Source organism: Fusarium redolens, assembly GCF_020744475.1.
Source record: "Fusarium redolens strain MPI-CAGE-AT-0023 chromosome Unknown BKA55scaffold_2, whole genome shotgun sequence".
Lineage (NCBI taxonomy): Eukaryota > Fungi > Ascomycota > Sordariomycetes > Hypocreales > Nectriaceae > Fusarium > Fusarium redolens.
Genome location: NW_025763665.1, coordinates 2,957,450 through 3,220,978, shown reverse-complemented (window position 1 = coordinate 3,220,978; position 263,529 = coordinate 2,957,450). Strand labels below are relative to the sequence as shown.

Sequence of the window (263,529 nt, the reverse complement as noted above, 5' to 3'; positions counted from 1 at the left end):
GCATTCTTGAGGTGATTTTTGTGTCGAGTGAGCGAGCGAATCTCACTGTTATTTAGAGGAGCTCTTGGCTTAGCATCACCACCATCAAAGAAGTCAGTCCAGGTCTTGGGTACGACGTGATACCGGTCATTGAGCTCCAGAAACAAAGTCTTGTACCATGGAAGTCGCTGGTCTCTCAGGGCATTACCCAAACGCAAGCTTCCCTCCTCGTCAATTCTTCGTTCGCCGAAAAGAAAGTAGGTGAGCCGCAAGCCTCGGGCGCAGGTCCTGAACCACCAAGTATACATAGCATGAAGCCCATCTCCAGGTTTGAAAAAGCTGACGGCAAGTGGCATAAGGAAGTTGTAGAAGAGTAGGTCCACAGGGAACTCGAGTACTGGTTCATTGGACGAGTAGTGAACAGGAAGAACTCCTGGGATTGCATACGACAGACCCCATACCACGCCGCCCAGACAGACGATGACCAGGGCGCCGTACACAAAAGCTGAGAAGAGAATCTTTCTCAACTGCGTGGTCAGGTTTCTCTCCAGGACGTCACGAACAGGGTGGAACTCAGGGTCATCTGGGTCGCGAATGAAGTCTGTAATCTGTTAGCCTCAAATAATGCAAGGAGTCCAGGAAAACTTACAGAGAACACCCTGGCGCATAATCTTCCTGCACATCGACACAAAGAGGGCAAAATGGAACATATAGCCAGTACCAACAAACCAGTGAACGAAGACTGAGGTCAGGGGATAGTTGTAAGTAAAAAGGAGGCGAGACTTGAAAGTCGTATTCTCAAATAGGGGGAGAAGAGCACCGTCCAGGAGAAGTCCGCAATAAAGCGGGAAGACAAGCATCTCAATGCTAATGATCATAATAACCTTCATAATGCCACTAGCTTGGTGCAAGGTATCAATGATGCCAGCCTCCCAGGCTTGAAGGATATGACCTCGAGAGAATGGGCTTCCACGCTTCAAGTAAAGTGCACCGAAGAAGAAGAGTGTTGCATAGCCTGCTGCGATGGCCCAGAAGCGATCCAGACCAGACCAGTGAGCCAGCTCCGGATTGACGTTAAGAGGCCCATCGGGCTCTCCAAGGTTGACCACCCAAGAATTCGGCTTCAAGAGTGCAGAGGAGAGAGCGGTGATCTTGGGCCACGCTACAGCGGCTGCCGATGTAATTGAATCCACGGACACACCACTGGTAAAGATTTTGCCACTGAAGATAAAGCCCACAACCTTGCTGATCATTGCGAAGAGAGCACCAATATTGCCTTTGACTGCGAGGAGTGCACTATGACTGATAGCAGAGAAGTTCTGCATCTCTGCTGCAGACATTGGCAAATCCATAAAAGTATAGTCCAGTACTCGCGAACCGGCATTGGTCCAGAGGGACCATGAAGCCTTCCTCGCTGCGAGGACTTGAGCACCGACAAAGCCTCCGATAAGGCCAGTGAACATGTCGATCATGTTAATAACGACCCATAGACCAAATCCGGCAGCCATGACGGCAGCATCTTGCAAGAGCTTGGAGAACTCAAATATCAGGCGAACAAGGCGCATGGGGTTAGCAACCACCCAGACACTGACACGTCCAAAATTGTAAGGAACAAAGATGCAAGCAAAGATTGTCACAGAGACGAGGACCGCACAGAAAATGGCGTTTTGAAAGAGTCCGGCAACAGGTCCACGCATACCAATCAACTCCATGACACCCTCAAAGTCTTCGAGGTCTTCCATGGCTTCTTGATCAAGTCCTGCACCTGGTGCGTCGCCCAAATCCTCAGGTTCCTCAGGTTCGTCGGCTGCAGCCGCATCAGGAGGAGGCCCGTCGTGCTGAACTTCATCAAGTTCGGTTTCCCAACCATCGGTATCGTCTTGCTGAGCAGCGACGGGGTCGGCGGCGTTTGCATCTGGCACAGCTGGTTGTTGCTCATCCAAGTCACCCCACATGAAATCAGTCACTCTATCGACTAAGCCAGCCGGACGACCGTTTTCTTGAGCTGCAGCAACTGGGGGTTGTTCCAATGTGCGTGGTTCCGGAGTTCCAAACGTTCCAGTACGTTCAACCTCACGAGCTGGCTCATTCTCGTTTTCTCTCAAGTCGGGCAAAGCACTAGCCACAACATCTTGTCTAAACTGCTCATAGTTTTCGGATCCAAACATTGCTGGTTCAGCAGCATTTGGCGGTCCACTTCGTACTCCTTCCTCCTGAGTATCAGCAGGCAGTCCTTCGAATGACCAGCTGTTATTGGCTAGAGGATTCACGTAGTCATGTAGTTGAGGCCCATCAGAAACGGCACGAGGCCGGGATGGACTTGCTGTGAAGCCTGTCTCAAAAGCTTGATCCGGTAAAGGTGGTAGAATCTCCTTTTCTTTGCCCTTGCTGGAGGAAGATTCTCCGAGAGCATCCATTGGCGTTGGAAAGTCGTCAGAACTGGGTGTGTAAGCCTTTCGTGATGAACTGGCAACTGTAGAGCCAAAACTTCCTGCTCGCTCGCGACTAGTATAAGGGTTAGGATTGATACCAAGAACAGGCGAGTCGTCTTCATCGTGTAGAGCCCGGCGCGTAACGTCAACCCAATACGAGAGCTTGCTTTCGAGTCCCTCCTCATGGATAAGCTCCAGAATCTTTCGTGCATCACCGTCTGCCTGACGGTAAATACGAAGGTAATCGTAGACGCTAGCACGCTCCTCAGAAAGACCTGCGTCTGCAGGGGTTTGAGATTCAGCTGGACCTGCCTCAGAGGGGCCGGTTTCAACAAGACCTGGAGGGACTACGAGCTCAGAGTTCCTTCGCCTGCGTAACCGTCCATCGGCTTGAACCTGAGCGGCAAAGGCGACATCGCTTGCGGAGGCGAAGGGGTCTCCGGTATCCAAAGTCTCGTCGTCTGATTCATCTGGGCCCTGCAGCTCCTCCACATCCTCCGGCCGGACGAGCATCGGTTCCTGCTGCGGCATGGGATTCTCAGGGGCTGGAAAGGCGGGGCGCACGTTCATCTCTGGCTGCTGCTGAACAACATAATCTCTCACCAGAATAACGAGAATGAAGCACACGATGACTAAGACAGTGATGATCTGGCCCTCGAGGATAGATATGATGGTGCGGTTGACAGTTGGGTTTCGAGTCAAGTTGTTTAAAAATGCTACCTCTCCAAGCAGAGTTGGCGGTATGGACATTGATCCGGATGAAGTTGTGTTGGTAGAATCAGGGCGATCAGACTTGACAGCAACGCCCCAAATAGACATCATACGCGCGAAGAAGTCAGAAATGTTCTGTTCTGATAGACCGTCAAGCAGAGTATTGGCAACCGACGCTGGAGTAGTAGTTGCCACAAACAAGGGGCTTGCAGGGCATGTCTCGAGATCAAAGGCCGAAGGAGACATCCCCAGTAATGAGCTTGCTGTCGACGATGTTGTATCATTGGAGCGAGACATCATGGAAGTATTGCCAAAGCCCTCATCGCTGATCCAGAACATGAATGACCAAACAGATCTCATAAAGTAGGGCAACCAGCAAAGCCAGACGCTGATGGCCATGGCAGCACGAAGCCATACCAAGACATTTTGGAAAAAGTATCTGGCCATATGTCCAATGAAGATATGGACTGGAAGAGACTGAGGCATGTCAGGAGCGTATAGCTTCGTGAACCGGAACGATGTCTTGCAAAGTTCGCAGTACTTCTTTTGGGAATGGGAGAGCCACTCCATCAAGCAATCCTGATGAACATATTTGATACTACCGCTGCACTTGCAAGGGTAGAACAGCGGTTCCTCTGGAGTTCCTTCGCCTCGACATATTCGGCAGATACTGGGGGTATCTTGAGGTTGTTGAAGATCATCGGATCGGGTCGAGGTTCGGTGAAGGCCCTTAGCCTTGGCAATCGAGGTTGGATCTTCCATGATGATAATTTGAGCTCGGCGAAGGCGATTCGGAAGAAATCGATCGCGCCCACGAGGGGCTTATTTTATCAGGTTGCTGACAGAGGCATGCGCCGATGTCTCGAATCGTATCGAGGGGTCTGAATGGAGTCGTAGTTGGAAACGGAAAGACGGAGAACAGACCGATGAGCGTTGTAAAGAAGGTCAAGACCTTGATGAGATATTAAACAGTCCGCGAATCAAGCAGGCTAATATGTATGTAGTGTTTGCGTCAGACGGTGCAGACCTTCCTGTAATGTTGCTGTAAACTAAGAGTTGAATCCTGAAGATTAACCTGAACTTGTTGAGAGACGTGGTTCTTAATAATTGCCCGTGTTGAAGGAAACGCTAACCGCCACCCCCCACAGTTAACCTGCCCGAACTGCGAACCCAACCGGAGGTGCCTTGCAATTGTGCTGTGCTACGGTGGATCGGAATCGGAGCAGTAATATTCCGTCAGTGACAGGATCATCAACAAGCTCACGTGTTAGCGTGGTTGATGTCATGGTAAAACAGCCAACAGGAACCTCGAGGATGTGAGAAAAATAGGACCTTGATCATAATAAATTGAAATACTTTGGTAGTCTTGGGATGAGTTTAGGAAGCCTTCTGATGAGATTTTTGGCACCCTGATCTAAGGTCTGAAGTTTTCTGGCCCCCTAAAGCCGACATTGATGGTGACAAAAAGATGGAATTTGTTTGTCTGAATGAGGTGTATCACAAGAAACTCCTTAATTTTGGCGAAGCGTCATAGACTGAGAGCCTCAGTACTTTGCTTCGAGATTGGGAGCTGTGTGAGAGGTATTGAACTTAACATGATATACCGAGACTGAAACGTCTCCCTATTATCACGGGTACCCTAAGTTTCAGAATGTTGTCTTTTTTCTGTCCAAGACTAAGGCGCTATCACATGGAAACGTTCTTCGGCTACAGCATGGCTCGGGACAGTGAGTTGATGAATTAGCTGCTAGGCTGTCAAAACTTCAAAGGAAACCCTCACATAAGTTAGTGTTACTTAGTGTATGCTCTTACTTTGTTTTGGTAAAGTCTATAATTGATAAACCATTCTTGACACCTTTTTAGATTCCCTGACGTATTATGTTTGACATTTCAGCTCGTTGTTTCCTGGGCATCCAATCAGTGCGTGTTATCCTGTCAGTGGCATCAAAAGGCGTTCGGGTAAAGCAAGCTTATATGGTTCTGAATGACGTCGCAACCATGCAACTGTTTCGCAAACTGCAGGACAGGAAGCAATCCATGTGGATGGTTGCTTATCTTTGTACTGACAGTGACAAAAACGGTTATAATCAACTTATGGCGTATGGGTGCATGACACCACTGTACAGATATGATGTGCGTGCTAGTAAACGTTAGAGACCTACCAACCTTAGCTTCGCTGGGTTGGATTCCAGACCATGGATATGGCCAAGACCAAGGCAGCTGGAACGACGTCAACCGTGACTTCAGTTATCTCCTCTTCTATTCCCTAAGGTTAATCTTATTTTTCTTCCTTCTCCTCCCAAGATAATACATCCATACAAAAGCCAAGAGCTTAACACAATTTTTATTTGCAGCTCCGGTTGCTTTCTTTCGCTGTCTCGCTCTTGTCTCGAGTCGTGTCACAGAAGAGCTCCTAGACTCTCTCGCTTGCCTCACGGCACCAGTATTTTACAGCACGCAACCCCTGCAGTTTGTCCTGAACTGTAACGCACCATAGGTAAGCCAGCTTCATTCACTCAAAGCTTCCAAAACTTTTACAGCCCTGACCTGACCTGACTCTGTTCAAGGCTCATACAGTTCAAAGAACACATTTGTTCCTCGTTGCTTCCTCTCGCGTAGCTGAAAGCTGGAGTCTTTGCTACCGTTCGCTTGCCAATATTGGCTCTCGTCTATCGACTCCCATTATTGATTGCTCTGACCCCAGCGCGTGTCTAGCTCGTCATCATGGCCGAGTCCGCCGGCTCGATCATGAACGGCAACGGCCATATCAACGGCAAGGCGAATGGAAAGCCTGTCGCAGGTCGCAGAGGATCAATTAAGAAGAGAAGAAGTATTTTTGCATGGACTTTTAGTGTCGTTGCTAGGTATGTTTCCTCCGCGCGTCGTCATGGCATCTTGTTCTCTTGCTTGATGTCTTTTCTCCATCTTTTCCATCGTTATCGCATTAAGATACCGCTGTTTTCATACACGATCAAGCTGACCATCCTTCTGCTAGACTCGCGACATGGTTCGCCATTTATACAGTCCTCTTCCGATGCCCCCCCTCGCTCGAGCAGTGCGACGAGAACTCCCCATCGATTTGTAAACCCTACTTCCAGGTTAAGAACACCGTGCAACCTCACGTTCAACCATACTACGACCACTATGCAGCGCCTTACGTTGAGATCGCCCGCCCATACTACGATACCGTTGATAGCAAGGTCTGGCAGCCCACTCGCGCATACGCTGTTCAATATGGAGCTCCATGGGTCGAGAAGGCGCAGGCGCACACCCAGGCCTTGTGGGAGAAGAACGGACAGCCTCAGCTTATCAAGTACCAGGCCCTTGCGCGTGCACATTATGACCAATCCGTTGGCCCCTATGTGAACCAAGCTGGCGAGAAGCTCAGCCCATACTACGACATCGCCCGCACCAATGGTCTGCAGATGTACTACGAATACCTCCAGCCAGGCTATGAATTTGTTCACCCATACGCCATTCGAGGTTATGATGCAGCTTCCAACTTTACCACCAAGACTGCTCTTCCCACAGCTTACTGGACATGGAACAAGACTTATGCCTTCCTTGACAGCAACGTTTGGCCTCACATTCGTGCTGTCTACGTCCAGAACGTTGAACCACAGCTTGTACGTATCGGTGAGCGCTTGGGACGTTACAAGACGAAGACCAAGCCTACCCAAGAGAACTATTCCTCAAGGTGAGATCCCCGGGCTCCGTATCATTACTACTTTGTCTAACCTCACATAGCTACACCACTGGAACAACTGCCTCATCTTTCCAAAAGCCCGCTCCCCAGAGCACTACATCTGTTGAAGTATCATCTTCTCAAGCTCCTATTGCTACTGAGAGCCCTGTACCTGAAGTCGAATCTGCTTCTGAATACATCAATCCTGTCCAGGCCCCTCCTCCCACCGAGAATGAGAGTGAGAAGCGACGAAAGGCTCGAGAGATGGTGGCTCAGGACCTCGAGACTTGGCAGACAAAGTTTGCTACTCAAGCCGATGAGGGTGCCACTGACTTGGAGGAGCGCGTTGACGAGATTGCCAAGCGCATGATTGAGGAGAATGTCAACACTTACGGCCAGAAGCTCTTTGACGACCTTGAGAGCACAATTGATCGAGAACTCAATGGTCTTCGAAACAAGATCGTAGAACTTGCTGGAACTAACGCAGATGGTGCTGATGTGAACCAACAGATCGTCACCGCTGTGCGATCTTCTGGAATGGCCATCAAGCAGAAGGCTCAAGCCATTCGACAATGGCGCCAAGGCTACGATCAGGAACTCCAAGAAACTGTTATCACTGTTGCCGATGTCCATTTCCAAGTTCTTGACGAGACTAGAAACCTCGCCTTGCAACAGATCGGAATGAGGTGGGCTTGGACCGATGGTATCACTTACAAGGATTGGGCCAAATACCACGAGCTCAAGCGTACTCTCAATGAGTGGACTGAGCAATTGAAGCAATTGATCGTTACACACCCAGCTCTGCTCGAGGCCCAGGACGCCGCTGCACGAGTTGAGGACGAGGGAATGGAGATTGCCTCTGTGGCTGCTAAGGAGCTGGCTCGCCTTAAGGACGTTGCCCGCTATAAGGTTGCTGCCAGAGATACATCGGACAACTTTGACACTGATGCTATGAAACTTGCTGCCGAGCAAGCTATTGCAGCCAAGGAAGCTGAGGCCCAGACCCCGGCTGAGGGCGACAGTGCTGCCTCCAGCCTTTCAGAAGTCGTTGAAGAAGTTACATCTGAAGCACATGAGGTCGAGCAGAACTTGGAAGATTTTGTCGCCTCCGTTGCCGAGCCCGTTAAGGAGGAAGCATCCGAAGTTGCCGAATCTGCTAGCAAGAGCGTTTCCAGTGTTTCATCTGTTGTCGACGAGCCTAACGTAATTGAGAAGGCTACCTCAGCCGTTTCGAGCAGCGCCGAATCCATCGCCAGCGACGCCTCAAGCCTCATTTTCGAAGGTGAGGAGAGCGCCAGCAGCATTGCCAAGGAAGCCTCAGAGACTGTTGAGTCTCTATCCTCCATTGCCTCCGAATCCGCCGCCCCGGTTATTGAAGAAGCGTCCAGCGAGCTCTCGGAAGTAGTCGAGTCAGCCACCAATGTCGCAAAGTCAGAAGACAGCAGTATGTCGACCCCCCTTGCCTCAGAAGCATCTGAAGTGCTTATCGGTGACACCTTTTCCGTAGTCAGCAATGGTAGTGAAGAGCCCCTTGAGGCTGGTGACAAGGAGCCACTCGTCGAGATTGAGGAGGACCCCCTGACCCATCGCGATGAGACCCCTCTCTCTGAACAACACGAGCATGTCAAGCCTGCTTTCCTCGGTGCTGCGGCTCAAGAGGTCCCTCACCGACAGATTGTCCTTGATGACTATGTTGATACAGATGCAATTGCCAGCGCCACCGATGCTGCGCAGTCTGTGTACTCAAACGCCGTTTCTCGTGCCTCTGAGCAATACTCTAGCGCTCTTTCAGTCGTCTCTGCTCAGATCTATGGTACCCCCAAGCCAGTGCACGAGCAGCTTCTATCTTCTGTCTCTTCCTCTTACGACCAGGCAGTCTCAGCCGCTGGTGATCAGTTTGACAAGGCCAAGCAGGCTGCTACCACCGCTGCTCAGCAGCTCCCTACTACCACTACTGTCCCCACCTGGCTCGACTGGGAGCGTATTGAATCCATTGCTTCCCAGAGACTCAACGAAGGCCGACTTTGGGCCGAGATCCAGTACCAAAGTGCTCTGATCGCCGCTGGACTCGCCACGCCTACTCCTTCTTCAGCCCCTGAGAAGTACTATGAGCAGGCCAAGATGAACTACTATGCTGGCCTTGGTGCAGCCCAAGACCGATACTCTAGATTCCTAGCTGGCGCATCTTCTGCTCTCTCATCCCTGACCGCCACCCCCACCCCTACTGACCTTGCTGGATCTGCATCTTCTGTCGCTTCTGTGGCTAGGGAGTCTGCTGCTTCCGCTGCCCAGGCGGCAGGTGAAGCTGCAGGATCTGCTTACTCTGCTGCTGGCGATACTGTTAAGTCTGCCGCTCAGGCTGTTGATGATTCCATCTCTTCAGTTGTCGATGCTGCCAACGAGCAGATCTCAGCCGCCGGCCTTGCCATGGGTGATTCTTGGAACAACATTGTTGAGCAGATCAGTGGCCAAGTTTATGGCGAGCCTACCCAGATCGCCTGGTACGAGCATGTCTGGGGTGACGCCAGCTCATACGCCTCCAAGGCTACCGACGCTGCTGCTGACAAGGCATCTATCGCCTCTGAAGCAGCTGCAGCATCCGCCGTGACCGCCTCGGCCGAGGCACTAAAGCAGTATGAATCCGTGAGCGAGCTTGTCTCCGAGCTCATCAGCGGCAAGGAGCCCTCTTTCACAGAGAGCGTCCTGTCCCGATTCCAAGCAGCCTACGCTACGGCTGCCGCCAACGCCGAGAGCCTCAGAAGCCAAGCCAACGAAGCTGCGGCCTCTGCCGCTGACAAGGTTGGCAGTGCAGCCAGCGAGGCTACCGAAGCTGTCAAGGAGACCTTCCAGCGCGCGAAGGACGAGTTGTAAAGCGAAATGAAAACCTGACTAGGAGGAAACATTCTTTTGGAATGATACCCTAGATGATATGACGATCGTTTAATGCCATGGATGATTGCGGTGGTGATACAAATGCAAGAATGAAATGATAGGAGAAGGTGGAAAAGGTGCAGGACACGCGAAAGACAAAGAACAGTAAATGTGTGGGTGCGTTTGATGGGATTTGGATCTCATTTGTGATTGGCGATGACCGATTGTTATGTATTTTTATGATTGCTAGCCCTAATTGATGCTTTCCATACTATCTTGATGTCGTTGTGAGTTCGTCGATGTGATTTATGTTCCTTGATGTTTGTCACCAATGAAGCCGTCACAAGAGGGACAATTAGTCAATGATGAAGAGTGTATATCAGTCAATGAATAGCAGCTAGAAAGCAAGATTCTATCTCATGCCAAGTATGCATCTCTGGATTTTCTGTCGATCAAACCCAGTGGTATAGCCCATTATCCCATAGTTCATCCTTATATGCCCATTCCAAGCAACTGTATTACTCAATCTGAAGGGTTCCAAATAAGGACCTAAAACCAAATCAAATTCTTCACGTCCATGTCTTCATCCTCGCTCTCCTCAAAATAATCAAGCGGGGCAGATGTGTCTACAGCAGCAACTTGAGCCCACTCAATGTTATCCTCCGTAGAAGCGATAGCAAGTTCTTCGTTTGCCTGTTCGATCATCTGGGTATATAAGGCGATGTCTTCATCAGTAAAGACATGAATTTCGTGAGAGATGGTGGATTCAACGTTGTTGATCCCGTCGTCCTCGTGGAGCTTGATGTCGTCCATGACAAAATGGTCGTCTGGGTCTAGGTAGAGAGGTTCGAGGTCGCGAAGGATAGCTTCATCTGGGAGGACAATTGGCCCGGCAAAGCGGACTTCCACAGGAGTGAAGTAGTCCTCCTCCTCTCCTTGGAGAGACTTGATTTCTTCCTCCGTGAGGCTTGGGACTCGGGCGTGGCCTTTACTCTGGAGGCTGAGGGTAGCGGAAGAAGGGGAGTCGTGTCTGTCTTGCATCTCTGCATGCATAACCTCGAAGGTAGCGCTGGAGTAGGCTGGCTGGTGAGACATGTAGCAAGGTTCAGTGAGGTTGTCGTTAGGCCAAGGCTTCTTCTCGATGAAGTTCTCAGGCACGTTGCGAGGGATCCAGCAATCTCTGTTGAACGATATCGCAGGGATACATCTCTCAACGATCCAAACTTTCGGGTCAGGATCAACAGGATGACCGCACTCAGGGTAGATGTATCGAACTGCTTTGCACATGATGTCTTGAAGAATCGTTAATCTCAATGGGAGGGTATTCCGAGGAGGAGGAGGAGGAGGACTTACCACTTCGTCCAAATAGCAATGATGAGCAGGAAGAAGAACTCCAAGAATACTTCCAATATTCGAATTTATAGCATTTCAGATCCGAGATTCATCGCAGTTTGTGTGCTATTTTATTGTTAATCAAAGGGAGTGAAGTCGTTTGCAAGGTAACAATGCTTCACTTTATTGACACCGGCGGGAAGAGTCAAAGAGATACAATAGCGGAGGTGGGTATGCAGACGGGTGGACACATCAATGAACATTCTTCTTCAAGATGGGAACTGGCATATATGCAAACGGGCTTTATTAGCTGGAGTTATATGACATCTTTGGTATGAACTTAAGGTATCTTACCAACGCTTTCAATGGTATAGTGCTCAACATTGAATAGGTTCGTGATGAAGAACCCAACTACCGTTTATCTGTCGTTCTATTTCTCAATATCCAATCCGTTAGCCCGCACCTGTTCTTTATGAGCATGTATCTCTTTGTTATGGCCCGTTAATGATATATGATACATAATGAAAGAAGTTGGACTCATCATTGCAATAGTATCATGCATCAAATAGCTATCAAAGAATGCCCTTGAACTACCTAAGTGACAATGACTCGCTTGCACTTATATACGTCAATGAAATGTATGTCTTGTATTGACATTCAGATCCGTGAATCAGTAAAAGCTGTTGCTTAAATTCATCCTAGGCCATATCTCTAATCACAGAGGCATGCATCCAACTTGTGAGGTCTTCATATTCGTTCGTCATAGTTATTTAAACAGAATAGCCCTCCAATCATCGGCCTTTACTTCATGGCCTTAATCATAAAAGAAACGTTGGTCCATGTGGCCATGGAAAGCGTACCTCCTCAGGTAATCTTAATACGGATGTGCCCACCCAACAAATGCATCTCTCGATTGTATCTTTCATTGCATCAGACTATGATTTGGTAAAATTATGAAAACTATATGTGATTGCACTCAGTCATATTCATTGCAAAGATATAATTAAAGCCTTAGTAAGTTTTATACCTGTGAACCAGGAACCAGGGGTTGAGAGTGATGAGGCAGCATGAGCTGTTGCAGCTCCAGCTAACTACTTCGGTGTTCAAGAGACCAATTTCACTTATATCACCTTACAAGAAAAACATTTTGATCAGTAATTTTCCACTTCATTCTAGTCTGGAGGTTAAGCTCATAACTAGCCTATATAACTCACCCCCTGCCAAACTCATTGTTGATGCCATCATCATACTCTTGTCAAAGAATTCGCCATGGAAGCGCCGTGTTATACCAGTTCCAAACCTAGAACTCCCAGGGACTTTTAAACCGTCGACTCAGTACTTAATAACCCGAGGACTTATCCATTCCCCTAAACTCTATAAATGCATCCAAAATTCCGTAAAAGCGACTGCCATCGCGTTGTAAATACTCCCGCTACCCTTTGATATGTTGAAGACCAGACTCGGTCAGAAAAAGAAGATAGAAAACGATTTGTGCCACATGTGGCTTTTCGCGTAAAACGCTGTTTGGTATCTTGGGATATCATAAATGTTTCACGAAGGAAGACCATCTACAGATGAAGTCCCCCTGTAGATGGTGTTTATGAAGGAGTGCCACGCTCTTCGACACGTTCGCCCTCAAAGCTGTACAACCGCACCTCGCCATCTTCACTGCCACTTGCCATGCGGCTGTCACTCAAACCAACACAGGTGACCGGGCCTGCATGACCAGTAAAGCTCCGCTCACACTTTCCAGAGCGAGGCTCCCAGATCTTGGTCATGGAGTCATTAGCCCCTGTAACCACACGGAGAGTGTCACCGACAAGGCCCCAAATGCCCTCAACGTGGCCAAACATGCTGCGGATGCACTTGCCAGTAGTGGTGTCCCACAAGCGGACAGTGTTATCCAATCCACCAGTGAGCATGTAGCGCGGGGGTAGTGGCCGGTCGGGGTCGGATGTGAAACCCGAGCCATAAGCCGCCCGAGCATCAACAGGCTGCTCGGTAGTCGCTGCAGGTGGGCTGTTACTTCGACCACTAGATACAGATGCAGTATCCGTGGTATCCAGTTGAGGCATCTCATCAGGCTCAAAGTCAGCAGGCATCAGGAGAACTTGCTGGACCTGGCCAACATGGCCAAGGAATGTCTTGATACACTGCTTTGAGTCGATGTCCCAAAGTTTGACCGAAAGATCATCCGATGCTGAAAAGACGACACGGGAGGGCGAGTCAATTCGCACGTGATTGACCCAGTCAGTGTGACCTCGAAGACAAAATGTCTGCTTGGTATCAAAGCTGAACACCTTGACGGTCTTATCGATGGAGCCAGATGCCAAGGTGCACCCGTCGTAGTGGACTGACAACACACCTTCGGTATGGCATTGGAGTGTGTTCAAACACTCTCCTGTCTGCCAGTTCCAAATCTTGATGGTCTTGTCGAAGCTGCCACTAATCAACTTGGAATCGTCGAATTGAAGAGTGCGAACTGCCGAAGTGTGTCCTCGGAGCGTGCGCATAACTTCTCCCGTCTCGATGTTCCAAATCTTGATGGTCGTATCATAGGAGCCAGTTGCAAGGATGTTGTCGTCAAACTGGAGACAAGTAACGCCATTCTCGTGACCTTTGAAGGTCTTGATGGAGCAACGACCAGTCTTCCAGTTGTACCCCACCTTGAAACGGTCGCGATAAACATCTTTCCATGGTCGAAACTTGCGTTCTTGCTCAAGCTGTTGTCTTGACTTTTCGCCGTTGCTCACACGAGAGCGTTTAGCAACTCGATCATTATGTTGGTGTTCGTCGTCAGCTTGTCGTTTTCGTGAATCGCTCGATTTTGTCTCAGCCTCGTCGTCGATCTCTACCACGTCGGCGGCATTCGGTTGTCGGTGAACTTGTTGATGGCGGCTCCACGCCATCAATTTTTTCTTCTCGAGAAGAGGCAGACCCCAACCGCACTTGGTGCATTTGCGATCAATGTGTTGTTCGCACATGCGGTGCCATACCACGTCGTCGTCGGCGAGGTTTCTCCATCTACGGCTGACTTGAGCGGCCTTGCAGAGAGAGACTGTGTCGAGATATGATAGGATCTTATAGGAGAGTTCGGTGGGAAGAGCGGCAAGGAAGTCGATCTTGAGTTGTTCTTGTACCTCGCGTGATACAGTAGAGAGCTGGGGGAAGCAGCATTGTGTAATGATGCCCTGTAGCATCAACTCACGATGTTTTGATGGAGCAGCAGAAAAGAGAGACCATACGTGAGTAATAGCTTCTTGGTCTGCGGATGAAAGGCTGTTGAGTTCCTTCATGAATGTTAGCATAAGCTATCAGAGTAGTTGACTAAGAACCACAACAAGTACACCGTGGTTGATGTTGGGGGGACTGGACTTACAGTTTGAATAAAACCCATTTTTGTCTCGTCGGCGGCGCGTCGACATTTTGAGTCAGGTCGGTGACGATAGCAAAACTTGCTGTTGGGATCTCTCTTTCGAATCGCGGTGGTATTGTTGGGACTGGGAGATAGAGGCATGGCTGTCTTGGCCTTGCCAAATGGTGCGTAGAGGCCAGGGATATGTTCCTTAAGGAACGGGCTGACGGTCTTACCGACCAATTCGGAAGGCATCTTGACGAGACGTGGGTTGATTTCTTGATCGGATCGGTGTCTATCGCAATTGTTTTTGGAGGGTTGTTGGAAAGTGTTGTCGTCGAGGTGTTCGGAGTCGGTGTCGGAGACTTTCAAAGAGTGGCCGTTTGTAGGAGGAAGGGGTGAGGATGAGTCAAGCTCTGTGGACGGCGCAGAAGCATGGCGATGTGTAGGATTTGTTGTTGGAGCCGAAGCAGGTTGAGAAGTAGAAGATGAAGTAGGTATAGAAGAATGAAGAAGAGTCGAGCTTCCGGGGGCTGCGACAGAGGTATCGGAGGAGGGCCGATGGCCGTTGACGAGCGAGGGGCTTTCCATGGCGCAGGCGCAGACTCAGAGGCACAGAAGTATGTATGTACTGTACTGTACCAAAGTGTAAAACACAAGCAAGGGCCTGGGGGTGGGAAATTGGAGTCGCGCGATGAGAAGGTGAGATATCGTAACTCGCTGGGCTGGTCCGGGGAAGAGTGACAAGACAGCTTCCTGGGAGGGATCTGAGGCAAAGTGACTGGCGGATGGCGTGCTATGTACCAGCACGAGCTTAGCCCCCCGGTCAAGAGGCGGTACGACAGGACTATGCCGATTGTTCTTGGCTGAAAGGACGCTAATTGGGTTGTGGAAGGAGGTGAGACAGATTGTGATTTGTTCTTTTGTCTCCGAAGGTTGTCTAGAGGATTCGAATTGGCTGATTGTGCTGTCTGGTAAAGGTAACGAGTGTCGACGCCTAGAATCTTGTGGTGTGAAAAGGTGTAAAGTATTGGATGGATCCAATCGAGTGTGACGTTTGGCCAACCTTGAGAGAAGGATGGTTCGGGTCGTCGGGGAGGGCCCCTCCTTTCCCTCTGAGCTGAGCCGACTCCTGCCAGAAACTCCCGTTTTTTACCAACACCCAACCCAACTGTCTGGCCAAATGGCGGGGGAATGACAGGGAAAGAGGGTCTTTCACTACGACCTCAACTTTGACTATCGACCAATTGAAGTTCTAGATAGCAACTATCAATCAATATCAGTGTTGTTCCCTATCACTACAAGACTCTCTATCAGTCTGTTATCTTTTCAGCTTCCTCTTCTCATCCATTTATGCGGCCACATCTTTCCATTCCAGATAACAGTGTTATGTACCCCCCTGTCAGCTTGTCCGCACTGATTTGAGCCCTGGAGGCGCATGGCCTTGTTGATTCTGTTCAATCATCTCACAGGACCTCTTTCAAATTTGTGACCGAAATGGCGTTATCAGCGGCCGATCTAACAAAAGTGGGTCTGAGACACGGCAGTCGGTCGGTGTAAGTCAAGATGGCGGCTCTGCTGAGAGATACAAAGTTGATGACATTCGCCACTGGAGCATCGCCATGAGAATTGATATTGGGTTTGAACATTTCAGCATCAATCTCATGTCAGGAACAAGGCACAACCTCTCACAACATCATTTAGGTATCTGACGCTATCGCAACTTGGCTTCTACCAAGTCATGCACCAGAACGGGGCATAGACGGGGCATGACTGAATTAGACTTGGACCCTTTGAGACCCTCTAATGGCGCAGAGAAAACTCCTTCTACAATAAGGACGGCACTGGCTAGACTGGCCACTGGTGGTCTCTTGGTTGAATACGATAATCCACTTCACGTTGACTTACATTGTAGTTTCGGTGTTGTCGGCAGATGAAAAGAAAATGGATCCTCGAGTGCCGCCAGATCCTCTTCTTTGTTACATAACAAGGCCCCCATCGTCAGAATTCTCTTCCCAAGTCTCCTCTTTTTTACGTCTTCTTTTCTCTTAGGCTGGCAGTCTGGACTTCTTTTTCACTTCGCTGCCCCTCTTTGACTTGAAGCCTGCAGCTGATCATTCTTTAACTTCCCGTTCTTTAATAGGCCGTTGCGCATCTTGCATATGCGCCACAGACAGCCACGATGTGCGATATACTCATTACCCAACTTGAGTCATCACCAATCCAGATACTATACGTCTCGACAAGTTCCACCATGAAAGCAATATCGCTTGTTGTTATGGAATTTATCGCCTGAGATGATGTGATTTTGCCGTGTCAATTGACCTCTTCTCGGTCCCATGTCATTATCTTTGTCATCACAAATCTTTCGCCATCCCGAGATCCGAGTCGACTCATTTTCACCCTGGCGGCTTATCAACCACTCAACCCTGATGAACCATCACTTAATCAACAATCACGCAAGAAAAGGGAGAATTCTTTTGATCCGAGACCTCCGTATCTTGCTACTTTTACTTCGTTTTCTTTGTGGCATTGGCTCGTAGTCAATGTTTGATCATATAGCCAAGTCGAGACCTTGTTGCTCACTTTGCTCCCTAAGCACATCATCAGAGGCATGACCATGGCGCTGAACCATAATCCCATAGTTGGCAAATGGAACTTGGCAATCCTATGATTCTTGCTACTAGGGGAACCCTTTTGAACTCGCGTTGCCCCCTCTACATGTGCGTGACCAAGCTTCTGTTTTGGTCTTGGTTCATCACCTCTCTCATTCTTCTTAGTTCTTACAATTCAGAACTCCACGATAGTCAATCATTGACGTGTCATGATTGAGGATCGCCATATCCTGGTTCACCATTGACCAGGCTCGGAACTTTTCTTCCACTTGAATGCATGTGTTTCGCACAGATCGCAGGGCGTGCCCATGTCCAAGGCCGTCTGTAGAAGCCGGATAGGCCCTGCCAGCTTCCATAGATGCCCTCAGCCACAGGCTTCCTGCTTACCTGCCTTGTCCTTCTAGGCGGGCGCTGCAATCTTGTTTCAGAGAGTATCGCGACATTGTCTGGCGGTGTGGCGAAATTGGGAAACAAAGCAAAACATCCTGTCTCGTTGGTGTTTCTGACTCGGCCCAACGGGCACAAATATGCAGCTAGAAGGTTTTGCAAGGGAGATGATATCTGATTGTCGCCCAAGTGATATATGGCTGAGGAATCAATATCAGGATCTTTTGCATCGTAGTCTGAGCTGGGCGCAATCTTGAGGTCGGCTTTGTCCCGACTCTTGCGAAATGTAGATGCTTCAGTGGTGAATAAGTGAATTGTGCATGAATTGATGATGATGATGCGCATCACCACCATTAGCGGAGGACTCGGCATACGGGCATCAGATTGGAATGTGATACAATCGACAATCCATGTCTCACTGCAACCTTTCCATCAAGTATCGACGATGACAAGTCTGACATGCATTTTGACGCGATCACGACCTTTCTAATATCAGATATTCCTGAATGAAATATGTATACTTAGTAAATGTATAGTATGGTATTACTAGCGGAAATCTCATCAACAATGGTTCTCGGAAACGAGCATCCTCGGTGAGATGGCCGAGTTGGTTATGGCGCCAGGTTAAGGTTAACCTTAACACCAATTTCCTGGTGGAGCAATCCTCCTGGGTTCGAGTCCCAGTCTCATCAAAGAGTTTCTTTTTGCATTTTCATTCTCTTGGGTCATCTTTCGTTATGATTTGTGGTTTTTTGGTGTTTATGACGCTTTCGATCACGCCCTGGAGCTTGGGCGCTAGTTCAGCCTTATTATTATCTTGCTGTTCCTGAACAGAGTCAAGAGGGTCAGGCTACCATAGTCTTCAGTTCTCCCTGACATCGTCACTACAAACATGACTTCATCTATGATCTAATCATATCCGTAATTCACTGGTAGTAACATCAACTTCCGTCTTTAATTTCCTTCTTTCGCCAATCTCCCTTTCAAACTCCACCAAGGATCATCCAACTCACCAAGCACTGACCTCGATTCAAAGGCTAGCAATAACTCAGCATCATCGATCGTTGATGCAAATCTCCCGTTGTCTCATTAACAACATCCAAGATCGAACTCCACAAGCCTTTGAACAAACCACTTAACGCGTCAAGATCATGTAATTCGCGAATCTGTCGCGGTTAGTTGCTTGCCACTTGCATCACAATCGCCCAGCCACGCGACAACTGATCTAGAGATTAACTTCTCGGATCGAGGTTTTCAATTAAGAGATCAGGGGCACTAAGATCGGGCTCGGAAGTGCTTGCAGCAGGGCTAGTAGCGAGCCGTGCTGTTGGTCCTGAGGAGATGATTCATTGAAGTGATTATCCGTCAATGTCGTCATGGATAGATGCTTTTGTTTGCGGGCCATGACGGAATAGTCGTTTTTGGTGAGGATGGTTGTTTCAGTTAAAGAGTAGAAACGAAAGGTATAAGATGAGTGTTCTCCTGAAAAGAGAAAAAAGAAACATTCTCGTCATCTCTCAGTATTAACACTCATCTGCAACTCACCACTTACACCACAACCACTTTTTGCACTACACAAACACCTTTCATCATGTCTTCCGACGGTCTTCAAGATGCTCCCTCCGCCGAGTTTCAGGAGGACTCTTACGTTTCTCGCCCTGGTGAGAAGGACCAGCCCATCCCTGTTCAGTCCGACTCCGATCGAGTTGAAGATCCCATCGATGGAGAGCAGGCCGACACTGATGCTCAGCTTGGTGTGTCTAACTCCGTTACCTTACTATGTGACTCTCTTCCTAACACAGTAATAGAGCGTGATGATAAGGATGCTATCGACAAGAGCAACATCATCAAGGAGCGTACCCGAGGTGCCGCCCAACCCAGCGGTACCTACCAGGAGCCTGGTGATGAGGAGGGCCTCCCTTCTGACACTGGTCGAAGCTCCAACTACTAAACGAATTATGGAAGCGTGAAGGCGTTTGCTTGATAGTCAATGGATCTGTATAATAAAATTTGAGATGAAATGAATATTTGAACATATGCAATGCTCAACTTCGTGTGATGGCATTCACCACTCCCAAATCTCTTTCGGTGTCGTTTTTAAGCCGCTCATGGTCAGAGTGCAATGTCCTATTAGCATTGATCGCCTACTTCACCTCCTGCTGTAGTTCATGTAGTGATCAAGTCTGATAACTAGCATGCATCGTAGTCAAGAACTTGGAAAGTCTATCAATGGAATGGAGATACGTGTGTACCTAATGCTATTATATCATTGTCAGTTAATGTCATGTTTCCAGGGTACGAAAGGCCAGACTGCTACCTATGCTGCATCCCTTCCACATCCACTCCACGATTTTGTGCCCATCGCTATCTCGAGAGAATATTACATGTAACTTCCCGTGAAGAAAGACGACTATGGGTTGAGCATCATAGCAAATTTACCGTCATCGAGACGAAAGCCTGAGTCTGGGTAAACTCAGGGCAACATTTGTATGAGTGGGATATCGTTCTGTAAAGAAATGATTTTGTTTTGATTTACAGTATTAGATGATCGTGGTCCAACGGAGGGGAAGCGTATACCCAAGATTAAAAGATCAATATCACCATTCAAACAATCCATGACCAATAGCAGAAACTTGAGAGCAACAATGGAAGAACACTGATCTTGCGGCACTTACACGACGATGTCAGATCCAGGGTAGCCCCCACACACGAGCTCCCCCGCCGGGACCGCAACGGGAAGCCCCACTCACCCGCATCGAAAATCTCGTCGTCAACCAGGCCAAAAAAAGAGTGTCCCGCGCGATAGCTACATCTTTTCTCTTCCGCCAGCTCTACCGTTCATATTTGTCGCAACCGATGCAAACATGGCGGCAGATAACGAAGCTCCTGCCGCGAGCAGCGCCAATGACTCTCGTCCCTCGGGCGACAACAAGAACGCCGCTAACAACAATGGCTCTGAGAACCGTCGCAACCCGCGCCATGACCACAGAAAGCCAGGCAAAGGTCGATCAGAGAAGGGACGCGGAGAATGGGGGTAAGTCTTCACCTCAATTGGTGAAATTAGTACAGTTGCCGACGGCGCTAACCAGAAATTAGTCGTGAGAAGGGCGACAAGCGCAAGAAGAATGATGAATTTAAGGAGTTCAAGCGTCGCAAACTGAATAAGAAGGGCGATTCTGCTGATGGCGAGTCGAGCAACAACCCCTTCTCCAAGGATGAGATTGCTGCCGAGGAGCGACGACCCAAGCGAAAGGTTGCTGTTATGATTGGATATGCGGGCACTGGTTACAAGGGAATGCAGGTCAATGGCAACGAGAAGACCATTGAGGCCGATCTATTCAAGGCATTTGTCGCTGCGAGCGCTATTTCCAAGGCCAATGCCGACGACCCCAAGAAGTCGAGTCTTGTTCGATGCGCTCGAACGGATAAGGGTGTGCATGCGGCTGGAAATGTCATCAGCCTGAAGCTTATTATTGAGGATGAGGATATTGTGGACAAGATCAACGCCGAGCTACCAGAGCAGATCCGAATTTGGGGTATTCAGCGAACGAACAACGCCTTCAGCTGTTACCAAACCTGCGATTCAAGATGGTACGAGTATCTTATGCCTAGCTACTGCCTTCTGCCTCCCCACCCCGAGTCTTTCTTGGGCCAAAAATTGGTTGAGTTAGCCAAGGAGCATGGTGTCGAGGATGAGCTGGCCTCTAGGATGGAGGATGTCAAAGATTTCTGGTCTGACGTGGAAGAAAAAGAGATCAAGCCCATCTTGGCCCGATTAGACCCCGAGACCAAGGCTGCCGTGTTGGAGCGAGTCCACGTTATGGATGATGAAGAGGTTGCTGCACGTAAGGAGGCTGCGAAAGAGACCGAGGAGAGCGCGCCAGCAGAGGAGAAGCCTGCTAGCGAGACACCAGCTGGTGAAGCTGCTGAACAAACCACAGAGCCCGAGGCTCAACAGTCTGGCCTTGTTCTGGAGAGCCACAAGCCAAAGAACCGTGAGCTTGGCCCCGTTGATTTCGCCCTTCGAGACATCAAGGCAGCTTATGTTGCCGCTAAGCGACGGTACCGTGTCAGCACTGAGCGTCTGAACCGTCTTCAGGAGGCCCTCAACAAGTACAACGGTACAAAGAACTTCCACAACTATACTGTTCAGAAGTCATTCTTCGATCCCTCAGCGAAGCGACACATCAAGTCATTCGTCGTCAACCCTAACCCTATCATCATTAACGATACAGAATGGCTGTCTCTCAAGGTTCACGGACAGAGTTTCATGATGCACCAGATCCGAAAGATGGTTGGTCTAGCCAGTTTGATCGTCCGCTGTGGCACTCCTATGGAACGTATCAACGAGAGCTACCAGAACCAGAAGATGGCCATCCCTAAGGCCCCTGGTCTCGGACTCTTGCTTGAGCGACCCGTATTCCACAACTACAACCGAAAGGCCACCGAGTCACTCGGAAAGGAAGCGATCGACTTTGACAAGTACGAAGAGAAGATCCAGGCCTTCAAGGACAAGCAGATCTACACTCGTATTTTCAGCGTGGAGGAGAAGGATAACTCGTAAGTAATGATGTATGCACAAGTCGGACAAGGCTAACAAGACACGGCAGGTTTCACATGTTCTTCAACCAGATCGACCAGTTCAAGACAAATCACTTCCTGTGGCTCACGGCTGGCGGTATGAAGGCTGCCGAGATCGCAAGGGACACGACAGGTGAAAAGGTGCAGCAGGACGTTGATAAGCAGCTCGGTGATGAGGATGAGGAGGACCCCGAGGGCGGTGAGGGTTAGCATGTGTAACAGTAAAAACAGGATAGAGGATCAGGTTGTTTGATACGAATGTTGTAAACGATGCATTGTTTTCTACCCTTGAAGTGGTTGTGAGTGTGGTTGAGCTGCAGTAGTTACACGGCTTCGTGTCCTAGATTCAAGCAGAGTTGATTTGAAATCATGCATATTCATAAGTGAATGCTTCTGAAATGCTGTGCAACTTTTGACTTGATTGCTTTCTTTTCATTGCATCAAGCCACGAAACACGAGACGCTGTGCAAGTGAAGTTGATTTCCTTTCTGGGCGATTGGTGACTAGACCCACTGACCAGAAGGTGAAGCTCGGTGTGCTAGACTCAAGCCTCAGGCATCAACGCTAACAAGCTCACCGACGCACGGACCGCCCACAGATTCTAGAGGGTTGAAAACCCCAATTTAGCGACTTTTCAGAAATTGCCTACTATCAAAAATTACAGCGGCCCGCGCAACACCATCAACTTCGTCGTCGTCAATCCACGTAGTCGAACCAGCCGTCAAAATGAGCGCCCAGGCCCTTAACAAGATCGCTCCCAACAGCCCCTCGAGGCAGAACCCCTCCGAGCTTGAGACCAGCATCGCTCAGGCTCTCTACGACCTCGAGTCCAACACCTCCGACCTCAAGGTTGCCCTGCGACCTCTGCAGATCGTCTCTGCCCGTGAGGTGAGAATACCATGAAAAAACAAATTCCGAACTTAGGTCTCGTTTCGAGAAATCCTGTTTCCACATAAGAAAACTATACTGTTCTCGCAATGGCCTCTCTGCCTCCCGACCGCGCACTTTTTCGTCGAAAATGACCTCGATATTCGAGAGATAATTGACTGCGCATACACCATGTCGTCGGGGCGGAGGAGTGTCAGCCGGAGTATCATTGACTTCTGTGGAACAGGACGGGAAGCGGTCCAAGGTTTCGTCCTGGAGCTCGCATGCTGACTTGGGATCTTGACTAGATCGAGGTTGGCCACGGCAAGAAGGCTATTGTCATCTTTGTCCCCGTCCCTTCCCTGCAGGGCTTCCACCGCGTCCAGCAGCGGTAAGATATCTCCCTTCTAACCTCAGATTCAATACTAATACTCCTTAGTCTCACTCGTGAGCTCGAGAAGAAGTTCTCTGACCGCCATGTCCTGATCCTCGCCTCTCGCCGCATCTTGCCCCGCCCCAAGCGATCCGCCCGCTCCCGCAACACCCAGAAGCAGAAGCGTCCCCGTTCGCGAACTCTCACTGCCGTCCACGACGCCATCCTCGAGGATCTCACCTACCCCGTCGAGATCGTCGGCAAGCGCGTCCGCACCAAGGAGGACGGCTCCAAGCTTCTCAAGGTCATCCTCGACGAGAAGGAGCGTGGTGGTGTTGACTACCGCCTCGACACCTACTCTGAGGTCTACCGACGATTGACAGGCCGCAACGTCAACTTCGAGTTCCCTCAGAGCGGTCCCGCCGACTACTAAGTCTGTGCGTCAACTTTCGAGATGAAATAGAAGAAATGACTATTTTTTCCTCATTCGGGCTGGGAGTGTTTTTCACAAATGGTTGGTTGGTCAAAAAAGGGGCTTGGCGTCTTAAAGAAAGTAGCTTGATGAATGGTACAAGCAAGCTGCGTATGATTTGACAAGACAACTTAAACACTTCCTCCCGTCCATGACTTCGTCCAATATTTGGGTATCTAGATCTATGTCTCATGTGCATGCCTTTTCTATGTTTAATCGTGACTTATGCGGCCAACTCCAAGCACACACCAATAAGCCAGCTCCCTCCTCTCCTGAGCATCCTTTTCCTTTCCTGATGCTGCACCGACATCTTGCTGGGAATCAGGCTCCCACTCCATCCTCACAAACATGGGTATTTCTAGAATATCCTCATCCTCCTTCAGTGGACTCTTGTCCTTTTGACTGTTAAGTCGTAGTGAAGCGGGAACCACTTCCAAGATGATGCTGACCCAGTTGCGCCCTCGCTCCCAAATCTTACCGGCTTCAGGCTGACCACTGCTCTCTTCACCTTTTCGCTTCTTGTCTCTGTCATCGTCTTTCAAAGCATCATCCCACATATCCGTGTTGGCATCGATATCGAATTGAGGACACAGAATAGTCACTTTGCTGGAGAATCTGCCTGGTGTACTGTTCGGCGTAGCAAGTGTCACTTTGATTCCGTCGAACAAAGGGTTCTTGAAGGTTATGATGTAGTGATGCGGGGTGAGGGGCTTGAGCGGTCGCTCTTCTTGAATTTGAGGACGCTGCGTAGTAGGGACTGACCCAGCTGTGGGGTTGAGAGGTTTGATGGTAATCGTAGGGATATACGACTTTGCGACCAATCTGATCTTGAACCGTGTCGACGTGACCTTGTTTTCTGGCTTGGAGATAATATGTCGACACACAGAGCAACGCTTCGAGCGCTTTGTTCTGAGGAGGTGCGGTATAGGCCGTAAACCATCTTGGAATCTCTGAACCTCTGCTTGTTCAAGGTTCTGCTCTATAGTAGCCGTTGCATCCCATCCTTCTTGGTGCAGTTTCTTGATCTGAGCAGATTCATCCAGATCCGCCAACTTCAGACCTTCCTCTGCCGTAAGAGCTTCACGCATCACATCGGAAGGACCATTACGCTTGCGAGCATGACCGTGACCAGTGTACATAGCCATGATACGAGACAACGACGCTGCAGGCGATCCATAGCCAGTAGTGTCATTCAGTGGAGATATACCGCTCGAGGCAGCATTGGTGTCTGCGAGCTGCGACTGGTAGAACGCCTTCAGATTGGCATATTGAAGGTCTGTATCGACATCGCTGTCGGCAAGAGGTGGCTCATCTGGGTTCTCCTTGCGACGCTCCTTGAGTTCTTTCGCCGTGAGCTTGAGGTCTCCTCCGTTATTGATCTTGGAGAGCTGCGAGTGTATCCCGTTAGGCTTGTCAAACTTGATGCCTATCTCGGTGGAGGTCCAATTGCAGTACTGGCAATACAGGGCATATTGAGGTCCTGGGATGTCGGCGCCAAGGTGTGACTGGTCTTTCTCCACGGGGGTTTCCATAACCTGGAGAGGGCCAATACAGACGGGACATTGGTAACAGCTTCGGGTACATCTAAGAGGCGCATGTCAGGCTTGGTCTCGACAATGTCTTTGTGTTATTTACCTGTTCCCGTCGCTGCGCAAGTTACTACTGGGAACCTCAAACAGACAGTTCGGACAGTAATATGTAACAACCTCCTCGTTCACACATCGTGGACATCGTATTTGCTGACAGTCTTCGCAGTAGAGGAGGTACTCGAGAGGGTAGAGGCTGTAGTTTGAGCGAGGATCGCGGGGGTCAAAGGTCCGCTCGTCGGAGGATTGTGATTGACGCGCTTGCGGGAGATCGGGGGAGAATTGTCGGAACACGGACATTGGATGTACGTGTAAGGTATCACGAGTGCCATGGTAGTGGAAGGCCGTGGAGTTTGGCAGACCCAAAGTTGAAGTTGGGAAGGGAGCTGTCTTGAAACTGGGGCCTTTGTTCTCGGTGTGAGGTGAGCAGAGCTATGGTCACTCGGTGAGGGGCCAATCAGGGTCTACATTAGATTCATTCAACTACCAGTAAATGCACCTCCCGAGCACAAATTCCAGGTAACTGAGTAAGAATAGCAAAGTACAGAGTAAACTGATGATATACTTTCACTTGAACTTCAAAGAACTGTCTTACTCACTAAAATCACAAAAAGCAAAAGTGAAATGCGTCGGCTGTCCTCATCACTCCTCTCACACTCAGCTCACAGCCTCACCGGGAATATTGGAGAGCTGAATCGGTTCAACATTCCTCTCCTAACGTCTCATGAATATCACTTGTTTCAAATCGAGGTGTATCATAAGATAGGATGCCAAAATAAACTCATTAAAGAGCCCCCTAAGCTTATACCAGCTTACCTAAATCTTCTTGTCGCTCCAAGCCCATAGTGCAAAACGGCTGCTCGGAGTCTTCAAGGCCCTGACTCTCGTCCGCAGAAGCATGAATAAGTCCTCTATTCAGCACATTCATGCATTCCGAGACTGTGGCGTCGTCAAGGAAAAAGACCTTTGGTAGTGGTCGAAGCTTCGCTTGGTGAAACACACAACTGAGGGTGGCTAATGCTCCAAGCTTGAACCCTGAATGCCATCCCATCCCGTCCACGGCACATACTACGTACAGTAAATTTTCCACCGTGTTTGAGACTATTTGTTAGTGGCGAGTTCAGCTATAAGGCGGGGAGCGAAAGACGGGATCTGGAACTAGATGCGTCTAGACCGTAAAAGTCTGGCATACAACAGACAAGCTCAACCTTGTTAATGAGCTTTTTGGTCTCGCCTTGTTCTTGTGAAGGCTTTCGATCAAGGCTTTCGGTCAACGATAATCCCTTCTGGAGTTTATGAGTTTAGTTCCGAACCCGAGACTCGGACTCCGGTCTCCATTGATTCTTTATTGTCTTGGTTTTGCCTTGTCTTTGATTCTTTGATATGACACCTGCACGACATGTAATGCGGGGTTCTTTGAGTTACGGGCAAAGGTGTTTAGGTCACGATCGTGAAAGGCTATTGATTCATAATGACAGAAGAAGACTTCATGCTTGGCTTACTGTGCATGTTGAGCTAGAGCCAGAACGAGTGATGGTCAGGTCCCGCCCCTGGTCTGGGCTGACTCTAGCTCTGACCTGTCTGGAGTCTTTGGACCTGCCCCTTGGTCCAAGCAGAGAACTAGGCTTGGCTGAATTCCCCAAAAGGGCTCAAGCATAGAAAGTATCCCGACGCCTCGAGTCCCATCGGTGCGGCTGAGGTTTTGGGGCTGCCATCCACAAGTTGAACAATTCGCTGTCTGGCTGGAACTGAAAGTGATGAATGGTGGTTGCAGAAGTAATTGCCGTAAAAAGCATCAAGAGCCAGGGATTGGAGCTGTAGATGATCCTTGCTGTTGAGATAATCTAGCATATCCCAGTGGAGCTGAAGAAATCTAACAAAGACAAGACCCGTGGAGTAAAAAAGGCCCTGTTTTAATTCCCGAAATTTCGGGACGTCACAGATTAACACAATTTCGTTGAACTTGAAAGAAATTACGCCACTTTCTCTTCAAGATTGCTTGTTCTCAAGTTTGCCCGGGACGACCGGTTAAGAAACGATGATCATCATCACCATTGACTCTGTTCTTCGGTGTTGTGTGACTGTTGATGCATCATGCAGAGGCACACACCAACTTCTCTTTGCTGTAACATTGTATTGCGCAAGCTGTAACTAAAGCCAAAGGTAATGCTCATACTAGCTCGGTGGATGGTGTTCGAGATGCTCCGATAGATCGGATCGGAGAGTCCAATGGGCTGATAAACGGTGAACGATACTTCTTTGTCTCATACCAGGTTCTTGGGTCCGGGACTAAATCGACAGTTTTTGCTTTTTTGTACATACGGCATGAGCACTGATCAGTTATAGGTTTAAATGCGGTGCTCCACAACGAACAAGACAAAACACGTCAAGAGCCAGGTCATAGCCTCTAGTTAATAGGCGAGCTGCGTGCAGATCTGCCACCAGCTCAAAGACGAGAAGACGCTGAACAAGTCGATGAGAAAAGACGCTAATGCGGTGGCTTGATAGTGTCTTACCTCTTGGGTTTGGCCTGGGCTTGAATTCAAATTCCGACCGTCGGGGCCCTGCCTTGCCGGGATCAAGGGTTCGCCCTGTTGGGCAAGGCTAGGCTTGGTGCTTTGTGACAGCTGTGAGCAGAGCAGAGCAGAGCAGACCAGAGATATTAATGACTATGCCCCCCCTGACGAGGTCTGAGATCTCTTGTCTTGTCTTGAATCTTCTGGAGATCTCTTACATAGGACCCGCCATGGAACCCTGCGCCTGACGTCTTTTTCCTCAACATGGCTGTATCACTTGAGATGTGATGGGCTTTTACTTTACGCGCTCGTAAAAGAAAGACAGGGCCTTTTTCTAACAGAGCAGGGGGATTTAACGAACAAAGACTCATTCACCTGCAACATCCCGACGACGCGGCTCGCTGCAGATTTATTCAGCTGCTTTTGATCGTTGATATTTTTGGCATTCTGGCCAAAAACATATATATACGACTCTCACTATGCCGTCTATACAGGTGAACTCTAGACAGAGTTCCCTACGGTTCAGTTCTTTTGTGAATGGGAGAATGGATCATCGTCCGACTGTGATGCGGTGGGATGGTGCTGCAAGAACGTGCACAGAATGGGACAACATTCGTCGAGTAAGTCGGTCGAGAAGTACTCATGAAACTTAATATCTAATTACAGAAACAGGATCCTGAACTTTGGTTTCGAAATGGAAACTGTATGGTGCATCTCCACACAAAAGGCCATTCTCAACGAGGTCCCTCCTTCAAAGTCCCCTTCTCAGCACTTCTCGACGCCCAATGCTACCCACTCATTCAAAGATTTCTCGTATGGGAAGGCGTTCAAAAACCCAATCTTCGCGAACTCATGAGATGGAGTCAGAAATACCCAGCACGCAAAATCGAATTGTATATCCCGCCACCTCCGACGACAGATAAAACGCAAGCTTTCAACTACCACCTCGCAACACGCAACTTCTTCGCTTGGGTGTTTCGAAGATCCATGGTCGGATATAGTCTCGGCGGCGCTCTTATTGGTCTTCTCCACAGTATGCATGAGTTTCGATCAGGCGTGGACGACAATGTCTCAGACATGATGGAGTATTTCGACGAGGAAGGGTATCTCGACATGGCGAATCAACCAAACCACGCGTTGGCGATACTGCAGCTCGCAGAGTGTTTTCAAATGAAGGAGCTGTACATCCGAGCCTTTGCACATTGCGTTGGCATGAGCGAATACTTGTTCGAAAATGCTGGTTTTCAGGTTTGTTTTTGTCTGAGCAAGAATGCTAAGGCCAGCCACTGACGAAGAATATAGGAGCTCAGCCCTTCGACACGCAAGCTCATACGTAAAGGGCGTCTCGAACTTGATTATCGCATGACGCGGTCATCGTCTATGCTGAGAACGTTTTTGGACGATGAGCTGTCAGAGGCTCATTTGAGTGTCGCAGCAGGCGCCCGGGCACATCTTGAGCGCTTCCGAAGCTTTTTGTTATCGTTTTATACAACGAAGCTGGGGTATTACCCGCCGACTTCGGATTCTGGCAACGACTTGTTTGATCCGGCTGTTTTGCGGATTATGCGTGAGGATTTTGAGGCGTTGTATGATCTACTCGTTGATGACCAGTATACCTCGTCACATACAATGCCGCCTACAGCGCATGGCGGCATTTGCACTATTCAACTTGTTCAATCCTTCGACTTCGAGCATGGATACGATGTCCTTGATCATCCACTGCCACTTCTCCCGGATACGAATGGCAACAACTCGCGGCGCATATCTTGGTTTCCGGGACGTGTGACTCTCAGATCAGATCGCAGAGTAACGGCACATGCAGCGCTGATCAACGCCTCAAATCTGATGAAGCCGGGAGTTGCGCAGAATGATCTCGTAAGAGCATATCGGCGCTTTGAAGAAGATTCTATCATGTCCCCAAACAAGGCAGATAAACAGGAGAAGGTATCGCTGGTGGATGCTCGCAAGGTCCGATGGATTCTCATCTACGCAACATACCAAGTCCTTCGCTACGCAACAGACACAGCAGTCGATTTGGAAGAGGACGAGATCAGCGAAGCTCACTACAGTCTTTCTGCATTAACTGAGAAGCTTCCACCGTGGGATACACCTCGCGATCTGGACCGTATCTTGAGACGCCAGACCCAGTACGTTACTAGCGGACCGACCTGGAGTGTGCAGCCAGATGGTGATGAACACGCAAGAGAAGATTCCTTTGGAAAGATTGAGATCAAACCGGACATCGATTACTTAGCACTCACTCATCGAGATCGTCCCCAAACACAACACGATAACCGCAAGATGGAACGTCGAGCATCAATGCCTTCACGTCCCTCGCGCTCAAACTCATTCACACAAGCACTCAGCCGCTCCTCAACAATTCGACGATCCATGCGCATGTTTAAATCCCCCGCTACCACACCACCTCAATCAATCACACCGCCATCACGACCAACATATCACGAAATTGTTGTCCATGGCTACGGCAACGGCACAAACGATGTAAATGTCGACACAGACGGAAGCGACACAAAAACAGACGACACAGATAACACATTCCCCGAGAGCATCGAAACCAACGACACCGAATCACCCCTCGACACTCTCCCCCTAGCAGAATACTACGTCGAGCCCATAATCCCCAAAGATGTGAAAGCACGTCGCGAACGCCGCCGCGACGTAATGTCAATGGTAGCACGCTCAATGTCCGGCCGCGTCTCAAAGCGCAGCCGACCCATCAGCGCGATATTCTCTGACTCACGCTACGCGGAAGAAGTTGATAATAGAAGACACAGCATGTTTCCGCAACCGCTGCGGATAAAGACACAGGTGGAGGAGCCGTATATTGTGAATGAGGATGCGGATTGGGCGGCGATGCAGACGTTTATGGACAGTCCGGGTGAGATGACGGAGGAGGATGATGATATGATGCCTGCTTGGGAGCAGTACGCTGACTTGGGAGGGTTGACTGATATGAGTTGAGAATGTCTTGAGAAGGAGATATGGTTGCTTTTACGCTTGACGCGTCGTTTTCTATGTTTTTTTTTTTTGGTTGTTATAAGCGAATACCCCTATTTCTTTATGAAATGACATGTCTAGACGATATAGTTAGCTTTATTATGTTTGCTCTGGGAGGTATGGTCGAGGTGGGAAGGGTAGTAGTTAATCATCAAGTATTGATGTCAATTGCTATTATATCGTGATGTGCTACTGGGGCTGAAAGTAACTGTTTAAGCAAGGCCAAAGATTAAACTGCCCTCATTTCAACTATCCTGTTCCTCGTCATATACAACGAAGCGTCAGAAGCGCCCAAACCCAGTTCGTGTTGTTTACAAATCATGTCTCTTCCCTCATTGTCATTACTCATATACGCCTTCCCCCAGTACTAAATAAGACGCTCGACCAGATCTTTCATGCTCATTCTATTCAGCTTTTACAGATTGGCCTGAGGCAAGTGTCAAGCCATCGAGAATATCCCCTCCAAACTTGGAGATCATGTAGGTGGGAAGGACGATCCACGCACCACTGGCCACAAATTAGTATCAATCCTATGGCACGTCATCAAGACATACTGACTTGGGGATTATCCAAAGAGTGAGTAGGTCCATAGGTGTGTTGTGAGCGATGTTATCAAAGTCGCTATAGTACTCATTGGCCCCTAAGTCTGTTAGATATCGTCGTATGCGTACTACAGATTCACTTACAGTATAAGATTGTCTTGCTCAGCGTCATAACAGCAGCACTAAAGCCAATAGCAACAGCCAGCGCGCCATCACGTCCACTCAAAGTCCTCTTCGCGCCATCAATCGTCTTGTCGGCTCGCGTCCAGAGAATATACAAATACACCAAGTACATGACCGTCTCAACAAGATTCAACGCCGTTTGAGCTGCTGTAAAGCCATTCTTGGCATTGAACGCCTTCCATCCGTAAACATGATCGACCTCGCCATAAAGCGCATACGGGACATAAAGTGGCCAGTGGAGGAAACCATCAGGCATGGTGTGAGGTCTGCCAAAGACGTAGCCTATATCCCATATAACGAGAGGCAATGATACGGCGAGCCAGAGGATTGTTGTTGATGAAGCTGTATGATGCCACGTTTGAGCAGCGTGTTTCTTGGACGACCCATTAGAAACTGAGGGGTTCGAGGTTGCGTTCTTCATCGTTCGTTTTCGTGTAGCAGGTGTAGCAGGTGTAGCAGGTGTAGCAGGAATATCGATCGTAGTAGAACTTTCAAGACTAACACTCTCACCACGAGAACTTGCTCTTGTAGTAACCATTTCGAATCAAAGATAACTTATTATATAAAGTAGTTGGAGGGGAAAAGTGGTGTTATCCATGTGTAAAACAATGGCACTGTGACATTCAGGTCAACTACCGATACTGAAGGTCGGATCACTTGACATCCGACGCCGAGGTGCCCGTTTAGGCAATTGCGTGTCAGAACCCCTGGGGAATTGGTGGGCGGGCGCTGATCGTTAGTGGACTGTCGGCACTTGTGGCTGTCACACTTGACAGACCCGTGGATTCCTATTGGTGCAAGAGGCGTTTTCGGTTGTCGTTCAAATTTGACGTATTCGCATCCCTTGGGTGAGCGTTGAGCGTATGGTTCTGAATTTACGCATACGCTGTCATGAGACGCTTGGCGGTTGACTGTCCCGTTGTTTTCATCAGTTAATTCAACATAGATACGCGAATATTTGATCATCAATTTATCTTCATAGCGTACCTAGGCAAACATGGCAGGCATCTTAGCGCAATGAGGTCATTGTCAATAGTGCAGATCATAATGATCCGCCATGCATGCATCAGGCATCTCAGCTACCAAATGTATCACCTCCATTCTCGAGAAACTCCACCTCCTCTGGCGTCGCCTCCCTTCCGAGCGCTTTATTCCTATGCGGATATCTCCCGAACCTCTCAATAATCACCCTGTGCTTCTCCTCAAATACTTTATTCGTCTCACCAACTGACTTTGCTGTCTCAGGATCCGCCTGCACCACTTCTCTTGCCTTCCTCTCGTACTCATCTGCACCGCCTGTTCCCTTCATTAAGCTCAGTATATCCTGGTTCATCTGATCAAAAGCAGCAACAGCCTTTTCGTGTGCCGATATGTCCTCCGAGTGCATCAATGGCATGTAGAACCAGTTGCGGTGGGAGAAAACCCAGCGAATCTCGGGTGCCTTGTCTGGGATGCCTTGCTTGATGGCTTCGAGAGAAATCTGCTGCGCGAGAGGGTCGAAGTAAGTGAAGCAGATAGATGACTTCTCGCCGCGATATGAGTTTCGTGGAATTTGATCGAGCAAGATGATGAGGCTTAACCAGTCTAGAGAGTTGCGCGGCTTCGCGATGGATAGAAGCTCTTGCGCTGATGTAACTCCCGCGTTGCGGATGGCTTCTAGCACAGGGCTGAATCGAGTGCTAGGATGTGTTAGAGGATGTGGTTGATTTAGAGTAAGTGTGCAACTTACACGCAGAAATTGTCGAATTCTTTGTCGGAGAAGAACCACCTCTTTTGCAATTCTCGAGGAGCGATAATTCGGCTGGCTCCCTCGGGTATATGCTCAAACCAGAAGTGGCGTAGCTCGTCAAGTTTAACATGAGTAAGATGCTCCTTGAGGCCATCTAGATTCTTGACCTGAGAGCCCATGCTGATAGGTTGAGACTGCTCTTGCAGCTTGAATGTGGACGAACTGAATGGCTTTCCTCCGGACAAGTAGTGCTGGTAAATCCGTGTTGGTGCCGCGATGAATGTGCTCGCTAGCGGAAGTTGAGAGAGTGTGCCTCTATGATCTGAGATCCATTCAGCACTCCAGTAACAAACAAATATGAAGAACGACCAACATGCGAGACGACGAACTGTGCTACCCCAGGTGGAAGGTGCTTTCATAGGTGCCCTCATAATGAGACTTACTCGACGGTATGAGGAATGATGCAATAATTACAAGGCGAATAACCGAAACCTCTTTTGAGGGATTCAAGGTCTGGTGTAAGTGTTATAACAAGAAGGGATCTGACAACTCAAGTGAAGTTGTAGCACAAAACTGGAATTGGTATCATGATCGGAAGCCATTCTTAGGTTGGCCAGGAGACCCACTCTCGGACCCTCGGTATTCCGAGATGGAGTCTACGTGACCAATCTTCGGGGCTCACTCTCCCCGATTCGGTATGCGAATATTCACATTCAACCAAGAGATTGTATAAGAGAAGACGTAAATTCAGGATATTAAGTACTAATCAAGTCGGACCGGGGGAGTTCTGGGCCTTGAAAGACCTGCATCTAGAGTATTAAGGTGAAGAATACAGACTCGCGCAAACAAGAGCTTAAGCAACACAGCCTTGAACCACCAAAAGATTAAACCATCAGGATAGCAATAAGAACAGCAAAAACGCTAACCCCACCAGCAACGAATTTGGTGCTTGCGGCGTTGACAACGGGGGTGACTCCAGTAGGAGTGGGAGTAGCGTTAGCACCAGTGGTAGCATCAGCGGTGGCAGTAGCAGTAGCAAGAGCTGAGACGTCAATAGCCTTGAGAGTCTTGAGAAGCTCGGGAGTGGTGTAAGTGGGCTGGCTGCCGTCGGCGTAGCTGATGACTGAGAAGGGGAGCTTAGAGACAGGTGTTGCGCCGGGGAAGGCGAGGCGGTCATCAGCTTCAGCGGCAGGCTTGAGATCGGCGCGGTCAAAGGGGTCGTCGGCGGGGTTGAGGACACTATATTGTCAGTATTATTGATGGTCAAAAAGAGGTATGGCTTACCCGTCGATAACATGAGCGACACCGTTGAAGAGAAGAACATTGGTGAAGAGAATCTTAGCACCATTGACCCAAGCACTTCCATCCTTAGCAACAGTAAAAGTCAAATCAGCGCCCTGAAGACTAGGAACGCTGACGTTGGCGAGATCAGTAGAGAAGAGCACATCGTCGACAATGTGATACTTCAACACCTCCTGCAGAGTCTTGAGATCAGCGTCCTTGAGGACTGAACCGATGGCCTCAAAGGCAGGGTCGTTGGGGATAAAGACGGTGAAGTCAGAGATGTTGACAAGAGTTGAGGAGTCGCGGTCCAGGTTGCCGAAGTTGTAGGGAAGACCAGCTGCGTTGAGAGCGGCGTTGAAGTTGAGGAGGTTGTCGCGACGGGTGAAGAGTTGAAGGGGAGGACCGAAGCTGAGAGGCTTGTCGACTTTGTGGATGATGACAGAGTCACCGACCTTGATGTCCTACGTAATGTTAGAACTAGTTCAGTGTCAGAGGAGGTAACCAGTACTCACGGCTTCAGTCACATAGGACAAAGTCTCTTCTCCAGAGATGACAACAACATCATCACCATCCTTCACAATACCATTATACTGACCCCCAGTAAAGTTCCCAAACGGCTGACGATAGTTGACAAAGCTCGAATCCAAAAGAGATTGCACAAACACAGGGACATCCGTAGCAACCTTGGCAGGATAATAGCCCTTGAAGACGTGGTTTGAGAGCAGAGCACCAATAGCGATGGTATCGTTGCGCTGAGAAATAGCTTCACCCTCAGGAATGTCTCGGGGGACCGAGGCAAATGCATCGTTGGTGGGAGCGAAAATGGTAATGTTGCTGGCGGATGCAAGAGTCTCTGCGATGTCGGGGACGAGAGCGAGGAGCTCAGCGAGGGTGGAGAGGTCGGATTGGGAGGAGAGAATGCTGGCGAGGTCGGATTGAGCGACCACGGCGGTTGCGAGGGCTGCGAGGTTGAGGAATTTCATCATGAAGTTTTTGATGCTGAAGAGAATAATGAGGCTGGTGATAGCTGTTGAGCTGGTAGTGATTGTGATGCTTGAAGATGTCAAGATGTGAATGATGAGACTTCTCTTCTTGCTGCGCTTCTCTCTTCACTTTATACACAACATCTCTCCATGAAGCCAACCATGAACCCCCAAACAATCCTTTCCTCAATCCCAACTCATCTCCATACCAAGCATCTCCCTCAAAGTCAAAGCATCATCGACTCTCGCTCATCCCATGCATAACGCTCCGTGATCATGATGATGATCTCCAACTACCAGGGTCTCACATCTCAAAGCACATATAAAATCCACGGTCAAAATTCACCGTCTCCATAAAAGACCCTGGGAGAAATCCATATCCGACAAGCTTAATTGCCAGCACAGCCTTGATCGCTTATTGCACAGCCTTAAAGCCATCCGAGAGTCCTGTACGTCATTTTGTGAATCCCGTGTAAGTGACAGGACAAGGATTCCCGTGCGAGAAAAACATCCCTGTAAGGTTAATGGCTTCTAGACCCTTTCTGCAGGAGAAAAATCAAGCTACAGGGAATAAGGTACATTAAAGACTAAAGATTAATTACTGGATTAGTGTAAAGTACAGAGTCAATAGGAATGGATTAGAAATGTCCATTGGGGCTGAGTCCTTCGATTTCCTGTTCTGCAACCTCCCTCTGCAGATTCTCCTCATACCGCTCAATAATACTCTCGTAATCATCCAACCAAACGCCCAACCATTCGACAGATCCTATGATCCTCGTGTTCCAGTTGCCCATGTGCGGATCGAGATTTAGCAGCGCTTCTTTAACGGAGATGAGTTTTTGCATGGCTTCTCGCACGTGCAGGGTTTCGCGGGTCAGGATTTGACTGTACGTGTTTCCGGGTGCAGACACTGCCACGAAGACTTTGATGAGGATGGAGAGTGTATAGCTTACCGCTGGACCGAAGCATAGGGAGGGGAGGGACAGGATTGTGGAGGCGTTCATTTCGAGGACTATTGAGATGGCGAGATGGCAGGCTTCCACGATGGAGTGGAGAGCTGTTGCTGTTGTTGAGGTTATGGGACCGCAGGCGAAATCGTGGACGCCGATTCTTTCGGAGATGTAGGGGGATGTGAAGAGTGTTTTGTTGGTTGCTGTATGAAGGACTGGTTCGTTGACATGTATCGCGACGAGCATACGCCAGAAACGAAGTTGAACATCGCCCGCAAGAGGTCTGTTGCTCAACTCGTTCAAATCATTGTAGATATGGTTCCTCGTAGCCGCTACAACATCAGAGTTGATGTCGTGAAGCGTGCGAGTATTGCAAAGTTCGAGAGAACTAGCAACCCGGGCATGAAGCCGAATCGTATAAAGCATCTCCAAAAACAACGGATCCGAGCCATCAGCCTCCAACGCTCGTAGAGCCTCATAATGCGCCGTTCCCCAGCCAAAATCATGCGCTCGCCTAAGCCCAACAGCCGCCATCGTAGAAGTCATCCAACACGCCAACCAAATCTTCTGCATCTCCAGCGTCAGCGGTCCCTGGATCCGGAAGAACCACGCCGGTGCAGAAGTCTGCATTTCCGCACCTCCAAGACCAAGCTCCACGCTGAGATCGTGAGCCAACGATACAAGCTGGTTAGGGTTCCCGTGGTTGCAGTCGAGGGATGGGCGGATCCAGAGACCGGTTATTAGTGCGGCTTGGATGAGGTCTAGGGAGGGTCGTTTCAGACCAACGGCTGCTTGGCCGAGGATTTCGAAGGTCTTGATTCGTAGGTCTTCTTGCGTTTGGGGATCGATCTCAACGGAGGAGGGGGACATGGTGAATGCGAGCATGGATATGAGTTTGACGGGTGCTCCTGTCCTGAGGGAGTCTAGCCATGATCGTGCTGAGGTGGTGTCGACTGGAGGTATAAGATACCAGAACTGTCCGGCGGCTGTTGAACAAACTTCAAAGCATCGAAGTTGAGTATCATAGTCAAGAAGAGCATCCAGAAAGCCAAGTTCTGATGGCCCAGCACTTGTCTGCGGCCAAACTCCATCAGAGAACACCGAAGTAGCTCTCGTGGAAGCAGCATAAGTCGACAACCCCAAAGTCGAATTCGTAGTCCCATCAAGTTTATCCTGCATATTCTTAACCTGCTCCTCCAACTCAGCAATCCTATCTCTCTGCCACTTTCTCGCAGCAGGAACACAAGTAAGATTATAACGATAGCATCGTTCACAGATAGAAGACTCTTCGGGGGATGGTTCGCATTTGACCTTCAAGGCCTGACAGGCTTCGCAGGCGCGGGATCTTTTCTTCATGGTGGCATATTTTTAAGCATTTCTGGAGTCGTGTAAGTGAGGACTTGAAGCGGAATTTATGAAGGAGTCATGGTGGCTTAGCACTCGGTAGGTTGTATTATAGATGGTTGATTGCTGAGGATTGCGGGGTGGTTGCCACTGTTGGATCGTCATAAGGGATCAGAGCGTTGGAGCTATCTATTCAAGACCAGAAGGAAACCACTCGCAATTATTATTTTCGTGCAACTTATGTTGTTGGTGTACTCGGTAGACAATATTTTATGGTTACGGGGGATGCTTCACTAAATATTCGCCCTAGAGCCTCAAGTCTCCTTGCTTTGTACAATGTTTGTCTTCGCTATCAGCTAAAAGTGAGCTATGTAGAAATTCCAGTGGAAGCAGTGTTACGCATTCATATAGCTGTTATTTACATTGTTTGATAGCCCGGTGGTGCTTGGTGTTTGGTGCTGAAGAATGAATCCACGACCAGCCTCACTTACAAGCTTGAGGAAACAGGCAAGGCCACAAAGAATAGTACATGTTCAACACAACTACCAATTACATAAAGGATAGAAGACTTCGACTTCTTGCACAGCCCGTAAAGTAACTCTACAAAAGTGCTTGATAAAGGCATTGGCTGTTTGTGACCATGCAGAGACGCACGATGACAAACTTGAATGTTTCCGTGTACGACCTTCATTGATGATGAATTCCCAGCGAAATGGAGCCTGAACTTCATAAAAGAACACCAATGTAAGCAATGTACTCAATTTTACTTTCAGATAGGTGGATTTGCTTTATTGAACGGTTGTGATAGTGCCTGATGGCTTGTGGGATTTTGGCTCACGACGCACAGTCAAGAGTCGATGACATCATACTCATTCGAGCTTACCACCATTGTTAGATACAATATCATCTCCGCAGTGAATTGTTGGTAATCTCAATGGATGATATGCCCCTCCAATCATATACAAGAATGACTCTTCACTGCATTGACCATCCGTACGATTCTTGAAATCCATTTCTGTAACAGCTTCACCTCTGGGAGCCGTAGCGGAGCCGAAGACAGGGCCCAGGCTTGCAGGGCTTCCCTACGAGATCCGTCCAATGTTAATGTGAGTGTTAGGTAGCAATCGGATGATCTACTCCCTTTTTGCAGGGCATATCTCTACCCTTTTTCTTCATCTTATGTCTCCATGATTCCACCCAAGTGGTAACTTCTCAACATCATGAAACTGCTTTGCAACTTCTGAAAAAACATCCAACATCCTCACCAAGCCCTACAGCGGCCGCTATCAATAGCGTCCGAAACACGCCAACAACGCACGTGGCATGTTTCATGGTGCACTGTACTTGCAAAGACCATTGGTTCTAGGCTTGAAGCTAGAAAACATCCGTTCCACCGGTGCATAACTATAGTGTTAGACCCTGATCGTCCACTATCGAGGCGACGAGGATGTTGAGCCGCAATTTGGACCTGGGAACAAAGATGAGACGACGAGACTTGGTCAGTTGTGAGAGCTCATTTGTGTGAGATTGGATCTGTTGTTTTGCTTTTGTAGGATTTTCTTCAGTGGGATAGACCCGCTGTGGATGTTGGCCTGTTCGTCTTTGTTGAAGAATTATCTACATTCAAGGAACCGCCTTGTTTGACCAACATCAAAAGTCTACAATCTCCATTTGCCATTCTGTCAAAATCTTATTATGAATCGTATGAATGCCATGATTGGATTTCTTCGCTCCTCAGGTCTGCCACGGATCTTCACCGAGCAACTCCCCTCCGAGAATTTTCGCAAAAGCATCAACCTCAGCTCGCTTCTTCCTTGCCACTCACCACGTTTTTATCATTCAAGGTTCGATAGTGTCGAACTCGTCTAGTCTGCACATCTCTTTTCTTACAGAAATCAAGGACCTGGCGGTAATATGCGGCCGTCGACATGGGTCCACCTGACTCGCGTGGAAGAGTGTCACTCAATGATCCGTGTTGCGTACTACCGCTGAAGCATTTGTTAAGACGTTTTCTGGAACATTTGAGTGTTTCGCGTGCAGGGTTGTCAAGACATTTCACGAATATAAAGCTGATATCACTGTAGACTTGCCACGACGCTCGAAATGTCACCACGATATTGTGCCCCTCAAGCACTCGCAAAAAACTCCAAAAGCATACTCGTCTATCTCCTACCAACAACCATGCACCAACCCCATATGACACACCAGCTGATATGCAGCCCTGAGGATCTCTGGATAAAACCCTCCCACCCCCGGTCCAACCAAATGTTAGACGGAGATCGAGTCTCACCTCATGCTCTGGGATCCCTTGCCGAAGATCGATCGCTGCGGATCCTGAGAATGGATGCTTCGTCTGTGCTTTTTACCCTTCAATAGGATCAACATTATTAGCTGGGCGCAGGCATCAGGATCCGCAAGATCTGAAGGCTTAGCGGCGATGTTGTGTTGGATATGTATGTGGGCTTCCCATCGTTTGCTTACTATCTCGCCCGTTTCCTTGTTTCTATTCCTTCTGTCCTTTCTCTCCTTTGGATTTCTTCGCAGAGCGCTTCTAATTACCCTGATTTAGTCACAGACTTATCGCCATGGGGGACTTATGGAAGGGTCCCAACTTTATCGAAGTCGACGCTGGCGAGAATGACATGAATATTGCAAGCATCGCCTGGGGAATCTCGCTCGGTGTTGGTCTCTTCACATTCGTCAAAGGAATGCGACAAACTATCAAGTCATGGCGGAGAGGACGCAGGATGAACCACTACATCATCTTATTATGGCTGGAGTGGACGAGCAGCTGTATCATGAGCGCTGTTACTTGGTGTTATCTACGAAATTACATCCCCGGCGGGTTTCCGGTCTTCTTTACTCTAAGTATGCTATCCTGTTACGCTGAGGATGTTCCTGAAGCTGGGACTAATGGTGTTCAGTTTTCCTTTGGTGTATCCAACTTCAAGCACTCATTCAAATCATCATTAACCGAATCGCAATCCTCATGGTCAACCGACAGAACGCAAAACGACTCAAAATATACTCTTTCCTTATCATATTATGCATCAATGTCAGCGTCTTCACAATTTGGATCCCAGCGCGGCTGCAAGTTAACAAGACCTGGGTCGACATCAACAAAGTCTGGGATAGAATCGAGAAAGTCATTTTTTTAGTGGTTGATGCGGGACTCAATCTGTACTTTATCCATCTCGTGTGATCGAGGCTCATTGCGAACGGCCTGACAAAGTACACTCGACTGTTTCGCTTCAACTTGGGCATGATTGCTGTGTCGATGACTATGGATGTATGCTTCCACCACCCCCTGAGCTGTTGTTGTACATACTGACTCTGATCAGATCCTTCTTATCGCAATGATGTCCCTGCCAAACGACATCGTGTAAGCCATTTAAACTCAACCGCTCTTACAGTTGCTAACTCATTACTGCAGATATGTCCAGTTCCACCCTCTAGCCTACCTCGTCAAGCTCCATATCGAGATGAACATGGCCGACCTCATCATCAAGGTCGTCAAGGCCAGCAACAACAGCGATTACCCCGACTACTCCGGTTCCAGATCCCACAGCACTCAAAAGAAGAGCTCAAAGCAGACCGGCAAGAGCAAAGTACCATCAGCAATGTTTGCTGGCGGCAACACTACGTTCATCGAAGCGAATACGGACGATATCGAGCTGGTGGACCGATTGGCGGGAGGTATTCAGAAGACGACGAGAACGGAGGTTGTTGTTAAGCAGACGAGGAGGTCTGAGTATGATGATGTGGCTAGCGATACGGGGTCAACGAGGCAGCTGCAAAGGGAGCATTTTACCGTGTGAGGAGCGACTGCGTGAGAGATGCGCGTCTGAGATACGGGATCTACAAAGCGAACGTAGAAGAGCTTACAAGCTTTGATGCCTACTACATCCTGGTCATGCCAGACTATATACGATACCCCTTGTTCTTGTTCGTTAAAGTTATTATAATAATACAATAGAATCACGATAGAGAAATTGAACTGAATAATGCTGTATCTAGTTCATGAACTTTGCAAACCACTCCAAGAACTGATCAGGCTCCCTCTGAAAATACGTATATCCATCCCACCTCTTCTCTGTCCCCTCAATCCACTTCAACTTCTTATCCTCGATAGGAATATTATCATAAACAGATTGAACATCCTTCGGCATCGTACAAGGATCATCCCGAACCTGATACAAAAACGTCGGCACATTGACATGCTTCGCATCAGTCGGCGGCGACAATTGACTTATATGAAAACTCGTCTTCATGAAGAACTGTCGATCAGCTTCTTCCATGTATGATGCTGGAGCGCCCATTTTCTCAAGCATCACTGCGATGGAGGAGCCGGCTGATATAGGCTGGGGTGCAACCATGCATCGTACGCCCCTGAAGGCTTCAGGACGATGTCTCATCGCTGAAAGTGTTGCGTTTGCACCAGCGCAACGACTAAACAATCCAATAGTCATATCCTTCGTATCCTCCCGTCCACGAACATACTTCAACGATCCAAGAACATCGCGCCACTCAAAGAAGCCAAAGAGTCCCTGATTCCCACCTCCACTGAGCCCATGATTCCTCAAATCATACGCAAGGACATTATACCCCGCATCGTGAAGAATCTTGTAATCAGGAATGAAATTGACTTCAAAGTCATTCCCGGGCATGAGTTGATTCCAAGGTTCCAGATGCGAAGGGATCCCGGCGCGGTTGAACCAGTGGGGATGGTTGGCGATGATGATCTTGTTGGAGCTTTTGCAGGGGATGAACCAGCCTTCTAGAGGAACACCGTCGTCAGAGGGGAAGTAGATGTCTTCGAATTCGAGGCCTTCTTCACTGGGATAGTGCATTATTGGTGCGAGGTCCCATCCTCTGAAGTCGTCTACAACTGCCTTGATTGTGGCCTTGATCTCTGCGTCTGTTGGGGCCATGATTGTGAATGTTTGTCAATTGATGAAGGTGAATTGAGGCTGTGTATCTTGAGTCTACAGCAAAGATCTATATGCGAGCGTAATTGAGTGAGCTAGTCAATTTTGTCTTAAATGCTGATGTACTTGAATCCTTCGCGCATTCTCGCTTTTCAGATCGGAATTATCACAGGCCGTGGCACTCATTCCACTTCTTTATCACCGCTTATCTCCATTTTGGTCCAGGATTCTGCATATTGTAGGCATCATAGACTACCCTCACGATGTTTCGAGCGGATAAATCGAAAATACAAATTTAAAATTGTCTAGGATTTTATGAGGAATTCAGGCTAGAAAGTCACGGACGGGATCCCGCAGATGGGACCAGCATTGTATCCGGACTGCACAGGATAAAGGGCGTAATTCAATTACTCAATTCATGCCCAATACCCTCATGCTTGGTAAACGGCTGCAGAAGGAGGATATCCAGCCAACTTTGATCCAGGGCCAGGCCTAAACTTTGGCTCCTTATACCACTCCTGCGCAGTCTCAGCAAGTTCCTTGACCTGGGAGAACTCAAACTGAGGCTGGTCTAGAAGATCATAGATGCCCTGCGCATAATCCTCCGAGATGTTATACACCTGCGCCAAATATTTGCTCTGTGCTTCTGTCAGCTTGAAGTCTGGGTTGAAACAGCTGGGATTGCTTACCTGGATTTCGGGAAACTTGACGCGACGAAGACCCTTTGCTGTGTTGTAGCAAGTATTCTTCTTCTCCTGCTCACTCATGACTTTTGTCCACAGATCCTTCGCTTGGTCATAGTCATTCTTCTTACCCTCGTGCCAATAGTGACTAACTCTGCTGGCGATGTTATCGCCGACCTGGTATGGCGCTTCAGCGACATCAGGCCTGAACTTGTGAGCGAAGCTGTTGGGTGCATATTGTTTGTTGCCCGCGTGGTTGGCATCAACACGCATCTGTCCGTCAAAGTTGAGTGACGCGTAAGACTTCGCCATGAAGGGACAATTGACGGGGATTTGGTGCAGATTGACACCAATGCGATGATACTGAGCGTCGCGGTAGAAGAACATGCGGAATTGAAGAAGAGGATCAGGCGAGTCTTCAATACCAGGTACCATACTACCAGGCGAAAAGGCAGCCTGTTCCACATCTCGGTGGAAGTTCTCGGGGTTCTTGTTGAGCACCAATCTTCCAAACTCCTTCATTGGGAACTGCGATCGCGGCCAAACCTTTGTAACATCAAAAGGATCAAAGCCAAGCTTATCAGGGTCCGCTTGTCTAGGATCCATGACCTGAACATGAGCAGTCCACTCAATCTCCTCACCCTTCTCAATAGCCTCCCAAAGATCTCTCTTGGAGTAATCAGGATCTTCACCGCACATTTGCATAGCTTCACTATCAGTGAATTGCTTCTGACCGTGCTTTGCGATAAAGTGGTATTTGATGTAGACGAACTCTCCGTTGGAGTTTACCCATTTGAAGGTGTGGCAGCCGTAGCCGTGGTTGAAGCGCCATCCCTGGGGGGTTCCATGATCGCTGAAAAACATGAGGCCTGCGTGGTTGGCTTCGGGGGTGTTGGCAAGGAGATCGAAGAGGGCGTCGTGATCAAGGAGGAAGTTTGTTGGATTGCGGTATTGAGAGCGGATGACGTCTGGTCCTTGAATGGGATCACGGCAGAAGAAGACAGGCTGGACCTTGGTCAGTTTGGTATGAGGAAAGAAAGGGTGACTTTACTGACGAAGTTTAGGCCGACAATGTCGTAATTTCCTTCCATGGTGTAGAACTTGATGGCGAAACCTCGAGGGTTACGAGCCTCGTCTGGGAATTCTCGACCAAGAGTCACAGTAGAGAATCTGACAAAGACGGGAGTCTTTTCTCCGACAGACGACAAGAAGTTGGCTTTCTGAGCTACAAGTCAGTAACCATTGATGCAATCGCGGCCTGAGGATTGGACTTACAGTGAGTTCAGTCACATCTTGGGTGCACTCAAAATATCCAAAGGCACCAGATCCACAAGGGTGAACCATGCCTAGCATGTGTCAGTGGCATGCAGATTTAAGTGATTCGTGATATGCTTACGCTCAAGATTCTTAGATCTGTTGAAGGTCTGCTGCTTCCTATCTCCAAGTCAGGTTCAGCACGTATGTAACAACAAGGAAGACTTACTGAAAGAGGAACGTGTCGCTGGCCAAAGGAAGTCCTCCAACCGTCTTGCTATGCGCACTATAAAAGAATAAGTATATGATCATAAACTGAATCCACTTATACCTACGGATCAGGGAAGGGAATGCCCTCATTGTTAGTAAAGTACGCCCCATCATCTTCCCTCTTTCCACCAGCCTGCGCACCAGAGACTTTGGCGATAACATCAGCTGGTCCCTCGTTGGCACCCTGCATGTGACTCATACGAGGGGGTCGACGTTCTCCTTGAGTCTCAGCGCCAATGGCATTGCCAATAGCCTGAAGAGGGTGCTGGCGGGGGTCAAGTTGGTTGGAGTTGAGAGACATGGTGTATCACTCAAGTATGTATGTACTTAATTTCACATCAGAGTAAGCGGATAAGAGAAAAAGAAGGCGAGAAATTGAGAGAGAGTAGTGCCATAACTTATATCTGATAGACCTGGCACGGAATGGCAGCATAGACATAGACTGCACTCCAAGACCGGAGGTATCTCCGGATCATTGACACATCGACAAGCCCAATGGAAATAAACATGCATAGATGTGCGACATAATGACAGCTTATTGATAAATTTGAATGTTTCGAGCTTAGTCGGAGCTTTTGTTCCAATACGATTACCTTCATTGGTAAGAGCTGCTGAAGCTGACATCGTGAGCGTAGATATGCTAGCATATTGTCGTCATGGGATGGTAATAGACAGAACACACCGCCCGACAAGCTGCACTGGCAGATATCGATGATGCTCTGAGCCAGACAGTGTCAACACATAAATAGAACCATTAAGCATATTGATTAGCTTCTCCGAATATTGGGCAGTTGATTGGTCTTGAGCGAACGCTTTAGTTGACTCCGATGTCATCAAGCTCCGGGGCATCTGATTGGTGTATCGTTCTGCCACTGCGATGAGTTCCTGGACTTCGGGACTGTCGCATCAAGAGAAAAATATATAAGTAGAGTCGACTTCAGACAAGGCTGGCCAAATGAAACTTTTAGCTTTGTGTGTTTCCCATCCTTGGCCGGCTATGATTTTGAGCAAGTCCGGCGCCTCAAGACTCTCTCCTTTCACGTAAAAACAACAACAGGCAAGGGAGAAGTCAAAGCCAAGGCAGTAAACCAGCTGCTTATAACTTCCACGATTGGAGTCTACATGCACCTTTAGATCTTAAATATTCACCAACACCTAGGATAAGTCTTGATTATTATCTCAGATTCATAATCAGGCTGATGATAAGATTCTGATAAGAAAAATGGGCCTTTGAGCTTTTGACACCATGGCACACCACTCGATGTTCCCGAGACAATCTCACTTCGTGACGACGAAAACAGCTACTGCGATCTGGTGGTGACATTCCAGCCGGAGTCTTTACCCTATATCTACAAGTTTACACTGATTCAGATACCTAGAACAATGAAAAGGATTCCGTGCAAATTACACTCGATGTCATGTAATACAAGATCATGCAGAGCTTAATATTCCCAATTGCTATACTCCAAGCTCAGCTTCAAGTGGCGGAAAGCGCCCAGGGGTTGAACAACAACGGCATGTCTCGTTCCTGTCCCGACTCAAATAACTTTCTTAGCGTGCGGATCGATCAGATCTAGATTTCCGGCCCTGAAACTCTATTCGATTACAAGTATCGATCTCAGACATTGACTGGAACTTAACCAAGCATTGGCGGCCAACACAATTACCCAATGCGTTTAAGCAAGGGCTTAGGACGGAGTAGCTCGGCTTTAAAGGCCTTAGGTGCGTGCTGTGCCTATATTTGGCAGTGGTCCAATCACTATGCTGACACCATTCGGATACGCCCCGTTTTGATATGCAGATGATATGCATGTCAGACTTATTAGAGACGGGGTGACCAATGGGTATTGGGGGAGAATACGAAAAATAAGCGATTGCTGACAATTGACGGAAAATTCGCAGAATGACATGTCCGAGTAAGTGCGGTGATTAGAAATATGCCAGAGATGAAGATGGATTTGAGATATATAAAGATGCGGGTTGAGCTACGAAGGGGTAAGCTTAGAAGGCATCATTTATCAAACATCACAAATCACCCTCTTCAGAATATCATCAGACATCATGGTTACTGTTGCAGTTGCAGGCGGTACAGGCAAAGTCGGCCGAACCATTGTCGAGGCCATTGTTGCCGCAGGAGAGCATAAAGTCGTTATCCTCAGTCGAGAGGTAAGTTTTTATACGGAAGGTCTATGGACTCAACTAAGAGAAGCCAAAGGAAAACAAGTCACTAGAAGAAGAGATTGGAGCTTCTGTCCTGGCGGTAGACATTCATAACATCAACGCCCTGACACAGCTTTTTGAAAAGCACAATGTGCACACCGTTATCTCGACACTTGGCATGAATGGACCAGAACCTATCGAGATTGATATTATCCGTGCTTCAGAAGCTGCTCACCCAACAAAACGCTTCATCTCGAGTGACTGGGGTCTTCCCCATACAGAAGAGTAAGCAAACACTTGACAATCATCTCACTGTCAGCATTGAAAATAAACAACTGACAAAGAGCCATAGACAAGCAGCTCAGGCCAATTCAGCCAACAACAAACTTCGTGCTCAAGACGAGCTGAGAAAGACAAACCTCGAATGGACATCGATCCATATCGGTTTCTTTCTTGATTTCTGGGGCTCGCCTAAATCTGCTGCGAAATCAAACTTACACACTCCTTCGACCTTTGTCGATATCAAACATCGAGCCGCTGCCATCCCAGGGTCCGGAGACGTTCCCGTCACGTTTACGTATAGCCGAGATGTAGCGCAGTTCGTTGCTGCGCTTCTTAACCTCGACAAGTGGGAGAAAGCAACGTATATTATTGGTGATAAAGTCACATTCAATGAGTTGGTGAAGATTGCCGAAGAGGCTACAGGTACGTGATGAGCTTCTAGACTGGAGCTATGGATGCTAACTTTCAGTAGGTGATGAGTTCACTGTTACTTATGATAGTGTTGAGAAGTTGAAGACTGGAGAGTTGAGTGAGCTGCCAGGCCATGAGGCGATGTTTGCCAGAGTACCTGCACCCAAGGCGGTTATGAAAAAGGTGATGGCTGCCTATGGTTTGTGGGCAGAGAGTGGTGGTTTCAACTTGGATGAAAGCAAGGCTCTGAATAATGTCTTCCCGTATATCAAGCCTATTACTGTCCGGGAATTTCTGGAAGATGCTTGGGGGAGTGAGAAGAAGTAGGGTTGGGAACACTTCGTGCCTCGTGTCTTGATTTCCTATTCGTTTCAAAGACAGCAATGACACATCCTCTTGATAGCATGATTCTAAGCAGAGGCACATACTTCCAACTCTTATGCCTAAAGTGTTTGCTTCCATGGATGTGTTTATATCAGAAGCCCTTACAAGTTACAAACTACATGGCAATCATCTGCACGTCTGTAACGAGCTGAGATAGCCTAAACCCTCAGTGGATGGAACTCCCTTTTGGGCCCGTGGCCTAGCCACCTCAGCTTGCACCGCAAATATTTTGTCTCAGATCTACCTTCTTTAGTCCTTTGCCAAGTCCAGATCAAACCCGCGTTTGTTCCTGGCCGATCTCCAATGACATCAACTACTTTCTTCACTAGCCTTGGCACAATAGACTCTTCCGAAACATCTCATCTTCAGATCTCGTATTCCGTCAATTCAGATCCCCTAAACGCCAAGCTCAAACACCAGGAACCAAGATTCGTTACCCCAGCGCCGCCGCAAGCAGCCACCCAAACGCCGACCGTCGCAAATCACAGATTCTGGTAATCTGCCCTGAATATCAAGCCATGCGCCGCAAAAACCGGAGGCGGCTATCAGAAAAGTTGCAAAACGCCGGGCGCATCGAAAAACGTGGGGAAGAGGCACTTCATCTCTCCAGCAACATCAGATCCAGATGTTCAAAAATAGAAGAGACTGCGCGATATAGGGCTTGACACTTTGTTGGAATTGGAAATGATCTTGGGGGAGTAGATGGTTGCGGGTGGTGGAGTAGACGCATCGTGGCTGGAATGCCTGGCGTTTTTGAGCAAAGCCGCCGCACGCGGCATGAGAGAGGAACACAATGAAGAGAGAAGATCGGATGGCAAAGTTTTCTTTGGGAAGAATGGTATGCATATAAACCCCCGAGGGCTTGGTATGTCTCGCATTTCTCTTCACCTCTCACCACACTCTCAAACAGATACAGTTTCAACATATCGTCACTCGTTCCAACATCACCACCACTCGCTCCAACACATACAACTTCAAGTTCAACATGAAGAAGTTCTTGCTCATCGCCCTCTCAGCCACCGGCGTTCTCGCCGTTCAATACTCCCCCAGCTTTCCCCTCCTCGCAGTCCGTCAAGTCGTAGAGGTTCCCTGCGCCGACCAGAAACTCAAAGACTGCGGCACCGGCTGCATTCAACTCGACTGGACATGCTGCCCCAGCCGCGCAGGCGGATGTCCTCCTACAGCTTACTGCGAAGTCGGAACGAACCAGCAGTACGGATGCTGTCCTAATGGCAGTATCTGCAATGGCGAGGGTGGTGGTACTACCCGTGCCGATACGACTACTATTGTTCAGGGTGGAGGCGGCGCGGAGACTCAGTCTCCTGTCTTGGAGGGATCTTCGACTGCTGTTATTGTTCCTCCTCCCGTTGATACGGCCTCCGTTCCTCCTGTTGTTCCAAGCCCCGTTGCGCCGGTTCCTGTGCCCGGAACACCTTATCCTACGCCCAGCACGGTTATTGTCAATGAAGGATCGTTGAAGAAGTTCAGTTTGGTTGGTGTTTTGGCTGGTGTCGCTGCGCTCATCTTTTGATACAGCGACGTTTTCTTTGTCGCGAGAATGAGATAGGCTGCTTGCTAGATTAGAGTGATGGCCTGAGATGGAGGAATATGGTTGGAGGACTGCGCGAATAGTCTCGGTAGATGAGCTGTGACACGTTTGAGTGTCCGAGGGAATGTAATTACTTTCAATTAATTGAGAAGCATTGATGTACTCGCTCAGCTTCACTGTTTACCTGCCCTGAGCCATGCCTTGTCAGTGCTTAGTAAAAAAATCTTGCTTAGATGGACGAAGCTGAGACGTGCGAAAAACGTGGTATCTATTAATTCTATATATTATACGTTAAAGCCAACGACACATGTCGTCCGGTAGTATTTTCTCATAATTCATCGCTTATTCAATCTTGACGCAGACCTTGCCCTGGTGCTTGCCAGACCACTGGTACTCATAAGCCTCGCGGAGCTGCTCAAGAGTGAACACCTTGGGGTCAACGACAGGTCGAAGCTTATCAGGGTTGGCCTCAACAGCACGGCACATATCCTCCATCTGAGCACGGCTTCCAACAAGTAGACCTCGGGTAGTGCAGAGGTTAGAAAGGCAGTCGAGGAAACCAGGGTCGCTCTTATCAGTGCCGCCAACAAAGCCGATAATGGAGATGACACCGTCGATCTTGATGGCGTTGAGGGACTGCTTCATGGATGTAGGACCAGCAACCTCGATGATGTGGTCAACACCAGCACCGCCGGTGAGCTCCTTGGCCTTAGCACCCCACTCAGGAGTCTCGCGGTAGTTGATGATGTGGTCAGCACCAAGCTTCTCAAGAAGCTTAGCCTTCTCAGCAGAGCTGGTAGTAGCAATGACCTTTGCACCAGCAGCCTTGGCGAACTGAACAGCAAAGATACTAACACCACCAGTACCCTGAGTGAGAACCCACTGACCGGGGAGGAGCTTCTTGCCCTCGAGACCGTAGAGACCGTTCCAGGCAGTGAGACCAGCGCAGGTGAGAGTAGCAGCCTCGTGGAAGTCGAGGTTAGAAGGCATGCGGACAAGACCCTGCTCATCGAAAGCACCGACAGTGCGGAAAGTTCCATCGGTCACACCACCCAGACCGGTCTGGATGCTGAGTTGGTCGAGAGATCCGCCGATGTGGCCTTGGTTGAAGAGAGTGACGACCTTGTCGCCGGGACGGAAGCGGGTGACGTTCTTGCCGACGGCGAGGACGGTGCCGGCGCCATCGGAGCCGGGGACGACGCCGTCCTTAGCGGGGAAAGGGTACTTTCCGAGAGGGAGGATGAGATCGCGGTAGTTGAGGGAAGCACCTTGAACTATGAAGTGTTAGAAGATGCTAGGAGTGTGAATTGAAGTTGGGACTTACTCTTGACGAGGACTTGGCCGTCGCCGAGCTCAGGAACAGACTCCTCGCTGAACTTCAGACCGCTGAAGTCCTTTCCATCACGGGAGGGGATGGTCCATTGCTTGACAGTCTTGGGAATGGATTGAGCCATTGTGAATATGAAGCTATGTTGTTGTGTGAAAGTCAAGTGTACTGTTGTATGAGATTGATGTTGATACCGACTGTCAATGGCGCCTCTATCTAGGCTTTATATACTCTTCAATCGATCAGATAAAAAATCTTTAAATAAAACCTTTAAATTCTCGAAACATGCAGATTTGTAAGGAACCAACGTCTGTGCATGAGATTTGTAACCCATCTCCAGCCTTGTGTCCCATACTCACTGACGTAACTCTTGACGTTACCGTGATAGCTTTCTCCAGTTGTGGCAAAGGTTCAACTGCCGGGCGATGGGAACCAATGGCGGGCTTTGGACTAAGAATTCCGAGTTCCACATGTTTCTTTCGATATGAAGCCATCATGTTTTTTTTGCGGTCCACCGACCGCTGTACCCACACGGATCCGAAGTATCAAAGCTTCTTCCCGGTTCAAGTGTGAGAGCCGCCGGTTGCTCGGGGTGTTACCGCTTTTGGTGGGTGAGATGGTGTTGATGTTGACGTTGGATGTTGGAAAAAAAGTCATTGGAGCATGTGCCACGTTGTTCCATGACTCGTGGGTTCATGCATTGATTGAGTATGTGCATGAGCTTGGAACATGGCATCTTGGCAGCAACAGCCTCGTATTCAGATCAGAATAACTACAGCCACTGTAAAATTGAAGTAATTGTTTCATCAATTGGAATGAATTCTCAACCGTGAACCGTTGCAATTGGAAATAATTGGGTCATCAAGCAATAACGTTACCGGGGCTTACAATCGAAATGCCCCGCTACTGTCATCTGTCATCAACACCATCTCCAGATTCTCTTTCCCATCCCCCCCCAAAGAACAAAAATCACATAATTCCCCCGACCATCAATGGCACAGATCAACCTTAACGGCCTTGGTCTACAGCTCCCAAGCTCCAGTGGATCCTCAGCACCAACAACCCCTCGCCGGCCCCTCACACCAGCGGCACCACCGACGGGCATAGTGGTCTTCTCGGGTGGTAGCGCCGCTAACAACCTCGTCGATGTCTTCGAGAGCGTTCGAGAAGCGAATCAATGCACGCTGAGCTATGTGATACCCATTTCTGATAATGGCGGTAGCAGTAGTGAGATCATTCGTGTCTTTGGTGGACCTGGTATGTCCCATTCCACGTGGCTCTTTAACAAGCTACTGGTTAGTTGACTAACAGGGTTCTAGGTATCGGAGATGTGAGGTCCCGACTCGTTCGTCTTATTCCGAATGATGGAAGTCCTGAGACGAAAGCTATCAAGCATTTCTTCAATCATCGCTTGCCAAAGGTCTACACTGAGGCGCGATCAGAATGGTTTGAGATTCTAGAAGCGACGCATCCTCTGTGGGATGACATCTCGTCGCCCAAGAGGGAGCTCATTCGATCTTATCTGAATAGCTTCAATCTTGAAGTTGTGAAGCGCATGAAGCCCAGTAGTCGCTTTGACTATTCTGGAGCCAGTATTGGAAACCTCTTCCTCACTGGCGCCCGCCTTTTCACCGGTAGCTTCGAGGCTGCCATCTACCTATTGAGTTCAATCTGTTCGGTGCCAGATAGAATAGCGGTCCTTCCAGCCCTAAACACGAACTTTGCTAGCCATATTGCTGCTGGCCTCGAAGATGGCACGATAATCACAGGTCAGAACGACATCTCGCATCCCAGCGCTCCAACCGCTGCTGTACCAGGAGCATCAGCTGGTGTACACAGCCCAACCGTGTCGCGACAGGACCAGCCATGGGACCAAGATCACCACCATGTAGAAGATGCGAACCTACCAGGCACCCTGCCCGCGTTGCGCCGACCGGCCATTGCATTCTCAAAAGAACAAGAAGAAGACCTACCCGCAAGGATCGCGCGAGTATGGTACATCAACCCATATGGCGAGGAGATCAAGATGCCCGCCAACCCAAGAGTCCTCGACGCGCTTCGATCGGTGCACAGTGTGGTGTACAGCATCGGCTCCCTCTTCACATCGCTAATTCCAAGTCTTGTTCTCCGTGGTGTCGGCGATGCGATCGTCAGCCCACAAGTGCGCAACAAGATCCTTATTCTCAACGGTACCACCGATCGCGAGACAGGTCCATCGACAGCGCCGTTCACAGGATTGGACTTTGTCGGAGCTATCTCAAATGCTCTTGCTGATTCAAGAGGTCTGCCCAAACCCACAGAGGAGGAGTACAGTCAATATGTGTCGCATGTCATTTACATCGAAGGTCCGACGTCGCCCAAGGTAGATAAACAACTGTTTACACAGTTGGGTATCGATGCGACACGATTGTATGGACCGAAAGATGAGAAGGGAAGAGGCGGGCGATATGATGCCAAGGCTTTGACGCAGGCGCTTGAGACGATCATCGGAAGAAAGGATGCGCGATCTGATAGAAGCCGTCGAAATACTCTGGTGGGTTAGATGTTAATGGGTAACTGCGGTTGCTGTAATGAGACTTGCATGGGGGTCATGAGGGACTCGGTTCACGCGGATAGGAGGGATCATCAACCACAGAGCAAGATGAGTCGATCAAATATGATAAACATAGAAAAAAAATTGTATTAGATGGTATATCGCCGTGGTATGCATTCAAACTCCAGGTCTGACCGTAATGCCATTTCCACCACAATTCTCAAGACGCCAATTGCCCAGCCCAGTCCATCTCATCCCAAGTACTTATTCCCAAGGCCGTAACCGAATGGTTCATCCGCTTAATCGACATCAGCCGGCGAAAAGATCAAGTATGCCATGACAACAGGCCAGGCCGTCGATAATAACAAGGCTCCCATAACTGAACCAAGAGACGTTCTAACGCGATCGTAGGGACCCTTCCATCGGTCGATCAGAGCGCAGGTGCTGAAGATCATGGCGCAGGCGTAGAGTGACGATGCCCAGAATATACCGAGGAACATGTCTGCGTGTCGGTCTGGGGGACTGAGGACGACGCCCGAAGTGTCGGGGATGAAGGTTGAGGAGAGATTGTTACCCATTGCGGGGGTGTAAGTGTGAATGTCTAGGTGTATGTGGTGTAGATTGGTGGAGGTTCAGGTGTGGATGTGGTAGAGTTGCAATAGAGGGTTGCAGCAAATCCTTCGAATTAGAAATGTTAAGGTTATTAAATCACTCGCCAGCGAGGAAAAGAAAAGAATGAAGAGAGATTTTAGCAAGAGGCTCGTTCTTTGAAGAAGAGCGAATGGCTCCAACAAAAGAGAAGGACATCTCGCAGCTGGTGCATGAGACCCTACAGGGGTTACACCACCCATCACAGCTTCAGCCAATTAGAGTGTCAGGCCTGCGATTCACTGAGGTCGGGGCCAAGACGACCCGGTCGCGGATGCGTCTCGTTGGTTGAAACATCTGCGACTCTGGAACTTGGGGACCAATTGAGGTATTCCTTAAGCGCGCGGTATTGATGAGCAGCTTGACTTGTGAGCTGACGATGAGGCCATTCACATAATCACAGACATTTATAAACTCTATTTCCCTTCTTTCACTCGATTCTTTCCTTTCTTCAAGACTGCTTCTTCGGCCACATCTTCATCAAATGTTTGGTACGGTGAACTCCAGCTGTTTTCAGATCTGTCTCAGATCTGGGACGATACCGGGATGTGACGTTGGTAAAACCTGCAAGCAAAACAGCCATAGCTGCCATACTACTACACTAGCCTTGTAAAAATTTGATAGTACCCCGTATCTCAACGACTTATGATTGTTTTATATGTATAGCATTGATTAATATTGCTTGGCTTGATCGTTCTTGGCGGAGCTGAAACGGGCTTGTTCGCCCAACTTCTCGGATCGGGGGGAAGCCGGACTGCTCCACTTTGGAGTCCCAGGCTTTCGGGAGCTGCATGTGAATTGTCGGTCTTAGGATGGATCGTGCTTTGGGGGATGGTTCGATCTGAGATTGATTGAACTCTATTCTGCATTGGCATAGTAAGACATTCGTCTGAAGTCATACCTGACGATGGTGGCGGTTGAGAGAGGAAAGTGCCCTGAAACCTCCCTGTCCCCGCTTCTCCATGGCCTAAAGTCTAGGGTATGTCAAAAAGAAGTCAACATCTGATCGCCGTTGACGATTCTTGCTGTACTTGGAGCACAAGACTTGTATCGAGAAATAAATTGAGGTTTGCTAGTGAGTTGTTGAATTGCTATTGTTGTCCTAAGATCTCGGTCAAGGACGTCGTGCGGATGGTATCGAGGTAAGCTCATTGATATGGTGATTAGGAGATAAAAGAAGGGCCGTTAAAAGCTCATGATAATTCCTCGCCAGGTAACAGAATGATAAAAGAGTCTCAGTAACTAAAGTACTTCCAGAGCATTTCAAGCAAAAAGCTTGTCATTTCAATATTTTTCATCTGCCAAACACATTTCAAGGAAAAATTAGGCGCCATCGCCCAAGTTAAGATTCTCCTGTCCAGGGAAGGTACCGCAACCACGTTATGTCTCAACAAGGCCAAGGCCATCTTACCTATGCCTTGCCATTTTATATAGAACTTCCTAGTCAGAAACAAACTCCACGAAGCTCTCACAGAACCCCGGGAAGACTGGCCCAAAAAGCAGCCATGCCAGTTTCATGAACCCAAATTTTCACCAAATTGCCTCGGTGACGATGGTCTGCCGATGGAACATAATCTGTGGTTTTGCTGTAGAGGTAAGACGCGGGGGAGTTAGTTCTTGTTCCTGATTCGGCAGTATAATCGAAAGGGTAATGTGATAAAACTATTTTGCTGGAGTCGCCGTGTGCAGCTATGGTAGACGATTGTAGTTTATTCACTCGGCCCTGTGTTTGCCTAGCTACTCTACAAGATTGGTTTCTTTGAGTCAACTCTGCTTACAAAATAAGAGTACTGATCTCAGATGCCTAAAAGGTATCACAAAAGTTGAGCTTTCATTAGGAAGAAGAGGTGATAAACCAAAAGTTTGGGGCGTTTATCCTTTTTCAGTTCTTTGCCGTGTATACAAAGGGCAAGTTTGACGTAAGTGAAAACCCTTAGGGCAAACTGAGAAGTAAAAGCTTTCGACACCTGTTGTGCTGGTATTGGGTATCTTCTATAAAGGTTGAAGTTTCTTTGTGAAATATATTGCGAGGTGGCCTATCAAAATCGTAGCCTGCCATAGAAAGCAACCCATTTTCTGCAGTTGCCCAATAGCATTAATACAAGTTAAATTGCAAACAAAATGCGTCGAGTTGTTTAGATACATTTATTGATGCTGTGACATCACAGTCTATTGTAAACTTTCGTGAGGATTCTATCGTTATACTTTGCTCTTACATCACAACTCACAACGAAGTCAAACTACCAAACTTTCATACAAACGACTTGAAAATCTATGTAAGGGTATAAATACGCTCATCTCCCAAGCACAAGAATCAAAAACTTTCTATCTTCATCATCTGACCTTCAAATTCACTACCACTAAACCATCACAAAATCACAAAACCGCAGACAAGATGGCCATCAACAAAGGACTCCAAGCCCAAAGGCTCCGTCTCTCAGGTGTTAGACTTAACGGCCCTTACCCTGGGTACTCAAATCTGATCTACGACTGCAACGGCCGGATCATCAACAGGCCCATCTGCGGGCCCAAGATCCAGCCACGTATCTTCAAGAAGCCCGACACGATCTCCCACAAGCAGGCTAAGCCCCCGCGCGCGATCGCTAAGAAGACACCCAAGGAGATTACCGAAGAGACGGATATTACCTGGCGTATCAGGGAGCATCGTGATCGAAACGACTCTTGAAAGCACCTCGATGAAATGAATGAGAAATCGAGGGATGACGATGTAATACCCAGACGTCAGCGGAAATGTAGCTGACTCAGCTTCTCCTCCCGAAACACAAGCACGTCATGCCCGACCGATGCAAACATGGAGAATAAGGGCATCTATGAAGGAAAGAAAGCCATTTCCAAGAAAGACATTCTGAAGATACTTGGATTAGAAGCGAGGCCATATTCAAGACTCAACAAGCGTCTCCACTACCTACTCTTCTCACGGCTCTTTCACCTACCTATTCAGGAGTCACCCCAAACTGTCCCGTGTTACACTCGGCAGGCTTCATCACATTTCAGCAGGGATCAATAGCTTATCAAGACATAAATAACTAAGCTTAAATCCAAGAACATCTGACATCTACTGGGGTCTTCTCGAGTATATGCTGTACTACACGGCTTCCCTGCCGCCCTCCCCACATCGAGCCTTGTGAACCAGATGGTCAGGTCTCGAACCCATTAGGTCCAGCTGTATCTATCTATCTAACTATGCTTGAACAACCTATAACCTGCCCTCAAGAAACAGTATATCATGTAACCGCAATGCTATGTGCTGTTCATGACTTGTGGCGTATCCACCCTAACTCCTTGTCATATTCCAGTCACCAAAATCTTCTTCCCCGAATCCCCGTCTTGTGTGAGACCCTAAGGACGCCTTTCAGTGAATTTAGCCTGGTTAAGGGTACGGTTCATAGTCCGCCCAATTTACTCTTGGCCTTGCCATGTACTCTCTGTCCATGCCAACATATCGACGATAAGCCTCTGCAGACTGGACCGGATCCCGATATGTTGGGTAATGGTATTCCTGGTCAACATATCTCCTCGGCATTCGCCGATGGTCGACATAGCTATCGGCCCTGCTACCCGAGCGAGATGTTGCTCGAGAAGGAGCAGCGGTGTACACATAGTGTATCTCTTGTTCCGCTTGTCTCTCATCCCCATGGAGTCTACAGAAGGAGGCGAAGAATGGAGTGCCTGTTTCTCGGGGCGCACGACAGCCTTGTATGGTGCATGCATGGGTCACGCAATACCCGCCAGGTATTGTTGACTCACTGGGACATGCAGGATCGGCACAGGCATGAGTCTGGCAGAAATGAGAGTTGGGATTGCTGTCTTTGACAATTTCTGAACAGTCTCCTCTCTGACAAGTATGTCGGAAGCATTTCGGGGAGTGGGCGTGGCCGTGACCTTCAGCACAGTGGGGGCATCCTGGGGCAGAGCATCGATCTACATCGGACTGTTAGCATTGTAAAGACATGGGAATCTGATACTTACGCATATAACACCATCTCATAGTCACGTTGTTATGAACATCCCGCGGCTGCAGGCAGTTCAGTTGATCACACTGATGCTCAGTACAGAATCTCGAGTCTCGGACAATTGCGTCGCAGCCATGTAAAAATTGGCATTTGCCATGGTTCGCACAGAGCTTCGTTGGGGTTCCCTCGGTATCCAAAAGAGAGTAACTTTTGCAATCTCCGGGGGCAATACAACGTTGATGTCGAATGCACCGCCGTCCATCTCGACCCACCATATCTCGAGGTAAGATGAATGTTCGATGGTGGCAGTCAGCCACTTCACAATGGTGTTGCTCACAGTAACGTGAAAAATCATCCCGGTCGGAATCGCATTTCGGGAAATTGCACTGAAACTCTTTGGAGTGTTCTGTGCAATATTGCGAGTTCTTGTCGCGCTGCTCATAGCATTGTTTGTCTTTATCTTTCGCCTTACAGGAGTCTAGGAATATCAGCATCTGGGCTTGGGACTCGGCCTGGGGAAAGTGACTTACGATCGCGACAGAGCCAAATGGCGTGGCCAATATCAGAGTATTTAAAGTCGCCTCCTTCGACGTCCAAGACTTTTGTATTGCATCTATGCCAATCACACTCAGAGTCTAAAAGGAGTCAGCCGTCTTACAAAGAGGAATCGGCAGGCTAGGTACTTACGGTTGGTACAGAACTTATCTTTTGAACGCTTGCTAACCCTGCACCTAGGTCCGAATTTACAAGCATCTAATAATAATGAGTCTCTGATTCCGTAGGAACTTTGGGGTTGTGCTCACGCTTATCGCAGTAGATTGAATATTCCTTACTAGGCTTAAATTTCGCTACCTGCTCATGACACTTGTGTTCTTTGCATTCCGGACGAGATGTGCTGCTACTCTTACTACTCCGAGTGCCGCTGCTTTTGCCGCTGCCCATAATGAAAGATTGGTAAGAGTGTATTATGGAAATGATAGTCTCCCAGATATTCGTGGGAAGACTAGATGCGTGACAAGAATATGTGTACTTGCCAAAGTGAATGTATACTAAGATACGTCGATGATTCAAAAGAATTTTGAGTCGATTAATATCGGAACTTACTCAAGAGAGTTCCTCAAACTGCGTTTTGACAGCTGTATATCGGGGGAGATTGCCAATCCTATATACCTTTGGGCTCAGCGCCCCTCCCCCCCCCAATCCTCGATACTGAGGTCAAGGCATGAATTAGCCGAGATCAGGTAGAATCGCTAGAGACTTAATCCAGTTGTTTTCGTGTAGCTCTGTTCACTTAAGTTACACGCAGGCTGGACTTCCATAGTATGCTTGATATTGTAATACTTCGGGAGCCAAGGACACCAACGTTGCCTGGTTGTACACGTTGGCTCCCTCTACCAGCGTGGTAGACGATGGGGCGCAGCCAAAACCTCGCTGCTATCTCAACTTTGCCAAAGAGGAATCAGCCACGAGTCGACGCCATGGAAGAGTATGGTTGGGATCCGTAACTAAAGCTCCTTTGGTGGAATTGACGGCAAGCTCCCTCAGCAATCAATGGCAGTCAGGTTCTTAACAGCTACAAACTTGAGAGCTTTCGGAGTAGACTCACAGCATTGGCTCATCCAACATCTTGCTAGTTGTCTGACTGAACTCAAGTAATGGTATTGGCACCACCCTCCCTCTTGGTTAGTCAACCCTTTCCTCATCTCAGACAGCACTGAAAGATATGAGGCAGCCACCAAACAGAAAGCATTGGGGTTCAGGTTTCAAGCCTTGAGCCTCATTTTCTCTGCATGCTGTGACTGTGATTGTACTCGTGTAGCGATGAATGTCGTAGCTTGATCACTTGAGTTGCATGCTTTGACTATTTCATCTTCTGTACTCGCTGAGCAATAGCTTGTATGAGTCGTTCTTTGATCTTGAGAGATCTAACCGGGCGTTCTTGACGAAGCTGAAGGTTGTTTGCGGCGCTCAAATTCAGTGCCGGCAAGGCAACCATGTAATTGGTCAAGGTGTCTTCTGGACCCAGGACAAGTGCAGTGTTTGTCAAAAGACCTCCTAGATTATAAGCACAATGTCTTATGGCGATTTGCGTTAATGGAGATCTATTTCTGTCAGCATCTATTGTTAGCGCGTAGCAGTAACAATGGGCCAGTTGCTCTTGTGCTTCAGATTACGAACATGTCACAATATCGGAGAATTCGCGAGGCAATTGATATTCATGTTGGTTGCTTGAGGCTCTCAAGGCTTCAACTTGTTCTCATGACATAGAAGCCTGGTGGATGGAGAGAGCGAGGATGATAGAAACTGAAGCCCGATGGTTGATCATTGGCAGGTAGCGCCTGTAGACACCGCGGAAGGGAGAATCGGCCTATGCTGGAGTGTTTGTTATTGCAACCCTCGACATGCTTGCGACGCACCCTTAGCAATCTAGGGACAGCCTCACTTGAAACATGATGTTATTGTTGTTGTTGTTGTGCAAGTTTAGGCAGTGAAAGTGGTCACGAGCAGTTGTTGGGAGAGGAGATGAAAGATAGCATGTTTTTGATATTTGCTAAGGCAAGAGGAACCAACCGTGTCCGGGGGCCTCTCAGGCAGTCGAAATGCACTATCCACTTTCCTCAACAAGCTCCCGCCCTCTTCCCTGGCTCCTTCTGAGCTTTAGTCCCACTTCGTCGCTCATGCACCTTGCCGTCTTCCCCCTACAACGCAACGGCCTTTTGTGATTTTCCATCTCGCCACTAACAACACATGTTGAATCCAAAAAAAAAACAACTGCCGATATCATATGACCGTACCCAGTGCTGTACGAAGTCGTTGCACTACCGTGCATGAACTTGAGATACCCAGTACGACCGCGTCTTGGCGATGTTCGTAAAAAAACATCAAAGCAGATAACGATTCCGCCCGGATCATCAAATGACGACCATCTTACACTTTGTCACGTCAGTAGTGCTTCGTCTCGTTTATTCTTGGATTTGATTAGCTGACACGCATGACGACTGATAGTACAAACTAATCTGGGGGCAGGCCAGCATAGATCCCTGTACTGATGGACTCGGCGGGAGCCACGACAGCATCAGTCTGATTACAGCAGACTCGCGCACTCTCTCAGCCATTATTCGAGTTAATGTTGGCGACAAAATGCGGTGATGGCGTCGATTCCTGAGGCACGGCCAATCCAGCGATTGTGATGTGATCAGCGCGAGTAAGACGATACTCCAACATTGGAGGCGGCTTGGGGTGAACCAAGGCCATCAGACCAAATGGGCAGCCCTAGTTCGCCCAGATCTAACAGAGGTACAAGCTTGGTGCCTAACCGTCTATGAAAGGACAAGTACTCATCAATCGCAGGCAATCCGATTTCTTGAGCCACCAAACGATCGTCGATGCCCTCACTCGCAAGCACTGTTTTCAACCCGTCAGTTATACACAAACGCAACATAGAACATGATAACGAGGCTTCTTACCTGAACCAACACCATCCCGAAATTGACTCATTGATGATTGACAACAATCGGGCCCGCCGCCATCTGTCTCTGAGCTGCGTCTATCTCAGCGACATCCCTTGGGAGCGGGTGTCGAAGCATTTAAATATGACCTTGACCCTTGCACATTGTCCTTCCTACACATATTCGCAAGAGCTACCAGTTTGAGATCTCACTTTGCGCTGCCCGGGGTTATGGAATGCTCAGCTACGCGTACTCATCGATTCCCAGGAACTGCTAGCCAAGCAATCTTCTGCATAACCGATTGTGTGACCATATCACCTTGACAATAGGCAAGCCAAACCACATACTCTGGTACCCTTTCAGGGTGCCTTCATCGGACCGATTCCATGAAATTTTCGTTCTCAATTAACCGGCAGTTGATTTGATTGCTGTTAGATTGGATGAAGTGGATGTATACAAGCAGTAACGTGGCACAAAGACGTTGGAGTGCTTTCTTCGGTAGGAACTGCTTCGCTATCAGAGACTGTATGACTGACGGTCGTTCTTTTTCTCTTCCTTTCGGCAGTTATTTTGTTGCACAAAGACACGTTTTGCCACAGGTCATTGAATATGACTTCTTTGGAGCATTTTGAATTATCGAAGAATGGCTCAACCCAAGCGTCAGGGGGCAGGAATAGAGTGTGGTATTATCTCTAGTCATGGAAAATCAAAATGCTGCCAATGCGAACCACCTTCAAGATCCAAGGGTAACGTCTTCCGATCAATAGGGTTGCAAGTTTCCAACCATTGGGAAAACGAATCATGCCGTTAGATCTGAATACCAACGGTTACTTGTGTATGCGTACAAGTTTCTCATCTGACTTCTCCACCAGCAGGTTACCCATGGCTCGTCCGATATGAACTCAATCCCCCTCAACTCCCGGATCACATCGCACGTCCCCTTTCCAGAACTCTGACGTTTCCCCGGAGGACTTTTACGAGCCCCTGATCGGAACAGAGACTGCCAAAACCGCTTCCGCAATTATTGTATACGCCATACATCGAGACACTCCAGGTTCGTCATCACCCTTGTCCAGACGTGCATCTCTAGACATGTCTCAGAAGCATGGAGCACGAGCTGAACGTCAGCATTGACTTATCATTACTGATCAAGTCTTGAGCACAATTCAAAGCCCACGATGTACGCCTCATTCTATATACCACAAGAGAAGTATTCAACTCAGATGCGAGTTGCCGAAAAGATGATATTCATGGGGCTTCCTCATTTCAAGGACATTCAGTCGAGATGCAAGGAATGCAACAGAAAGGTCGATGGCCCAGGTCAGATATTTGTTGGCTATCAAGTTCGGAAAAACAATGTTCTTTTCATGACCGTCAGGCCTGTGCCTCCCAAGTCAAAATGCAAGGTTCGTTCTCATGCCCCTTCTCGGTCAAAGTTGCGAGTCATCTTCTGACGTATGATTTTCTAGTAATCGTTGGCTCAAGCTACCATCTAAGGCATCCATGGTATCTGCCGACGCTACACTTGCTTGAATCCAAGCTACCTCTTGGATATGTACTCGATCGATCATGCTGCCCTCAGGGTATTCAGGAGACAATTTGCTGAAAAGAAATACAAAACTCCCTGGTCAAATCTGATTTCCACACGTGAAGACAGGTGTGAAGTTTACGTTCTTTGCATTTTACTGGCGTTTGGCCAGTCGCCTGTGTGACCTTCTGAGGCAAGTTACGGCTCTGATAGTCGGATTCTCATCCCAGTTCCTAACGATCCAGTCTAGCTTTCGACTTGTTATTCATATTGGGATCGACTCTTGTGTGGACTTGACCCCATTTGCTTAGATACCTTTTTGCGCCCCCGATTTGCTTCAGGATCCTTAACGTATTCTCACAATCCCACACCCACAATGCATCATCGCTCTTGTGATTTTGGTTAGAGCTCTTCCACAGTTATCTAGCTAGCTCACATAACAGAAAGAGCTAACATGACTGAACTCACACTTGATCCCTTTTTGGGTATCATTTTCGAAATGCAACATCCCATTCGCTGCTTCCAGCCCCATACGTGTCATCGGATCTACCATATCCTCCCAAACTCCCCTTTTAAAGTCACCTGCGTTACTTCTCCTTACCCAACTCATCCATAAACACCTCTTTCAAGTCAAAGCTAACATTGTCCTCTCGGATGAGCTTTTAGACTCCAAGTTACGAAGTATCCACGACCCGCTCTTCCGATTACCCCCTCCCTCGAACGACGAAGACACAGCCAAGAAGTATAATAGAACGACGTTATTTATTTATAAAGCATATTTGGATGCACTGAAGGAGCCCGTCTGTTTCAATCAAACCATCGTCTCGGCCTTTGCTCCCCGAAGCAAGAAGGCTTTGAGTGAAGTGCCCATCCATAATCTCAACGAGCCACGTCACTCCATCCTGGCTACTCTTGACATTTAGGATCATATCTGGTATTTGGGCAGAAAACGATCATTGAAGCTCATCACGGCTAGTTCGGGAGAATGGAATTCACCGGATAAATCCATGCGAGACGACTGGTATGTGGCTCGAGAATCTTCCATATTTCCCAATGGCAATATTCGTTTCGTAGCAGCGACGGAAGAAGGCTCCGAAGTACTACAAGCTCCATTGAAGTGGATATCTGTAACGTCAAGAATAAGAAAGGGCGTCTCGCCGAGACACGCCGTGTCTTCCGTTAATACTTTGGCCAGCTCATTGAATTGCCTCACATGTTACCGTTCTTCCTTGCAATGTGAATACTTGCGATATAAATAATGTTTTCTGTCACTACTTGATAACTTTGACTTTTAAAATATCACAAATGCTTTCTTTCTCTTCTAAATGGATAACAATGGTGGGCATATTATGCTACTTAGGGTATGGAGATCATCGCGAGTAATACTGTAATGTTACATGTCGCCTAGCTTGGGTATATTATTGACGGTCTTGAGTTAAATGGAAAGCCTCTATGGCTTATTTATCTTCAATGCGCATAACTTGGTGAAGTCTCCCTCGCTAGGAAACGCGATGGATGTTCAATGGCAATTGGTCAGGTACGAAATCCTTCGCGTCGTTGGAGAGACCACCAAGTACTAAGCTCGAGGCTGTAGACAACCCAACGAATAAAGACATCACGAACAACAGCAGAGTCAGGTCAAAATTTGCGTGATTCTATTCATCATGCTAAACGAAAATAACTTCACCGGCCATTGACGTAACTGGCAAGCGGCTACTATATCCTCCCAAAATTTGCAGTCCAAAAGAATTACCCTTGTCTGCCTTTCCCTTACTCCAACTTAGCGCTGAGAGGCAGCTTGCGAGAGCTGCTTCCAACCCAGACCGTCTTAGGGTGGTCAGTGATGACCCAGTTCTGGGCATTCACGTCCCAGTTGCTCAGGTCGCGGCGGGTAAGTTGGGCGTTGAAGATGGCGCTCTGGCCGGGAGCAATGTTCTCGATACGGTCGAAACCGCGGAGGACACGAACGGGCTCGTTCTCGCCACCGAGGCTGACGTACAGCTGGGGAACCTCGTCGGAGGTGGCGTTGCCTGTGTTGGTGATTGTGGCTGTGACGGTATACAGGATGTCCCACAATTGAGGGTTACCGCCTGGTGCACCAGAAGAGGGAAGACGAGGCTGAGCCGAGCCGTTGAGAGCGTTGGGAGGTAGGAACTCTTCGGCAGTCTTGCCAAATTCGCCGCCGTCGTTTGATGCCTCACTGGCAGACGAGGAAGTGTTCAGGAAGGGGTAGATGAACTTGTAGATGTATCGGACGCCCTTGGGGAACACGTAGTCGTTGAGGTTCCTGCTGAAGTTGCCAAAGGTTGGAGCGGGGATGGTCTGGCCAGCAGGAGGCGAGTAGGTGCTGTTGACGTTCTTCTGGATGTTGAGGTCAGAGTACTCAAAAGTAGTCCAAGACAGACCATGACCGAACTCGTAGAGAGGAGCAGCGGTATCGTTGGGTGCGCTCTTTCCATTGGTGCTGGGAGATCGTCGATCGAAGTGACGGTAATCAATGAAGACACCCTCAGTGAAGTCATCCTGAGGAGCGCCGCGGCCGTTGTTCGCCTCATAAAGAACCTCGGTACCATAGCTCTCACGGGTGCGGCCCCAAGTGAAGGGAGATCGTCCAGGGCTTGTCTTGCCGTAGAGGATATCAGCGATGGCATTGCCAGACTCTTGGCCGGGAAGACCAGCCCAGACGATGGCGGTGATGTTGGGGTTCTTCTCGTAATCGGCCAGCAGAACGGGACCGACGGTATGGAGAACGACGATAGTGTTAGGGCAGATTGATGAGACGTTCTTGATGAGCGCATCTCCCTGTTGCCAGAGGGTGAGGTTCTTGCGGTCGCCGAAGTTTCCGTCGACTTCAATGTAGCCCTCACCAGAGTCGGCATTGGCGAAAACGATAGCGGTCACGTTAGGTTGGCTGATAAGAGCCTGTGTCTGCGCCCATTGGTTGTTGTTCAAGATGCTCTCGTATCGAGTTCCGTCCTGGGCAGCTTGGTTCTGGAGACCTTGATCGGGTGTGATCAAGTAGGGGAACTGAGAAGTTCCTGAGCCCCAAGCCATAGCCAGGGTACCATTGTCGCATCCACGGTCGCCGCAACCGTTAGGTCCAGCAGGGTTGGGACCGGCGTCCTCGCCAATGACAGCGAGGAACTTGGGCTTGTTGAGGGGAAGAGAGCCGGTGTTCTTGAGAATGACGCTTCCCTTGGCAGCGGACTCACGGATGTGGTTCTTGTGGTCGTGCTGGACGTTGACTCCGAAGTTGACTTGTTCGCGGTTCTCTTGAGCAAATGTTTGGACGAAGCCGAAGGTGTCGCGGGTCCAGGAGGAGAAGTTGATGTCGGGGAGGTCCTCAACTGTCTTTCCGACCTTGAAGAAGGCAGACATGATTCGCAGGGCCATATCATCAATTCGCCAGGCAGGGACGGTTCCGTTAACGACGGCGAGAGTCAAATTTCCACCCCAGAAGCTGAATCCAGTGTTGAACTCAGTGTCACCAGGCATGGTCATATCGAGACCAGCGACAGCAGAAGCGGCACCGGTGTGCTGAGCCTGCCAATCGCTCATGACGAAACCTTGGAAGCCCATCTCGTCCTTGAGGATACCGTTGAGGAGCTTGGAGTTCTGGCAACCGTACGAGTTGTTGATTTGATTGTAAGAGCACATGATGGAACCGACCCCAGCGCGGACGGCGTCAGCAAAGGGCCAAGCGTAAAGCTCGTGCAGAGTCTTGTCGTCCATGTTGGAGGAGAGAGACTCGGAGATGTTGTACTTGCGGGACTGAACCTCGCCTCTCTGTCGGAAGTGCTCTACAAAGGTGTCAGTTCTCTGTCAATACCCCAGCTCATCCAACTGGCTTACCTTGTTCGTTTGCGATGTAATGCTTAGCGCAAGCAACGGTACCTCCATCTTGGATACCCTTGACGGTCTCGGCCATGGCGTGGCCAGCCATATAAGGGTCAACGGTAAAGCCCTCCCAGTTTCGTCCACCAGCAGCAGTGCGACCAAGAGGACCAGTAGCAGGACCAAGAGCGATATCGATACCCTTCTCCTTGAACTCAGTACCCATCAAAAGACCTCTCTCGTACCAGAGAGACTTGCTCCAAGAAGCACCAGCTGTGGTGCCAGCAGGGAAAGCGCTGTTGTAGTCGGAAAGACGGATTCCAAGAGGTCCATCCTGAAGACAGAGACCTCGCATACCAAGACGAGGAATTGATCCCACATTTCCTACACAACGTTCGCCTTGCCATCTGAGAAGTTGTTAGTTGACAAGGCCAGGATGCGCTGTTCTTGAGAAGTTACTTGCCCAACACCGGTGGTCAAGTTGACCTTTTCGAGGAGAGTGAGCTGGGACACAAAGTTCTTAGCTTTGACGTAAGCTTCCTCCCAGCCAACGGCATTAGGATCCCTCCATGGTGAAGGATAGTGAGGAGGTGAGTGTGCGAGTGTATCTCTCGTGACAACCTTTTGAGTGTCAGTATTCTGGTCAACAACCGTCACAGCAGCCACCGTCGCGCATAACGTCGGTATTAGTGAAAGGCGCATTTTTGCGATTGAGCCTCTCGAATACAAAGTTTATTCGAACAAGGTTTGAGATTGAGCAAGCGGTCAATTGCGCCCAGGATGGTGGTCTAGAGGCAGAAGTAGACAGCCACGCAGATGCACACTTGAGACGCAACTTGATGTCGACAGACTCAATGAGGGACTGTCTCGGGGGTTTTTGTGTAGGCTAAGGGCGTTGACGATTGCGGAGGGAAGATCGTGAAAAAGGAACAAGGCTGCAAGGGAGGAAATGATATGATCGTGATTTAATGCGTAGCGTCCGAGCTAACAAGGGCGATATGGTGACAAGGCTGAGATTAGATGAGGAAATGGTAAAAACTGACCTTGACGCCAGCCAAAGTGTCTGGAACTTCAGAAGCAAGTGCAACTGCACCATCAGTGCCAGCAGCACCCAAAAAGAGGGCTGCGGCGACCCAATTCAGCTTCATTATGATTGTGTCTTCCTATAATATATTTTCTATAAATTTGGTGAGCCTTTGTACCTGATAAGAGGAATCAATGTCGTCGATTCAACATTGAGGGAGAGTAAACTGACAGGCTAGTCCAATATATTGAATGAAGGGACCAAAGTTAAAGGGAGCAGGCCACAACGAAGAACTTATCGACGAGTGTGAAGAAACAGGAGAAGCCTCAGAAAAGAGGTGGTATTTAACATTTATATATTCACAAATTAAACATTATCACCACGTGCAGCTACAGCGAAGAACACGCACGACAGCTGCAGTGTAGTAGTCTAAGTTCAGTACATATCCAAACCCTGTCTAAATGCTACTCCACTAACAAGCACCGGACACTGCACATCCCTTCCCTCACGGACGGGGGCCGCCTCTCCCGAAGCTTAGCAGAGATTAAAATTCACTGCGAAGGAGGTTCATCGTCATCAAATTCAGTGTCAATGTACCCCACAGCGTGCGTTGACTTGAACTGCAGGCCGTTGCTGGGGAGGGTCGATCACGGCGGGTATTGGACAATTGTCGTGAACGCGGCATTGAACAGGCTCTTTTTCTTGGGTCGTGGGGTAAAAGGGCCGATGTTGAAGGCAGTTTAGACCCAAAGGATCATTGAAGACTCGTCTGACCATCGACTTACATGCGTGTATGTGAAGGGAAGAAAGAGGATGTAGTATTTGGACTGGAGTATCTTGACGTCACATCGTCTCTCCTCGGACCAGACCCGAACAGAATTATCCCTTTGTTTACCCATAACAAGAACTGGACTGGACTGATGGTGCTGTAAGTCTGTGGGCTCTTAGATCATGAGAGTGTTGATCTCATCTGATAAATTCCCAACACGAACTGGACCTAACGTTACACTACAGAGTGCACCTCGTCAGCTCAGAACCGTGATCGACATAGCTAAATTTACCCAAGTCAAGGTCATGCCCTCTCCAGATCCTGCAATTAATCAAAGTCAGAAAACCCAAAATAAAAGAAAAAAGTCTAAACCGCCCCAATTGCCCACACGCATGAGTCCTTGCACGAAATTACGGAGTATCTTTTCGGTGAATTTGCTGAGCTGCCTTCAATTGCCGAAACAACACCAGATTTTATTTCCCCGTCATCACCATCATCCATCACTAATTCCCCACGATGCCCTTGCTCCCCCGCCCCTTGGAACCTTTTTTCTTCCCCGCATCCAAAGAACCCGACCCCAGCGATCGTCTGCCTCCGAAGAACCACCGCGGAATGTCGGGCCTAGAGCCCGTCTCCATTTGATTCCAAGTCGTGATGATCTTGTATTCTTGGCGAAATGGTCAGATTATCAAGAGTTCTATTATTCTATAGCTGTATTCAGTGTGAAGGGTGCCCTGTTGGGCTCTTGAGTTGGCGCTGTTCCTTGGATGTCTGGGATCAGGAAGTTATGCTATGCTACGTTGTAAATCAAAGGCACAGCAGCGAAAGATTGGGTGGTATGCAGATGCAGGTTGGTTTAAACGGTCAAATCATTATTAAGTAGCTTTCTGTGGTAGCTTACTGCCCTTCTAGGCAAGTCTGTGAGCTCTCCCTATGCGATTTCATCCTTTCTAGGATCATCATGATACCCCCCAGCCCATGGCATGAATCAACGCCATCATCGACTCCATAGAATACACTTTTCCCTCCTCGGGCCGCCAATACCGCCAACGTCTCTAAGCGTCGTGGTACTCGGTCTAATTATCTTAACTCAACTCTTGAACCCCATTCATAAATCAGTAGATACCAGGGATGATTCGGTATCGAACAATCTTGCGGTACTCCTCCCAGTCCTTGCCGTACTTGCGGTGACACTTGTCGTCGTCACGGCGCTCACGATGGACGAGAAGGATAGCGAAGTACAGGATGTAAAAGTAAGTGATGAGCATGCCCCATCCCTTAGCTTCTCCCTGGATAACCTCTCGACCATCTCGCATAACGTACGCGCCCTCGGCATGAGTTCCGGCGCTGAGAATCTGATACCCGGCGATACCGGTGGGAAGACAATAGGGCCACGACTGGATCCAATCGCCCAGGTAGTTGATGTGACGAGCGATACCCCACCAGCCTGTTGTGAGAAGCTTGCTGCCCTTCTGGGTCTGGATGTACTTGAGGTGAGAGATTCTGGGATCGTCGGGGTTGGTTCGGAAGCGGTTCTTCTCGTTGTTGGCTGAGCGGAAGATGTAGAAGCCAAGGCCGATGAGACCCAGCATAGCGGCTAGTCCGAGAGGGCCGAGAGAGACAGGGTGGACGGAGAGATATCGGGTCTGCAGCGAGTAGACATATGGAACCCAGACAATATCGCCGAAAGCCAACATCATACCAAAGCCATCGGTGGTGATGTCCATGGTAGTCAAAATCGCGGGCTCGTTCCACCAAGAGTCGAAGACATACAGAGCCTGAACAGCCGTGATGAGGATGGAGCTATCGGTCACGAAACCATAGTTGCGGTACTGCTGAGCGCACCAAGAGCAGTTCATGATAATCCAGCCCATCATTCCAGGTCGAAGCTCAAGGAACTCCTTAATGTCAACCTCACCGATGAGAGGGATCGAAATACGGGGGTTCAGTTCACGACCGATGAACCAATCGTACAACATGTTTCCTGAGTGGCCTCCAGCAGCAAGCTCGCGGTTCTCCTTATTTCCGGGCTTGACGCTAAAGCTTCGAACGTAGACGAAGGTGGACACGAGGTAGGAGTAGATGATGTTCGCGGAAAGGATCTGAATGAAGTTCTCTGACATGAAGGTCCAGACCGGGAACTCGGCACCCTGAGCAGCGGTTCCCGCGGCAAGGACAGCCAGGGTGAAAGTGCTAGAGTACAAAGCTGCGAAAAGTGTTAGAAACTTCGTCCTCTCATCATTCTCAGGTTTGACGAACTGTTAAATCGGTACTTGAGTTTTCCTCCAGAGCGCAACTCTGTACCCTCAACTTCAACCGCGGGCAGAACACGGTACAGGATCAGGGAGAGGACATTGTATCCCACAACAGCGGCGGTTCCCTTCCAGCTAACCAGGCCAGCGACGCCATTGCTTGGCCATCCGACTTCGTGTTTCAAGGCATCGAGCGATAGGGTCTTTGGGTGAAGGAGAGATGGCGCGGGGCATCCTGAGATGTCGTTGCAGACGAAGTTGAAGACGTATACGAGGATGGGGAGGAAGAACGAGATGACAAAGGCGCCGGGACTGAGAATTGTTAGTTATGATCTGAAGAGTAAGGTAAGGAGAGGGAACTTGAACTTACGGGCCAAAGAACTCGTAGCCGTGTTGCTCCTCTGAAGCCGGCTGTTTATCTTTGACAGCCATGTTTAAGATTTGACGAACTCAGATAAGGGGCTTCAAGTCTTTTAAAGTTCCGTTGCCCAAAGAATCTTACTCACAACGAAGCCTCTTGTTCTTACGAAACAAGATCAACTCTTTGCAAGAATACGCAAAAAGTCAAGTCTATGGGAGTCGTGACGAAATTACACAGAATTAGCTTAATCTAATCAACGCGTAGTGTAGGTATTCTTTTTCGGGCCCCGCTGCTCCCCTGTCGTATTCGCGTATTCGGGAATGGCAGTTGTCTCAGGTCAATTGGCAAATCAGAGCTTGGACAGGTAAGGTACGGCACTCTGTAGTTTCACTAACACGACGGAAGTCGGCAATAGATTTGTTCGGCAATAAATATCTGACTGCATTTAAATAAACTTCTTATAGCTTACTTGGAGATTGTTTTTCGCAACTCGTCATCTTACACGTTTTGACCAAAATTTAGACCAAATCATGGTTCAGAAGAGATCGATACATCTTCAATCTTCAAGACACATAAGTCTATGATGCTGCCGGACAAACACTTGTCCCGATATATTGAAGCATGTCCTCTCACAAAGGGGTCAAGCACCAGCCACATGCGTCGCCACAGATTCAAGCCCCATGTGTCTCGTAATTCTCCGGTCAAGGGGTGTAGAGCAAAGGCAAGGGCGGGTTTTACTCTTTGTGGAAAAGACAGTTTGAGGTTTTGGGGATTGCAACTGGAGCCAGGGACCACAACGCGTAATCAGGGAGAATACATCTCCATCTCCAGCTCCATATCGCCAAAACCCTCGCGACTCGACTTGAAACTATATGTTTGTGTCTTCTCTGTGATCCGCTTACTTACTTTACTGTCCCTTCATTATCAGCCCCTTTTTGGTGACCATTCTTTTTGATGATAGGCTTTATCGCAATCATACAGCTCTAGTCAACTAGACAGTAGATCTGTCCCAACTTCCATTCCGATCCAATCCATTCGTCTTCGCTTCAATACTCCAACGATTCAATATCCTCCTACGATCCGAATCCATCATCTATCGAGTCCATCATCATGCGCTTCCAAGCATTACCATTCGTTTTGTCGTTACTCGGTTCCGCGAGCGCTCAAGTCGCAGAGCAGCCAACAACCACGATCCAAGTCCCACAATGTACAGCGACTTCACATACCGGCATGGGCGGTTTCTTCGATCTACGACCAGACATGGCCGTCGTTCCCGATGAGAACACCAAGAAGTACGCCGTGACGAAGGACTACTTCTCAAAGGGCTACGACTACGGCAAGAACTTCACATTAAACATCTGCGGTCCTGTCGTAGAGCCAGTCACAAACGTCGTCGGTGTCGAGCCGCCTTTGTGGCAGAACGTGAGCGCTTATTACATGGTGGGAGGCGAGGTCTTCTCGATAGGGTTGGTTTGAACATACACAAATTGGTGTCTTGCGCCGGAAGGAATGCGCCAGCTAATGTAGAGGCAGTTTCGAGTCAATGGACTTACAGAGCCGTGGTCGCAAGTTGGTTCTTCAATACACGGGGGGATCTCCTTGCGGCGCCGACGTTAACAAGACGGAACCTATCTACGAACGATCCGCCCAGCGCGACTCGTACCTCGAGGATGAGAATGACTTGACGGCTTACACACCTGTTCCGGAACCCGAGGAGCCCGTTGAGGAGGAGCCGAAGCCAAAGGACAAGCGAAGACGCAAGTCGACGACCATTTCGTTCCACTGCGATCGAGACCCAACCACGACCTCTGCCAGCGTCTCCTTTGTTGGCACAGACCCAGACGAATGCGCCTATTTCTTTGAAGTCCGATCCTCGCACGCATGCGCCCACGCAGAGCCGCATAAGCCCGGCAGCGTCGGTCCAGGCAGCATCTTCGGACTCATCGTCGTGATCGCAGTCCTCGTGTACTTCCTCGGCGGCATCTTCTACAACCGAACGGTAACCCATGCGCGCGGCTGGCGACAACTCCCCAACTACAGCTTATGGGCGGGAATCTGGAGCTTCATCTGCGTGCGTCGTCCCCTCCCCGGCTCCAAGCCCGAGCGATACTCTCCCTGAGTTATCTCTTTTCTCTCTCTTTTTTTTTTTGCTCCCCGTTATTTTTTTGTTTTATAGAAAAGAATTGGGGGCTGACAGGTGAGGTTTCTCTTTTGGTTTTATAGGAACTTTGTTTTTGCTGCTTCACGGCTTGTCTGAGACGAATTACTGTTCGACGTGGCTACCAACAAGTACACTCGAGTCCGAGTCGGAGAGAGCAGGATAGAGATGCCGAGAATCGGTTGATTGACCAACTAGATGAGGAGTGGGAAGATTGAGATTAGAGCAGGAAGATCATAGATGCGTGGTGTTTCTTATCGTCATTGGGTGTTGTCTTGGGGCCTGGATTGGGTTCTCGTATTTAGAATGGACATGATCGGAGTTTTATGGGCACGATAATGGTCACGCGTTGTACTGAGCTTGAGATTGGTCGGTACTTCAAAAACATGTTAAAGTTGATCAAATCCGTTCCATGGCTGTGTGTCTTCTTATGTGATGTGGCTTTGAGTGCCATCGGTCTTCATTGTGCAAGTGTCTTGTCGTGGCTGTTTAACTACCCTGCACCATTACACAACACTCTCGGCCGAGTCTTATCAGTGCCTCAAGCCATCCACAGTGTCAGGTACCTTGGAAAAGACATGCTTACAATTGGGGGCATGTACTCCGTGCTCCTTCAAAGTATGGGCTGTCAATGCAAAGTCTTGCAGTAGGCTAATGGTGTTCGCACGTTTGCTTCTCGAACTGCGAACTAAGCAGCCACATGCTGTAAAGCACCTAGCATATTCTACTAAAGGCACCTCAACGTAAAGTTCAAGCTAAAGACACTTTTTAGAGACGGTGTGAGCGGTACGGCCCATGCCTAGACGTTCTAACCAAGGACACTCTATTCTTTTCACTCTTCCAGAGTCAAAGTTACAAGAAAACGCCACGCAGAAATAGGAGGCAGATCAAAGCCACACCCATGTAGCTGATGCCATTTTAGGGCATCGTGTGGGTTTGAACAAACATGCAGTCGCCCAATTGCCGTTGACGGGATACATAAAAGAGATTTGAGTGTGGAACAAAATGGTTCGTGAGTTTGTTAGTTCAGGGGTCCACGTGTTGAGAGAACGTTTGTAGCATCTGCAGAGGAGAGACAGAATGAAGCCATCGTCAACGCCAATTCGTGGTTCATCAACACCAATACATTGTGGTTTGAAGGAGCAAGATGCCTACAGCTGCAACAATGGTCCCGCTGAAAACGAGGCTGGCTACTGCAATGAAACATCGATCGGATCTAAGATCAACACGAGAAGATCTTCAAAAGCCCACCAAACGGGGAAACGAACCGGAAGCGCCGTCCGTTCATGGGCATGACGCTTCATGCACACTACACATCGAATATGACCTGTTCACGGAGAAAAGAAAAGGAAATCTCAAATCTCAATTGATCTCATCTGTCCATCGACCCGGCCCCCGGGTGTCGGTTCGATCTTGATATGCACGCAAGATAAAACCGGGCTGAGAATGCAAGACAATCCAAGTCCAGCTAGCCACAGTCCAAAGAGAGGACAACCCCTGCAAGCCTTGTTTCCTCCCAACGGCTCTGGCACTTTTCTCACAGCGGTCGTTGTCTCGGCCCCTGGAACCGAAACCTTGGTGCAAATGTGTACAAAGTTCTTTGATGGATACGCAACAGGTATATATGCGATGCATAGCGGTATAATATACGCGCTCTTGATTAAGTGATTCTGTGTACCTTCCAGTAAATCTGAGAGACAGAGTCCATGTAATTGTCGAATTGTCACTGTCTGCGGAAAGGATTCCACCTTCGCAAAAAGAAACGAAAGTGACAGCATTGCCGAGAATACTCCTTGCATAAGCCCTTCGCATTGTTTCCCCGAGAGAAGAAGAGGAAGAAGAATAAGCCAGAACTAGTAAGAACATACCTTTACTCCTTTCAGTCGAACCAGCGTCAATGTGCAATTGGCTTCCCGTGACGTTCTAACCAATGCATGTCTATCGTGCCGTGTGTGGAGACGTAGAGGTCCTCGAGTGCGTCATGTAAGGTATGTATATATGTATGTAGCTGGTTCGTGCAGCATGGCGACCTCGAGATAGCCGATGATGCGAACTAAGGGGATCTCCGAACTTGGAAACGCGGGTGTTCGATACGATGGCTTCGGTCGGGAGCATATTGTATTGTATGGTGAGAAAGCTCGTCATTGCCGTGGTGTTTATCTCCTGAAAAGGAACTCGATCTTCTCTGCAAACAACACTCTGTAACCAGTTAGCCGTCAGCTCCTCCAATCTCATCTCCGTCGAGTCTTCCCGAAGCCGACATTACCAGTTGATCCTTTGCACCCGTTTTCCCTCTGATCGTCGTATTTCCCAAAATCGATATCTGCGTCTGGTCTGTTCGCTATAGTTCCCGAAGATCAAACTCAAGCAAGTATGAGGTTGCATCTCGTCACATGGCTTGAGCCACACACATACCATGACTAGCAGCACACCCTCTCCCCCCCACGACCGGTTTCTGTCTCACATCTTTTTGGCACCCTTCCCACACCGCCCATCCTTGACGCCTCCCACGCGGGTTTCCACGCGGCTACAAGACAAATGCCGTGAAACCACACAAATCTGGATAGCTGGTATGCAGTTACGTCCTGAGGAGGAAAAGCGTACAGTCGAAAGAAGAAACGTTTTTCTATCTCAAACGATGGATTTTCCAAGGCGAAGAAGAAATGAGAGGGAGGAGGAGAAAGCTGACGGGAGCGGAAACGGGTTTCGAAGTGGCGGTTCGTTTGTTTGCTCGAAGGAAGCTCGACGGGAAAACAGGGAGTGTCTTCAACAAAGAAGTTAGCAGGTGCATATTATGATGAAAGGAGATACTGGTATAGACGTCAAGATGTGAGTACTTGCATAGCGGAATATGTTTCCCGGTGGTCTGGATGCTGAAGTGTATGCTGGGTACCGATGTCGCAGAGTGACTGACTTGTTTGATTTTCTTTGGCGAAATCGACTGGACAGGATGCCTGCAGGTACGCGTACGGATAGTATAAAGCAAGATAAAGAGCTAATAAGGCCGTGGAAGGTGTAATGATGCTTCTCCTGCGAAGTGTCTGCATATTTGCATTGGTGTTCCCATAGAAGATGTAGCTACCATGTCTGCTTTGAGAGCATCCAAATTCGGATTGAGTGGAGCAACTTGGTGTTTTCTGGTTCCTGGATTGCGGCGTGATCACTAACCTAGTCCATAAACCGCAAAAACATTACATTGGGCCATGTCACTACGAATCCAGATACAGCCGTATCTTTGTCTCGGTGATCATTGCCTATGGTGTTTTGGGCTCTCTACTACTTTGCTACTGTACTACCACAAAATTGAGCTGGGGGTATTTTGATATCGTGACCTACCCAAGGCTCTTTGCCTCGACGTCTTTCACATGATCACCGCCATTCCGGATAGCTTGCAAGTGCCACCACCTCCGTCTTATGCAGTGCCCGTGATTCAACTGATGTGCTGGTGATAAGTCAATTATGCAGTGATAGATTACATCCATGGCGTCAAGAGGCATCTCGCCGTACCATACTGTGATCTGGCCCTATTCACAGCCTGGTAGTTGTACCTTAAACGACGAAGACCCCAGCATCTTCACCTAAGCTACGGCCTTTCGAGACGCCGGTGGTGCATAGCCTTTACCAATATTTTGACGAACTTAGTATGCACCATGCAGAATGGTAAACACTGAATCACATTTCACATTGCAGTAATATACACAAGCCGCCACATCTCCTCTCTCCTCACTCTCACACTCTCTCCCCTTGACATCACGACAACTACAAACACTGCAAAGTCCCGCTCCCACAGCGGGTCGACCTACCCGGGCTACCCCTGTCCCCGCCTGTAGACGCCACTAGCTCCAAGATCCCACTAGGGCCCAGATCTCAGCTGCAGCTCAACACACCCCTGCTAGAGATGCACAGGGCAGTTGAGTCTACAACGTATTGGGGGGGGTGAAGCTCCCCGTGTGGAGGTAAGTTCGCAGATTCAAGTGCATGTACTCTTCCCTTTTGGGTCTTCTACATCCTCAATGTCATCAGGTTAGGGAGGCTTTTGTGATGCTGTTCCTCCCATGTTGCTGTTGAGGTTGTGCACTGCTCTGATTGTCTATATCAGAAGCTCATTTCCCTCTTTTGGCCTTTGAGAATGCAAGTCTACTCCTACAGCCTATAACCCATTGTGCACTGCTCCCCATTACTACTCCTACTATTGTCCCTTGACCTCGTGCACTGCTGCCTTTGCCTCTTCTGCTATTGCCCCTCCATTGTCGTCCATCTTTTCAGTCCTTCATTGGCCCTGTCGTCATAGTTCGCGCCTGTTTGGGGCCACTAACAAAGCAGAGTGGTTCGTGACTCCACCGTGAGCTATTGCCTGTGACAAATAGCAACAATACATTACGTCGGAATTCCTATTGAGCACTGCCAGTGCTATCAGAACAATGGAAATGCTCAAATTCGAGGATGAGGGCTCTCTGGCTCCTCTATATAATCTCCCAACCTGGCCTGGCTTCTACTCTTCTTTCTTTCCTCCTCATCACTTCACATCTCAGAGTCTGCACCCGTACCAGCAGCCTTTTTCTTCTTCAGAGCCAAGTCTTTGGCCTTCAAGCTTCACCTCGAGTCACACCAGTAGCCTTGGCTACTCAGGTATGCTTCCTCCCCTTACACCATCTTGCCTTGGCATCGCATGTGCTGACTTGGACAAGATAACTTCACACACAACTTCCTCCCGAGTCCATCACCATCAAGTCTTTCGAGCGATTACAGCTGCCCAGGTATTATTTCTCCTTTCCATGCTGCAGGTCTTCACAGTCATGATCTAACTTGAACAAGACTGCTTTATACACCACCCACCCCCGAATCTGCCTCCGCCCATCCTTCCCTCCGCCAACACCTATCGCAGTCTTTACCAAGGTATGTTTGGTCCTTCATCCCATATCACCCCAACTTCGCCTTTTTTCTGACTTGGTAAAGACCAGCCCACCCACATCAAGGCCGAGCCGTTACCCCTTTTTACACACAACTACCTCTCGCGTCTCCCGCCTCCAAGCCTCCCTTCAAACAACAGCTGCTGCTGTTGCTCCTCCTGTATGTTTATTCCCTTCCACCTTGACCTACATCTCCGTCATTCAAGACTAACCTTGTGCAGACTCCTTCACCAACACACAGTTACCATCTCCCCCCCTCTCCTCCGACCACCGCCAAGACGCAATGTCTTCCTCCCCCGCCCTCGTCGGTAGCAAGTCCCCTGCTGCTGTAGGTGCGGGCTCTGTCGCCGGCCCCGGCATAGTCTCCCAGGCTTGGACCCGGTACCAGAAGACCTGCGCGGTCCTCCATGAGTACGAGGACATCTCCCCCTCTCTCATCCTCCGGGTTATGCAGGTGCCAGTGACCCTCGAGGAGCAGCGAACCTTTGTTCGCCACCTCCGCCAACAGGGCGTCTCGTACGCCGACATCAAAGACCTCGGAGAGCTGACCACCTCTCTGAGCACCCTCCGCGGCTGGGACCGCATGAAGAAGCCCCCCTCTGCTCGTCCTCGCGCCCCGCGCTGGACCACCAAAGACGTAAGTTGACCACTTCTTCCTCACATCAACACGTTGTACTAACATGGCGAAACAGATCAAAATCATGCACCGCGCCGTGAACGCAGTGCTCGAGACGATGGACATCGGGTCCCCCGGGTTCTGGCGTCGTGTGGAGGAGGAGATGCCCAAGCTCCAGGCGACGCATCGCTTCTCTGCCCAGGCCATCGCGGCCAAGTACGACAACCGAAGTCGGGGTGACATCGCCCGCCGGAGGGCCAACACCACAGCGCAGTAAATAGGTTTTTAGTTTCCTGGCGGTGGTTTAATGAAGAACAATGGTCCTATAATGATAGGAGACCAGTTACTGACAACAACTGTCTTTAGTGATTTGATAAGCCTTATCTGATATCTCGATGTGACATATTGATACATGATGCCTTGAACTGTGATTCAACACCCTGGAGGGGTGAGCTAGATGTCATCGATGACTTTTGTTAACGAGTCTTATCCGAGCTATAGTCAACTGATAAGTAGATCCCTGTTAGGTTCTTGTCCCACCGGGATGCAGGCTACATAGAAAAAGAGCGGTTACGAGAAGCACGGGATAATAAAAACAGGTGATGAATCAAGGCATGGATGGTAGACGCTATCGTGAGATTGAAGTAAGTTTGACTTGAGTATATGAGGGATTGCTAGTCACCACGATGGGTGTGGAAAGTGAAGTGAAGTGTTTAGATAGATAGTTTCTGTTTGTTGCTCTTTTCACCAAGTCCAAGTCATATCTTCATCCATAGTGTCACTATCCTCGTTCTGGTCAGCTTCCTCCTCTTGTTCTTCATAATCGTCCTCATCCCTCACAACTTGTCGAACCCTCGACCTTCTCACCACTTTCTGGGTCCGTTTAACTGAAAAAGCTCCGCCATTCACTTTTTGTTGAATGGCTTGACAGAGACCCTTCCATAGTGTCGCTATCTTCGTCCTGGGCGGACCCATCTGTCCTGCTTGAGTTCCACGAGCTCACAGCCATCAACCTTGGTGTAGACCTCTCCTGTGACTCCTTGCTGACCCCCTTCATCTTGCAAGCTTTCCCTCCCTCCTCCTGATCATCGCTGTCCCACTCTGAGCTTCCTTCGATGATGCTCTTACGAATCGAGCACACGGCGAGACTCAACGTTGGTACCAGGGTATAAAACTGAGTCCACGTTGATTCTGTACTTCTCATCATTAGATGATGACGGCGCGGTCCTGAGCACTATCGAAACAACCAGGTGCTGTGAGGTGATCGCGGCTGAGAGCTTATGATCACCACACGGAACTTGGTTGTTTCGATGATACTCAGGACCGCGCCGTCATCATCATCTGATGACGCCTCGTCATCCCCCTAAGTTCAGACGTCAATCACCTGAATCAACGAGGGACAGGAAATACTTACATCACTTCCGGATGAGGAGTCACTTCTCTCACAACTTGTCGAACTCTTGATCTCCGACGGGGAGTTTGTGGGGACCGCCCAATTGGAGGGACTCCGTCTCTGACTTTTTGTTGAACGATGTTGACGGAGCCCCCTCCATAGTGTCACTATCTTTCGTTTTGAGCGGTCCCCTTGGCTTTGTACCCCCTCCCCATCCTTGCCAACATATCCAAGACTGACCGGCTACGGGAGCTTGAGGGTCCGCCGCCATGGAAGGGCTCCATCTTTGGCTTTTTGTCGGATGAGTTGACGGAGCCGCTTCCATAGTGTCGCTATCTTCGTTTGGGCGGCTTCCCCTCCTTGCTCCCCGTAGTCACCTCCATTCCCACCAACCTATCGACCCACTCACTTCTAAGAGAGCTTTGGGGGAGCCACTCAGATGGAAGGGCTCCGTCTTTGACTTTTTGTCGGACGATTGGACGGAGTCCCTTCCATAGTATCACTATCGTTTTCCTGTGCGGCTCCCCCCTCTTGCTCTTCGCAGTCACCCCCATCCTTGACCAGTACCTGATCTTGCAGACTTCCACCGCGTGTTGTCCTGACCATTCTCTTGGGAGTGCTCCTGGGATGGATTGTCCCCAGGAGCAATTTGCTGGAGAGCTAGAAGGGTAGGCCGGTTTGTCTTGGTCGAATTCGGTGTTGGCTCCCGTGCGGTGGTGCACCAAGTTTTGTGTGGTGATTATAAGCTCTCAGCCACAGGTCTCAACTGCAAATAACACATCTGGCCCACAATCCAGACATGGCTGGGGAGAGATCCCAGATAGCTGGGTCATAAAGGCATTGCCCTCAGGTGTGGCAAGGAACTCGTGGAGTTCTGCAATGCGCATACCAAGCTCCTCGGCAGACTTCCACTGCGTATCCCTCTGTACAGCTTTGCAGGTTCCAGACCTGGTCGGTCCTCGGCCTTCTGCCGGCAGGAATAGGCTTCGGCTTAGCGTCTTAGCAGGCGATTCTTCCACGGCGCTCGAAGCACTACCAGAGCTTGTGGGGCCGCCCAAATGGAATGGCTTGTCTTCCTCTGAGGATTCGACGAGCCGCTTCCATAGTGTTGCTGTCGTCATTCTGGGCGGGCCCCTCCTGTGGCTCCTCGTAATCATCATTGCCCCCCACAAATGTCTGTTCTTGCAGACTTCCACTGCGTGTCCCTCTGTACAGCTTTGCAGGCCCCGGGGGTTGTCGGAAAACTACAAGCGAAGCGCTCCGCCAGTATCAAATGCGGTTGGCACTCCGATGTCTCGTAGGACGTTGCGTAGCGTCTCGGGATCTTTCTTGAGGGCTTCCCACTCCAACTCGTTCTTGACCAGTGCTGTACCGGCAAGAAGGGTGCCGTTGAGGGCAACGGTACCAAGCACATCACCGTCCTGGCTTTGGAGCTTCACGCCCTCTGCCAGGCGGGGGCAAACAACAAGGGTGTCTTTGGTCATAGCCATGTTATAACTGATTCTTGTGGGACCCTCGGCGGGTGCTTCTTCAGCATGAAGTGGGTCTTTGGTGTAAACAGCAACAGCCCGGCAGGCTTTGCGGTAGAGTCGGAGATAAGTGGAGTGCAAGTCTGCGCCAGACATGCCAAGCTTGATGTCTTCGGTAAAGGTAGCGAAGGGAGCGATCTTGGTTTTGAGCTGATCGGCGAGAACAGTCCAAGGTGTGTCAGCCTCGAAGCCATCCTTCATTCTGGCGATGGGGAGGAGTTGGATGTGACGATGAGGTTGGCTGGCACCAGAGTGATCACCGCAGTTGAAAAAAGCAAAGAGGCCATCACCGCCGCCGAGTGTGCCATCGCGGTGGCCTTGCTCTGCTTCGGTTCTTCTAGCAGCTTCATATGCCTCAATGCAGGCTAGTGTGGCCTCAAGGTCAGACTCTTCAAGGACATGAGTTTGGGGCTTGAACTCTGTTGTGGCAAGAATGAAGTGCTCGGGAACAACAGCAAACTTGTTCAGCACGAGATAGTGGGAGGGGCCAAGATCTGTGACCTTGAGAGATGGAAGTGGGTTCTCAAAAGGGTCAAAGGGCTTTTGGGGTTTGGTGAGGTCCTTTGGCGGCGGCTTGGGTTTGTTTGCCAAGGAAGGCGAGAAGCGGAGTTGGAACTGAGTTAAGTGTTAGCAGTGAGTCCCTAGGCCTATATGGCGCTCATTCATCCAGTGAGCGAAGATAGGATGACACGTACGGGGATGGAATCAACATTGAGGATGGCAACTTGAGTGGGGAAATAATGCAAATCACCCTCTGAGCGAGCTTTTGTGAAAGTCGATTTGACAAGCTCTGGGAGGTTTGAGGGGGCTTTGATGCGAGGCATGGTTGTATATGTTGTGAAGTTGGGTAAGATATGTGAGGCGAGGAGGTAAAAATGATGAGTGAGAGTGGGAGCTCTCAAAACTTGGAACGGGGAGCTATCCATGCCTTGGTGAGATCCGTGTGGTGAGCTCGGCAGATTAGGGCTCGATCTGGTTGGTCCAACAGTGTGTGCCTGGCCCCCCTCCCCTGTTGTGGTCCCATAATTCTGGGCGAGCTCCCTGTAGCGTCCCGTCATCCTCCTTTGACACCACCCCCAACCCAGAAAGTCACTTTCAACATAGCTTCGTTTATCATGCACATTCAGAAATAGATGCAATTTTTCGTTTGATTTTCATTCCTCGTGTCAGAATCTGTATATCTTCAAAACTGCACCAAATAAGACGGAGTTCCCCCCTCTCTCTGACGGGATGAGACACTCCTCATTCCCCATAGCAACGCGTTGCTGACGAGCAAGTTACTTGCCTAGCCCTCTTCTATCCTCTTTTCACATCCTCCTTCCGATTTATAGCTCCCACACAAACGAGTTGCGAAAATGGAGGTGCAATATTCTCAGCGCCCCTCCCCCATCTCTTCCTCTCCTTTCTTCTCCCCTCCCCTCCTTCTTCCCTTCCACGCGTTAGGCAACCGCTTCACCAGAAGCAACGGACTGTCATAACAGAACGCGTCTTCATCTCTTCTTCCTACCCAGATCATCTCGTGTTTCGAAACACCTTGTCCTTTCACATCTACCCCTTCACTGCGTCTCCTACGTATATCAAGCAGTCCAAGCAGAAAGCTGCTACGCACGCAACATCATCTTCTCTCACCAGAGACGCGTCACATCTCATCACCACCATCCCTTCACATATAGCGGCCAAGTGAGCCATACACGTAAGTACAAACCTCCATGTTCATCTTTGCTCCCAAGCCTGCGGCCAGTTGCCGGCGCCAAACTCGACATCTTTACGCGTCTTTTCCTTGCAAGCTAACAAAGATCACAGAAACAAAAGAACCCCTGCGAGGAACTTCCTTTTGCATTAGAGGCACCAGTATCTCTACTCATGTCAAGAGCAAAAGGCTCGTTTTGACCAGGGAAACCCCTACACATTTCATCATCTTTCTCGCCCCCGCCACAGGCTCTCTTCACATATTTCACCACAAAAGCTGGTAGCACATCGCCCATTTAGGTGACTCTTATTTCCCCATGTTCTACATACGACAGACACGATGAGAAGCCTGTGGCTCCATCGACAAAGAAGACACGCCAGAGTGTCAGAGGTCACCTCCTTCTTATGAGAGCTGAGCTTGCAGCCTTCATTTTTCCCCAAACAAGCCAACTGTCTTTGCCTAAGTCGTTTCGCCCATCTCAGTCGGCGAACTCGTCACAGGCACAGTAGATTGCATCATGTCATAACACGCCCCTACCCAAAGTTCGCGGCCAAGTTTGATGGACTCGGACGGCTTTGAATACAAACACTTGCCATTTACCACACGAAACAAGAGGTAAATACATCCCACCATACTGTAATTATTACACAAGAGCTGACCAACATGTGTACTAGGCGCTGAACCCCCCCGCATACAATATCACAGCGGCGACCTTTCCCCCATATCAGACTCGACTGTGGATGACCCCCAGACCCGGACCCGGGACTGTACCCTCCTTGCGCTGTCATCCTCCTATGCACGCAAGAGGTGAACTTCAAGCACCCTCGTCATACCAAGCTGGCATTATTCAGGACCAACACTCAACAGTTGGTCTTGGCCACCCCCCGCGCTCCAGTTGCGGGGTGATAGCTACCACTCGCCGATTACATGCACATAATCGTCTAAAGATACTACTCCGACAGAGAGGAGGGCCAGCACCTCGAGCAGCAGCGCGAGTATGCTGCCATCGAGGATGCTGGCCTCTCCAAACCTTTCAAACATGCTGCAATTGCACTTCGGTACAACATGGACGTCCGCGAGAAGTGGTTCGCATTCAAGATGTCCCAACGTGGCCGCCAGCTCGAGAACGGTCTAGAGAAGCATGTTGGGGGGTGGTGCGACTTGGGGGACATTGAACCCGAGCTTACCAGCTCCGTATCCAACACCATTGATTATGTCTCGCTCAAGCATCTGGAAGATGCTTGGAACGTGCAGCCCTACAACACCTTCACCTTTAGGCTAACTCTATGTGGCTGAGAGCTTATAATCACCACATAGAACTTAGCTTAGGGGTGAAGGTGTTGTATGATTGGACGTTCCAAGCCTCTTCTGGATGCTCAAGGGAGACATAAGCTATATTGTCAATACAAACAGCGTATGAGATGCTGAAGGTTGTCGACTAAGGGGGAGTAACGAGATATGAAAAGCGATACCCAGATTGAGCAAGCGCAAAATTGTTGTATAAGCATCTGGAAGAGGCTTAGAGCATCCAGCCATTCAACAGCTTCACCCCTGCGCAGAACTTCGCGTACGGTGCACCTATCCCTCGACGAGCGGTTACCAGCCGCACTTCTTCGTTGACCGTTGAGCTCCGGACAAACCGATTTCAGGGTGAGAGATTGTGGCATTCATTGGCCGCAACAGCCGCATGTTGCCTGGCGTGGACGAGCCCATCCACATCATCATGGATCGGGCAACGTCCAAGACCATGGACATGTTCGAGGAGTTTGTGGCTATGGGGGACGCCATGTGCTGTGCTGAGAAGCTGGATTATGTGCAGTATCTTATTTATCTCGGGTAACCAAGTACCGCACATAACCCAGCTTTTCAGCACAGCGCATGGCGTCCCACATAGTCATAAACTCAACGAGCACGTTCATGTTCTGAGACGTCACCAGATCCCACCTTCCACGCTCTCCTCTTCGATCTGCTACCTATCGGCCTAAATCTATTCTTTCTGTCCCCAGGTGGCCATGAATGGCGCGCTTTCCGTCAAGCTCACCAGGACATCGAATCCGAGTGTCTATCTTTTCCGCCTCCTCAGTTCATTAGCAGGCATGCACCATAAACTCTCAAGGGCTCTCCAATCAGAGTGTGTTACTAGTCGTATGGGAAGGGAAAACCTCAACAGTCTCGCACAGGTAGCTGAATTAAACCAATAATACACACCCATGACCATCATGTTTGTCAGTAATCCAATGGTAGCGATCAAAGCCCCAGTCGCGAGTCTCATCTGCAAAACAAAGATGGCTCACAGCATAGACATATTCAATTTCTCTACTTTCAGAATTTCAGCCCTCTCTTCACTTCCAATCGTCACGACCAAGAATGCCTTGCTAGTTTGCCTATATTCAAGGCTCGAAGCTCGTTACCTGCAAGGTGTCAATTCAACCCTCAGTTTGAACGTCACGAGCCCAGTCGCCCAACGAGTAAAACAATACCTCAGATCAATCAAGAACGAAACGCCACGCCGTCTACCATACATCTCGAGCACAAGTCCTTGTCCGAAACCGCTGATCCCAAGTTTGCATCAAACCATGCCCTCAACCTTGGAAATCGACAAAGCTGCTTTCTAAACCGTTTTCTTGGTCTCCTCCACAGGTCTGAGCATTGCAGGCATGGACCAATTCCCTTGATAGAAACTCACAGTCCCCACCTCTCGAAAGCCCATCTTTTCGTAGAGCAGTCGTCCTGACACGCTCGACTCGAGCGTCGCTGGGACTCCCTCCTCCTCGCAACGATCAAGGCCCCACTGGACAAGACGCCTTCCAATACCGGTTCTTTGACATTTGGGGGAGGTGGCTAGGAGACTGAGACGCCAGCGCTCAGCAGGGTAGAACTTGTAGGCTTGTTCGGCGGCTTCTCCTGCTGCGATGCAGGCGTCTAGTGCGATCCCAGGACCTGCTTGTCGGAGGAAGAAACGATAGAACATAGTCCATGCGGTCTCAATCCTGGCGATTCCTATCGATAATGGTTAGTTATAATGCCATCCTCACGAAATTCAATGCTGACTTACGCTTGTTCAAGTTGTCTCCCTGCCAGCTCCGAGCGAGATCACTCTTTCCGTAACGACACCAAACTGCACAAGCAACAAATTCGCCCTCTTCTCCATTCTCCCCTTGTCGACGAGCAGCGAGAATTACAGAGCCTTTCCTACCGTACTCTTCGATGAGGGTCATGCGCCACATGCCTCGAGCCGCTTCGGGATGTTCATGACGCCCAGGGACCATGGCACAGAACAGGTCGTCTTCCATGAAGGCATCGCAAATAAACTCGATAAGCTCTTCGAGTTTCTCACGAGAGCTGATTCGAACGATTTTGAGCATCGGTTTGCTGGATTCCATTGTTGAAGATGATTGGGTTTGAAGTTGGATGTGGTGTTGGGTGAAGGTCTTTGGCAGTGAAGACAGCAACGTCTATCTATTGATATAGTTTTAGCGAATATAAAAATAGTTTCATGCTGTCGAATCTCATTGCTTGCAGCGTAAAGCGGAATTTGGATGAATCGTTGTTGTATTATTAAAAGTGTTAATGCGTGGTTGATGCCTTATTGCCTTCGTATTCCAAGTCTCGGCTCTTTCCGCGGCTTCCACGGATGAGACACCCCTGTCGTAGTGGCCCCGTTGGTTATTCTGCGGGTCTGACTGAATCTTAAATCCTAAGTGTGTCGGTAAATATTGAGGCACCCGACTTGGGGATAGTGTAGAGGATGTTAGAAATTTATTCATAATACTTCCATCCTAAGCAGTATTTCAAACTTCAGCCAGTGGTGGAATTTTGATGAGTTAATCGACGGTTAGAGCAAGCTTAACCAAGCATTGCTTGAAGACAAGATTACGTGCCCGTTCATACCAGATGCCATTATCCAATCGTCTCCAACTGCAGAAGAAGGGCAGATTAATCCAGTGACAGTTATGTCGGTTGTTCGAGATGTTGCCATTAACCAAACCGGATGTGCGATTATCGCCGATGCCGGAAATAGTCTTTGCTGGACAGCCCATCACCTGAAATTCCCCAAACCCGGGCTTTACCGATCAAATTTGGATTCCTCTCCCATGGCCCATGCTGTCTGCGGTGTTGTTGGCATGGGTCTCGCGGATAAACCCGCAATCCCCATTGTTGGCGATGGGGCAATGTTGATGCAGTCAGAGGTGAGCAACGCTGTTCAGTACCGATCGAAAGCGATCTGGCTAGTTATGAATGATAGCAGGTATGGGATATGTGGCCAAGTGCCACGGATGTGGGGAAATATTCCGCCCCCATGTTGTATCCCTTATACAGACTTTGCGTTGCTGGCGCGAGCAGTTGGATGCGATGGATATACAGCCACAACAGGGGAGGAACTGCGAGAAGCACTTGAGGAAGCTATGGTGAGAAATGGACCTACTGTCATAAATGTTACCATCGATCCTTCGGCTGTGGCGCCACGAAATAGAACTACAGAAAGAGATACTTGAACGGATAGAGACCTGGATGGAGAGGTATCTGATCGAGTCCAACCTACTTCGGTATACAGCTAGTAAGAACTGGTTAGAAGAGTTGTTGGGGACCAGTGGCAAGGGAACGATGGAATGGTCACCTGTTGACAATAATGAAGCGATCAATCAATCAACAACCGAGATTGATATTACGACCGGTATGGATATAGATTTACCGGAGCCAGAAACCTATCATACCTCATTCGTTAAGACGTCCAGCCAGGCAAGAAGTGAACCTCGGGGTCTGATGCAGACGGCCAAGAAACATCGTTGGGACGATGACTACGATACTGATGAAGACTTTCTACAAGGGACAAAGCGAGTGAGAGTCTCACATTACTGAGGGCGCAATAGTAGAACCTCAGTGATAAGTAAGTATCAAGTGGATATGAGACTATTTTACTTATGGGCAAGATTTTCTGCTTATCGAGTCTTTGAAGAGGATACTGAGTGAACAGAAAAGGTAAGGCTTTTTATTCCTATATTACTTGATCAAATATATGTGTGAATATTACTAGGTTTTTATGCGTTTCCTAAGTGTAATGTTAATATTGGTATTATCAAAACTTAAATACTTTATAGATGGAAGTGAAAGACATCTTACATCTTCTAATGGCTCAATTTTTTCCGGGACGTACCATTGCTTGTAGCTCGCCCATTGCCTCGACATAATCGGGGTCAAGACAAGTAGAATGCCTTATCATTTTTCTACACACAGTGACAATATTCGCGCAATTGCAGCTTCAACCGCTTCAGTATGATGGTTTACAGGGTCAGGTTCGATCAAGGATCATTTTTTCAACATTGAGAGGTGGGTGATGGTCGACTTGGCAAGCTTACTTCACTCTGTTTGTTTGCGTAGTGAGTCAGTCTTATTCATTACCCATACGGAAGAACAGGGTACCAGCATCAATGATCCCTGACGATGATCAAATCAAAAAGATGACACTTTTTAGGATTGATTCCGCCCCTAAACCATTCCTGGATGCCCTGCAACATGGCTTCTTCTCCCTTGCATTTCCCGGGAAGTCCGGAAAGCCTCGAATATCATGATATACGATGCTTCCAAATCTTAGGATATGCAAGAGTACGGCGATGCAGGCCTAGACGACAGACAACCAAGAGATTGAGGCCTGCGCCCCGTCATTTGACGACGTGATATATAACTATGAGTTACAATCCGAGCTGAAACAACTTCCCACTCCCTTTTTGATAGGACAACATGGGCGGGGTCATGAAATGATCAGATATCGATGGCTTGGCCAGTTTTAAATGACGCTTCTTCATTGGGCCATGATTGGCATCCTTCTTTGGGCACCTGCAGATCGCCAATCAGCTGTTGGGCTCCAAGCTGGTTTCTATGAGGCGTATACGTATTCTAAGCCAAATTACCTACAGGAAGGGTGAGTATTTTGTCGCTTTATTGAGGCAGACATTCACATGCTGCTGCACAGTGGGACATTCTTGTTCTTTGGTATTTACTGGCTCAAAACCTATCTGGACTGGTTTGATAAAGCGAATATTCCCCAGATTTTGGACTTCTAAGCCTACCAGATCTCTTTCCCTGCTGTCTTGATCCAACAACATGGGCAGTCCTTGGTTTACACGCTCAGACGAGCACAATCAGTACAATCAAGATCACACAAACGGCTCGAGCAACCCAGTAGAGGTTGGTATGGCTGCCGAGAGTAAAGACATCTACCGGAAGAGCAGCTGGGACCCCTGGCAGGAGTGGACGGAGGAAGAAATCGGAGTCGATGGAAGATCATCCCAGGCTTCAGCCAAATATGCACTCATTGTCCGCCGCGAGAAGGAACATGGCGAAACTGATGAATCAGTCCTCTCGCTACATTCTATCACAGTGCAGAGTCCACTACTCAAAAAGATTCTTGGTCCGGTCTTCGAAGGCTATAAGGGCGTCAATACTAACCTCAAGAAGCTCGAGTTTCATGCGCCTTTTCGAGAGTTCTTTTATAGATGGGATGAGTTTAATCAAGCCGACCCGAAAAACGATTCAGCTGATTTCTCCGAGAAGTGTTCCCATTACAGACTTCTGGCAGATATCATAAATGCCGAGATCAAGCCGCGTATTGAGCAAGCCTCGGATCTTTTGAATAACGGCGTCATATCGTTTGATTATGTATGGACGCTCTTTGAGCCTGACATCGAAGTCTACACCAAGGTTCAAGGTCGCGAGAGGCTGTTCAAGCTGAGCAGCGGTAATTATTCCAAGATCTCAGATGGAACAGTGGCATACGTACTTAGTGTCCGGTTCATCGACACCGATGGGGACACCTTCGGATACACAGAAACAAGCTTGACCATATTGCCTTTTGAGAACGTCACACCTATCTTGGAGCTAGACGTTATCCCGGCGCGGCTCTGTCCCGATTTGGATGAAGTCAAGGAGCGACTCGTTCAACGTGGTCGAGTATTTATGAGCTTGAAAGGCATCCACCACAGGACGTATTCTGGTATGTACAGTCTGTCCAATACAGCTTCGGGGATTCCAAAGCAGCGGCATGTAAGTCAGAGACTCCTTGAAATCCATTTCCGGCCCCCTAATGGTTGTGTAGGTGACAGACGAACGGATCATCATTGACTGCAGAACATTCTCATGGTTCAATCACGGTACATCCGGTCCACTCCAGCCACTTCTAGCTGCGAAAGGCTTTGAGTTCCGTGGTAACGATCGATGCCATGATAAATGGGATGATTCGTTGGCGTATGGGTCTTTACCAACCAAAACATACACCACAAGAGTTTCAAGCAATGGTTCACAAAACCCACGTACGTATACGAATTTCGGGACAGCTTAAAAGTCTTTTGCTTCAGTTTGGGCCAGGCCGTTCAATGGAAGCTAATCATCTCAGAAGATATACCCAATAAGAAACTCTCCGAAAGCCAGTATGCCCTATGTACGAACCTCGTTAGAGGGTTTTGCCTGAAAACTAAACAATGGGGTAAGTTCGCTCAAGCTATTCACCAAAGGTCATTTTTTCACACTCAAAACTAGGGTTATTCGATATTGAGCTCGTCAAAGACGTGATATGGAGCTCAACTGCCTTTGATCAGCTTGTACTGCCGCACGATTACAAACGAATCATCCAGGCATTTGTTGGTGCTCAAATGTCTGGCTTAGACAATTTTGACGATGTAATCAAAGGCAAAGGTAAGGCTGAGGGTCTGTAATGAAGATTGAACTCGACTGATCGAAAGCAGGAAGGGGTATTATCATGCTTCTGAGTGGAGAGCCGGGAACTGGGAAAACACTTACAGCTGAGTCTGGTAATTACTCCGCTGCCTTGGAAGCTGGCCAAACATTGCTAATATCGTCTCTTGCTCTCAGTTTCCGAGATCATGCAAAAGCCCCTTTACAATATGAGTGCTGCCGAGCTAGGTGATGTTGCGCAAGAAGTTGAGCAGAAGCTAGATTGTGCTCTCGAGCTCTCAACAAGATGGGGAGCAGTGCTTCTTCTCGATGAGTGCGACGTCTTTCTCGAACGTCGAACTACCTCGGATATCAAAAGAAACAAACTCGTGTCGATTTTCCTTAGACTCCTGGAATACTTTGAGGGCGTCATGTTCCTCACTACCAATCGAGTCTCAGCTTTTGATCCAGCCTTTGAGTCTCGAATTCATCTCACTATTCACTACCCCAATCTGGACTACACGAGCAGGTTGCATATCTGGAAGACATTTGTTAACACTGGTACCGATGGCAATAGTCTTTCCGAAGATGACCTGAACGAATTGGCCAGTGTCGAGCTCAATGGGAGGCAGATTAAAAATGTGGCCAAGACGGCAAGACTTCTTGCAACACACGAGAGGACTAAACTGGCTATGGGTCATATCAGTACGGTTCTAAGAATCAAGAAAGGGCTGGCAGGAGGTTTATGATAACTAAGCTCAAGACAAGGACTACCGGACCTTACTAACTCCAGAGATCGGCACGTCTCGGTTCACAGTGTAGAGCCTTGCGATTTCGATTCGCTATAAATAGATCCTTTCGTCTAGTGATTAAATTACATCAAGAAAGTGCTCAGGAGATCACATCCAGCGCTTTGTGAAACGGCCACTTTAAGCGCCCGCTGTTCAAACCGCTTCGGATGCTATCGGACGACCAACACTTAGACGGCCAGTTTCATCAGGTTGAGTGAGGACGAGCTGCGCCGCCTCTGAACACCAATGAAAGAAGATCATTGTATAGGAAGCGTATCGCCATACGGATAAACCGGGACTTGTAGTCTGCTGGCAAATAGGAGGTGTATGAAAGGCGACCTGTCGAACTCCATATCACCAACACCACCGAGGACCAACTGTTGAGCGAAGATCGGCTACGCTCCCCAAAGTGTATATAACTTCGAGATGGTACCCCTTCCTATGTGGTTTTGTTCTACAGAAACATTCATCCTTACCCCTTGCCTTATATTCTCTCCAGCTTTTTAATTTTAAAAACCATGCCTAGGAAGTCCCGCCGCCAAGAGATCTGGACCGCTACCACGCGGAGTACCTTCACCTCCAAAAGGGACAAGTCTTCCAGCTAGAGGCTACTTCATTGCTAATGATGCCAAGGATGGCCAGTTGGAAGATGAGGTAGCTAGGGAGCCTTCTATATTCCTGGATGTCGATGATTTTCTCTATTTGAGAACTTGCAGCTTCGAGGGCGTTAAAACTAGCTTCGTAACAGAGAGTCGTTCTGTGTCTTCTGACATCTTCTAGGTTGAGGGGCAGTTGGTTGATATACTGGTCCTGGAACCGGTTGGGGTAGTTTGCACAGACGAGCTTTCTTTTTAGTATGCATGCCGCCATCTTGCTTCCTTGTTTTCTGGCAAGATCCTTGGTTTTTGTGCTGAGTTGGATCGTCTTAGCGGACACACTGGAGCTTCTTATACCCCCTGAAGTCAGGCAAAAGAGTCATAATCTAGGTTTTCCTCTTACCAGTATTTATGCTGTAGCAATTGGTTAGGCATTATGGTATAATGTCTAAATAGTGAGCTAGATGTGTTATTTGCAGTTGAGACCTGTGGCTGAGAGCTTATAATCACCACACAGAACTTAGTCATTGCTAATGAGGTGGTTTATTTTTTCAATGGCTAGCAAAAGTAGCCCGCAATGCTAAGGCTCTTCTCATGCTCTCTAGACGACACTCAGCAATGAGAGTCAGGCACTGTTGTTGATGTTGAAGGTACCTGCCTTTAGTTCAGAAGACTAAATCTACATAGAAATAGTACCTACCTCAGATAGGTACCTGGGTAATTAGTCGCTCAGAATCTTGACATCATCAGATCGACACTCGCTAAGTCGTTCTGCCGTTATAGTCTCCACTCCTCGATCTCAATAGTAGCAGCTCCAATCAGGACTAGACAAACCTTCATCAATGCAACCGAAACGACCAATGAGATTCTCAAACCACACCACGATGTTGATTACACCAACATCAAGATAAAAATTTCCGAACCTCCACGTGGATTGCAACCAACGTTAGCATTCGATGCTTACAATCCTTATCTTTCCTACTGGTCACTCAACAACGTCACATCGCTACCTCTTTGGTGACCGTGACACCAGGACCCAGTTACACCAAACCAGGGCACAAGAGCGGTGATGCAATAGACAGGACGAAAACGTGTACAGGCCTGGCGAGTTTGTTGGCTACCGGCATCTCGGCGGCAACATGGACAATAACGGAGGCGGGGTTGGGATGAAGGTCGTTACAAGCTTAAAGAGAGACATATACGCAGGATAAGCTTGTTTTCGTCTCTATCAAGGACTTTTGTCATAGTTAAAATGAAGTTTGTTGCGTTTCTCTATGCTTGTGGCCTTCTGGCTAAAGCAGTGACAGCTGAGTTCGATGGAAACTTGAACTACGCCAGTCCGTCTCGTCGTCATGCTCGTCTTGGAATCGACGTTCCGTTGGTCAAGCGTCGATCTTTGAAGCGTGGTACCGCACCTTATGATCCTTCCCAGCTCAACTTCACCCATGGAGTTGCTTCCGGAGATCCTTGGCCTCAGAGTGTTATCCTCTGGACCCGTGTTGCCCCCTCCACTCAGTCTGATGAGAGTGAAAAGGTGGTCAACGGCACCGCGGGACATTACAGCCATGAGACTGAGAAGTACATCAAGGCTGATCCTCATCCTATCTGTGTGGAGTGGAAGGTTTATGAGTCCAAGTCTGCTTCTGGATATGGGAAGACGGCTGCTAGTGGACGGGCTTATACTACCTCTGATATTGACTACACTGTCAAGGTGTGCATGGACTTTGAAACAGGGAGATCTTGACTGACAGCTCCTTAGGTCGAAGCTGATGGCTTGAAGCCTCTTACTACTTACTACTACCAGTTCGAAATCTGTGACTCCGATGTCAAGAGTCCTGTTGGCCGCACCAAGACTTCTCCTACCGCCAACGATGACGTTTCTGATTTGAGCTTCGCTGTGTTCTCTTGCAGCAACTACCGTAAGCCTAGTTCTCCCTTTGATAAAATTGGGAGCTAATGCTAATCGTTTCAGCAAACGGTTACTTCAACGCTTATGGCAACGCTGCCAGAAAGGATGAGCACGACTATGTCATCCATCTGGGAGATTATATCTACGAGTATGGAGCCAATGGCAGCCGGGCCAGTCAGCCTTCTACTGAGATCTTTACTCTACACGACTACCGAACTCGCCATGGACAGGTTTGTTTTTCACCTACTTGAGCCTCAAGTCTTTTGATGAGCGGCTTACTGAAATCTCGTTCAGTATCGCACCGACCCCGATCTTCAGCTGCTATCTCAGAACTTTGCTTGGATCCCCACTTGGGACGATCACGGTAAGTTCAGCGGGAATATTCCCAGGTCTGTCTGACGATTCGTAGAGTTCGCCAACAACGGCTACAGAGATGGATTCTCTGGTCTTAACAATACCGAAGAGTCTTTCTTGAAAGAGGGCCGCAAGGTCACCGTTGACACTCGAAAGGTCAACGCTGTTCGAGCTTACTTCGAGTGGATGCCCATCCGGTAACAATCAAATCCAACTCTACCGTCAGCTTCAACTAACCTCTATATCAGCCAAACTGACCTGGATGACGGCCTTCGAGTCTGGAGATCTTTCCAAATGGGCAAGCTCCTCGATCTCATCATCCTCGACACCCGAAACTATGACCGCAGCATCACCAGCCTCGACTGGAACGACAACTACATCGACATGATCCGAGATGATCCCAGCCGCACTCTCATGGGAGGTCGTCAGGAGAACTGGTTCTATCGATCTCTTAGTAAGTCTAAGGATCGAGGTGCCGCCTGGCGAATCGTTGGCAACCAGATTATCTTCTCGCGCATCACTGAGGATTGGGGCAATGGCGAGGTTCTTCCTGGTGATAACTGGAGTGTAAGTGGAAGACCGGCCTTTTGATTTCGTTCCTAGGTACTGACCTTCGAAGGGCTATGTCGCCAACCGAAACCGAACTCTTGAGCACTTGTACGACAACGATATTGGTAACAACATCTTCCTTGCTGGAGACAGCCACCAGAACTGGGTATATATGATTACCATCCTCATCTCAACTCAGCTGATGTATGACAGGTCTCGGATCTCGTTTGGCTTGGAACCAAGGAATATGATAACAAGACTGGCGCTGGAAGTATTGGTGTCGAGTTCGCTGGAACAGCTGTCAGCTCTAACGGTGTCGGTGGCCCTATCGAGCCTGCAGCTGGTAAGGCTGCTCGTGCCAGAGTCCAGAAGAACCCTGAGCTTCAGTGGCAAGAGGGCTATTACCGAGGATACTTCATTCTGGATGTCAATGCTAAGCAAGTCTCCTCTCGATTCTATGGTAAGTTTCAAACGCCTGATCTCTCCGATGAGTTTCACTAACACATTCAGGCTCTCCTTCTGTTGCCTCTCGCAACTCCTGGGACATTCCCCTGGCTAACTTCACTGTCGTCTCTGGTGAGAACCACCTGAAGCGTCCTGTTGCTGGTGGTCGTGCTGAGTCTGGCGCTCTTCGATACGGAGAGGTCAAGCACACAAACCTCACTCTCAACACTGAGACTGGCGAGTGGAAGAACGTTGGCTTTGACACCATGTACGTCAAGCACGATTAAGGGATTTCAAAAGTTAAAAGGACCATATAATTATGAATCGGCTATAAACAAAGCCTAATAAACCAATTTCAGTTTTGAATGCTATATATGAACTAGAAGGGGATGAAGCATTTTGGGGTAATAAAGAAGTAATAAGCCAAACAGTTTATCATCTTAACCAGCTCTCTAATCCCTCTAGCCCTCATACTCCTCAGGCTCACCCTCACCCTCGTACTCCTCAACCTCGTCGTCGATCTCAGCATCCTGGTACTGCTGATACTCGCTGACCAAGTCGTGCAAGTTGGACTGGGCCTCGGTGAATTCCATCTCGTCCATACCCTCGCTGGTGTACCAATGCAAGAAAGCCTTGCGTCGGAACATGGCGGAGAATTGGTCGTCGACGCGCTTGAAAATCTCCTGGATGGCAGTGGAGTTTCCGACGAATGTGGCGGCCATGGGGAGACCTCTGGGGGGAACAGAGCAGACGGAGGTTTGCACGTTGTTGGGGATCCAGTCGACGAAATACTCTGAGTTCTTGGTTTGCACCTTGAGCATCTGGTCTTCGATCTCCTTTGTTGATAGCTTACCGCGGCTAAACTCACGTTAGTTCATCTCATCTCATGTATCTTTTCATATCAAAACTTACAAAATCGCGGAACAAGTGAGGTATCGACCGTTGCGGAAATCAGCAGCAGCCATGACGTTCTTGTTATCGAAAATCTGCTGTGCAAGACTGGGCACAGTAAGATGTTGGAAGCCCTGCATCTTGCGACCAGTCAAAGGCGCAAATCCAACCATGAAGAAGTGAAGTCGAGGGAACGGAATCATGTTGACGGCCAACTTGCGCAGATCAGAGTTGAGCTGACCGGGGAATCGGAAACATGTTGTCACGCCGGCCATAACCGTCGAGATCAGATAGTTGAGATCGGCATACGAAGGATCAGCGATCTTCAAAGTCTTCTCGTAAATGTCGTACAAGGCCTCGTTATCGATACAGAAGGTCTCATCGGAGTTCTCGACAAGCTGGTTCAATGACAAAGTGGCGTTGTATGGTTCGACAACGGTATCAGAAACCTTGGGCGAAGGCATAACGGAAAAAGTAGCCATCATACGATCGGGAAACTCCTCACGAATCTTCGACAGAAGAAGCGTTCCCATACCGGAACCGGTACCACCGCCAAGAGAGTGCGTGAGCTGGAAACCCTGAAGATGCTCACAGTTCTCAACCTCGTGTCGCACAACATCGATGGCCTCTTCAACGAGCTCAGCACCTTCGGTGTAATGACCCTTGGCCCAGTTGTTACCAGCGCTGGCATTTCCGGCGACGAAGTTGTCGGGACGGAAAAGCTGGCCTAGAGGACCCGCGCGGATGGCATCCTGAGGACCGGGCTCAAGATCCACAAGGACCGCGCGGGGGACGTACTTATCCTTTGTGGCCTAAGGGATATTGTTAGTGAAAAAAGACGGTGAGTGAGAGATTGGGAAGACGTGCTTCGGCGAAGTAAACGTCGATGCGCTCTCGCTGTTGGTCGTCGGTTCCGTTGTATCTTTGAGAAATTGTTAGGTTGAGGTAAATAAGGGTCACCGACTCTTCATTCACTCACGCGCCGCTGCCGTCAACGCCATGCTCTCCAGAGACGGTTTGCCTGATAATCTGTCAGTCTCTTCACTCAAATAATCGCTGCAGTAATATTTACCAGAAACTGGAGCCGACTTGGTTGCCCTGCAATCATCAACTCAACACATATCCCTCAAAGCAAAAAATTGGTTGGGTGGCCCTTACACACTGGCCGACTTGAACGTGCACCTGTCAAACGGGGGGTCAGCCTCAGTCAAACTCAAATCCGACGAAAATAAATTCAGTCTCACAATCTCACGCATTTTTGCTGACGTTGCCTCTTACGCGTACTGGTACGGTACGTTACGTGGTGAAGTATTGAGGAGCTGACTTAAGGCTTTGCCAAAGGACGACGACTTTATTGACCAAGTGGTAAAAATGGTGCCTAAAAAGTAAAATGAGTGAGAATTCCGGTGCCTGGCGGTGAAAAGGCAGTAGCCTTGGTGTGGTCTGATTATGTACATAAATTGGCTGCCAAAAATTTTGCTGATATGAAATAATCTAATTTAAAAGTGCCGGATAACTAAATAATTGTGCGCTGTCGTTTTTCTGAAAAGTGGTCTTTTGGTTGCCGTGGTTGCTGAGTCTTACAGCAGGGTTGGCGCTGAAGGCAGCCGTATTTTCTGCGCTGTGGAGATTGATTGATAGGTGCTTAGGGGTTCCTTTGGTTCTAGGCTTCCGTATTACGGGGTACAGCGCATTTGATGAGAGTGAACATGGGGAGGTTATTCTGCTTTCAACGATAATTCGATATCAAGGCTGGTGGAATTTGTTACGGTTATCTCGCTTCTCCTTTTGTGGCAAATTGGATTGTTGACCCCATGCAATTTGAGGTGCAAATTACGCCAACGCTCCAATGAGCTAGCTGCAATCAAGCCCCAGATATGTTGTCTCGAACTAATTCCCAACTAGCAATGGCTTCAGCAGTATGCATAATCTATCCGTCTTTCAATTGTGCAAATAGGACAGATCACTTCAGAGTCCGCTGAACAGAAAGTCTAGGGTAGTTCATCCAACATGATTAATTCTGTGCTTCCCCATGGCGAAAACAGCATCGTGGTCCTTCCAATTTCATATCTGTCCTTAAAACTCAGTTCTTGGCCGTGCTGTCACGAAATTGTTATCGCGAAATGTATGCACTGCCTCACTGCTAAGTGTCCCTCTTGAATAGCGCTTTTGGACGACATTTTGATGCTTTGACGATGCTATCGGATACTAATACTCCGTCTTATACGAAGATGCAGTAAAGACTTGGCAAGGGAATCGTGCCGACTGGTTCAGAGTGAATGACAGCTGATAGCTTGAACTAACAAGTGCGGCTGAAAGCCCAACGAAGCTTGGCTTAACCGCCACATTACACATCTCCCAGCATTGCAAACCCCTCATCATCAACACATCAAAATGACAGAATCTCAAGCGTGGGTATTTGCTCAACGAGGTCTGCCATGGGACGTCCTCAATCTCACAAGTCAACCCATTCCAACTTTACCACCTCCTCTTCCCCTACCAAAAGACGTACCAAATCCAGAAGAATGGATTCTTATCAAAGTGGCCTTCGTAGGCTTGAATCCAGGCGCAATCTTCCAAATGACTCTCGTTCCACCGTTTCTTCGAAAGTCGGCTTGTGTTCCTGAGATGGACTTCTCAGGCACAGTGATCGATGTCTGGCATCCTGATGATGTATCCGGATTAGCACAGTCGAGGAGATTCAATAAGGGTGACAAGGTTCTTGCTATGCTGCCAGCTAGCCACACATTACCCACTGGAACAGGTGCCTTGGCCGAGTATGTTCGGCTTCCAGCTAGATATGCTGTGAAGAAGCCAGAGGGCGTGAGCTTTGCTGATGGAGCTGGATGCTTACTGCCAGGTTTAACGGCACGACAGCTCGTGAATGAGTCGGGTGCAAAGACAGGCGATCGTGTTTTGGTCAACGCAGCAAGCGGTGGAATAGGATCCCTTGTTATTCAGATGTTACGGAATGTTGTTGGGCCCGATGGATACATCGTTGGTATCTGCAGCGGAAAGAACCTCGAGTTGGTTAAAAGTATTGGTGCGAATGAAGTGAGTTGAATTATGTCTAAAATGGAATAAATTTAACTCACCTCGCAGGTTATCGACTATACTCAGCATGACCCCCTTTCCAAGCACCTCACCGAAAGATTCTCATCAGAACCATTCAACACCATCATCGACACCCTAGGCCACCAAGCACTGTATCTCGCCTCGCCCTCCTACCTCGTACCCGATGGCAACTATTCTTCCGTTGGCATCAAACCACCCACCTTCTTCGTCCCAGACTTCCTCCGCGCCGTGCTGCAGATGAAACTCAACGAATGGTGGCCAGTATCACCATGGCTCGGTGGTGCTGGACGAAGATGGCTGGGTACATCTATGATGAGCCCTACACTTGAGGATCGTCAGGCTGTCGCTGACATGTTGGGGCGTGGCGATATACAACTGGTCAGAGATAGTATCTGGCCGTTTTCGGAGACTAAGGAAGCTTACAGGAAGCTTGGTGGACTTCACGCCAGGGGGAAGATTCTTGTCAGGGTAGATGATAAAGTTGGCGATGATGACTGTTAGCTTTGATTCGTCCATAGGTTCTGATAGTACACTCCGCTCTTTGTTCCCTCATTCGACTCAAAATGACAAGAAAGTACGTTGAAGTTATCTTTCGTGTCTTTTTCTTCCTTGGTTAGTCACCTAGTAGCTACTCCTTGGCTGCGAAAGACCACAGGTTTTCAATCGATCAAAGAGAAATTGTATGTACAAGGTTAGTAAAAAACAAACCTTGAGACTGAATGATATATTGTCTGAGGAAGAAGTTGCTTACAATACTCTTAAGTATAAATCTTTGCCTTAGCTTCTCACCTTGATAGTTTTGACTCCTGCTCATCAGCATAGTATCTTTTCTACTTCACCTTTCTGAAGCTTATATCCAATATTTCTCATACTTTGGCCTCTGAACCCTTTGCAAAAGGTTCTCGGCCTCTAATATGACCTTAGCACTAATCAAGCGTATATTCATCCGCGGCAATAACGAGTACCGCCGTAGACTTCTCGCTGTCAAGCTGACCGGTTCTTTTTCTAACACAGAGTATATCTCTTCTATGACGAAGCCGGCTACAGTATTCACCATTGTGCCATACAAGGGAAGTGGCATCGACTGTTCTCCATTACAGTGCCCTGTCCCCAAAGAGCTCCGGGGTTTTCTCTTGATCTGTGAAACCCTAGATCAACGTCAGGAATATCACTACAACAGTCCTCGGCGCGTAGTCATGCCCATCACAGTGTTCTTGGATAATGGTACTCTGGGCGAGGCAGATACCTACGTCTTGCCCGTTGAGAGTATGAGGAAGAATATTGGGATGATTGGGAGTTGCGTGCGTGTGTCTCCTCCGAAAGACCCTATTCAATCTCATGCCCAGCAGTAGAAGAGCCGGCCTCAGAAATATCAGGTATCGAAGACGAAGATCCCACCGACGAATCGGCGAGCGAAGATCTGCCCACCGTGGGCTAGAAAGTCTGCACGCCTCTGTAAACCGTAAGCTCTATCATCACATACGTGACCGAAAGCTCCGAATCGAATCTCTAAACTGCAATGGGCATTGAATTCCCATCTTCGAGGCAACTATCACGACTACTGGATGATTTGGCGGTTAACATCGCCCTTTTGATCTAGTCCGGCATATGGAAAATATTTAGAGAGATGAGTCATTGAATAGGTAGCTACTTCGTGATATGAGAATAAATATTTACTATCTCTGCCTTCTCACTTCAAAGTTTACCTTCCGAGAAAATATACTAATACCTCTTTTGACTTGATCGTGATAAGTAATCCTGCTTCAATGAGTATAGGCATACCTGTCTGATATAAACACTCCTTTGTCGACAAACGGCGGTCAACCTTGCCGCGGATGACAACCGGCTTCAGATCACGGCAATGGAAACACCACGGAGAACACCATATCAATCGCTCAAATCCTCGGAAACTTGAGATCAACATGCCGGTAATCTAATCCTTGATCGGTGCCGCATCGGCTATCGATATCAAGCTATGGTTACATAGACGAACTCTTCGCAGGGAATAAGAGACCCACGAAGCGGGGTGACGATACGACCCAGGTTCAACTAACTGATAACTCTAAAGATTTGCTTAATTGATACCCCAGTTAGGAAGGTAACTATAGAACTTCTTGGGCGGGGGATTTGCGAGGTGGAGTCTCGGGCAACAATTCTAGGTCCTAGACTGAGGAGCAATTGAGATACTGCCAAAAGAAGTGATAACAAGAATACAGTCAATCATGGTTCGCCTAACTGAGTTATATGGAGATCAGGGTGGCTGTAGCATATAAGATCCGGGGATCGCCATGGATAGGATGCGACGGACCGTTTGTCACACATTAGCAGTCAGAGGTGATACCCAAGATCATTGGAATACGGCAACAAAACTCCAATTGGCGGTTCTAATTGACTTTATTACATAAAGAAGAAAAGGGCATCACGATGGTCTGTCTAGATCATGCCAGAAGCCTCGCGGCCTTCGCGTTCGGCCTCACACTCCTCGCAGGCCCAGCATCATCACTCCAAACCACCCTGGAACCACGCCAAAAGAAGAATGCCACAAGTCCATACACAGACGCAGTCTCAGACTACGTCGACTCACTCGACAAAGAGCTCTGGTCAATCAACAAGAACATCCACGACAATCCTGAGCTTGGGTACAAAGAGTTCAAGGCTCACAAGCTTCTGACATCGTTCATGAAGAAGCAGAAGGGATGGAATGTGACCGACACAGTTGGTGGAATTGACACTGCCTTCATGGCTGTCTTTGATGGCTCAGGTGATGGTCCTGTTGTGAGCTTCAATGCCGAGTACGATGCGCTGGAAGGATTGGGACATGCGTGCGGTCATAACTTGATCGCTACAGCATCGCTTGGCGGTGCTCTCGCGACAGCTGAGATCATGCGCAAGGAGAAGCTTGGGGGCAAGGTCATTCTCTTTGGCACACCAGCTGAAGAGTCTCTCGGTGGAAAGGTCAAGATGCTCGAAGCAGGCGTCTTCAAAGATGCCAAGATTGACATCTCTCTCATATCACATCCCAGCAACGGCCCCGACACGCCGTACATGCTAGCGCAGTCGACAGACCGTTTTGATGTTGAGTACACAGGTCGTGAAGCTCATGCCGCTGCTGGTCCATGGGAAGGCATCAACGCGCAAGACGCACTCCTCCTTGCCAACAGTGCTCTGTCCTACATGCGCCAGCAGATGCGCACGACGGACCGCGTCCATGGGATCATCCACTCAGCGGGAACCCGTATCAACGTCATTCCTGCTGATGCATCAGGAAGCTACCAGCTCCGCGCCGCCAACGAAGAGCAACTCGAAGAGCTTTCAGACCGTGTGTACAACTGCTTCAAAGCTGGTGCTCTCGGCACAGGCGCAAAGATGAACTTCACAACACGCCCATACGGCTACGCCAACATGAACAACAACGACGGCCTCGCTGGATCATACACACGATGGTTCGAGGAACTCGGTGGCGACCTCCCCGATGCTGATGTCGACAAGATGCGAGAGCCAGGCGGTTCAACTGACCAGGGAAACATTAGCCAAGATTTCCCTGCTATCAGCCCCATGTTCCAGATCACCTTTGCGAATGGTACTGTTCCCAAGAGTGGTCCTCACACAGCGCCGTTTGAGGTTGCAGCAGGGAGTAAGCCTGCCTTTGAGAAGGCACTTATGGTTGCTAAGGGTCTTGCTGGTGTTGCTGTGGATGTTTTGACGGTTGATGGATTCTTGGATGAGATTAAGGATGAGTTTAAGAAGACCAAGTCAACTGCTCGACGAAGGAGATAAAAACCTTGACATGGAGATGGAGTATGTGGATGGGCATCGACCAACAACGAACGTTGGTTGGCAGTACTGGAGTTGTATATCTACCGTTGATCAAGTAAAGCAAGAGATTTAGCCTGACGGAATAACATGAAACAAACCGGTAGAGAATCAGTTGAATCTACTACAGTGGGATTATGCAATTCGTTCTACCTATCTTACATCTATGTACTCCATCCGCATCACTCATAACTCATCACACCATGCTTCTTTCTATATGCCAGGAAGACCAATGACCTGTCTAACAGCAGGCACAAAGCGAGGCACAATGTACACAACATAAAAGGCCGTCACCGCAGTTAAGAGTCCAGTAAACTAGGCATCGTTAGCAATTACAACGTGAAAGACTACACAGGCTTTGCTCACCTTCTCGAACCATGTGTGGAAGTAAATGGCCGTCATGAGTAGCATCCAAGCACTCAATCCCATGACACCTACAGCAAACTTGCCGCCGAGGCCCAGGGCAGGTCGCTCCGAGCCTTCACCCAGAGATGTATCAGACTCGACGTTAGCGCTCTTGAGAGCTCCGTCGGTCATAACGACGCATCGCTCCTCATTTTGCTTGCCGGACCATCTCAACACAGCCCAACCAACCTCTTGCATAAGAAACGCAGTACCTAGTGTCAGGAGGAAGACGTGACCCGATATGTCATGTCCTCCCTTCCACTTTCCACCGGCAGCTTTGCAGGCTACTGCTGTGACCTTGTCACCAACAGTTTCAGAGCCAAATTCGACCTCCCTTCTAGCAAGTTCGCAGCGGCCACCTGTCCATCGGAAGCCACGGTCGATCAGAGCTGGCCCAAAGCACCACTGCGTAACGAGGAACCACATTGTTGTTACAGCAACCCATCGTAGACTCGCGCGAACACGTCGTCCAGTATCAGTGGTGCTAGGGTGGCTGAAGATAAAGACAAAGAATGCAACGGTGATCCACGCCCAGCCTCGCTTGACAAAGAGAACGTTGAATATATTGGATTTGCGCGCGAAGTAGCTCGGAGAAACGCTAGGATCTTGGAAGTGCGACTGCGCGATAGGATCGTACGGCGCTGCGCGCGTCTGCGGCGAGAGTATAGAGAAGATAGTTCCGAAGATCAAAAGAGCTGGAAACAACAAAAGCCCAGCTCTCTCTAAAGGAGTCGGCAGAAAGGGAGACGAGCGAGGTGTCGAAGTTGATCTCGAAGGAGAATCCATTACTGTATCGTTCGCTTCAGCAGCCGCCCTCGCAGCACGTCGAGTAGTAACCATTATAGAGAAGCGCAAACTGAGTTCTTAAGAGAGCCACAGCATTAGTAGAGGTCAATGACCGGCGTTGAGGGAGAGAGAAGGTTTGAAAGATGTGGCGCCAGATTGGCAGGCGATGACGTCTACGTACTGGCGCTAGTAGTGGGCTGCCGCCAAGGAAGCTCCAGGAAGCTCAGAGACCGATGACGGGGGGCGGAAAAAAGAAAGCTCCGACTTCTGACGTCTTGTAAATTATTGTGAGGTGGGGTCAATCACGATAACTTCAACTTTCAAATCTCGAAGACGAAATGCTGCGATGACGAACACGACGATTATTTTCGACGAATACGTCTGTGATCAAGTGATCATGGGATTCTCGAGAAATCGAATACGCTTTTGACGACTCATCCCGGCTAGTCACACGGACTACAGACACGCTGTCGCGACCTCTCTCATTCGCCCGCCCCGAACGCACAGAAACCTTCTTCGTTCACGATTCGCCTCCGAACCTCGCTCTCTGCACCCCGCGCCTTCGACAACACGACCATGCCTACCCTTATATACCAAAAGTCGCTCAATACCCATACCGAAGAGTGGTGTAGTGGTATCCGTCCTAGATCTCCTATGATCACCTAAAATCTCTAAAGTCCGCTCCTATGATCATTCTCCCACTACACCACTCTTCGTTTTTGCCAGTTGGCTCAAATTTTTATCGCCTGCCCCCGATCTCTCACCTCTTTTCTCTTCAGGTTTATTTCGTCAAATTCCGCGACGTTCGAACGCAGCCATCCCCCCGCTACCTCTGAGGGGTCTACCTTTATATGTCAAAATCACTGTCAATACCCATACCGAAGAGTGGTGTAGTGGTATACGCTCCTAAACTCCTACGATCACCTAAAAATTCTTCTATCCGCTCCTAAGACCTTTCTCCCACTACACCACTCTTCGTTTTTGCCAGTCGACTCCATTTTTTGTCCATCTGGTCTTAAATTGACCTCTTTTTTTTTCTTGGATTTCTTTCGCCAACTTTGACGACGTTCGAACGCAGCGATACCTTGCCACGACGATACGTAATCTGGAGGGGGTCTGCCTTTATATACCAAAATCTCTATCTATATCCTCACCGAAGAGTGGTGTAGCGGTATACGTCCTAAACTCCTAAGGTCACCTAAGTCTCTATAAATTCACTCTTAAGACCATTCTCCCGCTACACCACTCTTCGTTTTTGCTGATTAAATCAACTTCATTTTTGCTGAGACTGGTTCTCATGCCTCCCTTTTTCGCGGATTTATTTCGACAACTTTCAGCACGTTCGAACTCAGCGACACGTCCCAAGCCCGAAACGTACCCTGTGTGTCCGTGGGTGTCCTGGGGCTCTACCTTTATATACCAAAATCACTTTCTATACCCCCGTCGAAGAATGGTGTAGCGGTATTCGTCCTAAACTCCTAAGGTCACCTAAAATCTCTAAAATCCGCTCCTAAGACCATTCTCACCCACTACACCATTCTTCGTTTTTGCCATTTGCTTCGACTTTCTTTTTGGCATCTCGATCTTTTTAGTCGACTCCTTTTTTCCCTATTTCCCTGCCGGCTTCAGGGCGTTCGAACGCGGCGATGAAGACAAACGACCGAAAACGACACCTCACGACATCAGCGACTTTTATTCCAACAGACATGCTTTTCTGTGCCGGTGCGACCTGTTGGTCGACTTTCTGAGCGATCTGGCGTGTGATGGGACTTGGGTGTCTACCCCTTATATACCAAAATCACTTTGTTACCTTCACCGAAGAGTGGTACAGTGGTATCCGTCCTAGATCCTAAGACCTTGAACCTAAAATCTTTAAAATCCGCTCCTACAATTCCCTCTTCTCCCACTGTACCACTCTTCGTTTTTGCCGGATGGCACAATTTCAGCATGGCCACGCGGTGACCTTTCTTTTTGCTCTCCCTGCCAGCAAAACGCCCAAGCGATGGCCACAGCGACAAGCGACAGCGATATGGATTTAGGGTCTATTCATTTCTGGTCGATGCCAGCTTCCCTCACCAAGCCGAGAAGGACTCGCGATCGACATGAGACAGAACAATGAGATTGTCATGCTTGCCCACACGACGAAGAGCATGCATGGTCTTGGGGAGTGCGGGCCATGATCCAAATCAGTCGCCAAAAGGCAGGTCCTGTTCAGGGGTGGGCCCAGGAGGCTGATACGCTCTGCACCTTGAGGGTGGCTTATACCTTAGGCACCGATACCAACTCGACACCACTCACCTTATATGTCAAAATCACATCTATGTCCTTCACCGAAGAGTGGTGCAGTGGTATCCGTCCTAGATCCTAAGATCATAAACCTAAAATCTCCAAAATCCGCTCCTACAATTCCTTCTCCCACTGCACCACTCTTCGTTTTTGCTGGATCTTCCAAAAAATCAGAACAACTGCAACACGACCATTCTTTTTTTTTGCTTGTCAATGCTAGAGAAGTAATCTTTGGATGACACGATATCGGTCCAGGGGTATATGACAGTCAGTCCGTGCCAACTGTCGCGGAGCAGTACGAAGACTCAAACCATTATTGACGATGAAAGAGTTAGCACCGGGGTTATTACTCCACTCCCAACATTGTGCAAGAGAAAGCCCAGGGAATGTGTCGATTCTTGTCCAGTGCTTGGTTACTTCATAGGTGCCTGGGGAGTCGGATCAGATGAGCCCTAACCGCCGCTGGCGCACCGACAGCACGGCCCCTCGTCCCTACCCCTTATATGTCAAAACCACACACTACCCTTCACCGAAGAGTGGTCTAGCGGTATCCTCCCTAGAACCTATGAACCTTCTCTAAAATCCGCACCTAAAAACCCTCCTCCCGCTGGGCCACTCTTCGTTTTTGCCGTTCACGAGTTCGAACGAGGCTCGATGTCATTCTTTTTGCGATCCAACGATACGTGAACGTTCCCTGGCTTGCAGCGACATCGACCTGGACTTTCTTTTTATGTGCCATCGCTCTGTTTGACGAAGGAGCCCCGAGGTTCTGATGGGGACAGTCGACAACTACCCCTTATATACCAAAATCACAGTGTTACCCATACCGAAGAGTGGTCTAGTGGTATCTCTCCTAGAACCTATAAACTCTCTCAATCCGCACCTAAAGTCCTTCTCCCGCTGGGCCACTCTTCGTTTTTGCAGTTCGTGCGTTCGAGGCAATATACCACGCCTTCATTTTTTGCTTCTCATGATTTCACCATGTTCGTCAAATGACAACAATACCGACCTGGACTTTGTCCCCTGAGCTTGACCACTTTGTCTGGTGCTGGTCCCGCGACTTGGCAATACGTCCAGCAAGGCATCCTACCTTTACGTACCAAAATCACACACTACCATTCACCGAAGAGTGGTCTAGTGGTATCCGTCCTAGAACCTATAAACCTTCTCTCATTCCGCACCTAAAATCCTTCACCCACTAGGCTGCTCTTCGTTTTTTGCAGTTCACAAGTTCGAACACTTCTTCAACAAGCAACAACTTCAATATCTTTTTGCTCCATGATGTACCAAACGACGACACAGAACAGCACGAACACAAACTGTGGATATTTACAGCAAAACAGACCTGAATTTGTCCACCTCTCATTTTTGCCGAAAAGGGGCTCAATCCTACGTCGCCATACCCGCACCGAGTGGCCGAAGAATGTTGAGTCGACGATTATTGAGATCAGATCAGAGTGTCACCAGGCGACGTAAACACAGCAGTTCAGTACTACGCCTGTCGTGAGTGCTCTGCCTGTTGTGACACCCGTGCTTATTGTGGCCTTGTGTGGAACTCATGAGGGAGGCACGCGGCACAGTCTCTGCTGCCTACCCCTTAAATACCAAAATTGCTCAGTTTATCATCGGCGAGGAGTGGTGCAGTGGGAATACGCAACCTATTAACCTAAAATCTTTCTTCCGCACCTATAATCTCTCTCACCCCACTGCCTGCTCCTTGCTTTTTGCCGAAGTTCACGACTTCGAGTTCCCCCTTCGACACTGAGTTCTCTGACATCGACATCACCTTTTTGCCATTCGACGTCGTACTCGAACCTCGAACGCGCTCTTCGATGACATCTCGGACGCTCATCACACGCCTTGCTGATCCTTCACGGTAACAAAAAAATACATCGCGAGCCGCAAAGCCGTCAACGTGGATACATTCCTCAACAATGGGCACTCTTGTTGACATGGTGTGGAGTGATGGACACATGACAAGACAGACACTGGACACCTACCCCTTAAATACCAAAATCACTCTGTTTACCATCACCGAGGAGTGGTGCAGTGGGAATACGTTACCTACTAAACCTAAAGTCTCAAATCCGCACCTAAAGAAACCTCTCACCCCACTGCCCACTCCTCGATTTTTGCCAGGGCTTCCGACTTCGAATCCTCCCCCGACAAAGCGCCCCTTTTTGGTCCTCGATCTCGCACCCCTGGTAGTCCAGTGCTTGACGATGATCCTATCTGCATGCCCTCGACACCCTTGGAGATGGGAACCCCTTTTTCCCATCACGATTCAGAACATGATCAAATACCACCTCCGAGGACAGTCTTGCCAGCAATATGGGCTCTGCGCTGATGATCACCGTCTGACATGACACAACTACCTACCCCTTATATACTAAAACCACACATATGGTCTTTAACAAAGAGCGTGGTCTAGTGGGAATCCGCATCCTATTAACCTAAAATCTTCAAACTCGCTCCTATAAGCTCTCTCAACCCACATGACCCGCTCTTTGTTTTTTGCTAGAGTCACGACTTCGAGTCTCTTCCGCGACATTCCTTTTTGTCCCTCTGGACAGCACAGTCCCCGACTCTACCCCTTATATGTCAAAAGTACATCCATATCCTTCACCGAGGAGTGGTGTAGTGGTATCCGTCCTACAACCTATGAACCTAAAAACTCTTGAATCCGCTCCTACAATTCCCTCTTCTCCCACGACCACCACTCCTCGAATTTTTGCCTGAGTTGAACAACACTCACTGTCTACTTTTTTTGCCAGTTACTCAACCCGGAGGTCAGTGGAGTCGGGGTTCTCTAAAGAAGATCGTCTCAAGCGCGTTGCAAGAAAAGGTCTTTACCTACTATGACCTTATTTAGGCAAAGTCGCGACTCAGGAGTGACTTGAGAAAGCAGTGAAAAGGACAACTTCTGGCTTTGCCTCTTTACATTGAAGCCTTTAAGACAGCTTCAGCAAGAGGCCAAGCAAGAAAAAGGGGCAAAGGGAGGAGGGCCCAGCTAGGAAGAGGCATGCTTTGCCCCGCCTAGGATGACATCCTGTCAACATCAGGGCCTTGTGACCCGCGATCTACGACCTTCATGCAACCGCCGACCCCTTATTCCTATCGAAGAGTGGTGCAGTGGTATCCTCCGAGAACCCACGAACCTCCGAAGCCCGCTCCTACGATCCCCCCCTCCCTCCCACTGTACCACTCTTCGTTTTTGCCAGTTTCACCAAGTTCGAGTTGAACTTAACCATCCTTTATTCTTTTCTCCTTTCTCCTTTCTCATTTTTTACTCTTTTACCCCCTTTTCTTTCTACCATCGTTTCTCACATGGTATTCCTTTTTGCTATGGCTTGTTTCCAAGTCCAATCTCGTGCTCTAGGCTAACAACCAGGTTCGATTCGATGATCAAGTGAATTCAGGGGTTTTGTTTAGTGGTCTTGGTGACAAGACTCGGTAGGTCGCACGATGTGGTATTGGTGGTGAGCTCGCTCACTTGAACGCAACTACCTCGCAGGTCGGGGCAGAGTGTTAAATATTAGAATTAGTATACCCCTTTCACCAAGGAGTGGTGTAGCGGTATACGTCCTAGAACCTATAAATCCTAAAATCCGCTCCTAAAAACTCTTTCTCCCGCTACCCACTCCTTGTTTTTTGCCTGTGTTCGAAACCCGACTCCTTTTTTGCGTTGATGGTGTATTAATGCCAAGGTCTTTGATAGCCTGAGATTCGTAGCAAACTCATCAAGACTAGAGATGTCGGTGTAAACCAGGGGTTCAGCTCTCCGTCTCGTTTGGGCAGACACTTGTCTAAGATAGCACAGGAAGTCCATGAAGGGCTGTTTTGATATACAATTTCATCCTTTCATGCTCAATTCCCTGTATCTATGCAGTGTGAAGTTATTCTCGCTTCTCAAATGGTGGTGGTGTCGTCCCGCCTCGGATGACCGACCCCTGAGCCATGGCCAGAGCCCAGATCAGGGTCGCCCTGATCATTAACAATGAAAAGAAGACACGTAAATAAAGTTCTGGAAACAAATTATAATGAGGGTTCGCGAGTCAATCACCCAATGATGTTTGTCGCCACTGATGCTGCGCCTCGGCTGCTGCCTGCACGTCCCAGGCAGCAACTGCCCCTTTCCATCAGACAACCACCAGCCTGAAAGCTTCGTTATATACCAAATTGAAACAATCACATTCAACGAAGTAGCTAAAGATACAAACTGAACCATTTGGTGTAGCGGGAGTCCGGAATCCCGGAGCCACTCTTCGTTTCCTACAGTGTTCATGACTCTATGTTCGAGTCCTGTGATGGCCATCACATCCTAGTTTTTTGTCCTTCTTTTTGCGCTTTCTCTTCTCACTATTCCTATTAGACTCTACTATTTTTCTTAAATTCTGCAACGATAGACAACGCTCTCAATCGGAAGCGTCACACAAACTGTGTTCGAGTCCAGTGTCAACTTGAGGACAATCACTCTAGCAGCACGACTCTATGATCTTCATCAAGTATTTAACCTACTTCGGGAACTTCAATCCCCCTGAAGTCCTCTCTATCAACCCAAATATTATCCCAAGAACCTATGGGTGTCCATCCGCGCTGTTCATATGTTCCTTGTAGCGTCTTGCTTGATGCTCTCAGCCATAGTCATATCCTCACCTTCGACCTTTCCATCGACCACATCGCCCAACATATGATACCGAACCCATATCGCATCTCCGAACCTTCCGTCATGAATAGCATCAATATATAAACGCCCCAGGGCTCCTCAACTTGTATTCCGTCTTGCTCGAGAACCTGCTTCATGAACTGATACAAAGTTTAGGCACCAGCCATGAGGTACCTTCTTATACTACAATTACACACTCCCCAACCAGCGAAGTAGCTGCGCACTCAAACTATTGGAACAACCGATTACCAACGTGGTCGAGCGGGGAGTCCGGAATCCCAGAACGTTCCCTTCGCTCTTTTTTGTCGTTAGTATCACAGGTTCGAGTCCGAGCTGCAAGACAATGCCGCCTCTTTTCTTTCTTACTATTTGACCTCCTACTATAGTTGAAGAACACTTCTCATCTCCTTGCGAGCCGCCTCATCACGCTCTTCAATCTCAAATACCTCGTAAAATTCTTGACGCCACTCCTTTGACAGGTGCTCACTCCACTCTCTAATATCCCTTCCATATTTTCTGAGCAGGAATATTAGATCCAAATAGTCTGATCGCTTCTTTCTTGACATCCATGTTCGTAATTTTACTTCGACCTGCCAAGTTAAGGCGATGACTGGGACCTGGGATCCTTGAGGTGTCTCAAAATGAGGCGTGATAAGTTCAAGAGAGTCTTCTTCTCCTAACAAGGGGGTACCTAGTTGGCCTAAGGTGGGGATGAAGTTGGCTATCGCTGCACATATGCTTCCTTTAGGTGGACTTGCTTACCTGAGAGAACAATATCCACTCCAACAACCTGCCCATCTTCCCCAATGTCCACGAACATTCTCTCCTGGATGCTACCCATAATCTCATAGTATGAAAGAATTGCCCTACGGCCTTGTGTTAGTCCGCCCCAGGGAGTAAGAAAACTTCTAACCTTAGGCAAGTTTAGTATAACTTAGGTGGTTTTTTATTAAACTATACTAAATTTGCCCAAGTGTCTTCGTCATTTAGGATAAAGGTCCTCAGTTTTCTTGCCTCCCTACTGCTCCGGGCTACAGCGAAAAGGTGGATAAGCATGATGAGACTTACCAGTTGTATGGAGATAAGATTGCCCTGACTTGGTGAACGTCGGTCGCCAATACCAGAAGATCGAGGTCTTTGGTCTCACGAGTAGACCCTCGAAGCTTAAGAGCCCATCCACCGAACCAAGCGTAGTATGCCTTGCCATCGAACGCTGCCTGAAGCATAGAAGCAGCCTTTGCCATCTGATCATTGGTGGCTCTTAGAGCATTACGCTCAAGGTCTCTAAGCTCTGTTGGAGAGGCCTGACCAAAATATCTAGCCATGTTGAGTGTGTAATAAGATCGAATATACTGACTCTGAATAGAGACACTAGCTAAGAGAGGCAATAAATCTTAGGATGATAATCCTAAGCGGGAAAAGATTTAGGTAAATTGATATATACTTAGGGGGCTCTTTGCTAAGTTTATTCATCCTATCTCAAGGTCCGAAGTTTTCTTGCTCCCTGAGGCTTGCCATTTTCTCACCTGTTGGCCTGCTATCAGGCCGTCAGCGCCTGGGGCCGCATGAGCCCAGCCTCAATCTACTACATTTATCGTGGCCAAGTCTTGCCGAAATCTGACCGGCAATTCTTTAATTGGAGATTGCTTGCCGCGCGCCTGTGACACCCTGTGATCTTGGCCAAGTAGCCGGAACAGACCCTGCCACCAGTCCATAAAAATGATGTGGTAAAGGAGGCGGTTCCATACGTAGAAATATTATGCCTTTCATGAGTAGACGTGGCGTGGCTATGACTTCTCTTGTAAAGACGGGTTTGGGCATGTATCGTAGCTTTCAATTACCGGCTGGGGTATACTATCTATTTGTCTTTCTTGTTTCTAGTAATCATCCGAGAGAACAGTCCACGAATCTGGAGTGTCAATAATATGATATTGCGTAGTAAACACATGGCTTGGCTTCGTCCAATCTAACCTATCCTTCTTTGATCGTACGTAGGACTGCCACATAGCTCGTCTGCTTCTTGGATGACCGAATGCAAAAGGCGACCAGTGTAAATACTTCCCGCCTTCATATTCACGGCCTCGTCTGTTCACATCGTCAGCCCATTCAACGTCGTTTGTACCGTCAAGTTCAAGATTCTCTTCTCCCCACTCCTCTGGCAAATCTGTACCGTCAATCACATCGCATAGTTGGAGTTCGTCGCCTGAATCTAGACAGCTTTGTATAAAGACGTCTAGCTTGGGATATGGTAACCCTCGAAGGCTGCGAGTGAAGTTGGAGGGTTCGCAGACTATGTGGACATCTCTGTCGGGGACAAGGACAAAGTAGAAATCGGTTTCATTATGTTTGAATCGATGCCAAGTATGCAAGAGAGATGAGCTTGGGTGATCCCATGGCTCCGCGAGGTGATAAGTGGCTGAATGAGGCTCTCCCTGTAATAATGCTGCAGCTTTGTCAACGAGATGTGTCGGGACACAGATTTCCCAATGCTACCAATTGTTAATAAAGTTACCCATACTCCAGAGATCCGAATCATACGTGACGCAGTCTGCCAGCTCCATAAAATATGAGAGCACATGTTCCCACCATACAGCATGGGATATCAGCTGCTTCAAGGATTCGGGTAACAGCGAGAGCATCATCCGTGCCCCGGCCATTATTAGAAGCCCGCTTTTTCGTATATGACTCTGGAAACCTCGGGGTGAAAGAGGGTGGAGGCGGCACAGGCCCTATTGTCTTTTTCCTTGTCCATGACATTTTGCTGAAGCAATACAACGTAGAGCATGTAGGTAGTTTAGCTGTCAAGCGGCGGCACCCACCGCGGGAGGTCTAACCGAATGAATACAGTACATCAGGCGGTCAAATTAGGCAGAACCTTATGTCACATACAGTATACTGCGTTAGGCCAACTACTCCCTATCAATGCAATCTTTTACAAGATAATTAAATAAGGCTTTGTATTTTTATCTCCTTGTTATTAATACTTCATGTTCACTCTCAAGCACTTGTTTGGCTAGGGATATCTGCATGGAAATAATCTTGCACCAGGGGCCCTCGCAGATCCATCTCGGCGAGGTGACTCAACACCGGCTTCAGAACCCCACACCCACTAACAACCCCTGCAGCACATCACCACCTCCACTGACAACCACAACGACAAAGAACAGTCCGTTATATACCAAAGCAAACAAACAGCTATCAGCGAAGTAGCGAGAAATACGTGCTCAATAGCTCAACCGAACCTTGCTTGACCATCTCCGGATGTAAAGCCTTCGCTTTTTGTCAGGCCAGAGTCCTGCAGTTCGAGGCGCAATGTGAACACTGGTGGCCATACTTACCATTTCTTTTTGGACTTTTCTAGCCCCAAGAGACAATCCTTTTAGATAGAATGCCATATATATGTAGACACCTTTTTGATGTTCTTGTAGAAGCATTCAATCGGGTAAAGAAGCTTCCGTCAACTTGCAATGGCTCCAGCTTAATGAAGTGCTGCAAATACATCCGGGGTCAGCCAACACCCTAGCCTTATAAACCAAACCAACATACATTGCTATCAGCGAAGTAGCTACATCTTTAACTCAACCGAATTCCGGTTGGATCTCCAAAGAAACATCTCCCTTGGGAGACTTCGCTTTTTGGTCATAAGTTCGACTGTCATTTACCCTTGAGCCTCTATTTTTTGCAACCGCGCAGCATCTTCCCCCTCTCCTTTTTATAACCTTCTCATTTTAAAACAAGAAATAGATAGCAAAAATGAACATTTGCTTATTCTCTTTTATCTCACTCAGTCTTTTCCTCTATGCCTGGGTCTGCTGGGCTGAGTGTAACAACCTTGTCCTTCAGCCATGGATCTTCACAACCCTTGCACTAACACCAGGCAACATCCACGCTAGTCATCTCCAAGACATGGAATAAACCTTGATAGTTCGTTCTATTGCTCTCTCTTTCAGCGAAGTAGCTAAAAACAACTGAACCATTGGCGGAGTGGTGAACTCTTCCTTTCATCGCTCCGCCGCTCTTCTCCTTCGGGACCTGGCTTCGCTTTTGCTGGTCAGTGGTTCGATTCCTATGTCTATCCTTTTGCCTTTTCGTAGTTCTTCTCATACAGAGGCATAACATACAGAAGATTGACATGGCGTTTATTCATGCTCTTTTTTGTCGAGTCTTGTTTCATGTGGTTCTTTGTTCTTTATTCTCCCTCTCTCCACCAACTGCCTTGTGACCACAACGTCTCGCGGGTCAGGCAACATCCTGGCTACGTCATAACATCACAACACAGCATATCACACTCATCACAATGTCACGTTTGGAGATCACATTTCTTGTCTCAACCTGTTTCATTCAGCTACCCTGTCTAATCAAAGGTGCAGTTATCAAAAGCGTTTTTCATCGCTTACTATCCGAAACTCCAGTTCCATCCTGGAACAAAAAAAGGCCCTATGTAAAAAAGAAGAAAGAAAATCAGAGGCACGTTTAAAGCACATAATCAGCAATGAGCACGTGTCGCTCGGGATTCGCGTTGGCTATGCGTGAGGAGGCATACCATAAGGCGGCGCGTCGACTTCATCTTCCTAGGATGAGAAGAGCGCGATGGCGGCGCAGAAGTTGTTGCGATTGTCCTTGTCAAGGACTGCCGACTTGCCATCAACATTGACCATGTTGACAGAGGCCTTGGTGCTGATACCGTAAAGGTGCACCTTGGAGCTCTCAATGCTGATCATGTTGTCCTGGCAGTTGTTCTCACCGACACAGACCTGATCGTAGTTGTCGAAGAAGCTGTAGAGGCCTCCCCCATAGATGAAGACATCCTTGGAGTTGACAGCGCGGAGACCCCAGGTACGGGCACATCGCGAAGAGTTGCCAGTGCAGCTGGCCTTGAAGTCAGGGTCGAAGTACTTCTTGTTCACGGTGAAGGGGACCGTCGCGTCAGGATTGCCCTGCATGTAGGCAGTCTCGGTCTGGATGAGTGACATGTAGACATTGGAGGCATTCTCAAGGTGGTAGTTGTAGAGAACGCTGTGCTCGGAAGCAGTACCCCACAGCCAAGCGCCCTTGGTGCTCTCAATCAGAACTCCGCGGCCGTTGTAGAGGTTGATCTGAGAGTGGTCGCTGAGGTCGAGCTCGTGGTCGGCAACCCAGAACCAGGTGTTCTCGAGGTAGCAGCTAGACTGCTTGGTCATGTGGAAGAGCATGAAGGCGCCGAGGCACTCAGGGTTAGGTTCGGTCTTGACCTTGGGGGTCTTCTTGCAGGTGTCGGACTGGAGCTGAGTACCGGCAGAGCCACCAACGCGGAAGTGGACATCAAAGAGACCAGCAGATCCGGGAGTGGAACCAGCGACGTTGAACTCCATCAAGATAGCACCGGGCTGGGGTCCGAGAGTCTCGAACATGAGGTCCTGGATTTCGACGTTTCCAACATCACCAGCTTGTCCGACTTGCCAGACGGGCTTGGGGTTGGCTTGGTCCTTGAAGTTTTTGTTACCGCCAGCCATGATGAGAGGCCAGACCTCGCCGACAATCTTGATGTTCTTGGGAACCTTGACAGTATCGGTAATGACATAAGCGCCGTGGTCGAAGTAAACGATCTGACCATCTTGGACACTGTTGAAGACAGCCTGAATGGCAGCAGTGTCATCAGTCTTGCCATCACCCTTGGCACCCTTGGACTTGACGGAAATGAAGTTGGCAGCAGGGACGCTGTTGTACTGAGGCTTGCTCTTGGTGACGACGTTACCCTTGGTGTCGAGAATAGCCTTGGGCTTGGCGATAGGAGTCTGAGCGGCCTGAATAGCTTTACCACTGCCGCCGGTGTAGGCACGACCTTGGACCCAGGATGCAATCTTGGCGTTGCCGGGGAGGATAGTAGCACTAGATCCACCACCCTTGACAGCGACAGGGACAGCGGAGGACATGTCGACGTTGTCGATGATCAAGGTGCCGTTGGTATCGGGCTGGGCGGGGTTGTAGTTGGTCAGGACACCGACTGCAGTGTTGGCAATCTTGCTGTCAGTAAGGAGGATAGAGCCGACGTTCTGGATGTTGCCGCCAGCAGTCATGTCAATGCCGACCTTGGCGCCAGAGATGTCGAGGCCGTTGAGGGTCCACAGCCAGTTCCAGTTCATATAGACGGCAGTGTTGCAGTTGCGGAAAGTCATGTTTCGGCTGGTGAACTGTTGGCTACCAAAGAAGCCACCGTATCGGCCACCGATGAAAGTAAGGTCGGTCATGAAGCCACCGGAGCCGTTATCGATGAAGATACCTTGCTGCTTGTTGTCGTCGCTGGGGTCCTCAATCATCTGGAAGACGATGTTCTGAAGAGAGGTAGCTTGGGCGACCTGCCAGTGGATACCAGTACCGGAGCTCTTGGGCATACCGGTGAGATCAATCTTGAAGTTGCGGACCTGTCGGAAGAAGTTGTTTTGGTTGGTGTGCCAGTTAGAGCCGTCCGAGTTGTAGGGATCGACGTCAATGACAGCCATGCCCTCAAAGTTGGCAGTTGGCTTGAGAACGGGAAGGTTGTTGGCATCACCAATCATGTGGGTGTAGTAGTAGGGGAGGATAGGCTTGGAGACAACATAGGTACCAGCGGGGAAGTAGACAAGAGCGGGAGTGACAGTCGAAGAGTCACAGCCCTTACCACAACGGTTGCCATCAGAGAAGGCGGCGTTGATGGCCTCAGTGTCGTCAGAGCTACCATCACCCTTGGCGCCATAGTCCTTCACGTTGCGGAAGATCTTGTAGTCGGCGGAGCCATAGGCAACGACACCCTGACGCTTGATGTCGGACAACCACCAAGAACCGGCAGCAGCGGCAGCCGAGTAGGCAGGAGGCTCAGGTGCGGCAGGCTCAGGTGCAGGAGGTGCAGGATAGGCCGGAGCGGCAGCAGACACAGAGGCCGCGGGAGCAGCGACCTCAACCTTAACCTCAATAGCCTGAGGAGCAGCCGCAGCTGGGAGGGTGAAGAGGCGCATGGCCAAGAGGGAGGCCGTGACGATAGTCGAAAGCCCCATGATGACGATTAATGGCCAGCTAAATCGTTGTCTTTGGGGTGTAGAGATGTAGGATCGCTCTAGAGAGTGTGTTGATGTTGCAGAAGATGGCTACAAAGGATGCAGTCAGTATGCCTGTGTTTTGGTGTTTTGTTCGGAGGAGATTGGAGGAAATCGTACGCAAAGAAAACTTTGGGGAAATACAGTGCAAATGTATGAGAGAGAAAAGGAGAGATCTCAGTATCAAGCTTGAGGAAGCTATCAACTGGGATGGGGGTTGCGTTGTGTGTAGATCGAGGTGAACAAAGGAAGTGAACAATGATCTGCACAATGGTGAAGAAAGGATGAAAAGAGCGGATGGGTGAAGGAACAAAGGGAGAATAAATAAGGCGAAAAATAACAATGGCATTGGCACTGGCAGAACTTGAATGAATGTGAGGTATAGTGAGTATTGCACTGGCAGCCTGACACTGTCGACGGCCGTCAAAGTCCAAGTGAGGCAGGTGATGATATATCTCGGCAGCTTTCTACAGTGGCACCGAAAGGGTGTGAGCTGGATCTATAAACGCTGAGACCACTAGGAATCGATTGTTTACATCATCCGGCTGGCAATGCTCGAAAGCGGCACTTGAGATGAGGGTTCGCGGGTGTTGTTGGTCCCTTGTTCCGCTTGCATATTGAGGCTTGTTCAGATGAAACTTACCAAGTAAAGAGGTCAAAGAAAAGAAGACCAAAATCTTAAGCCAAGAAACAAAGCTATTCAAGGGAGAGACGGCGCTGGCTTGTTCTTAAAAGCAGGCAAATAAAAGAGAGGGTGGTGATCAAAGTGACGCTGTTCCAGACAAGCAGGAATAAAAAAGAGAGGCAAGGAGAGACACACGCGATCGCGTGTTCACACGATAAAGACTGACTGTCGTGGTGGTGGGTGGGTGTGGTAACTTTCGACTGACTTGAAATGGAATGGAAGAAATGGAAGAGTGGACAGGGTAGATATACGTGGTTTGGGATGATTATATGTGACATGAACTATTGACTCGACTTACCTTATTGCCTTGGTCAGGGCCAGGGACAGGGATCTCATCGTGGTAACTCTCAACGGACGCCATCCGTCTCTGCCTCCGCGAACCAGCCATTGGAGTGGAGTTATCCATTGATGTCTGTTCTCTTTTTCAAGGGGCTAAAGCTAGACAAGGGCGGGAAAAAACAGAAGATTAGAGTGATCGTCATTGGCTATGGTAGCATCACGGACTGTTTCAAACAAGGCCAACCAGGCCAGATCAAAACATGAAACGATAAAAAGATACGATACAGAAGTCAAAGATGGATTGATGGGTATAGGATGATGAGGAAAGGCGATGATGCAGAGACGAGAAAAGACGGGAAAGGGGAACAAGCTCATCCAGTTACCGAAGAGAACACCCTTGATCTCTCGACAAAAAGGGAAAGTACCTTTATCCCGACGAAATCGGCCTAGCGCCCTGTTTCACTGGACGACCCCGGACAAGCCAGCGGGTGGCTCACGCTACATCTCCCGGGGCGTGATCTAAACAGCGGCAATTCTGTCTCTAAAGACTCTAACGAAGCCATCACAAGTCTAAACCACCAGATCATACATCTCAGAACCATGATTCACAATAACACCGAAGAGGTGGTGCCTCTCGCAGCAAAGACAACCCGTGGCTACCAGTAACGTGGTATCGATAAGTTTAGCTTTACGCTCTAATTTCCTCTCACCCATGCATCCACCATTCCTCTAAAACTCTATACAAGACGAAACTACATTCCTCTCTCACTGAAGCATTACGCCATGGTCCGTTTAATTACAAGACATTCCCACTCTCTGCGCCACGGCATAGAATCCCCCTCTTTGTCTCAGCTATACCAGGACCCTTCAAAACACGCGCGCGACTATCATGTACTAAGCGCTTAAACATGTTGTGGCCGAGGTGGCTCCGGTACAAGAGGTGATGCTAATTAAAGAGATTCACAGTAGGGGTCTCACCTATTCCTTGGCTGGATCTCTGTAGTGGCGGTTATGAAGCCATACAGAGTGAATACCAAGGATCAAAGTCTCGAAAAGCAAGTTTTGGAGCTATTGGTATTGAATTCATGCCATTGATCTACGCAAATATTGAGTCTCGGTGACTTTGAAGCCAACACAGCCAACAAATCAATCCCCTTGTGGTCCCCTGTTTCGAAACACAGCTCCCCACATCCCGCCACACCATAAAGCGCATTCGAGCCCCAATCCACCACCTCACAATGCATATCAATCTGAGCATAGAGTCGTATTTAAGGTCAACGGTTACCTGCATGTGGTACAACAATTACTCTAAATCTATACCACCTACCCGATATAGCACAGGATAGACCATCAAAGTCAGGTGAACATGAATGTATATTAGTTCAGGGTGCGTGTTTATGCAATCTGTTTCTGAACCATTCCCTTCACATGATCTACGTTTATTTATCACACGCTATGTGTTTCACTCCGCATCATTTTTTTCATCCCGCATTTCGATATCGATGCGCGTTCCCGTGGATCTCGGACTCACTTGTTTCACGCATCGACCATGAACCCTGTAACCACTTAAACAAATTAATTCACCGTCCATCATGAAACGAAGCACAAGATCAGAGACTCGAAGACCGAAGACTCGAAAGCAATAAATAAATTCATTTATATAAACTCCAGACGCAGTCTATGTGATCCAGATCGCTCATCAACGCTATTGGCGAGTAATCCTCATGAGCGATAGATCATCGCCGAATCTCAAATGTGCTCCGTGAGGTTGCACGCATGCACCATGTCCATTTCCATGTCCATCCAACATGCGCTAATGCTGCCTTACATCTTAAATCAGTCTAGCAAACCCTTCCATGTCATAAAGTCGTAAAGCCAGTTCAATCGTGTTCGTCTGGCATATTAGTATCCGCCCAATCGTATTGTTCCGTCGCATGCTTGGGGCTTAGATAAACCCTCCCTCGATCTGAAGAGGCCTTGCACTCTCAATGTTCTCAATACCATCAACATCAGCACCAAAGTCCATTATCAAAATCTTGGGGTCCTGTCCTGTGCTGACAATGCGTCGGTAGTCACTCTTCGCACTCAAAACCCAGCTTGCGTGCCACTTGGGAAAGTCGAGCAGCTGATGTCCAGTCTCCATATCCCACACCTTGATGTCGGTGTCGTAACTTCCACTGACCAGTCGGCCGCTCACACTATCTATGTGTAGGCTGCGAACCAGGTTCTCATGGGCGCGCATCTCACGGAGACACTCGCCAGTATTGGCATCCCAGATGCGGATAACTTTGTCGTTACCAGCAGATGCAATGTATCGGCCATCTTCGGAGAATTGGGAGCAAGCAAGCCCCTTGGTGTGCCCCGTGAACTCACGAATATTCTTGCCTGTTTCAATGTTCCACAACTTGACGCGGAAATCTCCTGAACAAGACACGATGGTGTTTCCCCGCATCTGTACTGCGTTAACAGGTCCGCTGTGTCCCCGAAGCTGCTTGATCAAGTCGCCGGTGTGGCGATCCCAGACACAGATGCTGAAATCCTTGCTGCATGTGACGATATGCTTGTCGTCAAAGGCAAGATCGAGAACAGCTGCGGTGTGATGTCGAAGTCGGCGAATAGGACGGTATCCTGCGCGTACATCGTAGACGATGCAGGTAGAGTCGGAGGATCCAGTGACTAGGATTTCGTCGTCATACTGCAGGCACAGAATAGAGGCCATGTGATGTGTAGGGAATGATGTACTGCGAGGCATGGAGAAGTTTGACCTCTCGTTGTCGGACGATCCTGAAGCGAAATGAGTAGGATTGCCCTCCTCGTCAATAAGCATGTCGGGTTCGGCGATGACTTCGGGCGGCCCAATAATGAGGGTGCATTCAAGGGTATGCATATCCCAAACCCGAATCGTCTTGTCGCGGGAACCAGTAATGATTTTGTGCCTTTTCAGGTTAGTAAATGAATTGGAAAGGGCCGAATGAACTTACTCGTCGAACTGAAGGCAATAGATGCTATCCTTGTGTCCATTCAGATAGACAGGTCTGGCCTTGCCAGTCTTCCATCGCTGGCTCAACTCCTGCTTAACACGGTAAATGTCCTTCCAGTCATTCGCTGGTGAAATAGCGGGGACTCCGAGACCACTTCCAGGCGCAACAGGTTCACTGGTAGCATAAGTGGCAGTGGTCTCGCGGAGACAAGACTCGCGCCAGATGTGCTGATTGCTAACAATTTTGTTCCAGTTCTTGCAAACCATACCGGCCTTGGTGAGTGCTGAAGCGTCGAGGTTTGCGAGGACATGAATAGCGAGCTCTGCAGGAAGTCTGGAGATAAAGTCGATCGTGCTAATAGCAGCATTTTGCTCTATCTCAGTCTCACTCTCGGCCCCAGGAAGAGTTACTGTAATTCCGATTCCACTCTCACGATCGTTACTCTCGTCATTGGTACTGGGATTCAACCACATGTTATAGAGACCTTGACGGGCCAGATACTCATTCTGCATAGCAGCTGAGGCCTTAGCAGCAGCTCCAGAGTTGCTGGGAATGATAGGTGGCTCGCCGCGAAAACCAGGAATCGGGAGATTTGAGGAGTTCTCATAGTTGTAAGCGTTCTGGTCATGTTTCAAGTCGAACCCATAGATCGATCGTGAGCGCCGAACGGTTGCTTGTCGAAGACGACTCCAAGTGGAGTGCGCGGCGTTATATGAAGTGGTAGGTCTGCCAGTCTCGGCTTGTTCGACATCTTCAGCAATCGAAGGTCGTCGATGAACCATCCGGTTGATCGAGAGCGAGGCGCGGCGAAACATGCCTTTGATCTGCTTAGCGCCTGGAGCGTGGAAGTGGTGATGGTTCTGGGTCTCGTGATGGGCGTTGTTCAGATCGTGGAACTCGTCTTCGGTATCGTCAACAGCGAGATCGTTAAAATGCCGAGAAAGATGCTGCGAGTGAGAATGATCATGACCAAAAGCAAATGATTTAGGTCGTCGCCAGGGCATAGAAAGGCTAATGCTGCGATTTCGAGGGGGGGGAGCTGTGTGCATAGCGGCTGCTTCAGGGCGGAGAATGTTGTTCGCAGTCTGGGCAGGCGTCGAGACGCCCAAGGACGAAGATTCGGAGGGAGATTCCATCACAGCCTCTTGAGCAGGAGCCCAGTCGTTGATGGGAAAGATGCGCTTGGTCATAATCGAGGTTGTAGCAAAATTGTGGAACTTGGAAATGATCGTGTATCGAAGCGGGCTGTGCTGGAACTGTCGGAGTTGGAAATGCAAATAATCGAACGACGATGAATATGAAGGAATGTCAAGTCGACCAGAATAGTCGGGCAGTGAGAAATAGCAAGCTAAATGAATGCGCTCGTCGCAGGCTTTGACCTCTGTCGTTGTTGTTTACGATCGGGCGGTCGGTATGGTCTGGTCGCAGAGGCGGTCTCTGGCCTTCTCTTTAAGTTTCGCGGAACCTTGATTTGGGCCCGTTTCTGTCGTTGGGTGGCAACGGTACACGAAGCAAACAACTCAAAAAAAGGACAGAGGTTCCAGAGGGTATTTTAGTACTCGTTATACGCTCTGTGCTGATCCCAACAGCAAAGGAGAAAAAGAACAACAGAAAAGGAGTAAAAAGGAATGGAAATGGATGTGAGGGAGGAAGAACAGGCTTCTTGAGAAAAAAACCGTTGCGATCAGCAATCCCGGTAAAGTCAACGGAAGACAGGGGGGCTTGGATTTAAAGGGCGAACTGAACTGCCACTGAAGGGATCTGGAAAACAGGGGGTCCCTGATTGGGTTTTACGGTAGGTACTGTACAGCACAGCACAACAAGACGAGTCAGAAGAACGGGATAATCAGGGGAATAAAAGAAGGAGAGGGTGTCGTCTAGAAAAGGGAAGAGATCAAAAGTATCTCTTAACAAAAGCTAGTGCTCCATAGGTCGAGTCACGATACTAAACTACCCTTGGCGGTGATGTAAGGCGACTGGTCCCAAGTCATGCTTAACGCCATCTTCAGTACACGATGACATGCACTTGGGAGCTAGCGCTGCCCCAGAAGGAGTCTTGGAATGCGGGAAGGACAACGATTCTTGATTTATTGAGCGGAGGTGGGTCGTCTGGTTCCAATTTTCTCGGAGCCCGCGATTCTCTTCCTCGGTCCGGTCTGAACAAGTTCATACCACGTAGTTGAAGAAAGCAGCTGCTTGATGAGGCTAAAAATTATGACGGTACATAGGTAAAACTCTTTGCTTTTTTAATCTGTAGCGGTGAGGTCCCCTGGATACGGTAGCAGTAGCACCAGTCGCTAGCCGCCCCTCCATCAAGCCATCTTCAGCCAAACCTACCAAGCAGGGCGAAAGAAACTCAATAGTGGCAATGCAAACTTTCCGTATTCTTATTCCCGGGGCTGATTCTTTTCAGTAAGGATATTTACAGGTACTGACTAATGCAACAACGCCGCAATACTGTGATTATAATGTAGCAACAATGTTGGGCCTTCATATCAACGGCGTTGATCCCTATTGATGAGACCTCCAACGGCCAATGGCTGTGTGACATTGATTCACCACAACAACAGCGTTACTTCGAGAACCCACGCAGTGCAACACTCAATGCGCCCAGGCCAGGCCTTCCAGGGGTCTGGGTCAACACCCCAAACAAGCTAATCCCCCAAAGCAACCCCGGATTTAGCTGGACTCACTGCTGGATCTCATCCACAGGGGGCTGAAGACCCTTATTCTGCCATCCTGTTATCAGTATTACCCCTTTGTGAGTCGACAGTTCCCAGCATGAAACTGTTTTGCGAAAATATTTGTGTAGATCAGTCCTTGAAACACCAGGGGAAAAAAGTCTTCCAGGTTGGAGCAAGGGATCGACAAGTCGTTGAGAAGAACTTGTGTATGGCTTACAATTGGTGAACCGGAGAGTCCGATACCGGTTCCTTGGAAACAGTCAGCCATGGCTGGGGAATTCTCCATATGGGTTGATCTGGATTCCTGTAAGCTCGAATTAACTTCAACTTGAAGCTTCAAGTCTTGAAGAGTCTAGACCTCGACAGCTTGGTCGAAGTTTTCCTTAGTTCGGACGTCATGGCTACCCTACGGAACACCCTACTTACTACGTAAACGGCCATCGTTGTCTTCAAAGACAAGTGCTATAACTCGCAAATTGCTAGAAACCGGTAGGTCTCAATATCCAATATTGCATCTCAGTTCCAGCAATCTTCAAGTTGTCTCAGAATGCCACCCTTCTAAAGCTTAATGCTACAGGGCTGTCGTGGGGAAGACAGTGGATCAAGTTTTTCCCGTGTCAAGGATCCATACTGAAGTTTTTGAGAGCTTGTTCAATATCACCACGTAGCAACATATCAAAGACTCAGTTCACCTTTCCCAACTCACCTCTCACCAATTGATCACCATGGCCACTCCAAGACCTGCCCAAGTGGCTTTCCGCATCCATCCCATCTACCGCATCTTCTTCCTTATTCTCGAACCCATCTCCGCCCTCACCGGCGCTTTCTACACTCACTTCCGCCAAGAAACTTACCTATCTCTTCTCCACGCATCTTCAGCACCAGCGGAAACACCAAAGGCTACATCAGTAGCTATGTCGCAGCTCGCCAACATGTTCTTCTTCTTTGCGCTCAACGAAGCGCTCGTTCTGCGATCTACAGCGGATTTGCGTGTTTGGAGGACGGTCCTGCTTGTACTACTTATTGCGGATCTGGGACACTTGTTTTCGATGAGTGAACTTGGTTCGAGGATTTATTGGGATGTCATGGCGTGGAACGCTAGTGATTGGGGGAATGTGCCGTTTGTGTATCTTGGCATGACTATGAGAGTGAGCTTTCTGATGGGGATTGGATTGGGTGAGTCGAGGGCTTTGAAGAAGAAGGATTGGAAGAAGCAGTGAGCTTTTCGGACGGTTATAGCGAGATTCGGATTTGGGGATGCGAGATTTCGGTTTTGAGTACCCGAATTTGATGGTCATGAGGAGGAATGAGTTGGATATAACTTGACTACGCCTTGACAAGACATGATATAGCAAGGTCTAGAACATATGATGCCGTATGAAAGGATACCCCCATCAGGACAAATGGAACTATAAAACACATCTCACGCCAACTCTTCCCAGATCGTCAATGCAGCTCCTCTCATGCTACCTCATCCCCCACGATTCTTGGTGGAGGAATTCAGACTCCGCCGGCCCACGATAATCCGAGCTTCATGTCAAGAGTCATGATGGCCCCTCAACCAATGACATGGTCACATCGGCTATCGGCTATCGCATGTCGCCTCTCTGCAATTCGGGCATAGCGTCCCGAAACCCCCAATCTCTAAATGCGACACTCAAATCCTCCCCCCAAACCGCGTCGCTTACTCGAATCAGATGATCTTTCATGATGGAGGGGTCGTAGTAAAAAATGCCCCTCACACGTAACGGATACGGTAGTCAACGCGATGAGGGGTGAGCTTTGGTTTCGACGAGTGGGGGTTTTGGTCGGCTCGTCGTCATGAGATGAGCTTTATAAAGGAAGAGAAACCCCAATTGACTTGTTCTCAATCGCTTTACTCTCTTTCTCGTCATCTGAATAAAGAAGTTTTGTATCAATCATCATGTCTGTTCCCGACAAGTTCCAGGGCTTTCAGTCCCCCAGCGCCGAGCACTGGACCGACTTCCAGAAGAACTCGTTTGAGCCCCGTCCCTTTGGCGAGTACGATGTCGACATCAAGATCGAGTGCTGTGGTGTTTGCGCCAGTGATCGTCACACCATCAGCGGCGATTGGGGCGGTTGCCCTTATCCTCTCGCTGTAGGCCACGAGGTTGTTGGCAAGGTTCTCCGTGTTGGTGATAAGGTCACTCTCGCAAAGGTCGGCGACCGTGTCGGTGCTGGTGCTCAGGTTTGGTCGTGTCTTGAGTGTCGTCAGTGCAAGAACGACAACGAGACCTACTGTAAGCATCAGATCGACGCTTATGGCGCTGATTACCTCGATACCGGTTTCAAGACCCAGGGTGGTTATTCTTCTCACAGCAGAGTGCATGAGTACTGGTGAGTGCACTTGTACGCCCAATTGATCTCACTGACTTACAATTCGTAGGGTGTACCCCATCCCCGAAGCCCTGTCCAGCACCCAAGCTGCTCCCATGCTCTGCGCCGGTATCACCGTATACAGCCCACTGAAGCGTCTCGGCGCCGGCCCTGGCAAGAAGGTCGGTATTGTTGGTATCGGTGGTCTCGGCCACTACGGTGTTCTCTTCGCCAAGGCCCTCGGTGCTGAAGTCTGGGCCATCTCCCGTTCACGAGCCAAGGAGGCCGACGCTCGCAAGATGGGTGCCGATGGCTTCCTGGCCACTGGTGAGAAGGACTGGACCGAGGGCCACAAGATGTCCTTCGACATCATCATCAACACTGCCACTTCTTTCGAGGGCTTCGCTCTCAGCGAGTACCTCAGCCTTCTCGATGTGCACGGCCACTGGAACTCAGTTGGTCTTCCCGGTGGTGACGGTATCTCCATCCGCAACCAGGACTTCATCACCAACGGTTGCTACATCGGTACATCGCACTTGGGCAGCCGACGTGAGATGCTTGAGATGTTGCAGCTTGCTGCTGACAAGGGTATCAAGTCGTGGATTGAGGAGATTCCTATCTCCAAGGAGGGTCTTCAGCAGGCTATGGAGGCTCTGAGGACGAGCTCTGTTCGCTACCGATCTTGCATGACCAACTACGAGGAGGCATTCGGTGCTTAAGCAAGTGAAATTGTGGAAAATAAAAAGAAGGAGTTTGTTGGGAGTAGTATTGGGAGTTATGAATGAGTTAATGGTGGAGCTGAATACTCTTGTTGGCGCGGATCAAAGACACCTTGATGGGTCGAAATGACGAATAAGTCTGGTATGATCTATGTGATCATGTCTGAATGAAATGATGAATTGAACATGATGAAATCTATCCGTTGCCTTTCTCCGTGATCGGATGCAATTAAGAAGCAGTAGTGAATATTTACAAAGCAATGATCTCATAATCAATGATTCCATTTCTGCTTTCTAATGGACCATCACGTAGTGTAGCTTTGGAGTTTTTTGGTTCAGAAGGCTAGACCATTTTCACTTATACTCCCCGCATCGTAACTCATGGGGTTGTGGGGATCTCCACCTCACCTTTTCACATCAAAAGAAAGATCAAGAGCTGTGAAGAAGAGCTGTAAGCGGGCAATTGGAGTACTAAACTGTCAATAAGAGTAATTGGTCTTCAGAGTCCTTGCACAATGCCAAGAGACGGGCTATCATGAGCCCGCTGAGTTTCATTCTTACAACCTCCAATTCATCTTGATGTCCAAATATAAAACTGACAGCACCCATGTCATCCACACTATCCCTAATTCTGCCACGCCGAAATCTCCTCCGTGTATCTCCAACGGAGACCGACGGGTGTTACTAGTGACTCACCCTACCGCTGCATGTCTTCAGCCTTTTGCACTACATGCTGAGTATAACGTGAAGTTTTCTAACGGTTTTTGTTAGCAGTCATCTTGAGCCTCGCCGAATTAAGGGATGTGATTAGCAATCTGTAAAATTCGGTGTGTTTAGATGCAGGGAGGAGTCATCCTGGCGGGCTTCACGATTGTTTTAAGATCAAGGTGATCGCCGGTTTTCTTTTGGGAGTTGGCGATACCTTCAAACTACACTCTACAAAACAATACTACAAACAATACAAGCATATCAACTTCTTACACAAACATTGCACACTTTCTCCACATTCCTATTTTCTATCTGTTGACCATCTACCAACACCGTCATGTAAGTCTAACTCTTTTCAACCCCGAACTCACGACTAACAACAACCTAGGGGACAATCATCTGCATCTCCCTCATCTTCACCATCAAGATCTCAAACTTCAGGCCCCAGAGACCCATCATCACTCATGGACGTCACACGCCGCTTCAGCCGCTCCTGTAGCAAGGCAGAGATCGCCTCAGTAGGCATCTCCCCTTCAACCTCGGCCGTTTTCGCAATCTACACAGCTGCGCAAACCGCCCAATCCTGGATCGACGTCTTTGACATCAAGACCCAGAGCGGCTACTCCAAGACGAGTGGCTCGCGCGCTGTTTTCTCACCTAATGGCTCGAAGTTGGCTACTGTTAGGGACTGGACTGTTCAGCTTACAGGAGGTGTCGACTTTCACCACTCTAGCACTGTCTTTCTGAGGGACTATGTTAGTGGGAAGACAGCTTGCGAACTTAAGGAGGCTAAGGGTGAGCCGATTGCTTGGAGCCGTGATGGGAGACTCATTGCAGTCGGTGAAGCGAGGAATCGCATTGGAGTTTGGGATGTGAAGAACGGAGTCCGAGTCGGAAAGGTTCTGAGCCACATCGACGCAGTTACTCACGCTGCTTTCCTCCCTGATCAAAGCCTTGCCACTATCTCACGCGACGGAACGCTGCGCATCACAAACACCAAGACTTGCAAGACAATTCGCCGTCTTGAGATCGACGGCTCAAACAATCCCCGTGCTCTAGCAGTCAGCCCTGATGGTCAACGCATCGTCTCAGTCTGGGGAACAAACGTCCACATCTGGATCCCCTCCGCCAACGACTTGACGTCTTACAACCTCAACGCCGTGCGCTCCTGCGAGGGATGGCCCCTTGCGATCTCGCCCGATTGCCGATACATGCTCTGCAGAACTGAAGATGGCTTCGACATCATGGACGTGGCAACGGGAATGATTATGTACGATGAGGCTATGGAGGAGATGGTAATGTCTGGGGCTTTTGATGAGGATGCCAAGGTTCTGGTTCTTGGAAGGATGGATGGTGTCGTTGAGGTTCGAGATGTTTTTGACAGGAGGTGAAAAGTTTGATACCCTAGGATGATTAAATTGTAAATGGGCTGGACAGATGTGCTTTTGGGCAGGATGGGCGTTTGTTTTATATGGGCATATAGGAATTGTTACTGTTTCTCAGATATTCAACATCGTTGATTGTAAGAGCATATGCCAGGCTCTCAACAGCAATTATTTACATACTCAAAATTAATTCCTTCAATTACCTATAAATGTACTGTGGACCTAGGGGCGAGAGATACCCTCAATTTTGACTTCAGACATCCTCCAAGCTGAACGGGTCCAGTGGTAACAAGGTTCTCACAAGCCACATAAATGGCCCCGAAACACGTATTTTGCAAAGTTAAACTGTAACGGATAAGTCAGGGAATCACATCAAATGATACAGTTAAGAGCTGAGGAGTACAATTTGCCACCTAGGTAGTCTCTCACCAAATCACAAATAGACTGGATTTAACAACACTTAATCTCGTATCAAAGCCTGTTCTTCCCATCTTTTAAGTCTTGTCATGAGCCTTTGCCAGCTCTCTTCTTCTTCACATTTATCCAGACTGATCTTAACCATTCATCAACCTACCCAAGAACCAGTACCTATTGCTGACCTATAGCCTCATTAGGGGAAGTCAGAAAACACAAGCCCTCGATCACAAGCAACAAAAAGACGTGGGTAAGTCTAGCAGAGACGTATTCGAGTTTAACAGAGGCTTCGGAGGCTCTTTGACTAGTTGTTAGACCACTGGCCAAAGTTTTGGCATCTCTTCTGGATCTCCGAGGCGTCAAGCAGCGATATCTACATCAATCCTTGATCTATCTTGTTGGGATATCAGACAAGGTTAACAAAGAAACTACCCAAATATATCGTATATAGCACGATATCATGGAAAACCCACCACTCCCATCAGAGATCCTATATCAGATTTTCGAGTATTTCTGTCATCATTGTCAGGAGAAGCATCCCGCTTCCCACGAGCACCTACCGATCTTCGATAATGAGACGAACGAGAACCGTCGGGCTCTCCTCAGTCTCAGTAGGACATGCAAGAGCTGGGGTTGTATTGCGCAAAATGTCCTTCATCACTACTTCATCTTCTCAGATGTTCGACGCCAGATTTTGCTCTGCAGGACGATTTGCGAGAATCCAGAACTTGGCGAGAGGCTACAATTTGCCAGCCTCGAACGATTAGCACTCATGGTCGACCCAGCGATGGCCCAGCCTTGGTTTAGCAGATCCATAGCTAGGTTTTTGCACTTGTTTAAGAAAGATTCGCTAGATTGGCAAGGATGTACTGTCGCATGGGGTGATTGTATCGCACCGCTTATTCTACTTCAAGCACCCAACCTGAAACATCTCGTCGTTCACGGCCGTTACAATCTATACCTTTTCGATGAATTCGATATGGAGGCCACCATGCGCTATCGAGCCCTGCCTCAGAATCTCGAGTCTCTTTCGGTAGGGCATCAGGAAATATCCTGTCTCTGGGATGGGTACCCACCTGTTCGAACAGGTCTGGATGCTTTAGGGGGACTTCTCATTAGATTGGAAAACCTTGAGACGCTTTCCCTATCGCGGCCTGACTTGAAGTCACTCCCGGAGAAACTGCCACTTCAAAGGCTGCGCAGGCTTCGAATTGGTAATGCGTGCCTGTCCAAGAACAGGCTACAATCCCTCATCAACAGCACAGGACACCTGGAGGAGTTTGTTTACAGAGAGATCGACCACGCAGTCCATACAACAAGAGCCATCCTTGTCAAATCTCAGGAGGTCTTTGAGATGCTGGTTCCCATGAAGGCTACACTCAAGAGAGTTGTTCTGAGGATGTACAGGTCAGAACGGCTTCCTACTGCCGGCGCTCAGCTAGTCAACCTACAACAGTTGCGAATCAACCCAGGAGTATTGTGCGATATTCCCACCCTGAAACTTAATCGCCAGGACCTTGCTAAGCATGACCTGCTCAATGTGTTCCCGCCGAACTTACAGACGTTGTGTCTGGATCATAGTCACGCGGATGCCGCTCGATATGGAGAGGCTTTGGGGTGTTACATATCGTCTACCTACAAAGAAGATCCCCAGGAGCAAAAGTTAAGAGAGGTGACTCTTCATATTGTAGACACAGCCTTTCCACATCCCATGGGGGCGATAATACATGTTTCGCCGCACATGTTGAGTCATGTGAATGCAAGGGAAGTGGAGTTTCTCCGCAACAAATGTAGTTCATCGTGGTTAGAGAACGGGTGTGTGACCGTCACAACAGAACCGATCTTATGGTATAGCTGCAATAAAGTCGGAAACAACAAAATGTTGCCGGCTTACCCTATCTAGAGAGCTTCTTTCTAGTCTAATAGAACTTGGAAATGCTGTCTCCAACATGATAACGTTACTGTGATCTTGTCTACTTTTGTGATGAAATCTATCCCATATTGTTGAAGTTCTGGCATGAATACGACCCGTTTGGTATCTAACTTCCTTCAGAAACCTGCATACTTGAACAAAAGAAAAGTGATAGTAGGGACTGTGTGGTAAGCTATCAAGGGTATTCATGGGCGGAAACATAGGTGCCTAATCCACCCGAATATCCCAGATGGCTTGTTGAGCATTCATGGCACTGCTCTGATATGTTAAAGCATTCACTCTGCAATAGCACACAAAAACGCATACAAACAAAATTACATGCACACAGGGGTCAGCCATGTGTTCAAAGTCAACAGTGCCAAGATTCGGAGTTGCGGCTTGTCACGAGCTACTTCCAGTACTACATGGCAAGAGATTCACTTTTCAACAACAAGCAATCAGTAGCATCAGATCATGAGGCATTGGTAGACGAGGTTACAGAAGTTTCAGGTAACGTTTGTAACAGATGCTGTTCGCTTGCTAATATCAACAGAACCTGTCTCTGATTAAGAAAGAGAATGAGGGGACACTCTAGCATTGTATCATTTTCCTGGGAGCCACTAGGAGACAGCCAAAGTCTAAGTTCACATTCACTAACCCCTGAGTTCGCTGAATGGCAAATCAGACATCGGGTGACTAACTTCTGGACATAGAAGAGGACCATGGTAACTGGTCATACTGACATAGACTGACAGATGCTCTAGGCCTGCGTACTATTACGGTAGCCTAGGATAGAGCCTTGAATCAGAACATAATAGACGTTTGTGAGAAACTGCTCGCACCCTTCAGTCATTCAGCTCATCTTTGGGCTATAAAAGGCCCCGATTTCCTCCTGGTTACAACCTCACCCAACTCAAGTGCTTCAAACTCACAAAAGGAGATCGTCCATTCAACAAATATAACATCATCGTATATCGCAAAGAAACCATTCAAACAACATGGAGATACAGAACCTCCATCCGGAGATTATATTTCTCATCTGCGAAAGCATATGTCCTCACTGCCAAAAGCTCGACGACGATTGGCCCAAGGGTAGCCCTACGGGCGAGAAAGCACCGCGTCCCGCAGCGAAAGAACGTCGTCAGACAATATTCAATCTCTCCTTTGTCTGCAAGAACTGGGGCTCTATCGCACAAAAGGTGCTGCATCATCATTTTGGCGCCTTTGAAACCCATCCGAAAGCCGAATTCTTGCTTTGCAGGACTCTCTCTGAGAACCCAGAGCTTGGAAACCATGTGAAAGACGCTAGAATAACACACATTTCGTCATACGACTGGAGTCTTAATGGAGAATGGCTTGCGAACTCCCTAAATAAGTTCTCGGAAGTCCTTGACTTTCCGGGAACCACGGTGCCTGATACCTCGGAATGGGGAGAATTCATCGCACCCCTTATTTTGCTCCAAGTTCCGAACCTAGATCGCCTTCTGGTGCAGGATAAACACTTCACAGAGATCGTGAAAAAGTTTCGCAGGCCCTTCCTGAGGGAACAAAGTGTCCTCCCTCGACGTATTAAAACAATCTTTGTCAAGCCTCCGCCAATTATCAGCGAAAGCAGCACTGATGGGTCCTTGGATCTATCTGAGGCCTCTGTGGGAGGATTTCTATCAGCAATCCAAAGTCTTGGGGATCTTACCTTATATAGGCCCAATCCACAGTCACTCCGAGATCGTCTGAATCTCATCAGCTTGCGATCTTTGGCCTTATCTGACACATTTTTGAGCCGAGGAGAACTCCAGCTATTACTTTCTGCTACGGGGCCTTTGGAGGAATTTCGATACAATGGCGTGTATCGTCCCGACCTTGATGCTGTCACCCCTCAGGATATATGTGAACTTCTGATACCTAAGAAGCATACCTTGGCACAGTTGCATTTGGAGACTCCATACACAGCCCAATATTTCACAGCAGGAAAGCACCTTGCTAATGTGAGCTATATGCGTTTCTTACTCACAGGCATCTGGCTTCCAACGGACGCAGAGCCAATTCTAGATGAACGCGCCTTACTGGATATATTTCCACCAAAACTCTCTCAGATATGGCTCGACGTCTCGGAGATTGCATTCCCAGGAAGCGTAGATGCTCTTGTCACTTATATCTTATCGACTTGTCGAGATCACCCTGAAGACCAAGTGCTACGACGGGTGTACCTACGGGTTCTCACAGCGGCTGAAAGGGGGGATCCAGAATTTCCCATGGAAATACACAGGTCGGCCTGGGAGGCAATCAAGCAGAGGTGCGAGCCTTTCCTAAGGAACGGAAAAATAATCATGTTACTCACAAGTTGCAAAACCGGACGCGGTAAGCTTATATCTTGGTAGACTGAGGGCCAAGGTGGGTGCTGATTCCTGCATTTGTTGCAGCGGATATGGGATGCTGTATTAGCATGTTACGATCGACTAACGTAGTAACAATGAAGAATTGCTCATATTTTGCAGTTGAGCATTGATAGGGTTATCAGTCGTGCTCTTGGTCAAATTGCTCGAGAGTCAAGAGCTAGTAATAAAACTCATTCATAGATGTTACCGCCGCTTGAGAAATTGCGGTTCTGATTCCAACGAATAGCCAGAGCTTTAACCAGTTTATCATGGCACGATGCTTCCCTATTTTCCCCTTGGAGACACTGCGTTTGTGAACACTTCAAACAGTACTGAAGATGTTCACTTTATTGACCATATAAACACATTGTAAATAGATAATGATGTACTAGTGAAATGTGGATTCTCATGGCTTGTCGCTGTTTGTATTGTATCCCGACGGTCGAGTTTATATTCACTACCCAGTATTTCCTGAATTCAAAATCGAATATCGGGCAGCTAAATCTCCAGTGATAGAAGGACACCGATATGCAACAATATCGTTAGACAGATAACCATGACCAATTCGATTCGTTAACAAGTGACCAAATACCATGTGAATAACTGCTGAAAAGAAGGAAAGATCATGCCAACTGTTGGGCCGACAACGAATAACACTCCGTTCCAACACAGCATATCTGCTCAAACACCAAGATCCAGGAACCGAATCACAAACTCATAAACCGAGCGTGATAGACTGTCCTGAGTCAGAAAATAGTTTCTAATCACGCATTCTGAGATGTCTTATTATAAAGTGTCCGAGAAACTCCTCCGAATTTACATGCTATCTATCTCAAACCTTGCGATTCTCCAGCTATACAACATGGATCTTCAAAACCTCGATGCAGCCCTTACATACATAATATGCGAGACCTTCTGTCTCCATTGCCACGACGAGTTTGAGTATCACCGGGAATTTCCCAATGTATGCTCCGCAGAAGACACCGATGCGAAAACCCTTCGATACGCCCTCGTTAGTCTCTCCACGGTCTGTAAAAGCTGGGGTTATATAGCACTGAAAACACTCCACCACCATTTTGGCTTTTCTGAAGCAAATCCAGAAGCTGAGATTTTGTTCTGTAGGACTCTCTGCGAGAACCCAGAATTAGCCAAGCAAGTCAAACAGGCTAGGTTGAGGCATATCTCTTCAACTGACACTCGCGTTGAGGGAGACTGGCTGCTCAAGTCTTTGGACAAATTTTCCAACATTCTTGATATCCAGGGAACAGACTTCAATATCGTAAAATGGGGACAGTTTATCGGAGCACTTATCCTCCTTCAAATACTGAACCTCGAGTTTCTCGAGACAATAGCTAAAGATTTATATCAGATAATCGATAAGTTCAAAAAACCCCTCCCTCTCCACAGAGTCCACTTCCCTCAGCGACTGAAGAGCTTGGATATTAAGAATAAGCTGGCCAACCAAACTGGATTTCACAATCCCCTCGATCTATCTGAAGGTTCTATTGGAGGATTGATGTCAGCACTTCCAAACCTCCAGCATGTGGAACTTATGAATCCCTCTCGTCGAACCCTACGAGATCCACGACAGCTTCATAATATCCGCCATATTGCCCCTCGAAGCGTGGTATTAGGCCGAGAAGAACTTCGAGTCTTGGTTTCTGCTACAGGACCGCTAGAATCCTTTCTTTACCAGGGTGCTTCTTGCCATGGAGCCGAGTATTCTTCTATCCAAGATATTTGCGAAGTCCTGGCTCTCAGGAAGAATACCTTAAAAGAGCTAACTACGGCGACGTCTTTCCCAGCAGATAACTTTACTGCAGGAGCACGACTTATCAACGTTCATTATATGCGCATGGCTCTTGAAGACATCTGCTTTCCTGCGCCTGGTATCGCTGTCCAGGACGATCAGATATTAGTGAGAAGCTTACCACCTTGCCTCGAAACTATCCATTTAGATGCTTTGGATAGTACATTGGTAAATTTCTGGTCTACATGTACTCTGACCGGGAAACGATGGAGCATTCGCCCAACTCCATACATAATTCAGCCTGGGAATTGATCCAGAAGAAATGCGGAGACGTTTTAAAGCATGGACATGTAGTCCTTCGGCCATTCTGGCGTGATGACGAGGATGAGGATGGATGAGTTATTGGTGGTTGTCTATAGGTTACAATGGATGATCACCACGGACACTAGCCTAGTATATACAGTTGACGCTGAAATGGTATAATAAGCACTACCAGTTACAGGATTATTCGAGCGTGTCTTAGTGCCAACCAACCCAGTGTTGACCTCAGGTAGCAGATCAATGCCAGTAGAACCTATCATACAGGTATGATCGCATGGCACACATCACCGCAACGCTTTATCGTTCCACCAGGATCTGTGACTCCTCTGTGGGCGGCAACCTTTTTGTATGCGCATGCATTACGAGCCGATGACAAGGGCTTATTGACGTAGTGTAATGAATCGATGGGGTCTTCAAATGGAGCAGCAAGCATAATCAGCGCTAAATGGCTGCAAGTTGGGACATTGGTACCTAACCAAGGGTCATTGAGCTACATATAGCCTTTTTGATGATGACTTATTGCGATACTCTTGATGGTTGAGCAGTTGTGATGAGGTTGAAGTGTATATGTGTGGTTGTACTCAGAGGATATACAGAGTATGACACCAGGCTCGATACCGCAGCCGGGAAGGCGGTGTTGTTGGCCATCTAAAGCGAAGCTAGCGATACTCGGTGCTTCGACGCTACCCATTTGTATGTTTTATCGGTGCCGCACCTCGCCTTTCTTTATGTAGAGATGTTATGAGAGATCAGATGCCCTCCTAGAACCAAAATTGCAGCCTGCTGCCAACAGACTGGGCCATCTAGCTCTCAGTTGTGACGAGCATCCTTATATCATCAATCAAGTATCGCGTTCGATGGTGCACATCAATAGTAAGGAATCCCCGGGTTCGTACGATCTTGCTTGTGCGTCATCTCTGTCGCCGGAGGTCGATCCCGGTTTCAACAGAACCAATAGTTAACGGGTCCATATTGCCTAAGACATACACTCGATTTGATGTCCATGGCATTTCTCAGCTCAAAGACATAGATATACTAGATCTATCAACCCAGTTAACACTCAAGCCTTCCAAGGAAGTCCGAGAGAACCTCCCGAAACTTCTCTGGCTCATCAGTAGCAGGATTATGAGCCGACTTCTCAAAAACAATGAGCTCACTACCCTCAATAAGGCTCCAGATCCTCTCAGACTCTTCAACAGGACATATAATATCAAGTCTTCCAACAACCACTAAAGTAGGAACGTTGATCTCAATTAACCTGGACCTCACATCGAACCGAGGCTGTGACCACGAAAACGCAGCGTTGTGAACCTCCCAGCGAAGTTCAGTACTCGCACCTTCAAATGATGCTGGCTTCGGATTATTCTCGGGGGTGTATATGCTGACGATCTCGGCCATGCTGTGTTCTGCGTCTTCTTGGCTTCGTAGATTGCCGGTCCAGAGCCTTATTTGGCGCACGGGGTCTGGGCTGATGCGTTGGGATAGGAGGATGTTTGCTAGTGCGCGGTGTGTCCCCTCAGGTCCGCATGCCCAGGTATTTCGCAAGATTAACGCCAGGAGACGGTTGGGGTAGTTGAGAGCGTAGTTGAGGGCAAGAAAGCCACCGTATGATCCTCCAGCAAGGATGAACTTTTCGTCTCCCGCCCAAGCTCTACAAAGACTGTTAACCACGGCTCTAAGATAAAAGCACAATGGTAACTTACCTGAGTTCTTCAAGATCCGAGACCCACTGCTCGTCGGTGAAAGGACCCTTGAACTCGCTGCCTCCACTGCCTCGAAGATCATACACGAGAACGCGGAACCTGTTTACAAGAAACTTGAAGTCCTCTTTTATGCCAGTGTGTGATGAGAGCCCCGGGCCGCCATGAAGAGAGATTATCAAGGGTTTCGACTTGTTCTCAGCTCCGAGAAGGCAGACATTGAGCTTGACTCCGTCGCTGAGTTGAACTTGGGTATAAAATTCCGACATTGTGGTGTTTGACATACGAAAGGCTATGTGATGTTTTGTTGTCTTTGTTGAACTTGAGGTTTAATAGATGCCCACTGGGAAAGGTTTTATATCGTTTATCTTGACGATTCAGCTCTTTCGGTGTTATTTAGGTCACTTATACCATTGTGGGTTCAGCATCGCTGAGCGACGCCGAGTGTTACATAATCTCCGAACGTCAACGTTAAATCGTGATATTCCCGACATTGAAGTCAAGAATGACATATGAACTTATTTCATCGTGGCCAATGCCCATCTTGGCATTTTAATCAAGCTTATTAATCTCCGATGAGCCGCACGAACTCAGCCGGTCCTCGCTGAGCGAGGTGGCATGATTTCCTAATCGGGCAATTTTCGTAAAGCGAGCTACGATATACTTCGCGGCGTTACGATTTGTCTAGGATTTGGTAGAAAATATGACGGTTCTGCTTAGTGCATAGATAGTAACGGTTCAAAGTATGAAGAAACTCAACATTGCTGTCTTTTGTCTGGCTTCTCTGTTGTACAAAAGATGTCGACCAAATCAGACGCTGAAAAGCAACAACTAAGCATCCCAGTCCCTTGGGAACGAGATCCTGAAAATCCTCAGAATTGGAACATATGGAGAAAAGCATTAAATTTGGGAATTGTATCTATCTTGGGTTTTATCACGTAAGTCCCTTTCCAACACCAAATATCCTCAATATCTCATAGTTTCATATCAGTCCTTTGGAATCATCCGTCATCGTCCCAGGTGTTCCTCTCCTGAAAGAAGACTTCCACGAAACTCGACCACCTGTGACATCCCTCGTCGTATCGATATTTGTTCTTGGTTTCGCGTTCGGTCCTGTGCTTCTGTCACCGCTGTCAGAGCTTTACGGTCGTCGTTTGCTTCTCAATATTTCTAATGTTGTTACGCTTGGTTTTTCGATCGGTAGTGCTCTTGCACCAAATATTGCGACGTTTATTGTCTTTCGCTTTATTGCTGGGAGCTTTGGGGCTGGGCCGATGAATATTGGTGGTGGGAGTATTGCTGATCAGGTCGAGCTTTCGAAAAGAGGTTTTGTGATGTCGATCTTCTTCACGGGCTACTTCTTGGGTCCTGTTATTGGGTAAGCCTTTTCGATTTACCAAGTACTTGGGTGCTAACTCAGGGACTAGGCCTGTGATAGGAGGCTTCGTCGCCAAGGACCTTGGATGGAGATGGGTGTTCTGGATCATGGCTATCTTTGTAAGTATTATTCTCTTCTCGATGTCCACGGCTAATCATAATGCGTTCAGAAAGGAGTCATGACGATAGCAGCCTTTTTCTTCGTTGCTGAAACCCACCACCCCACGATCCAACGAAGACAAGCCCAATCCCCTGACGAAACGGCCGAGAACAAAGAGCCTCCGAAGGTCGGCCAAGTGCTGTTACGGGCGCTAATGAGACCGATGAGAATGCTAATCCGCAGCCCTATCGTCACCGGTCTCTCTCTATATCTGGCATTGATATATGGTTACCTATATCTTCTCTTTACTACTTTCTCAACAGTATTCCCAGAACAGTACGGTTTTGGTATTGATACTCTTGGCCTTGCTTTTCTGGGAGTGGGGATAGGCTGTGTCGTTGCTCTGGTGGTTCTCTCATGGCTGAGTGACTGGCTTCAAAAACGCCTGACCAAGAAATACGGAGAGTCTAAACCAGAGTGAGTCTGTCTTCCAAGACAATTAACACCACTAACTGTTTCAGATATCGATTGCTTCCTATCATCCTTGGAATTCCGCTTCTTCCCATTGGACTGTTCGTATACGGCTGGACAGCAGAGTATAAGGTCCACTGGATAGTTCCTATCATCTTCACGGGGTTCTCGGGAGCTGGGCTAATCTTCTCATTTGTAAGGGTCAACTTCCCCTTAGATTCCACTTACTAACATACAGTAGCTTCCCACTCAGATATACATGATTGATGCTTTCACGGACTATGCGGCTAGCGCTTTGGCTGCTACAAGTGTCGTACGCAGTATAGTTGGTGGATGTCTCCCTCTTGCTGGACTTCCACTGTACTCTGCTCTTGGTTATGGATGGGTAAGTTCTTTATAAATGGACCCAGCTTTGGTTTATACTAACAACTCTTAGGGGAACTCACTTCTTGGGTTCATCGCCATTGTAGTATCGATTGCACCCCTTCTTTTCTGGCGCTACGGCGAGACTTTGCGGAAGAAGTACGATGTACAGTTTGACTAACAACTCTTGGGTTTCGTGAATTCTTCTATTGCTGTGGTGTCAAGGAGACATATTTTGATCAGTGTACTTATAGAATTGGTAGAACAAGGGGTTGTTGCCCGAAGGTTTTCCCCTGTCTGAATTTATCAGATTCAGTCCAACTATTGCCAAAGAATAATGCGAATGCCCATCAAGTCCTTCCTCATCTTCGTTCAGGTGTTAAGAATCTGGCAGCTTGGTCGCCCAATCATCTTTCTCCAACAGAACCCTCACATATTCAAGCGTCCTCCTAAGATTCTCTGAAACCTCCACCAACCACTTCACATTAAGCTTGCCCGTATCACTCAAATCTAATGTTCCTGCGATATACCTCTCTTGAAACCCTGTGGCGCTTTCATAATCAGCATCCACCGAGATTCTCACATCTCTCGTCGCCTGTCTAACCATCAACTGCTTTATCGCGATATCATCTTGCTTCGATACCTGAAACTCTCCAAGCATAGTTTGTGTCATGTGATTCCTGAGATATTCTTTTGGGTCCTCTGCAAGTTCGCTCAAAAGATTGACCTGCCGTTGATGAAGCATGACGAGATTGATGTGGCGAAGACAGCCTGTGTCGCAATTCTGGCAAGCGAGATACTGTGCAGATTGGTGGAAGACGCGCTGGAATAATGATAGAATCTCATCTAGGGGCGTCTGCCCGGGGCTCTTTGTTATAGCATCCACGCTGCCGCTCATATCGTGTATATCTGCATAGCATGCTTTGGGACACTTTGTTTTTGGCTTGAGACAAAAAGATGGGGGCGGGGGCGGAGAGTCCAGAGCGTTCACGATATCTGTCAGCGATGGAGAGTTTGTGCTGCCTGAAGTTCCTGAGATGGCTCCTGTATCTTGGCCTGGAAGGGTTTTCCCAAACCCTAGCACGTCATTAAACAACTATCTCTATCAGTAAGGCTACTTCAAGTCTTGATGGGGAATACCTACGTTGGGGTCTATATTATGAGGTTCGATCGTTGGTGCAATCTCCAAATTGAATGCTCCCATGTCAACATCTGATGGAGTGATCTCCATGGAAGGGAACTCGTTCGATGCTGAAGACACATTGTTTGTGCATGCCCTTTTCTTCCCTCGCCGCTGAGAAAGGCTGTAAACGCATGGTGAAGTGGAGGAAGAAGCACATCGTCGACAAGGAACACCTCCCGAGCATTTAACGCGAGACTTTCGGCATCCGTCACAAGATGTATTGTATTTCTGTGTTTGTGTTAAAGAGCTGGAACTCCTGCTCACCGAGCTATTGTTAGGGGTGGGGTGAGTACTCCATCGAGTGGTGTAAGTATTTGGTATTCCGTAGGAAGGGGTCATAGTAGAAGCAGAGGAATGAATGCCTTCTTCGGATGTGTAACGTTATGTTATCGAGAAGCGAGATTATTGAGTGGATGAAGTGTTGTTGGACAGATTTGTCATCATATAAGGCGATGGATCCTGGTCGAAACAATCAATGGGTATCACATGACGTTACATAGACCTGAAGCAAACGCAACATGTCAACCTTCAAAGATCAAACTTCAACAGAATGACTAAGTGGCAATTACAATAAGTTTATGGAGTTGGGTGTGATAAATGTACTAAATGTGCGGGTTGAAACTTGGTTTGAGTAACTCGATAACGTTATTAGCGTAGTACGTGAGCAAACGAGTCTGGGCACTCTAGCTGTAAGCTTATTTTCGGGTAAAAGACAGCCTTCTCGGATTGGCTGAGCGAGAGTTGGCGGTTAAATCAAAGGTAGACCGTCTGTCAACTTCAAATTGGTTCTCATAATTCTTGTGCACCTCAAGCGAAAATCAAAGACAGTCACAAGAGTAACCAAGCCATGGCAACATCCCCCCAAAAGAAACAAATCTCTGCTCACCACCTCGAAGCCGACAAAAGATGGACAGAGGGTCTGATCCTTGCTCAAAGCCCATTCTGGGTCACCGCCGTGGCATTCGTCATGTTGAGCGGCATCATTAGCAACTGGAATGATTATGATTATATGCTCTTCTCTATTACCGCCGCCTTACCCTTGGTACTTCTTCCAGCACTCTTATCCAAACCCGATGGCCGTCCATGGTACCGCAGATACTGGGTGAAGCTCAACTTGTGGATATCAATCATAGTCTTCCTGGGAACATACTTCATCTCGCACTACTTCTTCGATCTTATGGGCATGCGATACATGTTCAAAGTCAAATTGAATTTCAGTTCTGCTGTTGTTGGTAGAACGGGTGGCGAAGTTCCTTTGTTCTTATATCCGCTTACGCATGCATACTTCATGAGTTACTTCACCTTCTTGTTGGTTGCAGAGCGCAAGATTATTCATCGATTACAACCTGGACGTTTTGGACGAGTCTTTGTGGTACTGACTCTCTCATACATCGTTGCGTTCGGCGAAACATTCTTTATGGCGAGTCCTCTTCTTTCTGATGTCTTTCTATATGAAAAGAGAGATCGTATGATGAAAGTCGGAACGTTTGGGTACATGATATTCTTCATCACTGGCTTGCCTATGCTCGGACGCGTCGATAGCCGCGGCGAAGATTGGCCTCTCAGCAGAGTAGTCATCGAAGCTCTTGCTGCATTCACGTCTATATTGCTGTTGTTTGAGCTTTGGGCAAAGATAATTGGGCCTCTTTGATGGTGGTTTCATTAGCTGAAATATTGACAAACTGAAATCCGGGGCAATATGGGGATGAATATGGAGTGCGGGGTGAAATCGGGGATGTGGAGGAGTCGGCTCAACCAACAAACATGGATTTATTACCAACGGACTTCGGTTCGTTTTATACCCAAATCTGCAATTGAGGTTATTACTCCGGAAACAAATCTCACAGATCTTATTCAATTTAGCAACAGATTGCTAACAAAAACTATATCCATTCTGTTCAAGTTAGTGATGGTATACTCGGTTCACAACTTCAACGACTCTTTGTTCAAGATAATTATGAAATGAGTTACAGCATCAAATATTGAGCCGAGTAAGTCAAGTTTGTGCTACAAAGGCCGTAGATTTTGAGGAATGTATTGGAGTCTATCCGGTAGCCAAGCACTTGATGCTGTATTTAAACCCCACGCTAACACGGCTCAGGAACCGAAAAATATGTTTCCGAACCGATTCCCCGGAACGGGAGTGTGGGGGAACCACTCATCCAGACTCCCCCGATCAACGGACTTATTTAGTAGGAAACACTAGCCAAGCCCTTTAACCTCTCACTTCATAAAGAGCCTCAATGAGCCTCAATCTCGGCCTCTGAGTCAGTTCAACATCGACGTCAACTTCACAATGGCCGAGAAATCAGATTTCCCAGATCTCGCAACCATCGCATCAGCAGACCACATCGAAGACGAGAAGAAGACACACACAGCCCACGATGGCGGTCACATTGAGGGAAACGCTCTTCTTGTTAACAGACAGGGCGAGATCCGAAAGATCCCTGTGCCGTCGTCGGATCCTAATGATCCTTTGAATTTTAAACCTTGGGAGAAATATGGCCTGGTCTTTTGTTGCTGTTGGTTCTCGGTTATGGGACTTTCAGTTGCCTCGGGACTAGGAGCTATCTTGAATGTTTTCTTTGAGATGTATATTCCCAAGGGGTTTAGTTCGGATCAGGTTGTGTTGCTTATTACACTGCCGACCTTGTTTATTGGACTTGGTAGGTTTATGCTACAGTTATTCTTATGGATTCACTAACAAGGTCAGGAAACTATATCATTCTGCCTTTGTCGCTTGCTTATGGTCGTCGACCTATCTTCCTCATCTCTGTGGTCGTTCTTCTCGCTGCCAGCATCGCAGCAGCTCTCCAAAATAGCTACTACGGCCATCTCGTCTCTCGTATCCTTCAGGGTATCGCAACAGGCGCTTCTGAGTCCCTCCTCCCACTTATGCTCACAGAAGTAACATTCCTTCATGAACGAGCCTTCATCTTTGGTCTCTACTGGATGGTTCAAAACGCTATTTCATCCTCTCTCAACCTGGCATCGTCATACATCAACGCTGATCTTGGCTGGAGGTGGTACTACTGGGTATTCACCATCACTGTTGGAGTCGGTTTGATCATTGCTTTCTTGCTTGGCTTTGAGACACAGTTTACTCGCCCTGCTGCCTCGCTTGATGGGCAACTTGTCATCACTGATGAGTTTGGCGTTACAAAGGTCATTCCTGATTCTGAGGCTCAGGCTTATCTGGAGGAGATGTCGAGATCGGGATTGACACCGCCTAATGCCGGAAATCCTGCTCAGGATATCGAGCGCAAGGCATACACTGAGCGTCTTCGCCCGTGGTCTAAGCCATCTTCTCAGCCACTGCGTGTCATTTTGCTGAGCTGGAAGTACATGCTCGCTTCGTTTTCGTCACCTGGTATCTTATACGCCGTCCTCACATCTTCAATTGCTCTTGGCTGTGGTGTTGGCATGTCCTTGACATACAACCAGGTTCTCATGCAGTACTATCACTGGGAAGCTAAGGATATCGGCCTGATCAACGTTGGTGGAGTCGTTGGAGCTGTTCTGGGCATGCTCTACTGCACATTCCTCGCCAACCCTTTCGTTCTCTGGATGGCTCGTCGCAATCGCGGTATTCATCAGCCTGAGCACCACCTTATCACCATGGCTCCTCCAGCTGTTGTCGGCGTGGGTATGCTTCTCCTCTATGGCTTCACAGCTGGCGGTGGTGCAACTTGGTGGGGACCTTATCTCGGCTGGACCATCTTCCAGTACTCATTCACAGCAGTCATCATCATCTCGACAACATTTGCTTCTGAGGCTGCACCCAAGCATCCTGGTCCTGCGCTCGTCACCGTCGTCGGTACCAAGAACATCATCTCTTTCGGAGTTACCTATGGATTGACTCCTATGATTGAGGAGCACGGGTATAAATGGGCTTTTGGTGTCTTGGCTGGATTGTTTGGTGGTATCTTCTTGCTGGGCATTCCTGTCTGTATCTGGAACCCCAAGTGGCGTGCTTACGTTGCTGATAGGGAGGCTCGAAAGGGTACTACTACCACTGATTAAGAACCGAATACGTGTGAGGCCGTGGGCTTGTGCAATCGAATATGGATCATAGCTCTGCGGAAAGCCAATGGGCCTAAATTGACATGCTATGAACAACCCTTTTGTGCTCTTCCGTGACCAAGAACTGTCTGTCCAACCACAGAACTTCTATATGACCTGGCACAAAAGATATGCACTACTGCGACTACTTTTATGCATACGTATAGAATTTTCATTTCCAATTTAATTACAATTTATCTGTGGGCATCTTTCCGACCCATCGTCAATAGTCCGACCGTACACATATTTCGCGTACAAGGCTTTAGACTCTGGTATTCACATTTGGTCGGGTGATACCCGTATCAATCGCTGTACGTCAAAGAACTACTGTTCTTACAACCGGAGTGTCAAATTGGGTGATGTGCAAGCCTTTGTCTTTTACAGAAACTATCTTCACCAAAGGTCCAATGTCAACTTCTTCCCCAGACATCTCGAAACGCACGGCATCATACTCTTTCCCTCCGCTTTCTCAGAATGCGTAAGAACAACATCTCTATGATCAATAAGCCCATCAAGAACTCTCACTTCACAAGTTCCACACACTCCAGTACTACACGTTGACAGCACTCCAGCGCCTGCTTCGTTGATCACCTCCAGAACGGATTTGTCCTCGGGCACTCTTAGCGTTCTGTTGCTTCGAGTTAACACGATATCGAATGAAGTATTTGGCTTCGTGTTTCCAGTGTCATGTGCGGCAAAGCGTTCGAGTCTCAGGACTCCGGACGGTGCGTCTGCCAGGGCTTCTTCGACCCCTGTGAGGAGGGCTTCTGGTCCGCAACAGTATACCCGAAGGTCGCTGAGATCTTCTTGTTTCAGGAATGATTTCAAGTCAAACCTTCTACCGCCTTGATCTTGGCTGACCCAAAGCTTGAAGCGATCTCCATGCTTTTTCGTCAACTCATCCACAAATGCGAGGTTGCTCTTCGATCGTCCGAGGTACAAAATGGAGTAGTCAACACCAGCCTTTTTAGCAGCTTCAGCCATCGGTATTATCGGAGTGATTCCGATACCACCAGCGATGAAGATGGTCTTGCGGGACCCAAACTCGAGATTGAAATGGTTGCGTGGTCCTCGAACTGAGATTTGGCTTCCCTTAGCCGCGTTGTCATGGATCCAATTTGAGGCACCAGTATCGTTCTCTCGAAGTACCGCTATCTGTATGTGCTGATCGTCAGAAGGCTTTGAACAGATGGAGTATTGACGATAGCCAATACTGCCAGCTTGAACGTCGATATGTGATCCAGGAGACCACTTCGGTACCCTCCCACCATCTTTGGGACAGAGCGTCAGGCGAACTATCCTTTTTGTAACATTTTCGACATTTCTAACGACCATCTCCAGTTCCTCCGTCTTTGCAGAAGCCCGAAGCGTGGAGTTGGCATTGGCTTGGCCAACGTTAACGCGCATCTCTTCCAAAGATGGTACATCCCATTCAATCTCAACTTTTTCTGGCCCACGACCAGAATGAACCCTGCAGTATTGAATCTCTTTGTATGGTGTTTTCAGCCTCAAATTCGGTAGGCGCTGTCTAAGCACTGCAAGTTCAGTTCGAAGAAGAAGCCTTGCAAAAGGCGCACCGAGACAAGCATGAATGCCGCGTCCAAAGCCAAGATGCTGGTGCTTATGCTGTCTTTTGAAGTCCAGCCTGTCTGGAGTGTCAAATTTTGTGCTGTCTCGACTTCCAGAGTTATATGCAACAAAGAGTTTCTCGCCAGGCTGGACAATATGATCTCCGATCTTTGACTCTACTTTAACAAGGCGTTCCATTCCTGTGATGGCAGACTCGTATCGAAGAAGTTCTTCAATCGCAGTCTTTCTTGATTCTTCATTTTCTGTGGCGGCGTCCCATAGATCGTGGTGCAGTAAATGTGATATGCCCATTGAGAGGAGGTTGGTGGTTGTTTCATGTCCTGCTAAGAGCAGTCCTGGAATCATGCTGAGATGCTCATAGTCTGTCATCTCCACGACTCCAGCATCTCTTTCATTCCAGATATGACTGATAAGATCATCTCTTCGATCTGTCCTGCGCTCTTCGATGACTTTGGCGACGTATTCGTGGAGATCCAAGACATCTTGAACTCGTTGCTGAATACTCAACTCCTCGTTCGTCTGGGTAATTCCTCCAAATAGCGCGAGACATCTTCCGATCCATTGCCATCGCGATGGGTCAAGACCAGCAACTATAACGATAGTCCGCAAAGGTAGCGGGAGTGCAAAGTTGCTCTTGATATCGACACAACCTTTTTCCACAAACCCATCTATCAGATCATGGGCTGTGGCTCGTAATAACGGTTCAAAGCGTTCTAGTCTCCTAGGCACGAAGAACGATGCTACGCTCTTTCTCAACCTATCATGGTCAGGATTGTCATACGCGAGCAAAGTTCCCCTTTCTGGGACCTTATTTGCGAAGATTCGCTTGACTTGTGGTGGGAAATCAGGTACAGTGGGCCTTGAGCTGAATGCGCTCGGGTTATCGAGAACTGAGACTATGTCATCGTACCGAGAGATCACATAACCTCCTAATTTCTCGCTGTATTCTATACTTGGTGTTTCCCGGGCTGTAGCGAGGTCGTCGAAGAGGTTTCTCGGGTTGCTGAAAGGACAGGTCATTGTGAGAATTGGGCCTGTAAGTTCGACATCTCGCTAACTGGCCAGTTCTCTATCTATATTTTTTATCAAATTCTCTTATGTGATTGACAGCGTCGATATTACCCTGTCTTCTCATCCGGAATAGTTCGGCCGGAGGTGTTGGACGGAGGAGATGTGGGGCCGATCCGAGATCGTCGACCGAACCGAAGCCGACCGAACAGTAGATATTGAGACCGGACATCTCTATAATTCCATTATCTATCTTGTGTTTGGATATAATGAAAGCCCTTCTGCAGGTTTTGCAGCTCGATCTGCTTCTGACGACCTCCACTGAAGAACTACCAATTATCTCCCTACAACCAGGCTCTGTGAAGGTCTCGGCCAAGTTGTTTGGGCAGGCAGGACTCATAGTATATTATTAAGAATCTCATTTCTACGAAATACCCACGTGATAATTGAACATTCTGGCGAAGCTAATAGCCGCAATGTGGTGAGTAGAGAGCTTCCAGACCAATCACGTTTGCCTTGTCTCATTTGAGAGCGAGCGTCAGTGAGTAAACTCACCATGCTCATTAGTGTCTCTAGAGACCTTCAAAGTTCATCCTTTACTGGCAATACCTCCTCTTCTATAAGTCTAGATCTTACTATCGATCTGTGTTGATGCTGTGATTGGTTAACGTACCAATGTCGAGGTGTCTCTGAGGCATAGAGATCTTCTGAATTCCCATAGGGAGCAAGAAAACTTCAGACTCTAGAAGAGGATGCCAAAGTAAACTCATCAAAGATGCCTCTAAACTTAAGCTAACTTACCTAAATCTTCTTATTATTTAGGATTAAGGTGTCAAGTTCTATTGCCTCCCCTAGAATGCCAATGCTGCATATAAATATCGTTATCTCCATTATTACCGATAGTTTACTCCAGGCTTAGTCTTAATGCATGAGTACCTGCATCTGTCAAAAGTATGTGGTCTTGGCGGTGTCTACGGATTTTGGGCAACTTATATCCGATGTCGTACATTCATCCATCTTGCGCTAACCTCGTCTCGTATTCACTCATGTTAACCCAACTACACCATCGTCATGGACACATTCACCAACATTTCGAGTCTTCGCGGTCTAGTAACGGACATGAAATATAAAAGAATAGAACATCCGTAGTGTATAGCCGTTGATTTGTATCATCAAACAATTACATCTCAAACTCATCATGACTTCAAACAACGCTGCTTTCCTCATCGTTGAAAAGGCACCTCTCGAGGTGAAGCTTGCACCATACCCAGAGCCCAAAGAAGACGAGATCATCATCGAGAACCATGCAGTAGCTCTCAACCCCGTCGATTCAGCTCAGCAGAGACTTGGGCCCTCCATCTTCCCGTGGCTCAAGTTTCCAGCTATTCTAGGCTGTGATGTCGCGGGACGTGTCATAGCTCTTGGCTCTGGTGTTACCAAGTTGAAGATCGGCGACCGTGTGGCTGGATATAACATGGGTACCTTTCAGGAATATGTTCCTGTGAAGGAGTATCTCTGTGCCAAACTCCCAGATAACATTGGCTTTACAGAAGCAGCTGTGCTTCCGCTTTGCTTAAGTGTCGCTGTCAAGACTTTGTTCCATCCAGATTACCTTGCGCTTGACCTTCCTACTCCGGAGACTAAGGCCAATGGAAAGGTCATTCTCGTCTGGGGTGGATCTACCAGTGTTGGCTGTAACGTCATCCAACTTGCAAAAGCAGCTGGTTTCGAGGTCATAACCACCGCCTCGCCCAAAAACTTTGACTACCTTAAGAAACTTGGGGCCAGCGAGACCTTCAACTACAACTCTCCAACCATCAAAAAAGATCTCCTCGCCGCCGTCGAAGGAAAGATCGTGGCCGGAGCTATAGCCAACGGCGGCTTAGACGTCTCAGTCTATCCTTCAATCGTGGAAACTTGCGCTGCAGTGGCCCTGAGCTCACCGGACAACTGCAAGTTTGTCCCTCTTACAATGGTACCACGATTCACAGTCCCTGATGGTGTCGAGACCAAATTTGTTGTCCCCCTTGCCACTGATAAAGATCTTGCTTCGTGGATCTTCAACGATTACATCTCGGAGGCGTTGGTGAGTGGAAGTTTTGTACCGGCGCCCGAGGCAAGGGTTGTTGGTCATGGGCTTGAGAGTCTTCAGTCTGCTTTGGACACCCTTAACGCTGGTATATCGGCGAAGAAGATTGTTGTTACGATAAAGTGAGAGGTTGAGAGAAATAGCAGCCTTTGAGAGAAGACCGGGCAGAGGCACTGTTGAAGTCCTTCTGCCTGGTATGACCGTGCCATCTGAGAGTCTTGATAGCAGTTGGTAGCAAAGTAAACCATAGTGTGATGCTTCATTCTCAATTGCCTCAGTTGAGCTTGCTTTTCTCACGTGACATTCAACATCTTGTCCAAATCCACCGTTGATCTCAAACCCATCATTTCTCACTAGCCAAAGCCTTAACAACAGCCTCCAGCGCCCCCCGATCCGCGCCCCTAATCCTATCAACCCTCCCATCCTTCGTCAACGCAACAGCCCTACTCTTCACCCCCTCAACCTGCACACCCTTCGCAACACCATTCTCAAAGAACACAAAAGTCGGCATAGCACTGATTCCATACTTTGCCGCAACATCCTTCACATGATCAGTGTTGACCTTGGCAAAAGCAAGTTGTCCGTCTGAAGCGTGGGTGTCTGCTAGGTTTGAGAATACAGGCGCGATGGCGCGGCAGGGTGGACACCAGTCGGCGTAGAAATCTACGACTACGTGTGTGTTTGACGTGAGGACTGAGTCGAGTTCCGAGGGGGCGGAGATCTTGTAGACTTTGCCGGATGTTTCGGGGATGGGTGAACGATCCGCGAATACGGCCTGAAGGTGAGTGAGTTTTGTGGTTGAAATGAGTTCAGGTTTACTTACCTGGGCAATCATGAAGAGAGCCAAGAGGCCGAAGACGATATAAATTGTCTCCATTTTGTTTCAAGACTTTGGACTTCTGAGTTGTTGAATGATCTTAGCGAGACTTACCGTGATGTTATGTTGTTCATTGTGAACAGGCATGACAAATGGCAAAGGTTGCATCACATGACTTGGCACGCCATCGACCAACGTCCGCCAAGGAGCATCTCAATCATGTCTGCTATTGCGCATGATACAGCTCTATTTAATAAACTTTAACATATTACAAGCAGTAATAACATCAAAAATTGTAATATGGGCAATTTTGATTACGTCGAAGAATACAGGCAATTGTGTTTTATTTGGGGCGTTCGGCGACCCGGTTTAATTACATTCCAGAAGTGAAACGGAGTATTAACCTGTTTCCTTTCAAAGCCAAGGCTGAATACAATGCCAATCTGGGAAATATACTCTTGAATTACTGTAGTCTTATCCGTATAACAATATCTTTTGGGTAGCATTTCTATCGGCTTTGTTTACCATTGAGTTCCGAGTCATGTCAAGATAGATTACCCTATAGACACAACATTTGGTACTTGCTCACATCAACAACTTGAGAATTGAGAAATTAAAGTCTTTATATTATGGTCATGTCTTTCATCGTGAAGTCTATCCTTGATCTAATTTTTCAAAGATGCCAAAGGGGTATGATGAACAGAATCAGAATGCTCGCAACAAACATAAACACCTGGGCTGACCTCAAGCAGACGCAGAGTTGGCCAGCCCAGTCAGTCAAACCCAGATCCGCATTGCCCCGTACTCCTGTCTTGCTATGCAATTCACTGACATTCCAACAACCATGTCGCCACAAATGCTGCACTCGATCGTTTTCACCCAGGTAACCGCTGGTTCTCCAGGCTCCCCATAAATCCTTGCGCTGTCCACCACTTTCTACACCTCTATTCATCTTCCTTCTGTATTGGTACCGTCTAGCCCAAGAATTATGTATCGAAGCGAGTATGTATTCCGCAAAGGTCTTATTAGGCCCAGCCCAGCATCTCAAGGGTTTCTCGAGCATCCGAAGCTGCCATGCCGCTGACAGCAAGCTGTTGGGCAAGAGGGCTCTTTCGAAGACGCTGGAGTCCGGTAGATACCTTCCAACTCTCCGACTCATCGATGACGAATAGGTATCGTTTTCCTTCTCGGTTCGTGGCCCGTAGTAGGTGAAGGCCTTTAGATTTCCACTCTCCAGTCTGGCCAGTCGAAGACGGAATGTTAGTATCTCGAAATGTACGATTGCATAAACCAAGACGACAACAAGTTTTGCATGCGCGCAGCATCTCGGTCAGGTAAACGTCGGCTTCTTCACCTACGAGAGGTTGAGTCGCTCCACGATCGCGTGCTCGAGACGAGGCCATTTTGTAAAGCAAGGGGTTCGGTTTGGTACCGGGGGCGGGGGAAGAAGCAGGCGATTTCAAGCAATGCGGGGGGCACCATACCTCTACTTGTTTCAGCGTCCAAGTTTTGACGTCCCATTCCCGCTGCGGTACATTTCGGACGTCATCATCAATAAAAAGGCCTTCGGTTGTCACACGGAGGATGAGTCCGTCGGTTACAGTTCCAACACCCGAGATAAGTTGACTGGCGGGCGTCTTGGAGAACTGGTTCATGAAAAGGTAAACACCTGAGATGACAATCTTGTCGGGATCCTTGGTTGAATAGGGCCCAGCACGTGTCGAAAGAGGCGGCGTTGTTCGACCCGTAGTCTGCGATGCAGCCCACGACGATTCAGAGCCAAGCGAAGAGACAGAGCCCCTACGCTTCGGTTGCTTGGGCTTATCGTAGGGTCGATATGAGTTCTCCGTGCTGACGCCAGAGACGTTGGACTTGGCGGCAGAAGGAGCGGGACCAGGCTTTCGTTGAGAAGAAGCAGCGCTTGGAGGAGGCTTGGAAGCAGAAGAGGTCGTAGACTTGGGTGCAGCTGGTGGGCGACCGTTTGGCCACATGCTGATCTTCTCACCAACACCTGAGTAGGCATAACTCATGCGCTGTCGATCTGCAGTTTCCCTTGCAGCTCTTTCTCTTTCAGCCTGTTCCTTTTCAGCCTTTTCTTTCTCGGCCTTCTCCCTCTCCATCCTCTCCTTCTCAGCCTTCTCCTTCTCTAATCTCTCTTGCTCTCGCTGTTTCTCAAGCTCCTTTTGCTTCTTCTCTTCTTCTCGTCGCTTGGCCTCCTCAGCTTCCTTCTTCCTCAAAGCCTCTCGTTCAGCAGCAAACTTCTTTCGTCTTGCTTCGCGCTCTTCGGCTTCCTTTTTCTTCTTCTCTTCGAGCTCGCGAGCCTCCTTTTCTCGCTGTGCTTCTCGCTCACGGGCTTCCTTGGCCTCCTTCTCCAGGCGTTCCCGTTCTTTTCGCTCTTCTTCTAGCTTGATGGCAAGTTCCTTGGCTCGCTGCTCAGCTTCGAGGCGCTCCTTCTTATCTCGCGCCTCTTGCTCTTTGCGCTGCCTCTCCTTCTCTCTTTCTTGTCGTTCCTTGGCATCCTTCGCCCTCAGCTCAGCGAGTCTCTTTGCGGCTTCCTCACGTCGTTTTTGCTCGGCTTCCCTGATTTTACGCTCCTCTTCCTTCTTCCTCATTTCCTCACGCGCCTTTTCCCATGAACCCTTTTGCTTTTCACGCTCAGACTTTTCAGCTTTGGATGCAGGGGCCGGTTCAGGCTCGGGTTCCGGCTCTGGCTTGGGTTCCGGTTTGGCCTTGGGCTTTGGTGGAGGAGGGGGAGTTTCAGCCCGAGGTTTTGGTGGAGGTGACGGCTCTCTTGGAGGATCTCTTGGAGGATCTCTTGGAGGGTCTTTTGGTTTGGACTTGGACTTCTTCGATTTCGGTTTTGGGGGTGGCGTTTCAGGAGGCGTCTGTGGTGGTGGAGGTCGAGCCTGGGGAGGTGGTCGAGGAGGTGGCTCGGGTTCATCTCGCGGAGTTGGTTGAGGTTCCGGCTGGGGAGGAGGAGGAGGAGGACGTTCTGACTGCGGCGAGCCATGCCAAGATGTCTTGGGACCATCATGAGGCGGTGGCCTTGGGGGTGTATCATGATGAGGTGGTGGTGGAGGAGGAGTGCCATGAGGAGGAGGGGGAGGGGGCGCTCCGGCGTTTGCTGAACGGAAACCCGAACTCCATCCACCCTGATTATCACGGCCAGAATTTCCTGGACCGCTGAAACCACCTCCGCTACCTGGGAAACCCTTGTCCTGATTTTGGAAACGACCAAGTGCCCATGCACCGAAGCCAACACCCACAACCAGCATCGCTATTGCCATGTTTCCTAACCCATGGAAGCCTTCCCACCACGTACGGAAAGCAGGAGCCAAAGTCTGGCCAAGGACGACGAGGATCAGAGCTGAAGCGAAGCCAGCCGCGAAACTATTTACGTTCGGTTGCATGGACGGTAGGTACAAGAATCCACCTCCAGAGGAGTGCTCGGGAATGACAAAAATGTCATATTTTCCTGGAGGCAAGCCAGAACCCTTTGGCACTCCGCCATGAGGCGGAGGCGGCGGAGGGGGACCGCTCATTCTCGTCTGTCAGCTCGAGTAGGTTGTCGTTTAATATCGGCTCCTCGGACAATGGAGTTTTGGAGTCGCAAACGCAGACGAAATCGATTGTTTAGGGGAGTCTCGAGGAAGCCATCAAGGCTACTTAGTGTGATTGGAACTACGAACAGGTCAGTTAATGCCATCCACATGTTTCAGCACAATGAAGAGCAATGCCCCTCAAAGCCACTGAAGTTGAGAAGTCAGGATTGAGAGTCGAGAAAACCTTCCGTTCCCGAGTGGCTGGGGCTAGGTTACGGCAAAGGGAAACGAGGTTGGACAAGACAGGACTCACGCAAGACAAAATCGGGAGTACAGGGGATTGGATCTACTTGAGGATCCTGAGCACAAAAAGGACGTTGCAAAAAGTATCGGACAAAGAGCAACGAAACAGAAGCGACCGCTTGTGATACAAAATGACAATGCCCTACTTGCTCCAACTTTGTGCAGGTGCTGAAGGTTAGTATGGCGAGTCGGTCAGGTCAGGGACGGACAAGCGAGAAGAATAATAAAAAAACCAGGATGTCGAGAGTTACGAGAAAAGGAGGAAGATACAGGAGAAAAATGGCGCGGTGATCGTTGGTGGAGATGAGGATGGAGAGCGGAGGCGGAGGCAGAGAAGACAAGGTCGAGGCAGCGAGCAAGAAAGAGAGCAAGGAAGCACCATCAGGAGCCACCTCCCCAATTGTTTACTTCCACTTTGGGGAAAGTTCGCTGTGGCCCCGGGCGGGACGGGTGATGGGCCTGGAGGTACGAGAGTACATCGCAGGTACTTTCAGCGCCTTCTGCAGTTAGTCCAGGGCCACGGCACGCTTGAATGCTAGCCCAGCCGCGCTAAATTTCACCCCGCCAGCGGTGCACGCCTTCATCAGCTCCACTCGTTATGGATATCGTCACTCACTCGTGGTTTTTGACTGGTGGATAGTATCAGAAACGAGGATGATGTCTCAACCTATCAGTTGAGAGAGACTAGGAACCAGGATCCAATGCTGCGGTTTTCAACGACTCGAAAGGTGGCTTTTGTGTCCACGCAATTTGGCGAGGCCACTCATCCGTGGTACGATGTTTGAACTGTGCTGAGTGGACAGTTCAATGAGATGAGTTTGATGTGTCAGTTCAACTCTATCTTGATGTGCAAAACGGTCAGGTGCCATTGACTCCGTATCCTGTCCTTGTTTGATCTTTAGGAACCTCATGATATCTCGCTTCTTCCCCAGGGTGAAAGGATCTTAATATCTGATTTATATCGAAGCTCGATAGCCGAGAGATATTCCTTACATGAATTGAGAAGGATGTCTGTTGTCCATTATTAGCTTTGTAGGATATGCTTTTTCAATGGCCATTTCCGTTACTCCCGCTGGTCCAACGGTTGAGCGGCCTTTTAGCCCCCAGCGTTCCTCGTCTTCATTTCCCCTCAGAACATGATACCATTCATAGCTGGGTCTCCCCTGCTTGTCAACTTCGCAACATCTTCTCTCAAGGTTATTCCTTCTCACCTGTTCCTTGTGCAACTCGTGTGGCTTGCTTCCATGAGAGCACTGACTGGACCCTGTGGATCAAAGGAACGAACAGGACAGAGCTCGAACACGGAATAACCGAGAGCTCGGGAACAAGAAAGAGGGGAAGCTGAAGATATCTGGCTCCTTCGTAAGTCCGTGGCCAATTCACGCTGCAGCAAATGGGACTGTCCCCGCCCGTCGATCTCATCAGCAACAGTATCGTGATAGGCATCCAAGCTCCATGATTTGAAACGATTGGGCTACAATTGATATCGCCCTCTTGTCCCGCAGAAGCGCAGCGTTCTTCCTACAGCATGTACGTGTATTTTGCCTCAATGTTTTGACCAAACAACCACTGCAGGATCTCGTATGCATCCCCGCCTCCAAGCAGATATCTGTCGTCCAGCAACATCCGTGATATCTCCCGCATCGGCAACAAGACACTTGATCCGAGTTCCACAACTCGTGGGTAAAAAGTCCAAGCTTCGATACCGCCTGTCAACCCACATGCGCAAAGTTTGCACATCGTCACCGACAAAACGCAGTAAAGAGACTTCAAGCTAGCCATGTCGGCATTTTCACCGCTCTGAATGTTGAGGTAACTGATATCCGCATCCGTGGTCTAGGCCTCATGATACCCTTGTTGCGGCTTAGATGCAATGTCGTGGCCTCCTCTTTTTTGCCGACTGCCCACGGTTACATAGAGATTGTACAACTGGGTACTACGGCACCAATGCCACGGATGTGGTTTTTGTTCTCTTGGAAGTGGTAAAGTCAACGAATACACTTCTAGTTCCCCGTTTCCCGCGGTAGTAAAAAAGTCTAGAGTTTTCGTCCCTGAAGCCGGCAAACTCTCTTCGTGATGACTAATTGCCGACGTCATGCGTTTGGATGTAACCTAGAGGGTTTGCTTTTTGAAAGCCTAAATTAGTTGTTACGAAAGGTCTCAGTGTTTACCAGTGCATTATTTTTCCAACATCACTTATGAAAGACGCACAATGCATTGTGAAGTGTCCGCAGCTTCCGCAGTGCCAAGCAAAAGAGGAGTGGCTGTCCGTTCATCGCCTCACCGCTGAGGCCCTCTATCCACCACCACCCACCTCTTTTTTTTCTTCTGTATCTTCAACACAATTTCCCAGCCACTTCTGAATGCAAGTAATCAATTTTACGAGACCATGCATTATTCACTGCGTGGCTCCAATCATGACTTGTAATTCGTTCAATTCGAGTCCTTTTGTGCAACCAATTGGTGACTGACTCGAAAGCGTTCAGTTGACCACGTTTATTTCACCGTTGCCTAGCAACCAGAGATCAGCAAAATACAACACTGTTGAACCCAGGAAAAAGGAAAGAAAGACGCGCTAAGCTCGTGACGACGTCGGCTAGTGACGTAGCTGCGCCACTAAAAAATTGAGCCTAAAGGACGGGCGGGACGGTCTGAGTCTCAGTTCTTCCACTGTATGTCTGAGCCTGAAGCCAGGTCTCAGATTGAATCATTTCATGCTGAAGGAACAAAGAAGTGGGAAGATGATAACAAGACCTTATTTGTTTACTTCTTCATCTCATGTGATGCTAGTCTCATAGCGCTGCACACATCACTCAGTCACTCACAGGTTGTTACCCTGTTCGTTCTGGTGGGCTGAAGTGACAGACTCAAGTTACCTCAATGTACCTCTGTTGTACTGTCTGTAACCCAACCCAGGGCCATCCTCATGCAACGTGGAACGGTCCGGCGCGCCAGGGAGAGCTTGGCTTGTCCATTCTGATAACCCGTCGAGTCGGATCACCTGTTTACGAAGCAGGTTTTTGTTTTTTGTTTCCATTGTGACGGTGATACTGTGCTGTGATGTAGTTGACTACTACCAGAAACCACGAGGAGTGATGAGAAACAATGGCTTTGAGATTAAGACAAACTCGCGCTTCAAGGATGAGACACAGCTGTCTGTGGAGAAAGGGTCCTGGTGACATTAACGCAACATAATCTGCTTTAGACAAGGAACAAGGTTTCATATGCTGCGCAAACTTTCATGTGCTCTCAACGGTGATGCATTCAGCCTTCATTGCCTGTCAATCTATTATTACTTTACTTTACCAACACCAGCTCATTCTATACAACAGCTAACAAATCAGAACCCCAATTCAATTCAATTCAATCCAAAGCAACACAAGACGCCTTGCATGCCCTATCAAACGCTTCCTCATCGATTCTGTACCAGGAATGTCGCAATGTCTGCAACCCATGATAGCCCATTAGATAATACCCTTAGAATCCAAAGCCACCAAACGGCGACTTGTACCGCAAATAGAACCAGCTTTACCAGTAGCAAGAGAGGTAGCTGTCACATCTTCCTGATCCGGTTGTTCGCGACCTTCAGTTTAGCCCCTGTGCGATCAGTGTCCTGGTCCAGTTCATCTAGTAGACGAATCTGATCTTCGACCTCTTCATGGATTCGCTCGCCCATCTCTCTTTGTCGTCGAATGACTGCAGTAAGCTGTTCAACGGCAAGATCTTGGCTTTGCATCTCCTCCTTTTGTAGCTGTAGTACTCCTTCGTTACCCAATTCTCGAGTCTTATCAGTCTCTGGTAAAGGAGCTCCTAGGACACGACCAGCAGGACGGCCTCCCTTTAGTAGTCCAGCTTTGTCGGTCGCTGAGGCCTGGCCTTGACTTAAGCCGCCTCTTCCTGAAGCTGATGTGGAATTGGGCATGCTGTTGGAAAGCTTATCCAAGCCCTCGCGTTCCATGCGGGCTTGGGAAACTAGATCCCGGCGGCGCCGTAGCTCACCCTCACCCAGTCGTTTTGACTCTTGTATCTTTCGTAGTCCATCCGCAAGTGTTGCGATCAGCGTTCCACTTCGGACAAGAACCCTTTTGGCCGCTGCGCCCGCTTCCGCGGCGGCCGTTGAATTGCCATTATCAACAGCAGCATCTCGCCGCGACAGACATTGTCTAGCTTCGTGAAGATTCTGCTTCAAGTCTCTATGAATATCCAACCATGTTCCCGGATCCGCAGCACCAGCGACGGCACTCTTAATCATGCCGCCTGCTGATATGGCTGAGTTGGTTGTGCTCGAGCTTGGCAGGTTCAAGAAAGCTCTCCAAGCTGATGTGTCACGCCATCGTCGATCAGGTGATTCCGCAATCGCTCGTAGATATTTCTCGAGCCCTATCTGGCGGTCTCGGGTCAACTCGACTGAGTTGACAGTCGACTTCAGCCAGTGTTTCGCTGGTAGAGGTTCTGGTGGCGGAGCGCCAACTTGTTGCGTCAGAGCTTGGTGGAGGGCATCGAAGTCTGAGTATCGCTTTTGGACGACAAAGGATCGCAGAGGTAGTCGAAGTGTGATATTGTAGAGCGTGTAAGGCTTCTTGGAGCCTTCGTCGGAAACGCTCGTTGAAGGGATGGCGATTTCTGGCGGCGGTGCCATATTGAAGCTTAGTTGTAGTGATGTTACTCGGTGCTGTAGAGTGGTGCTCGATTGAAATGAAAAGTATGAAAGAAAATGATACTGTTGCTCGCCTGTTACGTGATTGAACGGCGAATGTTGATTGTGTAAATTAAGACATGAAAGATGATAAATGCGTCATGGTCATGGCGTCCATCACAAGAAGCTGCCTGACGTATTCGTACAGCTTATTATGCATGCCCAGGCTGTGTTTTAGTGCTGGTGGCTGACCGTCGGTGAAGGTCACGGTGCTCGGCAATTGACGGCACTAAACTATAATTGGTTGCGCATGCGACCAGTTGCCAGAGTGATCCACAATTGAAGTAAAGACCTTTGAGCCTCACAATGCAATGTGAACAAGGTCATGTGAGAACTCATGATGATGGCATTGATAAAGAGGATGTCACTCGGGCTTCGTCCTACGTGGTCTTTGGTCCAAAGAGTTGTGTATGCTCCGAACTTTACAGAGTGCATTACACTTGGACGAATTGGTGTTCATAGTTCGTTATTGGAACTAAGTTTGAATAACCACTGTCTCGCCAATGCCTTCTGAATCAGGTACTCTTCAGTCCCTTGTTTTCGTAGTGATGATGACTTTTGCAGCACTTATTGCTTGAAAACTCCCATGGCTGAGACATGTGAGTCATGTCTGCAGCTCGAGCAACGAGTGTAGATATTCCTGATAATCACGACTTTGCCGGCCAATATGCAGTATAAGAAGTCAAAGGGATTTAAAATTGAGTTTTCATGGCTCAAGGTCATGAAATGTCGCTACTGTTCTCTATTCTGACTCAGGTCATCGGTATGATATACATTTCCTTTTACAAATACTGACGGGACTGAAGCATCACTGGACTAACAGACGATGAAAACTAACGCTATTATTAAAGCTCCTAAGGATCGTACACGAGACCGAAAGCCTGACCTCGAATCATACGCTTGTCTTCAAAATGCAATCACTCACTATAAGTGATATGAAAGGATTTCTGGTTCTGAATCATTGGACTTGAATAAGTATTTAATATCATGTCCCAATTTTTTCCAGTTCTCAAGCACCATTGTGCCTCTTGTGTAGATACAGATGAGGCAGATAAGATTTCGTTTCCTTCCACATTCTCTCGATTTCCGAAGTTATCTTAGCCCTTCTTGAAGGAGAAGTTCCTAGGCCACCATTTGCCGAAATGACAGGCCAGACATTCGCTCGGATCTTCAATAGTTGTTGAGTTTCACCTGCACCACTGAAAGGATAGATGGTATAACACTAGATCGAAAGGTATATGGGTTAGTAGTATTCGAGCATCTGGCACTCGCGATGACAAGACTCGACAAGTGCAAAGACAACTTGAAGTTGCACAAATATGATTACGGATGAAGGGACTGTACTTTATGCCATGGTCTTACAAGAGTACTCATCACGTATTGTAAAATTCCAATGTTTGATTGACATTGTCGTTTAAAGTACATATGTTAAGTGTGAGTTTGATGGTAGGCTGCAGTCTCCTTTGTCTGTGCAATCTTCTGCTTTCGTAGGTCAATCTTATAGATACTACAATTCAGAACCTTGCAAAAATTCTTGGGGATGAGTGCTTGCCATGGATTTCCAAGTCTATTAGTAACACATTATCCTCTCCTTGAATGTCATTCGCATCACATCCCAGCCCAAATAGGTTATACTTTGGGTATCTCAACGGCTTATGTACAAAGTCATCACATTACTCTGACAACTCAACCAAGCCATGCTTGTTTCTATACCACCAAGTTTGACTTTGGCTTCCATGGTCTCGGCCCGTCCCGCTCCCGTTTGCTGACCACAACGTTACTCGAAACACGGCGACACAAGCTCGAGTGTCCAACAAGATCAATTTTTACCCTCATTCTCGAGCACTCTATGCGAGTCCCAGAACAAGTACAGAGAAAAGCTTCGCTTCTAGAGCCAAATCTTGTCGTCCATTAGCTCAACGAACTCCCTCCCCAAAACTCTGGGGTCACAACTCCATATCCATGCCTTGTTTAACTCGTGCCAGAGAAACCAGTGTGTCCCCCTAGCCCAATCGTGGTCACATTAATTACATCTCCCAAGCCTTTAATGTCATCAACAAGTTTAAAAGGTCTCTTGGTCATCCAGACCCTCACCCTCAGCAGGAATCTCGAATCCCTCCTCTGTTGAGTAAAGAATGGTTTGGATCTGCTTCACAAGACCATCCTCTTGCTTCTCAAGCTCAGGATCCTCGTCGACAGCCTGTTGAACAAGAAGCTCAATATCGCGCAACTTGCTGAAGTAGAAGTCACGTTCCCTCTCTAGACCTGTAACGGTTTCCTTCAATGTGGCATTTTCTTGCTGAAGAGCAGCGGTAGCAGGTCCAGCGGCCTTTGCAACTCGGGGTCCACCACTGGGGGTACCGCTACCTACGCGACGAGCGGCGCCAGTGCTAGCGGCAGGTCGTGGTGCGGCGGCGGCGGGAGGCATTGAGCCACCCTTTCGGCGGGCAACGGCATCGTACTCGTGGTCGGGGAAGTTAAGATCCCAGAATCGCTTTGTCCACTGGAGGAATTCGAGGTTGTCCTGCATCTTGCACTTGATAAGTGCGGAGACAGGAATAGGCTTGTCAATTTGGTGCTTGGTAAAAGTGTCTGGAGACACGTCAGCATGTTGTTCGTTGGCAAAGGTGGGAGGGAAATAACTGACTTTGCAAGACCTTGAAATTTTGGATATACAGGTATTCAGAGTTCACATTGAACTTGACCTTGGACATGGGGACATCCATGTAGATACTGTCAAAAACCTGGCAGAGAGCAGCACTAGAAAGGCGGTGTTAGAATGTGTCATGCTGAAGAAGATGACGATTGCTCGTGTGGTGGTCGTATGGATTGGGAATGGCATGTGAGGCTCCCTCGAAGTGGTCGTGATAGCGATCGCGGGGTTGTTTGGTGTTGTTTATGATCCCTTGCTTCGATCATGGCATGGTGCAACACGACGCAGCGATCCGTGACGAGGGGGCGGGGCAAACAAAAGATGGATGGACTCACCCAGTACCGCATTGCTCAACCTTGGTGATGTTAAGCTGAAGCAGGCTGTTAAGCCATGCAACAAGCTCTTGTCTGTAGCATTATGCATTAGTATGTAACCAATACTTGGGGGTAGTTGTCTTGTAAACAGCTCCAGAAGGCATCACTAACCTCGACTCGCCCATTTTGAACTGATTGTTGTAGGGTGTGATTTATTATTCGGAATCGTGAAAGCGCAAACAAGCGACGTAGGAGAAGGGCGGAAGGCGTTCGTTTCTAGAGGATATCGTCTCGGGAAAAGAAAACAAACGGAACGAAGGCGCAAAAGGGAAGCTAAGGAGATTGCGTTCGTCGGGTTAAGTTGGGGAGAAATTAAAAGCAACTGTCTTCGCGCTGATTCCACGAAGTTGTTCATGGGTAGCCTGTCGCCCAATCAACCAACCGGCCGTTGGTGGGGGGTACCCAGAGGGACCAGCGCTTCTGCTGTGTTATTGCTGATTGTGTTTGGCCCAGAAGGTACCGCCACGTACCGTAACGCTAGAACCCCTCCTACCCCCCGCTACATCCCCTAAAGCTTGCTCTTGCCCAGTGTAAAGTCACGTGGTGGGCCGCTCATTGATCTTCAGGAAAGTTGCAAGCTCTCACCGCCAAAATTTCCAGAAGCGGCAGAAAAAAAAGTTTCGAGATTTACTGTGAAAGGTGCCCCACTGCTTCTGTCGCGTCTGCAAATCTTGATTAAAGAGCTGTACGAGTGTCTTTAATTCGACAAGATGGCGCCCTCACAAAAGCGAAAACCCGCGGAAGACGACTTCATCTTTACAATTGACGACAATGACGATATTCCCGTCGAGGAGGAGGAAGTGACCGCGCAGCCTCCCAAGAAGAAGGCCAAGACCAGCAAAAAGTCAAAGAAGTCAAAGCGTGCCGCCAGTCCTGAAGATGACGGGGAGGAGAATGGCGTAGAGGGTATTTGGGGATTCAATGATGACGACGATGGTGCTATGGACTCCGAATTTGAGTTTGGTGCTGAGGAGGCTGCCGAGCTTGGTACGGTAGAATTCGAGGGATGGGGGTTTGATGGCGCAAAGAAGGGCATGGCTGTCGACAAGAAGGGTGTGGATCTGGATGAGATAATCCGAAGACGTCGAGAAAAGAAGCTTGGAAAATCTGATCCCGAAGAGACTGCCGATGCTGAAGAGAACGAGGCCATGGACGTTGATCTGGACGACGATGATGACGAGGTTCTCGCAGACGACGCATTTGGTATGAACGTTGCTTCCGACGTTGAGGAATCTGGTGATGAGAAGGACGAAGATGATGAGGACGAGTCTGGAGCTGAAGACAAAGACGAGAATGAGGAAGATGATGATGATGCCGCTTCAGATAACGACTCTGTCGCTACTCCCACAGGACACCCTGACGACGATGCTTCCGACGATAGCGACGATGAGGACGCTGAGGAAGAAGCGAAACGAAAGGCTTTCTTCGCCCCTGAGGAAGAGGAGGCATCTGGCAAGAAGAGTGCCACGTCTTTCCAAGCCATGTCTCTGTCACGGCCAATCCTCCGTGGTCTTGCTTCAGTAGGATTCTCCAAACCTACACCCATTCAGGCCAAGTCAATTCCTATTGCGCTTATGGGTAAGGATCTTGTCGGTGGTGCTGTCACTGGTTCCGGAAAGACTGGTGCTTTCATTGTTCCTATCCTGGAGCGTTTGCTATACCGACCCAAGAAGATCCCCACCACTCGCGTCGTTGTTCTTACTCCTACTCGTGAATTGGCTATCCAATGTCACGCTGTCGCCACAAAGCTTGCTGCCTTTACTGATATCAAGTTCACTCTTGCTGTCGGTGGTCTGAGTCTCAAGGCTCAGGAGGTCGAGTTGAAGTTGCGACCAGATGTCATTATCGCTACTCCTGGTCGTTTCATTGATCACATGCGAAATTCTGCCAGCTTCAACGTTGATACAGTTGAGATTATGGTCCTCGATGAAGCTGATCGTATGCTTGAGGACGGTTTCGCCGACGAACTGAACGAAATTCTCACAACACTCCCTAAATCACGACAGACCATGCTCTTCTCCGCTACCATGACTTCGACTGTCGACCGTCTTATCAAGGTCGGTCTTAACAAACCTGCTAGGGTTATGGTGGATTCTCAGAAGAAGACTGTTACTACACTGGTGCAAGAATTCGTTCGTCTGCGCCCTGGCCGAGAGGAGAAGCGAATGGGTTACCTGGCACATGTTTGCAAGAACCTCTACAAGGAGCGAGTCATTATCTTCTTCCGACAAAAGAAGGAAGCTCATCGAGCTCGAATTATCTTTGGTTTACTTGGCCTCTCATGTGCTGAGCTTCACGGTAGCATGAACCAAACACAGGTTAGTCTTATTCCGATTCACAGCTATGGCCATCACTAACACTGTTTAGCGTATCTCAAGTGTTGAGGACTTCCGAGACGGTAAGGTGGCGTACCTATTAGCCACCGATCTTGCTTCCCGTGGTCTTGATATCAAGGGCGTCGATACCGTCATCAACTACGAAGCGCCTCAGTCACTAGAAATCTACGTCCACAGAGTCGGTCGAACAGCTCGTGCTGGTCGCAAGGGTACTGCTTTGACATTAGCTTCTGAGACAGACCGCAAGGTCGTCAAGGCTGCTGTGAAGGCTGGCAAGGCCCAAGGTGCCAAGATTGTCAGCCGACAGATTGAGGCCGCAGAGGTTGATGCTCTTCAAGCACAGATCGACGAGATGGATGATGAAATCGAGGAGATCATGCAAGAAGAGAAGGAAGAGAAGCAGCTCGCCCATGTCGAGATGCAAGTCAAGAAGGGCGAGAACCTGATCCAGCACGAGGCTGAGATCAAGGGACGACCTAGGCGGACATGGTTCGAGTCTGAACACGACAAGAAGCAGTCCAAACAAGCCGGCAAAGATGAACTCAACGGCATGAGAGAGGCGATGAAGAAAAAGACGGGCAAGCTAAGCAACAAGGATAAGAAACGCCTTGACGCAAAGCAACTACGTGCCGAGGGTGGCGGAGAGTGGAGGAAGGGCAAGTCGTCAGAGGCTGATATGAAGGCCCGACATAAGGAACAGGCCAAAACAAGAGCCAAGGGGAGGGCGAGTCAGGGCGGAGACAAAGACGCGGCTCGTAGCAAACCCAAGGGAAAGGGAAAAGCCGGTGGTAAGAGGAGATGAGCTAAAAGTTTAGAGGAGTTTATTGGCAGCGATGTATAGGCAGATTTAGGTTAATAATATCCATGACCATACAAAACCCGTCTTCATTTTTCTCTTTGGAGGAGTATCTAGCCTGATTCGGCGCTTTGTGAGGAATGTTACAATAAGGTTTGAAGAGATTGGTCGTGCCTGTTGATCTATGCAACCCTGATCGCCAATCTGACGTTGATGCAACGCCAACTGATTGACGAATCCGTCCAACTCTTGCACCATTCAGAGCCGTATATTACATATTATCACCAATCATTGGCCAAGGAGGTTCACAAAGTAAATTACTGTATTAAGTATCAAGGAGTGTGTAATCGCTCGCTATACCGCTAGCACCATTGCTTTTGTCGTAAGAAGCACGCTATATATCGCTTCATCATTTGTAAAAGAAAGTCCTCATAACTTCATTCGTAAAACCGGGTCCAAACTTAAAGGTTGATGGGAGCAATGCCGATGGATGCCACAAGTTCGCTCTGGACTCTGATGAGGTTGACGATGGCATTGTCGAGACCAGTGATAGTGGCACTGCCGCCGGCATTCGCAGCTCGTACAGCAGCTGCGAAGAGGAGAACAGGACTGATGAATGGGTTCAAGGCAGCCTTGACAGCATTGATCTCGGCCTGGAATGTAGCTCGCAGAGCAGGAGTCAGGTCTGTGACTGTAACGGAGACGGTGGCACCGATGTTCTCAACGATGTCGATAACAACGAGAATAGAGGCAGTGAGTGTAACGATCTGTTGGTTGGTGAGACCGATGGCTTGGCCTGCAACACCGCCAGCTGCTCCTGTTGTGACGCTGACAATCCTGGTTGTGGAAGTGGCAAGGCCTTGGGCGATGGCTTCGTAATTGGTCTTGAGAAGGGCTTGGGCTTCTACGATGACTTGGGCATCTACGTTGTTCTTGATAAGAAGGACATTATCGTCTGTAATGGTTTGTTAGTATAGTAAAGTTCGAGGCGTTCGAAGAGAGTGACTTACTGATCTCGTTGAGAGTTACCACAAAGGAGCCAGATAGAGTGTCAACCGAGGACTTGATGGTTCCTGTGACGGTTTGTTGCCGACGGAAAGGAGAAGCCGTGGCGAAGGAAGCAAGAGTGAGGAGGCTGAGGAACTTCATTGTGATTATGATAAGTCAAGTGATCAAGTTAAGTCTTGAATGTATGATGAGCTGATGAGTTGTGAGTGAAGTGATGGTGATATTTCCTTCCGCCGGACCAAGCAGGTTATATAGACTTCACTTCAACACCAAGTCCAGAAGTCATCGTATAAATCGCCACCTCGGTCTCAACAACTAACACCCACGGCTTATCGAGTGCAAGCTAACAGGTTTTGGGCAACCCTCCCGAGCAACATTCCAAAGCCCAGACACACATCACAGCTCTAGACTGGACCCCATTCCAGCGCCTCAGAGTTAACTTTGACAGTTTCCTCCGAAGACTAGACCTAACGCAGTCTCGGACCACGCCGTTGCCGCCGGGCCGTTACGAGGGGGCGCTTGTTCAGGGGAGGGGGATGTGCATGCAGCATTTGCCCTTTGAAAGAAACACGCATGTTGGTGAGAGACAATTTGTCGTCTGGAACGGTCGATCGTGTCTTGGTTCTTCAGAGGTTGTTGGGGGGCGGCTATTGAGAGGGGAGGGATTTCTCCATGCTCGAGACAACAGTGATGATCGGGGGTTTGTGGTCGAGCGGCAGACAAGTTGACTTAGACTTGAATGTCTGAGTTCGGGAAAGCCTATTGCAAAGGTGCTCCGGCACTATCTTAGTTCCTGGGGTTAGTTCAAGGGGTGCCGTGTTTGTCTCCCGTGCTTAGTGTCTGTATGTAGAGAATTGGCTTGGACTACTCGTGGTTTCTCAAATCAACTATTCGATGCTAAACATAAGATCAGCAACCACGATCGAAAACCTCGACTCTTCACTTAGTGTCTCAGAGAAAAGATGTTAGGTCATACTCTTTCAGCCACTGAGCTAATAGCAATAACGATCCTCAATGATCTCGAAACACGAAGCATCTATGAAATCTTGGCGCTGCACAAGATCGCAAATCGGATATCTAGATTGTGATTAACTCTGCAGCTCGAGATATGTGATGAACGCCTTGATCTCACCTGTAAAAGCAGGGTTAAAGACCAGTCGGCTTCCGAGTCGTTGTGTGGGTTGCCTGTGTGTCTTAGACAGTTGTCACTTTGCCGTTATTTGACAACGGACAATATTTCGGAACTATCCATTGTCTCACATATAAGCCATGTTCGCGGTGTATTCACTACTTGTGGAATATCTTGCATCACAGATCTGGACCAGAACAACTGCAACCTCACGGCACAGTGAGTTCTAGGCCATCGATGCAAACTCTGATTTACAACATCTTGATCATTTCTGAGACAATTCTCTGATTCAGCTGATTTAGGAAAAGTTAGATCTGAGCAGCAAGATTGCGGAGCCTCACTTGAAGGTGTTTAGATTTCGTCCTGTGATTGATAGATGGGTGAGATCGAGATGAAAGAGGGCGTGCAAGTTTCATACAGACCTATTGGTTGCATATGCACCATTTGAAGATCCGTAAAGAAGATACGGATAGACGACATCCTTTTTGGAGGTTGCACAACTTGTGAACTTTGGGTCGATGCAGCGCAGGCACAGTCTCTAATTTGGAAATGACCCGAAGCTTGAGGTTTGACACTCGTAACTCGTCCAATCTACATAGCTTGGGCTATAACATTATGGATATAATCATGATCAATAGTCTATCTTACTGCCATTACGTACATAGAATCGGGCGGAGTTCGTGTCTTGGTAGTACATATCGACTTGGCCTAGACCAAGAGCTGTTCTATGGAGGAACGGACTTGGTCATCCCAAGTATTCTTATTTCTCGATCCTAACAACTCTTTAGTAATACTTCTCACTCAATAGCCATATTGTTTGGCGAGTATAATTTATCCGAATTAAACTAAAACTCCGAAGGGAGCTACAGCTGGCCATCGAGCCGATAACAATAACTTGTCTGGTTAATCGACGAGGAGCTAAGCATGAACCAATAGAATACATTTTAGTGACGCCTGAAAGTCTCTGTGATATCTGCCAAGAGGAATTGTGTTGATTATATTCCCCCTCGCGCCACAATGAGCATGTGCAAAGATTAGGGGGTGAGCATTTTGTTCAGCTGTCCTTGAGTATACACACCATAAGCTCGATCGACTAGGTGGAAGGTATCGATGTCAAGTTATCTCGATACTTAGCAAATAAACTCTCACGAGGCCGTTATCATTCAGTTTCTGAATCACTGATTAGCATTCCAATGGCATGAATAAGCTCGTGTCTCGTAGATCCAGGCCTCAACCCTAAACCATATCACGATGAGATCGACATTTCTACCACATTCTCAGCGGTCAACCAAGCCTCTCTTGTCTTGATAGGCTTGCTTGGAATCTTGTTGTTCAGCTGATTAGTGTTTAAGACAACTTCTGGATCAGAAGCTAATAACGGCAGAGTGAAGCGCTGATCGCTTTTGGTCGTTTGGATATGGTGGCGGATGAGAATCTTGATTTACTGAACATACCTACTTTTGGACGTAGAGAGCTTTAGACATACTGCACCGGTTCACTGCTCTCGAAATTGACTATCTATGGCCACAGTTGCGTTCAGGAAGTGGAGGGCGTCATCACTTGTTTCAGTCTCCTTAGCACGACAGGCAATGAGTCTCGATGGTCGTGTGAGACACCCTGGGCTTCTATCGTAACGTGACATTGGCTGCCGTCATTGTAGCTTACCGACGTTGAGAAGTCTTTGGAGATCATCAAGCACGATTGAATTGACGAAATATGAGGATTCAATATGCTGCAGGAGTCACAAGAAGCCACAGAAGAGGAAACCAGGAAAAGAAGCATGATGCAACTCCCGCTGTCACGATGATATCGAACCTTTGATCAAGTCAATTATCTTCAATTTTTTACTAACTCCTCAAGATGGCAAAGCTTTTTAGCACCCGTGCCCCCTCATTCATATGAACACAATGAATTAACTGTACAAACATGCCAAGCGGTTCGCGGTAAATCGAGAGATAGGCCCCCTTTTCAGTTTTCTTTTCTTTTTCTTTTTTCGTTTTCATTCCCATTACATACCATTCGCCTTCTCTTCCAGAATGGACACCACACTAGGAGTCTCCTGAGGAGCAGGAGCAGCAGTGGGCTTCTGAACAGGGCTGGCGGGTCTGCTGGTAACGAACTGCACATCATATTAGTGTTGACTCTACTGATAGAGGTTGGTGAAGACTTACGTTGCTGGCTGCGCTCAGGAGAGCAATCAGAGAACTCTGTACCACATCCTCGTGGATGCCAACACCCCATACCGACTGCTTGCTACCGACGGGCTTGCACTCGATGTATGAGGCAGCCTTGACACCGCGTCCCTCGCCAATGGCGTGCTCCTTGTAGTCATTGACATCAAACTCGATGTTAAGCTCCTTGAGGGCAGAAACCATGCTGGAAATAGGCCCGTTGCCACGACCACGCAGCTTCAGCTCCTTGCCATTTACCAGAAGGACACCCTCAAAGATACGAATGAAGTCCTTGGTGTCTTGGGTTCTGCCGTGGGCTGCGGGGGCGGGAGATCGCGATCGGTCAGGGGTGATGCTGTAGTCTACTAGGCTGAAATGGGGGTTGTCGTTGAGAAAATATGTCTTCTCGAACAGAGAGGTGATTTCATTGGCCAGCAGCTCGCGTCCGACCTCCTCACTCTGCTTCTGGACGACCTTAGAGAAGGCGACTTGGAGACCACGGGGGAGATCAAGCTGGAGCTTGGTGTGCACGATGAAAGCGCTTCCTCCCTTTCCAGACTGAGAGTTGACACGGATGATGGCCTCGTAGTTGCGGCCGATATCTCGGGGGTCCAGGGGCAGGTAGGGCATGCCGTTCCAGGGATCCTCGTGGCCAAGACCCTTGGCCTTGCGGTCCTGGAATCCCTTCTTGATGGCATCTTGATGGCTGCCAGAGAAAGCAGCGCATACCAGGCTGCCACCGTAAGGAGCACGTTGGTGGACGGGGATCTTGGTGCAAGACTCAACCATGTCGATAACTGAGTTCAGGTCGGAGAAGTCGATGTTAGGGCTGACACCTTGGGTATACAGGTTGAGGGCCAGGGTGACGAGATCGACGTTTCCAGTTCGCTCGCCGTTACCAAAGAGACAGCCCTCTACTCGGTCAGCGCCGGCCATTTGAGCAAGCTCAGCTGCAGCAATACTGCACCCACGGTCGTTGTGGGGATGCAGGGAGATACAAACATCCTGTCTGTCGCCAATGTTGTTGCAGAAGTATTCGATCAGGTCAGCGTAGATGTTGGGTGTCGCCAGTTCTACTGTGGCGGGAAGGTTTAGGATAATCTGGTCGCCCTTCGCTGCATCAGGTCCCCAAGCAGCCTTGACAGCCTGGCAGACTCTCACAGCATAGTCAGGGTCTGTGTCTGAGAAGCACTCAGGAGAGAACTCGAATTGCCAATTGGTGCCAGAGGCCTCGGGGTTATCCTTTGTCAGAGATCTGACCAGCTTGGTACACTCTACAGCAAGCTCCAGGGTCTGCTCCTCAGTGTAGCCGAAGACTACTTGACGGAAGCATGCGCTTGTAGCGAGGTAGATGTGAATAATAGCGTTCTTGGCACCGCGGACAGACTCGACGGTTCTGCGGATGAGGTCGGGTCGGCAGGGGGACAGGACTTGTAGGAAGACATCGTCGGGCACAGCTCCTGGGGTCTGGATCAGGCGTTGGGTGAAGTCGAAGTCGGTTTGGGAGGCAGAAGGGAAAGAGACCTCAATCTCCTTGTAGCCTAGATCGCAGAGCATCTTGAAGTATCGCCACTTCTCCTCGCCGTTCTATCATGTTAAGTCAGTTTCGTGTCGCAATTGGGCGCGTGAAGGGGGAGAACGTACCATGGGATCGGGCAGACTCTGGTTGCCATCGCGCAGACAGCTCCTGCAGAGGAATTAGAATTGTTCAGGATTTCCATGAGTGTCAATTGGTGACGTACGAAAGCCATCGAGGGGCCTTTTCGATGGTCTTGTCGGGCCATGTTCGATTTGGCAGTTTAGGAGCCTAAGCATGTTAGTCACAAGACCACTTAGAGTTGATTGAAAACAAAACTCACCTTAAACGGCTTGTATTTCTTCCAGGGTTCCTTGAGCCTGGGAAAGGAAAAGTTACTATCATGGCATGTTTGAAAGGCCGATATCGCAACTTACATAGTCATCTTGGCAATGAGACGTTGGAAAGCGACTTGATCTCAATTCCAAGCAGAGTGTGTCTGTCAAAATATAGGGAAGAAGAGGGAAGAAGCACGAATACAAATAGTTCTCAGAATGAGACGTCAAAAAAAAAAGATTGAGTCAGTCAAAGTCAAAAAGTTTGAGTCACGGTAGCGGAGGCGGGGTAGTACGGAGTTACAGTAGATTTGATTTGGAGGCGCGCCCTGAGGTGGGAGGTTACAGCGAGTCCAAGACAAGGTAATTGACATTTTTGGAGGGGCACTCCCTTGCGAGATGATACAATTGCTCTGTAGCTGTGCTTGTTTTTTTGCTTGTACCTTAATTGCCCGCTGTTATCCGAATCCGGAGTCGGAGGAGGGCCCCATTAAAAGTTTACTAGTGAGGACTGGAGAAGAGTTATCCTTGTCCAGATATTGAAGATATACCTGATTGTTGGTATATAGGTAATGATAGGAAATCTACAGGTTGAGAAGTGAATTCATTGCAACTGGTTAGTTTGAGTGTTCTGTGAGGAAAACAGTTTGGTCAACCAGTTATAAAGACTGAGCTTCTTTGAAAGCATATTCCTTTTACTGACACTCAAAGGTCACCATTCAGGTATAATTCATGGCTACGAATAAGCCGACAACATCAAATTCAAGGTAACACCGATCAACGGCATCGGCCTCAAAACACGGCCGGTACCTAGTAAGTTCTCGGGGGTCAAAACTGGATCTCGGCATATTATGGATACCCCTCCGATTTTATCACGGGAGCCCGCCCTGCCCTGCTACTGCCACTAGGTACATACATCTACAGCAGGTTCCATTAAATGGTCATGGCTGATGACGTAAGGTTGATCAGCACAAGAACTGCCACTGAGCTTTCTAGACCTGGCAAGATCTAGACTAGACTAGGGTCACGAGCTACACTGTCTCTCTCTCTGTCTCGGCATCTGAGAGCAGCAAACCATCTTCAAATACACTGAAACTCGTCCAAATCATGTGCTACAGTCATCATCTCCGTCGTTAACTGACAGCCCTGCCAGTGTCAGTGTCAGGCTGAGCAACCCCCCATCAGAAGACTCAGCCGCCTGAGATCTGTCCCTACCTCCAATAAATACCCCAAATTGTCAGCCGCCATCGCAATCCCGAGAGAGCCTCGTCTGACTTCAGTATAGTCCAATTCGTATAAAAAGTCGACAAGCTGGCGCCGTTCAGATTCTTCGGTCCTTATCGTCCTCACCCGCGTCACAAGCAGAGCCTCGCACGCTTCCTGTTCCCTCGCGCCGTCAGAGACCGATACCGTGAACGACTACTCAATTTCCACCTCAACACTCTTCCGCTTCTCAAGCACAGGTTCCAATCCCGAATTTATCGATACATTCTTGAGCGCCAACGGAGGCGCGCGGATCAATCGCGCATTTTGGATATCGTGAAGCGGCAAGGTAGACAGCTCTGGCTAGGATCGCAAGCGAATCGCCCTGTCAAGCATGCGAGGACCCGATCGAAGGGTTCAGTGGCGCATAAAACGCCCCAGACAGCAGGAATCATGATGGGATATGGCACTAACCGGGCTACGAGCCCTGGTGATGGTGAGAGGGGGTATAGGAGGAAGCGCTTGGCAGCGATGGCGGGAAATCTGTACAGAAGCGGCCAAGCCGCGGTGTCCGAGATCAAGGAATCATATGCCCAGACCAGGGCAGGACCTGCGGCTTCAGGACATGAGAACCACGGACGGATACACATCCCCGGTGCATTTCCAGATGTTGCAATCACCGTAAAGGGTGACTGCCAAATGGTTCTGTTTCCTTCATACGCGAAACAGCATACCAAACGGGATTGGGGCGAGATGGCGATGCACGACTCGGATGCGCCACATGGAAGTATCAAAGACGAAGGCTTTTGGCGACAAGAGTGGGAACGGAATGAAGATGAAAGGGCAATAGTTGATGTTGACGTCCGAGGCTGGATCTATACACCTCACAGTGGTCCGATGACGAGGAGAAACAGAATTCTCATCGGTTTGGCGCGGCAGCTCAGTGGCATCCCTGCGCCAAGGGCAGATCAAACGTATAACCCAGAGACTGGGCTTCCACGAACACATCACCAAATCCACGAAGAGCAAAAGGAGCAGGAGAAGATCAACTCCGAAGCTCGGCGCATTGAAAGAGTAGGACAGCGAGAGAAGCAGGTTGCGTACCAGGGAGGCTTTAGTGAGAAGACGCCTGATAACGATGATCCTCTCACGGACAGCTTTTACTATCCTTCTCGCCAGGGTAACCAATCTCCAGATTCGGCCCCTTCCAGTCCGACGATGCCAGCCAAAACCATGACATCAAATACCACTACCAGTGAGATGAGCGAGAGTGATCTCATTCTGGCTAACGCTAACCTCATGGCTCGAATTGCCCCTTTCATGACCAACCCTTCTGTTGCTCTACCGGTCACTTTCTTCTTCTACAACAGCGAGAAATCTCAATCAAAGACCGTCATGACTAACGATGCGGGTCATTTTGTCATTCGTGCTGCTCTCGATTTTATTCCAACTCATGTCAGAGTTTTGGCGGATGAGGACCTATCAGCTATCCAAGAGATCAAGGTCATTGAACCATATGGAGTCAGTCTCATTAGCGACATTGACGATACAGTCAAGAAGTCCAACATTTCCGCGGGTGCCAAAGAGATCTTCCGCAACACCTTCATCCGTGATCTGGGTGAGCTCTCTGTCGAGGGTGTTAAGGAGTGGTATAATCGTATGGCCGACATGGGCGTGAGCATCCATTACTGCTCAAACAGTCCGTGGCAACTTTTCCCAGTCCTAGCCAGCTTCTTCAAGATGCACGGCTTGCCACCAGGATCGCTTCATCTGAAGCAATACAGCGGCATGCTGCAGGGTATCTTTGAGCCAGTGGCAGAAAGAAAGCGATCTACACTTACTCGCCTACTAAGAGATTTCCCTGAGAGAATGTTTATTCTTGTGGGAGACAGTGGAGAGGCTGATTTGGAGGTTTACACGGAGCTTGCCCTTGCGAACCCAGGACGGATTCTTGCTGTCTTCATCCGAGATGTCACAACACCAGAGGAGACAGCCTTTTTCAACTCCAACTCGGGATATGACTTTAATCGGCCAAAGACCCCAGCTACTTCTAGCAACGCTTCAAGAAATGTTTCAAGAAATCCTTCATACCAGAACCTGGGGCCCGGTGGATATCGGGGAGAAAGCAAACCATCAACAGGCCCAGCCATGGGAACCTTGATCGACTTCTCAGACGAGCCCGGGGAGACCAAGATCGATCGTAATGTGGCTCTCTCTCAAGTTCGAAATGCGAGTGCCAATACCACCTCCAAGAGTGCCAGTACGGCTGATCTACTTGGCGGACGTAAGCCACCTCCGCCCAGACCAGCAAAACCGGTTGCGTTGAGAAGTGCCAAGTCAATCACCGAGTTGAACAAGGGTCTCACCAGGCAAAATTCCGATGAGCTACCTCCACCACCTCCGCCTAGAAGACCAGCGCTGCAGGTTCGAGAACCATCAGTGCCTCATCCTCTGAAGCAGATTCACAACTCCTCACAACAAAGCTCGGGTGGTAGTAATGGCGGTTTCAAAATCCCAGCACGCTCTAATTCGGGAGATCGTCCTCCTCCACCTCCGCCACGACGACGCGGTACACCCTCAAGTATCACCGAGTCGAACCAAAATCCACGTCTTCCACCACGACCAACTCAGAACATGGCCAACCTAGACGTGGACTACGACCCTCTTCCTCCACCATCATCAAATGCCCCTCCGTCATTTGGTTCAGCAGGATCAGGTTATCGATCAGACGGCAACACATCAACAGCAGGCTCACCAACACTGGGTCCACAAGCAGTAAACAAGAAATTAGAATTATGGAGGAGGAGATTAGCACGCGCACACGAACAGTTAGACGGGCTAGGCGTAGCCCTGTATACATGGCGACGAGGAAACGATGTCATTGCAGAAGCAGAGGGAATAGTAAAACGAGCCCTCGCGGATATGGAGAGAAAGAAAAGGATGAGACAATAGCGATTCGACTCTATATACCAAGCATTTTGTTATTCTCAATTCAACTATACTCGTATACTATACTAGCGTTAGCATAGATGGGGAACGGGGTTAGGATATCCACAACAGTAGGCAAGCATCCACAACGAGAATTAGACACGACGATCATTGTCCAATCAGCTAAGGCGCAGTGGCAGAGTGGTCTAATGCGATAGACTAGAAATCTATTCTCTTCGGAGGCGTCTGTTCGAATCAGGCCTGCGTCGATTGGTTTATCTTTTGTTCCTTTGATATACAGGAGTTCATTTTTGTTCAAGTGCCTATGTTTCCCAAATGTTTTTGCCACTCAACAGGTGAATCCAAATGCATGGGCTCATTCATAAGCGCAGCCGTTTGTGCATAATTGATCCTTCTCGCTACTTGCAAGGTTTCGAATCTATTAGTACACACTCTCTAGATATCCAAACTAGACGCTTTTCATATGAATGCAAATAGATGACGGTCATATGCCAATGAGTCCAATTGTCTGCTATATTCGTTTCTAGATGAATCCCAACTCCAACTCCGCTTCATCACTTTGCATGTCGTAATTATCATCGAGGGTTCATATCACCTGCCAGATTCATATGCATGATGGCTTCAGCTGTCCAGTCCTCTTCGCTCTTTTCTCCCTTGTCCTGCTGCTGCCAAAAGCTCACCTCTTCACGTCCATCCACGCCTGGTAGCCGAATCTGGGGCGGCGCTTGACCGTTCCCTGGGACGGGCTCAGGGGGTCGTGCGTGGCCAGGAACAGGGCGTCTATGAACGGGACCCTGCTCGTGCTCTGCACCACTATACCGTGAGAAGTCGGGGATATCGAATCCTTGATCAGGTTGATGAGCAAGGTTCAAGTGTATCGGTGGTCCAGAGCCTGCGGATTGAGGCGGGTGCTCAAATTGTGCCTGTTGGAATCCTGTTGGTGTCTCTTGGCCATCGGGAAGCTCAGAGAGCATCGTCTGTGTTGGCTCATACTCATGACGCGGAGTTGCCTGGTCGAATTCCTCCTGCTCCAAGATTTGAGGAGCTGGCTCAACATTTCTCAAGCTGGAAGATCCAGGTGCTGCACCGCCTCCGCTTCGTACGCTGACCATGGATGCTCTAGCCTGGTCCATAACGTCACCAGCGGTGGATTCAGCATCCATATCGCGGATGGAGAACTGTGCGAGGGTTCTGAGCTTTCGGCTGACCCAGCCACCAAGAATCTTGCCGCGCTGCTTCTCTCCGAGACGAGATCGAGGGAAGTCACCCTTGTTCACAAATGCGACGATATCAACAATGATCTGATGCTCGTTCAGGATGGCGTTGACGATGACAGGGACAATCGATGCCAGGTACGGCTTGCGGTTGACTTCAACGAGAACAACCACCAGACCACCAGCTTGGAATACGGCACTTTGTTCTTGTTAGCAGGTTTATCCATTATTGAGAGCTTTTCAACTTACCAGCCATTCTGCACAATATTTCTATGGCATCGCTCCACGGAGTTCTCGATATCCATTGGGAAGTGGCTCAAACCGTTGATCTCGAAAGTTTCACCAATATTCCCAAGAACAAACAGGACTTGCATATCCACCAGAGCGCCGTTGGGACCAATTGGTCGGCTAACATTGTGAAGGAATCCCAAGTCACCTGTACGGATGTACTGAATGTTCGGGTCTCCATCAACAGCTCGGCCGTCAAAGCGCTCAGCGTCAAAAGCATCCTTGGAACCGTAGAAGGACTTGACGCAGGCTTCAGAGTCAACCCAGATCTCACCATACTCGCCATCGAGACAGTGTACTCTGCTCTCAGGGTTGATGATGGCGATTTGTGTCGAAACAGGAACCATACCACTGTCCTGTACCAGCAAGGCAAGAGGATCTGATTCAGGGTCCACAGGGATAACCAAGCCACGACGAAGGGCTTGAGTATCAAGCCAAAGTTCGATAGGCTCAATGCACATGTAGGATCGCGATGCCACCATGGGGTTGAGAACGTGCGAATACACTGTGTTGATGGCGGTTCTGTCCAGACCAGCTCCGGCGAAGTGAAGCCTGACCTTCTGGAAAACATCAACTCTTGGCCGACTCTCCGCAGTGATCATCATATTCTTGAGTTCGTGCAGTGTGAAACCCTTGGCTTGCATAGCAGCCATGGCATGGTCAAGCATCTGCGGTGTCGCATAAGTATCCTTAATCTTATATCTGGACAATGTGACAAAGAGAGACATGGGGTTAGCTGCAAACTCCACAGGTGATAGGAGGTAGGTGGGTGTTCCGATGTAAATGCCCATCAAGGCTGTATGGATGAAGCCAAGACCAGTTGAACTTCGTACACATCCGAGCACAGGTCTTGAACTAGTCATTTGGCAGGTTTCCTTCTGGACCTTGCACATGCCCATGATTGTATCATGGCCAAGCTGAACTGAAATACGCCGTTGGTCAGGGGTCCAGTATGTCCAAACAATAACAGGATATCCCGGTCGAATCCAGGCAGGATCAATGGTGAATCTCAAATCCCGTAGTCCACTGCTCTGCTTCGGTGGCTTGGTTGTGTTGTAGATCGCAGGACTAGTGATCTTCAGGACCTGCGCCGATTGCTTGATATGGCTGGCCACAGGCTTGACCTTGATAAGATGGTCCACCTCAGAGTTGACCAACACAGCCTTGACGTTGTAATCTGCCACGATGTGGAGGAAAGCAGGAACATCCTCATTCAGTCGGTTCTGGTCAAGGGGCGCAATAGGGATAATAATTGCGCCCAAGCAGATACAAGCATGGATGGCAAAAACAAACTCCTCTGAATGCGTATACATAAGGATGATATGGTCTCCAGGTCTCACCTTGACCTTGTTCTTCAGATACATAGCAACGGAGGCGACTTTGGTATCAAACTTCTTCCATGTAACACCCTTACCTTCTCGGCCTCTGCCATCAATTGTGCAGTAGGCCAATTCTTCTGGCTGGCGGGCTACACGCCATTGAACAAGGTCAGAGATGCAGGAGAAGTTGTTCAAAGGAGTGGATGTTCGGTCGTCAATGACCACTTCTCTTCTATCAACACCCGAGTATTGCTTGTCTGCTGGCAACAAAAACTCGGCTCGCGAATCTGAGGCCAATGGTGACCAGATACCACCCATAGGGTCCACGCCAATAGGAAGGTTAAGAACTGCATGTTCCACGCCAAACTTGACGTGCACGCAGGGAAGGTTGCCGAGATCAAATTCTCGGCGACAGAGCATGTTTCCAATTTCGCGTCGTCCATTCTTGACAACACGTGGCAACGTATTCGGTGCTGTGATCATAACGCAGTACAGTCTAAGATGATGCTCTGTCATGAGAACCTCCATACATCGCTCAGCCAATGACTCCAGGAGGGCAGTATCCGGTTGTCGCGGAGGCCCTCCAGAGGTCAACGGCGCCGTTGAGGCGGCTGCTGATTCCAATACCACAACCGGTAGGTGTTCATCGTTGACAAAGACGTCAAATGCTGAACAATCATAGATCTTTGGAACATTCTTGACGATGCTCACAACGATATGTTGAACAAAGAAATAGCGGTATTCGGCCAGTTCGTGTCCATGCTCAACCCACTCAACCTTTTGTCGAATGCGGTCTTCGTAAAGGCCTAGGACAAAGATTTTACCTTCAATAACGGTACCCAGCAGGCCCGTTCGTAGGAATTCGGGCTCCACAGGCTGGGGCGTTGGGTCGCCTGGGTCAAACTTATAAGGGCGAGCGTGGAAAATGAGCTCAGTGTTCTTTGGTTGTGCCCAGAAACCACCAGATAGGGAGGGAGAGTCTACCCAGATCTCACCCACGGAATGGGGTGAAGCCAGTAAACCGGTTTCAGGATCGACCACAGAGAGTGTGGCATCTGGTATGGGATATCCAAAGGCACCAACTCGAACCAATCTTGGGTCTTCCGTCACCCTCTTACGGGCCTCGTTTCCAATGGCCACAACCACAACTTCATTCGTTTTTAGAGCCTCGCGGTCCAAAAGAACCTCTCCAAGCTCGTTCTTTGCTCTTTCTTCTGTTGTGGTAGTGCCTCCACCACTCAAAAGGCTGCCAAAGCCATTGGAAACTGTGGGCTTCTCGGTTTCTTCCTTCTCTTCGCCATCTGAGTCCGTTTCGTCTTCTAAATCGAGCTTTAAGGGACAGCCCATGCGTTCTTCTCCTCCCAACCAGTCACGCACACTAATAACCATGCCTCCGTGCTCAGGGAGACAGAGCATAGGAGCAACAACCTCGCGAGCGCGGGGGTTTCTTAATGGTCTTAGCCATCGATCAGCGAGAACTTCGTGAAACTGGCTATCTACTGTCAGAGTGTCAATCAAACAGAGTTTGATCATCTGGAAGTTTGGTTCCATCCCCTTCTTGTAATTTCGGGTTATTAATGGCTCTTGCTGGTAATTATAAGCAGCTCGTTTCAGACCAGGGTAATCTGCGATCATGATGGTCGATTTGTATTTTGTAAGGAGATGGGCGTAGAGTCCAGGAACATCGACGGCTTTGTTGTCGAACCAAACAGTAGTATGACCACCATACACTGTCAGCAACACGCTCAGAATCATACCAATACCCTGACGAGGGTCAAGGTATGAAACCAAGATTTCGCTACTTGCGCCACCACCAATCAGTCGGCCGTTCTTATCCCGCAGAGACGGATTGAAGGTATCTCCTGGACCATTGCCTGGAATTGTAGAGATAATGGCGCTAAGGCAAGCCATTTGATGCATGATAGTTCGGTGGCTGAGAACAACACCTCTCAAATCTCCGGTTGGTGCCCTCGAAAACTCGATGTAGGCCAGATCGGGAACGACCAAGGGCGGGACGTCATCCTTCTTCTTAGGGTGATAACTGCCGAACTCGTTCGTCTTCCACCATTCGACACCCTTTGGCCATGTCAGTTTTTGAGTTGTGATATCTCGTTGGAAGGCTTTGAGATTGTTGTCGGTGGTTAGGGCCAGATGGGCTTGTGTTGTGGTAAGAATGTGGTTCAAGCGTTGGTAATCCTGCAAGTCATTGATGGGCACAGCAACAACTCCAGCAATGAAGCACCCCAACAAGGCAATTGCAAAGTCAATCACTTCAGAGTCGCGATAGATAAGGGCAACTCGATCACCACGGTATAAAGAGCTCTTGTCTCTGATGACTTGTGCCACCTTCTCGGCTCTGGACGCCAGCTTGTCCCACGTAATTGAAGCAATCTCCTTGCCCTTACTGTCCAACACCCAATATGCAGGTTTCTTGGCGATCGTTCGGCCTCTATGTCGAAGCACAGCTGCGATGTTATCGAACTTTGACATTGGTGTTGAATCGTCATGAGGGTCTTGAATAGCGAAGGGTACCTCGCGGGGGTCTAGTGGTAGTTGGTATTCGAGGGCCTCGGGAGGCGGGAGATCGTTGGTTGTGAGCATCGGCGGCGCCATGGCGGCGGTAGGAGAAAAGGCATCGCTGGAAGAGTATCGCTGCTGAGGTCCTCCATACTCGACAGTTTGGCCCTGATCATAATGCTGCTGTCCCGCGAAGTCCGAGAAATATCCTTGCGAATCGAGTAGCGTTGTGGTTCGTCCATCAGGTTGCTGTTGCGGTGGTTGTTGATACTGCTGCTGCTGTTGATACTGCTGATCAGGGTATGCGCCTTGCTGCTCTGGTCTGAAAGCATAATCTCCCGATCTCATGGTACCTGTTCGGGTTTCAGGTTCGACGACATGCGAGGGGGAGAAAAAGAGGGAGTCTCGGTGGGCAGCTGTTGATCCCGCAGCCATGGGACCTCCCGGTCGCAAAAGCGAGGCCGGGGCCTGCTCTGGAGGTCTCGGTGATTCTGAGGACGGGGCATAGCCAGAATGTGGTCGATATATAGGTGAGTCTGGTGTATCGGGGATCGGGCCGCTGCTGGCGCCGAGAGAGGCATATGCAGCGGCGCGGTGACCATCGCCTGAGGGATGGGCCGAGTCATCGGGAGAGTGTATGCGTAGGCCAGACTGAGGTTCGGCGAGAGCAGCAACTTGGGGTGGAGGTGAACCGAGGAATTGAGAGAAGAGCTGAGTTCGTCGCTTCTGGTAGCTTTAGGCGCGTTAGTTTGAACGGTACAGGTTAATGTTTAAGTCGCAGTAACTTGCCCCTTCTGTGTAATATCTCCTTCCTACAGAGAACTCAAAGTTAGCCATGATATATCAATAGGATGGCTTTTGATCGCATGCGACATCAACAAATAACCTCCAATGGCGTGTCGAGGCGCCGAAGTCAATCATTGGGACAAAGGTAGGAATTTGGTGAATAATAAGTGGCAATTTACATACCTCAAGCTCGCGATCCAACTCTTCGAGTCGTTCTTGAAGCTCTGGATTGACTTCAGCCATGATGGCGGTGTCGGGCGATGTGGCCGCTGTAAGGATGAGGTTTGGTGGGTTTATTTGAGGTTAGCCACGGACCTGAGTCTCACAGGTCCAGTCCAGTTAGTCCAGTTGAAGGGACCCGACGGGATAGCAGAGTCTCGTGACGTAGTCTCAACTCAAGCCTTGGAGGGCAGGCAAGAGATTGCTCTTATTGGTTCTCTAGACAGGGCCCGTTGGATCAAAGGGCGGGGTGCCCCTGGACTGTTTTGGCTGTATCACCATTCTAACCAGTTTTTTTTAGCTGAGAATACGGTCCCTTGCGGGTTCGTCCTCCCGCTGCCCCTCTTCTCTTGCAGCTTCAAGCATATGTTGGCCACTAAATTTAGTGGCTGGTCACTGTTTTAGCGTCGTATTGGCTTGCAGGAAACAAGATAAATATCCTTGAATCGAAGCTCCTCTTCTGAATAGGGTCGGCAGTCATGGTATTTGGCAGGCTCGATGCTTTAGTCAGTGTCGTATAAGTGAATCTAATATCTTTTGGGAAATGCGCGCCGTTAGATATGTCATTTTCTTGGCCACATCTAGTAACTGTCGTTGTTGGAATTTTCTATTTTAAGAAACCTGAGTTGGCTCATGGTAGGTAGTCAGTATAGCATCAACCACAAAAAAGCAACGTCCAGAATGGGCGACATTGGATCTTACCTCCCTGGAAGATTATCACGACCTCAAGAGCCATGCAAATACCATATGTTCTTTCTCATTACTACGAAACTCAACCCTCACCCCGCCCATCCCGAGCTCAGATGTAGGGTAACCTATTCGAAGATCGGATGTCGCTGGTCCGAATCTCCGGATCCACATTACACCTCTTCCCTATCGCAATCTCAAAAATTCCTTCCACTTTACTACTCCAACAACATCCATGAATACATGCATCACGATTAAGCAACAACTCGATCGCAGCGAACTCCAGGCCTCTTGGACCATTCTGAGATATTCTCTAGACACCATGAAGTCATGTGCCGTCTAGGTCAGCCTGACTGACATGAACCTCAACACTTACTAAATTGCACTTGAATGACCCATTTTGCTGACCACAATAGTCTTTCCTTTCGCATCGAATTTTGTCCATGACCTAATCATCTGGTATGTCTACTCTCTATTTCTTTCATCGAATTTCTATTTCTATATGATGAGACACACATAACACAGACCTGTTCTGAACACTTGTGTAGAAAAACATGTTTTTAATCTGATCAAACCCCTTCTATTTCTCTTTGGCACTTGTTCTCTTTCAGAGTCTCAGTACTAACAATGCGCCAGTATCTCAAAGTGATAGAACACAGAACCTAAAATGGAGTCTGGCTTCGAAGCTTCGACTCTCCCGTGTTGTTCTTTTTTTGTTCGGGGCTCCAAGTCGGGTCTCTTTCAGACAAAGACGGTTGAACAGTTGAACACACCCTCTCTTCTACTGAGGAGACGTCCTTGTTCAACTAACAGCCTCACATATTTTAAGATTTACTTATGTTCGGGGTCTCGTTCTTTCGTATTGAACAAAGCCCTGAACGAAGACAATGTGCTGTTCCAGCTCTTACTGTATCTATACTATCTCGTAGTAATATAAAGGATGCCACAGGCTCCTTTTCTTAGTTCACTTTTCGTCCTCACCCAAGCAATCATTTGCTCCTGAACGCTCTTTCGCACATCTTGAACAACTCCTCAGTTCTGGCAATCACTCATCTCGATACCACCTCGCCAGTTCGAATAAGATCTGAATAAACACCATATAACCCCAGCAAAACCCGGCAAGTCTTAGGATATTGTTTCCAGATGGACAACTTGTACAGTTCCGCCCCAGAGTATATGGGCAACACCATATCAGACATCAACCAACAGCTTTTGAATGGTATTGGCGCCGATTATGATTTTGAAGACCTTTCATCCGAAGCATTGTCATCCGAAGAATTGATCAAACAGTTCGACTTAGAAGCAACTCAAGACATGGCTCCGAGTACAGTCACGGAAAACCCTCAGCTTCCAGTTGATCCTAACCTTCTGTCGACCGTTGACACTCCGGCTTCATGCAACCTAAACTCCCCGTCGGATATGTCCAACAACTTGGGAGCTCCAATGGCTCATGTTAGCCATCAGCTACAGGACCCAATTCTCGTGCCAAGGACATCTTTGGTGCAGCAGCCCCGACCAGTTCATCAAGCTATGGCACAACCCAACATGCCTGCAGTGAGAAATGCGGCCTCCGCTAGAGGTTCCCAAAGCTTTGATCTCGCAGCAAATGTTCAGTTGCCACTCTATAGCACTCGTGGGCAAGCAAACCCGTACGTACGATCCCCTTGTAAGAAGCCCCAGCTAAACCGAAACAGCCTCGTTCAGCCCAATTACCCCGTCTACAACTCCTATCAACCCAGTTATCATTACCCGGAAAATGGTATCGAAGGGAACTACGGTACTCAAGGTATTGCCCAGTATCCGCTTCAGCCTCCAGCCGCAATCTCAACACAGTCTATGCACAACATAATCCAAGTAAGCAAATGCGCCAGTTGCCGTCGCGACCCTCACCCTGGCCCATGCTTTCCGCATGCAGTTCCCCAGAATCGTCGACCACCTCAACAAAAAATCCAGCAAGTGCCATACCAAGAACCAGATGGCCGGCCGGCTTGGTTGCAGACACCTCCTAAGCGCAAGCGGCAAGCTGCATTTGACGACGACTCCGACCTGGAAGTTCCCTCAAAGCAGCCTCATAAGAAGGGACGAAATCCCAGGACTAAACGTGGAAAGGAAAAGGATCCTGAGATTGGAATCAAGATGTATGGGCTGTTCCGCTTCCCGACTCTAGACTGGATCTCGCGTAGAGGATTCGAATTCTCGTACTTGCCCACAGGACAATGGGAGAAAAAGATTCTACTCTCGGCCGAGGACTTGAAGGACTATATCTACAACTGTCCTCGAAGTTCAAGGCTGTGGATTCAACAAAATCCAGCGCAGTGCACAGAACGAACTATCGATGCCGACACTATCTGTCGGTACTCGAAATGCCCAGATGCAAACCACACGATACGACCTGGCTGGTGCCGCATAGCGTTTGACGAGTTTTATCCCTATACCTCCTGTGGCCAGAAAGATCCTTTCAAGATGGCCGGTGTTATGCATCTCTGGTGCTTCGAGCAGTGCATAGACCCCGTAGAGGTGATGGCAAATGGGAGGATGGTGCCAGATGATCGCGATGATGGGGACCTTGTCAAGGAGAAACTAAACAAAATGGCCATCACTCGAGATTCTGATACAAGGATCGTCGAGGATACTATCAGGCCTTGGTTTAGAAAGCGTGCAGGTCAAGCACGACAAGCCCCGTATGCGAATCACGAGGACTCTCTCTCCTTCGCGCTGGTTAAGCACCATCTGGATCACCAAGTCGGGGCTCGTCATAGGAGCCGCGGCGGCCGCAATAAGGATAGGCCAGAAAGCGAGTTGAAGACCATTGACGTTCACATGGGCCGCCTTGACTTCTGGGCTGAGCGTGACACTGCTTCCAGGAAGAAAAGGGCGTCGAAGCAGTCCCGTGCTGTTGCGCCTGAGCCGGATAAGTTACCTACTCCGATGACCTCCAATGGACTTCTTCCTACACGAAAGTCTGCTGAATTGACACCCAATGGCTCGACAAAGAACTTCAGCGATATGCTGTCCAGTGTTTCCGTTGACAATAACTATCAGTTTGAATACGGCGGATTCAGTCCCAGGTTGAAGGAGGAGCCAGTCGAGAAGCTCGAGGACAACTCAAACTGGTCCAAGCCTCCCACAGGCGAACCAAGATTATCAATCAGCGCTCTTCTGTCCCCTAGCGACTTCTTTTTGGGACAGGAGACCTTTGTGCAACCATGTCCTAAGGTAGAGACTCATCGCCAAGATCAGCTTGTCTTGCCACCACGACGAAGCCCCCGCTTCTCGGCTGGAAACACTCGTCAGTCTTTCCAGACCGAGACCAAGGCTACCACTTCCCCAGCAAAATTTCAAGCCTCTGGCTCGTTGTTGCCTACGGAGGGTTCTAGGAAAGAATCCCTGGCTGTGCCCTCTACACCAAAGGGCCAGAGAGCTCCTTCGTTGAGTGACGACAGTCTTTTCGGCTCGCCAGTCAAGGACAAATCCCCTCGCCAGGCGTCTATTCGCGCTGGCGAGGAAGTTCAGGGCTCACCTTTGAGGAGAAGCAGCAGAATGAGCGCTAAGAAGACGCCTTGAAAGGCAGCAAGTGGCGATGATCAAGGACTATCGAAAGTTTCTAGAGTCATGAAGTGGATGTAATAGTACGATGTCCCTGCTGGTCAGAGGACTACCGAGAATATGTAGTTTTGATTGGGTTTAAAGGATTTGGATCAAGATCTATGGAGCCATGGGATGATGTTTTTTCAATACCCCATTTCACATGGTTCAGGATGGCAACATAGCATAGCAATCAGCGCATTAGACTTGGCTTAGTATTCAGTCCGGAGTTCGGAGTTAATTATTAACTTCCTGTTTTAGTATTATAGAATCAAATCGTATACATGAATGAGTACGAGCTATGAGTTGCACCGAGTCAAGTCAAGTGATCGTGAAGATATCGAGAGAGTTCGTCTTGGTCGAAGGATTAGCTGGTTAGAGAGAGAGAACTTTGACAACAATATGCTCTTTAATTAGAACATTACCCTTTGTATTAGAGTGTCATGTCTTTGTGGATGTTCGAGTCCCAAGGCTAAGTCTCTTTGTTTCTTCAACAATAACGAAACCAGGATCGTGGGATCTCTCTTTCAAGCCACAACCTATACGCGACAAGATGCACGGCTCAGCTCAAGGTCTAGCCTCGATCCTCAAAGAAGTCAAGTCATGCCAAGGATAATCAATCGTCTATCTGATCAGGCAAAAAGGGTCCAAGCTTCAACAAAGAACCTCAAACTCCCCCAAGCTCAGCTCGCCCGTTTTAGCAGTGACGTTGTCCCATCTGGTGGGGGGACGTCCCGTTGAGAGGGGTCGGGGCACGGAAACGCCGATGCAGGCTTACAAGCTAAACAAGGTTGATGGGGGGTTATTAGGTTGCTAGGACAGATCTGCGGCCTTGAAGCTGAGCCGGCATCTGAGCTATGAGTTGTTCGATATTCCTCTTTTGGGGGAGGCAGCGGGACTTGAGAGGGTGACATGCCAAGAGAGGAGAGTTGCGTTCGGCGAGTGCGAGAACAATAGTCGTGTGCTATATTTGAAGCTCATATCTCTTGTCTTTGGAACATGTTCTTCACCTTCTTTGTTCAGTTCTACAGTGGCAGAATCATAAATATCGCCCTGCATCGCCATACCCTGCCAAGCGGGATCAGAGCAAGGATCAACGTGGTCAAGTTCAGTCTATCGACAAGCGATATTCGGCGAGAGCGAACTATATCAGCACATCCGCTCCAGTACAAGTACAGTTCGATACTGTATCAGCCTTGGTAGCACGCGGCATTTGAGAAAATAACGTTCTACAGCGATAAATCCAATCACGTGTGCCATACATTTTTCCTGAATTATTTTTCGGGTTTCTCCAAAGTTCGCCTGAGCTGTCGGTATTTGCATCACACATTCCATTCCATCCCAGAGCAGGCAAAAAAAAGGGTTGCATCCCTTATCTATCGGAGAATATCAAAGAGCTATCAGTGGTTAATTCTCGAATCAACTACTGCAAGTTAACAGCTTCAGGTTCGTGGATCAACTAGATCCATCTCTTATTCCGGAAGTTGTATTCCTAACTTATTTCCTAGGTAGTAACTTACCTTAGAACTCCTAAGCCAGTGACGGAGACGGCGCGCAACAGGAACAGGTCCACCGTTTTTACTTTGCAGCTTGAACCTTTCAGGCGGTACCTTACAGGGCTTTTAGTGGGGCAGCCACCTAAACCACACCATCTCCATCCCGTCTCTCTCTCCCTCTCCACTGCTACCTCTCAGGGCCTCCACCTCCACATCCCAGATCCCAGGGCAGGCATCAAATCGGTCGAATTGATTCAACCGTCATTGCTCAATCCTCTCTCCCTCTCGCTTTTCTTTTCTTCTTTCTTCCTCATTCTCTCCTAAAGTCAAATCATGGGAGCCGAAGTCAAGCCTGCTTTGCAGGTGATTGTATTGGTACGTATCATCAACGGTCAACAGCCTATCCCCATTCCTCGTTTGTTTACATGCGCACCGTTACATCTCCACAAACCAACACCCACTGATGTTCGCCCGTGATATAAGAACGGTTTTGATGCATGACGGCTAGCAACAAAACACGTCGGACCATGTCGTTATTCGTGATGGCGTTTGTCTTGCCGCATCCTCATACTCTATTTTACAATTCGGCTTCTCACTGCCGTGTTCCACATACTCACCCATATGAACATGAACAATTCAGTTGAACTCTAACTAACTTCTATCACAGGGCTCAGGAGGTGGTCCTCAAGAATCAAACACCACTGCTTTTCTAGTCCGATCTGTTGCCCAAAAATGGCATCGTGGTTCTATCATCGCCGTCGATGCTGGCGTGCATCTCTCTGCTATCACACGTATCATGGAAGAATCGATACCTTCTCCACCACCGCCCCTTCCCTTTACACTCACCACAGGCCCCTTTGCAGGTCTTGAGCTACCTTACTCATCACCTTCTGCTAATGCATCTCACATCACTCGCTCTCTCGTCGACACATATCTCATCACTCATCCTCATCTTGATCACATCTCTGGCTTTGTAGTCAATACTGCTGGCTTCCCAGGGACAAGGCCAAAGAAACTGGCTGCTTTACCAAGCACTATCCAAGCTTTCAAGAATCACATTTTCAACAATGTGATATGGCCGAACCTAAGTGATGAGAACAACGGAGCTGGTCTGGTGACTTATATGAGATTGGTTGAAGGTGGCAGTCCGACACTCGGCGACGGTGAAAGTAGGGGTTACATCGAAGTTGCAGACGGACTCCTAATCAAGGTTTGGAGCGTAAGCCATGGACATTGTCTCGAGAAGCATAGCCACAGGGGCTCAACATCAAGTGCGTCTACTCGCTTCAGCAGTCATGATGCATCCATGCCACAAGGTCCCATTGCGCGCTCCGCATCTTACTACCCAGGATCTATATCCTTACATCGCGGGTCAATGATGGTCCCCCAAAACAGCTTCAGCCCTGTGACTACTACATCCGAACAGGAGCAAATATGCGTCTACAACTCAAGCGCCTACTTCATCCAGGACCCCACCACCTACCGCGAAGTCCTCATTTTCGGAGATGTTGAGCCTGATAGCATATCTCTGAGCCCACGGAATCTGCAGATCTGGCAACAAGCTGCGCCAAAGATAGCCTCTGGTAACCTCAAGGCCATCTTCATCGAATGCAGCTACGACGAGTCGCAGGCCGAGGATCGTCTGTACGGCCACCTAAAACCCCATTTTGTCATTGAGGAGCTGCGTGCACTGGCTCATGAGGTCGAAGTCGAACGCAAGTCGCATTATTCCGAACCTAAGAAGCGCAAGCGCATGGGCAGCACGACTGACGAGACTCCACGACGAAATCCTTCTATCGCGAATCTCACCTCCGAAGACCCCGTGTCTCCCAGGACCATCAAGGCTTCAACACCGGATTACATTCACCCTGGTATTGAAACACCTCCTACGCCGCACCTCACTTCGCCGACGGCTGAGTTGACGCTCAACCCATCTGATTCTTTCACATCTGTGCCCAAGATAAAACGGCCCCTCGAAGGTCTCAAGGTTGTCATCATCCATGTTAAGGATCGACTAGATGATGGACCTAATGTTGGAAACACTATTCTGAAACAACTACACAATTTTGAGAGCGAAACTGAGTCACCCTTGGGATGTGAATTTGTCATCTCTCATCCTGGCCAGAGCCTCTATCTCTGAGCACTTCATTTACCGGCGTTGGAAATTTTGTTTTCTCTGCCATGTGGCCGTATATGATTTCTTTTGTTCTATAGCACCTGGCTATAAGCTCTGTGGGCTTGTGCTACCGTTTGGGTTTATGTTTGTTATACATTTTGCTTATATGAGGCGACGATTTGGTATATGAGTATAACTCAGGAAATGAATGGTGGACATGTATCACTCCTGGGGAACTGTATTGCATGATGGCCATTTTGTTATTAAGCCTTGTTTGCGGGCTTGTCTAGTCTATATATTTGGTGTTTGGTCATGAATGAATATATACCACGTCTGATCTAGTTCTTTTGTTTTTGTATCTTTTCAACCCCCTCTTGGCCACCAACGTCCTTATCAAAATCTGTTCTTGGGATCTCAAACGCCTCAGTAACCCTGGCATATGTGATTCCTCCCAACCTGCTGACTGGCCTCAACACACCAGGGTCAACCATATTCTTATCCTCATTCAATGCATCCTCCCGAACCCAGAAGCGAGTTCCCTCGAAAACGGCCATACAGCCAGACTTGTTTCCAGGTCGTGCCTTGCTGTCGAATTCCTTGAGCATGTCGAGCTTGCACTCAATGCTAACGATAGCTTCGCCCACACGAGCACACTTGACGGTCTCACAGTCGTACTTGGGTGTCAGGCCCGAGATATCCCACTCAGACACATCAGCAGGAGCGTTGACACTAGCTGAGTTGGCGGCTTCGATGAAGTGCTCTGAGATGATGTTGATAACACACTCGCTGGATTCAGAGACGTTGCGAAGTGTATCCTTTGCATTGGCGAGTCCAGATGCGAAACCAACGACAAACATGGGCGGATCGTGGCTCATCATGTTGAAGTAGCTGAACGGGGCGAGGTTTTTCTTTGTGCCATCGGGAGCCTGACTGCTCACAAAAGCGATAGGACGCGGTACAATAGCAGAGATGAGAAGCTTGTAGTTGAAGACTGCAGGACGACCCTCCTCATGAGGATCTATGGTGACATGTTTCTTATCGCCATCATCCTTGCCCAACTTATTCGCACCCTCACCAAAAGTCCAATCCACATCAACAGTCTTGGTGTAGCGAAACTGAGACTTGGTATCAAGCTCAGGTCTCGAAGCCTCAACCTTCTTAAAATCCGGGTGAGGATTGCGCTTGAGGATTGCGTCTCCCATGATGAATCGAGAGGTTGAGAATAGTCGTGATGAGTGAGTTGTGAGCGGTTTAAAGATGCGACGCATGGGGGACTTGACTTGAGTTAAAATAAAAGTATGGGGATATTCGGAGGGGCTCGGGATTAGATGTTGATTCCGGGGTATCTTTTTCACCTTGTGGTAGTTGATACCGGTAATTGGTAATGTTGCTAAGATCGTTTGTAATGCGTGATAAAGCAAGTGGATTGTCTTTTTCTCCACTGGTATTGGCTTTGAGTGACCTCATTGAGTACATTTTGAGTCAGGTATTGAGCCTTCATTCTTGCCTCTGATTCGAAGGTAGACTACTAGTTTCGGAAATACGGAATAAGAGATGTGTGACCTTGTTAGTGAAGGTTACTCTGGTATAAGAGAAGATTCCTTCTTTGATATATGATATTTAAGGGAATCATTGTTGCTCTCGGATCTCTTAGATCAACCACCAAAAAGCCAATACTGCGACATCCGTCGGAATTGTTCGCAAGTTCACCAATCACTCACCTTAGAACTATCATCATCATCCATTTGTGATCAACTATCATTGGCCTTCAATGCCAGCAGCCCTCCCACTTCGTGTCCGATGGATGGTAACCTGAGCTGACATCAGAACTCAATATCAATGACCAAATTTGAGCTGCATGTTTGGGGACCAGATAAGAATGAAGACATATAACTTCAATAACAATATATAGAACGCTACTGTGTCAACCATATGTATCTTCGGGACCATAGTCTGTTTTATAGTGATAGATTCGCAAGGTCATGTTGCTTCTTCATATGTAGGGTAGCTAGATTACATAATGCAACCACTATAACCACTTCATGTGACAGCGCGAGCTAGTGCAACGCGGAAAGAGGAGTCATTCGCCGCGTCTAAATCTAGAAAAAAAAAGTTCATCGAGTCAAGCAGAGCCCCAATAAGAAATATCATATCGATTATGACATAGGCAGATGATGCATTTTTGTATCACGCCGATTTTCCTCTAACTCTCTACAACCTTCTCATGCAAACATGGGGCACTCGGCGCCTCTCACATTTATTCAATTCTTGTAGTCGTCCATTACTACCAACATTTTCATCTCAAGGCCCCTCACTATCAACCTCACCTGGACTCTATTTTTGTAGACGAGCCTGGAAGAGTTCACACCCAAAAGTAAAGTCTCGAGCTTTCAGGAAACCCCGCCAGTTCTCAGAATCTATCGTAAAACCAAGAGTGAGCGATTATTCTGCTGCTATTCCAATGGCGACTTCTGTTGAGATCGCTTCTGCGCCCACCGTGGACACTCCCGGGACTTGTCTCTTTGTCCACAGTGAGAGACGGTCTTATCTGTTTGGCCGACCCGAAGAAGGAACTCAGCGCGCTTTCCAGAGCAGGAGACTAGGAATGGGAGCAACGGAACAGGTCTTTCTCAGTGGCAGTGTTTCATGGGAGTTGGTTGGAGGCCTGTTCGGCTATGTTCTCACAGTTGGTGGCGCACTAGAGGCGAGTAGAGAACAAACGGCATTGATGAATGAGGAAAGGAAGAGCAAGGGCCAAAAATTGACGAAGCAAGCTGCTTTCGAAACCATTCACATCCACGGTGGCGAGAATTTGAACCACACTCTAGCCGCATGCCGTCCCGTCATTCTACGACAACCTATTTCCGTTCGCACACATGAGCACAGGGAAAACCCTCGGCTTGAGACAATCGAGAGCATAGAACCTGACTGGAAAGACGATGCGCTTCGTGTGTGGAAGATTCCGATTCAACGAGATCGCTCCAGCAGCCCAAAGAAGCGTCGCCGGTCAAGCGCCATCGTTGGAGACCAAGAGGAACCACAGTTCAAAGACTGGTCGCCTCTATCAAATCCTGAATATGCATCAACTCTCGTTGAGAAAGTCATGTTCAATGGCTCACTTAAAGGAAATGGAATGCTTATTCCCGTTAAGCTGAGCGAAGTCAAACCCAAGGATACTGTCTTTATGCGCCAAGAAGGCGAAACAAAACTTTACAAGGGCCCGAGGCCTTGTGATGGGTCGGAATTGACAGAACCGGATCAAACTGTTTGGGTATTCCCCGAGAAGGAAGCTCAAATTGACCGCAGCGCGGATACCATCAACGTCACACATCGACCACTCCCTCCAACGATTTATAGTCAAAGCTCCATGTGCTATATCGTGAAATGCCTCGATCGCCGCGGAAAATTCAACCCTCAGAAGGCCAAGGAGCTTGGAGTACATGTTACTGACTTCAGGCACTTGACTGCGGGCAGTACTATAGTGACAAAAGATGGCGCCACTGTAACTCCTGAGATGGTCCTTGGCGAAACTCAGCCTGGTCAAGGCTTTATCCTCGCTGATATAGAGTCTCGCGATCTCATCGACTCTTTCATGGAGCGACCAGAATGGTCAAATTCTGAATTGATGTCGCATGTCGCTATTGTGTACTGGATTCTCGGCCCTGGAATGGCAGATGATGCTAGAATTCAGAAATTCGTGGACGAACACCCCACGATGAAGCATTTCTTCTGTGCCAAAGACACATGCCCCAACATGATCTCTCTAGCTGGACCCGGACAGCTACAGACCAAGCTACGGAGAATCGACCCTGAGAGATTCACTCTTCTCAAGTACGACAACGCTATAAAGGGAGCCATTCCCAATGGATCACAAGTTGAGCCTGGCCGGACAGGAAACAAAGTTGCGCTGATGCCCCGTCTTAAATTCGGCGAAGGCGCTATTGCCCCTTTCCCTGCTCTTGGAGAGGCAGCTCAGTCTATCAGTGATGAGATTCTCGAACTAGCACGAAAGGCTCGTGAAGAGATATCTGATCCTGAGTTTCTGCGAAAATTGGAAGAGGATGAACAGGATATTCCAAGCCGCGATGCTGAAATCATTCCCCTTGGAACTGGCTCTTCAATCCCTGGCAAATATCGCAATGTTTCTTCAACACTGATTCGGGTACCTGGCATTGGTAACTATCTTCTCGACGTTGGTGAGGGCACTTTGGGTCAGATCCGACGTCTCTTTGGAGAGGAGGAAACTGGAAATATCCTCCGAGATCTCAAGTGCATTGTCATCAGTCATCTTCATGCTGATCATCACCTTGGTACTCCCAATTTGATCAAAGCCTGGTACGAACACACCATCGAAGACACCAATGCTAAGCTAGCTGTATCTTGTGTATCAAGATACAAGTCTCTCTTGGAAGAGGTCTCTCAGGTCGAAGATATTGGTTTCCACAGATTACACTTCCCCCATTGCAACACCACCAAGCCTGATAGGCTCAACAACGGTCGTTTCGTGATTGAGAACGGCGATTTCGGACTCCGTGCTATCAAGCGCATCCCAGTTCCTCACTGCTGGCTCTCCTACGGAACAGAACTCGAGCTCACATCCGGTCTACGCATCGCATACTCAGGTGACTGCCGTCCCTCAGACGAGTTCGCCCAGGAGTGCGAAGGTGCCCACCTACTTGTTCACGAGTGCACGTTCGACGATGACATGCTGTCTCACGCTAAGAAGAAGGGCCACTCTACGATGGGCGAGGCACTAGAAATTGCACGCAAGATGAAGGCTCGAAGAACGCTGCTCACACATTTCTCGCAACGCTATGTCAAGGCTGATTCGTTGAAGAGAGACGAGAGAGGTCAGGCCGGAGAGGCGCTCATGGCTCTTGATCACATGAGCGTTAAGCTGGGAGATTTCAAGAAGGCGGCTGCTTTCCAGCCTGTGATTGCTATGCTTATGGCGGATGCGGGTGACAAATAATGTCCATGATATGAATAGACTTGTATGATAGTAAAAGTATAGAGTTGTAACGCTATATACGACTGCTTGATGGCTGTTGCTATTCGGAGTGACTCAACCTGTTATAATCCACAGAGACTTGGGGGTAGCCTAATAAAAGCTTTTGGAATCAGGAGAGCTTACCTGAGATAGATTGAGAACGAGTTATACATTCTATGTCAAGATGTCTTCTCTAGGGTGACCGCCTCTACACCACAACGCAAGAGATTCAGGGTCACCGTAACTCCACTCTCGGAACAAACTTTCGGCCAACAATCAACTCAAAACTCTCACATATTAACAACATATCCAAGACATTACAGTCATCCCAGCCTCAAAGGCAATGATCTAGCAGACAAGACACCAATCTTGGAAGAGAATAGCGGACACGCTTCTCATCGGAAATCAAAGGTTCCGGCCGCGTGGCCTAATGGCTAAGGCGCTAGATTTCGGTCTCCAGCTTCCGAACTCTCTAGAGATTCCAGGTTCGAATCCTGGCGTGGTCGATTACTTGCTGGAATATATTTTTTGCCGATTGGCACTCGGTATTGTATTTTTTGCAGATCCGGTACTCAGAGTTTGGACTCGGGATATCAACCCGCCAATCGCAGCTTGTTGATTTACTGCTTAGGTTTTTGATGTCTTTTCTGGCGACTGATATCATTGCTCCGATAAGGGACCGGCCCGATATAGATGGTCCCTGAATACTTCTTTGTGATGTTCAAGTTGTGTCTGTCCTATACTGATTTCCATACTCTTAGAGATTCTGAATAGATTCTAGAGATATTCATGTCTACTCGGGACTCCTCCCGATTCTGCTTATGCGTAACCCCACGATTTATAGTCCGGGCCGGGGCTGTATGTACGTAAATTAAGCCATGTGCTGGCTCCGAAAGCGGGACTCCACCTGCGGCTACATTAGCTTATCGTCGCGTTTATTCAGTGCAATCCCCCTCCACCGGATTTTTTTGTCCCACGAAGTGGTCATTCGGGCATTTCTAGTCCACAAGAACCCCTCTAGCGGTCAATTAATTAACTACCTTTGCCTCGCCTTACTTTAATCAAGCTCAGGTCAAGCCTTGTTTGTTTTCCCCTCCCGCCGCCCTCTTGCTCGCGAGCAACTACCTTCGTTATCTCGAATCCGACAAAGAATCCGTCCCGTATCTACACACAGAACATGTCGGCGTCGCTTCCTGGCGCGCGGGAGCTTCCCGCTTCGCAGCATGACCTTGAGACGTATATGGGGCGAGTGCGCCATACAATGGGCATCACAGACCCTACGTAAGTCCAATTGCTGAAACTCTGAACCTCCGACTTCAAGTATCATGAGCTGACCGTGCTGGCGCAATCTCTAGGACCCTGTTCGCGGGCAAGACCGGACTCGAGGCGGCCAAGAAGCTGGTGACGGATTACAAGACGGGCAAGATCAAGCACATGTCACCATCTTTGTGGCATGCGAAGAAGGTTGTTGACTCTACGCTGCACCCTGGTATATATGGCCCTGGCAGAGTGCAATAGTGACACCAGCTGACGAGATACTGTACAACAGACACCGGCGAGCCCGTCTTCTTTCCCTTCCGAATGTCTTGTTATGTTTTGACCAACCTCGTCGTGACCGCCGGTATGCTTCAACCTGGTATGGGTACAGTCGGCATTGTTGGATGGCAAGTCTTCAACCAGTCTCTGAATGTCGCATTCAACACTGCCAATGGCAACAAGTCCTCCCCCATGTCGACCGAGGTCATGATCAAGTCGTACCTCTCTGCAGTGGGAGCTTCTTGCTCTGTCGCTCTTGGTCTTAACGCCATTGTGCCTCGACTCAGGGTCACACCCTCCACCCGCCAAATCCTCGGTCGACTGATTCCCTTCGCTGCCGTCGCTACAGCCGCTGGCCTCAACACCTACCTCATGCGCCGGGACGAGATCGTCAAGGGTATCGATGTCCGACCTGTGCTTTCGGATGATGACAAGCAGAAGCTCATCGCCGAAGGCAAGTCGGAACGAGACGTCCCCTCGCTGGGCAAGTCTCAATCTGCTGCCAAGCTCGCTGTGTATCAAACCGCAGCCAGCCGAGTCTTCACAGCGTCTCCTATCATGGTTCTACCCCCTATGGTCCTGTACCATATCGAGAGCAGGCAAGCTTGGTATAAGAACCTCATGCAGAAGGAGTGGGTGCGCTCACGACCAGCACTCGTCAAGGTTATTCCTCTGGGCATCAACTTGAGTTTGATCGCCCTCACCTCCTTTGCCGTACTTCCTTTCGCTCTGGCTGTCTTCCCACAGCAGCAAGAAGTGAGTGCTGAGTCACTCGAGCCTGAGTTCCATGGCAAGGGAGGTAAGAACGGCAAGGGAGGTAAGAACGGCAAGGGAGGTAAGAACGGCAAGGTTGTTTTCAACCGTGGCCTGTAAAAAGCCCATGTTGGATCAAACAGAACCACCTTTAGCATGATAATCGTGAGAACGATTAAACATCTTGCTTCAGTCACTGTGACATCATGCTGTCTGAACAACACTCGAGGGGTTTCCTTCAAACCCTGTTGAGAAAGCAAGTTGTCCCTGGTCAACAAACCAACCCAGAATTGCCTCAACCAGGCACGGAAGAACAAAAGGGTTAAAAAGTATACCTCTTGGTCGGTTTTGAAGATATTGAGAGACAAAGAGAACCATAAAGACAGCGTTTATATGATAGATAGAGATTCTTTCCTACTTCGAGAGCGTGCCAGGTCTGAAATGATATACCGGAACGCAAGAGAAAGAGCTTTTCAGAGCCGAGAGTTGCTCAATTTGACCAATAGAGCTAGATTTGACTGTACCATTGGTTATTATACGAATGAACTCGTACAGCACCCCTTAAAGTAAATGCTGTGGCCTATACAGCTCTTGTCCCGGTTCTCACGGCCTTTATTGGCCCTTTGTTGAACATGGAAATTGGATGTCTGTTGAAGTCTCGGGTTTGGTTGTGAGGGTATAGTTGGCAGCTCAAGATGGCCTTTACCTTTCACAGTCGAGTAAGATAACCATCCTAAAACAAATTCCATTAGAACACAGCCAATGAGACATCGTCGTAAAATTTCATCAAGCTAATAAATATCACAAAGCGGGAGAAGAGCCTTGGAAGTCTACCTAGTGATTGCACATTTCGGCCAGGCCTGGCGCAACAGTCAAACCATCGCCACCAGGATCGACAAGGCTAGCCCAGGCTAGATGCTGAGCCGACGCGTCGCGCCTGTTGAAGGAATGCAACCAAGCAAATGGCAGGACTGCATATCTTGTGATAACCAAAAGAGAGAGGGGTAAATTCTCTGTACTGTCGTATTTCACAAGAACAAAGACTCATACGTGAGATGGTCTCCACAGGAATATTCGTGAAGTGTCTAGATAAGGACTATTCAAGTGACATGGCCGTGAAGTTGGTGACGATTCTTGGTGGGGCGTATTGGTTGGCAGTGGCCTTGGATGGGGCAGAAGTGACCACTACTGAGACTGTTAACACAAGGCGAAGCAGGAAACGCCGAGTTGAAAGCTCGTCCCGTTCGTTGTCTTCTGGGTTTGATGAAACGGGGGTGCCTAATACTAATTTGATGAGGAGGATTTGGTCAAGTACCGTAGCGTCTCGGTTCGGCAAGGACCACCTATGAATAGCAACGGAATATTGGCCGTGATGAGAGGATGCGAAGTTTGATGTCCTCATAATAGACGTATCACCGTCAGTAAGGAAATGAGACCCAGCCAACAGGAAACCGTAAATTGATAACCCCCATCACTTGGTCGTGGCGCACAGTGGGGTGTCCTTGGGCTGGCTGAGCAGCAAGGAACGCCCTCCGCTGGAGTTGTCCACGGTTGATTAGAGACATAGATGCACACTGTCCGCTCATGGAGATAACGCAGTGATGAGAAGACACCCGAGAATAACGTTCATTCTCACAGCACAAAGAACCGTTGGCAGGCCGCCAGCCCACCAAAGTCAACAAAGTCCTCAGAAAGAATGCATTTGGGGTTGTTGGCCTCCGTGTTCAATTCTGTAATTGGAGGGTCCCATGTCAAACATTCTGGAGCCGGGGAATAATGACTGGCGGATAGGAGGGATCCATCGCCGAGGCGGGAGACGGGCATGTGCCGCAAGTGTGGACGAGTGTGTGCACTTGCGTGAAATGGTACAAATAAGTTCTCGAACACATTATTCAATAACCAAGTCCAGCCAAGTTGTGAGTATGCTCGTGGCTCCTCAGCATAAGACTTGGGAAGCGACATCCTCATTTTGAATCCTGTCGTTTATTGCATCAGCTACTCTCAATATGCGGCTGGCTGCGACGAATGATGTCGGAGGCCGTGAGCTGACTGAACCTCTCATCAGCCCAAGACATTGGGTCAGCAAAAGTCTGGACGGTGTCCACTGACCACTGGTGGTCATGCTGGAGTGTGGTGCAGAGAGGCTCTGGAACTGTAACGGCTGCATGCCCGGAACGATTCGAGACAGAATTGGTGGCATCCCCTCTCTGCAAGTGTGGGGTGCCTTGTCCGGGGTCTTCAAAGACTGAGACGACGGACAATTGGACTTTCAGAGCCAAAGCAGGCATACAGCCAAGCTGAAGGTGAGATAGGGGGCTATAGTGACACATAGAGCACTGTTTGTCATGTAATGGCTCTACCACTCCCACAGCTTTCGCTTCAGACATTCTTTCCGACGTCAACAAGTGTCAGCGAAGAGCGAGCACTTCAAGATGCATCAGAAAGGGCACGGGGTTCCTAGAGGGTCTTGGGTTGGCTAAAAGGCCCACCGCCAGCGTCACCCTGCCCTGGGGCGAAATACATACCAGATCTGATGCTCTTTAGGTGCGTAGAGGGTGAACGTACCTAGGTAGGCACCTAGCTAGACTCTTCCAGACGATTAAAGTTGAACTCTCTTTCAAGCGGTAAAGAGGTACCAACGTGTAAACCGAACCGTATTTGCAATTGTCCCTGACTTGCCTGTAAAAGGTTTCTTCTTTGCGGCGTCAAGTAGTTAAATTCCAAATACCTGTGCGGAGTGTATGAACAGATACAAATGCCATTAATGGTTCACACCTTTAGGTTAAGTGGTAGGTACTGTATGGATACTGTTTGGTGTAGTGTGTGGGTTCTGTGTGTGTTTCTGTGCAGTAGGGTCACGTTTATGGCTGCCCTGTGAATGGATCTCTCATGACGTATATCCGATACGGTGTTGACTGCTCATCCCATCAATCGTCAAGATAAGAACAAGTAAATGTTAATTTTGAAGGCTATGGATGGACGAACAGAATCAAGTTTGTTACTCAATACAAACTCTGTACAAGCTCAAATGAAGGATGATGATAAAAAGTCCCACTGTTGGTCCAGGCACAACCAATTTTTCTTCTTCGGAACACAGTCTGAGTGTCAGGAGGGAGCGTTGTGTACTTCCATCATGAAACCTTGGAGGTACCATGGCGTTTAGGCCAAGGCCAGAATCATCGTGTGATGCGATGGCTGTACTTTGTGGGTCTCGTCTTGGTTGTACCTACGGCACCCGTCACAGAACGGGCCCTCTTTCCAGCCTTTCAGGTCATCCTCACACCTTCCATCATGACACGAAAGGCCAATTACAAGGCACATCAAACAATGATGAGGATCTACCTGAAAGACGGAAGCGATCAAGGGATCAACTGGTTTGTTCTATTTATTAAAGTACCGAGATCTGAACGTCTCATATCGTCATCTGGACTGATTATTAACATCCAATGTTTCGTTCACACGATAGTAGTCCCTGCCCTTTCTCACATCTGTTTGAAAGATTTCTTCCAGATTGCCTAATAAGCAAGACAGCCGAGGACAATCTAGCGACATTGCAATGCATTTCATCTCAGGTGATATAAGCTGAGAGTACTCTATATTTGTTTTTGTTTTTAATGACGGGATATCTTTCGAGGTCAAGATTGGATATTCATCTATAGATTTTACTCGTTGTGTTTTCTTACGGAGTGAAGTTATTATTCCGCAGTCTAAATGTACTGGCCTCTGGGAGCAACAAAACTTCAGGCCTCAACATAGGCAAAATAAATTATTAAAATGATATTCTAAGATTTTAATACTTTATCTAAGTCATTTTATCACTTAGGACCAAGGTCCTAAGTTGTGGCCTTTCGGTTACGTCCAGAATTTGAGCTCAAGTTCTGAATCAAGCATCCTAGCTTTATTGTAACTCACTGACAGGCACAAGCGTTTAGCACTTTGCCTCACTTGGCCGGGCATCTTCCCTAAAACAACCCTTTCCACTCAAGCCCTGTAAGTGATGGACCCTGGTTTCCAACCGAAGTGCCCTGGAGAGCCGAATCGCGACGCCACAGTACGATAAAAGTACCTCTGTATTTCCTGTCCAGTTCCACTGGAATTCCGCCTCTTCTTCTTGACCCCAAAATCGTAAACCGAGAGGAGGAGAAGAGGAGAGGAGACACAACACAACATCCGTGAGTGACAAATCCACCCACTCCTTGATGGGGACTGTTGAGGATGACGCCAAAAATACATGCTACCACTAGACGTCACCGCCTGTAGGAAATGTACTCAAAGACAAATCTCTATCTGACCAACGTCACCCAGAATGGATCCCCTCAAATCTGCCCCGGCCACTCGTAACTTTGGCCAACGCTTTTTCCAAGACAAATGGGATGCCCGTGACGCCTTCAACCGGGCTTGGATGGACTCTTGAAGTCACTCCACTTGAACTGACTTCGCTTTTCTTTTGGCTATGACCCTCGCCTCGTCCATTCATCCCCACACATTAGTCTCAGTTCTTGAGAGAAAAGCAAGAATATTCCAACCCAGAGAGACGTGACCTGCGATAAGCTGAACATAAGTGGACTGGGCTACCGCTACAGTGCCCCTTCGTAGCCTTAACCCCTAACTCACACGCTGAGGCCACTGTACCTAGGTCACTGGCCTTCACTGGGCGAGCGCTTTTTTCCCTCCTTCGCTCTTGCTCCCTCTATCCCGTCTGGGCACACCTATCCACCACCCTCACCACCAAAACCATTCACCAAACTAGGAGGTGCGCCCCCGGGTCCTTCCCCAGTCCCGTTCCATCTCGCCTCTCTTCGCTCATCGGTTGTTTCCTTCTCCTCTTCACTCACGATTCCTCCTTCGTACATACATGAACCTCAAGAAGGCCTACACATACGAATCGACGCGACGATTTGATCGGTCGCCTGTACCGTCCGATACAGCGAAACTGCCCATCCCTCGTTTTTGTTTTTCGTGATCGCTACAGCCGCTTCTAAAGCCCTTGGGTGGCTTTGGCTTCCCCCATCATGTCAACACCAACTACAGCGACGGCTACGCTTCCACCCTACCATCCTCACCATTACCAGCCCTCATATGCCCATTCGCACACGCATCATCAGACCTATCAGCCGAACCCCAGCGCCAATTTTCGTTCTACTGTATCGAATCAGAATATCCTACCGCCTCCGGTCTCTTCGGCCGTGTCGCCTTCCCACAGTGCCATTCTGCCGCCGCCATACCAGCTCTCGCCTTTGGGATACTCTTCATCGGGTTCGAATGGAATAAGTTTGACCAACTCCAATTCTCGCTCTGCACACCACGCTCAAGAACCCAGCCCGCGACACGACGCGGCATACTCTGCAGGAAGCATGACGGAGCGTGCCCCTGCCACTCGCGCTGAGCAACCCTCGAGAAAGCGTAGACGCTCCAGAGAGCCAGACTGGGGCACCTTCTACAAGAATGGCCTACCAAAGGAAATCATCGTCATTGACGATACGCCCGAACCTGAAGCAAACACTAGCCGGAAAATTACGAATGGCACTGCTGCTGCGCCCAACGATAACACGAGCAGTCAGGTGGCCAAGAAGAGAAGACGAGAAGACGAGTCTGGCACTGTCCAGGCTTCGGGTTATCACATCAAATACCTTGAATCACAACACAACACCCCTTTGCAGGTGTCAACACCAGCGGGCTCGTCCAATTCCAGCAGTGACCGCACCAATTCGGCACTTAACACTACCGCCCCGACGTCACTTTCGTCCAACGGCCAGTATGAGGAGGGACTGGCTCCCCTTAAGCGAAAGCGCACCCGTCAACAGGTGGCTAACGAAGCCAAACGTCGCGATGTAGATGGCCTCGGTGACTTCTTCACATACAAGCCTCCACCCTTCCCCCCCAAGAAGGCGTCTGACGTTAATGTACAAGTTATCCATGACGTGAGTTTTGACTCCACATTACTTAACAGGTTGAGATGAGATTATTAACAAATCGGTAGCGACATTACAACAAAAACGTCAAGGTCGACGATGACGATGGTCATTACATTGTCGTTCCTGATGCTGAACTCACAGAGAAGTGTAAGTCCATCATGCTCTCTCTTCGGACGTATCTAACAAAATCCACAGACCAGATTGTCCGCCTACTGGGCCAGGGAACCTTCGGTAAGGTCGTTGAAGCCCACGATCGAAAACGCAACAAGGCCGTGGCGGTCAAAATCATCCGATCAGTTCAGAAATACAGAGATGCCTCACGGATAGAACTTCGCGTTCTCGAAACCCTCAAACGAAACGATGCAGAGAACCGTAACCGATGCATCCATCTGCGAGACTGTTTCGATTATCGCGGTCACATCTGTATCGTTATGGACTTGCTTGACCAGAGTGTTTTTGATTTCCTCAAGGGTAATGGATTCGTTCCTTTCCCTAACAGTCAAATCCAGAGTTTTGCCCGACAACTCTTCACCAGTGTTGCTTGTAAGTGGAACGAACGAACAATCTTGTTTGGCAGTGCATTAATTTGGCCTAGTTCTGCACGACCTCAACTTGATTCATACCGACCTCAAGCCCGAGAACATCTTGCTCTGTAATCATGCCTATCAGACCTTTACGTATAACCGCAAGATTCCTTCTTCATCTACAACCATCAGCCGTCAAGCTACACAGCGCCGTGTTCTACTGGATACCGAGATTCGGCTGATTGACTTTGGCTCTGCCACATTCCAAGACGAGTACCACTCCTCCGTGGTTTCAACACGCCATTACCGAGCCCCAGAAATCATCCTTGGACTTGGATGGTCGTTCCCTTGCGACATCTGGAGCATAGGATGCATCCTTGTCGAGTTCTTTACGGGTGATGCTCTCTTCCAGACTCACGATAACTTGGAACATCTGGCCATGATGGAAGCTGTCGTCGGATCACGAATCGATAGCCATCTTGTCCAGGCTGTCAACAAGATGTCTACAAGAAGTAATGGCAATGCCGCTTCCAAGTCAGTCTTCTCCTGAGTTTTTTCCTGGTTTATATACTAACACTTCTCAGATATTTCAAGCGACTTAAGCTTGATTATCCCACGCCAGATACAACTCGCGGTTCTCGCCGCTTCGTGAAGGCGATGAAGCACCTCGATGTAAGAAGCTATTTGCGTGGCTTAATGACCCGTGCTAACAGATGGCAGCAAATCATTCCTGGAAATAATACTTTCCTCAAGAACTTTGTCGATCTGCTAAAGAAGATATTCGTCTATGATCCTGCCCATCGCATTACTGCAAAGCAAGCCTTGCAGCATCCTTGGCTCAAGGAGATGGCCCAACCTGACGACGGCACCGAGGCGGCTAAGATCCGCATGGAGCGGATACGCATGGAACAACAGGCTCAGAGACATGGATATGTCCGAAGTTGATGACCAAAGTCTGATACCCCACTAACGACATATGAGCATGATCACGGAGTTCTGGTTTTCCAAGGCGTTGCATTGAAGGATAGGTATCGACGCAAGGAGAGGATTTGATGCCGACTCAATTTTGCTCTTGTATTCTAGTGCCACAGCCATCGTATTTCGTCGCCCTTTCTGTTTACTAGGAGTTATCTCTGGCAGTTGGTCTCTTACGCAACGCTACGACTGGAAGGACTTGTGCATTTTCGATGGACAGCGTTGAAGAGCCCAACATGGCTCCATCAGTATGTGAACAACTTAACTGTTCATCTCGTTCCCTTTGTCAGAAGAAATAAAAATCGGACAAATGTTCCACGAGAACCTTGCTTCACCAGGATCGAACGACTAGCGGATTCACCTATTCATCCATAGCACTATGTTTGCCCATAGCCTGTGGCTTCTTTGAGTTGTCCTTCACACCTTGGCTCTTCTCCACGATTGATCTTGGGATGCCATAGGTAGGTGTGCAGAACAACATGGCAAAGATTTCAGTCCCCGCTAACACTTTGTTTGGAGGATCTAGTCCATGTCGGTAACTTTGTTCGCACAAAGCCATTCACTCCGAGAACAGCACGTCCATTCCACCGATATCCTGCTTCGTTGAAGAATTGGTTACTGCATTGTTCACACTGAGGATGTACGCCGACTCTGGAACACATTGATGTTACCCTCGAGTCACTGTCTGTGTTCATCATGGTTAGATACAAGAACTTTTATATAAGGCATATGGTGCCAGTGAAGGAAGCAAACAACCAAGATCTATGATTTTCTATCGGAGCAACTTTATGGAGATTTTGCTTCTATTTGAACAATCTATCAAGCAAATTGATGCGGCAGCCTTGTCTTGATGTTCTTGTCTTCCACCAAGAATTAATCTCATAGTGTTCATAATGGCACCCCATCGTACAAACTACGACTCAGATGAGGAGATCGGGTATATGCCTCTACCTGACATATCAACCCGCCAGCTTGACCAGCTCACGGACCTGTTATGGATGGATCCAGGAGTCAACATAGCTGTGCCGGATAAAGACTGGTTGCTAGACCAGCAAGCTCGTATAGCTACACTCGACAAGTCAAACCGGCGTTCCACCAAACTTTTGGCCCGTCTTTCTGCCAAACTTGAAAGTCTGTCTTATAGACTTGGAGCTGACGGTTCGCCAACAGCATGTCTTTGCTGTGCTCATTATGGTCTCGATCCTAAGTTGATCCGGCGTCTTATGCTCTTGATCATCGCCGAATGCACTGAACGTATCCAAACTGTGCGTACTTGGCGACAGCGTATCGCTTATCCCAGTGCTGTTATCGCATGGCTGGATCGCATCGATGCCGTGACTGGACTTTGGATCGGTCGTACAGCTTTCAATGCCACTTTTGGCTACAAGCGTGTTTCGCCTACAAACCTAGTAGTCAAAAGCAAGTGCGAAGCTTGCATTATGTCGGTCATTGGTGGTAGACCTCAGGTGCTTGGCGATCTACGAGCGACATTGACCACGCGACGGGATCGCCACATCGACCGAGGTGGTAAAGATCCAAGACTTCTCCGACTTGTTGAGTCTTGGATCTCACACCAGCATGCTGATTGTCGTAGGGCCATTTACACCGGAAGTGCTGAGATCAGCGAAGAACTTAGCAATCTGATTGACACCATCAACTGCCTGAGAGAGGAACGTCCGGGATCTCAAATATCTCGATCTTCATATCGATCAGGTAATGGCCATCCATCTAGAGCATATGAAGAAGACGGTAGGTGCGGCCGTACTCGTGCTCGGCCATCATTTCATGAACAGTCGCCTCGACCAAGCTACAGCAACGACAGCCAAGAGGATAGAAGCTCATTCCTTCGTCCAGAATCAAGATCAAGTCAATCGAGTGCTCAGCTTCAAGAGGGCGAGCAAAATTGGATGGATGAAGACGTGGAGTACCAGGCGTCACTATGGATGGATTGTCAGATGCAGCAACAAGGACTTACGGCCGATGAACGACGACAGCTCTTTGAGGACGATATGCATCCTGCCTTCAGCGACTATGCAGAGAGTGTCAGGAACATGTCTCTCAATGATCGACTGCAGAGGGACTATGCGCCTGAACAGCACAAGAGAGCCTCGACTGCTACTGCCAAGAGACAAAGCATTATGTCAAATGAACAGAGAGCCTCTACTCATACTGCAAGGAGAACAAGCGTCGTGTCAAATGAATACATGGAAACATCATCTGTCTACAGCAACCCAAGCGCCGTGCCACCTCCTCTTAGCTTCAGCAGAGGGCCTAGTCCACCTGATACCACTGCCGGTAATAGCCCTGCGGAAACTGAGTGGGTGCCAGTCTCGGTATTTTCGCCTCAAGCAAGTGTTGCAGGGGGTTCATCTCCTCGTCAAGACACTATCGAGCCAACCAAGGGAAGCGGTCGAGAGTCTACCACATACGCCGAATATCAAGCACATTTAGACTTCTGTCGGAAATACGGGTTCAAGACGGGTCTCCCATCTGAAGATGGGGAGCCATCAACTCCTCGGCCGCTATGGGCTAGGAGCCAACGAACTTCAGCTGCTCCAAAAATTGTAGCGTCGAGCGTTTACTCTTCGCATCCTGGGTTTAGACGCTCACAAGAGAACGTGGGTTCATTGGCTCCATCTATAGCCATTAATGGTGGTCAAAAGGGTCATCGAACATCACGTATGTCGACTCGGAGCCAGCCCAAGAAGAGTCTGTGGGATCAGTTGCGAGAGGATGGACGAAGACTGATGGAGGATAGTGATGAGGAGTAGGTGGAGTTGATACTTTATATATGGAGTATGGGGTTGATGTTTTGATGTTGGTTTGGATATACCCTGGGAAACAAACATGTAGGATACACATGGCAGAGCTCTGCAAATATAATTCCTTTTGTTTATTAGATTCCCTCGTTGATATATTATTCATGTTTCTTAATTGTTCATTTGTTACACTTGAACCCCTGCAGTAATGGGACCTATTCGACTTCGGGTAGAGATGTTGTCGACTTCCGATGAAGATATGCACTTATCCGTGTTTTGCTCTGTTGTCTCGTCTCTCGGCCTGCAGTAGCCCTTGATAATATATTGGGTTCACCTTGTACCGTATTATCATTCGCAGAGAGGTCGTGCTAGAAATCTGCCACTGTTCGCAAGTGGCAGTGGCCTCCCGTCATTTTCCTCCAGTCTCGTTGCTAGGCAGGATCTGAGCCCGGGCTTCTCTTCTTCACACAGTACCACATACTTAATAAACAAGCTGGAGTTTCTCTTCTTCTTCTTCACCACTACCAAAAGTCAACATTCACTCGCCCGGACAGGGAGAGCGTTGGCCATCTTTCACTCTTCTCTTTAATTGTTTTCTTCCATGATAATTTCCGAATTCTGTTGTCCCATCATCATTCTTTGCGCTGCTGTTTCTATACATCGCTGTGTTGCCAGGAATACACTCGCTTGTGTCGCCTTTATACAGGTTCGTCTTCATTTGCTAGATTTCTTCCTGCCATCCGCATGAACTAACAAAGGAAAGCCAACTTTGTAAACCATGTCGTGGACCCCCAGCAGTCGGGGTGGTGGAGGAAATGGCAGCACGCCTTCGCCAAACGTCCACAATTCGCTGCAGCGCATTCAAGGCATGGGACAACTCGTTGGCATTCATCAAACTCCCAATCAGCAGCTTCTGCCTGCGGGCGCGGTTAAGCAGCGATTCCTCGGGTCGCAAGGGACATCGAATAATGTAGACCGTCCTACTATTCAGCAGAGCTATTGGAATAGGCAGAAGGGACTTCGTTGCCCGCTTCCTCTCCAAACAAGCGCGAACGAGGCAGTTCATACTCCTCCGCATCGAAGGCTTTCGAAAGAAGCCGTTGATTCTTCTCCCGCTCATTATCAAACGCCTGTACAGGAAGTTGTTCGCGCTCCCTCTCGCCAAACACCAGAAATCGTTGATTCGGAAGGGACAGATGACTTCGAACACAGCTCCATGGGCACTTGGAACTCACCTAAAGAGAAGTCGATCGGTAACATCTCGTCGGAAATTGGAGGCGCTCCCTTACCAGCTCCCTTGCACATCATCCAAGCTGCTGCAGCTTCAACCGCCGTCGTTCTCCGACAACGATCCTTCAGCACCGCCTCCATGGCGCTGAGTGCTGGTCCTGTGTCTTCAGATGAAATGGCGGCATGGAACGCTCCTCGACCATATGATCATGAAGATGATGACGATATGGCCCTTGTCCAAGTCAATCTGAATTCAATGACAGCCGTTGAGGAGTGGGAGAGACAGCAAGAGGACTATCCCATCTTTAACCTTACCGAAAACCGTCACCCTCGGGTGGACGATTGTGATATAGATCCTGCAACTGGCGAGCTCATTCCTCCGCCGCGATATATCAAGATTCAGAAAGACACACAAGCCAAACACAATTGGCGCCGCGCGGTCACACATTCTGAAGGCTATATCGCCCGCGAACTGGATTTACGCCAAAGCAAGAAAGAAGAGATTGAACGAAAAAAGGAAGAACAGAAATATGCGAACATGACGCACGAGGAAGACAAGTGGCCCGATGCAGATTGCACTCTTCGACCTGTCCAGGCTAAGGACTTCCAGGGCATCGCAAACATCATCAGTGAAGAGATGCAACGAGAAGATTCGCAGGTCTACCTATCCGAGGTTGACCGTGCACAAATCGCAGAACTGTACAACACTTGCATGTCGAACCATCGCCCTTTCATTGTGGCGATCGAATCTCCCTGTGAGATTACCAACCGTTCTGGATGGTCTAAGGCCGATGAAAAGCGTTATCAGAAACTCCTTGGATATATGAAATCCCAGGAAGCCTTAGAGACTCCGAACATCCTTGGCTTCGCCTTTGTCGATGATTCTCGACAGGACTTCCTGGGCCACGCATGCCAGGGAGCCAGGTTCTCTGGGCAAATCAAGCTCATCGTTGACCCAAAGCATCGCCAAATGCTAGTCGGGTCGGCATTACTGGACAGAATTTTGTTGTCCACGTCTATCTACCATCGCAGTCTTGTGGACTACACCTGGAATTGCTCGGAGCCCCGAAAGACGTACGAAGAAATTCCTGCACACAATGAACGAAAGTACAGCAAGCTGTACTTGGAGACATTCTTTGATGGCGAGGACGATTCTCGAATTCAGTGGATGGCAAGGCTTCTGGAGAAGTACGATTTCGCGAAAGTTGTGAATTTCAAGGAAGCTGTTAAGCATGGAAACCATCCAGGCGTCTGGAAAGACCTAATTGTATGGGAACATGAGGCACGCCCGGCTTCTGAAATTGTGGAGGATAAATGAGATATACATGTACAGGCGCCGGGACTGTTGAGTTTTGGTTGTTTGCCGCCGAACTATATGCGCGATAGGAAATGTTGAGGCCAAGTTCGAGTGTATTGATATAAAAAGTAACGCATGCAAACACAGGATGTAGATAATAGTTAAAATGTTCATGAGAGTCATATTATGTAGATTACCCATTGACAGTGGCTGCTGAGGCATAGCATCCAATACGAGTGGTGAAGTCGGAGGGGTGAAGAAGATCAAGCGAGCACCAATCACGTGGAGCCATGAGAGCTGCAGGCAACTGAATTCAACGACCTTCATAGTTCGGTGATCAAGAAAGAAAGCCTATAAAGACCAAATAACCGACAAAACTGCCTAAGAACTAAGCTGGAGTGCTTGGCTTGTCTCACTATCAAGTCTGTTCAACACACATCTCGTGAATCAAAATGTTGTCAATCCTGCGAAAAGCCCGACTCAAGGACAAGGAGATGCGAATCCTGATGCTGTGAGTATGGCCATGTCCTATTCCATTAAGAATGTCTGACTAACTCTTCATAGCGGATTGGATAATGCTGGAAAGACCACAATCGTTAAAAGGGTTATGGGAGAAGATGTCAATACCGTAAGCCCAACATTAGGTTTCATCATCAAGACGATTGACTACGAGGGGTAAGAAGGACTTCATTCATCATAGAACACCGCTGACAGCCCTTACAGCTACAAATTAAACATCTGTGTGTTACCTGAATATGCCGACTCCATGAGATGAGCTGACTCCCCAGGGGACGTGGGTGGACAGAAAACGTTGCGGTCATACTGGAGAAACTATTTCGAAAAGACAGATGCTTTGATCTGGGTTGTCGACGCAACGGATCGTTTACGCATTCAAGACTGCAGAGACGAGCTTCAAGGTTTACTCTTAGAAGAGGTGCGTGATATGACACGGCAACGGCCGCATAGCTACTGACAAGTGGTACAGCGTCTTGCAGGGGCAAGTCTGCTTGTTTTTGCCAACAAAACAGATGTTGAGGGATGTATGACAGAAGAGGAGATTCTCTCGGTACGTTCAAGCCTTGGAATATGTGAACATGACCAAGCTCACCATGATATTTAGGAGTTACAACTGGAATCGATACGAACACATCGATGGCACATCCTGCCATGCAGCGCCATGACTGGAGCCAACCTTAAAGAAGGACTATCGTGGGTGGTAGAGGATGCAAAGAAGCGACTATTCCTCTACTAAGCGAGAACTGGCTCAACTCAATGGTTCCTGTTGGCCTCACAACAGGATGTCCTTTTGCAAAAGCAACAAACAAACCACAAAGTGTGGATAGCCGCGAGACTTCGAAGCAACCAGCCACAAAGCGTGGATATGCATAAGAAAGTCAGCAAGCTAAAACGTTGAAATCCAATATAATAGACTCGTTACGCCGGGCAACGTAAAACGTCCCGCAAAACTTTACAGCACGCAATCTTTACAGGCCTCGTCTAGCGAAGAGCAGGGAAGCGGGAGAGCATCACCAAGTGCCGCGTGCAGTTTGTGCTAACCTTACAAGGTCGTATTTTCGATCGAGAAATCTGAGATAACCTGCTTGCGTGGTCTGAGGCATAAGAGCAATAAGATACGTACTCCTCACTTGGTACACGAACCAAGACATGACAAGGTTTAACGGATTCAAGCCATGGTTTGGGTTTGTTATTGTAGTGGATCGCCCGTGGGGGAAGTTGAAAGTAAACAAAGGATGACGTTTTATATTGGTCTTTGTTTATAGCGCATGGAACACAACATGTGAGTGAAGCTGAGGTGCCTATGGAATCAATTGAATCTTCATAGTTTCGATTCTGCATCATGCAAGTGATGAGACGAGGATCATGCACATTTTTGCATGAGATCGAGCTCTGATATGCACCAAAATTAAAGACATTCCCGTCCGTTGATGGCCGCATTTGGGTCGGAATCTGTCAAGCAGTCCCTCCCTAGCGAGCGGGAGCGATTGCCCCTGAGACTTCGGTTGCATAGGCGCTACAGCGGCCCCCTCTTGTAGCTGGTTTTAGAGACAGACACACCTGGAGACGGTCATAAACCAATCAGATCGCAGAAGCGCCATGTGAAATTTCCACTGTAGCTAACAGACATGATCCCATCCCAGTCGAGCGACCCATTATCAACTTCCCACCAGCACCACATCTCAAGGCTACGTTAGGCTCTTGGGAGATAGCAGAAACAGTCTATAACACCTACTGCAACCTTGTGCGTAGGACTGCATTGTGTATTTTCCTGCTCGCGCTTACTATCCAAAAAAGCCAAGGGCCCACGCCGCGCCGTCTTTCTTCTAAAACATCCACCCCCTTCCGTGTCATGTCCCAAAGGCCCCAGAGCCATGTCCGACGAAGTCTCCCAATTTCTCGAGCAGGTCGAGCGCCTGCGTGGTCAACAGATCGAAGAAGACGAAACGAGGGCTCGTGAGCTTGAAGAATACTTGGCCGCCAAGCGAGAAAGACAAGCTCGTCGTGAAGGTGAGAAGAGAACAAAAAAACAAAGAAGAAAAAGAGCTTGGGCGCCTATTGTTGCTTGCAGCTTGACTCCCGTCCGAGGGGCTTTGTTGCTTGCATTGATGGCGTTCCCTCTCCCAATTTCCAGGGCAACATCCTCCGTCGTACACCCGCTGTTTACTTTCCGTTGTTGTATTCTTATTTTACTGGCTTACCCATGGTTTTGTCTTGGCTTTGGGATGCATTGATGCTCAAATCACATAATCACCGTTGATGTCCTCTTGCTAACCACAATCACCACTGACAGAACGTGCACGATCAATCTCACCACAAAAGTCCTCCCCTGCGAATACTCCCTCACCACGTTCGAGTCGTCGTAGCGTTCATTTATCCGAGGCATTGAGGCTCGACTCCCCCGGTTTGTCCAAGGACGACGCCGCCTCACCATCATCTGAGCCTGAAGCAAAGCCCAAAGCTCCAATGGATGTCAGCTCCTCTCCGACCAAGGAGAACGAGTCTCCTGTTGATGTCGATGCCAAGCCCGCGACTACACCTACCCGTTACTCTACATTGTCATGGCAGCGGCGACCTAACTCCCGCAGCGGCTCTGCCCGACCGTTGAGCATGCTCGCAACCCAAAATGCGACCCAGCGGTCGTTTATTGGGTCGCAGGAATCTTCCCCAGCTCCAGCTCCAGCTTCAGCCACTGAGCAGACTTTCTCAAAGGACCAGATTGCCCATGCCCTTGGATCCAAGGATCCTTCATGGTTCCGCCAGACAGCCGACCGTGGAGCCAATTCAGCTGCTTACCGAAAGAACCAGGTCGAGGATACTGATCGATTGGATATGGCTTCTGTCAAGGCGCAATTACCAGGCATGACAGCCGAACAACCAAAACCAAGCCCACCGGCTGAGGAACCCGTCAAGGAATCTGCTAAGGAACCTGCTACTCCTACTAAGATGAGGTTGGCAAGTCCCCCAACGCTGAATCCCCCAGCCTTCGACGCCGGCGAAGACACATCCGTGGGAGATCGCTTCGGAAGCATGTCAGGGCGTATATCTCCTACTCGATCCAACTCGCGATCGAACTCGCCCACCAAGGGCATGGGCGGATTTGTGCAGAGTGCCATGATGAAGAGATCAGATAGTGTTAAGCGATGGAGCGTTACAAGCCCTCCTGGTCTGAATCGCGCCAATTCGATCCAGTCGAACCAAGGCGGCGGTCTATCTGTAAACGCGCGACCCCAGAGCAAGGGGCGACCTGAATCAACAACGCCAAACTCGAGCCGGCCAACATCTCGACATGGAGAGTCTGATAACGAGGTCACACCAAAAGCTCCTACAATTGACACTGCCATGGAGGGAGCACCAATTCCTACCAGCCCTTCCAAGACTATGGATCCTCGAAGGTGGAGTCCTACCAAGTCAAGTTGGCTTGAGAGTGCTTTGAATAAGCCACCTGAGTCACCCAAGACTCACCACAAATCGAGCTCATCGCAGCCGGCTTGGATGGCAGAGCTAAACAAGAACAAGGGAGGTGTTCCCGGCGCTGAAGGAACGACACGGCCTCGTCCAGGGTCTATTTCTCATAAGCACCAAGTTAGTATCGGAGGACTTATGAGGTCTACGCCTATGGGAACTGCTACGAAGACTAACACCACTGGCCTTGGCGGCATCTACTCTCCTCCCCCTGGTGGCAACCGACCCTACAACCACGGTGCGAGTTTGAGCATTTCCAAGAGTGCCCCCAAGCTCGAGCATGGAACCCCAACTGAGAACAAGGCTGCCAAGGTTGAAGCCGAACCTGTTCCTGATCCTGAGCCAGTCCCGGACCCCGAACTCACCGAAGAGGAGAAGAAGGCATCGGGGCCTGCCAAGGATGAGCCGGTTATTAGCCCCAAAGAAGTAAAACCCTTTGCGCCTGTGCCCAAACCTAAGCCTGAGACACCACCAAAGAAGGACTTCCGCAGTTCATTGAGGCATCGGCCAACAGGGTCAGAAGCGCCAAAAACCCAGGAACCTGAGTTCAAGAACGTTTTTGGCACTCTTCGTAGGACCAAGACACAGAACTATGTGGCTCCTGATGAGTTGAAAGATAACATCCTCAAGGGCAAGGCTTCCCTCAGCCAGACAGGTGGTCCACAAAAGACAGAGAGGGTGGATGAGTTCAAGGAGGCTATTCTGAAAAAGAAGGATGACTTTAAGAAAGCTCAGGTCGAGGGCAAGGGCATCTCAAGGAGCAACACTCCCACGAACGATTCGCCACTACCAGAGGGCCTTGCTAGAAGGGCTGAGATGGCGAAGAGAAAGTCCATGGCTGAACTAAAGTCACCACCTACACCGAGTAAGCCAAGTTCGCCCAAGCCGACACCAGGCCCCAAGAGGATACCCAACCAGACCCCTTCTTCGCCCAAGCCCGCTCCTGAATCCGCCCCAGAACCCGCTGACGAGGGTCTAAAGCGAGTAGTTACCGAATCTAGCGCGAAACCGGAGGAACCGCGGGCCTTGCCAGGCCTGCACAAAGAAACGAGCTCACCTGCTAGACTACAGGGGCGTGTAGGAGGTAAGCTCGCTGGACGGTTCAACCCAGCCCTGGCCGGCATGCTTGCACGAGGACCGCCACCCATGGCTGTCAACGGGGAAAAGCTCTCAGACGAATCTGATCCGAAGGGAGCTTCCACCAAAACAGTTACAGAACCTTCTGCTCCGGGCCCGCAGCTGACACATATGACTAAGGGTCGAGCACGAGGTCCCAGAAGAAAGGCTCCGACTTCAGCTGCCCCTAAAGCCGTCTCTGCAGCTCCAGCAGCTGAACAAAAACCTGTCCAAGAAAAGCCCAAGCCTGCTACACCGAAACCCGTTGAACCTGTCAAGGAGAAGCCAGCGGAACAGACACCTCTTACCCAGAAGGTGGAGGAGTCAACTGCTGCTCCTCTTTCTATTCAACAGCAAGTTGCTGCCAAGGCTGCCATACGAGGAAAGCCTACACCCACAAAACCCACACCTATCAAGTCTCAAGAGGATGAACCTCGACGATTCCAGACCCGCGATGATCAAACATCTTCGTTCTCTTCCAAACAGACTCCCAAGAGTGAATTCCTCCCCAGTGATTATCCCTCACCACTAAGGATTCAAAAGACTGGTGATGCCGCTTCACAACCTGGCTCACCTAAGAAACTTGACAACAACCGCATGTCTCGATTCATGGACCGCCCGTCATCAAACGGCACATCGGAACCTGCCAAGGAGCCCATTCGTCTGACGCATCAGCGAACAGGCTCTCGGTCTCCCGTGAAGATGTTCCAACGGCCACTGCCTGAGCCTGAGCCCTCATCCCCGACAAAGGTTGATAGTGACCCCGTTGTCTCTGTGAAGAATGCCAGAGCCATGTTTGGCGGTGCTGCTCAACCTCCACCTCTAGCATCGAAGCCCTCATGGGACAGGTCAGAGCCTTCAGCCGTACAAACACCACCAAGAGCATCTCCTCGCCCCCTTCCTGACCCTGGACGATCTTCTCCTCTACAAATTAATAAGACTCCATCTCGAGCGGCCACCCGCCCCTTGCCAACACCCCCTACCAAGGAACCCCAGACTCCCCAAGCCCCGCAGACCCCCAAGCCTCAACAAACATCATCAACCGCACCACCAAAGACCCCTAGCCAGGGAAGTGATGTTGCAAGTCTACTGACAGACTTCTTTGGGCCAAAGCCGTCAAGGTCTGAGTACAAGGTAGATGCTGCTGAGCTTCTTACAAACCGACCACCAACAGGTCCTCTGAAGATCCAGAGTCTCAGCTTCCAAGTGTTCCAGATCTCAGCGGAGGGCAAGAAGACACCTGTTTCGGCTCATAACGAGCGCACATTGTTTGAGCGAGAGATGTACATTGCTCCCCACAGCTTCACAAACGAGGCTGGCTGGAAGCGCCTGGAGATCTATTTCTGGGTCGGCGACCAAGTTCCTGAATCGGCTGCTGACGATGCCCTTCTTTTCGTTCAGAAGGAAGCCAAGGCATTGGGAGGTAAGCTTGTCAGGATGCAGCAGGGCAAGGAGACAACAGAGTTCTTGCAAGCTCTTGGTGGAATTGTTTTGATCAGACGCGGCTCAAGCAATAAGTACGACTCACTGGCACCTAACATGCTCTGCGGCCGGCGCTATCAGGGCCAGGTCGCTTTCGATGAGTGTGATTTTAGCCCATCTAGCCTCTGCGCAGGATTCGTCTATGTACTCACCAGTCAGGGTAAGGCCTATATCTGGAAGGGACGAGGATGCGATGTAACCGAGCTGAGTGCGGCGAAGCTCATTGCTATTGAGCTTGCACTCACTGGAGAATTGATCGAGGCCGACGATGGCGATGAGTCTGAGTCATTTTGGAAACTTTTTGAAAGCGGATCAAAGCCTCACTCGGCTGATCATTGGAGACTCAAGCCCAACTATGCCAAGTACTGCAGCAGACTCTTCTGCTCAGATGCAGACACACGGCAACAGGTATGTTGATCATACGTTGACTCGAACTACCCCCATACTAACAAGTAACAGGTCTTTGAGATCGCTCCATTCAACCAGCATGACCTTTCCCCTGAACACATTTATGTTCTTGACGCATTTTTTGAGATGTATATCATTGTTGGCGCCCGTGCTCAGTCGCAATACTCGTCTTTCCGCAACGCTCTCGACTTTGCTCAAGAGTATGCCATCCTTGCCGCGGGCATGGAGGACCGTCCTTTTGTGCCCATTTCAACGGTCGTACTGGAAGGTATTCCTCGGGATCTGAAGCGTGTCTTCCGTTTCTGGCGAGATGATTTGAGTCCTACGGCAACACATACCAGCTCAGCTGCTATGGGCACACCGAGACGGGGCCGAAGTCTGAGGGTCGTATCATTGACGCAAGCACTGCAGGCGCTTAGAGAGTAAGCTTGTCGGTGCATTTGCTATATTCAAAAGCTGGGCTTCATCGATTTCTTGTGTGGTTTTTATACTGTAGCGATATTTCCTTGTAATTGGTTGGTCTCGGAGCATGGCGAGATATACGGCAGGTCGGGTATGGCGATCTTGGAGTTGAATCTCGTTTCTGATCCTCCGGTTTTGGCGTGTAGATGATGATAGACGTTATCGAATGAAACACGAAAAGTGTACGAGATATACACAAACCTGTACACGTGTGAATTCCCATGACATTGGGAGGAAGTGATCGACAGCCGGATACGTATATACGTCTATTTATTCCGTCATGCGACTAAATTCTGAAAACACCTTGTGAGCCCGCCTCATGAACCTAGGTAAAGCAAACAAGCGCAAATGCGCCAGCAAGCAAGCTCCAGTAACGAAAAGCAGAAACAGTAAACAAAAACAGTTGGGCTCAGCTCAAGCCCGTAAACCTAACGAGCACAAGCCGCCTCATGCATGCGTCTATGGGGGTATCAAAAGGCTGCCTCAAGTCTTTGCATCCGACGTGACTCCCCGTATGGCAAACTCCACATCCCTATCCTACCCAGTCTTCCTCCTCCTCCTCCTCCTCCTCCTCCTCCTCAATAATATTCTTTTTATTTATTTACTGAAGTTACGATTTAATGCGCCGAGCCATTTGTGTCGATGGCTGAGCTCTTGCCAGTTGTTGAGTCAAGTGAAGCGGGCACAGCCATAGGTTGGCCACGGGCCTTTGCTGTGAGAGAGACGAGCTCGTTGAGCATAAGTTCGCGCGTTGTACGAGTAAGCTCGTCAACGTCTGCGGCGGTCAAGTTCTTGGTGGGAATAGGCTTGAGAACTGCATACAGTTAGATATCTGGACAGCTGAAGAGAGTAGTTATACGTACCCTTAACGGGGATCTTTCCAGACTTGAAAGTGAGAGTCTTGGGGTGCATGATATGGCTGTAGTTTGCGACAACACAGGGAACAATGGGCACGCCGGCCTGGACAGCAAGGTGAAAAGCACCCTTCTTGAAAGGCAACAGCATAGGCTCCTTGGCGTAGCTTCGAGTACCCTCGGGAAACATGTAGACGCTCTGTCGCTTGGACTGAATCTCACTGGCAGCGCCCTTCATAGCCTCGCGGGCATCCTTGCTGTTCTTGCGATCGATGAAAATGGAACCGCTCAGCGACATGAACCAGCCGAGAAAAGGAACCTTTTTCAGCGAAGCCTTAGCAGTAACACTGCAGTACTTGGGGAACACGATTCCGAGCATAAGAACATCGAGTTCGGTCTGGTGATTTCCGATAAAGATAGCCGGGCGCGTAGTACTGAGGACATTATCGGGGTCCTCAACGACGAATTCAACGCCAGTGGTGTAGCGCATAACATGATGAAAACAGCGGCCGACAGCCCATTGCGCAATCTGCTGCTTTCCGACGATGGTGAGGAAGATGGAGGCGAGGACTCCGTAGGCTGCGACAGCGAGGAGAGAGATATAGGAAGCGAGACCGCGGGCGGCGAAGGCGGCTTTTGGAACGACGAGGGACATGGCGTAGAAGAAGATTGTGAGGGCGGCGTAGCCGAGGAGGAAGTAGAGGAGGAAGTTGGAGATGGACATGATGGGCGGCGGATTCTGTCTTTGGTTGAGGAGGGGGAGGGAGGGAGGAGGGAAAGACAGGCGATAGACAAGTGAGACACAAGTAGAGGCAGAGTCTATAGGTTAAAGACTAGTAGAAAGAGGTTGTGGTAGGTCAGCTGGGTTATGGATGGATCTGGTGGATGTACTGTACTGTATGGGTTTGGCGGGGGTTGGTTTGTTGAGTGGGTTCAATAAAAGTGTCAATTCTAGCGATGGCGGGGTCTTTTTCTTTTTACTTCCATGTCTTGGACCAGAAACACCAAAGATGACAGTTATTATGAAGAAGTATGCTGCCGATACAATAAAGAATGAGGGATTAATATCACTAGTGTCAGATCACATTCACTTCTACAGAGTAACAAAAAATGGTGGAAAAATGGCAACTGAGTTGTTAATTAGGTAGTTGCTCTACAACAGCCGTTGACACGGGACGGGAACGTCTTTGATTGGGAGATTATCATTGGTTGGGTGATGTCACAGGCAGGTACAGGGAGTTCGTTTTTATGGCTTGTGAAAGTCGGCACCGAGGATGAGGAACAGATGACATGGATCCTGCCTGACTCAGCGGATTGTATATACTAAATTATATCCGGTTGGGACAATAAAAGTTGGGGATATATCCATAACTCACACCACGAATCAAAGAATTACATGATGTAATGTAAGTACCTTACAGAACTCTTCTCTTCTTTATGTCTTGTACAGTTGTATCGAACACTGCCATAAACAACGCCTAGAATGTCTACTGTCGAGGTTCAAAGATGCCGTAGAGAACCCAAGACTCTTAATCCTAAGTGACAAAAGTATTAGATAGGTATAGAGGATATCGTATGATATTTTATGATGAACTTGGTGGGCTCTTAGAGTATCGGGTCCTCTGCCACTCCGATCCTGGAGTGATACAGCTGAGTATAAGAACAAGTTGATTGTTGCTTTCGGCCAATCTAGCATACTTTCAGTGCTGCACCACTGTCCTCAAGATCCCTCTGCTTTAAGCAGAGTCACTTTTTTGACTATTGTTTTCTTTTTGAGGGCTCTGAAGTGTTCGAAACCTCTGCCAGGCGTTCATGTAATAGAACTCCATAGAGCAAGGTGTCAGCTGCATTTGTAGTATGTGGCAGCCTAGAACAACCAGACTTGTTCATTCGTATACTTGTTCCACGGTTAATCCTCGCTCTGATATTGCGCAAAATAGATCCATCATACAGAGAGACAAGTTACCTGCCTCTTGGCTTTGATCACGGGATTGTCCGACCACATTTATCTTGGCTTCCTTCCGTGTAGTACAGTACCAGCTGAGTCTGAGACATGGAACTGACAGAAAATGATTTCTTTCTGTAGTAATACCTATAGTCATATATCCTATCAAGGTTCTTTTACTAAAAGATGCAAATCAACTTGAAAAATCTAGTATTGTCATGTCTGTATCACGTGGGCCCTATCGGATACTCTACCGGGCTGCGATAGCTACCTGGAGCTAGTAAGGTAGGTAGGCACCTAATGTAACCGCTGTAAGCCAGACCCAAACTCAACTCCACCACGATCTATCATCACCATTCATTCTTTCATTCTCCTTGGAATCTTTCATTCCATTGCAACAATCGCTGGCTTCTAATTTCTGCCCCGCTGCTCTACTACAGTCTCGTCCAAGCTGTAACAATCTCCGGTTCGACTTTCGAAACTCCCTTCAATTCGCTTGTCACTTGTTGACTCGCCTATCTCCTCTCTTGGCTCTGTTCTCCCCTCTTAAACTCAATTTAAGCGCGGTCTGCCTGCGCCTTCGCAAGTATTCAGCCGACATATGATGCGCGCATCTAGATAATCAATCGCCATGGCTTCCTCCCGCCGAGGACAACCGTCTCTTTCCGTCCGCATGCCTTCAAACCAACCTCTCGATCGTCCTCCTATCGATGCTCTCTTTCTCATCCACTTCGACGTCAAGGCCGGATATACAATTCTCTGGAAACAAAATGCCCCAGGGATTGACCTAGAGGGTCTTGTGGAATACAAGTCTCTTCCTTCCGGCTTGCACACAGTCTCTGAAGATCTCATCTACTTCGTTCACGACAGCGCCCATGCCGGACTCAGCGCCTTTGTGAACATGCCCTGCGATGAGGAGGAGGCACGAAACGCGAGAATGTTTGCCGTGGGAGTTTTGGTTCCCCTGAGCTATGGTCGCCTGGGTCGCGCTTGGAGGCATGCCGAAGGACTGAAGGAAATGGCTGCGTACGCAATCTACCCTATGCGCAATGGACTTGGCTGACGTGTTGAACAGGAAACTGGCCGAGGATCGCAAAAACACAAGTATACTCGAGGAATATTGGGTTGCTAATCGCGAAAAGTCTGGAAATGGCAATCGTCGACTCTCAGGAGAAACCCCCGTGAGCTCTCCGTCTCTCAACTCATCACCTTTCCCCCGCAAAACCCACAGCCGCAACCGATCAGCTTCCGATGGTGCCTCTCTAATACCGCCCGGCAACAAGCTCTCACCATACCACCCTGCCTGGAGTTTGACTAGCCTTCTGGACAAGTTTGGCCCGCTCATCTTTCCTATACATCGCGCTGCCTTGCTGCGGAAGCGTATTCTAATATCATGCCATGCACCAGTCCATGAAGTTTGTGATTTTGGTAAGTCATATCCTTTCAAGGCGTAGCTCTTTTGTTAATAATTCCCAGTATATAACCTCTCTGTTCTCTCCAATATTCCTTTATCTGTCACCGATATACTGCCAGGCTCAGCTTCAACTCAGCGTCTAAGACCGCTTTTCTCTATTGGTGTTCATGATATCCCTTTCCTCATGGACGACTTTGAGGCGTCTAAGAGGCCCCGCAATGATGAAGATGCGATAGATGACGAATCAGGCTCTGGTTGGATCGCGTGCACCACTGACAGCATTCTTGCTATGAAGGACACGCTATGGGATATGCTCATCACTTTGCCTCCCGACTACTCTTGTAATGCTACAGAGCGAGTTTGGCCCGTGGTCGAATGCCCTCGTGGACAGCCTATCAAGGCGACCCAGCGAGATCTTCGTCGTTTTACCACTCTGAAGAACGGCCTTGCCCGTCTTGCAGCTGCTAGTCAAGCCCCTAGTGCATTCCCAGAATCTCCTGAAGAGGAGCGCTCTGCGCGTCGATTTTCCACCCAGTCAAGTCATATCGTCCGTGACCCACGAGACGACGCAGTGGAAAAGGTCGTCGAACCCTTGACATGGGCGGCTTTTGCCTACAATGGTTACATGTGGTGGGCCAGCGCCGGTGAGCAATTGCGTCAGGAACAGCAAGAGGAGGCAGCTCATGATGCTTCTCTGCTCGCCGATTTTGGACCCTCTATGACTATGCCCCGACCAGGTTCTCGCTCTGGACAGCTATCGGACTCACTTGGTTCTCTCAATGCCAGCCATCGTGCCCCTGACGGTTCAGGCGAAGCCCGATTTGAGCTTGCTATCATCGCCTACTTCCACCGTCTCACCACCCAAATACTATCAGTGCTGGCTGATCTAGCTGACAGCCAAGATGAGCCATATACTGACCATGATGATGATGATGAGGGCTTATCACAAGCTTCAGGCGAAAGAGCACCCCTTCGTCCATCAGACTCTGTCCTCGGACCCGATGATGCCGATGCTATCCGCGTAGATAGCCACGCTGTGGAAAACATGGGTCTCGACGTCTGGAGCGATACCGATGCTTTGTTCATTCGTGAATTGTCAATCTTGTACTTCGGTCGTCCCGCTCGTATTGAGGGCAAGGGCGTCGAAGTCTGTGGTGTAAGAGTATGTTAAGAAGTCACCCCACTGTTCGAAAGATATGTACAAGCAAGACGAAAGCTGGTCTTGCGTCTTTGGAACCCTATATACTACGCATAATCTATATCCCGAAAGGTCCCGAGAGAATCTCAAGAAGCAATACAATAGGTGTACATAATTTATGGAAACGAGAACCTCGCCTCACGAGCACTGTTTCAAGGGGAAAGAGAATGATAATTCGGGCGCTTGTTATATTATATGATGGTTGCTCCAATACGGTTTTGTGCTCAATGGAGGCTGAGATGGAAACTGGAAAAGGTGGCTTATTGCTTGAACGAAACAAGCCGGCTTTGGAGATAATTTGAAGTTGAATGAGAATAAACACAGCAAGAAAGAGTTATATACTGAGTGTGTACCCTAAAGAAACCCCTAAACTCCCAACTTGTTTCTAGATAAAGAAACAAATGCCCAAGCTTTAAAGTGTTTGTCGTCTTCCTCCAGACTCCCTCCCTTCCTAATACATACATACACAGAGTATTATTTCGCTTTCGTATACACACATCATGCTCCTGAAAAGGGGGGGGGTTCGCTCATGACTTAGTGATTACAGTACTTTTTTTATCCACGAACAGAGACTGGTGGACCGTTATGACTCGTCCTCAGTATCGGTATTTGTTGCGCTGGTGTCATCCTCCTCCTCATCCGTTCCACTCTCATCCTCAGAGTCGTCAGAATCCCTTCTACGGGTCTTGGGAGTTTGACCAGTCTTGAGAACGTGCATCTGTCCAGCGAGGGAATCTGAAAAATTGTTAGCATGCATATTAATGATCTGTTTTGCGATTGAGACTTACCCTCTTCCGGCTCACTGATCTCGTCCTCTGCTTGCATCTCTGCTGCCTTGCTTGCTTCCTCGACAACCAATGTAACTTCCATCTTCGTATCGAAGCCGACATAGGAGTCGCAGATAACGTGCAGAACAAAGGTGTAGTGACCAGCCTGAGGGGGAGCAGCGAATTGAGCTTTGAGAGTCTGCATGTTGAAAGTAGGCTTGTCCTCATCGTCGATAATAGGTTGGTCGAACTTGGCGAAGTGGAAAGGAGGAACAGCCATCTTGCCTTGCTTGGAGTCGCTGAGGAAAGCGTGCCATTGAGGAGAGTGATCACGGGCGTAGTAAGGGGCGTGTGTCAGAGGGGGCAGGATTGACTCCTCCTCGATAGGAATAAGCTTGCCGTCAGGGCCCTTGATAGTCTTCTTCTTGCGTCCGTTGATAGCCTCGATATCATCCTCGGCTGGATCAATGTCCTCGAGATCCAGCTCGTTGACAGGAGGAATGTTCTCGGTACCAGGAGGGATGAAGCGACCCTTGATGACAAGAGAGACCAGTGACGAAGGAATAATGAAGCGCTCTCCAGTAACCTTGAAGAAAGCCCTCGATACACGGAAGAAGGGAATCTGCTTAGCGACACCAATTGCGGTCTGGTATTGCTCCTCAGTCAGGAGGCCCTTTCCAACAGCAAGCTGTCTGCGCTGTGCGTCTGGCCGATCCATAAATCGATGGACAGGCATGTGTGTCTTGGAGTCACCTTCAATAGCACGAGCAATCTCAGGAGTGATGTGGGGAAGCTGGAGAAGAGGAGAGGCGTGGGGTGCAACAGCCTGGATCAGGTTCTGGCTTGTGTAGAACGAGTTGGCAATGGGACCAATGTTTCCATAGGCAAGAGTAATAGCGTTGAATGACTGGTTGAGAGCGCGGGCGAGAGGGCCAACCTGGAACTTGGCCTTGGTCAGAGCAGGGTCGTCAAGCTCAACACGGCCAAGGTAAGCCCAGAGAAGGGCAAGGGCTTTCCGTCGAACACCGTTGTCAAGATCCTCGAGAGCCTCCTTGTCCTTGAGTGACATGCCAGAAGCAGTGGGACCGGCCTCGCTCTCGGCTGTAATTCGTGACTCGATTTTAGAAAGACCAGATTCGCCCTTGTCACCCTTCAGAATCTCCTCGAACTCCTTGCCGGCGCTGAGAGCAGTGATGATGCCGCCCTCCTCAATCTCGTCGTCGTATTGTCGGAATAGGTTGTTGGCGCTCTCCATCAGGACACCCTCCTTGGACATTCTCTTCGTGCCATACCACCACGATCCGACGAGCCAGGGCAGAAGGACTCCGAGAAGCAGAGTGTACAGAAGAACGACATACTTGCCGTTACCATCGGAGACCATAAACTGGGGAAGGGCGATGCCCATGCTGAAGCTCTGCTTTCCATCGGGGTGACCATACTGGATGTAGTTGTTCCGCACGTCTTCGTCGGTGAGGGCTTGATAGGCCTTGGTGAGTTCAACGTAGAAGTCGTTAAGGGATTCCACAGTCTCGTTCTTGGCTGGGTCAGGCCGAACCTTGTCGGGATGAAACTTGAGGGAGAGTCGCTTGTAGTGCGACTTGATTTGCTTCTCGTTGAGAGACTAGTAGCGATTGTGTCAGCAACGTCAATTCAGACAGATATAGCCGTCGCAGGAACTTACCTCTGAGATACCTAGAATATCATAAGGGTTCCAAAGCTTGGGGACAGTTCGCTGGGTGACCATGATCAGGTAGGCCATGCCAGCCATGACGGCCCAGCCGATTATCACGAAGATGACCCGCTTAACCCTCCATTGGCTACGCTTCTGCGCTGACTTGAGCGACTCGACAGTAGCCGCATGCTCTGACTTGTAGTCGGTCTTGATCCGTGGCGCAAGCGCATCTTGGTCGCGGTTCGGGCGAAGGAGTGTGTAGGTAAGGGGAACAGTGACGAGGCCGGTGAGGGTCAGGATAAAGAAGGGGAAGAATTGGCCCTGATAATTCGAGTTAGCCAGTGCCAAAGCATAGCGGCAATGGTCTCCTTACCTGCTCGTCATAAGAGTAGTCGGAACTCATCTTGACGGGTTGAAGAGAGCCCCAGGGCTACTCTCAAAGCAAGCTCGAGGGGAAACGTAGCCCACAACTCAAGGCGATCAATGTATAGAAGATAGAAACAAAGACACACAAAAGCGCTCTAATAAAATAAAGAGAATCTCTTTACAAAACCAAGTACAAGTTCTCTGCCCCAAAAGAGTGTATTTTACTGGCAGATAATATTGTGCTTGTTGGGTGAGAAAGTAAGGTAAGAAAAGTGCTGGTGTCGTGTCGAGTCGAACTGTCCTGTCGTTTAGTTACGGCCACGCAGCGCATTTCCCATGGTCGACCTTCGTTTGAAGGAAGCGGGTTGACGGCTGCCGGTAATCGGATTATCTGTCACTCCCCACTTGCCACCTGCACTGAATGGCTCCTTCCGTACGCGCCACCGTGTTCTCAGTTTCAGCACAGAGGAACAATTTTAGAAAGGACAACCACTGTTTGTTAGTGCACTCAGCCCTGCAAGCTATGACCTTCTAGTGCCAACCATCAACTCTATTTCGAGACCAAGACAGAACCGAGCAGTTGAATTCTATTACTTAAATAGGAACAAGACCAACTGGCCATAATTGACAAATGAAACGCTTGATGTTGATTAAAGACGCTTATAACGATTTACTTGTTCCTCCCAAACCTAATCCAATTTTCAAACCCAAACCTTTAAAGCAACTATGCTACTAATCTAGAGACATGCTCGTATTATATCCACTTCCCTCCATCTTACACGGCAGTTCACTCAACCGCTGACCTCCGAGTCACTCTTCTCTTCGGGCTCCTCATAAAGAGTGTTATCGTCGAGGGTGGTCATACCAAGGCCAAGCCCACTGAGATCATCCACATCGGTCTCGTCCTCTGTAGTTGCACCGTTGCCCATCTCCTCCGCCAGAATGTTTCTGATATCCTCTTCGCTGAGAATAGTTTGAATGCTGCCCCTACGCACCCATGGTCGTGAATCAGAGCGTCCTCGTTCAACCAGTCGCTCAATCTTGAGCCTGTTCTCAATGAACTTGAGCTTGGGGAAAGCACTTTGCTTTCCTTCGTGAATCATACGGGACAGTCGATGGGGATCAGGATCAGACAGAATGTGCCAGAAGTCTGAAATTCTCGACTTTGGCCAAATCGTAATAGTGCCGCTGAATTGTTGCAGCCAAAGCTGACTCCAATCTTGACCAAGAGGCCGTGGCAACAACTCGGCATGGCGGATAAACTTGAGCCACTTGTTCATGTCCAGTTTGAGATAGTGCTCGAACGCAGACATCAGGTAGCCACCTCGCCATCCACGCCCCTTGCGATGTGTGACTGGGTGACCAACTGATCCTCGAGATGAGAAAAAGAAAAGATTGATATGTGGGTTGACTTGGCTGACAATTGTAAAGTTGACGTTAAAATGTGTGTTCAAAGCCTTGATAGGGATGTCCGTTCGCAAACTGCCATCCTTCCACTTGTGGCCAAAAGAGTACGGCTCTAGAGAACCGTCTCGAGTCTTCATCATGAGAACGACAGGGTTAATAATTCCGGGTACAGCGGCCGATGCCAACACGGCCGACCAGATAACACAATCAGGGCTTGTGAGGTAGTTGCAAAGAATTGTTGGCGAATGGGGGTCAGCTGGGACACAGGTAACATTGAGAATGCGACCTGTTCGTTCGTAAGCTTCTCGGAATGTCAAGGAGCCATGCGTCCACCAGCCGCATCGTCGCGCCCAGTCAACCGAGTCAAATCGAGCTCCAGTCTTCCACCACCGAGGAATCCAGACTGTAAAGGGTTCGCGACAAGCGTTGATGCGCTCAGAAAGAGCTGGTACAAGAAGTTGCTTAAGCTCGTCGTTCGTTCGAGTAGCCACCAAAGCGGCAACTAGAGCACCGCCACTAGTGCCTGTGATGACATCTGGTAGCAGATCCGCATCGAGCAATGCTCGAACAACACCAATATGATAGTAGGCAAAGGCTGCACCTCCGGAAAGGCAGAGAGCCGTTCTTCCGTAGTTGGCGTAGACGTGCTTGAAGAGAACTCGCTTCTGCTCCATCTCGAGTTGCTTGGTGTTTGCCAGAAATTTGATACACTTCTCCTCTGCTTCATGTTAGAATCTTGGCCATTTGGAGCTGGGGTCTCCAGCACTCACCTTCATCGAGGAAATTCTGTACCAGATTCTTGGTTCCATAGTACGTTTGGCTGTATAACCTCGCGTTCTCAACGCCAACAAAGTTATTCTTGACGCAGGCTTCGATCAAAGTCTTCAGCTCATCCACTGCCTTTCCTCCATTACTCTTCTCGCCCTTGTTTTCCTGCTCTTCAGCACGCAGTCTCGTCTTCTTCATCTGCTCCCAAACTCTTCGGACAGTCTTGGAATCGTAGTATGCGAAATCATTCTCTTCCCTCCATGTTTGTCGACCAAGGTAGTTGTCAAGCTCCTTTGCGGCACTCACCCAGTCCTCATACTTCGAAGCATTTCGCAAATTCCGTCGGAGTCTTTCTCGCTGGCCGCGCCATGTGAAGAAATGCTCGTAGACCCAGATATATAGCCTTGTCGAGAGGTATGCAACGGCAAGTCCACCCAGCCATGCAAACACGAAGAAAAGCAAAGGCCACTTTGAAAGTTGGTATAGATATCCTTCTCGAGTCTCATCCTTGGTGCGGGTCCCTAGAAGACCCTCAACAGCCCCCTTTCCACCCCTGCGCTTTCTCTTGCTTCGCTTCGAACCGCGCCGACGACTATAGATCTTCTCGTTAACAGGCGCCCAATCGTTCTGCGCTGTTATAAATGTTCCTTGACTCGGTGTCGGAGGAACAGGGAGATCTCCAGAGGCAGCGTCCGCGGCGGCGGCGACAGCAGCGACATCATCCGCAAGACCAGATTCGACCTGCGAAGGCCTCTTTGTCACACTAAACGAACTCGGGCTGCGAGGCGATCGAGCGCCGTTTTCATCGGTCGGACTCTGAAGCGGATCAGGAGCCTGGAGCGCCTTCTCAAAGGCTTCCAAGTCTTGCGCATCGACGAACTCAGTGTCGACATCAGGAAGAAGGGAGGGGTCGAAAGATTCCGGTGGAAATCCATAGACTGGATCGCAAGGCAGTAGTGAGGAATATGACGAGGACGACATTGCGATCGATTTTATGCTGTAATCTCTAACCCATTGCTGACAGAAGAGGGAAATAAGTCAGATTTCTTGGAATCGCGAGATGTTGCAGCGGGTTAAGGGAGAAATTGATTACTATGATGCGAAGCTCTGTTGGGTTGCCTTGTGACGATTCTAGTAACATGACGTAGATTCCGTTGGGGAAATGGTACAGAGGTACATTTCCCGGGGATCCATACCAGTCCGTCTTGGCGAACCGAGGCCTCTATCGAACACCTGGTATCACCACCGACGGCGATAGAATGAGCCCACGGACGCTAATCATGAGATGTAATACGCATAATCTCTCTCTAATTCTTGCCACCTTCTCTTTTAGCTACGGTTAGACTAGCTACATCACGTATCATGATATGTGTCCCGACGATGCCTAGGCACGATAATGTCGTTCATGAGCATCCAAGCCTCCCCTTGTAAGCACCCTAGCACATAACACCAGGGGTCTAATTTTTCCATCTTCAGGAGCATTTTTCAAAATGAGGCTCGGCTAGATTTTGTAGCAAGTAAATGTAGTAGAATTGCACGACCAATGTTCGCCTAAAGGAGAATTCTGAGTCTCCTAAACACTGGAAAAGTCACTTGTCCTCTCTGTCTCTCCCCAAAAGGACTCGTCGTAAGGTATACCTCTCTAGCTCACTGCCTCACTTCTTCCAATCTCATCTCATTTTCCCTACTCCTTTACACGTACTGCGACAACCAGCGTATACCTTCGCCGTAGCCTTGTCGCATAACCACTGAGCACATGAAGAGCTCGATGGGTCGGATACCCTCGAGAGGGACCTTGCCCTTGCCGGTTGTCTGGTAAAGGCCGAGCTGGTGTCGCATCTCGTCCTCAGAGATAGCATCGGGGTGGTCGATCTTGTTGCCGAGAATAACGAAGGGAACCTTGGAGAGCTCCTCCATGGAGAGGAGGGCGTCGAGCTCGGCCTTGGCCTCGCCGAATCGCTCGTGGTCCTTGGCGTCGACAAGGAAGACAACGCCGTTGACCTCGGGGAAGTAATCGCGCCAGATACGTCGGGCTAATCACGTTGTTAGATATGTATGCGGGGTTGAAGGGGTGGTGTATTTGCGTACCCTGCTGATGACCGCCGAGATCGAAGGTGGTAAATCGAACGTTGCCGATGGCAAGCTCCTCGGATGCTGCGATGTCTCAGTATAAACGAATTGTTGATGCTTTCAAGGAGGATCTTACTGGGGTGAAGAGTGGGCTGGAGAATAGCGACACGGTCGTTCTGTAAATCCATCGTTAGTCGTCATATATCTCCAAAAACCGCCACCGCTGGTAACAAGTATCCCAGCTGACAACCGTTTATCCAACAATCCAACAGCATTGTGTCGACGCACCTTCAGCATGTGAAGCAGAGTAGTCTTTCCGGCGTTGTCCAGACCCAAGAAGAGCAGCTTGGCGTGTTTGTTGAGCAGTCCCAAGGAGGACAGCACATCATAGACTATACGCAGCACGTGTCAGCCCATTCAAGTTGCCAGTTGTTTAATCGTAGCCGAATACATACACCAGTTGACAATCCACATGTTGTGTGAGTATTAAAGTTGAGTATTAATTTGAAATAAAAGCTGTGGTGTTATTATCTTGCACTGGAGAAAAAGAGTCGTCGTTATCGTTGGCGTCGTGGAATGTAGCTGGTGGTGGATTGTTAGGAGGCGTTGAATTGAATCAAAAGCTGGCAAGAAAGGGACGCTGAAGTGATGCCTAATATATAAGGCATGCATAATCGTGCATGTCACGCCGTACAGTTCCGTCCATCGAATTCCGAGCTGCAGGTCAGCTGGTACAAGGCAAAAGGACAGAGAAATGTGTCTAAATTTTGTATTTCTACATAAAGTAGCACCTGATATGTATTCTCTTATGTTTAGTTGTGCTTTGGTACAGTGGCATTCACAGCTTCCTTGCCAGACTGGTGTGAATCGAAGTCCAACTCTGGGATTGACTTACACCAAGAGTGACCACCAGCTGATAACAACCCCAATGGCCAACGAGGCTTAGAACCAAAACTTACCAGTCAAATTGAATAACCGCGTGTACTTTCATTCATCCAATTACTTCATATCATCATAGAAAGCGAACAATATATGGCAGGGAATCATTGTCGTGATTGATATTCCGCTAAATGCATTTATGTCATGATAGCCTCTCATCCAACGCCGAGCATGTAACCCAGTAATACCAAATGCTGAATCGGGTATCCAAGCAGTTCAAAATAAGCTCCTTTCCGCCAGTAGCGAGCGTTGTCCGGCCGCTTTATGCAGTATGACAAAGAAAAAATAGAAAAATATGTACAGGAAATCTCGAACATTGCGAGCATCCAGAGTCCATTATCAGTATATACAGGAAAACAATCTCGGAGACCTAGCCGAGAAGGTGTAAGAAGAAAGGACGTTTGAGTCATCAAGTTAAGTCGTATAAGATGTATCATCTTCGTCGTAACGTGCCTCGCAGTCTAAATTGAGGAAGCATTGATGTTCTTTTGCAAGGACAATCAAGCATGCTTAGATGGAAAGGACGTAGTTGGTCTGGTCCTTCTTGCCCGCCATAAGAAGGCCGAGTTCCCTCATGCGTTCCGTGCCGCGTCCGGGAACAGGCTTGCGCTCGGGGATCTGGCCACGTCGAGCGCGGTGGCAGTATTTTTGGTGAAACTTCTCCTTGCGTCGCTGACGCTTGCTCTCCAGACCCTTAACGATATCGATAGCTCCACGGATATGGGTATCATTGTCATATTTGACCTTGTGTCGGGCCTGCTTTCGCTGGTGGCACATAGCGCCACCGCGGGGAAGAGACTTGGTGTGGGTGAGACCAGGACGACCAGCCAGGTTGAAGTTGACTTGGCCACAGCGAGGAGATCCAAGAGGGGTAGTGATGGGCTTGCGCATAGGAGCTGGGGACTTGGCCTTTCGAGGGGATTGACGATCAAACAGAGGCTTGGGCGATCGGCCTCGGACCTTGGGAGGGGGTGAGTGATGGCGCTTGGGGGGAGGAGAGCGGAATCGCTTAGGAGAGGCATGCTCGCTCTTGCGACGGCGACGAGGGCGGTCACGTTCATGATGAAGGTCCTCCATCTTGCCCTGGAAGAACTCATCATCCTCGTCACTTGAGTGGTGAACAGGGTTGAAGATCTCACCCTCGTTTTCCTCCTCAGGCTCAGAGGCAGGGAAACTAGGGTCGATGTCCTGAGGAATGACGCGAAGCTTCTCGTTTCGTCGAGCTGCGAGGCATGAAAGGTAAGCTTCCTCAAGAGGACGGTCCTCATCCAATGTGCCGCAGACAAAGTCAGTGCTGTCGGGAAGATCAGGAGCCTCCTCGGCATATCTGACGCGTTTTGAGCGACGGTTGGCACGCTGGTTGTCCACGGTAGTGATAGAAGAATCAGACTGCAACTCATGAAGAGACGGACGGCGCATGAGAGTAGCACCCGATCCGATATGAACCACAGATTTGGCTCCAGGAGTCCAGAGACGCATGTCATCATCCTCATCATCCTCATCAGAATCGGCGAATCCAGTCTCTTCATCGGTGTGATAGCCATCAGAGTCGTCAGCGTCGTCGTCGTCATCATCTTCTTCTTCATCGAGTTCAACATCTAGTTCGTCGTCCTCATCCTCGTCGCCAACATCGGCATCTTCCTCGTCCTCGAGCTCGTCTTCTTCCTCTTGCGCCTCTTCCTCTGCCTCGGTAGCCAGACGTCGAATGTTGTTCTCCTTTGTCAGAGTGTCATTGATTGTCAGTTTAGTTGCAATGGCATTGCTATCACGTCGGATCCAATCATCTTCTCGGGTGATACCACTAGCAAACTCGTGGAACTGGGAACTGTCCGTGGCAAGGTCAGAGGAGTCGGCACGGAGAAATCTAGGACGCGACATGGAGTGTCGGCGTGGTGTGACATGACGAGGTGCGGCAAATGACAGGGCTGAAGTTCGCTTGGGGGTTGAGGGAGATTCGCCCTTTGGTGTGGCGTCCTTTTTGGCGCAGTTCTCGGTGTACCGGGGAGGAGTGTTCTGGGTAGAGGCGGGTCGAGCTGGGCATGCAAATTTGATGCATGACTTGCGAGGAGCTTCCTGAGCAGAAGGAGCCTTGACCATAGGTTGGGATCGAGGGGGTTGTTCTTGGGCCACAGGCTTGCCACCGCATGCAAACTGGATGCTTCGCTTGCGAGGCTCCTCAGTCTTGCCCTGCTGTAGCCTGACAGCAGCGCCTAGCAAAGAAACATGCGTAGGCTCGGCAGCGCGCCCATCGTGCAAGCGTAGCATGGTCATTTCGGGGAGAGGAGGGCTTGGTGTGCTCGGTCTCGAAGGGCTAGTGAAACCAGTGTCGCTCGTGAGGTCGGCGGTCGAGGCGAGGCTGATGTTGCTGACAAGAGAGCGACGTCGCTGGGTATTGGCCATGGATCGTGAGATAGTCTGGGGAGTGTAGAGGTCGTCGTCTGAGTTTCCATTGATAGCCTTGGTCAACAGAGAGGACTTTTCGATGGAGGGTCGAATGGTAGTTCGTTGGAAATCGTTGGCAGTAAACTGTTGCTTCTTGAGGGTTATCTCGGGCGGTTCGTCGGCCTCTTCGAGCTCTTCTGAACCGTGAGCCACCCAGAGGGTGTCTGGGTTGTTGGTAGTCATGTTGTTCGTCATATTGGCAGGTAGAGTGTTTCGACTTTGGGGTGCAAGTGTGGGGGTTGAGGTGAAGATTCGAAACAGGAAGTTCGATTCGTGATCAGGAGATTAGGATAATAGTTGTTGAAGTAGTCGATGAGAAGGCGTATAGTTGTATGTGTCGTATAGTGGCTGAGGTGCAAGACGTTACGGTTGTATTATTGCCTGAGCAATAGCAACGTCGAAGGAGGCGTTAAAAGTGTCCCTGAGGACAGTGGTGCTATAACAGCAAGACAAACATCGTCAACTGCTATAGACTAGAGTAGGTTGTTGGTTGGGGTGGTTGCTTTGAGCGTGAGGGTGCTTTGATATGGGTCGATGGCAGAAGTGAGATGCAATGCAGGGCCGGGCCGGGCTGGGCTTTTGAGTAGAAGCTAGAAGAGGAGTAGAAAAGGCGGCTGATTCCCAAGTTGCAGGATTTCCCCAATCTCAATTCAGGGTGGCGTCTGTGCTGTGCTGTGCAGTGGGTGTGTGGTTTGTTATGGGTGTGTGAGAGCCGCTGTTCTGTTTATTGCGCGTGGAGACTGGTGCAGATGACGTTCTCCGAGGGCGGGCACGAGTGCGGCACCGTTTTGTAGTGTAACTCTATGTACAGTGCAGTACAGATCAAGGTCTGAGACAAAGTTGCTCGACAGGGACAAGGGGGGAGGGATAATGGATGGATGGATGGATGCTTTGTAGATTGTTTTAGAAGAAACAACTAAAAACTGAACAAAACAAAACAAAGAAAGGGCGGGAGAAGGGCGAGGCAATTATTTGAGGCAGTAAAGAAAAAGAGAAAGGGTGGCCTCGGGTCCTGTCTTTCATTTAATAAGGTAAGCCTTGTTAATTGGCGCGAAGCAACGAGAATGGAAAAATGCAGGTGGAAATGAACGAAAATTGACGGGAATACCTGACGCTACAAAGAAGATGTGAGCGAAAAAAGGTCACTTTCAGGTTGGGGCCCTGTGAAATGTAACAAGCCAGTCAGTTAGTTGCTGGTTAGTCCAGTCAATTCCTCTGAATCTGACCCGTGCTAGTAAAATTTCTTTGACACTGCGGGCACAAAGGTCAACAGGACTCCATTTTTTACCCGCTCCTGGCACGGCATATCGCCCATCGTCCTCTAATTTAAGGTATCGTAGGGAACGGCCCCCCCTAAATTTCATCCCGTTCCTTGTCGTCGTTGGCGCCATGTGCTAAGGGCTCAGGGCAGGGCTTCAGGTAATACGCTATCACCAATTAATGCTGTGGTGTGAGTGGACATGACTGACTTCAAATGACTGACTGATGGAAGCCAAGTTTCGAGTAAGCCCCAGCCTTTAACCTTCTGAGGAAGACGAATTCCTGGTTCACGGCATATTTTTGCGCCCTTTTTTTTCTTGTTCTCCTGGGCTAGGCCTTTCGATGCCTAGATCGATCCATGGCTTTTTTTCTGCTACTGTCTTGTCATTGCCCACGAAAAAACCATGCCCTGTATGTGTCTTGCTCCGCTGCTGACGCTCCGAATTGAGTCCGCTTTTCCACGGCGCCGAGAAAAAGAGCAGCCGTATAGGATCCATTCCGGTTCAAAATTACAGATCCAATCTTGAGGCGAGCATTTACGCATTCCGAGGTTCCAATTTCGGTACGCAGACCGCTCTCAACCCGCTCAGCCCAGTGCATTTCTCCTTTCCTCTACCATAGACATCCGTCAGGGTCTTCTCAATTGACCAGTGGCGCCTGTCAGCGACAGCCAAACTGAGATAGAGGGTAGATCCACGTTGTTAATAACCGAAAACAGGTCGCCCTGATCTACTGTGTGTCACACCGTCCTGACTCTGTCCTGACTCTGAGAGGCCTGAGGGTTGTCGGGCAGTTTCAGGGCCACGATTCGCTGCTTCGTATACCGTGTGAAGATGACAAAGGGCGCTACTTGCACTGCCCTCCTCCAAGCCCTCATGCTCGCATAATCATCCGCAAAAATACGGTACAGTACAGCACATTAAAGTTCTGCATCTTTTTTTCCAGAAGCAAACCGCCACAGAATTCTTTGACCGTTGATTCATCATCCACCCTCGGCAGGCCCACAATGGAATCGTCGCTTGTAAACCTTCCCACCAGCTACGAAGCGTGGTTTTGGTCGTACTAAGCAAACACCAGCCGCTTTCATATTCGAGGCGGTGTATCTGTAAATCGCAGCCAGCATAGCACAGCATGAGCTGTTGATGTCGCTGTCGTGTTGTATTGGTCATTTGGATGGCTTGTGACTGACAATCAGTCACTTTGCCAACCAAATCCTCGGATGATAGACAATGACTTGACACACAGCTTGCTTGTTTCAGTACACAGTCACCCCGCGCCAGGGACTACCTAGCCTATGCAAGAAGGGTTGATGATGCGCCACAGGCCGCTTTGTTGATCTTTGGTTGGAGGTTTGGTCTGGCTTGTTTGAGTGTTACAGGCGTCAAGAAAGCCTCGTCTGATCTATCTCACGCCCTTTGCCAGTGCAACAATGCACAAGAACAGCAACACGAGTTTGCCCTTCATCGCGCTCTTTCTTTGCCTTCTCAATCAGGCTTTGTTGCACTGAATAATGCACGTTTTACTCTTGGCTAACCCCAAGCCGTGGGGGTACAGAGCACAGCAGAGCAATAACTGATCCAGATGCTCGCCTCGTCGTTCTTCAACTTCCCCACAATCACCTGTTCCGTTCATGATAAACTGTCTTTCTACTGGTGCCATTTCCGCACTCACAAGCTAAGCTGCCGTCTGCGTCTTCGTCAACGCACGCAGTAACCGTCTTAGGTGTCATGTTGTCTCTCCAATCTGCATCAACAGCACCCCTTCGTCCATCCACCAATTGAACCCTTCTCTTACGACCAGGCTCGTGAGCTCTCCCACGTCTGGCCCACTTGCATACAGAAATGCATGCAATGCAAGCCAGAAATCCCCCGATGACGACAGTTTGGCATGGACACGGACTTGTCTTACTGTTAGCTAGCCTTTCCATGTGCCCGCAGAATCAATGGACGCATGAAATCCGAGTCAAGAATCCTTTCATATCCTCAAAGATCATCTCTCATGTTTATTACAAAGGACCCTGAAACTGACTACGTAGCAAACAGAAACAATCGTCCCTTTCTCCTATTCACAAGTTGATAGATGAAACGACTGAAGGGTCCTTTGTACGACCTAAGCTGCGCGATATCCGAGCTTCTCGTGACTCGCAGTACTTCATTTAATACTGCGACGATCATGGAAGGTGTTTGAAACTGTCCAATCCTATCTGGCGCTGTTTACTGATCGCCAATTGCCTCGGTCTTTTCCCGTGAGTTGGAGCTGCATGCAGGCAGTGCTACCCCCCCTTGAACTTGCTTGAGCTACCAAGGAATGACATTCGGGGTCTCGGTCTTTGCGATAACGGACCTATCTGATTTGATATCAGTTCTCTACTCGCGGCTATGTCAATGGTACGCATAGTATCGTACCTACAGTACACTGGCCAAGACTTGGCTCACTGGCTTCCTCGAACATTGACGCTCCTCGTCACGTTGACCCGTCCTGCTGGGCACTAAACCCCGCGTTGTGAAGTCAAACCCCGCATCTTAAAACAATATGACAGACAACGCGGTATCAGCGCGTAGCTGTTAAATTCGCATGTTACTCTGCTGTGCTTATGGTGCTGAAAGGGTGTCTTCTGTGCTCTTGCTCATGCAGCCCAGATAGCCTTTCTGAGTTGACTGTCCAGTGTCCTTCACCCACAGCCCACCCACTCTTTAAACAGGGCTCTGACATCGCGAGACTCCGGCGGTGAACATGCTATTTCTTTACGTTGTTGAAATTGCAGCTGGGATCACGAACAAGAAAACATCGAGTAGAATCGAAGCTACAAAGAGGATAATGATCACGAGATGACCGCCATCATGGCAACAATGGAGTCAGCTCTGTGCATTCAAGTTGCTCAGCATACCGCTAAGCAGTATATGGGATAGCCATTAACAGGATATCCTGAGAAGTTGTTTCGATACATTTCTCGAAATTAACTGCAACCAACATAGACTTTGATCTAGCTGGTTTGGAGACCGAGCACACATATCTCAAAAGTATCATATTGCCGTGCTGTTGAAGAGGATGCAGGTACATTTATCTAACCAGATACCTTCAACTCATACTCATCAAAACAATGTCACCACCGTATAAGTCCTTACCCGCACCTCGCATATCGACCCGCATGCCGCAATGCTCCATCTCTCTGCATCGTCAAACAGACCCAGGTCTCGGCCGGTTATACCACTGGACTGGCCCGACTCAGAGGACCCATCATCTCGTTGTTTTTACGCCGAAAAAAAGAGAAGACAGTTGCGCGGTTTTTTGGCAAAGGAGGTGTGGACTGCTGCATGATGGGTTGTACAGCATTCGATGGAGTCTGAGGAAGTGAACTCTCATCTCATTTTCCCTTGCCGTTCTCCCTAGCCGGTTCCTTTCATCCTGGAATAAGCCGACCGCCCGTGAGATGGCTTGATGTTGATACAACTGCAGGAGATGGGAGCCCATGATTCAGCCCTTGGAAGAAGCCACATCTACAGATTGAGAAACAAGCATTCTTCATCATGCACCCTCTATGACGATGACGGTACCGGTCTCGTTGCCGGTTTGAATCTTTGCTTCTATGGTCTTGCTGCCGATCAGGGACGGGACTTGTCTTGACATGCCCTCCTAGATCTTTGCCAAGAGATTATTTTCTCCGAAGAGGGCCTGAGCTTTTTCAACCTCAGCTACAATTCTCGATACAACGACTGACAAGGCTGAATACTGACAGAAATTACTTTTGAAAAGTCTAACGGTCATTCATTACTTGTGCGCCGGAAACTTCCTTGCTCTCCCTGCTCGAGGATGAAGCCATTGTGGGTTCTTGACAATTTGCTTCCAGTCCAGACTTTTCTAGACCAACAGCTTCAAGCTTGAAACTTTTTTCCCTCTCCTGCTCGTTCTCGGTCCGCTAGTGTCACGATGAAGAATTGGCTTGAGTACTTTACGATACCTTCCTCCATTTACCGACGGTCCGTCGAGGCAGAGCTCGTAAATGCTAATGAAAGTCAATCGTAATTTCTCACCAAGAATGAGAATCAGCCACAGTCTGACCGCGAATTACGCTCTCGTCAGTGGAGACCTCATCACTTTTTTTCAGCTTTCAGCCTTCTTCTTTGAGCTCTGTAACTGTTGTTGAGTTCCACACCAGCTCGAAGGTTCAAATTTTGGCTTTGCCCACTTTATCTTCCTACGACTCCGAGACCGCCTTGTCAGCATGGCTGAGACTGTGATGCAATTCACTGCTCAGAGTGTCTTGGCAGGGGCTGGGTTTGAGAAACGTTAATTCCACTGCATGTACTGTACAGTAACATACTGTAACAATACAGCACACACGGACTGAAGTGTATTGCCAAGAAGGAATTACGCGGAAAGGTGAGATAAGCACAGCTGAACTTGTTTATGCTGCGCCATGTTGATGATGAAAAGTGAAGATCCGTGACGCCATGAGCCACTCCTGTTGTCAAGACGATGCCCAAAAGCTACGTGTATTCCGTGGCAAAGGGAACTCTCAGAGTTTCACCTTTCACTTCGCAGAGATGCACATGGAATATCTCGGGCCTCACGGGTCCCGGGATCTTCAACTGCCAGCGGACTCTCGAAGGCCCGAAAGTCCATAGGTACGAATGGCGTGTTCCAGCACATTTGATGGGTTGGATGAAAGCAGGCACAAGAAAGCAGCAAAGTTACCTGGCCGACTTGTTTCTGTGACGTGTGAGGTCATGACAGCTCAGGTGATCGGCAATTGTACGCATTGAGTGCCGAGTCCAGATTTTTTTCCTGTTTATTTCATTAAACTGGCTTTTGCTTTGGTGATGATGTTTTGGAGGGAGAACCCGGTTGCTCCGAATCATATCCGGCTCGGTTATACTTTCCAGACGGGAATATCTGGATTTATGGTCGTTTCGACACCTTGTCGTCATGGATGGAGGAGAATTTGAGGGGGTTGTCTAGTGGATGAAACCGACAGAATTTGAGGGATGATTCTGATACAGGGTAACCAATTTTCCGCAAATGCTTCACATGACACGAAAAGGCCATCCGCGAAGCTGGTATGATTTGTACACCATCGACTAATTCCAGAATCAATTGGATCATCTCATGAGACCCTTATGATAAGATCTCTGCTGTCTTACGTGAGACTCATGAACAGTTGGGTTGTTCAAGGTTCATATTCGTATTATGTACATGCATGAAAGCTGTGCTTATCTTTCAGGGTCTCAGCACATGGGGAAACACCTTCAAAGTAGAGTCAGACAGAGCTGACTCTGTTACTCTGTTACTCTGTTACCCTGAGAAGGTATAATCGTGAGAGGTTAATGAAAACGAACATCAGAAATATCATTCAACTCAGCAAATAATTATAGCTACGATATTATGCTTAAGCTAATATGGGATGAAAAGAAGCTTAATGTTCCCCGGACTTTTCACCACACAGAAACCAAAGACTATATGCTCAGAGAAAGTCATGTACTGAGAAGTTAGTCGATAATGTCATTAAAAATAGATGTTGACTTCTCGCACATGAACCTGGGATCGCAATATAATGAGCCTTTGCCCTCGTCGAGTTGCTACTTCATACTCACAGAGCCAGCCACAGTGAAAAGGAATGGAATTGAAAGATCTCAGGTACAATTCCAGCCTCACCATAGGAACTGGTTGATTCACATAACTCACTGGTCATGAGATTGAGTGTCCTTCAAAGCATAACACCACCAATGTTAAGAGTCAAGGCCTCAGGCAACTTCCGTCAAAATGCGGCCTCGGGCATCGTCGTTATCGCTTACTTGCCTACAGTGAAATAGAGTTCCACCAAGAGAAGACGGCTTGGAGTGAAGCGCCGACGCGAATGAATATGCCAAGTATTGGTTGTACGTCTGGCGGTCTTAATGTTAGACAATTTCATATTAGCACCTTCACCATGAGATACAGCATGCCTGGGAGAACGAACTGACCACTGATGCACGACAATGAAAGATATTTATATCATAACGTTTGAGAGATTGTTTACTTAACGATTAGTTACTTCTTCTTGTTGATTCTCCAGTAGTAGTTGCCAACCTGCTGTATTGATCATATACGATGGACTTTACAGCATGTAAAGAATTGTGATATAGGATTCGAGTCCTACGAACAAGAAAGCACAGGAATTGCACTTGACATAGCCAGAGATTGCATCAAAAACACTCTGGTTAACTATACTAGAGTTGGTATTTATGGATTACTTACCTATTGTGCTAGATCTACTGGACGTCACACCAATATATTTACTTCTCCTAGGCTTAAGCCACAAGCAACTAAAGCTTGCACCCACGATCAGCTTCCCCTCATCAACTGGATTCCCTTAAGCATCAAGTCGCGACTCTGAGAAAGGTCACCGGCGCCTGAGCAGTTGCTTATTGATATCATTGACTTCTTTGATCCTGAGCTCAGTCACACAGAACGAATCGCGCCATGGCCTCGATGGAAACCCTTCCGATCGAGGCAATCTACAACATCGCAGACCTCGTCATAGAAGAGGCATTTAACGAGAAAATATTCGCAAAAACTTAATTGGCTCTGGCACAAACCAACCATCACTTCTACGATATTGTTAATCCTCGCCTTCGTGCAGCAAGCTATTGCTAGGCAGCTCGAGAGGGAAAACTAGATATCCTCAAGAAAGCACATGAGAACGGCGCGAATCTAAGCGCGACTAGGACGATGAGACCTAGAGAAAGAGCAACGCCTTTGCACTACGCCATCAAGCATGGACATCGTGATATCGTCGAGTACCTCGCTGAGCTTGGCGTGGACCCCCATGTGCCATCCAAAGGAATCTGCGATTGCTGGAGTGATAACGAGCCTGTAAAGCCTTATGTCCTTCACATGGCCATCCGACATGGCGGGTTTGAAGGAGCCGAGAAAATCCCTGTCCAGAAGCTAGGAGCACACTGGACATTTCGGGGAACATCTGCTTTGGAACATGTTGATCCTCGCGATGTCGATGATAGGGAAATCATTGACTTGCTCGTCCAACTGCCCGGATCAAGACCCGCTGCTGATGCACTACGGTACGCACTCAAGTGGAACGAACCTGGGCTTGTGAACCGTCTGCTCGAGAGGCCTGGCCTGGATGCTTCTAAACCTGATTATGAAGGTCAAACTCCTATTTTCTGGGCGATTCAGTACGACCTAGTGGATACCGTTAAGTTACTGCTTCAGCGTCCAGAAGTTAACCCTGGTAAACCTGACAAGAACGGCTTCACTCCCTTGCAGGTGGCGGTTGGCGTGAGGAATTTACCACTTGTCGAATTGCTCCTCCAATACGAAGAAGTCAATGCTCGCAGAACTGGCGGAGGAAAGTCCAGTGCCCTCCACGTTGCTGCCGAGCGTGGAGAACTACAGATTGTGAATCTTCTCTTAGAGCAAAACGGCCTTGATGTAGCATCTCCCGATTCAACTGGCAATACTCCACTGCATTGGGCTGTCAGGAGTCGTGATAATGGGTACCATCCAAGTCTGCATATGATATACGATGATGACGATGATGACGACGATGGCGACGATGGCGATGATGGCGATGATGGCGATGATGGCGATGATGGTGATGTTAGTGATGTTAGTGATGTTAGTGATGTTAGTGATGTTAGTGATGTTAGTGATGTTAGTGATGTTAGTGATGTTAGTGATGTTAGTGATGTTAGTGATGTTAGTGATGTTAGTGATGTTAGTGATGTTAGTGATGTTAGTGATGTTAGTGACGACGATGACTACGAAGACGACGACGATGATACTTCTGATGAACCGCCTGGGTACAGAGAAGAAAGCCTTGACATCATCAAAAGATTGCTAGCCAGACAAGAGGTCAACTCGGGAGGGCACGATCAGGATGGGCTCACCCCTTTACACCACGCTTGCTTGATAGCAGATTACGAAGTTGTGGCGGTCTTACTTCAACGACAAGATGTTAACCTCAAAGCTCGAGCTTTGAAAGGACAGACACCTCTCCATCTGGCAGCATCGAATCCTCAGCGAAGTGCAAAGAAGATAATGGATTTGCTTCTCGAGCAATCGGGTGTTGAGATAACCGAGGTTGATCATGAAGGCCGGACTGTCCTTCACTACCTCTGTGGCAACTTTAAAAAAGATTTCCCAGTCCTCGATCTGATCGAGACTGTGCTTCAAGCAGGTGTCCCGATTGACCAAGAATCTGCGACTGGGTTGACAGCGTTTCATCAAGCAGTCTGTAGCGGATATTGGAGTGTCGCTCTGTTTCTGCTCGACCTTGGTGCAGATCCCATGGTTTCGAAGCGTTTCAAGTATAACAACAACCTACTGCATGCCATCTTGAAACACTCAGACCCCGACGTCACAAAGAGCGAACTGATCGAGAGGCTCATCGAGCGAGGCATTGAAATCGACACTTACACTGATTCGCCAGTTTTCGATCCCCGGTTCAATGAGGACGACAAAATCGAACAAGCCATAGGTATACGATCTCCAGATATTCTTGTCGGCACAGATTGTACTCCTCTCTTGTTGACAGCAATGCGCGAGTTTAGCCTCAAGAACATGAAAATACTCCATGATGCAGGAGCAGATCCGAATGCGCACGTCTTCATCAAAGATGTAGAATTGGAGGGCAAGACGAATGGTAATCGCCAGGCGTTCTTATCAGGAGTGTTCCGCCATATCTGGGAGCCAGGGAGCCCAAGTGACAGCGAAATCCTAGAAAATGAAGAGCCCATGGAGTTGTTGCTAAAATTTGGGTCACGGTTAGACTTTGATGGTCCAGCGGATAGTCCACTTCAGGAGGCCTGTAAAGCAGCAGATGCTGGACATTTTGCTTTGTTGAAGATTTTGCTGGACAACTCAAAGGCAAGGAACGTCAGCGAGAGCCATGTTGATGAGGTGATATCTGCGTATAAGGATAAGCCGGAGTACACTCAAATTTGCCGCAAGCTGGAATCTTTTAAGAAAAAGGTGTTCATTGAATAGTGTTTGAGTTCGTGTTGTTGAAGCCATTGATGTTAGGTAGGGGCCGTTGAAAGGTACTTTGTGGATGTCATGCAATATATATTAGTATAGCAAGCAATAAGAACAGCATATTATAAGAAAAAAATTCATAGGGAACTTCGTTTCACGTAAAATACGTAGAGCATATGAAACTGTTGACTGTCGAAGGACTTCCATAGGTAGGTCGGTTGGAAGGACAATGGAGGTCATGTGATCTGGCACGTGCTCAAGATAGGTGTCGGATTTTCCCGCTAGCCGAATCGCGAATTGCTGCTCCGGCAAAGATTCGTGCCAGCGGCCTCAATTGAGCTCACCCAAGCAACAACCTCATCCACCAGCTCAGCCCATCATGAACTCCTTCCGCGTTGCCCGTGCGGCTCTCCGAGCTCGCCCTTCCGCTATCCGAGTCCCCCTCCAGCGAAGAACCTACGCCGAGGCCGTCCCCGACAAGGCAAGATTCAGCGAACCCCGTCCCCGGCTACGACTGGTTTTGCCTACCGAACCCGACTGACCGTTATCGCAGATCAAGCTGAGCCTTGCCCTTCCTCACCAGGTATGACACCGCCCGCGCGATACCCGGATCGACGAATACGATTACAATTCGACCCTCACGATGATGGCACCGTCGCCAATTGATTGATGCATGGGAGCTAATTGCCGCACCGCAGTCTATCTACAAGTCCCAGGATGTCGTCCAGGTCAACATCCCCGCCGAGTCTGGAGAGATGGGTGTCCTCGCCAACCACGTTCCTTCCATTGAGCAGCTGAAGCCTGGTCTGGTTGAGGTTGTCGAGGAGTCCGCTGGCTCCAAGCAGTTCTTCCGTACGTCATGAGTTACAGATCCAGATGCAATTGCCCAAGGTCGACAAATCGCTGATGGAATTTTTGTCATAGTCTCTGGTGGATTCGCTACCGTCCAGCCCAACTCCGTCCTCAGCATCAACGCTGTTGAGGGATACCCCCTTGAGGACTTCAGCGCCGAGGCCATCCGAGCCCAGATTGCTGAGGCCCAGAAGGTTGCCAACGGCAGCGGAAGCGAGCAGGATATTGCTGAGGCCAAGATCGAGCTGGAGGTGGGTTTCAGGCGACATAAACTTGCGATTGAGTTTACTAACGAGGGAACAGGTTCTCGAGACCCTGTCTGCGCACGTGAAATAAGTGTACAGCGAGTTTGTTGTGACGGAGGCCCTTGTACATCAATATTCTACCCATATTTAGCACGAAAAGCTGTGACAATTGATACCAGTCCTGGTTGTGCTCCTCCTAAAATGCACTTTTGTTCCTTTGCTCAGTGACACCTTCCTCATTAATTCTCTATCTTTCAGTGACGTTGCTATTCAATGCAATGCTTGACCTAGCGCTGTTTTCCACAACTTCCACACCTGCAATTTTGAGGTAGGATGGACTTTTCTCTCTCCCTGCCATTCACCTCACGCTCCTGATTTGTAATTCCTACCTACAACATGCCACCCCTTTCTGCACCTCGCATATTGATACTCTATATCGACTATTCGAGCTTCTGGGCTATCGCCGGTTGCCGTCTTCCCGCTTCGTAGCAGTGTCGCATGGCTTCTGGTACGATTAGCCAAATCTCTTGAATAGCATATCATCCCTAAACCCAACAACACGATATGATCCCTCCGGGAGTCGTCGGTGATCGTGTTCGCCAGCTCCAAACACTTACCGAACCGCAAGCCGCGAGTGGGCGACCTTCTGATATTTCTAAGCGACCGAGTAGAAGCACCACGATAGGTTAGGGACCAGGAGTGGCCAGTGGCAACAAGAGTCGCACATCAAGAGATACACTTCCGAGACAGATATCCTCAACTCTATCGCAAAAAGATAATCCAAGGTTCAGTGCTGTCAGGGGGTCCAGGGGAAGAAATGCATCAACAAAACCAAGTGTTGCTGGCTTCCCGCCTAGGACGAGCTACGGACGAACTGCCTCGAATCGACCGAGCCAAGCTCTTCGATACTCAGCTAGTACAGACATGCTTCCTTCAGAATCTTTCATGTCCTCATACCTTGAGTCGACAAACCGCTCTCGTACTGCTAGCTCCACAGAGAAATGCCAAGATGCGATGGACATCCTTGAGCAGTATGGAATCTCTAGACCCGCTGGATGGTTCTCGGATGGCGATGCAGGGACGCCAGATCAAATCAAACAAACGAAAGCGATCTTCTCGCAGATCTGTCACTCGTGCGGCAATCCTCTCGCTTTCGAACGATATTGCTCGCACTGCGGCCACGATTCTTGTATGAAGTGTACGGGAGAGACCCCTGGACAACCCCTTGAACACAGGGTTCTCAACAGTTCAATACAGTATCAAAAACACTCTTTCATAGACAAGATACCCGAGCTACCAACACAAGATGAATACCCTGAAGGTGAGCGCAGTCACACTACGCGAACTACAGTCGATACTGCTCGTCGTCGTAAGCTCTCAAGGTTCGCATCGGAGCCAGATACGCCAGGGACATCCTTTAGAACCAAGACGCAATCTCGCCAAAGACCGAGAACTGATCAAAACACCTTGAAGCCCACTCGGAAGAAGACGATTGCGGCACCAACAGAGATCTCTAGCTCAGTGAAGAACAACCCCTTTTTTGTGGCAGACAGAGGAATGAAGAAAGAAGCACCAGAACCTGAAATCACAACGAGATCAGTGCAAGTGGAACGTAAACCCAGGCCCTCAGACTGTGTACCTAATCGTCTCAAATCCAGCTCGCCCCGCGTTTCTCACATAGAGGAAGAATGCTCCGACCCTGGTTGTAGAGCTACACACGATGGCCATCATCCAACGCGGCATAGCATTGGTTGTGCGACCTGGCGTAGTTTAGGAGCGCAAGTGGTCGAAGGCAATGATTTGGATATGATTGATACAGATGAATGCAAACCTAAAGAGAAGAAGCACACACAGTCACCGAGGGATTCACCATCCCGAAGCAAGTTACAGATGAAAATTGACCAACTCTATCATCATGGACAAGATCTCCATCACTCACAGCATATAATGGAGCATTTAGCAGCTGGTGTACAGACTCTCGAGCCTTCTACGGACGAGAAACCAACAAACGGGCAAGACGGGCGCATGCGGGCGGACGGCTACATGTTGAGGGTACAGAGTCTACCTGGTATTGATCACTCCTTGAGTCGAGACGAGACTGTCACAGTGGCAAAAGACACTATCGAACACAATCTGAGCAAAGAGCCGGCAGTGCCTGACGAGATTGAGCCACAGCCACCTAATCTTACCGATTATCACAAGGGGGATCGGCATCCGAGCCCAAAGTCTCATGAACCCCATGACGATACCCAACCCAAGGATGCCCATTGGATAAAGCACCCTATAAACAATAACAAGACCCATGACGCGCCGAGAGACCACACGAGAACATTGACTTCACGTCCAACTAGTGAAAAGCCCGTCTCTGAGTCCAAAGGACCGAAGAAAGGCCTCGACACTTCACTAGAGGCAAATGAAAGGATTGCGCCACAAGCTCAAAACAAGTCCTTGTCAGACAAAGGTCATGATGCTGATCCCAACTCCAAGAAAAGGATTGGCAAACTCGATGAACCTGTCCCTGAGGGGAAAATGATGCCTAAACCAACTCCACGTATCAACAATGACTCTGAAAGACCGAATGCCGAGGCTACCGGTATCTTGTCATAGAGGACGCAGTTAAGGAAGGTCGATAGGTCTTCAGAACAGCCACGAAGTCAGCAACTAACCCCTTCCCATGTCGAGAACTGGAGGCGTGAACTCAGCAGTGTAAATCGTCGTACGCCACTACCTGAAAAAGATAGGAAGGATAGTTGCTTCAACTGCAATCCTACTCAGTCATCATCACCTAAGCAAACAGAGGGTGGTTTTCAGATCTTCGTGGAAGATGAGTCACATAACAAGACTGAGAATGAATTGAGTGCTGTGTTTGAGTCACCCATGCCTCGGCTCAAAGTAACAGACATTGAGCATTCACTCGCTCGCAAGAGCGTCGAGGAATTGTTGGCCAAAAGTCCACAGCCACAAGAGATAACAGCAGAAGGGCCAAAGAGCACGAGACTCCCGAGCATAACAGAGGATCGATCTCGCAACGACTCTGAAATGTCAACATTGATTTATGACCCTAGACCTGTGATGCCATACAACCACATGTGTGCTTGGCGAGCACGCTACATGGACCTCAAGAGCCAAGTTGACGAACTTGGGCTGGAATCAGGGCGCCCGTCGCCAGCGAAACAGACTCAGGGCGTGTGCTCACACCCCAATGGTGATGTTGACATTGAGGGCCTCACAGTAGTGATGCATCTTAGAGGCAAGGATGACTTGGTGATCAATACAGACTTGAAAGATGGTCTACAGGAACACATGAAGCAGCGATAGAGCAGAGGCTCGTAGGAGTAAGAAGATTAGAATGGTTAGGATAGACCGGACAGGACGGAGAAAGTATTGCTTTTTTGATAGTTTATTTGTTATTAACTTCAGTATTGATACACATTGACCTACAAAGTTCAAATTATCAGTAACTATTGGCCTTGAGGCTTCTTCACAATCACATCGTGACTCGAGTACATGAGAGCAGTTCGTTCGCATGTCAAAAGCCATGACAGCGCACTGACATCGAGTCAAGGACGCTATCGGCGGATAACAACATCCTTCTGCTCCATCCTTCAACCTCAACGGCGTTACAGTCCAACGTCAGCAACCGCAGCGAAACTCTAGCTGTCAATAGCAGTCAGCCAACAGGGACGATTCCACGGCTTCCCGGTCTAAGCCCCGGGCCCTACTGCAGCCTCCACTCTTCCCCGGTTTGCCAGGTGCTGATGCTGAGAGGATGTGCCAGGGGGTGGCCCGGAGCAAAAATCCTCAAGGTTTTGAGAAGCGGTGACAGGGGGTGTTGGTGTTCTTGTCTCTAGCCTTTTGACTTTTTGTATGCATAGGTAGGGCTGGGGTGTTAAACCTAGGGTAAATCGACTTTTTGATTTTTGACGTGATAGACCCCTACATATGTAACGGAGACAGGATTTGGAATGTGACTGTTGTGTTGTGAGTGAGGCGAACAGGGTGTAACCTAGAACAGGATCGACCTGTGCTGCGTCTTGACGAGGATGTTTCGAGATAAGATGTTGCTTGTTTGACCAACTAGGGGGATACACGAAATGTCAAGAAAAGCATTATGATTTCACTTTGAAGCAGGGATGAAGCGGATTTCTTCATGTGTGAGCGAAACGAACGAACCATTATATTTAGACGGAGGGCGTCTGCCAGGGGACCAAGTGTGTTTGTTCGCATTGGGTTCTTACATCAATTCCAGCCGTGATCAATGAATGCTTCATTGGAAGCGGTGAGAGAGAGACAAGAGCTGAGTTGTCGGTGAAACCCTTTCATTGTCTGGCCTTGCGTCTTGTTAGCGAAAAACCCAACCTCATGCAATGCGTGCTCGCTATGTGCAGGAGAATATGTAGTATGCAGCCGTCAAAGGCACAGATGCCAGCATCGAATTCCAAACTGCATCTGCATCCTTTGCTAGGGGGTCCCATGTTTGCTATGACCCTAGCCATCACATATACTTCTCTTATGCACGTAACAACGCAACAAACATCGAAAAAAGTTCCGACCACGCAGAGCTTCACAATGTGAGTGAAAGCGGTCAAGGCGTCGAGGGTGACAGCGGTGTAAGGGAGAACTACACGCGAGTCATGCGCTGGACGTGTTCTTCGGTAAACAATACACTTGTGGGAGTTAGTGGACCTTGAATCCGGTAGTTGAGAGAGCTAAACAGCTCCGTGTCTCACGATGCTCCATCCATTGTGAGGCATTCAATAGTCAGAAAGAGACAGAGAAAGCAACATTGGGTTCGCAAAAATCACAAGACCACCCGGATGTGCTCCATGGATCATATGTAGGCAAACATTGGCGAGAGCCACGGTCCTTAAGCACTGTGTAGCATCCCAACGAGCAAGCAAACAAGGTTGTCCAGGAATACGGATATCATGGAACGACCCAAGCGCCAGGATCATGGTCCGTCCGGGTCCGGGTTCAAAGTTCCGAGTAGGTCCAGAACTTGAACCATAAAGAAAGAAAACAGAAGCGAGGATAGAACATGTCCATGAGAGGAAGATCCGGGTGCTAGCAGATGATCAACTTGATTGGGATACCTACGATTGTGAAAGCCTCAGGGACTTTTAGTGCGTGCCAAACCAAACTTCCTCAGGCATTGCCAAGGTCTGTGCTTTCGTTGCTCTGCCTCTGCGTCTATAGTCGGGAATGAGCTGTAACAAACGATTCGATGCCTGTCAGCACTTGTCGCTGTCAAGATCGAGTTCTATAGCTTGAAATCGTTGAGCCTCAATCCCCGGATTCCAACGTCCACCTTGAACACATGACCACCGTTCTCGCGGCTTGATCCCTCGCCCTCGCCGTCCTCGGCAGTTGTTATGACAAGCTCAGTACCAACAAAGTGCACACAAGTGGTGTTGTTGGTCGGCACTTTGACCTCTCCAACAATCTTGGCTGTGCTGGGGTCGATTCGAATGACACGACCCTCACCATATACAGCTTGCCAAAGGAACCCGTCTACATCTACACGGAAGCCGTCTGGCTCGCCTGAACCATCATGGGTGTAGAAAACGCGCTTGTTAGAAATCTCCCCAGACTCGGTATCAAAGTCAAAGGCATAAATCTCTCTGGCATTCGAGTGTGTAACATATAGAGTCTTTCCATCAGGAGACCAACCTGGTGTGTTGGGGATTGTCATATTAGGCAGCTTGACCTCTCGTGACTTGGCGTCCATTAGATAGACCGCTCCTAGATCCAACATGTCAGATTTGATGAACAAGAGATACGACGTAGAGGGAATGAACTGGGTCTTGATGCGGGTGCACCGCTTTGCTTTGGGCAGGGTAGAGTACCTTCAGGCTTAAAGGGACCGAGTCCGAAGTCTGTCATTGTACCTAGCCAGAATCGACCAAGAGGATCCACGCCGCCATCGTTACTTCGCATACGCTCATTAGCGGGTTCTTCGAATGGCTGGATAAGTTCGTATGTCTCCTTCTTGACGTCGAGAACAGCCAGTCCATACTTGACACCAATGGCGATGCGTTCCTGGGGATCAACCCCAGCAATGTTGGCTGTGACAGTAGGGCATACGTCCAGTTGGATGGTTTTAAGAGACGAAGGGCCTTCAGCCACCTTCACATAATGTAACCTTTTGTTGCGGATATCAACAAAGCGCAGATTGCCCGTTGATTCCTCATAGAAAGGTCCTTCGCCCAATAGACAGTGTGTCTCAAGCCAAGGTTTCTCAACCGTCCATTGCTGAATGTTGGCACTCATTGTCAATAAGTTCGGTATGACCCTGATGTCCTGTTAGTTTTAGGGTAAGGTGACTTGAAAATAAAGCTATATACCACTTAGTAATGGCCAATGGCGGCGGGGTTGAGGTCAGGATGATGTTCTATGATGTATGAGGGGAAATCGAACGGGCCAGGGCAAACCGAAGTTGAGAGTGGGGAGCTCTTGTAATGAGTTCTGATATAAAGGGCTACAAAGGATGTGCGAGCACTACCGAAATCAAGGGGGGAGGGAAAACAAGTTGAAAGTGAAGCAACTCTAAAAGAGAGAATCGATTATTTCGACGCTTCGATTATGGATAAATTCAATGAAAGGCCACTCATCCGGTTCGGCACGGATGTGGTTGAGTGCGCTCCGAAGCCAACTCCGGGCCCGCCGGGCCTCAGACCCGGCCTTTATTTCCTTCAAATTGCCATATTCAGATGGTGCCTACATCGACTTTGATTGGCAAAGTCTTGATCTTGGTTCTGACTGCATTCGAATTCCACTTTTCAGTCTCTGCCAGGGCTGTAGTGCATCTGGGTGTCACTGAAATTGGCAACATGGAAGCCCCCCTAGGGCCAATATGGACTCGGCCACACAAGTGGTCCGCCCATAATGTTGGCTTGCTGTGGCGTTGTCTAACCAACACGCTGTAACAGTCGATCTTGCTTGGTGAAAGCCGCGACCCAGACTGTCGGGACGTATGGTGTCGTGCAAGAGACGTAATTGGGCAGCGAGAACTCGATTAAATTGTGCACAGTCGTTGTGCGCGCTTGCGGCTGTATGTGTCGGGTCTCAAATACGGCCGCAGAATGCATAGTTAACATGTGTAGGCATTAGACGCCGATTCATGGGTGCGGCAGACTTGGTTAAATTGTCGGGCTCATCGCTGCACAGAAGAATGATAACCACTCAGTGCGCGGTGAAGCTAACCACCGCGTCCACTTTTCACCCTTTAAGACTCGAGCCTTCATTCAACAAGTCTCATCTCACTGCGAGCTTTGAATCTATGATGTTCGTCTATCGAGTCGTTGCACGTGGGGCAAGATCGTTGTGGCCAACCCCCACGCTCTTCAATGGCGCAACACAGTCATGCTCGAACCTTTCCCAGGACGAATACCGAAACTCATCTACATCCTAATGCGATGGAGGACTTTTCTCATCAGCATAGCCTGGTAAGCATCGTGAGCGAACATGACCAATGAAAGCCTTCTGCTCCAGTTGAAATCTCCCTCGCATCCTCAGATATGCACGCCCACAACATACTGACGTGGTCAACAGTACATTCACCCGAGTCGAGCAGAAAATAGACAACAACGAAGCATCGTGAGTTGAAACCCAGGAGCGCTTTCAAGGGCCCGTCAGATCTTCTCTCCGGTCGCGGAACCATCAGGTCGTCATCGGGCAGCAACACCACCCTCATGGCGAGCAACTGGAACGTCAAAAGGACAACGCATCAAGGACAGCTCAACCCACAGTTCCCACGCATCTGTCGGCCGGTAAAATGTATGCAAGAAAGACACACACTCACACCGCCCTGCTTCGAAGTAGCAAAGATGCTGCAGCAGTAAAAAGGAGTGAAGCGGACGCGGCCCCGTTGGCTGACAGATGCCTACCAACATCGTTACCTGCATTCACTAGCTATGCAGTGTGTGTGCCCGTCGTTGGCCAGTTTTGCATCGATGCTGTGCTGCTGCATGCCGTAGATGCAAGAGTGGGCTTCTGCATGAACCAGGCCCAAGCTACAACTCACTGTGAACTGTTTGGCCTCGGTTATATAACACCTTGACTCGCTTGGTCTTCAGTTGTTAGGGTCGTGTGGGTAGACTCCAAGAAATACCACGCTGCCAGCACATCCTGGGCCACGACAAGACGCAACGCATGACAGGGCAGGGCAAATTAGCTGCAGATGCAATGCATGCCATAGCTACAGATGTTCATTGATTAGCTAGAAACGTTTTGCCTGGCTCCTTGGCCCCTGGCCGCTTTCCCTGACCGCTCGTGGTCACGGGAGGCGTCGTGGGCCCACGATCGCCGCTGCTAGACCGGGGATAGGTGTCGAGGCTGAAGGGCCAGAACATTGATCTCCTCTGCACCCTCCGCCCTCTTTCTCAGTACAAGCGCGAAGCGGTATAGAGTTTCGGGGAATAAGGCCACGTCTGCAGCGTCTCAGCATGGGTTATGATGTTGTCGGACTTTAACGAGGTGATAGCTCAAAAGGACAAAAAGGTTGGCCATCACCCCAAGGCAGGGGTGAGGAGGGAAACGTAAATGGCGGCAACTTCATAAAATAAACCTGGGATATCATTCATTAGCTTTTGGAGATGGGCGGAGGCCATATCATACGCGCAGAGAACCAAACCAAAGATAACTAAAGTAATTACTAGGGACGGGCCGGTGTAAGAATGGGGAGGGCTATAACATGGGACGTCTGACATACTGAGCAATGTAAAAACCCATAAGCATCAAGGGAGGGGGCTAATCCTGATCCTGGCGACACATGATTGACTCGTTTCATGCTTTCTCCTCAGCCTCGCAGCTTCACTCGTCCTTGTGGGCTCTGCTGACCAAGGCACTGTTTGTGTAAGTGCTGCAGGTTGACGTTGAGAGTGACAACCATGCAGATGTCTGTAATCTGAATGTCGAAACTTCACTTGCATCTGTATCTGTATGTAATTACACAATCAGCAGAGGTGATAGGATTTCACCAATAATCCTGCCCCCGCACTGATGAGACCGCCACCTCATAAACCTTTTGCGTCTTGTTGATAATCAAGGCTTTCGGCTATCCTTTCAACGATATCTCACCCCCACCATTATCGACACTATAATCAAATTTGAAGTTGTTATAGTGTCGTCGGGTTGTTGTGGTGCGTGGATATGGTCATGAAAACGAAGGGAAATAAGAATCACGCCCAGAATGGTAAGTATAAGCTCTTTGCAATAGCCAGGCTGAAGGATCAAACTGATGTAGCAAGAATTGAACCAGCGTTTTTGGCTTTGGTCGGGTCGCCTTGGCCCACGGCATTCAAACGATGCCAAACACTAAACACGCCCCGTGCCGCTGAATAGAACTTGCTGAGTGATGTGAAAGCGTTTCAAGTCACCCGTCATCCAACAATATTGACGTTTAGTCCACCTCATTTCGCTTTTGCGGCGGATTCATTTCCTGGGGAGTCTGAAATAAATCACCATTGCACAATCACAGCGACGTCACACCACCCCTGGGCCGTACGCATCTGTGCGAGGTATGCCAATCTAAGATCAGCTAGGAAAAGCCAGAGGCAGCCATGTCAATAACTCTGATTGTTTGCTTTTTATCCATTTTCATAACCGCTCAATGGATGATAGAGTGAGTGGTGCACGCTAGCGCTTCATTTGGTGGTCTTGAACTTGTGGGCGAGGGGATAGGCACTCTGAATTGTCTGATGGTTCACAAGTTTGTTTTGCCGCGGCAGCGCTGAAAGAGTGGCTTAAGCTCGTGGGTGACTGGTAGTGATAACCTAGCATTCGTTACTGCGGCACGATCTAATCCGCCCATCCTGCGCGTGACATTATCGATAGGTACGTAATGTCGCGTCTGATCGTGAAAGCTTGCTAGACTCCAACCATTGCCCCGGTACGCGCGCCTGTGCTCGTAAGAGCTCCGACATCCACTCAATGCACATTGGTCCTCTCCATTAGAGACAACTGTCATGGATGGTTGCATCTGCACGCTGGCGGGCCTTGCAGCTCTGGCTGGACCAGGACCCCTTCCCCGGTAGAGTCCCCTGGTTATGCAATTCACCGTGACCCGTCAAGAATGCTGTCGTCGTGCGGATTGCCATTCGTTGCACCCACACCCACACCCACACCCACACTCACCCCTCGGTCAATGTACCGTATATCAACGCTCCAGGGGTTTCGGGGGAAGAATATCGAGAGAACAGAACGGTCAACAAACGTCAAGAACTTCACTTGTCCTCTGCCATGAACGAAAGTGAAAGCACCCATAGCAATGAACGTCATCTTTGAAGTATCCTATAAAGGACGTTCAGAAGAGGAAAAGGGCCCTGGACGGGTTATTCTCTGTCAAGACATGAAATGCGTGTTGGGACCAGTATTGGCGATGCCAACAACACCGCGTTGGAGTGTTCATCGTAGAAATAGACAGCCACAATAATAAGTTCATGGGCTTTCCGCCTTTCCGCACGAAAATTTGTGCATGGCATGGCATGTTGTGGCGTGAGATGTGTGTGCAAGTTTGAGCTAGAAGAGTTGGAGTTGGAGTTGGAGTTTGAAGTTGGCTGGGTATAATGATTGAGACGCTCGGAAAGGGTTTTCCATGATTGAATGCAAGGCAAGGTAGATATTGAGGTGGGTGATGTTGAAGGGAATTGCTAATTACGGCACGCACCTGCCTGCACTTCTCATTTCATTGATGCCTGTACTGTACTAAGGTACGCACAGGTTCACTTGCTCCCGCTGCTCTTGCGTGACTACCAATTTAGTAGACAGCGGCTATAGACGAGCTGCCTACCCTAACGGGTTCGTTCCATTACCTTAGATGACTTTGAGCTCCGTCAGAAATTTGAATAATGGAATGACCAGGCTCCTGATTGACGATTTGCTTTTCTTGCCAATCTCACATCAGTTGTTGTTGATTTATTCTTTGGCAGATGAGGGTTTTCGCTTTTGATACCATCATCATTATCAATATGGAACGGCAAATTATTCAACTCTGAGTTGACTCCTCTTCTTTCACCTCAAGGGGTGTCTCCAAGAATACGTACGGTACGGCCTTGCCTCCATCTGCAGCCCTGCCCTACCTTGGCTTCCAACGTCTCTTTTGTGTCTCAGTCACACATCTCAGGGCAAGACAATGCAAGTGAGTGCTGTCTTGTGTGAACTCATGGCTCTCTATTTTTCCGGGTTGGGTTTTGGTGGGGGACCCTCTATGCAATGCCATGTCATCATGAACGACAATGATCTACTGTATATGCGAGCTTGCAACATTCGCATCGCATTCGAGGCCTGCGAGGCTTGCCCCCATCAGCACGAACTCCGTGGATAGTCTACAGTTTGCATTTTGCGCACTCTCTGGCTTTGGATCATGAGAAAAAAAAAGAAAAGAAAACATATCAACTAATGTAACACCAGTTAATCAGAACGCAATCAACCGCTCAAGGAACCAGGACCTTGCAACGACTAGCCAGGGTCAGTTAGACCAAGGTCCGCACCACCCAAAACCACGGACACGGGGCGCAACGACGATCTTTTGTTTCTTTGTCCCATCTCATTCTCAGCTCTACCATGCGTACTGTACCTATGTACTGTATCTTGGCTAGTATAGCGGTATCTGTACAAGTGGGCTGGTCCTTGTCGTCTCTTTTCTCTTCTGCTCTGCAAGCTCATGCCTAGTGTTGCTTTTTGGTTTTACACAAGACGCGTTACTGTTACCGCGTCTATGTACTACGACTTTATCTTGGCCAAGAATCTCTTCTTCAGACTGACTTACAGCAGATCCATGGTCCACTTCGTGCATCATCTAGTCGCCCACCAGGACTGGCAATGAGACCTTGTCCTCCCGTCATTCACTTGATGTCAGCTGTGTCTCCTGGCATGTATATGCATCTATAACTCGACCAAAACTTGAGGAAGCAAGATACCTATAGAATGTACTGATGGCGCTTGGGCTTGGGTATAGACGGGCCGCAGTTGATCTTGCACGGGATCGATGCAGTGCTCTGATCGGAATATCACAACCACAACCGTGCCCACGGCTACCGCACATACTGCGGATACGTACACATGGCATTCCCGTTGACCGCTCTAGCTTCCCTTGGTCTCCGGATGCTTGGGTTGCTAGCCCGCCAGCCAATTTCTGAGCTAACTATCCGTAGACTGATGGCGGTGTCCAGCGAGTTCAGTTTAGCTTCCTTTGCCTTGGGATGATGCGAAGCATCCGGAATTTTTCAACTGAGGCCTGCCTCTTTTCACAGCCTTGGTGGCCTCGTATGCTTCCGTTCTGTGACCATTGAGCCCTGCAGTAACGATATTAACTCTATTGGTGTATGCTTACCCTTCCATATGTCGCCAGTGGCAAGTATTAAGGTCCGAGAAAAGCTTGAATTGAGCTCAATTCGGTTGTAGACCACACCGACTACGTTGACAGAGACAACGAAGGATTGAAAAAAAAAAAAAAAAAAAAAATGACATGACGGCAAAGCTACCGGCAGCTCCCCGTCTTTAGGGACCCCCAGTCTCCTAAGCCTTGCTGAGGACCTGACGCCGTGGAGTCTTGGTACGTACACACTACTCTTAGTCTTCATGACCCCTGGTCAAAACGCTCCCCGGCATTAGCACCATTCATCTCATCACCTTGACAGAGAGCTTGGCTAGCTTGGTCACTGTTGGGCCCTAGCTCTAAACCCCAGCTTAGTCTCAGAAGCTAAGCACGGCTTCTTTCGCTAATGTGTTGACCTTGGCCATTGCGGGACTTCTACTTTGGATGCCCGGCCCAGTTCTGGGGCTTGATAAGGGCTTGTCGCCGTACCAGGAGCAGCTCAAGGCTTACATGGTTCGTACCAGAGCAAATAAAGAATACTACACAGTGTGGCCCTGGATTACAATAGCTCCATCCTGGGACAGACTCGCTTCTCGTACCTAGATGTTTTCTCTTGCTGGTGCCGGACAGACATCTTACATCACTAGAGCTTCCCTGTGCCTGACACAGCTCTGTTCTTCCTTCATCTTCGTTACTCTTTTTCCTCTTTTCATTTTTACAGCCTTACGATACCAGACTATACAGCTCGCTAACAGTCTTCCCATCCACCAACAAGGCTTGTTCTTCGTCGTTGTTTAAGTCACGAAACTACCGTCTGCATCTGTTCCAACTCTTTGCATTTCATCTCAAGCGGCTGCAAGATCCTCTCCAGAAAGAGGTGACGTGGGCGACCAAGTACAGTACAGCAGAGCCAATAATTGGAATTGCAAGGCGAGAGGATTGCTTGAGACCTTGGCTCCATCCATAGCCACACAGCATCGGCCATTCAGAACGGGAATTTGTCTTTGAGGTGTATGATTTGCTGGCAGGCCTGTACCATTGATATATCCCTGCTCCCAGTACTGGCTTTTCGGCAACCACACTTGCGCGGTTCATCTTCACCTGCAATCTATTTGCAAGTGAGCTAAGTTGCCTTCCCTTGGATCAAGCTGAAGTTCAGACATCGCATCGTGCGGTTCATGGTCAGGGACTTGTTGCTGATTACAACCCGGTTGACTTATTGATTTACTATTCCTCAATACCATCCCCCCCGTTCTAGCTCGGTTTGCGCAAGAGTGCTGGTTATAAGAGGATCCGTAGAACTCTTATAACATTACGACTCACTTGCTTCCCCTCTGAAGCTCTGAAGAGTCTGCCTTAGTATTGCTTCAAGAGAGGACTGTTTGGGTTAGCTTCCCATCCCGTCCGCAACAACAACTCATCCAATCTGGCGATTCAATCAACAAGCCTGTGGTCGCAGGCACAACCATCTCAGAGCAGACCCGGATCTGCCGCAACAGATTCTACCGGCGCATCGCCTAACTCTCCACGGACACCATCGACACCAACTTGGCCTTCTAGAGACTTTTCTCTATCGAAACCAACTGCCAGTCAAGACAATAAACTACCATCTTTAGCCAGGCTCGGGGAGGGTCGATGTGCCGGCCCTCGTGGCCAGGTGTGCACAGGCGGTCTGGTCTCAATGTCGCATACTGGACCAGCATCTCAACATGCGTCACGCCGTTCTTCGAGGTCCCCCTTGGGAGATGACCAAGTCTCGCCTTCCTCAGTTCGACACAGGCAGCTCGGTGACCGCGATCTGCGCCAAGATGTGAGCAATGTTCCCTATACAAATGGCGAGGAAAGATTACAGCAGGTCCCCCAAAAGACCCTTGGTGTCCATAATATACTCAACCCTATGGAGCCACGACTACTAGCTTCAGGGGGTAGTAGCCATCTTCCTCCAGCAGCTCGTCCTTCTGAATCCACGACACCAGGCCAGGCAGCTGGCTCAATACCTGGACCTTTTGCTGGCGCACGAGCTTTCCCACCCGCCCAACCTGCGTCGATTTCTCTTCCAGGTACACCTTTAGGGCCGATGACACCTCTCGGAGGACCTTCATCAGGACGCAATTCCCCAACAACGGCTTTCCCATTCCCTGCCGTAAATAGTGCAAGACCAAAAGCTAGCCCGACACAACATCCTCGAGCCATAAGTGTTAGCCATGTGCCATCTCGTGAATCTGATGGGCGACAGTCTTTACATGGCTTTTCATCTGCTAAGCGACCCTTCGAGGATATAACGCCGGAAGACACCAGAACTCAATATCCCCATCTACATCCTCTAACTGGAGCACCCACTGGTCCTCCCTCAGCGATGTCGGATCCTGGTAGGTTGCACTCGCAGCCGCCGGTCGCTTCTCCTGGAACGCAAGCTCCCCTCTCTGCTTTCCCCCCCAGCCATGCGCCGGGTCGTCCGCAACCACCTCTGGTACACTCGCAAACTTCATATTCTCCTAACATGCAGGCTGGTCGGCCTTTCCTCAGCCCAGGCCCCCCAAGCGAGTCTGCCTCGCCGTGGTCGGAAACACTACGAAGACATGGGATGGGAGGGTCCCTTTTTGGCGTTGAGGGACAGCAAGCTTTATTGGCACTTCCGGGAAGCGAGGCACCTATCCCTGTTCATATGGATTTTTCGCAAGCGTCCAAGAAAGCTGACGAGAAGAGACAGAGAAACGCAGTGGCTTCAACAAGGCATAGGAGGAAGAAGAAGATTATGCAGGAGGAGAATTCAAAACAACTACAAGAGCTTCGGGATGAAAGGCGTCTTATGGAAATAAGGATCGAGGAGCTGATTCAACAACGGGACTTCTACCGTGAAGACCGTAACCGTTTACGAGACATTGTCGCACAAACGCCATCAATAAGTGGCCTTGCTGCCGGACCTCCTAGTCCTACTATTTCGACAAGCAATTCTTATGCAGAGACCGGGTCGTTGGCATCAGGGCCATCTGGATCCATGAGTTATGGAGAAGCACTATCGAACGAAAGACCAGCCCAACGCCGTCGAACCGATGACCATCCTGAATACTCACTACCACCATACGGGTCCCCTGCGAGTGGGCACCCGAGCGCATCTCCCAGTGGGCTACCTCCGATGCCCATGTCAGGTTATGGCGGGCCATCACGGCCATCATCTGCGGCATCCTCAGCAAGCGGCGAGAGGCTACCGCCCCTGAGAGTAATGGAAGGTCGACCTCCTACTGGCCCACCCCCCGGCCCAGGTGTTCAAGAGCAGGATCCGCGAACTGGTCAGTGGATTCCCGTTCAGCCTCGAGTTCCAGAGACTGGGTGGGCAACAAGGGACACTCACCGCAGGCCTTAATGCGATGGGACTTGAGATTTGAGATTTGCAAGCGTGTGATTACGCAATACAGTTATGGAGACCAGTGTTCTCATCTATTATATAATATCGGAGTGGTCAGGTTTTTGGCATGGTTTTGGTGACTCGCGGGTGGGACTTTTGGAAGACGCATCTGTTGGGCAACCGACGAATTTATCGCAACTTGTAATGTTGTCTTGTCTTATCTTGTTTCCTTGTTCTCCGTTTTGATTGCATGTTTCCTGTTGTTTAAGTTGAGCATTGTTTGCATGCACGGAGTGCTCTCATAACGGTCGTGTTGGTGTAAGCGTGTATCTCTGTACTATGGACATGTTTTCACCCTTTCATTCCGTGTTACTTCTTAGAACATGGGGCGAACTGAGATATCAAGGTAGCCGCCTAGGCCAAAGGTTCTTGTCTTTTTTAACTCCCTTCTATTTGCTCCAAGTTCCAGTTGTCTTGCGCTGGGTTATGAGGCTGGACCCGTCTGCGACCGGATACCCCTGGAGCCTTTGCTCCTCAAACAGTACATCGTCTCGAAGGCGATGGTATACTTGATAAACAACTACAGGCAGCTGCGCTTTACGAAAGCGCGCGGCAGAGGGATACCTTGAATTACGGTTATTTGGGACTGGCAGCTCAAACCAATGTCTTCAGTAGTGGCATGGGTGCGAGTATCGACCAGGACCCATTTTCATTTTGTTGTTTCCTTTGTGTTTTATGAATGGTTTAGCTATTGTGTTTTCGGGTTTGTTTTGTTGGCAACTCATTTGATACCAGATTGGAATTGTGAATTTAGCTTTGTATCCAATATTTATCTAGCGGGAAGTGGTTTGGGATAAGGCAGGAGTTCTCTCGGCTCTTTGGCTTTCCTTTGTTATATGGGAGAGTGCTTTGGTGAGTGTTACCTGATACCCCGGATCTTTCTATGGATCGAAAAGCTCTTGAGTTACATAGTATAGGATAGAGTGAGCAACACTAGAAATAAGAGTCTATGCAAGAAGTATTTCTTGTACTTAATAATACCATGGTATCTAGTGTCTGTGAGGGTGGTTTTGCTATTAATTTAGATGCTACGGCTAATACAAGCAGGTTACAATTAGGTATCATCGAGAACAGAGACAACAACCTATGTGAGAATGATAGTGAAGCGTTATTGTCATACGGATACTACGTAAGAGATTTCTTCTGCCAGGATACCCAAGTGACGTGTCCGAAACACTTGATGGTCTCTTTTGTTGTCTCCCTCCCCCCTCTCTGACTCGCCTTACCTTAAGTAGTGGACAACGGTCAAAGACACCTCATGCAAACATATGGCGTTGGTGCTGTCTGTGACGGCTGTTGCATACTCCGAAGTTAGCGGCAGTTAAACCAACGGGAATGTTCCCAGGGGCAGGGGTGCTACAGTACATACATGCATACATGCAGCTACACTACGTGCATACGTGTTACATACGGTACAGCATGCATGTGCTTGGTTTTTCTTCTCTCTGGTCGTGTTACAGTGTGTGTGGTCTACTGTCGTCACATCCTCCAATCTCGGATCTTGGCCAGGGGTGCAACGAGTAAAAAGGGTTTGACTTTTTTGGCATTGGCGGCTAGCGGCTAAGGCACATTAGTTTCCTATTTTTTCATATTATGTGCATTGGGATGGTGGTGATTCACATTAGATCACACTTCTTCAAGCAGGGGTTGTTATTAGTCGCACTTT

The 263,529-nt window shown here is 48.8% G+C and overlaps 79 protein-coding genes and 3 non-coding genes across 82 annotated transcripts in view; 45 read left to right on the top strand and 37 right to left on the bottom strand.

Annotated features, from left to right (window-relative positions):
• Positions 1-3,884, bottom strand: part of BKA55DRAFT_499959 (uncharacterized protein) — a gene marked incomplete at both ends in the record, with an annotated part of 5,043 nt that extends 1,159 nt beyond the window's left edge. Inside the window, 2 exons of the mRNA XM_046186702.1 lie at positions 1-580; positions 629-3,884. The exon at positions 1-580 is cut by the window's left edge and continues 1,159 nt beyond it. Coding sequence (XP_046055462.1) covers positions 1-580; positions 629-3,884 — 3,836 coding nt within the window. The remainder of the gene's footprint in view (positions 581-628) is intronic.
• A 1,962-nt stretch (positions 3,885-5,846) lies between these two features.
• BKA55DRAFT_500005 (uncharacterized protein) lies at positions 5,847-9,678 on the top strand (the record flags this gene model as incomplete). The annotated part of the gene is made up of 3 exons (XM_046186706.1): positions 5,847-5,986; positions 6,118-6,819; positions 6,870-9,678. The coding sequence occupies 3 exons, from the start codon at positions 5,847-5,849 to the stop codon at positions 9,676-9,678; spliced, it is 3,651 nt and encodes a 1,216-aa protein (XP_046055461.1).
• Positions 9,679-10,227: 549 nt separating this feature from the next.
• Positions 10,228-10,965, bottom strand: BKA55DRAFT_684917 (uncharacterized protein; the record flags this gene model as incomplete). Its single annotated transcript, XM_046198713.1, has 1 exon — positions 10,228-10,965. One exon carries the CDS (start codon positions 10,963-10,965, stop codon positions 10,228-10,230), a length of 738 nt encoding a protein of 245 aa, XP_046055460.1.
• A 1,190-nt stretch (positions 10,966-12,155) lies between these two features.
• Positions 12,156-14,411, bottom strand: BKA55DRAFT_556277 (WD40-repeat-containing domain protein). The gene has a single exon (XM_046191685.1). The coding sequence runs from the start codon at positions 14,316-14,318 to the stop codon at positions 12,609-12,611; it is 1,710 nt and encodes a 569-aa protein (XP_046055459.1). The 5' UTR covers positions 14,319-14,411; the 3' UTR covers positions 12,156-12,608.
• Positions 14,412-17,959: 3,548 nt separating this feature from the next.
• BKA55DRAFT_t39 lies at positions 17,960-18,059 on the top strand. Its single transcript has one exon. It is a non-coding gene; the product is annotated as a tRNA-Leu (tRNA).
• Positions 18,060-18,958: 899 nt separating this feature from the next.
• On the top strand, positions 18,959-19,318 carry BKA55DRAFT_684915 (uncharacterized protein; the record flags this gene model as incomplete). Its single annotated transcript, XM_046198712.1, has 2 exons — positions 18,959-19,121; positions 19,176-19,318. 2 exons carry the CDS (start codon positions 18,959-18,961, stop codon positions 19,316-19,318), a joined length of 306 nt encoding a protein of 101 aa, XP_046055458.1.
• Positions 19,319-20,172: 854 nt separating this feature from the next.
• BKA55DRAFT_671459 (ribosomal protein S7e-domain-containing protein) lies at positions 20,173-23,788 on the top strand. Its single transcript, XM_046197968.1, has 6 exons — positions 20,173-20,401; positions 20,464-21,927; positions 21,978-22,153; positions 22,613-22,836; positions 23,124-23,206; positions 23,255-23,788. Exons 1-6 carry the CDS (start codon positions 20,232-20,234, stop codon positions 23,619-23,621), a joined length of 2,484 nt encoding a protein of 827 aa, XP_046055457.1. The 5' UTR covers positions 20,173-20,231; the 3' UTR covers positions 23,622-23,788.
• Positions 23,789-23,872: 84 nt separating this feature from the next.
• BKA55DRAFT_684912 (dynactin subunit 4) lies at positions 23,873-25,546 on the bottom strand (the record flags this gene model as incomplete). Its single annotated transcript, XM_046198711.1, has 2 exons — positions 23,873-25,244; positions 25,296-25,546. The coding sequence occupies 2 exons, from the start codon at positions 25,544-25,546 to the stop codon at positions 23,873-23,875; spliced, it is 1,623 nt and encodes a 540-aa protein (XP_046055456.1).
• A 2,293-nt stretch (positions 25,547-27,839) lies between these two features.
• Positions 27,840-30,921, top strand: BKA55DRAFT_634742 (uncharacterized protein). Its single transcript, XM_046196986.1, has 3 exons — positions 27,840-28,382; positions 28,435-29,010; positions 29,065-30,921. Exons 1-3 carry the CDS (start codon positions 28,242-28,244, stop codon positions 30,742-30,744), a joined length of 2,397 nt encoding a protein of 798 aa, XP_046055455.1. The 5' UTR covers positions 27,840-28,241; the 3' UTR covers positions 30,745-30,921.
• Positions 30,922-30,942: 21 nt separating this feature from the next.
• BKA55DRAFT_556260 (uncharacterized protein) lies at positions 30,943-31,974 on the bottom strand. Its single transcript, XM_046191684.1, has 3 exons — positions 31,467-31,974; positions 31,339-31,420; positions 30,943-31,287 (listed from the first exon to the last, which is right to left on the bottom strand). Exons 1-3 carry the CDS (start codon positions 31,924-31,926, stop codon positions 31,185-31,187), a joined length of 645 nt encoding a protein of 214 aa, XP_046055454.1. The 5' UTR covers positions 31,927-31,974; the 3' UTR covers positions 30,943-31,184.
• Positions 31,975-32,398: 424 nt separating this feature from the next.
• On the bottom strand, positions 32,399-35,965 carry BKA55DRAFT_671455 (uncharacterized protein). The gene is made up of 6 exons (XM_046197967.1): positions 35,031-35,965; positions 34,519-34,979; positions 34,161-34,473; positions 33,678-33,747; positions 33,235-33,556; positions 32,399-33,184 (listed from the first exon to the last, which is right to left on the bottom strand). The coding sequence occupies exons 1-6, from the start codon at positions 35,502-35,504 to the stop codon at positions 32,581-32,583; spliced, it is 2,244 nt and encodes a 747-aa protein (XP_046055453.1). The 5' UTR covers positions 35,505-35,965; the 3' UTR covers positions 32,399-32,580.
• A 161-nt stretch (positions 35,966-36,126) lies between these two features.
• BKA55DRAFT_605807 (uncharacterized protein) lies at positions 36,127-37,895 on the bottom strand. Its single transcript, XM_046196590.1, has one exon. The coding sequence runs from the start codon at positions 37,805-37,807 to the stop codon at positions 36,140-36,142; it is 1,668 nt and encodes a 555-aa protein (XP_046055452.1). The 5' UTR covers positions 37,808-37,895; the 3' UTR covers positions 36,127-36,139.
• A 2,485-nt stretch (positions 37,896-40,380) lies between these two features.
• Positions 40,381-41,613, top strand: BKA55DRAFT_589985 (uncharacterized protein; the record flags this gene model as incomplete). Its single annotated transcript, XM_046195026.1, has 5 exons — positions 40,381-40,663; positions 40,720-40,991; positions 41,028-41,084; positions 41,137-41,177; positions 41,229-41,613. 5 exons carry the CDS (start codon positions 40,381-40,383, stop codon positions 41,611-41,613), a joined length of 1,038 nt encoding a protein of 345 aa, XP_046055451.1.
• Positions 41,614-41,804: 191 nt separating this feature from the next.
• On the bottom strand, positions 41,805-42,791 carry BKA55DRAFT_733843 (Alpha/Beta hydrolase protein). Its single transcript, XM_046201237.1, has one exon. It carries the CDS (start codon positions 42,724-42,726, stop codon positions 41,809-41,811), a length of 918 nt encoding a protein of 305 aa, XP_046055450.1. The 5' UTR covers positions 42,727-42,791; the 3' UTR covers positions 41,805-41,808.
• Positions 42,792-43,154: 363 nt separating this feature from the next.
• On the bottom strand, positions 43,155-45,231 carry BKA55DRAFT_589983 (catalase-like domain-containing protein; the record flags this gene model as incomplete). The annotated part of the gene is made up of 7 exons (XM_046195025.1): positions 43,155-43,343; positions 43,413-44,411; positions 44,462-44,626; positions 44,682-44,698; positions 44,803-44,819; positions 44,890-44,937; positions 44,996-45,231. The coding sequence occupies 7 exons, from the start codon at positions 45,229-45,231 to the stop codon at positions 43,155-43,157; spliced, it is 1,671 nt and encodes a 556-aa protein (XP_046055449.1).
• Positions 45,232-46,991: 1,760 nt separating this feature from the next.
• BKA55DRAFT_589982 (uncharacterized protein) lies at positions 46,992-48,110 on the top strand (the record flags this gene model as incomplete). The annotated part of the gene is made up of 4 exons (XM_046195024.1): positions 46,992-47,096; positions 47,137-47,375; positions 47,443-47,795; positions 47,845-48,110. 4 exons carry the CDS (start codon positions 46,992-46,994, stop codon positions 48,108-48,110), a joined length of 963 nt encoding a protein of 320 aa, XP_046055448.1.
• A 950-nt stretch (positions 48,111-49,060) lies between these two features.
• BKA55DRAFT_556246 (uncharacterized protein) lies at positions 49,061-49,915 on the top strand. The gene has a single exon (XM_046191683.1). The coding sequence runs from the start codon at positions 49,153-49,155 to the stop codon at positions 49,696-49,698; it is 546 nt and encodes a 181-aa protein (XP_046055447.1). The 5' UTR covers positions 49,061-49,152; the 3' UTR covers positions 49,699-49,915.
• Positions 49,916-50,058: 143 nt separating this feature from the next.
• On the bottom strand, positions 50,059-51,170 carry BKA55DRAFT_499185 (uncharacterized protein; the record flags this gene model as incomplete). The annotated part of the gene is made up of 2 exons (XM_046186635.1): positions 50,059-50,990; positions 51,041-51,170. The coding sequence occupies 2 exons, from the start codon at positions 51,168-51,170 to the stop codon at positions 50,059-50,061; spliced, it is 1,062 nt and encodes a 353-aa protein (XP_046055446.1).
• An 865-nt stretch (positions 51,171-52,035) lies between these two features.
• BKA55DRAFT_589980 (uncharacterized protein) lies at positions 52,036-53,585 on the top strand (the record flags this gene model as incomplete). Its single annotated transcript, XM_046195023.1, has 2 exons — positions 52,036-52,300; positions 52,363-53,585. 2 exons carry the CDS (start codon positions 52,036-52,038, stop codon positions 53,583-53,585), a joined length of 1,488 nt encoding a protein of 495 aa, XP_046055445.1.
• A 128-nt stretch (positions 53,586-53,713) lies between these two features.
• BKA55DRAFT_556242 (uncharacterized protein) lies at positions 53,714-54,348 on the bottom strand. Its single transcript, XM_046191682.1, has one exon. It carries the CDS (start codon positions 54,152-54,154, stop codon positions 53,876-53,878), a length of 279 nt encoding a protein of 92 aa, XP_046055444.1. The 5' UTR covers positions 54,155-54,348; the 3' UTR covers positions 53,714-53,875.
• A 3,267-nt stretch (positions 54,349-57,615) lies between these two features.
• On the bottom strand, positions 57,616-58,833 carry BKA55DRAFT_501302 (uncharacterized protein; the record flags this gene model as incomplete). Its single annotated transcript, XM_046186819.1, has 2 exons — positions 57,616-58,166; positions 58,215-58,833. Coding segments are annotated over 2 exons (1,170 nt in total), but the record flags the coding sequence as incomplete, so codon positions are not given.
• Positions 58,834-64,483: 5,650 nt separating this feature from the next.
• Positions 64,484-68,437, bottom strand: BKA55DRAFT_556230 (glycosyl hydrolase family 3 N terminal domain-containing protein). Its single transcript, XM_046191681.1, has 5 exons — positions 68,265-68,437; positions 68,053-68,186; positions 67,473-67,630; positions 67,028-67,416; positions 64,484-66,975 (listed from the first exon to the last, which is right to left on the bottom strand). The coding sequence occupies exons 2-5, from the start codon at positions 68,155-68,157 to the stop codon at positions 64,946-64,948; spliced, it is 2,682 nt and encodes an 893-aa protein (XP_046055442.1). The 5' UTR covers positions 68,158-68,186; positions 68,265-68,437; the 3' UTR covers positions 64,484-64,945.
• Positions 68,438-69,917: 1,480 nt separating this feature from the next.
• Positions 69,918-71,486, bottom strand: BKA55DRAFT_534388 (ergosterol biosynthesis ERG4/ERG24; the record flags this gene model as incomplete). The annotated part of the gene is made up of 3 exons (XM_046189591.1): positions 69,918-71,008; positions 71,062-71,366; positions 71,425-71,486. 3 exons carry the CDS (start codon positions 71,484-71,486, stop codon positions 69,918-69,920), a joined length of 1,458 nt encoding a protein of 485 aa, XP_046055441.1.
• A 1,039-nt stretch (positions 71,487-72,525) lies between these two features.
• BKA55DRAFT_589977 (mannose-6-phosphate receptor binding domain-containing protein) lies at positions 72,526-73,534 on the top strand (the record flags this gene model as incomplete). Its single annotated transcript, XM_046195022.1, has 2 exons — positions 72,526-72,837; positions 72,971-73,534. 2 exons carry the CDS (start codon positions 72,526-72,528, stop codon positions 73,532-73,534), a joined length of 876 nt encoding a protein of 291 aa, XP_046055440.1.
• A 4,460-nt stretch (positions 73,535-77,994) lies between these two features.
• Positions 77,995-79,376, top strand: BKA55DRAFT_712261 (uncharacterized protein; the record flags this gene model as incomplete). Its single annotated transcript, XM_046200818.1, has 6 exons — positions 77,995-78,202; positions 78,262-78,330; positions 78,389-78,469; positions 78,530-78,643; positions 78,705-79,120; positions 79,176-79,376. 6 exons carry the CDS (start codon positions 77,995-77,997, stop codon positions 79,374-79,376), a joined length of 1,089 nt encoding a protein of 362 aa, XP_046055439.1.
• Positions 79,377-79,726: 350 nt separating this feature from the next.
• On the bottom strand, positions 79,727-80,807 carry BKA55DRAFT_556212 (uncharacterized protein). Its single transcript, XM_046191680.1, has 3 exons — positions 80,514-80,807; positions 80,449-80,462; positions 79,727-80,317 (listed from the first exon to the last, which is right to left on the bottom strand). Coding segments are annotated over exons 1-3 (351 nt in total). The 5' UTR covers positions 80,516-80,807; the 3' UTR covers positions 79,727-79,982.
• A 642-nt stretch (positions 80,808-81,449) lies between these two features.
• BKA55DRAFT_660198 (HIT-like domain-containing protein) lies at positions 81,450-82,899 on the bottom strand. Its single transcript, XM_046197546.1, has 2 exons — positions 82,717-82,899; positions 81,450-82,636 (listed from the first exon to the last, which is right to left on the bottom strand). Exons 1-2 carry the CDS (start codon positions 82,843-82,845, stop codon positions 81,737-81,739), a joined length of 1,029 nt encoding a protein of 342 aa, XP_046055437.1. The 5' UTR covers positions 82,846-82,899; the 3' UTR covers positions 81,450-81,736.
• A 1,606-nt stretch (positions 82,900-84,505) lies between these two features.
• Positions 84,506-85,007, top strand: BKA55DRAFT_684890 (uncharacterized protein; the record flags this gene model as incomplete). The annotated part of the gene is made up of 2 exons (XM_046198710.1): positions 84,506-84,577; positions 84,678-85,007. The coding sequence occupies 2 exons, from the start codon at positions 84,506-84,508 to the stop codon at positions 85,005-85,007; spliced, it is 402 nt and encodes a 133-aa protein (XP_046055436.1).
• Positions 85,008-86,322: 1,315 nt separating this feature from the next.
• BKA55DRAFT_534384 (acyl-CoA N-acyltransferase) lies at positions 86,323-87,094 on the bottom strand (the record flags this gene model as incomplete). The annotated part of the gene is made up of 2 exons (XM_046189590.1): positions 86,323-86,711; positions 86,767-87,094. 2 exons carry the CDS (start codon positions 87,092-87,094, stop codon positions 86,323-86,325), a joined length of 717 nt encoding a protein of 238 aa, XP_046055435.1.
• A 332-nt stretch (positions 87,095-87,426) lies between these two features.
• Positions 87,427-88,427, top strand: BKA55DRAFT_556205 (thiamine diphosphate-binding protein). Its single transcript, XM_046191679.1, has one exon. It carries the CDS (start codon positions 87,665-87,667, stop codon positions 88,205-88,207), a length of 543 nt encoding a protein of 180 aa, XP_046055434.1. The 5' UTR covers positions 87,427-87,664; the 3' UTR covers positions 88,208-88,427.
• A 1,173-nt stretch (positions 88,428-89,600) lies between these two features.
• On the top strand, positions 89,601-92,252 carry BKA55DRAFT_187133 (P-loop containing nucleoside triphosphate hydrolase protein). Its single transcript, XM_046185062.1, has 6 exons — positions 89,601-90,752; positions 90,805-91,018; positions 91,105-91,191; positions 91,245-91,400; positions 91,451-91,516; positions 91,578-92,252. The coding sequence occupies exons 1-6, from the start codon at positions 89,814-89,816 to the stop codon at positions 92,126-92,128; spliced, it is 2,013 nt and encodes a 670-aa protein (XP_046055433.1). The 5' UTR covers positions 89,601-89,813; the 3' UTR covers positions 92,129-92,252.
• A 1,766-nt stretch (positions 92,253-94,018) lies between these two features.
• Positions 94,019-96,488, top strand: BKA55DRAFT_712259 (PhoD-like phosphatase-domain-containing protein; the record flags this gene model as incomplete). Its single annotated transcript, XM_046200817.1, has 9 exons — positions 94,019-94,477; positions 94,526-94,685; positions 94,739-94,905; positions 94,970-95,039; positions 95,085-95,226; positions 95,278-95,596; positions 95,649-95,744; positions 95,792-96,038; positions 96,089-96,488. 9 exons carry the CDS (start codon positions 94,019-94,021, stop codon positions 96,307-96,309), a joined length of 1,881 nt encoding a protein of 626 aa, XP_046055432.1. The 3' UTR covers positions 96,310-96,488.
• Positions 96,489-99,243: 2,755 nt separating this feature from the next.
• On the top strand, positions 99,244-100,925 carry BKA55DRAFT_556190 (uncharacterized protein). Its single transcript, XM_046191678.1, has 2 exons — positions 99,244-99,967; positions 100,016-100,925. Exons 1-2 carry the CDS (start codon positions 99,308-99,310, stop codon positions 100,487-100,489), a joined length of 1,134 nt encoding a protein of 377 aa, XP_046055431.1. The 5' UTR covers positions 99,244-99,307; the 3' UTR covers positions 100,490-100,925.
• Positions 100,926-102,412: 1,487 nt separating this feature from the next.
• On the top strand, positions 102,413-103,765 carry BKA55DRAFT_501167 (uncharacterized protein; the record flags this gene model as incomplete). The annotated part of the gene is made up of 1 exon (XM_046186803.1): positions 102,413-103,765. The coding sequence occupies one exon, from the start codon at positions 102,413-102,415 to the stop codon at positions 103,763-103,765; it is 1,353 nt and encodes a 450-aa protein (XP_046055430.1).
• A 113-nt stretch (positions 103,766-103,878) lies between these two features.
• BKA55DRAFT_556188 (inositol phospholipid synthesis and fat-storage-inducing TM-domain-containing protein) lies at positions 103,879-105,197 on the bottom strand. The gene is made up of 2 exons (XM_046191677.1): positions 104,168-105,197; positions 103,879-104,116 (listed from the first exon to the last, which is right to left on the bottom strand). Exons 1-2 carry the CDS (start codon positions 105,044-105,046, stop codon positions 104,015-104,017), a joined length of 981 nt encoding a protein of 326 aa, XP_046055429.1. The 5' UTR covers positions 105,047-105,197; the 3' UTR covers positions 103,879-104,014.
• Positions 105,198-112,176: 6,979 nt separating this feature from the next.
• Positions 112,177-113,366, bottom strand: BKA55DRAFT_186933 (uncharacterized protein). Its single transcript, XM_046185060.1, has 3 exons — positions 113,013-113,366; positions 112,707-112,810; positions 112,177-112,644 (listed from the first exon to the last, which is right to left on the bottom strand). The coding sequence occupies exons 1-3, from the start codon at positions 113,267-113,269 to the stop codon at positions 112,325-112,327; spliced, it is 681 nt and encodes a 226-aa protein (XP_046055428.1). The 5' UTR covers positions 113,270-113,366; the 3' UTR covers positions 112,177-112,324.
• Positions 113,367-113,759: 393 nt separating this feature from the next.
• Positions 113,760-114,898, bottom strand: BKA55DRAFT_556171 (uncharacterized protein). The gene is made up of 2 exons (XM_046191676.1): positions 114,483-114,898; positions 113,760-114,433 (listed from the first exon to the last, which is right to left on the bottom strand). Exons 1-2 carry the CDS (start codon positions 114,699-114,701, stop codon positions 113,822-113,824), a joined length of 831 nt encoding a protein of 276 aa, XP_046055427.1. The 5' UTR covers positions 114,702-114,898; the 3' UTR covers positions 113,760-113,821.
• Positions 114,899-116,515: 1,617 nt separating this feature from the next.
• BKA55DRAFT_500612 (pectate lyase superfamily protein-domain-containing protein) lies at positions 116,516-118,954 on the bottom strand (the record flags this gene model as incomplete). The annotated part of the gene is made up of 1 exon (XM_046186762.1): positions 116,516-118,954. One exon carries the CDS (start codon positions 118,952-118,954, stop codon positions 116,516-116,518), a length of 2,439 nt encoding a protein of 812 aa, XP_046055426.1.
• Positions 118,955-121,902: 2,948 nt separating this feature from the next.
• On the bottom strand, positions 121,903-124,128 carry BKA55DRAFT_684878 (WD40-repeat-containing domain protein; the record flags this gene model as incomplete). The annotated part of the gene is made up of 2 exons (XM_046198709.1): positions 121,903-122,893; positions 122,939-124,128. 2 exons carry the CDS (start codon positions 124,126-124,128, stop codon positions 121,903-121,905), a joined length of 2,181 nt encoding a protein of 726 aa, XP_046055425.1.
• Positions 124,129-126,347: 2,219 nt separating this feature from the next.
• BKA55DRAFT_684877 (uncharacterized protein) lies at positions 126,348-126,842 on the top strand (the record flags this gene model as incomplete). The annotated part of the gene is made up of 1 exon (XM_046198708.1): positions 126,348-126,842. The coding sequence occupies one exon, from the start codon at positions 126,348-126,350 to the stop codon at positions 126,840-126,842; it is 495 nt and encodes a 164-aa protein (XP_046055424.1).
• Positions 126,843-127,546: 704 nt separating this feature from the next.
• On the top strand, positions 127,547-128,678 carry BKA55DRAFT_500095 (chaperonin 10-like protein; the record flags this gene model as incomplete). Its single annotated transcript, XM_046186718.1, has 2 exons — positions 127,547-127,980; positions 128,030-128,678. 2 exons carry the CDS (start codon positions 127,547-127,549, stop codon positions 128,676-128,678), a joined length of 1,083 nt encoding a protein of 360 aa, XP_046055423.1.
• A 583-nt stretch (positions 128,679-129,261) lies between these two features.
• Positions 129,262-130,971, top strand: BKA55DRAFT_605750 (uncharacterized protein). The gene is made up of 2 exons (XM_046196589.1): positions 129,262-129,725; positions 129,775-130,971. Coding segments are annotated over exons 1-2 (1,005 nt in total). The 5' UTR covers positions 129,262-129,723; the 3' UTR covers positions 130,778-130,971.
• Positions 130,972-131,645: 674 nt separating this feature from the next.
• On the top strand, positions 131,646-133,088 carry BKA55DRAFT_712248 (uncharacterized protein; the record flags this gene model as incomplete). The annotated part of the gene is made up of 1 exon (XM_046200816.1): positions 131,646-133,088. The coding sequence occupies one exon, from the start codon at positions 131,646-131,648 to the stop codon at positions 133,086-133,088; it is 1,443 nt and encodes a 480-aa protein (XP_046055421.1).
• Positions 133,089-134,095: 1,007 nt separating this feature from the next.
• BKA55DRAFT_534369 (uncharacterized protein) lies at positions 134,096-135,603 on the top strand (the record flags this gene model as incomplete). Its single annotated transcript, XM_046189589.1, has 2 exons — positions 134,096-135,455; positions 135,593-135,603. 2 exons carry the CDS (start codon positions 134,096-134,098, stop codon positions 135,601-135,603), a joined length of 1,371 nt encoding a protein of 456 aa, XP_046055420.1.
• Positions 135,604-136,334: 731 nt separating this feature from the next.
• On the top strand, positions 136,335-137,620 carry BKA55DRAFT_712247 (uncharacterized protein; the record flags this gene model as incomplete). Its single annotated transcript, XM_046200815.1, has 2 exons — positions 136,335-137,390; positions 137,444-137,620. The coding sequence occupies 2 exons, from the start codon at positions 136,335-136,337 to the stop codon at positions 137,618-137,620; spliced, it is 1,233 nt and encodes a 410-aa protein (XP_046055419.1).
• A 976-nt stretch (positions 137,621-138,596) lies between these two features.
• Positions 138,597-139,512, bottom strand: BKA55DRAFT_500794 (Alpha/Beta hydrolase protein; the record flags this gene model as incomplete). Its single annotated transcript, XM_046186772.1, has 2 exons — positions 138,597-139,194; positions 139,247-139,512. 2 exons carry the CDS (start codon positions 139,510-139,512, stop codon positions 138,597-138,599), a joined length of 864 nt encoding a protein of 287 aa, XP_046055418.1.
• A 484-nt stretch (positions 139,513-139,996) lies between these two features.
• BKA55DRAFT_712243 (major facilitator superfamily domain-containing protein) lies at positions 139,997-141,735 on the top strand (the record flags this gene model as incomplete). Its single annotated transcript, XM_046200814.1, has 7 exons — positions 139,997-140,181; positions 140,235-140,621; positions 140,671-140,740; positions 140,791-141,197; positions 141,242-141,386; positions 141,433-141,576; positions 141,628-141,735. Exons 1-7 carry the CDS (start codon positions 140,042-140,044, stop codon positions 141,733-141,735), a joined length of 1,401 nt encoding a protein of 466 aa, XP_046055417.1. The 5' UTR covers positions 139,997-140,041.
• A 198-nt stretch (positions 141,736-141,933) lies between these two features.
• BKA55DRAFT_684869 (uncharacterized protein) lies at positions 141,934-142,785 on the bottom strand (the record flags this gene model as incomplete). The annotated part of the gene is made up of 2 exons (XM_046198707.1): positions 141,934-142,650; positions 142,699-142,785. 2 exons carry the CDS (start codon positions 142,783-142,785, stop codon positions 141,934-141,936), a joined length of 804 nt encoding a protein of 267 aa, XP_046055416.1.
• Positions 142,786-143,584: 799 nt separating this feature from the next.
• On the top strand, positions 143,585-144,388 carry BKA55DRAFT_534365 (uncharacterized protein; the record flags this gene model as incomplete). The annotated part of the gene is made up of 1 exon (XM_046189588.1): positions 143,585-144,388. One exon carries the CDS (start codon positions 143,585-143,587, stop codon positions 144,386-144,388), a length of 804 nt encoding a protein of 267 aa, XP_046055415.1.
• Positions 144,389-145,033: 645 nt separating this feature from the next.
• BKA55DRAFT_499582 (major facilitator superfamily domain-containing protein) lies at positions 145,034-146,760 on the top strand (the record flags this gene model as incomplete). The annotated part of the gene is made up of 2 exons (XM_046186668.1): positions 145,034-145,403; positions 145,451-146,760. 2 exons carry the CDS (start codon positions 145,034-145,036, stop codon positions 146,758-146,760), a joined length of 1,680 nt encoding a protein of 559 aa, XP_046055414.1.
• Positions 146,761-147,192: 432 nt separating this feature from the next.
• BKA55DRAFT_501015 (cytochrome P450) lies at positions 147,193-149,409 on the bottom strand (the record flags this gene model as incomplete). Its single annotated transcript, XM_046186789.1, has 1 exon — positions 147,193-149,409. The coding sequence occupies one exon, from the start codon at positions 149,407-149,409 to the stop codon at positions 147,193-147,195; it is 2,217 nt and encodes a 738-aa protein (XP_046055413.1).
• Positions 149,410-150,595: 1,186 nt separating this feature from the next.
• Positions 150,596-151,612, top strand: BKA55DRAFT_589960 (chaperonin 10-like protein; the record flags this gene model as incomplete). The annotated part of the gene is made up of 1 exon (XM_046195021.1): positions 150,596-151,612. The coding sequence occupies one exon, from the start codon at positions 150,596-150,598 to the stop codon at positions 151,610-151,612; it is 1,017 nt and encodes a 338-aa protein (XP_046055412.1).
• A 217-nt stretch (positions 151,613-151,829) lies between these two features.
• Positions 151,830-152,363, bottom strand: BKA55DRAFT_684864 (thioredoxin-like protein; the record flags this gene model as incomplete). Its single annotated transcript, XM_046198706.1, has 2 exons — positions 151,830-152,261; positions 152,310-152,363. The coding sequence occupies 2 exons, from the start codon at positions 152,361-152,363 to the stop codon at positions 151,830-151,832; spliced, it is 486 nt and encodes a 161-aa protein (XP_046055411.1).
• Positions 152,364-153,328: 965 nt separating this feature from the next.
• BKA55DRAFT_462845 (uncharacterized protein) lies at positions 153,329-155,833 on the bottom strand (the record flags this gene model as incomplete). Its single annotated transcript, XM_046186100.1, has 4 exons — positions 153,329-154,398; positions 154,654-155,115; positions 155,332-155,427; positions 155,494-155,833. Coding segments are annotated over 4 exons (1,968 nt in total), but the record flags the coding sequence as incomplete, so codon positions are not given.
• Positions 155,834-159,393: 3,560 nt separating this feature from the next.
• On the bottom strand, positions 159,394-161,008 carry BKA55DRAFT_556141 (Phox homologous domain-containing protein). The gene has a single exon (XM_046191675.1). The coding sequence runs from the start codon at positions 160,785-160,787 to the stop codon at positions 159,702-159,704; it is 1,086 nt and encodes a 361-aa protein (XP_046055409.1). The 5' UTR covers positions 160,788-161,008; the 3' UTR covers positions 159,394-159,701.
• A 1,824-nt stretch (positions 161,009-162,832) lies between these two features.
• Positions 162,833-164,110, bottom strand: BKA55DRAFT_186518 (calponin homology domain-containing protein). Its single transcript, XM_046185059.1, has 4 exons — positions 163,983-164,110; positions 163,833-163,904; positions 163,492-163,604; positions 162,833-163,436 (listed from the first exon to the last, which is right to left on the bottom strand). The coding sequence occupies exons 1-4, from the start codon at positions 163,994-163,996 to the stop codon at positions 162,907-162,909; spliced, it is 729 nt and encodes a 242-aa protein (XP_046055408.1). The 5' UTR covers positions 163,997-164,110; the 3' UTR covers positions 162,833-162,906.
• A 334-nt stretch (positions 164,111-164,444) lies between these two features.
• BKA55DRAFT_671420 (P-loop containing nucleoside triphosphate hydrolase protein) lies at positions 164,445-167,088 on the top strand. Its single transcript, XM_046197966.1, has 2 exons — positions 164,445-166,189; positions 166,239-167,088. Exons 1-2 carry the CDS (start codon positions 164,582-164,584, stop codon positions 167,007-167,009), a joined length of 2,379 nt encoding a protein of 792 aa, XP_046055407.1. The 5' UTR covers positions 164,445-164,581; the 3' UTR covers positions 167,010-167,088.
• Positions 167,089-167,464: 376 nt separating this feature from the next.
• BKA55DRAFT_534356 (uncharacterized protein) lies at positions 167,465-168,152 on the bottom strand (the record flags this gene model as incomplete). Its single annotated transcript, XM_046189587.1, has 2 exons — positions 167,465-167,958; positions 168,014-168,152. The coding sequence occupies 2 exons, from the start codon at positions 168,150-168,152 to the stop codon at positions 167,465-167,467; spliced, it is 633 nt and encodes a 210-aa protein (XP_046055406.1).
• A 2,772-nt stretch (positions 168,153-170,924) lies between these two features.
• Positions 170,925-173,598, bottom strand: BKA55DRAFT_556132 (uncharacterized protein). Its single transcript, XM_046191674.1, has 6 exons — positions 173,265-173,598; positions 173,171-173,207; positions 173,054-173,118; positions 172,956-172,998; positions 171,312-172,898; positions 170,925-171,259 (listed from the first exon to the last, which is right to left on the bottom strand). The coding sequence occupies exons 1-6, from the start codon at positions 173,270-173,272 to the stop codon at positions 171,149-171,151; spliced, it is 1,851 nt and encodes a 616-aa protein (XP_046055405.1). The 5' UTR covers positions 173,273-173,598; the 3' UTR covers positions 170,925-171,148.
• A 1,220-nt stretch (positions 173,599-174,818) lies between these two features.
• Positions 174,819-177,317, top strand: BKA55DRAFT_589954 (uncharacterized protein; the record flags this gene model as incomplete). Its single annotated transcript, XM_046195020.1, has 1 exon — positions 174,819-177,317. The coding sequence occupies one exon, from the start codon at positions 174,819-174,821 to the stop codon at positions 177,315-177,317; it is 2,499 nt and encodes an 832-aa protein (XP_046055404.1).
• Positions 177,318-177,480: 163 nt separating this feature from the next.
• Positions 177,481-177,562, top strand: BKA55DRAFT_t40. Its single transcript has one exon. It is a non-coding gene; the product is annotated as a tRNA-Ser (tRNA).
• Positions 177,563-177,577: 15 nt separating this feature from the next.
• Positions 177,578-184,113, bottom strand: BKA55DRAFT_556128 (uncharacterized protein). Its single transcript, XM_046191673.1, has 4 exons — positions 183,622-184,113; positions 183,442-183,464; positions 178,778-183,385; positions 177,578-178,727 (listed from the first exon to the last, which is right to left on the bottom strand). Exons 1-4 carry the CDS (start codon positions 183,679-183,681, stop codon positions 177,890-177,892), a joined length of 5,529 nt encoding a protein of 1,842 aa, XP_046055403.1. The 5' UTR covers positions 183,682-184,113; the 3' UTR covers positions 177,578-177,889.
• A 1,374-nt stretch (positions 184,114-185,487) lies between these two features.
• BKA55DRAFT_589952 (uncharacterized protein) lies at positions 185,488-187,908 on the top strand (the record flags this gene model as incomplete). Its single annotated transcript, XM_046195019.1, has 2 exons — positions 185,488-185,993; positions 186,039-187,908. 2 exons carry the CDS (start codon positions 185,488-185,490, stop codon positions 187,906-187,908), a joined length of 2,376 nt encoding a protein of 791 aa, XP_046055402.1.
• A 1,850-nt stretch (positions 187,909-189,758) lies between these two features.
• On the top strand, positions 189,759-191,565 carry BKA55DRAFT_684854 (cAMP phosphodiesterases class-II-domain-containing protein; the record flags this gene model as incomplete). Its single annotated transcript, XM_046198705.1, has 2 exons — positions 189,759-189,800; positions 190,093-191,565. The coding sequence occupies 2 exons, from the start codon at positions 189,759-189,761 to the stop codon at positions 191,563-191,565; spliced, it is 1,515 nt and encodes a 504-aa protein (XP_046055401.1).
• Positions 191,566-191,879: 314 nt separating this feature from the next.
• BKA55DRAFT_500846 (uncharacterized protein) lies at positions 191,880-192,743 on the bottom strand (the record flags this gene model as incomplete). The annotated part of the gene is made up of 1 exon (XM_046186778.1): positions 191,880-192,743. One exon carries the CDS (start codon positions 192,741-192,743, stop codon positions 191,880-191,882), a length of 864 nt encoding a protein of 287 aa, XP_046055400.1.
• A 1,259-nt stretch (positions 192,744-194,002) lies between these two features.
• On the top strand, positions 194,003-196,513 carry BKA55DRAFT_589949 (beta-lactamase-like protein; the record flags this gene model as incomplete). Its single annotated transcript, XM_046195018.1, has 2 exons — positions 194,003-194,491; positions 194,585-196,513. 2 exons carry the CDS (start codon positions 194,003-194,005, stop codon positions 196,511-196,513), a joined length of 2,418 nt encoding a protein of 805 aa, XP_046055399.1.
• Positions 196,514-196,947: 434 nt separating this feature from the next.
• Positions 196,948-197,037, top strand: BKA55DRAFT_t41. Its single transcript has one exon. It is a non-coding gene; the product is annotated as a tRNA-Arg (tRNA).
• Positions 197,038-197,708: 671 nt separating this feature from the next.
• On the top strand, positions 197,709-198,940 carry BKA55DRAFT_589948 (Tricarboxylate/iron carrier; the record flags this gene model as incomplete). The annotated part of the gene is made up of 4 exons (XM_046195017.1): positions 197,709-197,812; positions 197,887-198,020; positions 198,081-198,866; positions 198,903-198,940. 4 exons carry the CDS (start codon positions 197,709-197,711, stop codon positions 198,938-198,940), a joined length of 1,062 nt encoding a protein of 353 aa, XP_046055398.1.
• A 3,014-nt stretch (positions 198,941-201,954) lies between these two features.
• BKA55DRAFT_556094 (uncharacterized protein) lies at positions 201,955-202,663 on the top strand. The gene has a single exon (XM_046191672.1). The coding sequence runs from the start codon at positions 202,007-202,009 to the stop codon at positions 202,337-202,339; it is 333 nt and encodes a 110-aa protein (XP_046055397.1). The 5' UTR covers positions 201,955-202,006; the 3' UTR covers positions 202,340-202,663.
• Positions 202,664-203,443: 780 nt separating this feature from the next.
• Positions 203,444-206,292, top strand: BKA55DRAFT_186072 (kinase-like domain-containing protein). The gene is made up of 6 exons (XM_046185057.1): positions 203,444-204,741; positions 204,801-204,882; positions 204,931-205,278; positions 205,331-205,793; positions 205,844-205,931; positions 205,980-206,292. Exons 1-6 carry the CDS (start codon positions 203,833-203,835, stop codon positions 206,202-206,204), a joined length of 2,115 nt encoding a protein of 704 aa, XP_046055396.1. The 5' UTR covers positions 203,444-203,832; the 3' UTR covers positions 206,205-206,292.
• Positions 206,293-206,628: 336 nt separating this feature from the next.
• Positions 206,629-209,129, top strand: BKA55DRAFT_186135 (uncharacterized protein). Its single transcript, XM_046185058.1, has 2 exons — positions 206,629-206,677; positions 206,754-209,129. The coding sequence occupies exon 2, from the start codon at positions 207,128-207,130 to the stop codon at positions 209,003-209,005; it is 1,878 nt and encodes a 625-aa protein (XP_046055395.1). The 5' UTR covers positions 206,629-206,677; positions 206,754-207,127; the 3' UTR covers positions 209,006-209,129.
• A 642-nt stretch (positions 209,130-209,771) lies between these two features.
• BKA55DRAFT_684848 (uncharacterized protein) lies at positions 209,772-211,541 on the top strand (the record flags this gene model as incomplete). Its single annotated transcript, XM_046198704.1, has 1 exon — positions 209,772-211,541. The coding sequence occupies one exon, from the start codon at positions 209,772-209,774 to the stop codon at positions 211,539-211,541; it is 1,770 nt and encodes a 589-aa protein (XP_046055394.1).
• A 267-nt stretch (positions 211,542-211,808) lies between these two features.
• On the top strand, positions 211,809-212,895 carry BKA55DRAFT_185867 (ADP-ribosylation factor family-domain-containing protein). The gene is made up of 6 exons (XM_046185056.1): positions 211,809-212,031; positions 212,085-212,195; positions 212,244-212,260; positions 212,309-212,454; positions 212,506-212,586; positions 212,641-212,895. Exons 1-6 carry the CDS (start codon positions 211,973-211,975, stop codon positions 212,770-212,772), a joined length of 546 nt encoding a protein of 181 aa, XP_046055393.1. The 5' UTR covers positions 211,809-211,972; the 3' UTR covers positions 212,773-212,895.
• Positions 212,896-213,637: 742 nt separating this feature from the next.
• On the top strand, positions 213,638-219,215 carry BKA55DRAFT_556081 (uncharacterized protein). The gene is made up of 3 exons (XM_046191671.1): positions 213,638-214,046; positions 214,330-218,507; positions 218,559-219,215. The coding sequence occupies exons 1-3, from the start codon at positions 213,911-213,913 to the stop codon at positions 218,931-218,933; spliced, it is 4,689 nt and encodes a 1,562-aa protein (XP_046055392.1). The 5' UTR covers positions 213,638-213,910; the 3' UTR covers positions 218,934-219,215.
• Positions 219,216-219,586: 371 nt separating this feature from the next.
• BKA55DRAFT_684845 (uncharacterized protein) lies at positions 219,587-220,547 on the bottom strand (the record flags this gene model as incomplete). Its single annotated transcript, XM_046198703.1, has 2 exons — positions 219,587-219,783; positions 219,833-220,547. The coding sequence occupies 2 exons, from the start codon at positions 220,545-220,547 to the stop codon at positions 219,587-219,589; spliced, it is 912 nt and encodes a 303-aa protein (XP_046055391.1).
• A 1,852-nt stretch (positions 220,548-222,399) lies between these two features.
• BKA55DRAFT_499695 (uncharacterized protein) lies at positions 222,400-224,353 on the top strand (the record flags this gene model as incomplete). The annotated part of the gene is made up of 3 exons (XM_046186674.1): positions 222,400-222,794; positions 222,844-223,196; positions 223,245-224,353. The coding sequence occupies 3 exons, from the start codon at positions 222,400-222,402 to the stop codon at positions 224,351-224,353; spliced, it is 1,857 nt and encodes a 618-aa protein (XP_046055390.1).
• A 610-nt stretch (positions 224,354-224,963) lies between these two features.
• BKA55DRAFT_500366 (Sec63 Brl domain-containing protein) lies at positions 224,964-227,222 on the bottom strand (the record flags this gene model as incomplete). The annotated part of the gene is made up of 4 exons (XM_046186746.1): positions 224,964-225,115; positions 225,169-226,768; positions 226,829-227,140; positions 227,193-227,222. 4 exons carry the CDS (start codon positions 227,220-227,222, stop codon positions 224,964-224,966), a joined length of 2,094 nt encoding a protein of 697 aa, XP_046055389.1.
• Positions 227,223-227,672: 450 nt separating this feature from the next.
• On the bottom strand, positions 227,673-232,019 carry BKA55DRAFT_671403 (ADP-ribosylation factor family-domain-containing protein). Its single transcript, XM_046197965.1, has 7 exons — positions 231,886-232,019; positions 231,719-231,822; positions 231,567-231,606; positions 231,449-231,514; positions 231,082-231,393; positions 229,363-230,298; positions 227,673-229,310 (listed from the first exon to the last, which is right to left on the bottom strand). Exons 1-7 carry the CDS (start codon positions 231,902-231,904, stop codon positions 227,977-227,979), a joined length of 2,811 nt encoding a protein of 936 aa, XP_046055388.1. The 5' UTR covers positions 231,905-232,019; the 3' UTR covers positions 227,673-227,976.
• Positions 232,020-242,944: 10,925 nt separating this feature from the next.
• BKA55DRAFT_500160 (ankyrin repeat-containing domain protein) lies at positions 242,945-245,056 on the top strand (the record flags this gene model as incomplete). The annotated part of the gene is made up of 2 exons (XM_046186726.1): positions 242,945-243,662; positions 243,837-245,056. 2 exons carry the CDS (start codon positions 242,945-242,947, stop codon positions 245,054-245,056), a joined length of 1,938 nt encoding a protein of 645 aa, XP_046055387.1.
• Positions 245,057-245,358: 302 nt separating this feature from the next.
• Positions 245,359-249,523, top strand: BKA55DRAFT_671400 (uncharacterized protein). The gene is made up of 7 exons (XM_046197964.1): positions 245,359-245,561; positions 245,598-245,627; positions 245,743-245,896; positions 245,969-246,147; positions 246,832-247,462; positions 247,493-248,734; positions 248,879-249,523. The coding sequence occupies exons 1-7, from the start codon at positions 245,424-245,426 to the stop codon at positions 249,457-249,459; spliced, it is 2,955 nt and encodes a 984-aa protein (XP_046055386.1). The 5' UTR covers positions 245,359-245,423; the 3' UTR covers positions 249,460-249,523.
• Positions 249,524-251,401: 1,878 nt separating this feature from the next.
• Positions 251,402-252,411, bottom strand: BKA55DRAFT_500383 (uncharacterized protein; the record flags this gene model as incomplete). Its single annotated transcript, XM_046186749.1, has 2 exons — positions 251,402-251,883; positions 251,988-252,411. 2 exons carry the CDS (start codon positions 252,409-252,411, stop codon positions 251,402-251,404), a joined length of 906 nt encoding a protein of 301 aa, XP_046055385.1.
• Positions 252,412-260,138: 7,727 nt separating this feature from the next.
• On the top strand, positions 260,139-261,821 carry BKA55DRAFT_589934 (uncharacterized protein; the record flags this gene model as incomplete). The annotated part of the gene is made up of 1 exon (XM_046195016.1): positions 260,139-261,821. One exon carries the CDS (start codon positions 260,139-260,141, stop codon positions 261,819-261,821), a length of 1,683 nt encoding a protein of 560 aa, XP_046055384.1.
• Between the last annotated feature and the right edge of the window lie 1,708 nt (positions 261,822-263,529).

What these genes read in the sequence shown, in the direction of transcription:
- BKA55DRAFT_556277 (XM_046191685.1), bottom strand. Translation starts at nt 14,318, where the DNA reads ATGCTAACATTCATGAAGGAACTCAACAGCCTTTCATCCGCAGACCAA.
- BKA55DRAFT_671459 (XM_046197968.1), top strand. Translation starts at nt 20,232, where the DNA reads ATGGCGGCAGATAACGAAGCTCCTGCCGCGAGCAGCGCCAATGACTCT. An exon ending in AGATCGTCTCTGCCCGTGAG is followed by an intron (nt 22,837 to 23,123) that starts GTGAGAATACCA and finishes GATCTTGACTAG; the next exon opens with ATCGAGGTTGGCCACGGCAA. An exon ending in TTCCACCGCGTCCAGCAGCG is followed by an intron (nt 23,207 to 23,254) that starts GTAAGATATCTC and finishes AATACTCCTTAG; the next exon opens with TCTCACTCGTGAGCTCGAGA.
- BKA55DRAFT_634742 (XM_046196986.1), top strand. Translation starts at nt 28,242, where the DNA reads ATGCCGTCTATACAGGTGAACTCTAGACAGAGTTCCCTACGGTTCAGT. An exon ending in AATGGGACAACATTCGTCGA is followed by an intron (nt 28,383 to 28,434) that starts GTAAGTCGGTCG and finishes TTACAGAAACAG; the next exon opens with GATCCTGAACTTTGGTTTCG. An exon ending in TCGAAAATGCTGGTTTTCAG is followed by an intron (nt 29,011 to 29,064) that starts GTTTGTTTTTGT and finishes CGAAGAATATAG; the next exon opens with GAGCTCAGCCCTTCGACACG.
- BKA55DRAFT_556260 (XM_046191684.1), bottom strand. Translation starts at nt 31,926, where the DNA reads ATGAAGAACGCAACCTCGAACCCCTCAGTTTCTAATGGGTCGTCCAAG. An exon ending in GAGCAAGACAATCTTATACT is followed by an intron (nt 31,421 to 31,466) that starts GTAAGTGAATCT and finishes TAACAGACTTAG; the next exon opens with GGGCCAATGAGTACTATAGC. An exon ending in ACTCTTTGGATAATCCCCAA is followed by an intron (nt 31,288 to 31,338) that starts GTCAGTATGTCT and finishes ATTTGTGGCCAG; the next exon opens with TGGTGCGTGGATCGTCCTTC.
- BKA55DRAFT_671455 (XM_046197967.1), bottom strand. Translation starts at nt 35,504, where the DNA reads ATGATGAAATTCCTCAACCTCGCAGCCCTCGCAACCGCCGTGGTCGCT. An exon ending in ATCATTCCTCATACCGTCGA is followed by an intron (nt 33,557 to 33,677) that starts GTAAGTCTCATT and finishes AATGGATCTCAG; the next exon opens with ATCATAGAGGCACACTCTCT. An exon ending in GAATTCGACAATTTCTGCGT is followed by an intron (nt 33,185 to 33,234) that starts GTAAGTTGCACA and finishes AACACATCCTAG; the next exon opens with CACTCGATTCAGCCCTGTGC.
- BKA55DRAFT_605807 (XM_046196590.1), bottom strand. Translation starts at nt 37,807, where the DNA reads ATGAAGAAAAGATCCCGCGCCTGCGAAGCCTGTCAGGCCTTGAAGGTC.
- BKA55DRAFT_733843 (XM_046201237.1), bottom strand. Translation starts at nt 42,726, where the DNA reads ATGGCCCCAACAGACGCAGAGATCAAGGCCACAATCAAGGCAGTTGTA.
- BKA55DRAFT_556246 (XM_046191683.1), top strand. Translation starts at nt 49,153, where the DNA reads ATGAAGAAGTTCTTGCTCATCGCCCTCTCAGCCACCGGCGTTCTCGCC.
- BKA55DRAFT_556242 (XM_046191682.1), bottom strand. Translation starts at nt 54,154, where the DNA reads ATGGGTAACAATCTCTCCTCAACCTTCATCCCCGACACTTCGGGCGTC.
- BKA55DRAFT_556230 (XM_046191681.1), bottom strand. Translation starts at nt 68,157, where the DNA reads ATGAAGCTGAATTGGGTCGCCGCAGCCCTCTTTTTGGGTGCTGCTGGC. An exon ending in ACACTTTGGCTGGCGTCAAG is followed by an intron (nt 67,631 to 68,052) that starts GTCAGTTTTTAC and finishes GACACTCAAAAG; the next exon opens with GTTGTCACGAGAGATACACT. An exon ending in AACTTGACCACCGGTGTTGG is followed by an intron (nt 67,417 to 67,472) that starts GCAAGTAACTTC and finishes ACAACTTCTCAG; the next exon opens with ATGGCAAGGCGAACGTTGTG.
- BKA55DRAFT_660198 (XM_046197546.1), bottom strand. Translation starts at nt 82,845, where the DNA reads ATGCCTCGCATCAAAGCCCCCTCAAACCTCCCAGAGCTTGTCAAATCG. An exon ending in TCAATGTTGATTCCATCCCC is followed by an intron (nt 82,637 to 82,716) that starts GTACGTGTCATC and finishes CACTTAACTCAG; the next exon opens with TTCCAACTCCGCTTCTCGCC.
- BKA55DRAFT_556205 (XM_046191679.1), top strand. Translation starts at nt 87,665, where the DNA reads ATGTCGGTTGTTCGAGATGTTGCCATTAACCAAACCGGATGTGCGATT.
- BKA55DRAFT_187133 (XM_046185062.1), top strand. Translation starts at nt 89,814, where the DNA reads ATGGGCAGTCCTTGGTTTACACGCTCAGACGAGCACAATCAGTACAAT. An exon ending in CCTGAAAACTAAACAATGGG is followed by an intron (nt 91,192 to 91,244) that starts GTAAGTTCGCTC and finishes ACTCAAAACTAG; the next exon opens with GGTTATTCGATATTGAGCTC. An exon ending in AACACTTACAGCTGAGTCTG is followed by an intron (nt 91,517 to 91,577) that starts GTAATTACTCCG and finishes TCTTGCTCTCAG; the next exon opens with TTTCCGAGATCATGCAAAAG.
- BKA55DRAFT_556190 (XM_046191678.1), top strand. Translation starts at nt 99,308, where the DNA reads ATGACAGAATCTCAAGCGTGGGTATTTGCTCAACGAGGTCTGCCATGG. An exon ending in AAAGTATTGGTGCGAATGAA is followed by an intron (nt 99,968 to 100,015) that starts GTGAGTTGAATT and finishes CTCACCTCGCAG; the next exon opens with GTTATCGACTATACTCAGCA.
- BKA55DRAFT_556188 (XM_046191677.1), bottom strand. Translation starts at nt 105,046, where the DNA reads ATGGTTACTACTCGACGTGCTGCGAGGGCGGCTGCTGAAGCGAACGAT. An exon ending in TCCACACATGGTTCGAGAAG is followed by an intron (nt 104,117 to 104,167) that starts GTGAGCAAAGCC and finishes AACGATGCCTAG; the next exon opens with TTTACTGGACTCTTAACTGC.
- BKA55DRAFT_186933 (XM_046185060.1), bottom strand. Translation starts at nt 113,269, where the DNA reads ATGGCTAGATATTTTGGTCAGGCCTCTCCAACAGAGCTTAGAGACCTT. An exon ending in ATCTTATCTCCATACAACTG is followed by an intron (nt 112,811 to 113,012) that starts GTAAGTCTCATC and finishes ACAAGGCCGTAG; the next exon opens with GGCAATTCTTTCATACTATG. An exon ending in AGTGGATATTGTTCTCTCAG is followed by an intron (nt 112,645 to 112,706) that starts GTAAGCAAGTCC and finishes TCCCCACCTTAG; the next exon opens with GCCAACTAGGTACCCCCTTG.
- BKA55DRAFT_556171 (XM_046191676.1), bottom strand. Translation starts at nt 114,701, where the DNA reads ATGTCATGGACAAGGAAAAAGACAATAGGGCCTGTGCCGCCTCCACCC. An exon ending in GAGCTGGCAGACTGCGTCAC is followed by an intron (nt 114,434 to 114,482) that starts GTATGATTCGGA and finishes AACAATTGGTAG; the next exon opens with CATTGGGAAATCTGTGTCCC.
- BKA55DRAFT_556141 (XM_046191675.1), bottom strand. Translation starts at nt 160,787, where the DNA reads ATGGCACCGCCGCCAGAAATCGCCATCCCTTCAACGAGCGTTTCCGAC.
- BKA55DRAFT_186518 (XM_046185059.1), bottom strand. An exon ending in GTTGAGCAATGCGGTACTGG is followed by an intron (nt 163,605 to 163,832) that starts GTGAGTCCATCC and finishes CCGCCTTTCTAG; the next exon opens with TGCTGCTCTCTGCCAGGTTT. An exon ending in AAATTTCAAGGTCTTGCAAA is followed by an intron (nt 163,437 to 163,491) that starts GTCAGTTATTTC and finishes ACGTGTCTCCAG; the next exon opens with ACACTTTTACCAAGCACCAA.
- BKA55DRAFT_671420 (XM_046197966.1), top strand. Translation starts at nt 164,582, where the DNA reads ATGGCGCCCTCACAAAAGCGAAAACCCGCGGAAGACGACTTCATCTTT. An exon ending in GTAGCATGAACCAAACACAG is followed by an intron (nt 166,190 to 166,238) that starts GTTAGTCTTATT and finishes AACACTGTTTAG; the next exon opens with CGTATCTCAAGTGTTGAGGA.
- BKA55DRAFT_556132 (XM_046191674.1), bottom strand. An exon ending in AGAAATACAAGCCGTTTAAG is followed by an intron (nt 173,119 to 173,170) that starts GTGAGTTTTGTT and finishes TAACATGCTTAG; the next exon opens with GCTCCTAAACTGCCAAATCG. An exon ending in AAGGCCCCTCGATGGCTTTC is followed by an intron (nt 172,999 to 173,053) that starts GTACGTCACCAA and finishes ATTCCTCTGCAG; the next exon opens with GAGCTGTCTGCGCGATGGCA.
- BKA55DRAFT_556128 (XM_046191673.1), bottom strand. Translation starts at nt 183,681, where the DNA reads ATGGCTGAAGTCAATCCAGAGCTTCAAGAACGACTCGAAGAGTTGGAT. An exon ending in AGTTGGATCGCGAGCTTGAG is followed by an intron (nt 183,465 to 183,621) that starts GTATGTAAATTG and finishes AGTTCTCTGTAG; the next exon opens with GAAGGAGATATTACACAGAA. An exon ending in AATATTGTGCAGAATGGCTG is followed by an intron (nt 178,728 to 178,777) that starts GTAAGTTGAAAA and finishes ACAAGAACAAAG; the next exon opens with TGCCGTATTCCAAGCTGGTG.
- BKA55DRAFT_556094 (XM_046191672.1), top strand. Translation starts at nt 202,007, where the DNA reads ATGCGATGGCTGTACTTTGTGGGTCTCGTCTTGGTTGTACCTACGGCA.
- BKA55DRAFT_186072 (XM_046185057.1), top strand. Translation starts at nt 203,833, where the DNA reads ATGTCAACACCAACTACAGCGACGGCTACGCTTCCACCCTACCATCCT. An exon ending in ATGTACAAGTTATCCATGAC is followed by an intron (nt 204,742 to 204,800) that starts GTGAGTTTTGAC and finishes ACAAATCGGTAG; the next exon opens with CGACATTACAACAAAAACGT. An exon ending in AGGCGATGAAGCACCTCGAT is followed by an intron (nt 205,932 to 205,979) that starts GTAAGAAGCTAT and finishes AACAGATGGCAG; the next exon opens with CAAATCATTCCTGGAAATAA.
- BKA55DRAFT_186135 (XM_046185058.1), top strand. Translation starts at nt 207,128, where the DNA reads ATGGCACCCCATCGTACAAACTACGACTCAGATGAGGAGATCGGGTAT.
- BKA55DRAFT_185867 (XM_046185056.1), top strand. Translation starts at nt 211,973, where the DNA reads ATGTTGTCAATCCTGCGAAAAGCCCGACTCAAGGACAAGGAGATGCGA. An exon ending in AAGGTTTACTCTTAGAAGAG is followed by an intron (nt 212,455 to 212,505) that starts GTGCGTGATATG and finishes CAAGTGGTACAG; the next exon opens with CGTCTTGCAGGGGCAAGTCT. An exon ending in CAGAAGAGGAGATTCTCTCG is followed by an intron (nt 212,587 to 212,640) that starts GTACGTTCAAGC and finishes CATGATATTTAG; the next exon opens with GAGTTACAACTGGAATCGAT.
- BKA55DRAFT_556081 (XM_046191671.1), top strand. Translation starts at nt 213,911, where the DNA reads ATGTCCGACGAAGTCTCCCAATTTCTCGAGCAGGTCGAGCGCCTGCGT. An exon ending in AAGACAAGCTCGTCGTGAAG is followed by an intron (nt 214,047 to 214,329) that starts GTGAGAAGAGAA and finishes CACCACTGACAG; the next exon opens with AACGTGCACGATCAATCTCA. An exon ending in ATGCAGACACACGGCAACAG is followed by an intron (nt 218,508 to 218,558) that starts GTATGTTGATCA and finishes AACAAGTAACAG; the next exon opens with GTCTTTGAGATCGCTCCATT.
- BKA55DRAFT_671403 (XM_046197965.1), bottom strand. An exon ending in CCAGCCCACTCTTCACCCCA is followed by an intron (nt 231,515 to 231,566) that starts GTAAGATCCTCC and finishes GAGACATCGCAG; the next exon opens with CATCCGAGGAGCTTGCCATC. An exon ending in GCGACAAGGCTACGGCGAAG is followed by an intron (nt 230,299 to 231,081) that starts GTATACGCTGGT and finishes CTTGCGATCCAG; the next exon opens with TCTATGGATTTCCACCGGAA.
- BKA55DRAFT_671400 (XM_046197964.1), top strand. Translation starts at nt 245,424, where the DNA reads ATGAACTCCTTCCGCGTTGCCCGTGCGGCTCTCCGAGCTCGCCCTTCC. An exon ending in TGGCTCCAAGCAGTTCTTCC is followed by an intron (nt 245,897 to 245,968) that starts GTACGTCATGAG and finishes TTTTTGTCATAG; the next exon opens with TCTCTGGTGGATTCGCTACC. An exon ending in AGGCCAAGATCGAGCTGGAG is followed by an intron (nt 246,148 to 246,831) that starts GTGGGTTTCAGG and finishes ACGATAGGTTAG; the next exon opens with GGACCAGGAGTGGCCAGTGG.